Raw genomic sequence first — 288358 nt, 5'->3', positions numbered from 1 at the left:
CGTAACTAACCCTAACCCTAATTCCCTAACACTAACACTAATACCCTTTCCCTAATACCCTTAACCTAACCCTAATCTAACCATAACCCTAATACGAATCCTAACCCTAATATGAACCCTAACCCTAATACGAACCCTAATCCTAATACCAAAATACCCTAACCCTAAATAACCCTAACATAACGCGAACCCTAATCCTAAAGCTAATCTAACCATAACTTCAATACGAATCCTAACCCTAATACGAACCCTAACCCTAATATGAACCCTAACCCTAACTAACCCTAACCCTAATACGAACCCTAATCCTAATACCAAAATACCCTAACCCTAAATAACCCTAACATAACGCGAACCCTAATCCTAAAGCTAATCTAACCATAACTCTAATACGAATCCTAACCCTAATACGAACCCTAACCCTAATATGAACCCTAACCCTAACTAACCCTAACCCTAATTCCCTAACACTAACCCTAATACCCTTTCCCTAATACCCTTAACCTAACCCTAACCTAACCATAACCCTAATACGAATCCTAACCCTAATACGAACCCTAACCCTAATATGAACGCTAACCCAACCCTAACCCTAATCCTAACCCTACCCCTTACCTAACCCTAACCCTAACTCTAATGCTACCCTAACACTAACTATAACCCTAATACCTCTAAAATGAACCCTAACCGTAACGCGAACCCTAACTCTAACGCTACCCTCCCCTAACCTTCATACGAACCCTAACCCCTAACCCTAACCCCCTAATACCCTAGCCCTAACCCTAAGTAACCCTAACCCTAATCCTAATAACCATAACTCTAACACTAAAACCCTAATACACTAACCCTAACCTTAATACGAACCCTAACCCTAATATGAACCCTAACCCTAATATGAACCCTACCCCTAATACCCTAATATCCTTACCCTAACCCTAACTCTAATACCAACCCTAACCCTAATATGAACCCTTACCCTAACTAACCCTAACCCTAATTCCCTAACCCTAACCAACCCTAACACTAACCCTAAACCTAATACAAACCATAACACTAACCTTTCCCTAATCCTAACCTTAATACCATAAGCCTAAACCTAACCAAACCCTAACCGTAACCCTAATCCTGACGCTAACCCTAACCTAACACTAACCCTTACACAAGCCCTAACACTAACCCTAACCTAACTCTAACCCTAACCCTAATATGAACCCTACCCCTAACACAAACCCTAACCCTAACTCTAATATGAACCCTAATATGAACCCTAACCATAACCCTAACTCTAATACCATAACCCTAACCCTAATACCCTTTCCCTAATACCCTTAACCTAACTCTAAACTAACCATAAACCTAATACCCTAACCCTAACCTAACCGTAACCCTAACCCTAATATGAAACTTAACCCTAACCCTAATACCCTAACCCTAACCCAACCCTAACCCTAATCCTAACCCTAACCCTTACCTAACCCTAACTCTAATGCTACCCTAACACTAACTATAACCCTAATACCTCTAAAATGAACAGCTAACCGTAACGCGAACCCTAACTCTAACGCTACCCTAACCCTAACCTTCATACGAACCTTAACCCCTAGCCCTAAACCCCTAATACCCTAGCCCTAACCCTAAGTAACCCTAACCCTAATCCTAATAACCATAACCCTTACACTAAAACCCTAAAACACTAACCCTAACCTTAATACGAACCCTAACCCTAATATGAACCCTAACCCTAATACGAACCCTACCCCTAATACCCTAATATTCTTACCCTAACTCTAATACAAACCCTAACCCTAATATGAACCCTTACCCTAACTAACCCTAACCCTAATTCCCTAACCCTAACCTAACCCTAACACTAAAACTAACCCTAATACAAACCCTAACCTAACCCTAACCTTAATACCATAAGCCTAAACCTAACCAAACCCTAACCGTAACCCTAATACTAACCCTAACCTTAACCCTAATATGAACCCTTACACAAGCCCTAACACTAACCCTAATCTAACTCTAACCCTAACCCTAATATGAACCCTACCCCTAACACAAACCCTAACCCTAACTCTAACATGAACCCTAACCCTAATACGAACCCTGACCCCGACCCTAACCCTGACCCAACCCTAACCCTAACCCGAACAAGAAAACCCTAACCATAACTCTAACACAAAAATTAACTCTAACCCTTCCCTAATACGAACCCTAACTCTAACCCTAATCCTTAAACTAATCTAACCATACCCCTAATATGAATCATAACCCTAATATGAACCCTAACCCTAATTTGAACCCTAACCCTAACTAACTCTACCCCTAATTCCCTAACACTAACACTAATACCCTTAACCTAACCCTAATCTAACCATAACCCTAATACGAATCCTAACCCTAATACAAACCCTAACTCTAATACGAACCCTAATCCTAATACCAAAATACCCTAACCCTAAATAACCCTAACATACTGCGAACCCTAATCTAAAAGCTATTCTAACCATAACCCTAATACGAATCCTAACCCTAATACGAACCCTAACCCTAATATGAACCCTAACCCTATCTAACCCTAACCCTAATTCCCTAACAGTAACCCTAATACCCTTTCCCTAAAACCCATAACCTAACCCTAACCTAACCATAACCCTAATACGAATCCTAACCCTAATACGAACCCTAACCCTAAAATGAACCCTAACCCTAACCTTAACCCTAACCCTAATATCATAACCCTAACCCTAATACCCTTTCCCTAATACCCTTAACCTAACTCTAAACTAACCATAACCCTAATACCCTAACCCTAACCTAACCGTAACCCTAACCCTAATATGAAACCTAACCCTAACCCTAATACCCTAACCCTAACCCAACCCTTACCCTAATCCTAACCCTTACCTAACCCTAACCCTAACTCTAACGCTACCCTAACACTAACTATAACCCTAATACCTCTAAAATGAACCCTTACCGTAACGCGAACCCTACCCCTAATACCCTAATATCCTTACCCTAACCATAACTCTAACACAAAACCTAACTCTAACCCTAACCCTAATACGAACCCTAACTCTAACCCTAATCCTTAAACTAATCTAACCATAAACCTAATATGAATCCTAACCCTAATATGAACCTTAACCCTAATTTGAACCATAACCTTAACTAACCCTAATTCCCTAACACTAACACTAATACCCTTTCCCTAATACCCTTAACCTAACCCTAATCTAACCATAACCCCAATACGAATCCTAACCCTAATACGAACCCTAATCCTAATACGATCCCTAATCCTAATACCAAAATACCCTAACCCTAAATAACCCGAACATACCTAACCCTAATACACTAACCCTAACCCAACCCTTACCCTAATCCTAACCCTAACCCTTACCTAACCCTAACCCTAACTCTAACGCTACCCTAACACTAACTATAACCCTAATACCTCTAAAATGAACCATAACCGTAACGCGAACCCTAACCCTAACACTACCCTAACCCTAACCTTCATACGAACCTTAACCCCTAACCCTAACCCCCTAATACCCTAGCCCTAACCCTAAGTAACCCTAACCCTAATCCTAATAACCATAACCCCAACACTAAAACCCTAAAACACTAACCCTAACCTTCATACGAACCCTAACCCTAATATGAACCCTAACCCTAATACGAACCCTACCCCTAATACCCTAATATCCTTACCCTAACCCTAACTCTAATACGAACCCTAACCCTAATAGGAACCCTTACCCTAACTAACCCTAACCCTAATTCCCTAACCCTAACCTAACCCTAACACTAACCCTAAACCTAATACAAACCATAACACTAACCTAACCCTAATCCTAACCTTAATACCATAAGCCTAAACCTTACCAAACCCTAACCGTAACCCTAATCCTAACCCTAACCTTAACCCTAACCTAACCCTAACCCTTACACAAGCCCTAACACTAACCCTAACCTAACTCTAACCCTAACCCTAATATGAACCATACCCCTAACACAAACCCTAACCCTAACTCTAATATGAACTCTAAACCTAATATGAACCCTAACCCTAATACGAACCTTGACCCCGACCCTAACCCTGACCCATCCCTAACCCTAACCTGAACCAGAATACCCTAACCATAACTCTAACACAAAACCTAACCCAAAACCTAATACGAACCCTAACTCTAACCCTAATACTCTAACCCTAACTAACCCTAATGCGAACCCTAACCCTAATGCTACCCTAACCCTAATACAAACCCTAACCCTAATACGAACCCTAACAATAACTAACCCTAACCTTAACCGTAACCCTAATACCCTAACCCTAATACCCTTTCCCTAATACCCTAACCCTAAACTAACCCAAACCCTAATACCCTAACCCTAGCCCTAACCTATCCATAACCCTAACCATAAACATAACCCTAATATGAATTCTAACCCTAATACCCTAATCCTAGGATAACCCTAACCCTAACCCTAATTCTAACCCTAACCCTAGCCTAACCCTAACCCTATCTCTAATGCTATCCTAACCCGAACTATTACCCTAATACCTCTAATACGAACCCTAACCCTAACACACACCCTAACCCTAACGCAAACCCTAACCCTAATGCTACCCTAACCCTAATATGAACCCTAACCCCTAACCCAAACCATAACACTAACCCTAATCCTAATAACACTAACCCTAATACGAACCCTAACCCTAATATGAACCCTATCCCAAACCCTAATCCGAACCCTAATAAGAACACTAACCCTAATACCCTAATATCCTAACCCTAACCCTAAATAACCCTAACCCTAATACCCTTACCCTAACCCAACCCTAACTCTAATGCTACCCTAACCCTAATATGAAACCTAACCCTAACCCTAATACCCTTACCTAACCCTAACTCTAATGCTACCCTAACCCTAGATATATCCCTAATACCTCTAATTTGAGCCCTAACCCTAACGCAAACCCTAACCCTAACACTACCCTAACCCTAACCTTACTACGAACCCTAACCCCTAACCCTAATCCTAATAACCATAACCCTAACAATAAATCCCTAAAACACTAACCCTAACCTTAATGCAATCCCTAACCCTAACCCTAATACGAACCCTAACCCTAATATGAACTCTAACCCTAATACGAACCCTAATACGAACCCTACCACTAATACCCTAATATCTTAACCATAAACCTAACTAACCCTAATGCGAACCCTAACCCTAATGCTACCCTAAACCTAATATAAACCCTAACCTTAATACAAACCCTAACTCTAACCCTTATATGAACCCTAACCCTAACTAACCCTAACCCTAATACCCTAACCATAACTCTAATACACTTCCCCTAATACCCTAACACTAAACTAAACCTAACCCTAACTATAATACCCAAACCCTAACCTAAACCTAACCCTAATACCCTAATCCTAAACCTAACCCTAATACAAACCCTAACCCAATCCCTAACCTAACCCTAACATTAACCCTAACTCTATCCCTAAACCTAATACCCTAACCCAACCTTAACCCTAATCCTAAACATAACCCAAACCCTTACACAAACCCTTACCCTAACACGAACCCTAACCCTATCCCTAACCCTAATGCAAACCCTAACCCTAATACGAACCCTAACCATACCCCTAATACCAAAATACCCTAACCCTAACTAACCCTAACATAACACGAACCCTAATCCTTAAACTAATCTAACCATAACCCTAATATGAATACTAACCCTAATATGAACCCTAACCCTAATTTGAACCGTAACTAACCCTAACCCTAATTCCCTAACACTAACACTAACACCAATACCCTTTCCCTAATACCCTTAACCTAACCCTAATCTAACCATAACCCTAATACGAATCCTAACCCTAATACGAACCCTAACCCTAATACGAACCCTAATCCTAATACCAAAATACCCTAACCCTAAATAACCCAAACATAACGCGAACCCTAATCCTAAAGCTAATCTAACCATAACTTCAATACGAATCCTAACCCTAATATGAACCCTAACCCTAATATGAACCCTAACCCTAACTAACCCTAACCCTAATACGAACCCTAATCCTAATACCAAAATACCCTAACCCTAAATAACCCTAACATAACGCGAACCCTAATCCTAAAGCTAATCTAACCATAACTCTAATACGAATCCTAACCCTAATACGAACCCTAACAATAACTAACCCTAACCTCAACCGTAACCCTAATACCCTAACCCTAATACCCTTTCCCTAATACCCTAACCCTAAACTAACCCAAACCCTAATACCCTAACCCTAGCCCTAACCTATCCATAACCCTAACCATAAACATAACCCTAATATGAATTCTAACCCTAATACCCTAACCCTAGGATAACCCTAACCCTAACCCTAATTCTAACCCTAACCCTAGCCTAACCCTAACCCTATCTCTAATGCTATCCTAACCCGAACTATTACCCTAATACCTCTAATACGAACCCTAACCCTAACACACACCCTAACACGAACCCTAACCCTAATGCTACCCTAACCCTAATATGAACCCTAACCCCTAACCCAAACCATAACACTAACCCTAATCCTAATAACACTAACCCTAACCCTAATACGAACCCTAACCCTAATATGAACCCTATCCCAAACCCTAATCCGAACCCTAATAAGAACACTAACCCTAATACCCTAATATCCTAACCCTAACCCTAAATAACCCTAACCCTAATACCCTAACCCTAACCCAACCCTAACTCTAATGCTACCCTAACCCTAATATGAAACCTAACCCTAACCCTAATACCCTTACCTAACCCTAACTCTAATGCTACCCTAACCCTAGATATATCCATAATACCTCTAATTTGAACCCTAACCCTAACGCAAACCCTAACCCTAACACTACCCTAACCCTAACCTTAATACGAACCCTAACCCCTAACCCTAATCCTAATAACCATAACCCTAACAATAAATCCCTAAAACACTAACCCTAACCTTAATGTAATCCCTAACCCTAACCCTAATACGAACCCTAACCCTAATATAAACTCTAACCCTAATACGAACCCTAATACGAACCCTACCACTAATACCCTAATATCTTAACCATAAACCTAATTCACCCTAATGCGAACCCTAACCCTAATGCTACCCTAAACCTAATATAAACCCTAACCTTAATACGAACCCTAACTCTAACCCTTATATGAACCCTAACCCTAATACCCTAACCATAACTCTAATACACTTCCCCTAATACCCTAACACTAACCTAAACCTAACCCTAACTATAATACCCAAACCCTAACCTAAACCTAACCCTAATACCCTAATCCTAAACCTAACCCTAATACAAACCCTAACCAAATCCCTAACCTAACCCTAACATTAACCCTAACTCTATCCCTAAACCTAATACCCTAACCCAACCCTAACCCTAATCCTAAACCTAACCCAAACCCTTACACAAACCCTTACCCTAACACGAACCCTAACCCTATCCCTAACCCTAATGCAAACCCTAACCCTAATACGAACCCTAACCATACCCCTAATACCAAAATACCCTAACCCTAACTAACCCTAACATAACACGAACCCTAATCCTTAAACTAATCTAACCATAACCCTAATATGAAACCTAACCCTAATATGAACCCTAACCCTAATATAAACTCTAACCCTAATACGAACCCTAATACGAACCCTACCACTAATACCCTTTCCCTAATACCCTTAACCTAACCCTAATCTAACCATAACCCTAATACGAATCCTAACCCTAATATGAACCCTAACCCTAATACGAACCCTAATCCTAATACCAAAATACCCTAACCCTAAATAACCCTAACATAACGCGAACCATAATCCTAAATCTAATCTAACCATAACTTCAATACGAATCCTAACCCTAATACGAACCCTAACCCTAATATGAACCCTAACCCTAACTAACCCTAACCCTAATACGAACCCTAATCCTAATACCAAAATACCCTAACCCTAAATAACCCTAACATAACGCGAACCCTAATCCTAAAGCTAAACTAACCATAACTCTAATACGAATCCTAACCCTAATACGAACCCTAACCCTAATATGAACCCTAACCCTAACTAACCCTAACCCTAATTCCCTAACACTAACCCTAATACCCTTTCCCTAATACCCTTAACCTAACCCTAACCTAACCATAACCCTAATACGAATCCTAACCCTAATACGAACCCTAACCCTAATATGAACCCTAACCCAACCCTAACCCTAATCCTAACCCTAACCCTAACCCTTACCTAACCCTAACCCTAACTCTAATGCTACCCTAACACTAACTATAACCCTAATACCTCTAAAATGAACCATAACCATAACGCGAACCCTAACCCTAACACTACCCTAACCCTAACCTTCATACGAACCTTAACCCCTAACCCTAACCCCCTAATACCCTAGCCCTAACCCTAAGTAACCCTAACCCTAATCCTAATAACCATAACCCTAACACTAAAACCCTAAAACACTAACCCTAACCTTCATACGAACCCTAACCCTAATATGAACCCTAACCCTAATACGAACCCTACCCCTAATACCCTAATATCCTTACCCTAACCCTAACTCTAATACGAACCCTAACCCTAATAGGAACCCTTACCCTAACTAACCCTAACCCTAATTCCCTAACCCTAACCTAACCCTAACACTAACCCTAAACCTAATACAAACCTTAACACTAACCTAACCCTAATCCTAACCTTAATACCATAAGCCTAAACCTTACCAAACCCTAACCGTAACCCTAATCCTAACCCTAACCTTAACCCTAACCTAACCCTAACCCTTACACAAGCCCTAACACTAACCCTAACCTAACTCTAACCCTAACCCTAATATGAACCATACCCCTAACACAAACCCTAACCCTAACTCTAATATGAACTCTAAACCTAATATGAACCCTAACCCTAATACGAACCTTGACCCCGACCCTAACCCTGACCCATCCCTAACCCTAACCTGAACCAGAATACCCTAACAATAACTCTAACACAAAACCTAACCCAAAACCTAATACGAACCCTAACTCTAACCCTAATACTCTAACCCTAACTAACCCTAATGCGAACCCTAACCCTAATGCTACCCTAACCCTAATACAAACCCTAACCCTAATACGAACCCTAACAATAACTAACCCTAAACTTAACCGTAACCCTAATACCCTAACCCTAATACCCTTTCCCTAATACCCTAACCCTAAACTAACCCAAACCCTAATACCCTAACCCTAGCCCTAACCTATCCATAACCCTAACCATAAACATAACCCTAATATGAATTCTAACCCTAATACCCTAATCCTAGGATAACCCTAACCCTAACCCTAATTCTAACCCTAACCCTAGCCTAACCCTAACCCTATCTCTAATGCTATCCTAACCCGAACTATTACCCTAATACCTCTAATACGAACCCTAACCCTAACACACACCCTAACCCTAACGCAAACCCTAACCCTGATGCTACCCTAACCCTAATATGAACCCTAACCCCTAACCCAAACCATAACACTAACCCTAATCCTAATAACACTAACCCTAACCCTAATACGAACCCTAACCCTAATATGAACCCTATCCCAAACCCTAATCCGAACCCTAATAAGAACACTAACCCTAATACCCTAATATCCTAACCCTAACCCTAAATAACCCTAACCCTAATACCCTTACCCTAACCCAACCCTAACTCTAATGCTACCCTAACCCTAATATGAAACCTAACCCTAACCCTAATACCCTTACCTAACCCTAACTCTAATGCTACCCTAACCCTAGATATATCCCTAATACCTCTAATTTGAACCCTAACCCTAACGCAAACCCTAACCCTAACACTACCCTAACCCTAACCTTACTACGAACCCTAACCCCTAACCCTAATCCTAATAACCATAACCCTAACAATAAATCCCTAAAACACTAACCCTAACCTTAATGCAATCCCTAACCCTAACCCTAATATGAACCCTAACCCTAATATGAACTCTAACCCTAATACGAACCCTAATACGAACCCTACCACTAATACCCTAATATCTTAACCATAAACCTAACTAACCCTAATGCGAACCCTAACCCTAATGCTACCCTAAACCTAATATAAACCCTAACCTTAATACGAACCCTAACTCTAACCCTTATATGAACCCTAACTAACCCTAACCCTAATACCCTAACCATAACTCTAATACACTTCCCCTTATACCCTAACACTAACCTAAACCTAACCCTAACTATAATACCCAAACCCTAACCTAAACCTAACCCTAATACCCTAATCCTAAACCTAACCCTAATACAAACCCTAACCCAATCCCTAACCTAACCCTAACATTAACCCTAACTCTATCCCTAAACCTAATACCCTAACCAAACCTTAACCCTAATCCTAAACATAACCCAAACCCTTACACAAACCCTTACCCTAACACGAACCCTAACCCTATCCCTAACCCTAATGCAAACCCTAACCCTAATACGAACCCTAACCATACCCATAATACCAAAATACCCTAACCCTAACTAACCCTAACATAACACGAACCCTAATCCTTAAACTAATCTAACCATAACCCTAATATGAATCATAACCCTAATATGAACCCTAACCCTAATTTGAACCGTAACTAACCCTAACCCTAATTCCCTAACACTAACACTAATACCCTTTCCCTAATACCCTTAACCTAACCCTAATCTAACCATAACCCTAATACGAATCCTAACCCTAATACGAACCCTAACCCTCATACGAACCCTAATCCTAATACCAAAATACCCTAACCCTAAATAACCCTAACATAACGCGAACCCTAATCCTAAAGCTAATCTAACCATAACTTCAATACGAATCCTAACCCTAATACGAACCCTAACCCTAATATGAACCCTAACCCTAACTAACCCTAACCCTAATTCCCTAACACTAACCCTAATACCCTTTCCCTAATACCCTTAACCTAACCCTAACCTAACCATAACCCTAATACGAATCCTAACCCTAATACGAACCCTAACCCTAATATGAACCTTAACCCAACCCTAACCCTAATCATAACCCTAACCCTTACCTAACCCTAACCCTAACTCTAATGCTACCCTAACACTAACTATAACCCTAATACCTCTAAAATGAACCCTAACCGTAACGCGAACCCTAACTCTAATGCTACCCTACCCTAACCTTCATACGAACCCTAACCCCTAACCCTAACCCCCTAATACCCTAGCCCTAACCCTAAGTAACCCTAACCCTAATCCTAATAACCATAACCCTAGCACTAAAACCCTAAAACACTAACCCTTTCCTTAATACGAACCCTAACCCTAATATTAACCCTAACCCTAATACAAACCCTACCCCTAATACCCTAATATCCTTACCCTAACCCTAACTCTAATACGAACCCTAACCCTAACATCAACCCTTACCCTAACTAACCCTAACCCTAATTCCCTAACCCTAACCTAACCCTAACACTAACCCTAAACCTAATACAAACCATAACACTAACCTTTCCCTAATCCTAACCTTAATACCATAAGACTAAACCTAACCAAACCCTAACCGTAACCCTAATCCTAACGCTAACCTTAACCCTATCCTAACACTAACCCTTACACAAGCCCTAACACTAACCCTAACCTAACTCTAACCCTAACCCTAATATGAACCCTACCCCTAACACAAACCCTACCCTAACTCTAATATGAACCCTAACCCTAATATGAACCCTAACCCTAATACGAACCCTGACCCCGACCCTAACCCTGACACAACCCTAACCCTAACCCGAACCAGAATACCCTAATCATAACTCTAACACAAAACCTAACTCTAACCCTAACCCTAATACGAACCCTAACTCTAACCCTAATACTCTAACCCTAACTAACCCTAATGCGAACCCTAACCCTAATGCTACCCTATACCTAATACAAACCCTAACCCTAATACGAACCCTAACAATAACTAACCCTAACCTTAACCCTAACCCTAACCCTTACCCTAACCCTAGCCCTAACCTATCCATAACCCTAACCATAAACATAACCCTAATATGAATTCTAACCCTAATACCCTAACCCTAGGATAACCCTAACCCTAACCCTAATTCTAACCCTAACCCTAGCCTAACCCTAACCCTATCTCTAATGCTATCCTAACCCGAACTATTACCCTAATACCTCTAATACGAACCCTAACCCTAACACACACCCTAACACGAACCCTAACCCTAATGCTACCCTAACCCTAATATGAACCCTAACCCCTAACCCAAACCATAACACTAACCCTAATCCTAATAACACTAACCCTAACCCTAATACGAACCCTAACCCTAATATGAACCCTATCCCAAATCCTTATCCGAACCCTAATAAGAACACTAACCCTAATACCCTAATATCCTAACCCTAACCCTAAATAACCCTAACCCTAATACCCTAACCCTAACCCAACCCTAACTCTAATGCTACCCTAACCCTAATATGAAACCTAACCCTAACCCTAATACCCTTACCTAACCCTAACTCTAATGCTACCCTAACCCTAGATATATCCCTAATACCTCTAATTTGAACCCTAACGCAAACCCTAACCCTAACACTACCCTAACCCTAACCTTAATACGAACCCTAACCCCTAACCCTAATCCTAATAACCATAACCCTAACAATAAATCCCTAAAACACTAACCCTAACCTTAATGTAATCCCTAACCCTAACCCTAATACGAACCCTAACCCTAATATAAACTCTAACCCTAATACGAACCCTAATACGAACCCTACCACTAATACCCTAATATCTTAACCATAAACCTAACTAACCCTAATGCGAACCCTAACCCTAATGCTACCCTAAACCTAATATAAACCCTAACCTTAATACGAACCCTAACTCTAACCCTTATATGAACCCTAACCCTAACCCTAATACCCTAACCATAACTCTAATACACTTCCCCTAATACCCTAACACTAACCTAAACCTAACCCTAACTATAATACCCAAACCCTAACCTAAACCTAACCCTAATACCCTAATCCTAAACCTAACCCTAATACAAACCCTAACCAAATCCCTAACCTAACCCTAACATTAACCCTAACTCTATCCCTAAACCTAATACCCTAACCCAACCCTAACCCTAATCCTAAACCTAACCCAAACCCTTACACAAACCCTTACCCTAACACGAACCCTAACCCTATCCCTAACCCTAATGCAAACCCTAACCCTAATACGAACCCTAACCATACCCCTAATAACAAAATACCCTAACCCTAACTAACCCTAACATAACACGAACCCTAATCCTTAAACTAATCTAACCATAACCCTAATATGAATCCTAACCCTAATATGAACCCTAACCCTAATTTGAACCGTAACTAACCCTAACCCTAATTCCCTAACACTAACACTAATACCCTTTCCCTAATACCCTTAACCTAACCCTAATCTAACCATAACCCTAATACGAATCCTAACCCTAATATGAACCCTAACCCTAATACGAACCCTAATCCTAATACCAAAATACCCTAACCCTAAATAACCCTAACATAACGCGAACCCTAATCCTAAAGCTAATCTAACCATAACTTCAATACGAATCCTAACCCTAATACGAACCCTAACCCTAATATGAACCCTAACCCTAACTAACCCTAACCCTAATACGAACCCTAATCCTAATACCAAAATACCCTAACCCTAAATAACCCTAACATAACGCGAACCCTAATCCTAAAACTAATCTAACCATAACTCTAATACGAATCCTAACCCTAATACGAACCCTAACCCTAATATGAACCTAACCCTAACTAACCCTAACCCTAATTCCCTAACACTAACCCTAATACCCTTTCCCTAATACCCTTAACCTAACCCTAACCTAACCATAACCCTAATACGAATCCTAACCCTAATACGAACCCTAACCCTAATATGAACCCTAACCCAACCCTAACCCTAATCCTAACCCTAACCCTTACCTAACCCTAACCCTAACTCTAATGCTACCCTAACACTAACTATAACCCTAATACCTCTAAAATGAACCCTAACCGTAACGCGAACCCTAACTCTAACGCTACCCTACCCTAACCTTCATACGAACCCTAACCCCTAACCCTAACCCCCTAATACCCTAGCCCTAACCCTAAGTAACCCTAACCCTAATCCTAATAACCATAACCCTAACACTAACCTAACCATAACACTAACCCTAAACCTAATACAAACCATAACACTAACCTTTCCCTAATCCTAACCTTAATACCATAAGCCTAAACCTAACCAAACCCTAACCGTAACCCTAATCCTGACGCTAACCTTAACCCTAACCTAACACTAACCCTTACACAAGCCCTAACACTAACCCTAACCTAACTCTAACCCTAACCCTAATATGAACCCTACCCCTAACACAAACCCTAACCCTAACTCTAATATGAACCCTAACCCTAATATGAACCCTAACCATAACCCTAATACCATAACCCTAACCCTAATACCCTTTCCCTAATACCCTTAACCTAACTCTAAACTAACCATAAACCTAATACCCTAACCCTAACCTAACCGTAACCCTAACCCTAATATGAAACTTAACCCTAACCCTAATACCCTAACCCTAACCCAACCCTAACCCTAATCCTAACCCTAACCCTTACCTAACCCTAACTCTAATGCTACCCTAACACTAACTATAACCCTAATACCTCTAAAATGAACAGCTAACCGTAACGCGAACCCTAACTCTAACGCTACCCTAACCCTAACCTTCATACGAACCTTAACCCCTAGCCCTAAACCCCTAATACCCTAGCCCTAACCCTAAGTAACCCTAACCCTAATCCTAATAACCATAACCCTTACACTAAAACCCTAAAACACTAACCCTAACCTTAATACGAACCCTAACCCTAATATGAACCCTAACCCTAATACGAACCCTACCCCTAATACCCTAATATTCTTACCCTAACTCTAATACAAACCCTAACCCTAATATGAACCTTTACCCTAACTAACCCTAACCCTAATTCCCTAACCCTAACCTAACCCTAACACTAAAACTAACCCTAATACAAACCCTAACCTAACCCTAACCTTAATACCATAAGCCTAAACCTAACCAAACCCTAACCGTAACCCTAATCCTAACCCTAACCTTAACCCTAATATGAACCCTTACACAAGCCCTAACACTAACCCTAATCTAACTCTAACCCTAACCCTAATATGAACCCTACCCCTAACACAAACCCTAATCCTAACTCTAACATGAACCCTAACCCTAATACGAACCCTGACCCCGACCCTAACCCTGACCCAACCCTAACCCGAACAAGAAAACCCTAACCATAACTCTAACACAAAAATTAACTCTAACCCTTCCCTAATACGAACCCTAACTCTAACCCTAATCCTTAAACTAATCTAACCATACCCCTAATATGAATCATAACCCTAATATGAACCCTAACCCTAATTTGAACCCTAACCCTAACTAACTCTACCCCTAATTCCCTAACACTAACACTAATACCCTTAACCTAACCCTAATCTAACCATAACCATAATACGAATCCTAACCCTAATACAAACCCTAACTCTAATACGAACCCTAATCCTAATACCAAAATACCCTAACCCTAAATAACCCTAACATACTGCGAACCCTAATCTAAAAGCTATTCTAACCATAACCCTAATACGAATCCTAACCCTAATACGAACCCTAACCCTAATATGAACCCTAACCCTATCTAACCCTAACCCTAATTCCCTAACAGTAACCCTAATACCCTTTCCCTAAAACCCTTAACCTAACCCTAACCATAACCCTAATACGAATCCTAACCCTAATACGAACCCTAACCCTAAAATGAACCCTAACCCTAACCTTAACCCTAACCCTAATATCATAACCCTAACCCTAAAACCCTTTCCCTAATACCCTTAACCTAACTCTAAACTAACCATAACCCTAATACCCTAACCCTAACCTAACCGTAACCCTAACCCTAATATGAAACCTAACCCTAACCCTAATACCCTAACCCTAACCCAACCCTTACCCTAATCCTAACCCTTACCTAACCCTAACCCTAACTCTAACGCTAACCTAACACTAACTATAACCCTAATACCTCTAAAATGAACCCTTACCGTAACGCGAACCCTACCCCTAATACCCTAATATCCTTACCCTAACCATAACTCTAACACAAAACCTAACTCTAACCCTAACCCTAATACGAACCCTAACTCTAACCCTAATCCTTAAACTAATCTAACCATAACCCTAATATGAATCCTAACCCTAATATGAACCTTAACCCTAATTTGAACCATAACCTTAACTAACCCTAATTCCCTAACACTAACACTAATACCCTTTCCCTAATACCCTTAACCTAACCCTAATCTAACCATAACCCCAATACGAACCCTAATACGAACCCTAATCCTAATACGAACCCTAATCCTAATACCAAAATACCCTAACCCTAAATAACCCGAACATACCTAACCCTAATACACTAACCCTAACCCAACCCTTACCCTAATCCTAACCCTAACCCTTACCTAACCCTAACCCTAACCCTAACTCTAACGCTACCCTAACACTAACTATAACCCTAATACCTCTAAAATGAACCATAACCGTAACGCGAACCCTAACACTACCCTAACCCTAACCTTCATACGAACCTTAACCCCTAACCCTAACCCCCTAATACCCTAGCCCTAACCCTAAGTAACCCTAACCCTAATCCTAATAACCATAACCCTAACACTAAAACCCTAAAACACTAACCCTAACCTTCATACGAACCCTAACCCTAATATGAACCCTAACCCTAATACGAACCCTACCCCTAATACCCTAATATCCTTACCCTAACCCTAACTCTAATACGAACCCTAACCCTAATAGGAACCCTTACCCTAACTAACCCTAACCCTAATTCCCTAACCCTAACCTAACCCTAACACTAACCCTAAACCTAATACAAACCTTAACACTAACCTAACCCTAATCCTAACCTTAATACCATAAGCCTAAACCTTACCAAACCCTAACCGTAACCCTAATCCTAACCCTAACCTTAACCCTAACCTAACCCTAACCCTTACACAAGCCCTAACACTAACCCTAACCTAACTCTAACCCTAACCCTAATATGAACCATACCCCTAACACAAACCCTAACCCTAACTCTAATATGAACTCTAAACCTAATATGAACCCTAACCCTAATACGAACCTTGACCCCGACCCTAACCCTGACCCATCCCTAACCCTAACCTGAACCAGAATACCCTAACCATAACTCTAACACAAAACCTAACCCAAAACCTAATACGAACCCTAACTCTAACCCTAATACTCTAACCCTAACTAACCCTAATGCGAACCCTAACCCTAATGCTACCCTAACCCTAATACAAACCCTAACCCTAATACGAACCCTAACAATAACTAACCCTAAACTTAACCGTAACCCTAATACCCTAACCCTAATACCCTTTCCCTAATACCCTAACCCTAAACTAACCCAAACCCTAATACCCTAACCCTAGCCCTAACCTATCCATAACCCTAACCATAAACATAACCCTAATATGAATTCTAACCCTAATACCCTAATCCTAGGATAACCCTAACCCTAACCCTAATTCTAACCCTAACCCTAGCCTAACCCTAACCCTATCTCTAATGCTATCCTAACCCGAACTATTACCCTAATACCTCTAATACGAACCCTAACCCTAACACACACCCTAACCCTAACGCAAACCCTAACCCTGATGCTACCCTAACCCTAATATGAACCCTAACCCCTAACCCAAACCATAACACTAACCCTAATCCTAATAACACTAACCCTAACCCTAATACGAACCCTAACCCTAATATGAACCCTATCCCAAACCCTAATCCGAACCCTAATAAGAACACTAACCCTAATACCCTAATATCCTAACCCTAACCCTAAATAACCCTAACCCTAATACCCTTACCCTAACCCAACCCTAACTCTAATGCTACCCTAACCCTAATATGAAACCTAACCCTAACCCTAATACCCTTACCTAACCCTAACTCTAATGCTACCCTAACCCTAGATATATCCCTAATACCTCTAATTTGAACCCTAACCCTAACGCAAACCCTAACCCTAACACTACCCTAACCCTAACCTTACTACGAACCCTAACCCCTAACCCTAATCCTAATAACCATAACCCTAACAATAAATCCCTAAAACACTAACCCTAACCTTAATGCAATCCCTAACCCTAACCCTAATATGAACCCTAACCCTAATATGAACTCTAACCCTAATACGAACCCTAATACGAACCCTACCACTAATACCCTAATATCTTAACCATAAACCTAACTAACCCTAATGCGAACCCTAACCCTAATGCTACCCTAAACCTAATATAAACCCTAACCTTAATACGAACCCTAACTCTAACCCTTATATGAACCCTAACCCTAACTAACCCTAACCATAATACCCTAACCATAACTCTAATACACTTCCCCTAATACCCTAACACTAACCTAAACCTAACCCTAACTATAATACCCAAACCCTAACCTAAACCTAACCCTAATACCCTAATCCTAAACCTAACCCTAATACAAACCCTAACCCAATCCCTAACCTAACCCTAACATTAACCCTAACTCTATCCCTAAACCTAATACCCTAACCCAACCTTAACCCTAATCCTAAACATAACCCAAACCCTTACACAAACCCTTACCCTAACACGAACCCTAACCCTATCCCTAACCCTAATGCAAACCCTAACCCTAATACGAACCCTAACCATACCCCTAATACCAAAATACCCTAACCCTAACTAACCCTAACATAACACGAACCCTAATCCTTAAACTAATCTAACCATAACCCTAATATGAATCATAACCCTAATATGAACCCTAACCCTAATTTGAACCGTAACTAACCCTAACCCTAATTCCCTAACACTAACACTAATACCCTTTCCCTAATACCCTTAACCTAACCCTAATCTAACCATAACCCTAATACGAATCCTAACCCTAATATGAACCCTAACCCTAACTAACCCTAACCCTAATACGAACCCTAATCCTAATACCAAAATACCCTAACCCTAAATAACCCTAACATAACACGAACCCTAATCCTAAAGCTAATCTAACCATAACTTCAATACGAATCCTAACCCTAATACGAACCCTAACCCTAATATGAACCCTAACCCTAACTAACCCTAACCCTAATTCCCTAACACTAACCCTAATACCCTTTCCCTAATACCCTTAACCTAACCCTAACCTAACCATAACCCTAATACGAATCCTAACCCTAATACGAACCCTAACCCTAATATGAACCTTAACCCAACCCTAACCCTAATCATAACCCTAACCCTTACCTAACCCTAACCCTTACTCTAATGCTACCCTAACACTAACTATAACCCTAATACCTCTAAAATGAACCCTAACCGTAACGCGAACCCTAACTCTAACGCTACCCTACCCTAACCTTCATACGAACCCTAACCCCTAACCCTAACCCCCTAATACCCTAGCCCTAACCCTAAGTAACCCTAACCCTAATCCTAATAACCATAACCCTAGCACTAAAACCCTAAAACACTAACCCTAACCTTAATACGAACCCTAACCCTAATATTAACCCTAACCCTAATACAAACCCTACCCCTAATACCCTAATATCCTTACCCTAACCCTAACTCTAATACGAACCCTAACCCTAATATCAACCCTTACCCTAACTAACCCTAACCCTAATTCCCTAACCCTAACCTAACCCTAACACTAACCCTAAACCTAATACAAACCATAACACTAACCTTTCCCTAATCCTAACCTTAATACCATAAGCCTAAACCTAACCAAACCCTAACCGTAACCCTAATCCTAACGCTAACCTTAACCCTATCCTAACACTAACCCTTACACACGCCCTAACACTAACCCTAACCTAACTCTAACCCTAACCCTAATATGAACCCTACCCCTAACACAAACCCTACCCTAACTCTAATATGAACCCTAACCCTAATATGAACCCTAACCCTAATACGAACCCTGACCCCGACCCTAACCCTGACACAACCCTAACCCTAACCCGAACCAGAATACCCTAATCATAACTCTAACACAAAACCTAACTCTAACCCTAACCCTAATACGAACCCTAACTCTAACCCTAATACTCTAACCCTAACTAACCCTAATGCGAACCCTAACCCTAATGCTACCCTATACCTAATACAAACCCTAACCCTAATACGAACCCAAACAATAACTAACCCTAACCTTAACCCTAACCCTAATACCCTAACCCTAATACCCTTTCCCTAATACCCTAACCCTAAACTAACCCAAACCCTAATACCCTAACCCTAGCCTTGACCTATCCGTAACCCTAACCATAAACATAACCCTAATATGAATTCTAACCCTAATACCCTAACCCTAGGATAACCCTAACCCTAATTCTAACACTAACCCTAGCCTAACCCTAACCCTATCTCTAATGCTATCCTAACCCGAACTATTACCCTAATACCTCTAATACGAACCCTAACCCTAACACACACCCTAACCCTAACGTGAACCCTAACCCTAATGCTACCCTAACCCTAATATGAACCCTAACCCCTAACCCAAACCCTAACACTAACCCTAATCCTAACAACACTAACCCTAATACGAACCCTAACCCTAATACGAACCCTATCCCAAACCCTAATACGAACCCTAATACGAACCCTAACCCTAATACCCTTATATCCTAGCCTTAACCCTAAATAACCCTAACCCTAATACCCTAACCCTAACCCAACCCTAACTCTAATGCTACCCTAACCCTAATATGAAACCTAACCCTAACCCTAATACCCTTACCTAACCCTAACTCTAATGCTACCCTAACCCTAAATATATCCCTAATACCTCTAATTTGAACCCTAACCCTAACGCAAACCCTAACCCTAACACTACCCTAACCCTAACCTTAATAAGAACCCTAACCCCTAACCCTAATCCTAATAACCATAACCCTAACAATAAATCCCTAAAACACTAACCCTAACCTTAATGCAATCCCTAACCCTAACCCTAATACGAACCCTAACCCTAATATGAACTCTAACCCTAATACGAACCCTAATACGAACCCTACCACTAATACCCTAATATCTTAACCATAAACGTAACTAACCCAAATGCGAACCCTAACCCTAATGCTGCCCTAAACCTAATATAAACCCTAACCTTAATACGAACCCTAACTCTAACCCTTATATGAACCCTAACCCTAACTAACCCTAACCCTAATACCCTAACCATAACTCTAATACACTTCCCCTAATACCCTAACACTAACCTAAACCTAACCCTAACTATAATACCCAAACCCTAACCTAAACCTAACCCTAATACCCTAATCCTAAACCTAACCCTAATACAAACCCTAACCCAATCCCTAACCTAACCCTAACATTAACCCTAACTCTATCCCTAAACCTAATACCCTGACCCAACCCTAACCCTAATCCTAAACCTATCCCAAACCCTTACACAAACCCTTACCCTAACAAGAACCCTAACCCTATCCCTAACCCTAATGCAAACCCTTTCCCTAATACGAACCCTAACCATACCCCTAATACCAAAATACCCTAACCCTAACTAACCCTAACATAACACGAACCCTAATCCTTAAACTAATCTAACCATAACCCTAATATGAATCCTAACCCTAATATGAACCCTAACCCTAATTTGAACCGTAACTAACCCTAACCCTAATTCCCTAACACTAACACTAATACCCTTTCCCTAATACCCTTAACCTAACCCTAATCTAACCATAACCCTAATACGAATCCTAACCCTAATACGAACCCTAACCCTAATACGAACCCTAATCCTAATACCAAAATACCCTAACCCTAAATAACCCTAACATAACGCGAACCCTAATCCTAAAGCTAATCTAACCATAACTTCAATACGAATCCTAACCCTAATACGAACCCTAACCCTAATATGAACCCTAACCCTAACTAACCCTAACCCTAATACGAACCCTAATCCTAATACCAAAATACCCTAACCCTAAATTACCCTAACATAACGCGAACCCTAATCCTACAGCTAATCTAACCATAACTCTAATACGAATCCTAACCCTAATACGAACCCTAACCCTAATATGAACCCTAACCCTAACTAACCCTAACCCTAATTCCCTAACACTAACCCTAATACCCTTTCCCTAATACCCTTAACCTAACCCTAACCTAACCATAACCCTAATACGAATCCTAACCCTAATACGAACCCTAACCCTAATATGAACCCTAACCCAACCCTAACCCTAATCCTAACCCTAACCCTTACCTAACCCTAACCCTAACTCTAATGCTACCCTAACACTAACTATAACCCTAATACCTCTAAAATGAACCCTAACCGTAACGCGAACCCTAACTCTAACGCTACCCTACCCTAACCTTCATACGAACCCTAACCCCTAACCCTAACCCCCTAATACCCTAGCCCTAACCCTAAGTAACCCTAACCCTAATCCTAATAACCATAACCCTAACACTAAAACCCTAATACACTAACCCTAACCTTAATACAAACCCTAACCCTAATATGAACCCTAACCCTAATACGAACCCTACCCCTAATACCCTAATATCCTTACCCTAACCCTAACTCTAATACGAACCCTAACCCTAATATGAACCCTTACCCTAACTAACCCTAACCCTAATTCCCTAACCCTAACCTAACCCTAACACTAACCCTAAACCTTATACAAACCATAACACTAACCTTTCCCTAATCCTAACCTTAATACCATAAGCCTAAACCTAACCAAACCCTAACCGTAACCCTAATCCTAACGCTAACCTTAACCCTAACCTATCACTAACCCTTACACAAGCCCTAACACTAACCCTAACCTAACTCTAACCCTAACCCTAATATGAACCCTGCCCCTAACACAAACCCTAACCCTAACTCTAATATGAACCCTAACCCTAATATGAACCCTAACCCTAATACGAACCCTGACCCCGACCCTAACCCTGACCCAACCCTAACCCTAACCCGAACCAGAATCATAACTCTAACACAAAACCTAACTCTAACCCTAACCCTAATACGAACCCTAACTCTAACCCTAATACTCTAACCCTAACTAACCCTAATGTGAATCCTAACCCTAATGCTACCCTATCCCTAATACAAACCCTAACCCTAATACGAACCCTAGCAATAACTAACCCTAACCTTAACCCTAACCCTAATACCCTAACCCTAATACCCTTTCCCTAATACCCTAACCCTAAACTAACCCAAACCCTAATACCCTATCCCTAGCCCTAACCTATCCGTAACCCTAACCATAAACATAACCCTAATATGAATTCTAACCCTAATACCCTAACCCTAGGATAACCCTAACCCTAACCCTAATTCTAACACTAACCCTAGCCTAACCCTAACCCTATCTCTAATGCTATCCTAACCCGAACTATTACCCTAATAGCTCTAATACGAACCCTAACCCTAACACACACCCTAACCCTAACGCGAACCCTAACCCTAATGCTACCCTAACCCTAATATGAACCCTAACCCCTAACCCAAACCCTAACACTAACCCTAATCCTAACAACACTAACCCTAACCCTAATACGAACCCTAACCCTAATACGAACCCTATCCCAAACCATAATCCGAACCCTAATACGAACCCTAACCCTAATACCCTAATATCCTAGCCTTAACCCTAAATAACCCTAACCCTAACCCTAATACCCTAACCCTAACCCAACCCTAACTCTAATGCTACCCTAACCCTAATATGAAACCTAACCCTAATACCCTTACCTAACCCTAACTCTAATGCTACCCTAACCCTAAATATATCCCTAATGCCTCTAATTTGAACCCTAACCCTAACGCAAACCCTAACCCTAACACTACCCTAACCCTAACCTTAATACGAACCCTAACCCCTAACCCTAATCCTAATAACCATAACCCTAACAATAAATCCCTATAACACTAACCCTAACCTTAATGCAATCCCTAACCCTAACCCTAATACGAACCCTAACCCTAATATGAACTCTAACCCTAATATGAACCCTAATACGAACCCTACCACTAATACCCTAATATCTTAACCATAAACCTAACTAACCCTAATGCGAACCCTAACCCTAATGCTACCCTAAACCTAATATAAACCCTAACCTTAATACGAACCCTAACTCTAACCCTTATATGAACCCTAACCCTAACTAACCCTAACCCTGATACCCTAACCATAACTGTAATACACTTCCCCTAATACCCTAACACTAACCTAAACCTAACCCTAACTATAATACCCAAACCCTAACCTAAACCTAACCCTAATACCCTAATCCTAAACCTAACCCTAATACAAACCCTAACCCAATCCCTAACCTAACCCTAACATTAACCCTAACTCTATCCCTAAACCTAACACCCTAACCCAACCCTAACCCTAATCCTAAACCTAACCCAAACCCTTACACAAACCCTAACCCTAACACGGACCCTAACCCTATCCCTAACCCTAATGCAAACCCTAACCCTAATACGAACCCTAACCATAACCCTAATACCAAAATACCTTAACCCTAACTAACCCTAACATAACACGAACCCTAATCCTTAAACTAATCTAACCATAACCCTAATATGAATCCTAACCCTAATATGAACCCTAACCCTAATTTGAACCGTAACTAACCCTAACCCTAATTCCCTAACACTAACACTAATACCCTTTCCCTAATACCCTTAACCTAACCCTAATCTAACCATAACCCTAATACGAATCCTAACCCTAATACGAACCCTAACCCTAATACGAACCCTAATCCTAATACCAAAATACCCTAACCCTAAATAACCCTAACATAACGCGAACCCTAATCCTAAAGCTAATCTAACCATAACTCTAATACGAATCCTAACCCTAATACGAATCCTAACCCTAATACGAACCCTAACCCTAATATGAACCCTAACCCTAACTAACCCTAACCCTAATTCCCTAACACTAACCCTAATACCCTTTCCCTAAAACCCTTAACCTAACCATAACCTAACCATAACCCTAATACGAATCCTAACCCTAATACGAACCCTAACCCTAATATGAACCCTAACCATAACCCTAACCCTAATACCATAACCCTAACCCTAATACCCTTTCCCTAATACCCTTAACCTAACTCTAAACTAACCATAAACCTAATACCCTAACCCTAACCTAACCGTAACCCTAACCCTAATATGAAACCTAACCCTAACCCTAATACCCTAACCCTAACCCAACCCTAACCCTAATCCTAACCCTAACACTTACCTAACCCTAACCCTAACTCTAATGCTACCCTAACACTAACTATAACCCTAATACCTCTAAAATGAACCCTAACCGTAACGCGAACCCTAACTCTAACGCTACCCTAACCCTAACCTTCATACGAACCTTAACCCCTAACCCCCTAATACCCTAGCCCTAACCCTAAGTAACCCTAACCCTAATCCTAATAACCATAACCCTTACACTAAAACCCTAAAACACTAACCCTAACCTTAATACGAACCCTAACCCTAATATGAACCCTAATACGAACCCTACCCCTAATACCCTAATATCCTTACTCTAACCCTAACTCTAATACGAACCCTAACCTTAATATGAACCCTTACCCTAACTAACCCTAACCCTAATTCCCTAACCCTAACCTAACCCTAACACTAACCCTAACGCTAATACAAACCCTAACCCTAACCTTAATACCATAAGCCTAAACCTAACCAAACCCTAACCGTAACCCTAATCCTAACCCTAACCTTAACCCTAAACTAACCCTAACCCTTACACAAGCCCTAACACTAACCCTAACCTAACTCTAACCCTAACCCTAATATGAACCCTACCCCTAACACAACCCTAACCCTATCTCTAATAAGAACCCTCACCCTAATATGAACCCTAACCCTAATATGAACCCTGACCCCGACCCTAACCCTGACCCAACCCTGACCCTAACCCGAACCAGAATACCCTAACCATAACTCTAACACAAAACCTAACTCTAACCCTAACCCTAATACAAACCCTAACTCTAACCCTAATATTTAAACAAATCTAACCATAACCCTAATATGAATCCTAACCCTAATATGAACCCTAACCCTAATTTAACCCTAACCCTAACTAACCCTAACCCTAATTCCCTAACACTAACACTAATACCCTTTCCCTAATACCCTTAACCTAACCCTAATCTAACCATAACCCTAATACGAATCCTAACCCTAATACGAACCCTAACCCTAATACGAACCCTAATCCTAATACCAAAATACCCTAACCCTAAATAACCCTAACATAACGCGAACCCTAATCCTAAAGCTAATCTAACCATAACTTCAATACGAATCCTAACCCTAATACGAACCCTAACCCTAATACCCTAATATCCTAGCCTTAACCCTAAATAACCCTAACCCTAACCCTAATACCCTAACCCTAACCCAACCCTAACTGTAATGCTACCCTAACCCTAATATGAAACCTAACCCTAACCCTAATACCCTTACCTAACCCTAACTCTAATGCTACCCTAACCCTAAATATATCCCTAATACCTCTAATTTGAACCCTAACCCTAACGCAAACCCTAACCCTAACACTACCCTAACCCTAACCTTAATACGAACCCTAACCCCTAACCCTAATCCTAATAACCATAACCCTAACAATAAATCCCTAAAACACTAACCCTAACCTTAATGCAATCCCTAACCCTAACCCTAATACGAACCCTAACCCTAATATGAACTCTAACCCCAATACGAACCCTAATACGAACCCTACCACTAATACCCTAATATCTTAACCATAAACCTAACTAACCCTAATGCGAAACCTAACCCTAATGCTACCCTAAACCTAATATAAACCCTAACCTTAATACGAACCCTAACTCTAACCCTTATATGAACCCTAACCCTAACTAACCCTAACCCTAATACCCTAACCATAACTCTAATACACTTCCCCTAATACCCTAACACTAACCTAAACCTAACCCTAACTATAATACCCAAACCCTAACCTAAACCTAACCCTAATACCCTAATCCTAAACCTAACCCTAATACAAACCATAACCCAATCCCTAACCTAACCCTAACATTAACCCTAACTCTATCCCTAAACCTAATACCCTAACCCAACCCTAACCCTAATCCTAAACCTAACCCAAACCCTTACACAAACCCTTACCCTAACACGAACCCTAACCCTATCCCTAACCCTAATGCAAACCCTAACCCTAATACGAACCCTAACCATACCCCTAATACCAAAATACCCTAACCCTAACTAACCCTAACATAACACGAACCCTAATCCTTAAACTAATCTAACCATAACCCTAATATGAATCCTAACCCTAATATGAACCCTAACCCTAATTTGAACCGTAACTAACCCTAACCCTAATTCCCTAACACTAACACTAATACCCTTTCCCTAATACCCTTAACCTAACCCTAATCTAACCATAACCCTAATACGAATCCTAACCCTAATACGAACCCTAACCCTAATACGAACCCTAATCCTAATACCAAAATACCCTAACCCTAAATAACCCTTACATAACGCGAACCCTAATCCTAAAGCTAATCTAACCATAACTTCAATACGAATCCTAACCGTAATACGAACCCTAACCCTAATATGAACCCTAACCCTAACTAACCCTAACCCTAATACAAACCCTAATCCTAATACCAAAATACCCTAACCCTAAATAACCCTAACATAACGCGAACCCTAATCCTACAGCTAATCTAACCATAACTCTAATACGAATCCTAACCCTAATACGAACCCTAACCCTAATATGAACCCTAACCCTAACTAACCCTAACCCTAATTCCCTAACACTAACCCTAATACCCTTTCCCTAATACCCTTAACCTAACCCTAACCTAACCATAACCCTAATACGAATCCTAACCCTAATATGAACCCTAACCCTAATATGAACCCTAACCCAACCCTAACCCTAATCCTAACCCTAACCCTTACCTAACCCTAACCCTAACTCTAATGCTACCCTAACACTAACTATAACCCTAATACCTCTAAAATGAACCCTAACCATAACGCGAACCCTAACTCTAACGCTACCCTACCCTAACCTTCATACGAACCCTAACCCCTAACCCTAACCCCCTAATACCCTAGCCCTAACCGTAAGTAACCCTAACCCTAATCCTAATAACCATAACCCTAACACTAAAACCCTAATACACTAACCCTAACCTTAATACGAACCCTAACCCTAATATGAACCCTAACCCTAATACGAACCCTACCCCTAATACCCTAATATCCTTACCCTAACCCTAACTCTAATATGAACCCTAACCCTAATATGAACCCTTACCCTAACTAACCCTAACCCTAATTCCCTAACCTAACCCTAACACTAACCCTAAACCTTATACAAACCATAACACTAACCTTTCCCTAATCCTAACCTTAATACCATAAGCCTAAACCTAACCAAACCCTAACCGTAACCCTAATCCTAACGCTAACCTTAACCCTAACCTAACACTAACCCTTACACAAGCCCTAACACTAACCCTAACCTAACTCTAACCCTAACCCTAATATGAACCCTGCCCCTAACATAAACTATAACCCTAACTCTAATATGAACCCTAACCCTAATATGAACCCTAACCATAATACGAACCCTGACCCCGACCCTAACCCTGACCCAACCCTAACCCTAACCCGAACCAGAATACCCTAATCATAACTCTAACACAAAACCTAACTCTAACCCTAACCCTAATACGAACCCTAACTCTAACCCTAATACTCTAACCCTAACTAACCCTAATGCGAATCCTAACCCTAATGCTACCCTATCCCTAATACAAACCATAACCCTAATACGAACCCTAGCAATAACTAACCCTAACCTTAACCCTAACCCTAATACCCTAACCCTAATACCCTTTCCCTAATACCCTAACCCTAAACTAACCCAAACCCTAATACCTTAACCCTAGCCCTAACCTATCCGTAACCCTAACCATAAACATAACCCTAATATGAATTCTAACCCTAATACCCTAACCCTAGGATAACCCTAACCCTAATTCTAACACTAACCCTAGCCTAACCCTAACCCTATCTCTAATGCTATCCTAACCCGAACTATTACCCTAATACCTCTAATACGAACCCTAACCCTAACACACACCCTAACCCTAACGCGAACCCTAACCCTAATGCTACCCTAACCCTAATATGAACCCTAACCCCTAACCCAAACCCTAACACTAACCTTAATCCTAACAACACTAACCCTAACCCTAATACGAACCCTAACCCTAATACAAACCCTATCCCAAACCATAATCCGAACCCTAATACGAACCCTAACCCTAATACCCTAATATCCTAGCCTTAACCCTAAATAACCCTAACCCTAATACCCTAACCCTAACCCAACCCTAACTCTAATGCTACCCTAACCCTAATATGAAACCTAACCCTAACCCTAATACCCTTACCTAACCCTAACTCTAATGCTACCCTAACCCTAAATATATCCCTAATACCTCTAATTTGAACCCTAACGCAAACCCTAACCCTAACACTACCCTAACCCTAACCTTACTACGAACCCTAACCCCTAACCCTAATCCTAATAACCATAACCCTAACAATAAATCCCTATAACACTAACCCTAACCTTAATGCAATCCCTAACCCTAACCCTAATACGAACCCTAACCCTAATATGAACTCTAACCCTAATATGAACCCTAATACGAACCCTACCACTAATACCCTAATATCTTAACCATAAACCTAACTAACCCTAATGCGAACCCTAACCCTAATGCTACCCTAAACCTAATATAAACCCTAACCTTAATACGAACCCTAACACTAACCCTTATATGAACCCTAACCCTAACTAACCCTAACCCTGATACCCTAACCATAACTGTAATACACTTCCCCTAATACCCTAACACTAACCTAAACCTAACCCTAACTATAATACCCAAACCCTAACCTAAACCTAACCCTAATACCCTAATCCTAAACCTAACCCTAATACAAACCCTAACCCAATCCCTAACCTAACCCTAACATTAACCCTAACTCTATCCCTAAACCTAATACCCTAACCCAACCCTAACCCTAATCCTAAACCTAACCCAAACCCTTACACAAACCCTAACCCTAACACGGACCCTAACCCTGTCCCTAACCCTAATGCAAACCCTAACCCTAATACGAACCCTAACCATAACCCTAATACCAAAATACCCTAACCCTAACTAACCCTAACATAACACGAACCCTAATCCTTAAACTAATCTAACCATAACCCTAATATGAATCCTAACCCTAATATGAACCCTAACCCTAATTCGAACCCTAACTAACTCTACCCCTAATTCCCTAACACTAACACTAATACCCTTTCCCTAATACCCTTAACCTAACCCTAATTTAACCATAACCCTAATACGAATCCTAACCCTAATACGAACCCCTAACCCTAATACGAACCATAATCCTAATACCAAAATACCCTAACCCTAAATAACCCTAACGTACTGCGAACCCTAATCCAAAAGCTATTCTAACCATAACACTAATACGAATCCTAACCCTAATACGAACCCTAACCCAAATATGAACCCTAACCCTATCTAACCCTAACCCTAATTCCCTAACCCTAATACCCTTTCCTAATACCCTTAACCTAACCCTAACCTAACCATAACCCTAATACGAATCCTAACCCTAATACGAACCCTAACCCTAATATGAACCCTAACCCTAACCCTAACCCTAATCCTAACCCTAACCCTTACCTAACCCTAACCCTAACTCTAATGCTACCCTAACACTAACTATAACCCTAATACCTCTAAAATGAACCCTAACCGTAACGCGAACCCTAACTCTAACGCTACCCTACCCTAACCTTCATACGAACCCTAACCCCTAACCCTAACCCCCTAATACCCTAGCCCTAACCCTAAGTAACCCTAACCCTAATCCTAATAACCATAACCCTAACACTAAAACCCTAATACACTAACCCTAACCTTAATACGAACCCTAACCCTAATATGAACCCTAACCCTAATATGAACCCTACCCCTAATACCCTAATATCCTTACCCTAACCCTAACTCTAATACCAACCCTAACCCTAATATGAACCCTTACCCTAACTAACCCTAACCCTAATTCCCTAACCCTAACCTAACCATAACACTAACCCTAAACCTAATACAAACCATAACACTAACCTTTCCCTAATCCTAACCTTAATACCATAAGCCTAAACCTAACCAAACCCTAACCGTAACCCTAATCCTGACGCTAACCTTAACCCTAACCTAACACTAACCCTTACACAAGCCCTAACACTAACCCTAACCTAACTCTAACCCTAACCCTAATATGAACCCTACCCCTAACACAAACCCTAACCCTAACTCTAATATGAACCCTAACCCTAATATGAACCCTAACCATAACCCTAATACCATAACCCTAACCCTAATACCCTTTCCCTAATACCCTTAACCTAACTCTAAACTAACCATAAACCTAATACCCTAACCCTAACCTAACCGTAACCCTAACCCTAATATGAAACTTAACCCTAACCCTAATACCCTAACCCTAACCCAACCCTAACCCTAATCCTAACCCTAATCCTTACCTAACCCTAACTCTAATGCTACCCTAACACTAACTATAACCCTAATACCTCTAAAATGAACAGCTAACCGTAACGCGAACCCTAACTCTAACGCTACCCTAACGCTAACCTTCATACGAACCTTAACCCCTAGCCCTAAACCCCTAATACCCTAGCCCTAACCCTAAGTAACCCTAACCCTAATCCTAATAACCATAACCCTTACACTAAAACCCTAAAACACTAACCCTAACCTTAATACGAACCCTAACCCTAATATGAACCCTAACCCTAATACGAACCCTACCCCTAATACCCTAATATTCTTACCCTAACTCTAATACAAACCCTAACCCTAATATGAACCTTTACCCTAACTAACCCTAACCCTAATTCCCTAACCCTAACCTAACCCTAACACTAAAACTAACCCTAATACAAACCCTAACCTAACCCTAACCTTAATACCATAAGCCTAAACCTAACCAAACCCTAACCGTAACCCTAATCCTAACCCTAACCTTAACCCTAATATGAACCCTTACACAAGCCCTAACACTAACCCTAATCTAACTCTAACCCTAACCCTAATATGAACCCTACCCCTAACACAAACCCTAATCCTAACTCTAACATGAACCCTAACCCTAATACGAACCCTGACCCCGACCCTAACCCTGACCCAACCCTAACCCGAACAAGAAAACCCTAACCATAACTCTAACACAAAAATTAACTCTAACCCTTCCCTAATACGAACCCTAACTCTAACCCTAATCCTTAAACTAATCTAACCATACCCCTAATATGAATCATAACCCTAATATGAACCCTAACCCTAATTTGAACCCTAACCCTAACTAACTCTACCCCTAATTCCCTAACACTAACACTAATACCCTTAACCTAACCCTAATCTAACCATAACCCTAATACGAATCCTAACCCTAATACAAACCCTAACTCTAATACGAACCCTAATCCTAATACCAAAATACCCTAACCCTAAATAACCCTAACATACTGCGAACCCTAATCTAAAAGCTATTCTAACCATAACCCTAATACGAATCCTAACCCTAATACGAACCCTAACCCTAATATGAACCCTAACCCTATCTAACCCTAACCCTAATTCCCTAACAGTAACCCTAATACCCTTTCCCTAAAACCCTTAACCTAACCCTAACCATAACCCTAATACGAATCCTAACCCTAATACGAACCCTAACCCTAAAATGAACCCTAACCTTAACCCTAACCCTAATATCATAACCCTAACCCTAATACCCTTTCCCTAATACCCTTAACCTAACTCTAAACTAACCATAACCCTAATACCCTAACCCTAACCTAACCGTAACCCTAACCCTAATATGAAACCTAACCCTAACCCTAATACCCTAACCCTAACCCAACCCTTACCCTAATCCTAACCCTTACCTAACCCTAACCCTAACTCTAACGCTAACCTAACACTAACTATAACCCTAATACCTCTAAAATGAACCCTTACCGTAACGCGAACCCTACCCCTAATACCCTAATATCCTTACCCTAACCATAACTCTAACACAAAACCTAACTCTAACCCTAACCCTAATACGAACCCTAACTCTAACCCTAATCCTTAAACTAATCTAACCATAACCCTAATATGAATCCTAACCCTAATATGAACCTTAACCCTAATTTGAACCATAACCTTAACTAACCCTAATTCCCTAACACTAACACTAATACCCTTTCCCTAATACCCTTAACCTAACCCTAATCTAACCATAACCCCAATACGAACCCTAATACGAACCCTAATCCTAATACGAACCCTAATCCTAATACCAAAATACCCTAACCCTAAATAACCCGAACATACCTAACCCTAATACACTAACCCTAACCCAACCCTTACCCTAATCCTAACCCTAACCCTTACCTAACCCTAACCCTAACCCTAACTCTAACGCTACCCTAACACTAACTATAACCCTAATACCTCTAAAATGAACCATAACCGTAACGCGAACCCTAACACTACCCTAACCCTAACCTTCATACGAACCTTAACCCCTAACCCTAACCCCCTAATACCCTAGCCCTAACCCTAAGTAACCCTAACCCTAATCCTAATAACCATAACCCTAACACTAAAACCCTAAAACACTAACCCTAACCTTCATACGAACCCTAACCCTAATATGAACCCTAACCCTAATACGAACCCTACCCCTAATACCCTAATATCCTTACCCTAACCCTAACTCTAATACGAACCCTAACCCTAATAGGAACCCTTACCCTAACTAACCCTAACCCTAATTCCCTAACCCTAACCTAACCCTAACACTAACCCTAAACCTAATACAAACCTTAACACTAACCTAACCCTAATCCTAACCTTAATACCATAAGCCTAAACCTTACCAAACCCTAACCGTAACCCTAATCCTAACCCTAACCTTAACCCTAACCTAACCCTAACCCTTACACAAGCCCTAACACTAACCCTAACCTAACTCTAACCCTAACCCTAATATGAACCATACCCCTAACACAAACCCTAACCCTAACTCTAATATGAACTCTAAACCTAATATGAACCCTAACCCTAATACGAACCTTGACCCTAACCCTGACCCATCCCTAACCCTAACCTGAACCAGAATACCCTAACAATAACTCTAACACAAAACCTAACCCAAAACCTAATACGAACCCTAACTCTAACCCTAATACTCTAACCCTAACTAACCCTAATGCGAACCCTAACCCTAATGCTACCCTAACCCTAATACAAACCCTAACCCTAATACGAACCCTAACAATAACTAACCCTAAACTTAACCGTAACCCTAATACCCTAACCCTAATACCCTTTCCCTAATACCCTAACCCTAAACTAACCCAAACCCTAATACCCTAACCCTAGCCCTAACCTATCCATAACCCTAACCATAAACATAACCCTAATATGAATTCTAACCCTAATACCCTAATCCTAGGATAACCCTAACCCTAACCCTAATTCTAACCCTAACCCTAGCCTAACCCTAACCCTATCTCTAATGCTATCCTAACCCGAACTATTACCCTAATACCTCTAATACGAACCCTAACCCTAACACACACCCTAACCCTAACGCAAACCCTAACCCTGATGCTACCCTAACCCTAATATGAACCCTAACCCCTAACCCAAACCATAACACTAACCCTAATCCTAATAACACTAACCCTAACCCTAATACGAACCCTAACCCTAATATGAACCCTATCCCAAACCCTAATCCGAACCCTAATAAGAACACTAACCCTAATACCCTAATATCCTAACCCTAACCCTAAATAACCCTAACCCTAATACCCTTACCCTAACCCAACCCTAACTCTAATGCTACCCTAACCCTAATATGAAACCTAACCCTAACCCTAATACCCTTACCTAACCCTAACTCTAATGCTACCCTAACCCTAGATATATCCCTAATACCTCTAATTTGAACCCTAACCCTAACGCAAACCCTAACCCTAACACTACCCTAACCCTAACCTTACTACGAACCCTAACCCCTAACCCTAATCCTAATAACCATATCCCTAACAATAAATCCCTAAAACACTAACCCTAACCTTAATGCAATCCCTAACCCTAACCCTAATATGAACCCTAACCCTAATATGAACTCTAACCCTAATACGAACCCTAATACGAACCCTACCACTAATACCCTAATATCTTAACCATAAACCTAACTAACCCTAATGCGAACCCTAACCCTAATGCTACCCTAAACCTAATATAAACCCTAACCTTAATACGAACCCTAACTCTAACCCTTATATGAACCCTAACCCTAACAAACCCTAACCCTAATACCCTAACCATAACTCTAATACACTTCCCCTAATACCCTAACACTAACCTAAACCTAACCCTAACTATAATACCCAAACCCTAACCTAAACCTAACCCTAATACCCTAATCCTAAACCTAACCCTAATACAAACCCTAACCCAATCCCTAACCTAACCCTAACATTAACCCTAACTCTATCCCTAAACCTAATACCCTAACCCAACCTTAACCCTAATCCTAAACATAACCCAAACCCTTACACAAACCCTTACCCTAACACGAACCCTAACCCTATCCCTAACCCTAATGCAAACCCTAACCCTAATACGAACCCTAACCATACCCCTAATACCAAAATACCCTAACCCTAACTAACCCTAACATAACACGAACCCTAATCCTTAAACTAATCTAACCATAACCCTAATATGAATCATAACCCTAATATGAACCCTAACCCTAATTTGAACCGTAACTAACCCTAACCCTAATTCCCTAACACTAACACTAATACCCTTTCCCTAATACCCTTAACCTAACCCTAATCTAACCATAACCCTAATACGAATCCTAACCCTAATACGAACCCTAACCCTAATACGAACCCTAATCCTAATACCAAAATACCCTAACCCTAAATAACCCTAACATAACACGAACCCTAATCCTAAAGCTAATCTAACCATAACTTCAATACGAATCCTAACCCTAATACGAACCCTAACCCTAATATGAACCCTAACCCTAACTAACCCTAACCCTAATTCCCTAACACTAACCCTAATACCCTTTCCCTAATATCCTTAACCTATCCCTAACCTAACCATAACCCTAATACGAATCCTAACCCTAATACGAACCCTAACCCTAATATGAACCTTAACCCAACCCTAACCCTAATCATAACCCTAACCCTTACCTAACCCTAACCCTAACTCTAATGCTACCCTAACACTAACTATAACCCTAATACCTCTAAAATGAACCCTAACCGTAACGCGAACCCTAACTCTAACGCTACCCTACCCTAACCTTCATATGAACCCTAACCCCTAACCCTAACCCCCTAATACCCTAGCCCTAACCCTAAGTAACCCTAACCCTAATCCTAATAACCATAACCCTAGCACTAAAACCCTAAAACACTAACCCTAACCTTAATACGAACCCTAACCCTAATATTAACCCTAACCCTAATACAAACCCTACCCCTAATACCCTAATATCCTTACCCTAACCCTAACTCTAATACGAACCCTAACCCTAATATCAACCCTTACCCTAACTAACCCTAACCCTAATTCCCTAACCCTAACCTAACCCTAACACTAACCCTAAACCTAATACAAACCATAACACTAACCTTTCCCTAATCCTAACCTTAATACCATAAGCCTAAACCTAACCAAACCCTAACCGTAACCCTAATCCTAACGCTAACCTTAACCCTATCCTAACACTAACCCTTACACAAGCCCTAACACTAACCCTAACCTAACTCTAACCCTAACCCTAATATGAACCCTACCCCTAACACAAACCCTACCCTAACTCTAATATGAACCCTAACCCTAATATGAACCCTAACCCTAATACGAACCCTGACCCCGACCCTAACCCTGACACAACCCTAACCCTAACCCGAACCAGAATACCCTAATCATAACTCTAACACAAAACCTAACTCTAACCCTAACCCTAATACGAACCCTAACTCTAACCCTAATACTCTAACCCTAACTAACCCTAATGCGAACCCTAACCCTAATGCTACCCTATACCTAATACAAACCCTAACCCTAATACGAACCCTAACAATAACTAACCCTAACCTTAACCCTAACCCTAATACCCTAACCCTAATACCCTTTCCCTAATACCCTAACCCTAAACTAACCCAAACCCTAATACCCTAACCCTAGCCTTAACCTATCCGTAACCCTAACCATAAACATAACCCTAATATGAATTCTAACCCTAATACCCTAACCCTAGGATAACCCTAACCCTAATTCTAACACTAACCCTAGCCTAACCCTAACCCTATCTCTAATGCTATCCTAACCCAACTATTACCCTAATACCTCTAATACGAACCCTAACCCTAACACACACCCTAACCCTAACGTGAACCCTAACCCTAATGCTACCCTAACCCTAATATGAACCCTAACCCCTAACCCAAACCCTAACACTAACCCTAATCCTAACAACACTAACCCTAATACGAACCCTAACCCTAATACGAACCCTATCCCAAACCCTAATACGAACCCTAATACGAACCCTAACCCTAATACCCTTATATCCTAGCCTTAACCCTAAATAACCCTAACCCTAACCCTAATACCCTAACCCTAACCCAACCCTAACTCTAATGCTACCCTAACCCTAATATGAAACCTAACCCTAACCCTAATACCCTTACCTAACCCTAACTCTAATGCTACCCTAACCCTAAATATATCCCTAATACCTCTAATTTGAACCCTAACCCTAACGCAAACCCTAACCCTAACACTACCCTAACCCTAACCTTAATACGAACCCTAACCCCTAACCCTAATCCTAATAACCATAACCCTAACAATAAATCCCTAAAACACTAACCCTAACCTTAATGCAATCCCTAACCCTAACCCTAATACGAACCCTAACCCTAATATGAACTCTAACCCTAATACGAACCCTAATACGAACCCTACCACTAATACCCTAATATCTTAACCATAAACGTAACTAACCCAAATGCGAACCCTAACCCTAATGCTACCCTAAACCTAATATAAACCCTAACCTTAATACGAACCCTAACTCTAACCCTTATATGAACCCTAACCCTAACTAACCCTAACCCTAATACCCTAACCATAACTCTAATACACTTCCCCTAATACCCTAACACTAACCTAAACCTAACCCTAACTATAATACCCAAACCCTAACCTAAACCTAACCCTAATACCCTAATCCTAAACCTAACCCTAATACAAACCCTAACCCAATCCCTAACCTAACCCTAACATTAACCCTAACTCTATCCCTAAACCTAATACCCTGACCCAACCCTAACCCTAATCCTAAACCTATCCCAAACCCTTACACAAACCCTTACCCTAACAAGAACCCTAACCCTATCCCTAACCCTAATGCAAACCCTTTCCCTAATACGAACCCTAACCATACCCCTAATACCAAAATACCCTAACCCTAACTAACCCTAACATAACACGAACCCTAATCCTTAAACTAATCTAACCATAACCCTAATATGAATCCTAACCCTAATATGAACCCTAACCCTAATTTGAACCGTAACTAACCCTAACCCTAATTCCCTAACACTAACACTAATACCCTTTCCCTAATACCCTTAACCTAACCCTAATCTAACCATAACCCTAATACGAATCCTAACCCTAATACGAACCCTAACCCTAATACGAACCCTAATCCTAATACCAAAATACCCTAACCCTAAATAACCCTAACATAACGCGAACCCTAATCCTAAAGCTAATCTAACCATAACTTCAATACGAATCCTAACCCTAATACGAACCCTAACCCTAATATGAACCCTAACCCTAACCCTAATACGAACCCTAATCCTAATACCAAAATACCCTAACCCTAAATTACCCTAACATAACGCGAACCCTAATCCTAAAGCTAATCTAACCATAACTCTAATACGAATCCTAACCCTAATACGAACCCTAACCCTAATATGAACCCTAACCCTAACTAACCCTAACCCTAATTCCCTAACACTAACCCTAATACCCTTTCCCTAATACCCTTAACCTAACCCTAACCTAACCATAACCCTAATACGAATCCTTACCCTAATACGAACCCTAACCCTAATATGAACCCTAACCCAACCCTAACCCTAATCCTAACCCTAACCCTTACCTAACCCTAACCCTAACTCTAATGCTACCCTAACACTAACTATAACCCTAATACCTCTAAAATGAACCCTAACCGTAACGCGAACCCTAACTCTAACGCTACCCTACCCTAACCTTCATACGAACCCTAACCCCTAACCCTAACCCCCTAATACCCTAGCCCTAACCCTAAGTAACCCTAACCCTAATCCTAATAACCATAACCCTAACACTAAAACCCTAATACACTAACCCTAACCTTAATACGAACCCTAACCCTAATATGAACCCTAACCCTAATACGAACCCTACCCCTAATACCCTAATATCCTTACCCTAACCCTAACTCTAATACGAACCCTAACCCTAATATGAACCCTTACCCTAACTAACCCTAACCCTAATTCCCTAACCCTAACCTAACCCTAACACTAACCCTAAACCTTATACAAACCATAACACTAACCTTTCCCTAATCCTAACCTTAATACCATAAGCCTAAACCTAACCAAACCCTAACCGTAACCCTAATCCTAACGCTAACCTTAACCCTAACCTATCACTAACCCTTACACAAGCCCTAACACTAACCCTAACCTAACTCTAACCCTAACCCTAATATGAACCCTGCCCCTAACACAAACCCTAACCCTAACTCTAATATGAACCCTAACCCTAATATGAACCCTAACCCTAATACGAACCCTGACCCCGACCCTAACCCTGACCCAACCCTAACCCTAACCCGAACCAGAATCATAACTCTAACACAAAACCTAACTCTAACCCTAACCCTAATACGAACCCTAACTCTAACCCTAATACTCTAACCCTAACTAACCCTAATGTGAATCCTAACCCTAATGCTACCCTATCCCTAATACAAACCCTAACCCTTATACGAACCCTAGCAATAACTAACCCTAACCTTAACCCTAACCCTAATACCCTAACCCTAATACCCTTTCCCTAATACCCTAACCCTAAACTAACCCAAACCCTAATACCCTATCCCTAGCCCTAACCTATCCGTAACCCTAACCATAAACATAACCCTAATATGAATTCTAACCCTAATACCCTAACCCTAGGATAACCCTAACCCTAATTCTAACACTAACCCTAGCCTAACCCTAACCCTATCTCTAATGCTATCCTAACCCGAACTATTACCCTAATACCTCTAATATGAACCCTAACCCTAACACACACCCTAACCCTAACGCGAACCCTAACCCTAATGCTACCCTAACCCTAATATGAACCCTAACCCCTAACCCAAACCCTAACACTAACCCTAATCCTAACAACACTAACCCTAACCCTAATACGAACCCTAACCCTAATACGAACCCTATCCCAAACCATAATCCGAACCCTAATACGAACCCTAACCCTAATACCCTAATATCCTAGCCTTAACCCTAAATAACCCTAACCCTAACCCTAATACCCTAACCCTAACCCAACCCTAACTCTAATGCTACCCTAACCCTAATATGAAACCTAACCCTAATACCCTTACCTAACCCTAACTCTAATGCTACCCTAACCCTAAATATATCCCTAATGCCTCTAATTTGAACCCTAACCCTAACGCAAACCCTAACCCTAACACTACCCTAACCCTAACCTTAATACGAACCCTAACCCCTAACCCTAATCCTAATAACCATAACCCTAACAATAAATCCCTATAACACTAACCCTAACCTTAATGCAATCCCTAACCCTAACCCTAATACGAACCCTAACCCTAATATGAACTCTAACCCTAATATGAACCCTAATACGAACCCTACCACTAATACCCTAATATCTTAACCATAAACCTAACTAACCCTAATGCGAACCCTAACCCTAATGCTACCCTAAACCTAATATAAACCCTAACCTTAATACGAACCCTAACTCTAACCCTTATATGAACCCTAACCCTAACTAACCCTAACCCTGATACCCTAACCATAACTGTAATACACTTCCCCTAATACCCTAACACTAACCTAAACCTAACCCTAACTATAATACCCAAACCCTAACCTAAACCTAACCCTAATACCCTAATCCTAAACCTAACCCTAATACAAACCCTAACCCAATCCCTAACCTAACCCTAACATTAACCCTAACTCTATCCCTAAACCTAATACCCTAACCCAACCCTAACCCTAATCCTAAACCTAACCCAAACCCTTACACAAACCCTAACCCTAACACGGACCCTAACCCTATCCCTAACCCTAATGCAAACCCTAACCCTAATACGAACCCTAACCATAACCCTAATACCAAAATACCCTAACCCTAACTAACCCTAACATAACACGAACCCTAATCCTTAAACTAATCTAACCATAACCCTAATATGAATCCTAACCCTAATATGAACCCTAACCCTAATTTGAACCGTAACTAACCCTAACCCTAATTCCCTAACACTAACACTAATACCCTTTCCCTAATACCCTTAACCTAACCCTAATCTAACCATAACCCTAATACGAATCCTAACCCTAATACGAACCCTAACCCTAATACGAACCCTAATCCTAATACCAAAATACCCTAACCCTAAATAACCCTAACATAACGCGAACCCTAATCCTAAAGCTAATCTAACCATAACTCTAATACGAATCCTAACCCTAATACGAATCCTAACCCTAATACGAACCCTAACCCTAATATGAACCCTAACCCTAACTAACCCTAACCCTAATTCCCTAACACTAACCCTAATACCCTTTCCCTAAAACCCTTAACCTAACCATAACCTAACCATAACCCTAATACGAATCCTAACCCTAATACGAACCCTAACCCTAATATGAACCCTAACCATAACCCTAACCCTAATACCATAACCCTAACCCTAATACCCTTTCCCTAATACCCTTAACCTAACTCTAAACTAACCATAAACCTAATACCCTAACCCTAACCTAACCGTAACCCTAACCCTAATATGAAACCTAACCCTAACCCTAATACCCTAACCCTAACCCAACCCTAACCCTAATCCTAACCCTAACACTTACCTAACCCTAACCCTAACTCTAATGCTACCCTAACACTAACTATAACCCTAATACCTCTAAAATGAACCCTAACCGTAACGCGAACCCTAACTCTAACGCTACCCTAACCCTAACCTTCATACGAACCTTAACCCCTAACCCCCTAATACCCTAGCCCTAACCCTAAGTAACCCTAACCCTAATCCTAATAACCATAACCCTTACACTAAAACCCTAAAACACTAACCCTAACCTTAATACGAACCCTAACCCTAATATGAACCCTAATACGAACCCTACCCCTAATACCCTAATATCCTTACTCTAACCCTAACTCTAATACGAACCCTAACCTTAATATGAACCCTTACCCTAACTAACCCTAACCCTAATTCCCTAACCCTAACCTAACCCTAACACTAACCCTAACGCTAATACAAACCCTAACCCTAACCTTAATACCATAAGCCTAAACCTAACCAAACCCTAACCGTAACCCTAATCCTAACCCTAACCTTAACCCTAAACTAACCCTAACCCTTACACAAGCCCTAACACTAACCCTAACCTAACTCTAACCCTAACCCTAATATGAACCCTACCCCTAACACAACCCTAACCCTATCTCTAATAAGAACCCTCACCCTAATATGAACCCTAACCCTAATATGAACCCTGACCCCGACCCTAACCCTGACCCAACCCTGACCCTAACCCGAACCAGAATACCCTAACCATAACTCTAACACAAAACCTAACTCTAACCCTAACCCTAATACAAACCCTAACTCTAACCCTAATATTTAAACAAATCTAACCATAACCCTAATATGAATCCTAACCCTAATATGAACCCTAACCCTAATTTAACCCTAACCCTAACTAACCCTAACCCTAATTCCCTAACACTAACACTAATACCCTTTCCCTAATACCCTTAACCTAACCCTAATCTAACCATAACCCTAATACGAATCCTAACCCTAATACGAACCCTAATCCTAATACCAAAATACCCTAACCCTAAATAACCCTAACATAACGCGAACCCTAATCCTAAAGCTAATCTAACCATAACTTCAATACGAATCCTAACCCTAATACGAACCCTAACCCTAATACCCTAATATCCTAGCCTTAACTCTAAATAACCCTAACCCTAATACCCTAACCCTAACCCAACCCTAACTGTAATGCTACCCTAACCCTAATATGAAACCTAACCCTAACCCTAATACCCTTACCTAACCCTAACTCTAATGCTACCCTAACCCTAAATATATCCCTAATACCTCTAATTTGAACCCTAACCCTAACGCAAACCCTAACCCTAACACTACCCTAACCCTAACCTTAATACGAACCCTAACCCCTAACCCTAATCCTAATAACCATAACCCTAACAATAAATCCCTAAAACACTAACCCTAACCTTAATGCAATCCCTAACCCTAACCCTAATACGAACCCTAACCCTAATATGAACTCTAACCCCAATACGAACCCTAATACGAACCCTACCACTAATACCCTAATATCTTAACCATAAACCTAACTAACCCTAATGCGAACCCTAACCCTAATGCTACCCTAAACCTAATATAAACCCTAACCTTAATACGAACCCTAACTCTAACCCTTATATGAACCCTAACCCTAACTAACCCTAACCCTAATACCCTAACCATAACTCTAATACACTTCCCCTAATACCCTAACACTAACCTAAACCTAACCCTAACTATAATACCCAAACCCTAACCTAAACCTAACCCTAATACCCTAATCCTAAACCTAACCCTAATACAAACCATAACCCAATCCCTAACCTAACCCTAACATTAACCCTAACTCTATCCCTAAACCTAATAACCTAACCCAACCCTAACCCTAATCCTAAACCTAACCCAAACCCTTACACAAACCCTTACCCTAACACGAACCCTAACCCTATCCCTAACCCTAATGCAAACCCTAACCCTAATACGAACCCTAACCATACCCCTAATACCAAAATACCCTAACCCTAACTAACCCTAACATAACACGAACCCTAATCCTTAAACTAATCTAACCATAACCCTAATATGAATCCTAACCCTAATATGAACCCTAACCCTAATTTGAACCGTAACTAACCCTAACCCTAATTCCCTAACACTAACACTAATACCCTTTCCCTAATACCCTTAACCTAACCCTAATCTAACCATAACCCTAATACGAATCCTAACCCTAATACGAACCCTAACCCTAATACGAACCCTAATCCTAATACCAAAATACCCTAACCCTAAATAACCCTTACATAACGCGAACCCTAATCCTAAAGCTAATCTAACCATAACTTCAATACGAATCCTAACCGTAATACGAACCCTAACCCTAATATGAACCCTAACCCTAACTAACCCTAACCCTAATACGAACCCTAATCCTAATACCAAAATACCCTAACCCTAAATAACCCTAACATAACGCGAACCCTAATCCTACAGCTAATCTAACCATAACTCTAATACGAATCCTAACCCTAATACGAACCCTAACCCTAATATGAACCCTAACCCTAACTAACCCTAACCCTAATTCCCTAACACTAACCCTAATACCCTTTCCCTAATACCCTTAACCTAACCCTAACCTAACCATAACCCTAATACGAATCCTAACCCTAATATGAACCCTAACCCTAATATGAACCCTAACCCAACCCTAACCCTAATCCTAACCCTAACCCTTACCTAACCCTAACTCTAATGCTACCCTAACACTAACTATAACCCTAATACCTCTAAAATGAACCCTAACCATAACGCGAACCCTAACTCTAACGCTACCCTACCCTAACCTTCATACGAACCCTAACCCCTAACCCTAACCCCCTAATACCCTAGCCCTAACCGTAAGTAACCCTAACCCTAATCCTAATAACCATAACCCTAACACTAAAACCCTAATACACTAACCCTAACCTTAATACGAACCCTAACCCTAATATGAACCCTAACCCTAATACGAACCCTACCCCTAATACCCTAATATCCTTACCCTAACCCTAACTCTAATATGAACCCTAACCCTAATATGAACCCTTACCCTAACTAACCCTAACCCTAATTCCCTATCCTAACCCTAACACTAACCCTAAACCTTATACAAACCATAACACTAACCTTTCCCTAATCCTAACCTTAATACCATAAGCCTAAACCTAACCAAACCCTAACCGTAACCCTAATCCTAACGCTAACCTTAACCCTAACCTAACACTAACCCTTACACAAGCCCTAACACTAACCCTAACCTAACTCTAACCCTAACCCTAATATGAACCCTGCCCCTAACACAAACCCTAACCCTAACTCTAATATGAACCCTAACCCTAATATGAACCCTAACCCTAATACGAACCCTGACCCCGACCCTAACCCTGACCCAACCCTAACCCTAACCCGAACCAGAATACCCTAATCATAACTCTAACACAAAACCTAACTCTAACCCTAACCCTAATACGAACCCTAACTCTAACCCTAATACTCTAACCCTAACTAACCCTAATGCGAATCCTAACCCTAATGCTACCCTATCCCTAATACAAACCATAACCCTAATACGAACCCTAGCAATAACTAACCCTAACCTTAACCCTAACCCTAATACCCTAACCCTAATACCTTTTCCCTAATACCCTAACCCTAAACTAACCCAAACCCTAATACCTTAACCCTAGCCCTAACCTATCCGTAACCCTAACCATAAACATAACCCTAATATGAATTCTAACCCTAATACCCTAACCCTAGGATAACCCTAACCCTAACCCTAATTCTAACACTAACCCTAGCCTAACCCTAACCCTATCTCTAATGCTATCCTAACCCGAACTATTACCCTAATACCTCTAATACGAACCCTAACCCTAACACACACCCTAACCCTAACGCGAACCCTAACCCTAATGCTACCCTAACCCTAATATGAACCCTAACCCCTAACCCAAACCCTAACACTAACCCTAATCCTAACAACACTAACCCTAACCCTAATACGAACCCTAACCCTAATACAAACCCTATCCCAAACCATAATCCGAACCCTAATACGAACCCTAACCCTAATACCCTAATATCCTAGCCTTAACCCTAAATAACCCTAATCCTAATACCCTAACCCTAACCCAACCCTAACTCTAATGCTACCCTAACCCTAATATGAAACCTAACCCTAACCCTAATACCCTTACCTAACCCTAACTCTAATGCTACCCTAACCCTAAATATATCCCTAATACCTCTAATTTGACCCCTAACGCAAACCCTAACCCTAACACTACCCTAACCCTAACCTTACTACGAACGGTAACCCCTAACCCTAATCCTAATAACCATAACCCTAACAATAAATCCCTATAACACTAACCCTAACCTTAATGCAATCCCTAACCCTAACCCTAATACGAACCCTAACCCTAATATGAACTCTAACCCTAATATGAACCCTAATACGAACCCTACCACTAATACCCTAATATCTTAACCATAAACCTAACTAACCCTAATGCGAACCCTAACCCTAATGCTACCCTAAACCTAATATAAACCCTAACCTTAATACGAACCCTAACACTAACCCTTATATGAACCCTAACCCTAACTAACCCTAACCCTGATACCCTAACCATAACTGTAATACACTTCCCCTAATACCCTAACACTAACCTAAACCTAACCCTAACTATAATACCCAAACCCTAACCTAAACCTAACCCTAATACCCTAATCCTAAACCTAACCCTAATACAAACCCTAACCCAATCCCTAACCTAACCCTAACATTAACCCTAACTCTATCCCTAAACCTAATACCCTAACCCAACCCTAACCCTAATCCTAAACCTAACCCAAACCCTTACACAAACCCTAACCCTAACACGGACCCTAACCCTGTCCCTAACCCTAATGCAAACCCTAACCCTAATACGAACCCTAACCATAACCCTAATACCAAAATACCCTAACCGTAACTAACCCTAACATAACACGAACCCTAATCCTTAAACTAATCTAACCATAACCCTAATATGAATCCTAACCCTAATATGAACCCTAACCCTAATTCGAACCCTAACTAACTCTACCCCTAATTCCCTAACACTAACACTAATACCCTTTCCCTAATACCCTTAACCTAACCCTAATTTAACCATAACCCTAATACGAATCCTAACCCTAATACGAACCCCTAACCCTAATACGAACCATAATCCTAATACCAAAATACCCTAACCCTAAATAACCCTAACGTACTGCGAACCCTAATCCAAAAGCTATTCTAACCATAACACTAATACGAATCCTAACCCTAATACGAACCCTAACCCAAATATGAACCCTAACCCTATCTAACCCTAACCCTAATTCCCTAACCCTAATACCCTTTCCTAATACCCTTAACCTAACCCTAACCTAACCATAACCCTAATACGAATCCTAACCCTAATACGAACCCTAACCCTAATATGAACCCTAACCCTAACCCTAATACCATAACCCTAACCCTAATACCCTTTCCCTAATACCCTTAAACTAACTCTAAACTAACCATAACCCTAATACCCGAACCCTAACCTAACCGTAACCCTAACCCTAATATGAAACCTAACCCTAACCCTAATACCCTAACCCTAACCCAACCCTAACCCTAATCCTAACCCTAACCCTTACCTAACCCTAACCCTAACTCTAATGCTACCCTAACACTAACTTTAACCCTAATACCTCTAAAATGAACCCTAACCGTAACGCGAACCCTAACTCTAACGCTACCCTACCCTAACCTTCATACGAACCCTAACCCCTAACCCTAACCCCCTAATACCCTAGCCCTAACCCTAAGTAACCCTAACCCTAATCCTAATAACAATAACCCTTACACTAAAACCCTAAAACACTAACCCTAACCTTAATACGAACCCTAACCCTAATATGAACCCTAACCCTAAAACGAACCCTACCCCTAATACCCTAATATCCTTACCCTAACCATAACTCTAACACAAAACTTAACTCTAACCCTAACCCTTATACGAAACCTAACTTTAACCCTAATCCTTAAACTAATCTAACCATAACCCTAATATAAATCCTAACCCTAATATGAACCCTAACCCTAATATAAACCCTAACCCTAATTTAAACCCTAACCCTAATAGTAACCCTACCCTAATTCCCTAACACTAACACTAATACCCTTTCCCTAATACCCTTAACCTAACCCTAATCTAACCATAACCCTAATACGAATCCTAACCCTAATACGATCCCTAACCCTAATACGAACCCTAATCCTAATACCAAAATACCCTAACCCTAAATAACCCTAAAATACCGTTAACCCTATTCCTAAAATTAAACTAACCATAACCCTAATATGAATCCTAACCCTAATACGAACCCTAACCCTAATATGAACCCTAACCCTAACTAACAATAACCCTAATTCCCTAACACTAACCCTAATACCCTTTCCCTAATACCCTTAACCTAACCCTAACCCAACCATAACCCTAATATGAATCCTAACCCTAATATGAACCCTAACTCTAATATGAACCCTAATCCTAATACCAAAATACCCTAACCCTAAATAACCCTAACATATCGCGAACCCTAATCCTAAAACGAATCTAACCATAACCCTAATACGAATCCTAACCCTAATACGAACCCTAACCCTAATATGAACCCTAACCCTAAAAAACCCTAACCCTAATTCCCTAACACTAACCCTAATAACCTTTCCCTAATACCCTTAACCTAACCCTAATCTAACCATTTCCCTAATACGAATCCTAACCCTAATACGAACCCTAATATGAACCCTAATCCTAATACCAAAATACCCTAACCCTAAATAACCCTAACATACCGCGAACCCTAATCCTAAAACTATTCTAACCATAACCCTAATACGAATCCTAACCCTAATACGAACCCTAACCCTAATATGAACCCTAACCCTAAAAAACCCTAACCCTAATTCCCTAACACTAACCCTAATACCCTTTCCCTAATACCCTTAACCTAACCCTAACCTAACCATAACCCTAATACGAATCCTAACCCTAATACGAACCCTAACTCTAATATGAATTCTAACCCTAACCTTAACCCTAACCCTAATACCATAACCCTAACCCTAAGACCCTTTCCTTAATACTCTTAACCTAACTCTAAACTAACCATAACCTTAATACCCTAACCTAACCGTAACCCTAACCCTAATATGAAACCTAACCCTAACCCTAATACCCTAACCCTAACCCAACCCTTACCCTATTCCTAACCCTAACCCTTACCTATCCCTAACCCTAACTCTAACGCTACCCTAACACTAACTATAACCCTAATACCTCTAAAATGAACCCTAACCGTAATGCGAACCCTAACCCTAACGCTACCTTAACCCTAACCCTCATACGAACCCTAACCCCTAACCCTAATCCTAATAACCATAACCCTAACAATAAATCCCTAAAACACTAACCCTAACCTTAATGCAATCCCTAACCCTAACCCTAATACGAACCCTAACCCTAATATGAACTCTAACCCCAATACGAACCCTAATACGAACCCTACCACTAATACCCTAATATCTTAACCATAAACCTAACTAACCCTAATGCGAACCCTAATCCTAATGCTACCCTAAACCTAATATAAACCCTAACCTTAATACGAACCCTAACTCTAACCCTTATATGAACCCTAACCCTAACTAACCCTAACCCTAATACCCTAACCATAACTCTAATACACTTCCCCTAATACCCTAACACTAACCTAAACCTAACCCTAACTATAATACCCAAACCCTAACCTAAACCTAACCCTAATACCCTAATCCTAAACCTAACCCTAATACAAACCCTAACCCAATCCCTAACCTAACCCTAACATTAACCCTAACTCTATCCCTAAACCTAATACCCTAACCCAACCCTAACCCTAATCCTAAACCTAACCCAAACCCTTACACAAACCCTTACCCTAACACGAACCCTAACCCTATCCCTAACCCTAATGCAAACCCTAACCCTAATACGAACCCTAACCATACCCCTAATACCAAAATACCCTAACCCTAACTAACCCTAACATAACACGAACCCTAATCCTTAAACTAATCTAACCATAACCCTAATATGAATCCTAACCCTAATATGAACCCTAACCCTAATTTGAACCGTAACTAACCCTAACCCTAATTCCCTAACACTAACACTAATACCCTTTCCCTAATACCCTTAACCTAACCCTAATCTAACCATAACCCTAATACGAATCCTAACCCTAATACGAACCCTAACCCTAATACGAACCCTAATCCTAATACCAAAATACCCTAACCCTAAATAACCCTAACATAACGCGAACCCTAATCCTAAAGCTAATCTAACCATAACTTCAATACGAATCCTAACCCTAATACGAACCCTAACCCTAATATGAACCCTAACCCTAACTAACCCTAACCCTAATACGAACCCTAATCCTAATACCAAAATACCCTAACCCTAAATAGCCCTAACATAACGCGAACCCTAATCCTAAAGCTAATCTAACCATAACTCTAATACGAATCCTAACCCTAATACGAACCCTAACCCTAATATGAACCCTAACCCTAACTAACCCTAACCCTAATTCCCTAACACTAACCCTAATACCCTTTCCCTAATACCCTTAACCTAACCCTAACCTAACCATAACCCTAATACGAATCCTAACCCTAATACGAACCCTAACCCTAATATGAACCCTAACCCAACCCTAACCCTAATCCTAACCCTAACCCTTACCTAACCCTAACCCTAACTCTAATGCTACCCTAACACTAACTATAACCCTAATACCTCTAAAATGAACCCTAACCGTAACGCGAACCCTAACTCTAACACTACCCTACCCTAACCTTCATACGAACCCTAACCCCTAACCCTAACCCCCTAATACCCTAGCCCTAACCCTAAGTAACCCTAACCCTAATCCTAATAACCATAACCCTAACACTAAAACCCTAATACACTAACCCTAACCTTAATACGAACCCTAACCCTAATATGAACCCTAACCCTAATACGAACCCTACCCCTAATACCCTAATATCCTTACCCTAACCCTAACTCTAATACGAACCCTAACCCTAATATGAACCCTTACCCTAACTAACCCTAACCCTAATTCCCTAACCCTAACCTAACCCTAACACTAACCCTAAACCTTATACAAACCATAACACTAACCTTTCCCTAATCCTAACCTTAATACCATAAGCCTAAACCTAACCAAACCCTAACCGTAACCCTAATCCTAACGCTAACCTTAACCCTAACCTAACACTAACCCTTACACAAGCCCTAACACTAACCCTAACCTAACTCTAACCCTAACCCTAATATGAACCCAGCCCCTAACACAAACCCTAACCCTAACTCTAATATGAACCCTAACCCTAATATGAACCCTAACCCTAATACGAACCCTGACCCCGACCCTAACCCTGACCCAACCCTAACCCTAACCCGAACCAGAATACCCTAATCATAACTCTAACACAAAACCTAACTCTAACCCTAACCCTAATACGAACCCTAACTCTAACCCTAATACTCTAACCCTAACTAACCCTAATGCGAATCCTAACCCTAATGCTACCCTATCCCTAATACAAACCCTAACCCTAATACGAACCCTAGCAATAACTAACCCTAACCTTAACCCTAACCCTAATACCCTAACCCTAATACCCTTTCCCTAATACCCTAACCCTAAACTAACCCAAACCCTAATACCCTAACCCTAGCCCTAACCTATCCGTAACCCTAACCATAAACATAACCCTAATATGAATTCTAACCCTAATACCCTAACCCTAGGATAACCCTAACCCTAACCCTAATTCTAACACTAACCCTAGCCTAACCCTAACCCTATCTCTAATGCTATCCTAACCCGAACTATTACCCTAATACCTCTAATACGAACCCTAACCCTAACACACACCCTAACCCTAACGCGAACCCTAACCCTAATGCTACCCTAACCCTAATATGAACCCTAACCCCTAACCCAAACCCTAACACTAACCCTAATCCTAACAACACTAACCCTAACCCTAATACGAACCCTAACCCTAATACGCACCCTATCCCAAACCATAATCAGAACCCTAATACGAACCCTAACCCTAATACCCTAATATCCTAGCCTTAACCCTAAATAACCCTAACCATAACCCATCCCTAACTCTAATGATACGCTAACCCTAATATGAAACCTAACCCTAACCCTAATACCCTTACCTAACCCTAACTCTAATGCTACCCTAACCCTAAATATATCCCTAATACCTCTAATTTGAACCCTAACCCTAACGCAAACCCTAACCCTAACACTACCCTAACCCTAACCTTACTACGAACCCTAACCCCTAACCCTAATCCTAATAACCATAACCCTAACAATAAATCCCTATAACACTAACCCTAACCTTAATGCAATCCCTAACCCTAACTCTAATACGAACCCTAACCCTAATATGAACTCTAACCCTAATATGAACCCTAATACGAACCCTACCACTAATACCCTAATATCTTAACCATAAACCTAACTAACCCTAATGCGAACCCTAACCCTAATGCTACCCTAAACCTAATATAAACCCTAACCTTAATACGAACCCTAACTCTAACCCTTATATGAACCCTAACCCTAACTAACCCTAACCCTGATACCCTAACCATAACTGTAATACACTTCCCCTAATACCCTAACACTAACCTAAACCTAACCCTAACTATAATACCCAAACCCTAACCTAAACCTAACCCTAATACCCTAATCCTAAACCTAACCCTAATACAAACCCTAACCCAATCCCTAACCTAACCCTAACATTAACCCTAACTCTATCCCTAAACCTAATACCCTAACCCAACCCTAACCCTAATCCTAAACCTAACCCAAACCCTTACACAAACCCTAACCCTAACACGGACCCTAACCCTATCCCTAACCCTAATGCAAACCCTAACCCTAATACGAACCCTAACCATAACCCTAATACCAAAATACCCTAACCCTAACTAACCCTAACATAACACGAACCCTAATCCTTAAACTAATCTAACCATAACCCTAATATGAATCCTAACCCTAATATGAACCCTAACCCTAATTTGAACAATAACTAACCCTAACCCTAATTCCCTAACACTAATACCCTTTCCCTAATACCCTTAACCTAACCCTAATCTAACCATAACCCTAATACGAATCCTAACCCTAATACGAACCCTAACCCTAATACGAACCCTAATCCTAATACCAAAATACCCTAACCCTAAATAACCCTAACATAACGCGAACCCTAATCCTAAAGCTAATCTAACCATAACTCTAATACGAATCCTAACCCTAATACGAATCCTAACCCTAATACGAACCCTAACCCTAATATGAACCCTAACCATAACCCTAACCCTAATACTATGAACCCTAACCCTAATACCCTTTCCCTAATACCCTTAACCTAACTCTAAACTAACCATAAACCTAATACCCTAACCCTAACCTAACCGTAACCCTAACCCTAATATGAAACCTAACCCTAACCCTAATACCCTAACCCTAACCCAACCCGAACCCTAATCCTAACCCTAACCCTTACCTAACCCTAACCCTAACTCTAATGCTACCCTAACACTAACTATAACCCTAATACCTCTAAAATGAACCCTAACCGTAACGCGAACCTTAATTCTAACGCTACCCTAACCCTAACCTTCATACGAACCTTAACCCCTAACCCCCTAATACCCTAGCCCTAACCCTAAGTAACCCTAACCCTAATCCTAATAACCATAACCCTTACACTAAAACCCTAAAACACTAACCCTAACCTTAATACGAACCCTAACCCTAATATGAACCCTAACCCTAATACGAACCCTACCCCTAATACCCTAATATCCTTACTCTAACCCTAACTCTAATACGAACCCTAACCTTAATATGAACCCTTACCCTAACTAACCCTAACCCTAATTCCCTAACCCTAACCTAACCCTAACACTAACCCTAACCCTAATACAAACCCTAACCCTAACCTTAATACCATAAGCCTAAACCTAACCAAACCCTAACCGTAACCCTAATCCTAACCCTAACCTTAACCCTAAACTAACCCTAACCCTTACACAAGCCCTAACACTAACCCTAACCTAACTCTAACCCTAACCCTTATATGAACCCTACCCCTAACACAACCCTAACCCTATCTCTAATAAGAACCCTCACCCTAATATGAACCCTAACCCTAATATGAACCCTGACCCCGACCCTAACCCTGACCCAACCCTGACCCTAACCCGAACCAGAATACCCTAACCATAACTCTAACACAAAACCTAACTCTAACCCTAACCCTAATACAAACCCTAACTCTAACCCTAATATTTAAACAAATCTAACCATAACCCTAATATGAATCCTAACCCTAATATGAACCCTAACCCTAATTTAACCCTAACCCTAACTAACCCTAACCCTAATTCCCTAACACTAACACTAATACCCTTTCCCTAATACCCTTAACCTAACCCTAATCTAGCCATAACCATAATACGAATCCTAACCCTAATACGAACCCTAACCCTAATACGAACCCTAATCCTAATACCAAAATACCCTAACCCTAAATAACCCTAACATAACGTGAACCCTAATCCTAAAGCTAATCTAACCATAACCCTAATACGAACCCTAACCCTAATATGAACCCTAACCCTAACTAACCCTAACCCTAATTCCCTAACACTAACCCTAATACCCTTTCACTAATACCCTTAACCTAACCCTAACCTAACAATAACCCTAATACGAATCCTAACCCTAATACAAACCCTAACCCTAATATGAACCCTAACCATAACCCTAACCCTAATACCATAACCCTAACCCTAATACCCTTTCCCTAATACCCTTAACCTAACTCTAAACTAACCATAAACCTAATATCCTAACCCTAACCTAACCGTAAGCCTAACCCTAATATAAAAACTAACCCTAACCCTAATACCCTAACCCTAACCCAACCCTAACCCTAACCCTTACCTAACCCTAACCCTAACCCTAACTCTAATGCTACCCTAACACTAACTATAACCCTAATACCTCTAAAATGAATCCTAACCGTAACGCGAACACTAACTCTAACGCTACCCTAACCCTAACCTTCATACGAACCTTAACCCCTAACCCTAACCCCCTAATACCCTAGCCCTAACCCTAAATAACCCTAACCCTAATCCTAATAACCATAACCCTTACACTAAAACCCTAAAACACTAACCCTGACCTTAATACGAACACTAACCCTAATATGAACCCTAACCCTAATACGTACCCTACCCCTAATACCCTAATATTCTTACCCTAACTCTAATACGAACCCTAACCCTAATATGAACCCTTACCCTAACTAACCCTAACCCTAATTCCCTAACCCTAACCTAACCCTAACACTAACCCTAACCCTAATACAAACCCTAACCCTAACCTTAATACCATAAGCCTAAACCTAACCAAACCCTAACCGTAATCCTAATCCTAACCCTAACCTTAACCCTAACCTAACCCTTACGCAAGCCCTAACACTAACCCTAACCTAACTCTAACCCTAACCCTAATATGAACCCTACCCCTAACACAAACCCTAACCCTAACTCTAATATGAACCCTAACCCTAATATGAACCCTAACCCTAATACGAACCCTGACCCCGACCCTAACCCTGACCCAACCCTAGACCTAACCCGAACAAGAATACCCTAACCATAACTCTAAAACAAAAATTAACTCTAACCCTAACCCTAATACGAACCCTAACTCTTACCCTAATCCTTAAACTAATCTAACCATAACCCTAATATGAATCCTAACCCTAATATGAACCCTAACCCTAATTTGAACCCTAACTAACTCTACCCCTAATTCCCTAACACTAACACTAATACCCTTTCCCTAATACCCTTAACCTAACCCTAATTTAACCATAACCCTAATACGAATCCTAACCCTAATACGAACCCTAACCCTAATACGAACCCTAATCCTAATACCAAAATACCCTAACCCTAAATAACCCTAACGTACTGCGAACCCTAATCCAAAAGCTATTCTAACCATAACACTAATACGAATCCTAACCCTAATACGAACCCTAACCCAAATATGAACCCTAACCCTATCTAACCCTAACCCTAATTCCCTAACACTAACCCTAATACCCTTTCCTAATACCCTTAACCTAACCCTAACCTAACCATAACCCTAATACGAATCCTAACCCTAATACGAACCCTAACCCTAATATGAACCCTAACCCTAACCCTAATACCATAACCCTAACCCTAATACCCTTTCCCTAATACCCTTAAACTAACTCTAAACTAACCATAACCCTAATACCCTAACCCTAACCTAACCGTAACCCTAACCCTAATATGAAACCTAACCCTAACCCTAATACCCTAACCCTAACCCAACCCTAACCCTAATCCTAACCCTAACCCTTACCTAACCCTAACCCTTACTCTAATGCTACCCTAACACTAACTTTAACCCTAATACCTCTAAAATGAACCCTAACCGTAACGCGAACCCTAACTCTAACGCTACCCTACCCTAACCTTCATACGAACCCTAACCCCTAACCCTAACCCCCTAATACCCTAGCCCTAACCCTAAGTAACCCTAACCCTAATCCTAATAACAATAACCCTTACACTAAAACCCTAAAACACTAACCCTAACCTTAATACGAACCCTAACCCTAATATGAACCCTAACCCTAAAACGAACCCTACCCCTAATACCCTAATATCCTTACCCTAACCATAACTCTAACACAAAACTTAACTCTAACCCTAACCCTTATACGAAACCTAACTTTAACCCTAATCCTTAAACTAATCTAACCATAACCCTAATATAAATCCTAACCCTAATATGAACCCTAACCCTAATATAAACCCTAACCCTAATTTAAACCCTAACCCTAATAGTAACCCTACCCTAATTCCCTAACACTAACACTAATACCCTTTCCCTAATACCCTTAACCTAACCCTAATCTAACCATAACCCTAATACGAATCCTAACCCTAATACGATCCCTAACCCTAATACGAACCCTAATCCTAATACCAAAATACCCTAACCCTAAATAACCCTAAAATACCGTTAACCCTATTCCTAAAATTAAACTAACCATAACCCTAATATGAATCCTAACCCTAATACGAACCCTAACCCTAATATGAACCCTAACCCTAACTAACAATAACCCTAATTCCCTAACACTAACCCTAATACCCTTTCCCTAATACCCTTAACCTAACCCTAACCCAACCATAACCCTAATATGAATCCTAACCCTAATACGAACCCTAACTCTAATATGAACCCTAATCCTAATACCAAAATACCCTAACCCTAAATAACCCTAACATATCGCGAACCCTAATCCTAAAACGAATCTAACCATAACCCTAATACGAATCCTAACCCTAATACGAACCCTAACCCTAATATGAACCCTAACCCTAAAAAACCCTAACCCTAATTCCCTAACACTAACCCTAAAACCCTTTCCCTAATACCCTTAACCTAACCCTAATCTAACCATTTCCCTAATACGAATCCTAACCCTAATACGAACCCTAACATGAACCCTAATCCTAATACCAAAATACCCTAACCCTAAATAACCCTAACATACCGCGAACCCTAATCCTAAAACTATTCTAACCATAACCCTAATACGAATCCTAACCCTAATACGAACCCTAACCCTAATATGAACCCTAACCCTAAAAAACCCTAACCCTAATTCCCTAACACTAACCCTAATACCCTTTCCCTAATACCCTTAACCTAACCCTAACCTAACCATAACCCTAATACGAATCCTAACCCTAATACGAACCCTAACTCTAATATGAATCCTAACCCTAACCTTAACCCTAACCCTAATACCATAACCCTAACCCTAAGACCCTTTCCTTAATACTCTTAACCTAACTCTAAACTAACCATAACCTTAATACCCTAACCAAACCGTAACCCTAACCCTAATATGAAACCTAACCCTAACTCTAATACCCTAACCCTAACCCAACCCTTACCCTATTCCTAACCCTAACCCTTACCTATCCCTAACCCTAACTCTAACGCTACCCTAACACTAACTATAACCCTAATACCTCTAAAATGAACCCTAACCGTAATGCGAACCCTAACCCTAACGCTACCCTAACCCTAACCCTCATACGAACCCTAACCCCTAACCCTAATCCTAATAACCATAACCCTAACAATAAATCCCTAAAACACTAACCCTAACCTTAATGCAATACCTAACCCTAACCCTAATACGAACCCTAACCCTAATATGAACTCTAACCCCAATACGAACCCTAATACGAACCCTACCACTAATACCCTAATATCTTAACCATAAACCTAACTAACCCTAATGCGAACCCTAATCCTAATGCTACCCTAAACCTAATATAAACCCTAACCTTAATACGAACCCTAACTCTAACCCTTATATGAACCCTAACCCTAACTAACCCTAACCCTAATACCCTAACCATAACTCTAATACACTTCCCCTAATACCCTAACACTAACCTAAACCTAACCCTAACTATAATACCCAAACCCTAACCTAAACCTAACCCTAATACCCTAATCCTAAACCTAACCCTAATACAAACCCTAACCCAATCCCTAACCTAACCCTAACATTAACCCTAACTCTATCCCTAAACCTAATACCCTAACCCAACCCTAACCCTAATCCTAAACCTAACCCAAACCCTTACACAAACCCTTACCCTAATACGAACCCTAACCCTATCCCTAACCCTAATGCAAACCCTAACCCTAATACGAACCCTAACCATACCCCTAATACCAAAATACCCTAACCCTAACTAACCCTAACATAACACGAACCCTAATCCTTAAACTAATCTAACCATAACCCTAATATGAATCGTAACCCTAATATGAACCCTAACCTTAATTTGAACTGTAACTAACCCTTACCCTAATTCCCTAACACTAACACTAATACCCTTTCCCTAATACCCTTAACCTAACCCTAATCTAACCATAACCCTAATACGAATCCTAACCCTAATACGAACCCTAACCCTAATACGAACCCTAATCCTAATACCAAAATACCCTAACCCTAAATAACCCTAACATAACGCGAACCCTAATCCTAAAGCTAATCTAACCATAACTTCAATACGAATCCTAACCCTAATACGAACCCTAACCCTAATATGAACCCTAACCCTAACTAACCCTAACCCTAATACGAACCCTAATCCTAATACCAAAATACCCTAACCCTAAATAACCCTAACATAACGCGAACCCTAATCCTAAAGCTAATCTAACCATAACTCTAATACGAATCCTAACCCTAATACGAACCCTAACCCTAATATGAACCCTAACTAACCCTAACCCTAATTCCCTAACACTAACCCTAATACCCTTTCCCTAATACCCTTAACCTAACCCTAACCTAACCATAACCCTAATACGAATCCTAACCCTAATACGAACCCTAATATGAACCCTAACCCAACCCTAACCCTAATCCTAACCCTAACCCTTACCTAACCCTAACCCTAACTCTAATGCTACCCTAACACTAACTATAACCCTAATACCTCTAAAATGAACCCTAACCGTAACGCGAACCCTAACTCTAACACTACCCTACCCTAACCTTCATACGAACCCTAACCCCTAACCCTAACCCCCTAATACCCTAGCCCTAACCCTAAGTAACCCTAACCCTAATCCTAATAACCATAACCCTAACACTAAAACCCTAATACACTAACCCTAACCTTAATACGAACCCTAACCCAATTATGAACCCTAATCCTAATACGAACCCTACCCCTAATACCCTAATATCCTTACCCTAACCCTAACTCTAATACGAACCCTAACCCTAATATGAACCCTTACCCTAACTAACCCTAACCCTAATTCCCTAACCCTAACCTAACCCTAACACTAACCCTAAACCTTATACAAACCATAACACTAACCTTTCCCTAATCCTAACCTTAATACCATAAGCCTAAACCTAACCAAACCCTAACCGTAACCCTAATCCTAACGCTAACCTTAACCCTAACCTAACACTTACCCTTACACAAGCCCTAACACTAACCCTAACCTAACTCTAACCCTAACCCTAATATGAACCCTGCCCCTAACACAAACCCTAACCCTAACTCTAATATGAACCCTAACCCTAATATGAACCCTAACCCTAATACGAACCCTGACCCCGACCCTAACCCTGACCCAACCCTAACCCTAACCCGAACCAGAATACCCTAATCATAACTCTAACACAAAACCTAACTCTAACCCTAACCCTAATACGAACCCTAACTCTAACCCTAATACTCTAACCCTAACTAACCCTAATGCGAATCCTAACCCTAATGCTACCCTATCCCTAATACAAACCCTAACCCTAATACGAACCCTAGCAATAACTAACCCTAACCTTAACCCTAACCCTAATACCCTAACCCTAATACCCTTTCCCTAATACCCTAACCCTAAACTAACCCAAACCCTAATACCCTAACCCTAGCCCTAACCTATCCGTAACCCTAACCATAAACATAACCCTAATATGAATTCTAACCCTAATACCCTAACCCTAGGATAACCCTAACCCTAACCCTAATTCTAACACTAACCCTAGCCTAACCCTAACCCTATCTCTAATGCTATCCTAACCCGAACTATTACCCTAATACCTCTAATACGAACCCTAACCCTAACACACACCCTAACCCTAACGCGAACCCTAACCCTAATGCTACCCTAACCCTAATATGAACCCTAACCCCTAACCTAAACCCTAACACTAACCCTAATCCTAACAACACTAACCCTAACCCTAATACGAACCCTAACCCTAATACGCACCCTATCCCAAACCATAATCCGAACCCTAATACGAACCCTAACCCTAATACCCTAATATCCTAGCCTTAACCCTAAATAACCCTAACCCTAACCCATCCCTAACTCTAATGCTACGCTAACCCTAATATGAAACCTAACCCTAACCCTAATACCCTTACCTAACCCTAACTCTAATGCTACCCTAACCCTAAATATATCCCTAATACCTCTAATTTGAACCCTAACCCTAACGCAAACCCTAACCCTAACACTACCCTAACCCTAACCTTACTACGAACCCTAACCCCTAACCCTAATCCTAATAACCATAACCCTAACAATAAATCCCTATAACACTAACCCTAACCTTAATGCAATCCCTAACCCTAACCCTAATACGAAACCTAACCCTAATATGAACTCTAACCCTAATATGAACCCTAATACGAACCCTACCACTAATACCCTAATATCTTAACCATAAACCTAACTAACCCTAATGCGAACCCTAACCCTAATGCTACCCTAAACCTAATATAAACCCTAACCTTAATACGAACCCTAACTCTAACCCTTATATGAACCCTAACCCTAACTAACCCTAACCCTGATACCCTAACCATAACTGTAATACACTTCCCCTAATACCCTAACACTAACCTAAACCTAACCCTAACTATAATACCCAAACCCTAACCTAAACCTAACCCTAATACCCTAATCCTAAACCTAACCCTAATACAAACCCTAACCCAATCCCTAACCTAACCCTAACATTAACCCTAACTCTATCCCTAAACCTAATACCCTAACCCAACCCTAACCCTAATCCTAAACCTAACCCAAACCCTTACACAAACCCTAACCCTAACACGGAACCTAACCCTATCCCTAACCCTAATGCAAACCCTAACCCTAATACGAACCCTAACCATAACCCTAATACCAAAATACCCTAACCCTAACTAACCCTAACATAACACGAACCCTAATCCTTAAACTAATCTAACCATAACCCTAATATGAATCCTAACCCTAATATGAACCCTAACCCTAATTTGAACCGTAACTAACCCTAACCCTAATTCCCTAACACTAACACTAATACCCTTTCCCTAATACCCTTAACCTAACCCTAATCTAACCATAACCCTAATACGAATCCTAACCCTAATACGAACCCTAACCCTAATACGAACCCTAATCCTAATACCAAAATACCCTAACCCTAAATAACCCTAACATAACGCGAACCCTAATCCTAAAGCTAATCTAACCATAACTCTAATACGAATCCTAACCCTAATACGAATCCTAACCCTAATACGAACCCTAACCCTAATATGAACCCTAACTAACCCTAACCCTAATTCCCTAACACTAACCCTAATACCCTTTCCCTAAAACCCTTAACCTAACCATAACCTAACCATAACCCTAATACGAATCCTAACCCTAATACGAACCCTAACCCTAATATGAACCCTAACCATAACCCTAACCCTAATACTATGAACCCTAACCCTAATACCCTTTCCCTAATACCCTTAACCTAACTCTAAACTAACCATAAACCTAATACCCTAACCCTAACCTAACCGTAACCCTAACCCTAATATGAAACCTAACCCTAACCCTAATACCCTAACCCTAACCCAACCCGAACCCTAATCCTAACCCTAACCCTTACCTAACCCTAACCCTAACTCTAATGCTACCCTAACACTAACTATAACCCTAATACCTCTAAAATGAACCCTAACCGTAACGCGAACCTTAACTCTAACGCTACCCTAACCCTAACCTTCATACGAACCTTAACCCCTAACCCCCTAATACCCTAGCCCTAACCCTAAGTAACCCTAACCCTAATCCTAATAACCATAACCCTTACACTAAAACCCTAAAACACTAACCCTAACCTTAATACGAACCCTAACCCTAATATGAACCCTAACCCTAATACGAACCCTACCCCTAATACCCTAATATCCTTACTCTAACCCTAACTCTAATACGAACCCTAACCTTAATATGAACCCTTACCCTAACTAACCCTAACCCTAATTCCCTAACCCTAACCTAACCCTAACACTAACCCTAACCCTAATACAAACCCTAACCCTAACCTTAATACCATAAGCCTAAACCTAACCAAACCCTAACCGTAACCCTAATCCTAACCCTAACCTTAACCCTAAACTAACCCTAACCCTTACACAAGCCCTAACACTAACCCTAACCTAACTCTAACCCTAACCCTAATATGAACCCTACCCCTAACACAACCCTAACCCTATCTCTAATAAGAACCCTCACCCTAATATGAACCCTAACCCTAATATGAACCCTGACCCCGACCCTAACCCTGACCCAACCCTGACCCTAACCCGAACCAGAATACCCTAACCATAACTCTAACACAAAACCTAACTCTAACCCTAACCCTAATACAAACCCTAACTCTAACCCTAATATTTAAACAAATCTAACCATAACCCTAATATGAATCCTAACCCTAATATGAACCCTAACCCTAATTTAACCCTAACCCTAACTAACCCTAACCCTAATTCCCTAACACTAACACTAATACCCTTTCCCTAATACCCTTAACCTAACCCTAATCTAACCATAACCATAATACGAATCCTAACCCTAATACGAACCCTAACCCTAATACGAACCCTAATCCTAATACCAAAATACCCTAACCCTAAATAACCCTAACATAACGTGAACCCTAATCCTAAAGCTAATCTAACCATAACCCTAATACGAACCCTAACCCTAATATGAACCCTAACCCTAACTAACCCTAACCCTAATTCCCTAACACTAACCCTAATACCCTTTCACTAATACCCTTAACCTAACCCTAACCTAACAATAACCCTAATATGAATCCTAACCCTAATACAAACCCTAACCCTAATATGAACCCTAACCATAACCCTAACCCTAATACCATAACCCTAACCCTAATACCCTTTCCCTAATACCCTTAACCTAACTCTAAACTAACCATAAACCTAATATCCTAACCCTAACCTAACCGTAAGCCTAACCCTAATATAAAAACTAACCCTAACCCTAATACCCTAACCCTAACCCAACCCTAACCCTAATCCTAACCCTAACCCTAACCCTAACCCTAACTCTAATGCTACCCTAACACTAACTATAACCCTAATACCTCTAAAATGAATCCTAACCGTAACGCGAACACTAACTCTAACGCTACCCTAACCCTAACCTTCATACGAACCTTAACCCCTAACCCTAACCCCCTAATACCCTAGCCCTAACCCTAAATAACCCTAACCCTAATCCTAATAACCATAACCCTTACACTAAAACCCTAAAACACTAACCCTGACCTTAATACGAACACTAACCCTAATATGAACCCTAACCCTAATACGTACCCTACCCCTAATACCCTAATATTCTTACCCTAACTCTAATACGAACCCTAACCCTAATATGAACCCTTACCCTAACTAACCCTAACCCTAATTCCCTAACCCTAACCTAACCCCAACACTAACCCTAACCCTAATACAAACCCTAACCCTAACCTTAATACCATAAACCTAAACCTAACCAAACCCTAACCGTAATCCTAATCCTAACCCTAACCTTAACCCTAACCTAACCCTTACGCAAGCCCTAACACTAACCCTAACCTAACTCTAACCCTAACCCTAATATGAACCCTACCCCTAACACAAACCCTAACCCTAACTCTAATATGTACCCTAACCCTAATATGAACCCTAACCCTAATACGAACCCTGACCCCGACCCTAACCCTGACCCAACCCTAGCCCTAACCCGAACAAGAATACCCTAACCATAACTCTAACACAAAAATTAACTCTAACCCTAACCCTAATACGAACCCTAACTCTTACCCTAATCCTTAAACTAATCTAACCATAACCCTAATATGAATCCTAACCCTAATATGAACCCTAACCCTAATTTGAACCCTAACTAACTCTACCCCTAATTCCCTAACACTAACACTAATACCCTTTCCCTAATACCCTTAACCTAACCCTAATTTAACCATAACCCTAATACGAATCCTAACCCTAATACGAACCCTAACCCTAATACGAACCCTAATCCTAATACCAAAATACCCTAACCCTAAATAACCCTAACGTACTGCGAACCCTAATCCAAAAGCTATTCTAACCATAACACTAATACGAATCCTAACCCTAATACGAACCCTAACCCAAATATGAACCCTAACCCTATCTAACCCTAACCCTAATTCCCTAACACTAACCCTAATACCCTTTCCTAATACCCTTAACCTAACCCTAACCTAACCATAACCCTAATACGAATCCTAACCCTAATACGAACCCTAACCCTAATATGAACCCTAACCCTAACCCTAATACCATAACCCTAACCCTAATACCCTTTCCCTAATACCCTTAAACTAACTCTAAACTAACCATAACCCTAATACCCTAACCCTAACCTAACCGTAACCCTAACCCTAATATGAAACCTAACACTAACCCTAATACCCTAACCCTCACCAAACCCTAACCCTAATCCTAACCCTAACCCTTACCTAACCCTAACCCTAACTCTAATGCTACCCTAACACTAACTTTAACCCTAATACCTCTAAAATGAACCCTAACCGTAACGCGAACCCTAACTCTAACGCTACCCTACCCTAACCTTCATACGAACCCTAACCCCTAACCCTAACCCCCTAATACCCTAGCCCTAACCCTAAGTAACCCTAACCCTAATCCTAATAACAATAACCCTTACACTAAAACCCTAAAACACTAACCCTAACCTTAATACGAACCCTAACCCTAATATGAACCCTAACCCTAAAACGAACCCTACCCCTAATACCCTAATATCCTTACCCTAACCATAACTCTAACACAAAACTTAACTCTAACCCTAACCCTTATACGAAACCTAACTTTAACCCTAATCCTTAAACTAATCTAACCATAACCCTAATATAAATCCTAACCCTAATATGAACCCTAACCCTAATATAAACCCTAACCCTAATTTAAACCCTAACCCTAATAGTAACCCTACCCTAATTCCCTAACACTAACACTAATACCCTTTCCCTAATACCCTTAACCTAACCCTAATCTAACCATAACCCTAATACGAATCCTAACCCTAATACGATCCCTAACCCTAATACGAACCCTAATCCTAATACCAAAATACCCTAACCCTAAATAACCCTAAAATACCGTTAACCCTATTCCTAAAATTAAACTAACCATAACCCTAATATGAATCCTAACCCTAATACGAACCCTAACCCTAATATGAACCCTAACCCTAACTAACAATAACCCTAATTCCCTAACACTAACCCTAATACCCTTTCCCTAATACCCTTAACCTAACCCTAACCCAACCATAACCATAATATGAATCCTAACCCTAATACGAACCCTAACTCTAATATGAACCCTAATCCTAATACCAAAATACCCTAACCCTAAATAACCCTAACATATCGCGAACCCTAATCCTAAAACGAATCTAACCATAACCCTAATACGAATCCTAACCCTAATACGAACCCTAACCCTAATATGAACCCTAACCCTAAAAAACCCTAACCCTAATTCCCTAACACTAACCCTAAAACCCTTTCCCTAATACCCTTAACCTAACCCTAATCTAACCATTTCCCTAATACGAATCCTAACCCTAATACGAACCCTAACATGAACCCTAATCCTAATACCAAAATACCCTAACCCTAAATAACCCTAACATACCGCGAACCCTAATCCTAAAACTATTCTAACCATAACCCTAATACGAATCCTAACCCTAATACGAACCCTAACCCTAATATGAACCCTAACCCTAAAAAACCCTAACCCTAATTCCCTAACACTAACCCTAATACCCTTTCCCTAATACCCTTAACCTAACCCTAACCTAACCATAACCCTAATACGAATCCTAACCCTAATACGAACCCTAACTCTAATATGAATCCTAACCCTAACCTTAACCCTAACCCTAATACCATAACCCTAACCCTAAGACCCTTTCCTTAATACCCTTAACCTAACTCTAAACTAACCATAACCTTAATAACCTAACCTAACCGTAACCCTAACCCTAATATGAAACCTAACCCTAACCCTAATACCCTAACCCTAACCCAACCCTTACCCTAATCCTAACCCTAACCCTTACCTATCCCTTACCCTAACTCTAACGCTACCCTAACACCAACTATAACCCTAATACCTCTAAAATGAACCCTAACCGTAATGCGAACCCTAACCCTAACGCTACCCTAACCCTAACCTTCATACGAACCCTAAACCCTAACCCTAACCCCCTAATACCCTAGCCCTAACCCTAAGTAACCCTAACACTATTCCTAATAACCATAACCCTAACACTAAAACCCTAAAACACTAACCCTAACCTTAATACGAACCCTAACCCTAATATGAACCCTAAACCTAATACGAAACCCTACCCCTTATACCCTAATATCCTTACCCTAACCCTAACTCTAATACAAACCCTAACCCTAATATGAACCCTTACCCTAACTAACCCTAACCCTAATTCCCTAACCCTAACCTAACCCTAACACTAACCCTAACCCTAATACAAACCCTAACACTAACCTAACCCTAACCCTAACCTTAATACCATAAGCCTAAACCTAACCAAACCCTAACCGTAACCCTAATCCTAACCCTAACCTTAACCCTAACCTAACCCTAACCCTTACACAAGCCCTAACACTAACCCTAACCTAACTCTAACCCTAACCCTTATATGAACCCTACCCCTAACACAAACCCTAACCCTAACTCTAATATGAACCCTAACCCTAATATGAACCCTAACCCTTATACGAACCCTGACCCCGACCCTAACCCTGACCCAACCCTAACCCGAACCAGAATACCCTAACCATAACTCTAACACAAAACCTAACGCTAACCCTAACCCTAATACGAACCCTAACTCTAACCCTAATACTCTAACCCTTACTAACCCTAATGCGAACCCTAACCCTAATGCTACCCTAACCCTAATACAAACCCTAACCCTAATACGAACCCGAACAATAACTAACCCTAACCTTAACCCTAATCCTAATATCCTAACCCTAATACCCTTTCCCTAATACCCTAACCCTAAATTAACCCAAACCCTAATACCCTAACCCTAGCCCTAACCTATCCGTAACCCTAACCATAAACATAACCCTAATATGAATTCTAACCATAATACGCTTACCCTAAGATAACCCTAAACCTAACCCTAATTCTAACCCTAGCCCTAGCCTAACCCTAACCCTATCTCTAATGCTATCCTAACCCTAACTATTACCTGAATACCTCTAATACGAACCCTAACCCTAACACACACCCTAACCCTAACGCGAACCCTAACCCTAATGCTACCCTAACCCTAATATGAACCCTAACCCCTAACCCTAACCCTAACACTAACCCTAACCCTAGTAACACTAACCCTAACCCTAATACGAACCGTAACCCTAATACAAACCCTGTCCCAAACCCTAATCCGAACCCTAATACGAACCCTAACCTAATATCCTAACCCTAACCCTAACTAACCCTAACCCTAACCCTAATACCCTAACCCTAACCCAACCCTAACTCTAATGCTACCCTAACCCTAATATGAAACCTAACCCTAACCCTAATACCCTTACCTAACCATAACTCTAATGCTACCCTAACCCTAACTATATCCCTAATACCTCTAATTTGAACCCTAACCCTAACGCAAACCCTAACCCTAACACTACCCTAACCCTAACCTTAATACGAACCCTAACCCCTAACCCTAACCCTAATCCTAATAACCATAACCCTAACAATAAATCCCTAAAACACTAACCCTAACCTTAAAGCAATACCTAACCCTAACCCTAATACGAACCCTAACCCTGATATGAACTCTAACCCTAATACGAACCCTAATACGAACCCTACCACTAATACCCTAATATCTTAACCATAAACCTAACTAACCCTAACCCTAATGCGATCCCTAACCCTAATGCTACCCTTAACCTAATACAAACCCTAACCCTAATACGAACCCTAACTCTAACCCTTATATGAACCCTAACCCTAACTAACCCTAACCCTAATACCATAACCAGAACTCTAATACACTTACCCTAATACCCTAACACTAACCTAAACCTAACCCTAACTATAATACCCAAACCCTAACCTAAACCTAACCCTAACACCCTAATCCTAAACCTAGCCCTAATACAAACCCTAACCCAATCCCTAAACCTAATACACTAACCCAACCCTAACCCTAATCCTAAACCTAACTTAAACCCTTACACAAACCCTTACCCTAACACGAACCCTAACACTATCCGTAACCCTAATACAAACCCTAACCCTAATACGAACCCTAACCATAATCCTAATACCAAAATACCCTAACCCTAACTAAACCTAACATAACACGAACCCTAATCCTTAAACTAATCTAACCATAACCCTAATATGAATCCTAACTCTAATATGAACCCTAACCCTAATTTGAACCCTAACTAAACCTAACCCTAATTCGCTAACACTAACACTAATACCCTTTCCCTAATACCTTTAACCTAACCCTAATCTAACCATAAACCTTATACGAATCCTAACCCTAATACGAACCCTAACCCTAATACGAACCCTAATCCTAATACCAAAATACCCTATCCCTAAATAACCCTAACATAACGCAAACCCTAATCCTAAAACTAATCTAACCATAACCCTAGTACGAATCCTAACCCTAATACGAACCCTAACCCTAATATGAACCCTAACACTAACTAACCCTAACCCTAATTCCCTAACACTAACCCTAATACCCTTTCCCTAAAACCCTTAACCTAACCATAACCTAACCATAACCCTAATATGAATCCTAACCCTAATACGAACCCTAACCCTAATATGAACCCTAACCATAACCCTAACCCTAATACCATAACCCTAACCCTAATACCCTTTCCCTAATACCCTTAACCTAACTCTAAACTAACCATAAACCTAATACCCTAACCCTAACCTAACCGTAACCCTAACCCTAATATGAAACCTAACCCTAACCCTAATACCCTAACCCTAACCCAACCCTAACCCTAATCCTAACCCTAACCCTTACCTAACCCTAACCCTAACTCTAATGCTATCCTAACACTAACTATAACCCTAATACCTCTAAAATGAACCCTAACCGTAACGCGAACCCTAACTCTAACGCTTCCCTAACCCTAACCTTCATACGAACCTTAACCCCTAACCCCCTAATACCCTAGCCCTAACCCAAGTAACCCTAACCCTAATCCTAATAACCATAACCCTTACACTAAAACCCTAAAACACTAACCCTAACCTTAATACGAACCCTAACCCTAATATGAACCCTACCCCTAATACCCTAATATTCTTACCCTAACTCTAATACGAACCCTAACCCTAATATGAACCCTTACCCTAACTAACCCTAACCCTAATTCCCTAACCCTAACCTAACCTTAACACTAACCCTAACCCTAATACAAACCCTAACCCTAACCTAACCCTAACCCTAACCTTAATACCATAAGCCTAAACCAAACCCTAGCCGTAACCCTAATCCTAACCCTAACCTTAACCCTAACCTAACCCTAACCCTTACACAAGCCCTAACACTAACCCTAACCTAACTCTAACCCTAACCTTAATATGAACCCTACCCCTAACACAAACCCTAACCCTAACTCTAATATGAACCCTAACCCTAATATGAACCCTAACCCTAATACGAACCCTGACCCCGACCCTAACCCTGACCCAACCCTAACCCGAACAAGAATACCCTAACCATAACTCTAACACAAAAATTAACTCTAACCCTAACCCTAATACGAACCCTAACTCTAACCCTAATCCTTAAACTAATCTTACCATAACCCTAATATGACAGTGGCGTGCGGTGAGGTCAGTGGCTGGTGAGGCACTGCAGCCATAATGTCCGCCAAATCCCGCCGATGACCCCTACCGCCGCTGAGCCAATGCCTGCTACTGCCCCTGAGCCGATGCTCACTACCCCCGCCACCGCCAATGGCTTACAAACTCACCCACCATCAACTACCCGGACCCTCCACCACTAATTCGCATCTCAGTCCGATGCCGCCACCGCCGCCAATGCGGCGGATAATATATTGTGATGAACAGGCGGATAATATATTGTAAATTTTTATAGGAAAAAAAATTGTGTTTGGGACTGGAGAGGTAGTGGGAGGAGAACATGAAAGCAATTTTGTTGTCCAAGGCTTCCATTAACTTAATAGCACCGTGGGTGTGGCACTATTAAGTTAATGGAAGTTCTGGACAACAAAATAGCCAGCAGTGGGTGACAGGGAAAGCGTGACACCAGAGAGAGGGTGACAGTTGTTGGTGACATGGAGTGGGTGACGCCAGGGAAAGGGTGTCAAGAAGAGTGTGACACCAGGAAGAGGGTGACACTAGGGAGAGGGTGGCAGCACTGGGTGACAGGGGCATGGCTTCATGGGGAAGGGTCGTGGACACAGAATAGTACCAATTCACATTACACCACACAGTAGTGTCTGTCAGTCACATTACACCACACAGTAGTACCCTTTATACACATTACGCAAGGTAGAGCCCCCTATACAACACAGGAAAAATAAAACACAGGGGACAAACTATTCATCTCCTTTCCACATTATTTGTCATTTTTTCTCCTTATAGTAATGCCCTTTACACATTATGTCACACACCTTAATGCCCATTCCACATTATTCCACACACCGTAATGCCCATTTCACATTATTCCACACACTGTAATGCCCTTTCCACATTATTCCACACACCGTAATGCCCTTTCCACATTATTCCACACACCATAATGCCCATTCCACATTATTCCACACACCATAATGCCCTTTCCACATTATTCCACAGACCATAATGCCCATTCCACATTATTCCACACACCGTAATGCCCATTCCACAGTAATCCACACACCGTAATGCCCATTTCACAGTATTCCACATACCATAATGCCCATTCCACATTATACAGTTATGCCAGATACCATTTTATGCTCCACACACAATAATGTCCCAAAAAAATTATTCCACAGTAAGGCCTCTAATTATTTTTAAATTACCTGCTCATTGCTCATGATCGTAGCCCGGGGTCTCATGCTCGTTGCCAATGGTTTCATGTCCTGGGTTCCATGCTCATTGCCAGCGGTTCCATATTCGTTGCCAGGGGTCTCATGTTTGTTACCAATGTTTACATGCCATGGGTTCCATGCTAGTTGCCAGCGGTTTCATGATAGTTGCCATTGTTTCATGCTCATTGTCAGGGGTTCCATGCAGGGAGTCTCAGCAGCACTACTCAGTGTTAACCCCTTGTGCGCTGAATGTACGGACAATAGTGTGGACACTTTAAATCAGTATAATTGTGTTTTAATTCAATCAATAAATAAAATGGAGAATCTTGCTTAATTAATAATAAATTCACTAAATTGTGATTAAGATTAATGTACTTAAAATAATCAGTTATACCACTATTATATAACTGATTATTTTAGGTGTATTAATTTTCATCATAATTTAGTAAACTTATTACTAATTAAGCAAGATTCTCATTTTTATTTTGCCCACACTTTTGTCCGTACATTCAAATTCAATGTGGCTGCGTCCACTCCAGCAACCACATACCTTGGCACACGGGACTATTGAAATCAGAAGGCGGGGGGAGGACGGATCCGGGGCGGCCCGAGTGTGCGGCACACTGGGGGATCGGGCTACCCGCTCCCTGATCAGTGCAGGGTCCGCGGCGGCCCGAGTGTGCGGCGCACAGGGGGATCGGGCTACCCGCTCCCTGAACAGTGCAGGGTGTTATGAGCCACGGCTGTGGCTCATTCCTGTTTTGCATTTTTGTTCTGTAATTTATGTTATACTTCTGTTTATGTTCCCCGTGGGTGTCATGGGGTGCTCGGAGCTCACCCTTAAGGAGGGGATACTGTTATGAACCACAGGTAGTGGTTCATTCCTATTTTATGTTTATAAAGTTGTCTTGCATGCCAGGATTTCCCGTTGCTCTGTTTTAGAATACTCTTGTCTGCTGCCGCTGGTGAGTCTGTGTAATTGCAGCTTGTTCCCAAGTGTTCAGCCTCACCTGGCTGCTAATTGCATCTTGTCAGTTTAGAGTCATGCAACAGGGCAGCTGCATGGGATTATTAATTAGGCCTCTCTGTTATATGCTGGCTGTTTGCAATTCACAGATGCTGGTGATATTCCTTGGTTTGCAGTCTGCTTGAAGTGTGAGCTGGTTCCTGTCAGTCCCTGTGTTGATTCCTGTGTCAGTCCCTGTGTCGATTCCTGTGTCTGATCCCGTGTCCTGCTGTGAGGCTTTCCTGCCCTGAGGTCCAGTGGCTTTGCCTGTCCCTGGTCAAGTCTTCTGGCTTCCTGGTGTCCACCGGTCTGTCGTTTGGGATTCTGCCTGTCCTCCAGTTCTGAGAGTCGGTGTCGGCAGCATTAGAAGTTCCTGTCCGTTTGCCAGTATTCGTACCGGTTCCATGAGTAGCGGCTCTCCCGCGTCCGTTGGCCTAGGCCGCTGTATTCCATTATTGTTTCTGTCCCTGGTGTTTTGCAGAGGGTTCTGCTTATGCTGTCACCACCGGTACACAAGGGTATTGTGTCGGCGTGTGATCAGCATTTCCTTTGTTGTTCTTTTCCTTTGGCGGTTTTCCGCACATACTTTAGGTTTTTAGTTAGCTTGTAGCCCCTGGCCTGTTTGCTTAGTTAGAGGTCCTCTTGTTATCATTCTGCCTCGGATTTCCCTTTGTCTCTCATTAAGACCGGGGGGCACCGGAGTTGGGCAGACATAATCCGCCCTTCAAACGTGGCTGCCAAGGGCTCAAGAAACCATAGTCTCGCAAGGGATTTCCGATAGCACGGGTGAGACAACAGAGTTAGGGCGCCAGGGGCTATTCCCTTTCCATTCCCCTTTCCCAGCGTTACGTCCTGGTGCTCTGGACTCACTTCATGAACATCTCCCTTGTTCTGAGCACCAGGAACCTAACATTATCACCAGCCCTACCACAAAAAAGAAATAAAACTTTTTTTTTCTTTTTTGGCCTAGTCCAGTGTCTAGTCTAGAATCCAGTCCTGTCTAGAATTCAGTGTGCAGAATCCAATCCGGTGTTTAGAATCCCGTCTTGTCTAGAATTCAGTGTGCAGAATCCAATCCGGTGTTTAGAATCCAGTCCTGTCTAGAATTCAGTGTGCAGAATCCAGTCCGGTGTTTAGAATCCAGTCCGGTTTAAAAAAAAAAAAAAAAGTCTTGTTTTGTTTAGTAAAAATTTAGTCTTGCCTTGTCTTGCCTTGTCTTGCCTTGTCTTGTCTTGTCTTGTCTAGTTTTAAGTCCTCCTATGTCTACTATGCAAGCCCTGCAGGTATCTCTCGCAGCCCTGAACTCTGTATTCAGTGCTTTGAGACCAGAGCGACTAGAAGTTTTGCAGCAATCCCTAAAGCAACTGCAAAACCTACTGACTAAAATCTTGCTCATCTTGCCAGAAGTCGTTGAGAGTACATCTATCTCTAAAGAGACTCTTGTTCACAGTATGGTGACAAGAGAATCCTCTGGTTTAATTGAAGAGAAAAGGTTTAAAAGTTTTCTGCGGCCCAGGCTCTCAGAAGAGGAGCGTCTGCGTCGCAGAAACTTAAACTTGTGCCTATATTGTGGGGGTTTAGGCCACTATCTGCAGACCTGTGAGATGCGCAAGCCAAAGTGTGGTGACGAGTCTTGCCCTCTGGCCAAGTTGAGTCAGGATACAAGACCTACTCCTGTCTCTACTGTGGCAGAGGTACTTGTCACACAACCCACACTAAAAAGCTCTCTGTCCTATAATTGGGGTCCTTGGGCAAGGGAGCCCCATTATAGATTCAGGAATCAAAAGAGAATGTTTCTCTCCTCTCTTGAGGTTCCTGTGGAAGCGGAGTTGCAAGCCCCTGGAGTGGTGCCCGATGCCCAGGTTCCTGGAGTGGTGCCCGATGCCCAGGGTCCTGGAGTGGTGCCCATAGCCCAGGGTCCTGGAGTGGTGCCCGTAGCCCAGGGTCCTGGAGTGGTGCCCGATGCCCAGGGTCCTGGAGTGGTGCCCGATGCCCAGGGTCCTGGAGTGGTGCCCGTAGCCCAGGGTCCTGGAGTGGTGCCCGTAGCCCAGGGTCCTGGAGTGGTGCCCGTAGCCCAGGGTCCTGGAGTGGTGCCCGATGCTCAGGTTCTTGGTGCGGTACCCGATGCCCAGAGTGCTGGAGTGGTACCCGATGCCCAGAGTGCTGGAGCGGTACCCGATGCCCAGAGTGCTGGAGCGGTACCCGATGCCCAGAGTGCTGGAGCGGTACCCGATGCCCTAGCTTATAGAGGGACATCAAATATTATAGTTCAGGTGTCCATACCGGAAGAAGTCTCAGAAGCTGTCACCCCAGGTAGGGACTTGAAAAGCGCAACCCTAGAAAGGGTCTCTAAAACCATAGTTCTTGAAGGGAACTCGAGAAGCAAAACCCCAGAAGGGATCTTTGAAGTAATATCCCCAAGTGGGGTCTCGAGAGACGCAGCCCCAAAGAAGGGTCTAGAAGTCGCTTCCCCAGGAAAGAACTTAAGAAGCATAGCATTAGTGGAGGATCTGAACGTTATTGCTTCAGCAAAAGTCCCGGAAGTCATAGTCCCGGGAGAACTTTTCGATAATTATCGACTCAGAGAGGGAGGCCGATGGCCCGATCCCAGTCAGGGAGGCCAACGGCCCGGTCCCAGTAAAAGAATCCGAGGTGCTGGCCCCAGCGGGGTTCCCGGAGGCCACTGCCCCAGCGGGGTTCTCGGAGGCCACTGCCCCAGCGGGGTTCTCGGAGGCCACTGTCCCAGCGGGGTTCCCGGAGGCCACTGCCCCAGCGGGGTTCCCGGAGGCCACTGCCCCAGCGGGGTTCCCGGAAGTCACTGTCCCGGGTGGGGTTCAGAAAGTCACTGCCCCGGGTGGGGTTCAGAAAGTCACTGCCCCGGGTGGGGTTCAGAAAGTCACTGCCCCGGGTGGGGTTCAGAAAGTCACTGCCCCGGGTGGGGTTCAGAAAGTCACTGCCCCGGGTGGGATTCAGAAAGTCTCAGCCCCGGGTGGGGTTCAGAGAGTCTCAGCCTCGAGTAAGGTCAATAGTGACTAGGTCCTAGCAAAGCACTCCAGTCAGTCAGATGAGAAGGAAACAGATCCTGACTCTGATATCTCAACATCCATAACCTTTGATAGGGACTTAGCCCAATTTCTGGCGCTTTTCAAACACTATTACACTATTATGTTGTCTAGACCATTTCTGGGCATCACTTCAGAAAACCTTGGGCCCTATCTGATTTATTCTTTTAGAGGAGAGCCTTTTGAGTGGGCGACCAGCCTAATGAAAGCTGAAGATCCCATTCTTCAGGATCCCCTAGCATTCTGTGATGCAATTATTAAAAGATATGGTTCCAAAGAAATTGGTTCAGGTTCCTCTAAGTCACCCGTCTTGTCTGCTGAGAGTCCACCAAATACTGTAAACTCGGCACAAGAGTCCCAGCCCGTTGTTTTGACTGCAGGATGTGCTTTTCTGACTTCTTCTTCTAATAATAGGACTTTACCAGAAAGTTCAGCTCCCAAGGGTAAGAGACCTGTCTCTGATTTGAACGCAGCCTTGCTGGGTGGTACCATCAGTTCAGACAATGTTTGGGGAATTACCTTGGTCAGACCTAAAGAGCTTTGTAAAAAGAAGAAGAAGAAAAAGAAATAATTTTTGACTCTTGCCTTGATAAAAAAAAAAAAAGAGAGATTTTTTTTTCCTTGTCTTGTGTCCAGTGGCCACCATCAAGGGGAGGGCACTGTTACAAGTTGTTGCTACAGCTTGTTTTTTGTTTTCTTGTCTGTTAGACCAGTGTGTCAGGTTTTTTTTTCCCCCTTGTTCTGGATAGTCTGAATTTTGGGGTCTTTTGACCCCTCCTCAAGGGGGGGGTAATGTTATGAGCCACGGCTGTGGCTCATTCCTGTTTTGCATTTTTGTTCTGTAATTTATGTTATACTTCTGTTTATGTTCCCCGTGGGTGTCATGGGGTGCTCGGAGCTCACCCTTAAGGAGGGGATACTGTTATGAACCACAGGTAGTGGTTCATTCCTATTTTATGTTTATAAAGTTGTCTTGCATGCCAGGATTTCCCGTTGCTCTGTTTTAGAATACTCTTGTCTGCTGCCGCTGGTGAGTCTGTGTAATTGCAGCTTGTTCCCATGTGTTCAGCCTCACCTGGCTGCTAATTGCATCTTGTCAGTTTAGAGTCATGCAACAGGGCAGCTGCATGGGATTATTAATTAGGCCTCTCTGTTATATGCTGGCTGTTTGCAATTCACAGATGCTGGTGATATTCCTTGGTTTGCAGTCTGCTTGAAGTGTGAGCTGGTTCCTGTCAGTCCCTGTGTTGATTCCTGTGTCAGTCCGTGTCGATTCCTGTGTCTGATCCCATGTCCTGCTGTGAGGCGTTCCTGCCCTGAGGTCCAGTGGCTTTGCCTGTCCCTGGTCAAGTCTTCTGGCTTCCTGGTGTCCACCGGTCTGTCGTTTGGGATTCTGCCTGTCCTCCAGTTCTGAGAGTCGGTGTCGGCAGCATTAGAAGTTCCTGTCCGTTTGCCAGTATTCGTACCGGTTCCGTGAGTAGCGGCTCTCCCGCGTCCGTTGGCCTAGGCCGCTGTATTCCATTATTGTTTCTGTCCCTGGTGTTTTGCAGAGGGTTCTGCTTATGCTGTCACCGCCGGTACACAAGGGTATTGTGTCGGCGTGTGATCAGCATTTCCTTTGTTGTTCTTTTCCTTTGGCGGTTTCGCCGCACATACTTTAGGTTTTTAGTTAGCTTGTAGCCCCTGGCCTGTTTGCTTAGTTAGAGGTCCTCTTGCTATCATTCTGCCTCGGATTTCCCTTTGTCTCTCATTAAGACCGGGGGGCACCGGAGTTGGGCAGACATAATCCGCCCTTCAAACGTGGCTGCCAAGGGCTCAAGAAACCATAGTCTCGCAAGGGATTTCCGATAGCACGGGTGAGAAAACAGAGTTAGGGCGCCAGGGGCTATTCCCTTTCCATTCCCCTTTCCCAGCGTTACGTCCTGGTGCTCTGGACTCTCTTCATGAACATCTCCCTTGTTCTGAGCACCAGGAACCTAACACAGGGGGTTGAGGTCCGGGAGCTTAGCTCCCAGTGCCCCAGGCAGCGTCACATGCAGGCAGAGCAAGCGCTCACACGGAGCTTGTCTGCACGGCTGGGGACTGGGAGCTCAGCGTAGCACTGCACACTCCCACTGGCCAATCACCTCTTCAACAGGGACAGGGGCGTGCTTTCATATGGGCTGAAAGCATGCCCCCGTCAAAGCGGCACTTATACCAGTGCCGCTTATAGTGCTTTTTTTCAATGGGATTTTTCTCCCTGCTGCTTGGCCCTGCCCCCCGCTTCCGGCCATTTTACATTGTCAGCATGAGGCACCGACAGCGGTGCCTGTGTAACACATTTTTACAGGATAAAAATGATTCAAATAATACAAATATACTTATGACACAAAGTCTGTGTCATAAGTATCTTCTTTGTATTATTTGAGTCATTAATGACAGGGGAGGCACTGCCTCCCCTGTCTCCCCTGACTGCACGTCCCTGTAATATAAATCCTAACCCTAATATGAACCCTAACCCTAATTTGAACCCTAACTAACTCTACCCCTAATTCCCTAACACTAACACTAATACCCTTTCCCTAATACCCTTAACCTAACCCTAATCTAACCATAACCCTAATACGAATCCAAACCCTAATACGCACCCTAACCCTAATACGAACCCTAATCCTAATACCAAAATACCCTAACCCTAAATAACCCTAACATACCGCGAACCCAAATCCAAAAGCTATTCTTACCAAAACCCTAATACGAATCCTAACCCTAATACGAACCCTAACCCTAATATGAACCCTAACCCTAACTAACCCTAACCCTAATTCCCTAACACTAACCCTAATACCCTTTCCCTAATACCCTTAAACTAACCCTAACCTAACCATAACCCTAATACGAATCCTAACCCTAATACGAACCCTAACCCTAATATGAACCCTAACCCTAACCTTAACACTAACCCTAATACCATAACCCTAACCCTAATACCCTTTCCCTAATACTCTTAACCTAACTCTAAACTAACCATAACCCTAATACCCTAACCCTAACCTAAACGTAACCCTAACCCTAATATGAAACCTAACCCTAACCCAACCCTTACCCTAACCCTTACCTAACCCTAACCCTAACTCTAACGCTATTCTAACACTAACTATAACCCTAATACCTCTAAAATGAACCCTAACCGTAACGCGAACCCTAACTCTGACGCTACCCTAACCCTAACCTTCAGATGAACCCTAACCCCTAACCCTAACCCCCTAATACCCTAGCCCTAACCCTAAATAACCCTAACCCTAATTCTAATAACCATAACCCTTACAGTAAAACCCTAAAACACTAACCCTAACCTTTATACGAACCCTAACCCTAATATGAACCCTAACCCTAATACGAACCCTACCCCTAATACCCTAATATCCTTACCCTAACCATAACTCTAACACAAAACCTAACTCTAACCCTAACCGTAATACGAACCCTAACTCTAACCCTAATCCTTAAACTAATCTAACCATAACTCTTTTATGAATCCTAACCCTAATATGAAACCTAACCCTAATTTGAACCCTAACCCTAACTAACCCTAACCCTAATTACCTAACACTAACACTAATACCCTTTCCCTAATACCCTTAACCTAACCCTAATCTAACCATAACCCTAATACGAACCCTAACCCTAATACGAACCCTAATCCTAATACCAAAATACCCTAACCCTAAATAACCCTAACATACCGCAAACCCTAATCCTAAAACTAATCTAACCATAACCCTAATACGAATCCTAACCCTAATACGAACCCTAACCCTAATATGAACCCTAACCCTAACTAACCCTAACCCTAATTCCCTAACACTAACCCTAATACCCTTTCCCTAATACCCTTAACCTAACCCTAACCTAACCATAACCCTAATACGAATCCTAACCCTAATACGAATCCTAACTCTAATATGAACCCTAACCTTTACCCTAACCCTAATACCATAACCCTAACCCTAATACCCTTTCCCTAATACCCTTAACCTAACTCTAAACTAACCATAACCCCAATACCCTAACCCTAACCTAACCGTAACCCTAACCCTAATATGAAACCTAACCCTAACCCTAATACCCTAACCCAACCCTTACCCTAATCCTAACCCTAACTCTTACCTAACCCTAACCCTAACTCTAACGCTACCCTAACACTAAGTATAACCCTAATACCTCTAAATGAACCGTATCCGTAACGCGAACCCTAACGCTACCCTAACCCTAACCTTCATACGAACCCTAACCCCTAACCCTAACCCCCTAATACCCTAGCCCTAACCCTAAGTAACCCTAACCCTAATCTTAATAACCATAACCCTAACACTAATACCCTAAAACCCTATCCCAACCCTTACCCTAATCCTAACCCTAACCCTTACCTAACCCTAACCCTAACTCTAACGCTACCCTAACACTAACTATAACCCTAATACCTATAAAATGAACCCTAACCGTAACACGAACCCTAACCCTAACGCTACCCTAACCCTAACATTCATACGAACCCTAACCCTAACCCCCTAATACCCTAGCCCTAACCCTAAGTAACCCTAACCCTAATCTTAATAACCATAACCCTAACACTAATACCCTAAAACACTAACCCTAACCTTAATACGAACCCTAACCCTAATATGAACCCTAACCCTAATACGAACCCTACCCCTAATACCCTAATATCCTTACCCTAACCCTAACTCTAATACGAACCCTAACCCTTATATGAACCCTTACCCTAACTAACCCTAACCCTAATTCCCTAACCCTAACCTAACCCTAACACTAACCCTAACCCTAATACAAACCCTAACCCTAACCTAACCCTAACCTTAATACGATAAGTCTAAACCTAACCAAACCCTAACCGTAACCCTAATCCTAACAATAACCTTAACCCCAACCTAACCCTAACCCTTACACAAGCCCTAACACTAACCCTAACCTAACTCTAACCCTAACCCTAATATGAACCCTACCCCTAACACAAACCCTAACCCTCATACGAACCCTGACCCCGACCCTAACCCTGACCCAACCCTGACCCTAACCCGAACCAGAATACCCTAACCATAACTCTAACACAGAACCTAACTCTAACCCTAACCCTAATACAAACCCTAACTCTAACCCTAATATTTAAACTAATCTAACCATAACCCTAATATGAATCCTAACCCTAATATTAACCCTAACCCTAATTTAATCCTAACCCTAACTAACCCTAACCCTAATTCCCTAACACTAACACTAATACCCTTTTCCTAATACCCTTAACCTAACCCTAATCTAACCATAACCCTAATACGAATCCTAACCCTAATACGAACCCTAACCTTAATACGAACCCTAATCCTAATACCAAAATACCCTAACCCTAAATAACCCTAACATACCGCGAACCCTAATCCAAAAGCTAATCTAACCATAACCCTAATACGAATCCTAACCCTAATACGAACTCTAACCCTAATATGAACCCTAACCCTAACTAACCCTAACCCTAATTCCCTAACACTAACCCTAATACCCTTTCCCCAATACCCTTAACCTAACCCTATTCTAACCATAACCCTCATACGAATCCTAACCCTAATACGAACCCTATCCCTAATATGAACCCTAACCCTAACCTTAACCCTAACCCTAATACCATAACCCTAACCCTAATACCCTTTCCCTAATACCCTTAACCTATCTCTAAACTAACCATAACACTAATACCCTAACCCTAACCGTAACCCTAACCCTAATATGAAACCTAACCATAACCCTAATACCCTAACCCTAACCCAACCCTTACCCTAATCCTAACCCTAACCCTTACCTAACCCTAACCCTAACTCTAACGCTACCCTAACACTAACTATGACCCTAATACCTCTAAAATGAACCCTAAATGTAACGCGAACCCTAACTCTAACTCTACCCTAACCCTAACCTTCATACGAACCCTAACCCCTAACCCTAACCCCCTAATACCCTAGCCCTAACCCTAAGTAACCCTAACCCTAATCCTAATAACCATAACCCTTACACTAAAACACTAACCCTAACCTTAATACGAACCCTAACCCTAATATGAACCCTAACCCTAATACAAACCCTACCCCTAATACCCTAATATCCTTACCCTAACCCTAACTCTAATACGGCCCCTAACCCTAATATGAACCCTTACCCTAACTAACCCTAATACTCTAACCCTAACTAACCCTAATGCGAACCCCAATGCTACCCTAACCCTAATACAAACCCTAACCCTAATACGAACCCTAACAATAACTAACCCTAACCTTAACCCTAACCCTAATACCCTAACCCTAATAAACTTTCCCTAATACCCTAACCCTAAACTAACCCAATCCCTAATACCCTAAACCTAGCACTAACCTATCCGTAACCCTAACCATAAACCTAACCCTAATATGAATTCTAACCCTAATACCCTAACACTAGGATAACCCTAACCCTAATTATAACCCTAACCCTAGCCTAACCCTAACCCTATCTCTAATGCTATCCTAACCCAAACTATTACCCTAATACCTCTAATACTAACCATAATGGGAACCCTAACCCTAATGCTACCCTAACCCTAATATGAACCCTAACCCCTAACCCTAACCCTAACACTAACCCTAATCCTAATAACCCTAACCCTATCACTATAACCCTAAAACACTAACCCTAACCCTAATACGAACCCTAACCCTAATATGAACTCTAATCCTAACCAAAACCCTAATACCCAAACCCTTACCCTAACCTAACTCTAATACCCTAATCCTAACCATAAACCTAATATGAACCAAAACCCTATCCATAACCTAACCCTAACACTAACCCTAACCCTATACCTAATACCCTATTCCTAACCCTAACCCTAATACGAACCCTAACACTATCCATAACCTAACCCTAACCATAACCCTATTTAACCCTAACCCTAATCTAATAACCTTAACCCTTAAACCCTAAAACCCTAACCCTAATACAAACCCTAACCCTAATAGGAACACTAACCCTAACCCTAATACGAACCCTAACCCTAATATGAACAATAACCTTAACCCTAACCCTAATACCATAACCCTAACCCTAATACCCTTTCCCTAATACCCTTAACCTAACTCTAAACTAACCATAACCCTAATACCCTAACCCTAACCTAACCGTAACCCTAACCCTAATATAAAACCTAACCCTAACCCTAATACCCTAACCCTATCCCAACCCTTACCCTAATCCTAACCCTAACCCTTACCTAACCCTAACCCTAACTCTAACGCTACCCTAACACTAACTATAACCCTAATACCTCTAAAATGAACCCTAACCGTAACACGAACCCTAACCCTAACGCTACCCTAACCCTAACCTTCATACGAACCCTAACCCTAACCTCCTAATACCCTAGCCCTAACCCTAAGTAACCCTAACCCTAATCTTAATAACCATAACCCTAACACTAATACCCTAAAACACTAACCCTAACCTTAATGCGAACCCTGACCCTAATATGAACCCTAACCCTAATACGAACCCTACCCCTAATACCCTAATATCCTTACCCTAACCCTAACTCTAATACGAACCCTAACCCTTATATGAACCCTTACCCTAACTAACCCTAACCCTAATTCCCTAACCCTAACCTAACCCTAACACTAACCCTAACCCTAATACAAACCCTAACTCTAACCCTAATATTTAAACTAATCTAACCATAACCCTAATATGAATCATAACTCTAATATGAACCCTAACCCTAATTTAACCCTAACCCTAACTAACCCTAACCCTAATTCCCTAACACTAACACTAATACCCTTTTCCTAATACCCTTAACCTAACCCTAACCTAACCATAACCCTAATACGAATCCTAACTCTAATACGAACCCTAAGCCTAATACGAACCCTAATCCTAATACCAAAATACCCTAACCCTAAATAACCCTAACATATCGCGAACCCTAATCCAAAAGCTAATCTAACCATAACCCTAATACGAATCCTAACCCTAATACGAACTCTAACGCTAATATGAACCCTAACCCTAACTAACCCTAACCCTAATTCCATAACACTAACCCTAATACCCTTTCCCCAATACCCTTAACCTAACCCTAACCTAACCATAACCCTCATACGAACCCTAACCCTAATATGAACCCTAACCCTAACCTTAACCCTAACCCTAATACCATAACCCTAGCCCTATTACCCTTTCCCTAATTCCCTTAACCTAACTCTAAACTAACCATAACCCTAATACCCTAACCCTAACCTAACCGTAACCCTAACCCTAATATGAAACCTAACCATAACCCTAATACCCTAACCCTAACCCAACCCTTACTCTAATCCTAACCCTAACCCTTACCTAGCCCTAACCCTAACTCTAACGCTACCCTAACACTAACTATAACCCTAATACCTCTAAAATGAACCCTAAATGTAACGTGAACCCTAACTCTAACGCTACCCTAACCCTTACCTTCATACGAACCCTAACCCCTAACCCTAACCCCCTAATACCCTAGCCCTAACCCTAAATAACCCTAACCCTAATCCTAATAACCATAACCCTAACACTAAAACCCTAAAACACTAACCCTAACCTTTATACGAACCCTAACCCTAATATGAACCCTAACCCTAATACAAACCCTACCCCTAATACCCTAATATCCTTACCCTAACCATAACTCTAACACAAAACCAAACTCTAACCCTAACCCTAATACGAACCCTAACTCTAACCCTAATCCTTAAACTAATCTAACCATAACCCTTTTATGAATCCTAACCCTAATATGAAACCTAACCCTAATTTGAACCCTAACCCTAACTAACCCTAACCCTAATTACCTAACACTAACACTAATACCCTTTCCCTAATACCCTTAACATAACCCTAATCTAACCATAACCCTAATACGAATCCTAACCCTAATACGAACCCTAACCCTAATATGAACCCTAATCCTAATACCAAAATACCCAAACCCTAAATAACCCTAACATACCGCAAACCCTAATCCTAAAACTAATCTAACCATAACCCTAATACGAATCCTAACCCTAATACAAACCCTAACCCTAATATGAACCCTAACCCTAACTAACCCTAACCCTAATTCCCTAACACTAACCCTAATACCCTTTCCCTAATACCCTTAACCTAACCCTAACCTAACCATAACCCTAATACGAATCCTAATCCTAATACGAACCCTAACTCTAATATGAACCCTAACCCTATCCCTAATACCATAACCCTAACCATAATACCCTAACCCTAAAACCCTTAACCTAACTCTAAACTAACCATAACCCCAATACTCTAACCCTAACCTAACCGTAACCCTAACCCTAATATGAAACCTAACCCTAATATCCTTACCCAACCCTTAACCTAATTCTAACCCTAACTCTTACCTAACCCTAACTCTAACGCTACCCTAGCACTAACTATAACCCTAATACCTCTAAAATTAACCCTATCCGTAACGCGAACCATAACCCTAACGCTACCCTAACCCTAACCTTCATACGAACCCTAATCCCTGACCCTAACCCTAACCCCCTAATACCCTAGCCCTAACCCTAAGTAACCCTAACCCTAATCCTAATAACCATAACCCTAACACTAAAACCCTAAAACACTAACCCTAACCTTAATACGAACCCTAACCCTAATACGAACCCTAACCCTAATACGAACCCTACCCCTTATACCCTAATATCCTTACCCTAACCCTAACTCTAATACGAACCTTAACCCTAATATGAACCCTTACCCTAACTAACCCTAACCCTAATTCCCTAACCTAACCCTAACACTAACCCTAACACAAACCCTAACACTAACCTAACCCTAACCCTAACCTTAATACCATAAGCCTAAACCTAACCAAACCCTAACCGTAACCCTAATCCTAACCCTAAACTTAACCCTAACCTAACCCTAACCCTTACACAAGCCCTAACACTAACCCTAACCTAACTCTAACCCTAACCCTAAAATGAACCCTACCCCTAACACAAACCCTAACCCTAACTCTAATATGAACCCTAACCTTAATATGAACCCTAACCCTAATACGAACCCTGACCCCGACCCTAACCCTGACCCAACCCTAACCCTAACCCGAACCAGAATACCCTAACCATAACTCTAACACAAAACCTAACTCTAACCCTAACCCTAATACGAACCCTAACTCTAACCCTAATACTCTATCCCTAACTAACCCTAATGCGAACCCTAACCCTAATGCTACCCTAACCCTAATACAAACCCTAATACGAACCCTAACAATAACTAAACCTAACCTTAACCCTAACCCTAATACCCTAACCCTAATACCCTTTCCCTAATACCCTAACCCTAAACTAACCCAAGCCCTAATACCCTAACCCTAGCCCTAACCTATCCGTATCCCTAACCATAAACATAACCCTAATATGAATTCTAACCCTAATACCCTAACCCTAGGATAACCCTAACCCTAACCCTAATTCTAACCCTAACCCTAGCCTAACCCTAACCCTATCTCTAAAGCTATCCTAAACCGAACTATTACCCTAATACCTCTAATACGAACCCTAACCCTAACACACACCCTAACCCTAACGCGAACTCTAACCCTAATGATACCCTAACCCTAATATGAACCCTAACCCTAACACTAACCCTAATCCTAATAACACTAACCCTAACCCTAATACAAACTCTAACCCTAATACGAACCCTATCCCACACCCTAATCCGAACCCTAATCCGAACCCTAACCCTAATACCCTAATATCCTAACCCTAACCCTAACTAACCCTAACCCTAATACCCTAACCCTAACCCAACCCTAACTCTAATGCTACCCTAACCCTAATATGAAACCTAACCCTAACCCTAATACCCTTACCTAACCCTAACTCTAATGCTATCCTAACCCTAACTATATACCTAATACCTCTAATTTGAACCCTAACCCTAACGCAAACCCTAACCCTAACACTATCCTAACCCTAACCTTAATACGAACCCTAACCCCTAACCCTAATCCTAATAACCATAACCCTAACAATAAATCCCTAAAACACTAACCCTAACCTTAATGCAATCCCTAACCCTAACCCTAATATGAACCCTAACCCTAATATGAACTCTAACCCTAATACGAACCCTAATACGAACCCTACTACTAATAACCTAATATCTTAACCATAAACCTAACTAACCCTAACCCTAATGCGAACCCTAACCCTAATGCTACCCTAAACCTAATACAAACCCTAACCCTAATACGAACCCTAACTCTAACCCTTATATGATCCCTAACCCTAACTAACCCTAACCCTAATACTCTAACCATAACTCTAATACACTTCCCCTAATACCCTAACACTAACCTAAACCTAACCCTAATACCCTAATCCTAAACCTAACCCTAATACAAACCCTAACCCAATCCCTAACCTAACCCTAACATTAACCCTAACTCTATCCCTAAACCTAATACCCTAACCCAACCCTAACCCTAATCCTAAACCTAACCCAAACCCTTACACAAACCCTTACCCTAACACGAACCCTAACCCTATCCCTACCCCTAATACAAACCCTAACCCTAATACGAACCCTAACCATAACCCTAATCCCAAAATACCCTAACCTTAACTAACCCTAACATAACACGAACCCTAATCCTTAAACTAATCTAACCATAACCCTAATATGAATCCTAACCCTAATATGAACCCTAACCCTAATTTGAACCGTAACTAACCCTAACCCTAATTCCCTAACACTAACACTAATACCCTTTCCCTAATACCCTTAACCTAACCCTAATGTAACCATAACCCTAATACGAACCCTAATCCTAATACCAAAATACCCTAACCCTAAATAACCCTTACATAACGCGAACCCTTATCCTAAAGCTAATCTAACCATAACCCTAATACGAATCCTAACCCTAATACAAACCCTAACCCTAATATGAACCCTAACCCTAACCTTAACCCTAACCCTAATACCATAACCCTAACCCTAATACCCTTTCCCTAATACCCTTAACCTAACTCTAAACTAACCATAACCCTAATACCCTAACCCTAACCTAACCGTAACCCTAACCCTAATATGAAACCTAAACCTAACCCTAATACCATAACCCTAACCCAACCCTAACCCTAATCCTAACCCTAACCCTTACCTAACCCTAACGCTACTCTAACACTAACTATAACCCTAATACCTCTAAAATGAATACTAACCGTAACGCGAACCCTAACTCTAACACTACCCTACTCTAACCTTCATACGAACACTAACCCCTAACCCTAACCGCCTAATACCCTAGCCTTAACCCTAAGTAACCCTATCCTAATCCTAATAACCATAACCCTTACACTAAAACCCTAAAACACTAACCCTAACCTTAATACGAACCCTAACCTTAATATGAACCCTAACCCTAATACGAACCCTACCCCTAATACCCTAATATCCTTACCCTAACCCTAACTCTAATATGAACCCTAACCTTAATATGAACCCTTACCTTAACTAACCCTAACCCTAATTTCCTAACCCTAACCTAACCCTAACACTAACCCTAATACAAACCCTAACCCTAACCTAACCCTAACCTTAATACCATAAGCCTAAACCTAACCAAACCCTAACCGTAACCCTAATCCTAACCCTAACCTTAACCCTAACCTAACCCTAACCCTTACACAAGCCCTAACACTAACCCTAACCTAACTCTAACCCTAACCCTAATATGAACCCTACCCCTAACACAAACCCTAACCCTAACTCTAATATGAACCCTAACCCTAATATGAACCCTAACCCTAATACGAACCCTGACCCCGACCCTAACCCTGACCCAACCCTGACCCTAACCTGAACCAGAATACCCTAACCATAACTCTAACACAAAACCTAACTCTAACCCTAACCCTAATACGAAACCTAACTCTAACCCTAATACTCTATCCCTAACTAACCCTAATGCGAACCCTAACCCTAATGCTACCATAACCCTAATACAAACCCTAATACGAACCCTAACAATAACTAACACTAACCTTAACCCTAACCCTAATACCCTAACTCTAATACCCTTTCCCTAATACCCTAACCCTAAACTAACCCAAACCCTAATACCCTAACCCTAGCCCTAACCTATCCGTATCCCTAACCATAAACATAACCCTAATATGAATTCTAACCCTAATACCCTAACCCTAGGATAACCCTAACCCAAATTCTAACCCTAACCCTAGCCTAACCCTAACCCTATCTCTAATGCTATCCTAACCCGAACTATTACCCTAATACCTCTAATACGAACCCTAACCCTAACACACACCCTAACCCTAACGCGAACTCTAACCTTAATGCTACCCTATCCCTAACCCTAATATGAACCCTAACCCTAACACTAACCCTAATCCTAATAACACTAACCCTAACCCTAATACAAACTCTAACCCTAATACGAACCCTATCCCAAACCCTAATCCGAACCCTAATACGAACCCTAACCCTAATACCCTAATATCCTAACCCTAACCCTAACTAACCCTAACCCTAATACCCTAACCCTAACCCAACCCTAACTCTAATGCTACCCTAACCCTAATATGAAACCTAACCCTAACCCTAATACCCTTACCTAACCCTAACTCTAATGCTATCCTAACCCTAACTATATCCCTAATACCTCTAATTTGAACCCTAACCCTAACGCAAACCCTAACCCTAACACTATCCTAACCCTAACCTTAATACGAACCCTAACCCCTAACCCTAATCCTAATAACCATAACCCTAACAATAAATCCCTAAAACACTAACCCTAACCTTAATGCAATCCCTAACCCTAACCCTAATATGAACCCTAACCCTAATATGAACTCTAACCCTAATACGAACCCTAATACGAACCCTACCACTAATACCCTAATATCTTAACAATAAACCTAACTAACCCTAACCCTAATGCGAACCCTAACCCTAATGCTACCCTAAACCTAATACAAACCCTAACCCTAATACGAACCCTAACTCTAACCCTTATATGATCCCTAACCCTAACTAACCCTAACCCTAATACTCTAACCATAACTCTAATACACTTCCCCTAATACCCTAACACTAACCTAAACCTAACCCTAATACCCTAATCCTAAACCTAACCCTAATACAAACCCTAACCCAATCCCTAACCTAACCCTAACATTAACCCTAACTCTATCCCTAAACCTAATACCCTAACCCAACCCTAACCCTAATCCTAAACCTAACCCAAACCCTTACACAAACCCTTACCCTAACACGAACCCTAACCCTATCCCCACCCCTAATACAAACCCTAACCCTAATACGAACCCTAAACCATAACCCTAATCCCAAAATACCCTAACCCTAACATAACACGAACCCTAATCCTTAAACTAATCTAACCATAACCCTAATATGAATCCTAACCCTAATATGAACCCTAACCCTAATTTGAACCCTAACTAACCCTAACCCTAATTCCCTAACACTAACACTAATACCCTTTCCCTAATACCCTTAACCTAACCCTAATCTAACCATAACCCTAATACGAATCCTAACCCTAATACGAACCCTAACCCTAATACGAACCCTAATCCTAATACCAAAATACCCTAACCCTAAATAACCCTTACATAACTCGAACCCTTATCCTAAAGATAATCTAACCATAACCCTAATACGAATCCTAACCCTAATACGAACCCTAACCCTAATATGAACCCTAACCTTAACCCTAACCCTAATACCATAACCCTAACCCTAATACCCTTTCCCTAATACCCTTAACCTAACTCTAAACTAACCATAACCCTAATACCCTAACCCTAACCTAACCGTAACCCTAACCCTAATATGAAACCTAAACCTAACCCTAATACCATAACCCTAACCCAACCCTAACCCTAACCCTTACCTAACCCTAACGTTACCCTAACACTAACTATAACCATAATACCTCTAAAATTAACCCTAACTGTAACGCGAACCCTAACTCTAACACTACCCTACTCTAACCTTCATACGAACACTAACCCCTAACCCTAACCGCCTAACACCCTAGCCCTAACCCTAAGTAACCCTAACCTAATCCTAATAACCATAACCCTTACACTAAAACCCTAAAACACCAACCGTTACCTTAATACGAACCCTAACCCTAATATGAACCCTAACCCTAATACGAACCCTACCCCTAATACCCTAATATCCTTACCCTAACCCTAACTCTAATACGAACCCTAACCCTAATATGAACCCTTACCCTAACTAACCCTAACCCTAATACTCTAACCCTAACTAACCCTAATTCGAACCCTAACCCTAATGCTACCCTAACCCTAATACAAACCCTAACCCTATTACGAACCCTACATTAACTAACCCTAACCTTAACCCTAACCCTAATACCCTAACCCTAATACCCTTTCCCTAATACCCTAACCCTAAACTAACCCAATCCCTAATACCCTAACCCTAGCACAAACCTATCCGTAACCCTAACCATAAACCTAACCCTAATATGAATTCTAACCCTAATACCCTAACATTAGGATAACCCTAACCCTAATTCTAACCCTAACCCTAGCCTAACCCTAACCCTATCTCTAATGCTATCCTAACCCGAACTATTACCCTAATACCTCTAATACGAACCCTAACGCGAACCCTAACCCTAATGCTACCCTAACCCTAACCCTAATATGAACCCTAACCCCTAACCCTAACCCTAACACTAACCCTAATCCTAATAACCCTAACCCTAACACTATAACCCTAAAACACTAACCCTAACCCTAATACGAACCCTAATCCTAACCAAAACCCTAATACCCAGACCCTTACCCTAACCTAACTCTAATACCCTAATCCTAACCATAACCCTAATATGAACCAAAACCCTATCCATGACCTAACCCTAACACTAACCCTAACCCTATCCCTAATACCCTATTCCTAACCCTAACCCTAATACGAACCCTACCACTATCCATAACCTAACCCTAACACTAACCCTATGTAACCCTAACCCTAATCTAATAACCTTAACCCTAAAATCCTAACCCTAATACAAACCCTAACCCTAATAGGAACACTAACCCTAACCCTAATACGAACCCTAACCCTAATATGAACCCTAACCCTAACCCTAATACCATAACCCTAATCCTAATACCCTTTCCCTAATACCCTTAACCTAACTCTAAACTAACCATAACCCTAATACCCTAACCCTAACCTAACCGTAACGCTAACCCTAATATGAAACCTAACCCTAACCCTATTACCCTAACCCTATCCCAACCCTTACCCTAATCCTAACCCTAACCCTTACCTAACCCTAACCCTAACTCTAACGCTACCCTAACACTAACTATAACCCTAATACCTCTAAAATGAACCTTAACCGTAACACGAACCATAACCCTAACGCTACCCTAACCCTAACCTTCATACGAACCCTAACCCCTAACCCTAACCCCCTAATACCCTAGCCCTAACCCTAAGTAACCCTAACCCTAATCTTAATAACCATAACCTTAACACTAATACCCTAAAACAGTAACCCTAACCTTAATACGAACCCTAACCCTAATATGAACCCTAACCCTAATACGAACCCTACCCCTAATACCCTTATATCCTAACCCTAACTCTAATACGAACCCTTACCCTTATATGAACCCTTACCCTAACTAACCCTAAACCTAATTCCCTAACCCTAACCTAACCCTAACACTAACCCTAACCCTAATACAAACCCTAACCTTACCCTAGCCTTAATACCATAAGCCTAAACCTAACCAAACCCTAAGCGTAACCCTAATCCTAACAATAACCTTAACCCTAACCTAACCCTAACCCTTACACAAGCCCTAACACTAACCCTAACCTAACTCTAACCCTAACCCTAATATGAACCCTACCCCTAACACAAACCCTAACCCTAACTCTTATATGAACCCTAACCCTAATATGAACCTTACTCCTCATACGAACCCTGACCCCGACCCTAACCCTGACCCAACCCTGACCCTAACCCGAACCAGAATACCCTAACCATAACTCTAACACAAAACCTAACTCTAACCCTAACCCTAATACAAACCCTAACTCTAACCCTAATATTTAAACTAATCTAACCATAACCCTAATATGAATCCTAACCCTAATACGAACCCTAACCCTAATTTAACCCTAACCCTAACTAACCCTAACCCTAATTCCCTAACACTAACACCCTTTTCCTAATACCCTTATTCTAACCCTAATCTAACCATAACCCTATTACGAATCCTAACCCTAATACGAACCCTAACCCTAATACGAACTCTTATCCTAATACCAAAATACCCTAACCCTAAATAACCCTTACATACCGCGAACCCTAATCTAAAAGCTAATCTAACCATAACCCTAATACGAATCCTAACCCTAATACGAACTCTAACCCTAATATGAACCCTAACCCTAACTAACCCTAACCCTAATTCCCTAACACTAACCCTAATACCCTTTCCCCAATACCCTTAACCTAACCTAACCTAACCATAACCCTCATACGAATCCAAACCCTAATACGAACCCTAACCCTAATATGAACCCTAACCTTAACCCTAACCCTAATACCATAAGCCTAACCCTAATACCCTTTCCCTAATACGCTTAACCTAACTCTAAACTAACCATAACCCTAATACCCTAACCCTAACCTAACCGTAACCCTAACCCTAATATGAAACCTAACCCTAACCCTAATACCCTAACCCTAACCCAACCCTTACCCTAATCCTAACCCTAACCCTTACCTAACCCTAACACTAACTCTAACGATACCCTAACACTAACTATAACCCTAATACCTCTAAAATGAACCCTAAATGTAACGCGAACCCTAACTCTAACTCTACCCTAACCCTAACCTTCATACGAACCCTAACCCCTAACCCTAACCCCCTAATACCCTAGCCCTAACCCTAAGTAACCCTAACCCTAATCCTAATAACCATAACCCTTACACTAAAACCCTAAAACACTAACCCTAACCTTAATACGAACCCTAACCCTAATATGAACCCTAACCCTAATACGAACCCTACCCCTAATACCCTAATATCCTTACCCTAACCCTAACTCTAATACGAACCCTAACCCTAATATGAACCCTTACCCTAACTAACCCTAACCCTAATACTCTAACCCTAACTAACCCTAATGTGAACCCTAACCCTAATGCTACCCTAACCCTAATACAAACCCTAACCCAAATACGAACCCTAACAGTAACTAACCCTAACCTTAACCCTAACCCTAATACCCTAACCCTAATACACTTTCCCTAATACCCTAACCATAAACTAACCCAATCCCTAATACCCTAACCCTAGCACTAACCTATCCGTAACCCTAACCATAAACCTAACCCTAATATGAATTCTAACACTAATACCCTAACACTAGGATAACCCTAACCCTAATTCTAACCCTAACCCTAGCCTAACCCTAACCTTATCTCTAATGCTATCCTGACCCGAACTATTACCCTAATACCTCTAATACGAACCCTAACGCGAACCCTAACCCTAATGCTATCCTAACCCTAACCCTAATATGAACCCTAACCCCTATCCCTAACCCTAACACTAACCCTAATCTTAATAACCCTAACCCTAACACTATAACCCTAAAACACTAACCCTAACCCTAATACGAACCCTAACCCTAATACGAACCCTAATCCTAACCAAAACCCTAATACCCAAACCCTTACCCTAACCTAACTCTAATACCCTAATCCTAACCATAACCCTAATATGAACCAAAACCCTATCCATAACCTAACCCTAACACTAACCCTAACCCTATCCCTAATACCCTATTCCTAACCCTAACCCTAATACGAACCCTAACACTATCCATAACCTAACCCTAACACTAACCCTATGTAACCCTAACCCTATTCTAATAACCTTAACCCTAAAACCCTAAAAGCCTAACCCTAATACAAACCCTAACCCTAATAGGAACACTAACCCTAACCCTAATACGAACCCTAACCCTAATATGAACCCTAACCCTAACCTTAACCCTAACCCTAATTCCATAACCCTAACCCTAATACCCTTTCCCTAATACCCTTAACCGAACTCTAAACTAACCATAACCCTAATACCCTAACCCTAACCTAAACGTAACCCTAACCCTAATATGAAACCTAACCCTAACGCTAATACCCTAACCCTATCCCAACCCTTACCCTAATCCTAACCCTAACCCTTACCTAACCCTAACCCTAACTCTAACGCTACCCTAACACTAACTATAACCCTAATACCTCTAATATTAACCCTAACTGTAACACGAACCCTAACCCTAACGCTACCCTAACCCTAACCTTCATACGAACCCTAACCCTAACCCCCTAATACCCTAGCCCTAACCCTAAGTAACCCTAACCCTAATCTTAATAACCATAACCCTAACACTAATACCCTAAAACACTAACCCAAACCTTAATACGAACCCTAACTCTAATATGAACCCTAACCCTAATACGAACCCTACCCCTAATACCCTAATATCCTTACCCTAACCCTAACTCTAATACAAACCCTAACCCTTATATGAACCCTTACCCTTACTAACCCTAACCCTAATTCCCTAACCCTGACCTAACCCTAACACTAACCCTAACCCTAATACAAACCCTAACCCTAACCTTAATACCATAAGCTTAAACCTAATCAAACCCTAACCGTAACCCTAATCCTAACAATAACCTTAACCCTAACCTAACCCTAACCCTTACACAAGCCCTAACACTAACCCTAACCTAACTCTAACCCTAACCCTAATATAAACCCTACCCCTAACACAAACCCTAACCCTAACTCTAATATGAACCCTAACCCTAACACGAATCCTGACACCGACCCTAACCCTGACCCAACCCTGACCCTAACCCGAACCAGAATACCCTAACCATAACTCTAACACAAAACCTAACTCTAACCCTAACCCTAATACAAACCCTAACTCTAACCCTAATATTTAAACTAATCTAACCATAACCCTAATATGAATCCTAACCCTAATATGAACCCTAACCCTAATTTAACCCTAACCCTTACTAACCCTAACCCTAATTCCCTAACACTAACACTAATACCCTTTTGCTAATACCCTTAACCTAACCCTAATCTAACCATAACCCTAATACGAATCCTAACCCTAATACGTACCCTAACCCTAATACGAACCCTAATCCTAATACCAAAATACCCTAACCCTAAATAACCCTAACATACCGCGAACCCTAATCCAAAAGCTAATCTAACCATAACCCTAATACGAATCCTAACCCTAATACGAACCCAAGCCCTAATATGAACTCTAACCCTAACTAACCCTAACTCTAATTCCCTAACACTTACCCTAGTACCCTTTCCCCAATACCCTTAACCTAACCCTAACCTAACCATAACCCTAATACGAATCCTAACCCTAATACAAACCCTAACCCTAATATGAACCCTAACCCTAACTAACCCTAACCCTAATTCCCTAACACTAACCCTAATACCCTTTCCCTAATACCCTTAACCTAACCCTAACCTAACCATAACCCTAATACGAATCCTAATCCTAATACGAACCCTAACTCTAATATGAACCCTAACCCTATCCCTAATACCATAACCCTAACCATAATACCCTAACCCTAAAACCCTTAACCTAACTCTAAACTAACCATAACCCCAATACTCTAACCCTAACCTAACCGTAACCCTAACCCTAATATGAAACCTAACCCTAATATCCTTACCCAACCCTTAACCTAATTCTAACCCTAACTCTTACCTAACCCTAACCCTAACTCTAACGCTACCCTAGCACTAACTATAACCCTAATACCTCTAAAATTAACCCTATCCGTAACGCGAACCATAACCCTAACGCTACCCTAACCCTAACCTTCATACGAACCCTAACCCCTGACCCTAACCCTAACCCCCTAATACCCTAGCCCTAACCCTAAGTAACCCTAACCCTAATCCTAATAACCATAACCCTAACACTAAAACCCTAAAACACTAACCCTAACCTTAATACGAACCCTAACCCTAATACGAACCCTAACCCTAATACGAACCCTACCCCTTATACCCTAATATCCTTACCCTAACCCTAACTCTAATACGAACCTTAACCCTAATATGAACCCTTACCCTAACTAACCCTAACCCTAATTCCCTAACCTAACCCTAACACTAACCCTAACACAAACCCTAACACTAACCTAACCCTAACCCTAACCTTAATACCATAAGCCTAAACCTAACCAAACCCTAACCGTAACCCTAATCCTAACCCTAAACTTAACCCTAACCTAACCCTAACCCTTACACAAGCCCTAACACTAACCCTAACCTAACTCTAACCCTAACCCTAAAATGAACCCTACCCCTAACACAAACCCTAACCCTAACTCTAATATGAACCCTAACCTTAATATGAACCCTAACCCTAATACGAACCCTGACCCCGACCCTAACCCTGACCCAACCCTAACCCTAACCCGAACCAGAATACCCTAACCATAACTCTAACACAAAACCTAACTCTAACCCTAACCCTAATACGAACCCTAACTCTAACCCTAATACTCTATCCCTAACTAACCCTAATGCGAACCCTAACCCTAATGCTACCCTAACCCTAATACAAACCCTAATACGAACCCTAACAATAACTAAACCTAACCTTAACCCTAACCCTAATACCCTAACCCTAATACCCTTTCCCTAATACCCTAACCCTAAACTAACCCAAGCTCTAATACCCTAACCCTAGCCCTAACCTATCCGTATCCCTAACCATAAACATAACCCTAATATGAATTCTAACCCTAATACCCTAACCCTAGGATAACCCTAACCCTAACCCTAATTCTAACCCTAACCCTAGCCTAACCCTAACCCTATCTCTAAAGCTATCCTAAACCGAACTATTACCCTAATACCTCTAATACGAACCCTAACCCTAACACACACCCTAACCCTAACGCGAACTCTAACCCTAATGATACCCTAACCCTAATATGAACCCTAACCCTAACACTAACCCTAATCCTAATAACACTAACCCTAACCCTAATACAAACTCTAACCCTAATACGAACACTATCCCACACCCTAATCCGAACCCTAATCCGAACCCTAACCCTAATACCCTAATATCCTAACCCTAACCCTAACTAACCCTAACCCTAATACCCTAACCCTAACCCAACCCTAACTCTAATGCTACCCTAACCCTAATATGAAACCTAACCCTAACCCTAATACCCTTTCCTAACCCTAACTCTAATGCTATCCTAACCCTAACTATATACCTAATACCTCTAATTTGAACCCTAACCCTAACGCAAACCCTAACCCTAACACTATCCTAACCCTAACCTTAATACGAACCCTAACCCCTAACCCTAATCCTAATAACCATAACCCTAACAATAAATCCCTAAAACACTAACCCTAACCTTAATGCAATCCCTAACCCTAACCCTAATATGAACCCTAACCCTAATATGAACTCTAACCCTAATACGAACCCTAATACGAACCCTACTACTAATAACCTAATATCTTAACCATAAACCTAACTAACCCTAACCCTAATGCGAACCCTAACCCTAATGCTACCCTAAACCTAATACAAACCCTAACCCTAATACGAACCCTAACTCTAACCCTTATATGATCCCTAACCCTAACTAACCCTAACCCTAATACTCTAACCATAACTCTAATACACTTCCCCTAATACCCTAACACTAACCTAAACCTAACCCTAATACCCTAATCCTAAACCTAACCCTAATACAAACCCTAACCCAATCCCTAACCTAACCCTAACATTAACCCTAACTCTATCCCTAAACCTAATACCCTAACCCAACCCTAACCCTAATCCTAAACCTAACCCAAACCCTTACACAAACCCTTACCCTAACACGAACCCTAACCCTATCCCTACCCCTAATACAAACCCTAACCCTAATACGAACCCTAACCATAACCCTAATCCCAAAATACCCTAACCCTAACTAACCCTAACATAACACGAACCCTAATCCTTAAACTAATCTAACCATAACCCTAATATGAATCCTAACCCTAATATGAACCCTAACCCTAATTTGAACCGTAACTAACCCTAACCCTAATTCCCTAACACTAACACTAATACCCTTTCCCTAATACCCTTAACCTAACCCTAATGTAACCATAACCCTAATACGAACCCTAATCCTAATACCAAAATACCCTAACCCTAAATAACCCTTACATAACGCGAACCCTTATCCTAAAGCTAATCTAACCATAACCCTAATACGAATCCTAACCCTAATACAAACCCTAACCCTAATATGAACCCTAACCCTAACCTTAACCCTAACCCTAATACCATAACCCTAACCCTAATACCCTTTCCCTAATACCCTTAACCTAACTCTAAACTAACCATAACCCTAATACCCTAACCCTAACCTAACCGTAACCCTAACCCTAATATGAAACCTAAACCTAACCCTAATACCATAACCCTAACCCAACCCTAACCCTAATCCTAACCCTAACCCTTACCTAACCCTAACGCTACTCTAACACTAACTATAACCCTAATACCTCTAAAATGAATACTAACCGTAACGCGAACCCTAACTCTAACACTACCCTACTCTAACCTTCATACGAACACTAACCCCTAACCCTAACCGCCTAATACCCTAGCCTTAACCCTAAGTAACCCTATCCTAATCCTAATAACCATAACCCTTACACTAAAACCCTAAAACACTAACCCTAACCTTAATACGAACCCTAACCTTAATATGAACCCTAACCCTAATACGAACCCTACCCCTAATACCCTAATATCCTTACCCTAACCCTAACTCTAATATGAACCCTAACCTTAATATGAACCCTTACCTTAACTAACCCTAACCCTAATTTCCTAACCCTAACCTAACCCTAACACTAACCCTAATACAAACCCTAACCCTAACCTAACCCTAACCTTAATACCATAAGCCTAAACCTAACCAAACCCTAACCGTAACCCTAATCCTAACCCTAACCTTAACCCTAACCTAACCCTAACCCTTACACAAGCCCTAACACTAACCCTAACCTAACTCTAACCCTAACCCTAATATGAACCCTACCCCTAACACAAACCCTAACCCTTACTCTAATATGAACCCTAACCCTAATATGAACCCTAACCCTAATACGAACCCTGACCCCGACCCTAAACCTGACCCAACCCTGACCCTAACCTGAACCAGAATACCCTAACCATAACTCTAACACAAAACCTAACTCTAACCCTAACCCTAATACGAAACCTAACTCTAACCCTAATACTCTATCCCTAACTAACCCTAATGCGAACCCTAACCCTAATGCTACCATAACCCTAATACAAACCCTAATACGAACCCTAACAATAACTAACACTAACCTTAACCCTAACCCTAATACCCTAACTCTAATACCCTTTCCCTAATACCCTAACCCTAAACTAACCCAAACCCTAATACCCTAACCCTAGCCCTAACCTATCCGTATCCTTAACCATAAACATAACCCTAATATGAATTCTAACCCTAATACCCTAACCCTAGGATAACCCTAACCCAAATTCTAACCCTAACCCTAGCCTAACCCTAACCCTATCTCTAATGCTATCCTAACCCGAACTATTACCCTAATACCTCTAATACGAACCCTAACCCTAACACACACCCTAACCCTAACGCGAACTCTAACCTTAATGCTACCCTATCCCTAACCCTAATATGAACCCTAACCCTAACACTAACCCTAATCCTAATAACACTAACCCTAACCCTAATACAAACTCTAACCCTAATACGAACCCTATCCCAAACCCTAATCCGAACCCTAATATGAACCCTAACCCTAATACCCTAATATCCTAACCCTAACCCTAACTAACCCTAACCCTAATACCCTAACCCTAACCCAACCCTAACTCTAATGCTACCCTAACCCTAATATGAAACCTAACCCTAACCCTAATACCCTTACCTAACCCTAACTCTAATGCTATCCTAACCCTAACTATATCCCTAATACCTCTAATTTGAACCCTAACCCTAACGCAAACCCTAACCCTAACACTATCCTAACCCTAACCTTAATACGAACCCTAACCCCTAACCCTAATCCTAATAACCATAACCCTAACAATAAATCCCTAAAACACTAACCCTAACCTTAATGCAATCCCTAACCCTAACCCTAATATGAACCCTAACCCTAATATGAACTCTAACCCTAATACGAACCCTAATACGAACCCTACCACTAATACCCTAATATCTTAACAATAAACCTAACTAACCCTAACCCTAATGCGAACCCTAACCCTAATGCTACCCTAAACCTAATACAAACCCTAACCCTAATACGAACCCTAACTCTAACCCTTATATGATCCCTAACCCTAACTAACCCTAACCCTAATACTCTAACCATAACTCTAATACACTTCCCCTAATACCCTAACACTAACCTAAACCTAACCCTAATACCCTAATCCTAAACCTAACCCTAATACAAACCCTAACCCAATCCCTAACCTAACCCTAACATTAACCCTAACTCTATCCCTAAACCTAATACCCTAACCCAACCCTAACCCTAATCCTAAACCTAACCCAAACCCTTACACAAACCCTTACCCTAACACGAACCCTAACCCTATCCCCACCCCTAATACAAACCCTAACCCTAATACGAACCCTAAACCATAACCCTAATCCCAAAATACCCTAACCCTAACATAACACGAACCCTAATCCTTAAACTAATCTAACCATAACCCTAATATGAATCCTAACCCTAATATGAACCCTAACCCTAATTTGAACCCTAACTAACCCTAACCCTAATTCCCTAACACTAACACTAATACCCTTTCCCTAATACCCTTAACCTAACCCTAATCTAACCATAACCCTAATACGAATCCTAACCCTAATACGAACCCTAACCCTAATACGAACCCTAATCCTAATACCAAAATACCCTAACCCTAAATAACCCTTACATAACTCGAACCCTTATCCTAAAGATAATCTAACCATAACCCTAATACGAATCCTAACCCTAATACGAACCCTAACCCTAATATGAACCCTAACCTTAACCCTAACCCTAATACCATAACCCTAACCCTAATACCCTTTCCCTAATACCCTTAACCTAACTCTAAACTAACCATAACCCTAATACCCTAACCCTAACCTAACCGTAACCCTAACCCTAATATGAAACCTAAACCTAACCCTAATACCATAACCCTAACCCAACCCTAACCCTAATCCTAACCCTAACCCTTACCTAACCCTAACGTTACCCTAACACTAACTATAACCATAATACCTCTAAAATTAACCCTAACTGTAACGCGAACCCTAACTCTAACACTACCCTACTCTAACCTTCATACGAACACTAACCCCCTAACCCTAACCGCCTAACACCCTAGCCCTAACCCTAAGTAACCCTAACCTAATCCTAATAACCATAACCCTTACACTAAAACCCTAAAACACCAACCGTTACCTTAATACGAACCCTAACCCTAATATGAACCCTAACCCTAATACGAACCCTACCCCTAATACCCTAATATCCTTACCCTAACCCTAACTCTAATACGAACCCTAACCCTAATATGAACCCTTACCCTAACTAACCCTAACCCTAATACTCTAACCCTAACTAACCCTAATTCGAACCCTAACCCTAATGCTACCCTAACCCTAATACAAACCCTAACCCTATTACGAACCCTACATTAACTAACCCTAACCTTAACCCTAACCCAAATACCCTAACCCTAATACCCTTTCCCTAATACCCTAACCCTAAACTAACCCAATCCCTAATACCCTAACCCTAGCACAAACCTATCCGTAACCCTAACCATAAACCTAACCCTAATATGAATTCTAACCCTAATACCCTAACATTAGGATAACCCTAACCCTAATTCTAACCCTAACCCTAGCCTAACCCTAACCCTATCTCTAATGCTATCCTAACCCGAACTATTACCCTAATATCTCTAATACGAACCCTAACGCGAACCCTAACCCTAATGCTACCCTAACCCTAACCCTAATATGAACCCTAACCCCTAACCCTAACCCTAACACTAACCCTAATCCTAATAACCCTAACCCTAACACTATAACCCTAAAACACTAACCCTAACCCTAATACGAACCCTAATCCTAACCAAAACCCTAATACCCAGACCCTTACCCTAACCTAACTCTAATACCCTAATCCTAACCATAACCCTAATATGAACCAAAACCCTATCCATGACCTAACCCTAACACTAACCCTAACCCTATCCCTAATACCCTATTCCTAACCCTAACCCTAATACGAACCCTACCACTATCCATAACCTAACCCTAACACTAACCCTATGTAACCCTAACCCTAATCTAATAACCTTAACCCTAAAATCCTAACCCTAATACAAACCCTAACCCTAATAGGAACACTAACCCTAACCCTAATACGAACCCTAACCCTAATATGAACCCTAACCCTAACCCTAATACCATAACCCTAATCCTAATACCCTTTCCCTAATACCCTTAACCTAACTCTAAACTAACCATAACCCTAATACCCTAACCCTAACCTAACCGTAACGCTAACCCTAATATGAAACCTAACCCTAACCCTATTACCCTAACCCTATCCCAACCCTTACCCTAATCCTAACCCTAACCCTTACCTAACCCTAACCCTAACTCTAACGCTACCCTAACACTAACTATAACCCTAATACCTCTAAAATGAACCTTAACCGTAACACGAACCATAACCCTAACGCTACCCTAACCCTAACCTTCATACGAACCCTAACCCCTAACCCTAACCCCCTAATACCCTAGCCCTAACCCTAAGTAACCCTAACCCTAATCTTAATAACCATAACCTTAACACTAATACCCTAAAACAGTAACCCTAACCTTAATACGAACCCTAACCCTAATATGAACCCTAACCCTAATACGAACCCTACCCCTAATACCCTTATATCCTAACCCTAACTCTAATACGAACCCTTACCCTTATATGAACCCTTACCCTAACTAACCCTAAACCTAATTCCCTAACCCTAACCTAACCCTAACACTAACCCTAACCCTAATACAAACCCTAACCTTACCCTAGCCTTAATACCATAAGCCTAAATCTAACCAAACCCTAAGCGTAACCCTAATCCTAACAATAACCTTAACCCTAACCTAACCCTAACCCTTACACAAGCCCTAACACTAACCCTAACCTAACTCTAACCCTAACCCTAATATGAACCCTACCCCTAACACAAACCCTAACCCTAACTCTTATATGAACCCTAACCCTAATATGAACCTTACTCCTCATACGAACCCTGACCCCGACCCTAACCCTGACCCAACCCTGACCCTAACCCGAACCAGAATACCCTAACCATAACTCTAACACAAAACCTAACTCTAACCCTAACCCTAATACAAACCCTAACTCTAACCCTAATATTTAAACTAATCTAACCATAACCCTAATATGAATCCTAACCCTAATACGAACCCTAACCCTAATTTAACCCTAACCCTAACTAACCCTAACCCTAATTCCCTAACACTAACACCCTTTTCCTAATACCCTTATTCTAACCCTAATCTAACCATAACCCTATTACGAATCCTAACCCTAATACGAACCCTAACCCTAATACGAACTCTTATCCTAATACCAAAATACCCTAACCCTAAATAACCCTTACATACCGCGAACCCTAATCTAAAAGCTAATCTAACCATAACCCTAATACGAATCCTAACCCTAATACGAAACTCTAACCCCTAATATGAACCCTAACCCTAACTAACCCTAACCCTAATTCCCTAACACTAACCCTAATACCCTTTCCCCAATACCCTTAACCTAACCTAACCTAACCATAACCCTCATACGAATCCAAACCCTAATACGAACCCTAACCCTAATATGAACCCTAACCTTAACCCTAACCCTAATACCATAAGCCTAACCCTAATACCCTTTCCCTAATATGCTTAACCTAACTCTAAACTAACCATAACCCTAATACCCTAACCCTAACCTAACCGTAACCCTAACCCTAATATGAAACCTAACCCTAACCCTAATACCCTAACCCTAACCCAACCCTTACCCTAATCCTAACCCTAACCCTTACCTAACCCTAACACTAACTCTAACGATACCCTAACACTAACTATAACCCTAATACCTCTAAAATGAACCCTAAATGTAACGCGAACCCTAACTCTAACTCTACCCTAACCCTAACCTTCATACGAACCCTAACCCCTAACCCTAACCCCCTAATACCCTAGCCCTAACCCTAAGTAACCCTAACCCTAATCCTAATAACCATAACCCTTACACTAAAACCCTAAAACACTAACCCTAACCTTAATACGAACCCTAACCCTAATATGAACCCTAACCCTAATACGAACCCTACCCCTAATACCCTAATATCCTTACCCTAACCCTAACTCTAATACGAACCCTAACCCTAATATGAACCCTTACCCTAACTAACCCTAACCCTAATACTCTAACCCTAACTAACCCTAATGTGAACCCTAACCCTAATGCTACCCTAACCCTAATACAAACCCTAACCCAAATACGAACCCTAACAGTAACTAACCCTAACCTTAACCCTAACCCTAATACCCTAACCCTAATACACTTTCCCTAATACCCTAACCCTAACTCTAATACGAACCCTAACCCTAATATGAACCCTTACCCTAACTAACCCTAACCCTAATACTCTAACCCTAACTAACCCTAATGTGAACCCTAACCCTAATGCTACCCTAACCCTAATACAAACCCTAACCCAAATACGAACCCTAACAGTAACTAACCCTAACCTTAACCCAATCCCTAATACCCTAACCCTAGCACTAACCTATCCGTAACCCTAACCATAAACCTAACCCTAATATGAATTCTAACACTAATACCCTAACACTAGGATAACCCTAACCCTAATTCTAACCCTAACCCTAGCCTAACCCTAACCTTATCTCTAATGCTATCCTGACCCGAACTATTACCCTAATACCTCTAATACGAACCCTAACGCGAACCCTAACCCTAATGCTATCCTAACCCTAACCCTAATATGAACCCTAACCCCTATCCCTAACCCTAACACTAACCCTAATCTTAATAACCCTAACCCTAACACTATAACCCTAAAACACTAACCCTAACCCTAATACGAACCCTAACCCTAATACGAACCCTAATCCTAACCAAAACCCTAATACCCAAACCCTTACCCTAACCTAACTCTAATACCCTAATCCTAACCATAACCCTAATATGAACCAAAACCCTATCCATAACCTAACCCTAACACTAACCCTAACCCTATCCCTAATACCCTATTCCTAACCCTAACCCTAATACGAACCCTAACACTATCCATAACCTAACCCTAACACTAACCCTATGTAACCCTAACCCTATTCTAATAACCTTAACCCTAAAACCCTAAAAGCCTAACCCTAATACAAACCCTAACCCTAATAGGAACACTAACCCTAACCCTAATACGAACCCTAACCCTAATATGAACCCTAACCCTAACCTTAACCCTAACCCTAATTCCATAACCCTAACCCTAATACCCTTTCCCTAATACCCTTAACCGAACTCTAAACTAACCATAACCCTAATACCCTAACCCTAACCTAAACGTAACCCTAACCCTAATATGAAACCTAACCCTAACGCTAATACCCTAACCCTATCCCAACCCTTACCCTAATCCTAACCCTAACCCTTACCTAACCCTAACCCTAACTCTAACGCTACCCTAACACTAACTATAACCCTAATACCTCTAATATTAACCCTAACTGTAACACGAACCCTAACCCTAACGCTACCCTAACCCTAACCTTCATACGAACCCTAACCCTAACCCCCTAATACCCTAGCCCTAACCCTAAGTAACCCTAACCCTAATCTTAATAACCATAACCCTAACACTAATACCCTAAAACACTAACCCAAACCTTAATACGAACCCTAACTCTAATATGAACCCTAACCCTAATACGAACCCTACCCCTAATACCCTAATATCCTTACCCTAACCCTAACTCTAATACAAACCCTAACCCTTATATGAACCCTTACCCTTACTAACCCTAACCCTAATTCCCTAACCCTGACCTAACCCTAACACTAACCCTAACCCTAATACAAACCCTAACCTAACCCTAACCTTAATACCATAAGCTTAAACCTAATCAAACCCTAACCGTAACCCTAATCCTAACAATAACCTTAACCCTAACCTAACCCTAACCCTTACACAAGCCCTAACACTAACCCTAACCTAACTCTAACCCTAACCCTAATATAAACCCTACCCCTAACACAAACCCTAACCCTAACTCTAATATGAACCCTAACCCTAACACGAATCCTGACACCGACCCTAACCCTGACCCAACCCTGACCCTAACCCGAACCAGAATACCCTAACCATAACTCTAACACAAAACCTAACTCTAACCCTAACCCTAATACAAACCCTAACTCTAACCCTAATATTTAAACTAATCTAACCATAACCCTAATATGAATCCTAACCCTAATATGAACCCTAACCCTAATTTAACCCTAACCCTTACTAACCCTAACCCTAATTCCCTAACACTAACACTAATACCCTTTTGCTAATACCCTTAACCTAACCCTAATCTAACCATAACCCTAATACGAATCCTAACCCTAATACGTACCCTAACCCTAATACGAACCCTAATCCTAATACCAAAATACCCTAACCCTAAATAACCCTAACATACCGCGAACCCTAATCCAAAAGCTAATCTAACCATAACCCTAATACGAATCCTAACCCTAATACGAACCCAAGCCCTAATATGAACTCTAACCCTAACTAACCCTAACTCTAATTCCCTAACACTTACCCTAGTACCCTTTCCCCAATACCCTTAACCTAACCCTAACCTAACCATAACCCTCATACGAATCCTAACCCTAATACGAACCCTAACCCTAATATGAACCCTAACCCTAACCTTAACACGAACCCTAATACCATAACCCTTTCCCTATTACCCTTTCCCTAATACCCTTAACCTAACTCTAAACTAACCATAACCCTAATACCCTAACCCTAACCTAACCGTAACCCTAACCCTAATATGAAACCTAACCCTAGCCCTAATACCATAACCCTAACCCAACCCTTACCTAACCCTAACTCTAACGCTACCCTAACACTAACTATAACCCTAATACCTCTAAAATGAACCCTAAATGTAACGCGAACCCAAACTCTAACGCTACCCTAACCCTAACCTTCATACGAACCCTAACCCTAACCCCCTAATACCCTAGCCCTAACCCTAAGTAACCCTAACCCTAATCCTAATAACCATAACCCTTACACTAAAACCCTAAAACACTAACCCTAACCTTAATACGAACCCTAACCCTAATATGAACCCTAACCCTAATACGAACCCTACCCCTAATACCCTAATATCCTTACCCTTACCCTAACTCTAATACGAACCCTAACCCTAATATGAACCTTTACCCTAACTAACCCTAACCCTAATACTCTAACCCTTACTAACCCTAATGCGAACCCTAACCCTAATGCTACCCTAACCCTAATACAAACCCTAACCCTAATACGAACCCTAACAATAACTAACCCTAACTTAACCCTAACCCTAATACCCTAACCCTAATACCCTTTCCCTATTACCCTAACCCTAAACTAACCCAATCCCTAATACCCTAACCCTAGCACTAACCTATCCGTAACCCTAACCATAAACCTAACCCTAATATGAATTCTAACCCTAATACCCTAACACTAGGATAAACCTAACCCTAATTCTAACCCTAACCATAGCCTAACCCTAACCCTATCTCTAATGCTATCCTAACCCGAACTATTACCCTAATAACTCTAATACGGACCCTAACGCGAACCCTAAACCTAATGCTACCCTAACCCTAATATGAACCCTAAACCCTAACACTAACCCTAATCCTAATAACCCTAACCCTAACACTATAACCCTAAAACACTAACCCTAACCCTAATACGAACCCTAATCCTAACCATAACCCTAATATGAACCAAAACCCTATCTATAACCTAACCCTAACACTAACCCTAACCCTATCCCTAATACCCTTTTCCTAACCCTAACCCTAATACGAACCCTAACACTATCCATAACCTAACCCTAACACTAACCCTATGTAACCCTAACCCTAATCTAATAACCTTAACCCTAAAACCCTAAAACCCTAACCCTAATACAAACCCTAACCCTAATAGGAACACTAACACGAACCCTAACACGAACCCTAACCCTAATATGAACCCTAACCTTAACCCTAACCCTAATACCATAACCCTAACCCTAATACCCTTTCCCTAATACCCTTAACCTAACTCTAAACTAACCATAACCCTAATACCCTAACCCTAACCTAACCATAACCCTAACCCTAATATGAAACCTTACCCTAATACCCTAACCCTAACCCAACCCTTACCCTAATCCTAACCCTAACCCTTACCAAACCCTAACCCTAACTCTAACGCTACCCTAACACTAACTATAACCCTAATACCTCTAAAATGAACCCTAACCGTAACACGAACCCTAATGCTACCCTAACCCTAACCTTCATATGAACCCTAACCCCTAAACCTAACACCCTAAAACCCTAGCCCTAACCTAAGTAACCCTAACCCTAATCTTAATAACCATGACCCTAGCACTAATACCCTAAAACACTAACCCTAACCTTAATACGAACCCTAACCTTAATATGAACCCTAACCCTAATACGAACACTACCCCTAATACCCTAATATCCTTACCCTAACCCTAACTCTAATACGAACACTAACCCTTATATGAACCCTTACCCTATTTTACCCTAACCCTAATTCCCTAACCCTAACCTAACCCTAACACTAACCCTAACCCTAATACAAAACCTAACCCTAACCTAACCCTAACCTTAATACCATAAGCCTAAACCTAACCAAACCCTAACCGTAACCTTAATCCTAACCCTAACCTTAACCCTAACCTAACCCTAACCCTTACACAAGCCCTAACCCTAACCCTAACCTAACTCTAACCCTAACCCTAATATGAACCCTACCCCTAACACAAACCCTAACCCTAACTCTAATATGAACCCTAACCCTAATATAAACCCTAACCCTAATATGAACCCTGACCCCGACCCTAACCCTGACCCAAACCTGACCCTAACCCGAACCAGAATACCCTAACCATAACTCTAACACAAAACCTAACTCTAACCCTAACCCTAATACAAACCCTAACTCTAACCCTAATATTTAAACTAATCTAACCATAACCCTAATATGAATCCTTACCCTAATATGAACCCTAACCCTAATATGAACCCTAACCCTAACTAACCCTAACCCTAATTCCCTAACACTAACACTAATACCCTTTTCCTAATACCCTTAACCTAACCCTAATCTAACCATAACCCTAATACGAATCCTAACCCTAATACAAACCCTAACCCTAATACGAACCATAATCCTAATACCAAAATACCCTAACCCTAAATAACCCTAACATACCGCGAACCCTAATCCAAAAGCTAATCTAACCATAACCCTAATACGAATCCTAACCCTAATACGAACCCTAACCCTAATATGAACCCTAACCCTAACCTTAACCCTAACCCTAATATCATAACCCTAACCCTAATACCCTTTCCCTAATACCCTTAACCTAACTCTAAACTAACCATAACCCTAATACCCTAACCTAACCGTAACCCTAACCCTAATATGAAACCTAACCCTAACCCTAATACCCTAACCCTAACCCAACCCTTACCCTAATCCTAACCCTAACCCTTACCTAACCCTAACTCTAACGCTACCCTAACACTAACTATAGCCCTAATACCTCTAAAATGAACCCTAAATGTAACGCGAACCCTAACTCTAACGCTACCCTAACCTTCATACGAACCCTAACCCCTAACCTCCTAATACCCTAGCCCTAACCCTAAGTCACCCTAACCCTAATCCTTATAACCATAACCCTTACACTAAAACCCTAAAACACCAACCCTTACCTTAATACGAACCCTAACCCTCATATGAACCCTAACCCTAATACGAACCCTACCCCTAATACCCTAATATCCTTACCCTAACCCTAACTCTAATACGAACCCTAACCCTAATATGAACCCTTACCCTAACTAACCCTAACCCTAATACTCTAACCTTAACTAACCCTAATGCGATCCCTAACCCTAATGCTACCCTAACCCTAATACAAACCCAAACCCTAATACGAACCCTAACAATAACTAACCCTAACCTTAACCCTAACCCTAATACCCTTACCCTAATACCCTTTCTCTAATACCCTAACCCTAAACTAACCCAATCCCTAATACCCTAACCCTAGCACTAACCTATCCGTAACCCTAACCATAAACCTAACCCTAATATGAATTCTAACCCTAATACCCTAACACTAGGATAACCCTAACCCTAACCCTAATTCTAACCCTAACCCTAGCCTAACCCTAACCCTATCTCTAATGCTATCCTAACCCGAACTATTACCCTAATACCTCTAATACGAACCCTAACGCGAACCCTAACCCTAATGCTACCCTAACCCTAATATGAACCCTAACCCCTAACCCTAACACTAACCCTAATCCTAATAACCCTAACCCTAACACTATAACCCTAAAACACTAACCCTAACCCTAATACCAACCCTAACCCTAATACGAACCCTAATCCTAACCATAACCCTAATATGAACCAAAACCCTATCCATAACCTAACCCTAACACTAACCCTAACCCTATCCCTAATAATCTATTCCTTACCCTAACCCTAATACGAACCCTAACACTATCCATAACCTAACCCTAACACTAACCCTATGTAACCCTAACCCTAATCTAATAACCTTAACCCTAAAACCCTAAAACCCTAACCCTAATACAAACCCTAACCCTAATAGGAACACTAACCCTAACCCTAATACGAACCCTAACCCTAACCCTAACCCTAACCCCCTAATAACCTAGCCCTAACCCTAAGTAACCCTAACCCTAATCTTAATAACCATAACCCTAACACTAATACCCTAAAACACTAACCCTAACCTTAATACGAACCCTAACCCTAATATGAACCCTAACCCTAATACGAACCCTACCCCTAATACCCTAATATCCTTACCCTTCTCTAATACGAACCCTAACCCTTATATGAACCCTTACCCTAACTAACCCTTACCCTAACTAACCCTAACCCTAATTCCCTAACCCTAACCTAACCCTAACACTAACCCTAATACAAACCCTAACCCTAACCTAACCCTAACTTAACCCTAACCTTAATACCATAAGCCTAAACCAAACCCTTACCGTATCCCTAATCCTAACCCTAACCTTAACCCTAACCTAACCCTAACCCTTACACAAGCCCTAACACTAACCCTAAACTAACTCTTACCCTAACCCTAATATGAACCCTACCCCTAACACAAACCCTAACCCTAACTCTAATATGAACCCTAACCTTAATACGAACCCTGACCCCGACCCTAACCCTGACCCAACCCTGACCCTAACCTGAACCAGTATAACCTAACCATAACTCTAACACAAAACCTAACTCTAACCCTAACCCTAATACAAACCCTAACTCTAACCCTAATATTTAAACTAATCTAACCATAACCCTAATATGAATCCTAACCCTAATATGAACCCTAACCCTAATTTAACCCTAACCCTAACTAACCCTAACCCTAATTCCCTAACACTAACACTAATACCCTTTCCCTAATACCCTTAACCTAACCCTAATCTAACCATAACCCTAATACGAATCCTAACCCTAATACGAACCCTAACCCTAATACGAACCCTAATCCTAATATCAAAATACCCTAACCCTAAATAACCCTAACATACCGCAAACCCTAATCCAAATGCTAATCTAACCATAACCCTAATACGAATCCAAACCCTAATACGAACCCTAACCCTCATATGAACCCTAACCCTAACTAACCCTAACCCGAATTCCCTAACACTAACCCTAATACCCTTTCCCCAATACCCTTAACCTAACCCTAACCTAACCATAACCCTCATACTAATCCTAACCCTAATACGAACCCTAACCCTAATATGAACCCTAACCTTAACCCTAACCCTAATACCATAACCTTAACCCTAATACCCTTTCCCTAATACCCTTAACCTAACTCTAAACTAACCATAACCCTAATACCCTAACCCTAACCTAACTGTAACCCTAACCGTAATATGAAACCTAACCCTAACCCTAATACCATAACCCTAACCCAACCCTTACCCTAATCCTAACCCTAACCCTTACCTAACCCTAACCCTAACTCTAACGCTACCCTAACACTAACTATAACCCTAATACCTCTAAAATGAACCCTAAATGTAACGCGAACCCTAACTCTAACGATACCCTAACCCTAACCTTCATACGAACCCTAACCCCTAACCCTAACCCCCTAATACCCTAGCCCTATCCCTAAGTATTCCTAACCCTAATCCTAATAACCATAACCCTTACACTAAAACCCTAAAACACTAACCCTAACCTTAATACGAACCCTAACCCTAATATGAACCCTAACCCTAAAACGAACCCTACCCCTAATACCCTAATATCCTTACCCTAACCCTAACTCTAATACGAACCCTTACCCTAACTAACCCTAACCCTAATAGTCTAACCCTAACTAACCCTAATGCGAACCCTAACCCTAATACGAACCCTAACAATAACTAACCCTAACCTTAACCCTAACCCTAATACCCTAAACCTAATACCCTTTCCCTAATACCCTAACCCTAAACTAACCCAATCCCTAATACCCTAACCCTAGCACTAACCTATCCGTAACCCTAACCGTAAACCTAACCCTAATATGATTTCTAACCCTAATACCCTAACACTAGGATAATCCTAACCCTAACCCTAATTCTAACCCTAACCCTAGCCTAACCCTATCTCTAATGCTATCCTAACCCAAACTATTACCCTAATACTTCTAATACGAACCCTAACGCGAATCCTAACCCTAATGCTACCCTAACCCTAATATGAACCCTTACCCCTAACCCTAACACTAACCCTAATTCTAATAACCCTAACCCTAACACTATAACCCTAAAACACTAACCCTAACCCTAATACGAACCCAAATCCTAACAAAAACCCTAATACCCAAACCCTTACCCTAACCTAACTCTAATACCCTAATCCTAACCATAACCCTAATATGAACCAAAACCCTATCCGTAACCTAACCCTAATACTAACCACAACCCTATCTCCAATACCCTATTCCTAACCCTAACCCTAATACGAACCCTAACACTATCCATAACCTAACCCTAACACTAACCCTATGTAACCCTAACCCTAATCTAATAACCTTAACCCTAAAACCCTAAAACCCTAACCCTAATACAAACCCTAACCCTAATAGGAACCCTAACCCTAACCCTAACCTTAACCCTAACCCTAATACCATAACCCTAACCCTAATACCCTTTCCCTAATACCCTTAACCTAACTCTAAACTAACCATAACCCTAATACCCTAACCCTAACCTAACCGTAACACTAACACTAATATGAAACCTGACCCTAATCCTAATACCCTAACCCTAACCCAACCCTTACCCTAATCCTAACCCTAACCCTTACCTAACCCTAACCCTAACTCTAACGCTACCCTAACACTAACTATAACCCTAATACCTCTAATATTAACCCTAACCATAACACGAACCCTAACCCTAACGCTACCCTAACCTTCATACGAACCCTAACCCCTAACCCTAACCCCCTAATACCCTAGCCCTAAAACTAAGTAACCCTAGCCCTAATCTTAATAACCATAACCCTAACACTAATACCCTAAAACACTAACCCTAACCTTAATACGAACCCTAACCCTAATATGAACCCTAACCTTAATATGAACCATACCCCTAATACCCTAATATCCTTACCCTAACCCTAACTCTAATACGAACCCTAACCCTTATATGAACCCTTACCCTAACTAACCCTAACCCTAATTCCCTAACCTAACCCTAACACTAACCCTAACCCTAATACAAACCCTAACCTAACCCTAACCTTAATACCATAAGCCTAAACCTAACCAAACCCTAACCGTAACCCTAATCCTAACCCTAACCTTAACCCTAACCTAACCCTAACCCTTACACAAGCCCTAACACTAACCCTTACCTAACTCTAACCCTACCCCTAACACAAAATCTAACCCTAACTCTAATATGAATCCTAACCCTAATATGAACCCTAACCCTAATACGAACCCTGACCCCGACCATAACCCTGACCCAACCCTAACCCTAACCCGAACCAGAATACCCTAACCATAACTAACACAAATCCTAACTCTAACCCTAACCCTAATACGAACCCTAACTCTAACCCTAATACTCTAACCCTAACTAACCCTTGTGCAAACCCTAACCATAATACGAACCCTAACAATAACTAACCCTAACTTACCCTTTCCCTAATACCCTAACCCTAGCCCTAACCTATCCGTAACCCTAACCATAAACCTAACCCTATTATGAATTCTAACCCTAATACCCTAACCCTAGGATAACCCTAACCCTAATTCTAACCCTAACCCTAGCCTAACCCTAACCCTATCTCTAATGCTATCCTAACCCAAAAAATTTCCCTAATACCTCTAATACGAACCCTAACCCTAACACACACCCTAACCCTAACGCGAACCCTAACCCTAATGCTACCCTAACCCTAACCCTAATATGAACCCTAACCCCTAACCCTATCCCTAACACTAACCGTAATCCTAATAACCCTAACCCTAACACTATAACCCTTAAAACACTAACACTAATCCTAATACGAACCCTAACCCTAATACGAACCCTAATCCTAACCAAAACCCTAATACCCAATCCCTTACCCTAACCTAACTCTAATACCCTAATCCTAACCATAACCTTAACCCTAACCTAACCCTAACCCTTACACAAGCCCTAACACTAACCTTTACCTAACTCTAACCCTAACCCTAATATGAACCCTACCCCTAACACAAAATCTAACCCTAACTCTAATATGAATCCTAACCCTAATATGAACCCTAACCCTAATACGAACCCTGACCCCGACTCTATCCCTGACCCAACCCTAACCCTAACCCGAACCAGAATACCCTAACCATAACTAACACAAATCCTAACTCTAACCCTAACCCTAATACGAACCCTAACTCTAACCCTAATACTCTAACCCTAACTAACCCTTATGCAAACCCTAACCTTAATGCTACCCTAACCCTAATACAAACCCTAACCCTAATACGAACCCTAACAATAACTAACCCTAACTTACCCTATCCCTAATACCCTAACCCTAAACTAACCCAATCCCTAAAACCCTAACCCTAGCCCTAACCTATCCGTAACCCTAACCATAAACCTAAACCTATTATGAATTCTAACCCTAATACCCTAACCCTAGGATAACCCTAACCCTAATTCTAACCCTAACCCTAGCCTAACCCTAACCCTATCTCTAATGCTATCCTAACCCGAAAAATTACCCTAATACCTCTAATACGAACCCTAACCCTAACACACACCCTAACCCTAACGCAAACCCTAACCCTAATGCTACCCTAACCCTAACCCTAATATAAACCCTAACCCCTAACCCTAACCCTAACACTAACCGTAATCCTAATAACCCTAACCCTAACACTATAACCCTAAAACACTAACACTAATCCTAATACGAACCCTAACCCTAATACGAACCCTATCCCAAACCCTAAACCGAACCCTAATACGAACCCTAACCCTAATACCCTAAAATCCTAACCGTAACTAACCCTAACCCTAACCGTAATACCCTAACCCTAATAACCTAACCTTAACCCTAATGCTACCTTAACCCTAATACGAACCCTAACTCTAACCCTTATACGAACCCTAACCCTAACTAACCCTAACCCTAATACCCTAACCCTAATATCCTAACCCTAACACTAACCTAACCCTAATCCTAACCAAAACCCTAATACCCAAACACTTACCCTAACCTAACTCTAATACCCTAATCCTAACCATAACCCTAATATGAACCTAAACCCTATCCATAACCTAACTCTAACACTAACTCTAACCCTATCCCTAATACACTATTCCTAACGCTAACCCTAATACGAACCCTAACACTATCCATAACCTAGCCCTAACACTAACCCTAACCTTAATACGAACCCTAAAACCCTAATATGAACCCTAACCCTAATACGAACCCTACCCCTAATACCCTAATATCCTTACCCTAACTCTAATACGAACCCTAACCCTTATATGAACCCTTACCCTAACTAACCCTAACCCTAATTCCCTAACCCTAACCTAACCCTAACACTAACCCTAACCCTAATACAAACCCTAACCCTAACCTAACCCTAACCTTAATACCATAAGCCTAAACCTAACCAAACCCTAACTGTAACCCTAATCCTAACCCTAACCTTAACCCTAACCTAACCCTAACCCTTACACAAGCCCTAACACTAACCCTTACCTAACTCTAACCCTAAACCTAATATGAACCCTACCCCTAACACAAAATCTAACCCTAACTCTAATATGAATCCTAACCCTAATATGAACCCTAACCCTAATACGAACCCTGACCCCGACCCTAACCCTGACCCAACCCTAACCCGAACCATAATACCCTAACCATAACTAACACAAATCCTAACTCTAACCCTATCCCTAATACACTATTCCTAACGCTAACCCTAATACGAACCCTAACACTATCCATAACCTAACCCTAACACTAACCCTAACCCTATGTAACCCTAACCCAATCTAATAACCTTAACCCTAAAACCCTAAAACCCTAACCCTAATACAAACCCTAACCCTAATAGGAACACTAACCCTAACCCTAATACGAACCATAACACTAATAGCCTAATACCCTAACCCTAACTATCCCTAACATAACGCGAACCCGAATCCTAAAGCTAATCTAACCCTAACCCTAATACGAACCCTAACCCTAATACGAACCCTAACCCTAATATAAACCCTAACCCTAACCCTAATACCCTAATCGTAACACTAACACTAACCCTAGTACGAACCCTAACCCTAACCTAACCCTAACCCTAACCTTAATACCAAAACCCTAACCCTAACCCAACCCTAACCGTAACCCTAATCGTAACCCTTACCTAACCCTAACACTTACACAAACCCTAACTATAACACTAACATGAACCCTTACCCTAACATAAACCCTAACCCTAATACCATAAATTCTAATTCTAACCCTAATACCCTAACCCTAACCCTAAAACGCTAACCCTAACCTTAATATGAACCCTAACTAACCCTAACTCTTATATCCTAACCCTAACGCTAACCCTATTACCCTATCCCTAACCTAACTCTAACCCTAACCCTAATATGAACTTACCCCTTACACGAACCCTAAACCTAACTGTAAAACGAACACTAACCCTAATACGAACTCTAACCCTAATATGAACCCTAACCCTAACTAACCCTAATACCGTAACCCTAACTCTAACACTAACCCTAACACTAACCCGAATACCATAATCCTAACCCTAACCCTAATATGAACCCTAACCCTAGCCTTACCCTAACCCTATCCTTAATACCATAACCCTAACCCTAACCAACCTCTAACCGTAACCCTAATCCTTACCCTAACCCTATCCTAACCCTAATCCTAATAACCCTAACCCTAACACTAAATCCCTAAAACACTGACCCTAACCCTAATACGAACCCTAACACAAACCTTAACCCTAACACTACTCTAACCCTAACCCTAATCCTAATAACACTAACCCTAACACTAAAACCCTAAAACACTGTCCCTAACCCTTATACGAACCCTAACCCTAATACGAATCCTAACCCTAATACGAACCCTAACCCTAATACGAACCCTAACGCTAATAACTAATATCCTAACCCTAACCCTAACTAACCCTAACCGTAACTAACCTAACATAATGCGAACCCTAATCCTAAAGCTAATCTAACCCTCACCCTAACCTAACCCTATGCCTTACACAAACCCTAACCCTAACATGAACCCTAACCCATAACCCTAACACCCTAATACCCTAACCCTAAACCTAACTATCCCTAATCCTAATGCCCCTTACGCTAACCCTAAACCTAAAACCCTAAGCCTAATCATAACAATAATATGAACTGTAACTCTAACCCTAATACGAACTCTAACCCAAATACAAATCCTAACCCTAACCATAACCCTAATCTGAACTCTAATACAAACCCTAACTAACCCTAACCCTAATACCATAACCCTAATTCCCTAATTCCCTTACCCTAACCATAACCCTAAAATCCTAACCCTAACACTAACACCCTAACCCTAACACCACATCCCTGATACACTAACCCTAACGAAAACCTAACCCTAACCCTAACAATAACCATAACAAAAACACGAACCCTACCCTAAACCTAACCCTAATACGAACCCTAACCTAACCCTAACCATAACTCTTACGCTACCCTAACCCAAACTATAACACTAATACCCTAATATCTCTAATACGAACAATAAAAGAAACCCTAACGTGAACCCTAACCCTAACACTACCATAACCCTGTCCCTAATATGAACCCTAACCTCTAACTCTAACACCCTAATACCCTAACCCTTACCCTAAAACAAACCCTAACCCTAATGCGAACCCAAACCTTAATGCTACCCTAACCCTATCCCTAATATGAACCCTAACAACCAACTCTTACCCTAACAACCTAATACTCTAACCCTAACCCTAAGAAACCCTAACCCTAACCCTAACCCTTTCCCTAATACCCTAACCCTAAACTAACCCAAACCCTAATACCATAACCCTAGCCCTAACCTATCCGTAACCCTAACCATAAACTTAACCCTAATATGAATTCTAACCCTAATACCCTAACCCTAACCCTAACCCAACCCTAACCCTAATGCGAAGGATAACCAGAACCCTAACCCTAATTCTAACCCTAACCCTACCCTAACCCTAACCCTATCTCTAATGCTATCCAAACCCGAACTATTACCCTAATACCTCTAATACGAACCCTAACCCTAACACACACCCTAACCCTAACGCGAACCCTAACCCTAATGCTGCCCTAACCCTAACCCTAATACGAACCCTAACCCCTAACCCTAACACTAAACCTAATCCTCATAACCCTAACCCTAACACTATAACCCTAAAACACTAACCCTAACCCTAATACGAATCCTATCCTTAATACGTACCCTATCCCAAACCCTAAACCGAACCCTAATATGAACCCTAACCCCAATACCCTAATATCCTAACACTAACCCTATCTAACCCTAACCCTAACCGTAATACCCTAACCCTAATAACCTAACCCTAACCCTAATGCTACCCTAACCCTAATACGAACCCTAACTCTAACCCTTATACGAACCCTAACCCTAACTAACCCTAACCCTAATACCCTTATCCCTAATATCCTAACCCTAACCCTAACCTAACCCTAATCCTCACCAAAACCTTAACACCCAAACCCTTACCATAACCTAACTCTAATACCCTAATCCTAACCATAACCCTAATATGAACCAAAACCCTATCCATAACCTAACCCTAACACTAACCCTAACCCTATCCCTAATACCCCATTCCTAACCCTAACCCTAATACGAACCCTAACACTATCCATAACCTAACCCTAACACTAACCCTATGTAACCCTAACCCTAATCTAATAACCTTAACCATAAAACCCTAAAACCCAAACCCTAATACAAACCCTAACCCTAATAGGAACACTAACCCTAACCGTAATACGAACCATAACCATAATAGCCTAATACCCTAACCCTAACTAACCCTAACATAACGAGAACCCTAATCTTAAAGCTAATCTAACCCTAACCCTAATACGAACCCTAACCCTAATATGAACCCAAACCCTAATACCCTAACCCTAACCTAACCTTAACTCTAACCTAACCCTAACACTAATACCCTAACCGTAACCCTAACCCGAACCCTAGTACGAACTCTAACCCTAACCTAACCCTAACCCTAACCTTAATACCATAACCCTAACCCAACCCTAACCATAATCCTAATCCTAACCCTAACCTAACAATAACACTTACACAAACCCTAACACTAGCATGAACCCTAACACAAACCCTAACCCTAATACCATAAATTCTAATTCTAACCCTAATACCCTAATCCTAACCCTAAAACGCTAACCCTAACCTTAATATGAATAACTAACCCTAACCCTTATATCCTAACCCTAACGCTAACCGTATTACCCTATCCCTAACCTAACTCTAACCCTAACCCTAATATGAACCTACCCCTTACACGAACCCTAACCCTAACTATAAAACGAACACTAACCCTAATACGAACCCTAACGCTAATATGAACCCTAACTAACCCTAATACCCTAACCCTAACTCTAACACTAACCCTAACACTAACCCAAATACCATAATCCTAACCCTAACCCTAATACGAACCCTAACCCTAACCTAACCCTAACCCTATCCTTAATACCATAACCCTAACCCTAACCAAACTATAACCGTAACCCTAATCCTAACCCTAACCCTCTCCTAACCCTAATCCTAATAACCCTAACCCTAACACTAAATCCCTAAAACACTGACCCTAACCTTAATACGAACCCTAACACAAACCTTAACCCTAACACTACTCTAACCCTAACCCTAATCCTAATAACCCTAACGCTAATACTAAAACCCTAAAACACTGACCCTAACCCTAATACGAATCCTAACCCTAATACGAACCCTAATCCTAACCCTAATACGAACCCTAACCCTAATAACTAATATCCTATCCCTAACCGTAACTAACCCTAACATAATGCGAACCCTAATCCTAAAGCTAATCTAACCCTAACCCTAACCTAACCCTATCCCTTACACAAACCCTAACCCTATCACGAACCCTAACACGAACCCTAACCCTAAAGATACTCTAACCCTAACCCTAATACAAACCCTTACCCTAATCCTAACCCTAATACGAACAATATCCCTAATATGTACCCTAACACTAATTTACCCTAACCTTAACCCTAACCCTAATACCCTAACCCTAAACCTAATACCCTTTCCTAATACCCTTAACCTAACCCTAAACTAACCATAACCCTAATACCCTAACCCTAATACCCTAACCCTAACCTAACCGTAACCCTAACCCTAACCCTAATATGATACCTAACCCTAATACCCTAACCCAACCCTAACCCTAATCCTAACCCAAACCCTTACCTAACCCTAACCCTAACTCTAACGCCACCCTAACCTTACCCTAAATACCATAACCCTAACCAAACTCTAACCGTAACCATAATCCTAACCCTAACCCTTACCTAACCCTAACTACAACACAAACCCTAACTATAACACTAACCCTAACACGAACCCTAACCCTAACACTTCTCTAACCCTTACCCTAATCATAATAACCCTAACACTTAAACCCTAAAACACTGACCCTAACCCTAATACGAACCCTAACCCTAACCCTAATACGAACCCTAACCCTAATACGAACCCCGACCCCGAACTTAACCCTGACCCAACCCTAACCCGAACCTGAATACCCTAACCATAACTCTAACAAAACCGAACTCTAACCTTAACCCTAATACGAACCCTAACCCTAATACCCTAACCCTAACTAACCCTAATGCGAACCCTAACCCTAATGCTACCCTAACCCTAATACGAACCCTAACCCTAATACGAACCCTAACAATAACTAACCCTTACCTTAACCCTAACCCTAATACCCTAACCCTAATACCCTTTCGCTAATACCCTAACCCTAAACTAACCCAAACCCTAATACCCTAACCCTAGCCCTAACCTATCCGTAATCCTAAATATAAACCTAACCCTAATATGAACCCTAACCCTAATACCCTAACCCTAACCCTAATCCTGGTAACGGGTTTTCACAGGTGCGCCTGATGTATATGATATGTGTAAAAAGTTATAAACTGATTTACTTCCTAAACAATAAACAGTTTGACAACCTTGACCTTATAAGTAAACGTGGTGCTGATAAGGAAAAAAGGAAAAAGAAGAAAAAATAATGAAAAAAATGAAAAAATGAAAAAATGATACAGTAACCAGTAGTGAAATGAAAAAATCTATCTTTATTATAAAAGAAAAATAATTGATATGAGTGGGGTGAAGAAGGGAAAAAAGGGGGGGGGGGGCGGAGGAGGGGGGGGGGAGAATTCGGGGGAAGTGGATATGAAGGTGTTAATCTGCTGTCAGGAACAGCAATGGAGTGATTTGTAGTCGAGGTAAAAATTTTCTAAAATGCTGGTCACTCCAGAATGGTGGCGTCCCACCTCTGAGTGAATAATTGAATGAGTGCAAAACAAATGTCCAGAGCTTCAGGTGAAATAATATAGTAAAAATAATATAATGTCTTTGGATCCGGAAAAAAGAAAGAAAAAGATGAAAGGATACTGAGAAAAATATTTGGGGTACCCCTGGATTGCCGCTGGCGATGAGGGGTCAGGGTATGGTGAGTGCTAAGGTAGTTAGGACTCCTGGACAGGCTGTGCCCCTCTACGCCCTGGTCCACCCCGCTGTCGCTCTAATGAGCGCAACACGGTGCCCTGGACAGAAGGGGAACAGTCATGAGTCTTGGAGAGAGAGGTAGGGGCTGCTTCTAGCACAGTTGGTGCTGTCCGCCGCGCCTTCTCTTCTCCTACAGGGTCCCTTACCTTGTCGCTTCTGCTCAGTCTCCTCGTCCCTCCGCCAGCGGTCTCCTCCGTGTCGGCCGCGGCCTGGCGTTCTCCTGCACTTCCGGGTTGGGTCACGTGACCAGTCTCGGGTGCCTCCGGGTCCCGTCTATCTCTCGTCGTCCTCTCGTTCTTTCTGTCCTCCGTCTTATGTTTCGCGCTCTGTTAGTTGGAATGATCGGTAAAACGATGTAAAGGCAGTAATGTGTGTGCTCCAACGCGTGTCGACCAGTGTTGGCCTTCGTCAGGGAGTCTGTTTTCAAAACAGACTCCCTGACGAAGGCCAACACTGGCCGACACGCGTTGGAGCACACACATTACTGCCTTTACATCGTTTTACCGATCATTCCAACTAACAGAGCGCGAAACATAAGACGGAGGACAGAAAGAACGAGAGGACGACGAGAGATAGACGGGACCCGGAGGCACCCGAGACTGGTCACGTGACCCAACCCGGAAGTGCAGGAGAACGCCGGGCCGCGGCCGACACGGAGGAGACCGCTGGCGGAGGGACGAGGAGACGGAGCAGAAGCGACAAGGTAAGGGACCCTGTCGGAGAAGAGAAGGCGCGGCGGACAGCACCAACTGTGCTAGAAGCAGCCCCTACCTCTCTCTCCAAGACTCATGACTGTTCCCCTTCTGTCCAGGGCACCGTGTTGCGCTCATTAGAGCGACAGCGGGGTGGACCAGGGCGTAGAGGGGCACAGCCTGTCCAGGAGTCCTAACTACCTTAGCACTCACGATACCCTGACCCCTCATCGCCAGCGGCAGTCCAGGGGTACCCCAAATATTTTTCTCAGTATCCTTTCATCTTTTTCTTTCTTTTTTCCGGATCCAAAGACATTATATTATTTTTACTATATTATTTCACCTGAAGCTCTGGACATTTGTTTTGCACTCATTCAATTATTCACTCAGAGGTGGGACGCCACCATTCTGGAGTGACCAGCATTTTAGAAAATTTTTACCTCGACTACAAATCACTCCATTGCTGTTCCTGACAGCAGATTAACACCTTCATATCCACTTCCCCCGAATTTCCCCCCCCCCCCTCCTCCGCCCCCCCCCCCTTTTTTTCCCTTCTTCACCCCACTCATATCAATTATTTTTCTTTTATAATAAAGATAGATTTTTTCATTTCACTACTGGTTACTGTATCATTTTTTCATTTTTTCATTTTTTTCATTATTTTTTCTTCTTTTTCCTTTTTTCCTTATCAGCACCACGTTTACTTATAAGGTCAAGGTTGTCAAACTGTTTATTGTTTAGGAAGTAAATCAGTTTATAACTTTTTACACATATCATATACATCAGGCACACCTGTGAAAACCCGTTACCAATATTACCTACGTGAAGTATTCTTGGAGGTGCTTCATCCATAGGTTGCAGCCCAAACAAATTATCCAGACACACGAGCGCCATTCACCCTCCGCCTCTAACCCTAATCCTAACCCTAACCCTAGCCTAATCCTAACCCTATCTCTAATGCTATCCTCATCCGAACTATAACCCTAATTTCTCTGACGTCCTAAGTGGATGCTGGGACTCCGTAAGGACCATGGGGATTAGCGGCTCCGCAGGAGACTGGGCACAACTAAAGAAAGCTTTAGGACTACCTGGTGTGCACTGGCTCGTCCCACTAAGACCCTCCTCCAGACCTCAGTTAGATTCTTGTGCCCGGCTGAGCTGGCTGCACACTAGGGGCTCTCCTGAGCTCCTAGAAAATAAAGTATATTTTAGTTTTTTTTATTTTCAGTGAGATCTGCTGGCAACAGACTCACTGCAGCGAGGGACTAAGGGGAGAAGAAGCGAACCTACCTAACAGGTGGTAGTTTGGGCTTCTTAGGCTACTGGATACCATTAGCTCCAGAGGGATCGACCGCAGGACCCGACCTTGGTGTTCGTTCCCGGAGCCGCGCCGCCGTCCCCCTTACAGAGCCAGAAGCATGAAGAGTCCGGAAAATCGGCGGCAGAAGACTTCGGTCTTCGCCAAGGTAGCGCACAGCACTGCAGCTGTGCACCATTGCTCCTCATGTACACCTCACACTCCGGTTACTGATGGGTGCAGGGCGCTGGGGGGGCGCCCTGAGGGCAATATATGACACCTTGGCTGGCAAATCTACATCATATATAGTCCTAGAGGCTATATAGATGTAAAAGTACCCCTGCCAGTATTCCAGAAAAAGCGGGAGAAAGTCAGTTTAAAAAGGGGCGGGGCTTCTCCCTCAGCACACTGGCGCCATTTTCTCTTCACAGTGCAGCTGGAAGACAGTTCCCCAGGCTCTCCCCTGTAGTTTTCAGGCTCAAAGGGTTAAAAAGAGAGGGGGGGCACTAAATTTAGGCGCAATATATGTATACAAGCAGCTATTTGGGGAAAAATCACTCAGTTATAGTGTTAATCCCTGCATTATATAGCGCTCTGGTGTGTGCTGGCATACTCTCTATCTGTCTCCCCAAAGGACTTTGTGGGGTCCTGTCCTCAGTCAGAGCATTCCCTGTGTGTGTGTGCGGTGTGTCGGTACAGCTGTGTCGACATGTTGGATGAGGAAGGTTACGTGGAGGCGGAGCAGAGGCCAATAAATGGGATGTCGCCCACCAGAGTGGATGGATAGGTGGAAGGTATTAACCGACAGTGTCAACTCCTTACATAAAAGTCTGGATGACGTAACAGCTGTGGGACAGCCGGCTTCTCAGCCCGCGCCTGCCCAGGCGTCTCAAAGGCCATCAGGGGCTCAAAAAACGCCCGTTACCTCAGATGGCAGACACAGATGTCGACACGGAGTCTGACTCCAGTGGCGATGAGGTTGAGACATATACACAATCCACTAGGAACATCCGTTACATGAACTCGGCAATGAAAAATGTGTTACGCATTTTCTGACATGAACCCAAGTACCACATAAAAGGGGTTTTATTTTGGGGGAGAAAAAGCAGCCAGTGTTTTGTTCCCCCATCAGATGAATGAATGAAGTGTGTAAAGAAGCGTGGTTTCCCCCGATAAGAAACTGGTAATTTCTAAAAAGTTACTGATGGCGTACCCTTTCCCGCCAGAGGATAGGTCACGTTGGGAGATATCCCTTAGGGTGGATAAGGCGCTCACACGTTTGTCAAAAGGTGGCATTGCCGTCTTAGGATACGGCCACCTTGAAGGAACCTGCTGATAAAACTCAGGAGGCGATCCTGAAGTCTGTATATACACACTCAGGTTATATACTGAGACCTGCAATTGCCTCAGCATAAATAGGGCTGCTGCAGCGTGGTCTGATACGCTAAGACAGGGATAATATTTTGCTAACATTGAGCATATTTAAGACGTTGTCTTATTTTTAAAGGATGCACAGAGGGATATTTGCCGGCTGGCATCCAGAATTAATGCAATGTCCATTCTGCCAGGAGGGTATTAGAAACCCGGCAGTGGACAGGTGATGCTGCCTGTAAAAGGCACATGGAGATTCTGCCTTATAAGGGTGAGGAATTGTTTGGGGATGGTCTCTGGGACCTCGTATCCACAGCAACAGCTGGGAAGAAAATTTTTTACCTCAGGTTTCCTCACAGCCTAAGAAAGCACCGTATTTTCAGGTACAGTCCTTTCGGTTTCAGAAAAGCAAGCGGGTCAAAGGCGCTTCCTTTCTGCACAGAGACAAGGGAAGAAGGAAAAAAGCTGCACCAGCAGCCAGTTCCCAGGATCAAAAATCTTCCCCCGCTTCATCTGAATCCACCGCATGACGCTGGGGCTCCACAGGTGGAGACAGGTGCGGTAGGGGCGCGTCTCGGGAACTTCAGGGACCAGTGGGCTTGCCCACAGGTGGATCTCTAGGTTCTGCAAATAGTATCACAGGGATACAGGCTGGAGTTCGAGGCAACTCCCCCTCGCCGTTACCTCACATCAGCCTTGCCGGCTGCCCTCAGAGAAAGGTAGTACTGGCGGCAATTCACAAGCTGTACTTCCAGCAGGTGAAAGCAAGGTACCCCTCCTTCAACAAGGCCGGGGTTACTATTCCAAAATGTTGTGGTACCGAAACCAGACGGTTCGGTGAGACCCATTCAAAAATTGAAAGCCTTGAACACTTATATACGAAGGTTCAAGTTCAAAATGGAATCGCTCAGGGCGATTATTGCAAGCCTGGAGAATTTCATGGTATCACTGGACATCAAGGATGATTACCTGCATGTCCCTATTTACCCTTTTCACCAGGAGTACCTCAATATTGTGGTACAGGATTGTCATTACCAATTCCAGACGTTGCCGTTGGTCTGTCCCCGGCACCGAGGTATTTACCAAGGTAATGGCCGAAATAATTATCCCATACTTGGACGATCTCCTTATAAAGGCAAGGTCCAGGGAGCAGTTGTTCGTCGGAGTAGCACTATCTCGGGAAGTGCTACAACAGCACGGCTGGATTCTGAATTTTCCAAAGTCGCAGCTGGTTCCTACGACGCGTCTACTGTTCCTGGGTATGGTTCTGGACACAGAACAGGATAAAAAGGGTTTCTCCTGGAGGAGAAGTCCAAGGAGTTGTTGTCTCTAGACAGAGACCTCCTAATACGTATACAGGTGTCGGTGCATCAATGCACGCGAGCCCTGGGAAAGATGGTAGCTTCTTACGTAGAAATTCCATTCGCCAGGTCCCATGCAAGGATTTTCCAGTGGGATCTGTTTGACAAGTGGTCCGGGTCGCATCTTCAGATGCATCGGCGGATAACCCTGTCTCCAAGGGTCAGGGTGTCGCTGTTGAGGTGGCTGCAGAGTGCTCATCTTCTAGGGGGCCGCAGATTCGGCATACAGGACTGGGTCCTGGTGACCACGGATGCCAGCCTTCGAGGCTGGGGGGCAGTCACACAGGGAAGGATCTTCCAAGGCTATGGAAAAGTCAGGAGACTTCCCTACACATAAATATTCTGGAACTGAGGGCCATTTACAATGCCCTAAGTCAGGCTAGTCCCCTGCTTCAACACCGGCCGGTGCTGATCCAGTCAGACAACATCACGGCGGTCGCTCATGTAAACCGACAGGGCGGCACAAGAAGCAGGATGGCGATGGCAGAAGCCACAAGGATTCTCCGATGGGCGGAAAATCATGTGTTAGCACTGTCAGCAGTGTTCATTCCCGGAGTGGACAACTAAGAAGCCTCCACTCGGGAGAGTGTGGACTTCATCCAGAAGTCTTCCAAATGATTGTACACCGTTGGGAAAGGCCACAGGTGGACATGATGGCGTCCCACCTTAACTAAAAGTTACAAAGATATTGCGCCAGGTCAAGGACCCTCAGGCGATAGCTGTGGACGCTCTGGTAACACCGTGGGTGTACCAGTCGGTGTATGTGTTCCCTTCTCTGCCTCTCTTACCCAGGGTAATGAGAATAATAAGGAGAGGAGTAAGAACTATACTCATTGTTCCGGGTTGGCCAAGAAGAGCTTGGTAACCAGAACTCCAAGAAATGATCTCAGAGGACCCATGGCCTCTGCCGCTCAGACAGGACCTGCTGCAGCAGGGGGCCTGTCTGTTCCAAGACGTACCGCGGCTGCGTTGACGGCATGGCGGTTGAACGCCGGATCCTGAAGGAAAAGAGAATTCCGGAGGAAGTTATCCCTATGCTATTTGAAGCTAGGAAAGAAGTGAATGCAAACCATTATCACCGCATATGGCGGAAATATGTTGTGTACTGTGAGGCCAGGAAGGCCCCAAAGGAGAAATTTCAGCTGGGTCGATTTCTGCACTTCCTACAGTCAGAGGTGACTATGGGCCTAAAATTGGGTTCCATTAAGGTCCAGATTTCGGCTCTATCGATTTTCTTCCAAAATTGAACTGGCTTCACTGCCTGAAGTTCAGACTTTTGTTAAGGGAGTGCTATATAGTCGGCCCCCGTTTGTGCCTCCAGTGGCACCGTGGGATCTCAACGTGGTGTTGGATTTCCTGAAGTCGCATTGGGTTGAGCCACTTAAATCCGTGGAGCTATAATACCTCACGCGGAAAGTGGTCATTCTGTGGGCCTTGGCGTCGGCCAGGCGTGTATCAGAATTGGCGGCTTTGTCATACAAAAGCCCTTATCTGTATTTTATATGGATAAGGCGGAATTGAGGACTCGTTCCCAATTCCTTCCTAAGGTGGTATAATTTTTTAATGTGAACCAACCTATTGTGGTGCCTGCGGCTACTTGGGACTTGGAGGATTCCAAGTTACTGGATGTAGTCAGGGCCCTGAAATGTATATGTTTCCAGGACAGCTGGAGTCAGGAAAACTGACTCGCTATTTCTCCTGTATGCACCCAACAAGTTGGGTGCTCCTGCTTCTAAGCAGACGATTGCTCGCTGGATCTGTAGCACGATTCAACTTGCACATTCTGCGGCTGGACTGCCTCACCCTAATTCTGTAAAAGCCCATTCCACGAGAAAAGTGGGCTCTTCTTGGGCGGCTGCCCGAGGGGTCTCGGCTTTACAACTTTGCCGAGCTGGTACTTGGTCAGGTTAAAACATTTTTGTAAGAGTCTACAAGTTTGATACCCTAGCTGAGGAGGACCTAGAGTTTGCTCATTCGGTGCTGCAGAGTCATCCGCACTCTCCCGCCCGTTTGGGAGCTTTGGTATAATCCCCATGGTCCTTACGGAGTCCCTGCATCCACTTAGGACGTCAGAGAAAATAAGATTTTACTCACCGGTAAATCTATTTCTCGTAGTCCGTAGTGGATGCTGGGCGCCCATCCCAAGTGCGGATTGTCTGCAATACTTGTTTATAGTTATTGCCTAACTAAAGGGTTATTGTTGAGCCATCTGTTGAGAGGCTCAGTTATATTTCATACTGTTAACTGGGTATAGTATCACGAGTTATACGGTGTAATTGGTGTGGCTGGTATGAGTCTTACCCGGGATTCAAAATCCTTCCTTATTGTGTCAGCTCTTCCGGGCACAGTATCCTAACTGAGGTCTGGATGAGGGTCTTAGTGGGAGGAGCCAGTGCACACCAGGTAGTCCTAAAGCTTTCTTTAGTTGTGCCCAGTCTCCTGCGGAGCCGCTAATCCCCATGGTCCTTACGGAGTCCCAGCATCCACTACGGACTACGAGAAATAGATTTACCGGTGAGAAAAATCTTATTATCTCTAATACGAACCCTAACCCTAACACAAACCCTAACCCTAATGCGAACCCTAACCCTAATGCTACCATAACCCTAACACTAATACAAACCCTAACCCCTAACCCTTACCCAAATGCTAATAACCCTAACACTAAAACACTAAAACACTAACATTAACACTAATACGAAGCCTAACCCTAATACGAACCCTATCCCAAACCCTAAACCGAACCCTAATACGAACCCTAACCCTAATACCCTAATATCCTAACCCTAACCCTAATCCTAAACGTAATACCCTAACCCTAATAACCTAACCCTAACCCTAATGCTTCCCTAACCCTAATGCTACCCTAACCCTAATACGAACCCTAACTCTAAACCTTATACGAACCCTAACCCTAACTAACCCTAACCCTTATACCTTAACCCTAATATCCTAACCCTAACCCTAACCTAACCCTAATCCTAACCAAAACCCTAATACCCAAACCCATACCCTAACCTAACCCTAACCCTAATACCCTAATCCTAACCATTACCCTAATATGAACCAAAACCCTATCCATAACCTAACCCTAACACTAACCCTAACCCTATCCCTAATACACTATTCCTAACACTTACCCTAATACGAACCCTAACACTATCCATAACCTAACCCTAACACTAACCCTAACCCTATGTAACCCTAACCCTAATCTAATAACCTTAACCCTAAAACCCTAAACCCCTAACCCTAATACAAACCCTAACCATAATAGGAACACTAACCCTAACACTAATACGAACCATAACCCTAATAGCCTAATACACTAACCCTAACTAACCCTAGCATAACGCGAACCCTAATCCTTAAGCTAATTTAACACTATCCCTAATACGAACCCTAACCCTAATATGAACCATAACCCTAATATGAACCCAAACCCTAACTAACCCTAACCCTAATACCCTAACCTAACCCTAACCCTAACCTAACCCTAACACTTCTGATGAAGCTAGGTGACCGAGCCTAGGGAAACGCGTTAAGGATTCATGCTGCCTCCATACCAGTGTCCTGCTTTTCAAACGGATCCAGATATGGACTTTTGAACCAAACACTTTGGAACTTTTCCTGTGGGATTTTCAACTAAACAACACCGATTGGAGAGACCCAGTGCTCACACAAAACAGCACAGCTTGCCGGCTGGCAATTACATTCCTCTGGAAGTCTCCATCGCTAAAGGGTAACACCAGCTGTTTCTAATTCCTTTTCCCAGGGAACTTTGCACATTTTCAGTCCGGGATCCACTGTGGACACTTGTTAGCAGCTATTTCCAACCATTTCTGAGCTCCATCAATGCCTTTCATTTCATGTTTTTATTGGAATAATTCCTATTTTTAGATAGTAATGTCTAGTTAAATCTATTAATAAATTCATGTTATTTTATCAGATTCTATCCACAGTATTTATTATTGGGGAAACATCCAGCGCCAGTTCTCTATTCGTGTTTTACAGTTTTTATTGGGATTGACAATCCCTACTGGCAGCTGTGACAGCGCGTCTGGGTGTGTGTTACTTGTTTTGGATTCCTAACACTTACCCTAATATGAACCCTAACACTATCCATAACCTAACCCTAACACTAACCCTAACCCTATGTAACCCTAACCCTAATCTAATAACCTTAACCCTAAAACCCTAAACCCCTAACCCTAATACAAACCCTAACCATAATAGGAACACTAACCCTAACACTAATACGAACCATAACCCTAATAGCCTAATACACTAACCCTAACTAACCCTAGCATAACGCGAACCCTAATCCTAAAGCTAATTTAACACTATCCCTAATACGAACCCTAACCCTAATATGAACCATAACCCTAATATGAACCCAAACCCTAACTAACCCTAACCCTAATACCCTAACCTAACCCTAACCCTAACCTAACCCTAACACTAATAACCTAATCCTAACCCTATCCCTAACCCTAGTACGAACCCTGACCCTAACCTTAATACCATAACCCTAACCCAACCCTAACCATAACCCTAATCCTAACCATAACCTAACCCTAACCCTTACACAAACCCTAACCCTAACACTAACATGAACCCTAACCCTAACACAAACCCTAACCCTAATACCATAAATTCTAATTCTATCCCTAATACCCTAACCCTAACCCTAAAATGCTATCCCTAACCTTAATATGAACCCTAACTAACCCTAAACCTTATATCCTAGCCCTAACGCTAACCCTATTACCCTAACCCTAACCTAATTCTAACCCTAACACTAATATGAACCCTACCCCTTACACGAACACTAACCCTAATACGAACCCTAACCCTAATATGAACCCTAACCCTTACTAACCCTAACAAACCCTAACCCTAATACGAACCCTAACCCTAACCTAACCCTAACCCTATCCTTAATACCATAACCCTAACCCTAACAAAACTCTAACCATAACCCTAATCCTAACCCTAACCTAACGCTAATCCTACTAACCCTAACCCTAACACTAAAACCCCAAAAAAACACTTACCCTAACCCTATTACGAACCCTAACACGAACCTTAACCATAACACTACTCTAACCCTAACCCAAATCCTAAAACCCTAACCCTAACACTAAAACCCTAAAACACTGACCCTCACCCTATTACGAACCCTAACCCTAATACGAACCCTAACCCTAATACGAACCCTAACCTTAATACGAACCCTAACCCTAATAACCTAATATCCTAACCCTAACCCTTACTAACCTTAACCCTAACAGTAACTAACCCTTACATAATACGAACCCTAATCCTAAAGCTAATCTAACATTAACCTAACCCTATCCCTTACACAAACCGTAACCCTAACACGAACCCTAACACAAACCCTAACCCTAAAGATACTCTAACCCTAACCCTAATACAAACATTTACCCTAATCCTAACCCTAATACGAACCGTAACTCTAATACGAACCCTAACACTAACTAACCCTAACCTTAACCATAACCCTAATACCCTAACCCTAACCTAACCCTAACCCTAATATGAAACCTAACCCTAATACCCTAACCCTAACCCAAACCTAACCCTAATTCTAACCCTAACCCTTACCTAACCCTATCCCTAACTCTAACTCTAACGCCACCCTAACCCTAACCTTAATACCATAACCCTAACCAACTCTAACCGTAACCCTAACCCTAATCTAACCCTAACTTTAACACTAATCCTAACACGAACCCTTAGCTTAACACTACTCTATCCATAACCCTAATCCTAATAACCCTAACCCTAACACTAAAACCCTAAAACACTGACTCTAACCCTAATACGAACCCTAACCCTAATATGAATCCTAACTCTAATACGAACCCTAACCCTAATTCCCTAACCCTAACCTAACCCAAACACTAACCCTAACCCTAATACAAACCCTAACCCTAACCTAACCCTAACCTTAATACCATAAACCTAACCCTAACCAAACCCTAACCAAAATACACTAACCCTAACATAACACGAACCCTAATCCTAAAGCTAATCTAACCATAACACTAATACGAATCCTAACCCTAATACGAACCCTAACCCTAATATGAACCCTAACCCTAACTAACCCTAACCCTAATTACCTAACCCTAACCTAACCCTAACCAAACCCTAAACCGTAACCCTAAACCTAACCCTAACCCTAACCCTAACACAAACCCTAACCCTAACACCATAAATTCTAATTCTATCCCTAATACCCTAACCCTAACCCTAAAACGCTAACCCTAACCTTAATATGAACCCTAACTAACCCTAACCATTATATCCTAACCCTAACGCTAACCCTATTACACTAACCCTAACACGAACCCTAACACTAATATGAACCCTACCCCTAACACAAAAACTAAACCTAACTCTAATATGAACCCTAACCCTAATATGAACCCTAACCCTAATACAAACCCTGACCCTACCCTAACCCTTACCCAACCCTAAACCGAACCCGAATACCCTAACCACAACTCTAACACAAGACCTAACTCTAACCCTAACCCTAATATGAACCCTAACCCTAATACTCTAATAGCCTAACACAAACTAACCCTAACCCTAACGCGAACCCTAACCCTAATACGAACACTAACCCTAATATGAACCTTAACAATAACTAACCCTAACCCTAATACCCTAACCCTAATACCCTTTCCCTAATACCCTAACCCTGAACTAACCCTAACCCTAATACCTTGATCCTAGCCCTAACCTATCCGTAACCCTAACCATAAACCTAACCCTAATATGAACCCTACCCCTTATACCCTAACCCTAGGATAACCCTAACCCTAATCCTAATCCTAACCCTAACCATAGCTTAACCCTAACCCTATCTCTAATGCTATCCTAACCCTAACTATAACCCTAATACCTCTAATACGAACCCTAACCCTAACACAAACCCTAACCCTAACGCGAACCCTAACCCTAATGCTACCCTATCTCTAACCCTAATATGAACTGTAACCCCTAACCCTAAACCTAACCCTAATCCTAATAACCCTAACCCTAACACTAAAACACTAACCCTAACCCTAATACGAACCGTCACCCTAACCCTAATACGAACCCTATCCCAAACCCAAAAACGAATCCTAATACGAACCCTAACCCTAACCCTAATACACTAATATCCTAACCCTAACCCTAACTAACCCTAACCCTAACCGTAATACCCTAACCTTAATAAACTAACCCTAACCCTAATGCTACCCTAACCCTAATACGAACCCTAACTCTAACCCTTATACGAACCCTAACTAACCCTAACACTAATACCCTAACTCTAATATCCTAACCCTAACCCTAACCTAACCCTAAGCCTAACCCAAACCCTAATACCCAAATCCTAACCCTAACCTAACCATAATACCCTAATCCTAACCCTAAGCCTAATACGAACCAAAACCCTATCCATAACCTAACCCTAACACTAACCCTTACCCTAACCATAATTCCCTAATCCTATCCCTAACCCTAACCCTAATACGAACCCTAACACTATCCATAACCTAACACTAACCCTAACCCTATGTATCCCTAACCCTAATCTAATAACCCTAACCCTATAACCCTAAAACGCTAACCCTAACCCTAATACAAACCCTAACCCTAATAGGAACACTAACCCTAACCGTAATATGAACCATAACCCTAATAGCCTAATACCCTAACCCTAACTAACCCTAACATAACGCGAACCCTAATCCTAAAACTAATCTAACCCTAACCTAATACGAACCCTAACCCTAATACAAACCCTAACCCTAATATGAACCCTAACCCTAACTAACCCTAACCCTAATACCCTAACCCTAACCTAACCCTAACCCTAACACTAACCCTAACCCTAATACAAACCCTAACCCTAACCCTAACCTTAATACCATAACCCTAAACCTAACCAAACCCTAACCGTAACCCTAATCCTAACCCTAACCTTAACCCTAACCTAACCCAAACCCTTACACAAGCCCTAACCCTAATACAAACCCTAACCCTAACCTAACTCTAACCCTAATATGAACCCTACCCCTAACACAATCCCTAACCCTAACTCTAATATGAACCCTAACCCTAATATGAACCCTAACCCTAATACGAACCCTAACCCGATCCTAACCCTGACCCGACCCTTACCCTGACCCAACCCTTACCCTAACCCAAACCCGAATACCCTAACCATAACTCTAACACAAAACCTAACTCTAACCCTAACCTTAATACAAACCCTAACTCTAACCCTAATACCCTAACCCTAATGCTACCTTAACCCTAATATGAACCATATCCCTAATACGAACCCTAACAATAACAAACCCTAACCCTAATACCCTAAACCTAATGCCCTTTCCCTAATACCCTAATACCCTAAACTAACCCTAACCCTAATACCCTAACCCTAGCCCTAACCTATCCGTAACCCTAACCATAAACCTAACCCTAGGATATCCCTAACCCTAATCCTAACCCTAACCCTAGCCTAACCCTAACCCTATCTCTAATGCTATCCTAACCCGAACTATAACCCTAATACCTCTAATATGAACCCTAACCCTAACACAAACCCTAACCCTAACACGAACCCTAACCCTAATGCTACCCTAACCTTAACCCTAATACGAACCCTAACCCTAACCCTAACCCTAATCCTAATAACCCTAACCCTAACACTAAAACCCTAAAACACTTACCCTAACCCTAATATGAACCCTAACCCTAATACGAACCCTATCCCAAACCCTAAAACAAACCCTAATACGAACCCTAACCCTAACCCTAATACCCTAACCCTAATAACCTAACCCTAACCCTAATGCTACCCTAACCCTAATATGAACCCTAACCCTTATACGAACCCTAACCCTAACTTACCCTAACCCTAATACCCTAACCCTAATATCCTAACCCTAATCTAACCCTAATCCTAACCAAAACCCTAATACCCAAACTCTTACCATAACCTAACCCTAACCCTAATATCCTAATCCTAACCATAACCCTAATATGTACCAAAACCCTATCCATAACCTAACCCTAACACTAACCCTAACCCTAACCCTAATACCCTATTCCTAACCCTAACCCTAATACAAACCCTAACACTATCCATAACCTAACCCTAACACTAACCCTAACCCTAACCCTATGTAACCCTAACCCTAATCTAATAACCTTAACCCTAAAACCATAAAACCCTAACCCTAACCCTAATACAAACTCTAACCCTAATAGGAACACTAACCCTAACCCTAATACGAACCAAAACCCTAATAGCATAATACCCTAAACCTAACTAACCCTAACATAACGCGAACCCTAATCCTAAAGCTAATCTAACCCTAATACGAACCCTAACCCTAATACGAACCCTAACCCTAATAAAAACCCTAACCCTAATCTAACCCTAACCCAAACCTTAATACCATAACCCTAACCCTAACCAAACCCTAACCTTAACCCTAATACTAACTCTAACCCTAACCCTAACCAAACCCTAACCCTAATACGAACCCTAACTCTAACCCTTATACGAACCCTAACCGTAACTAACCCTAACTCTAATACCCAAACCCTAATATCCAAACCCTAACCTAACCCTAATCCTAACCAAAACCCTAATACCCAAACTCTTACCCTAACCTAACCCTAACCCTAATATCCTAATCCTGACCATAACCCTAATATGAACCAAAACCCTATCCATAACCCAACCCTAACACTAACCCTAACCCAAACTCTAATACCCTATTCCTAACCCTAACCCTTATACGAACCCTAACACTATCCTTAACCTAACCATAACACTAACCCTAACCCTATGTAACTCTAACCCTAATCTAATAATCTTAACCCTAAAACCCTAAAACCCTAACCCTAATACAAACCCTAACCCTAATAGGAACACTAACCCTAACCCTAATACGAACCATAACACTAATAGCATACTACCCTAACTCTAACTAACCTTAACATAACGCGAACCCTAATCCTAAAGCTAATCTAACCCTAAACCTAATATGAACCCTAATCCTAATACTAACCCTAACCCTAACGCGAACCCTAACCCTAACGCTACCCTAACCCTAATACGAACCCTAACCCTAAACCTAACCCTAATCCTAATAACCCTAACCCTAACACTAAAACCCTAAAACACTAACCCTAACCCTAATACGAACCCTAACCCTAATACGAACCCTATCCCAAACCCTAAAACGAATCCTAATACGAACCGTAACACTAACCCTCATACCCTAATATCCTAACCCTAACCCTAACTAACCCTAAACCTAACCGTAATACCCTAACCTTAATAACCTAACCCTAACCCTAATGCTACCCTAACCCTAATACGAACCATAACCCTAATACAAACCCTAACTCTAACCCTTATACGAACCCTAACCCTAACTAACCCTAACACTAATACCATAACCCTAATATCCTAACCCTAACCCTAACCTAACCCTAATCCTAACCCAAACCCTAATACCCAAACCAAACCCTAACCTAACACTAACCCTAATACCCTAATATTCTAACCCTAACTAACCCTAACCGTAATACCCTAACCCTAATAACCTAACCCTAACCCTAATGCTACCCTAACCCTAATATGAACCCTAACCCTAATACGAACCCTATCTCTAACCCTTATACGAACCCTAACCCTAACTAACCCTAACCCTAATACCCTAACCCTAATATCCTAACCCTAACCTAACCCTAATCCTAACCAAAACCCTAATACCCAAATCCTAACCCTAACCTAACCCTAACCATAATACCCTAATCCTAACCCTAACCCTAATACAAACCAAAACCCTATCCATAACCTAACAATAACACTAACCCTTACCCTAACCATAATTCCCTAATCCTATCCCTAACCCTAACCCTAATATGAACCCTAACACTATCCATAACCTAACACTAACCCTAACCCTATGTAACCCTAACCCTAAAACCCTAAAACGCGAACCCTAACCCTAATACAAACCCTCACCCTAATAGGAACACTAACCCTAACCCTAATACGAACCATAACCATAATAGCCTAATACCCTCACCCTAACTAACCCTAACATAACGCAAACCCTAATCCTAAAGATAATCTAACCCTAACCCTAATACGAACCCTAACCCTAATACAAACCCTAACCCTAATATGAACCCTAACCCTAACTAACCCTAACCCTAATACCCTAACCTAACCCTAACCCTAACACTAACCCTAACCCTAATACAAACCCTAATCCTAACCTAACCCTAACCCTAACACCAAAACCCTAAACCTAACCAAACCCTAACCGTAACCCTAATCCTTACCCTAACCTTATCCCTTACCTAACCCAAACCCTTACACAAGCCCTAACCCTAACACAAACCCTAACCCTAACCTAACTCTAACCCTAACCCTAATATGAACCCTACCCCTAACACAATCCCTAACCCTAACTCTAATATGAACCCTAACCCTACCTAACCCTAAAACCCTAACCCTAATACGAACCCTAACCTAACCCTAACCCTATCCTTAATACCATAACCCTAACCAAACTCTAACAGTAACACTAATCCTAACCCTAAACCTAACCTAACGCTAATCCTAATTACCCTAAAACTAAAACCCTAAAACACTTACCCTAACCCTATTACGAACCCTAAAACGAACCCTAACCCTAACATTGCTCTAACCCTAACCCTAATCCTAAAACCCTAACCCTAACACTAAAACCCTAAAAAACTGACCCTCACCCTAATACGAACCATAACCCTAACCCTAATACGAACCCTAACCCTAATACGTACCCTAACCCTAACCTTAATACGAACCCTAACCCTAATAACCAAATATCCTAACCCTAACCCTTACTAACCTTAACCCTAACCGTAACTAACCCTTACATAATACGAACCCTAATCCTAAAGCTAATCTAACCCTAACCTAACCCTATCCCTTACACAAACCCTAACCCTAACACGAACCCTAACACGAACCCTAACACGAACCCTAACCCTAAAGATACTCTAACCCTAATACAAACCCTTACCCTAATCCTAACCCTAATACGAACCCTAACTCTAATACGAACCCTAACACTGACTAACCCTAATCTTAACCATAACCCTAATACCCTAACCCTAAACCTAATACCCTTTCCTAATACTCTTAACCTAACCCTAAACTAACCACAACCCTAATACCCTAACCCTAATACCCTAACCCTAACCTAACCCTAACCCAAATATGAAACCTAACACTAATACCCTAACCCTAACCCAACCCTAACCCTAATCCTAACCCTAACCCTTACCTAACCCTAACCCTAACTCTAACTCTAACGCCACCCTAACCCTAACCTTAATACCATAACCCTAACCAACTCTAACCGTAACCCTAACCCTAATCTAACCCTAACTATAACACTAACCCTAACACGAACCCTTATCTTAACACTACTCTAACCATAACCCTAATCCTAATAACCCTAACCCTAACACTAAAACCCTAAAACACTGACTCTAACCCTAATACGAACCCTAACCCTAATACGAATCCTAACTCTAATACGAACCCTAACCCTAATTCCCTAACCCTAACCTAACCCAAACACTAACCCTAACCCTAATACAAACCCTAACCCTAACCTAACCCTAACCTTAATACCATAAACCTAACCCTAACCAAACCCTAACCAAAATACACTAACCCTAACATAACACAAACCCTAATCCTAAAGCTAATCTAACCATAACACTAATACGAATCCTAACCCTAATACGAACCCTAACCCTAATATGAACCCTAACCCTAACTAACCCTAACCCTAATTACCTAACCCTAACCTAACCCTAACCAAACTCTAACCGTAACCCTAAACCTAACCCTAACACAAACCCTAACCCTAATACCATAAATTCTAATTCTATCCCTAATACCCTAACCCTAACCCTAAAACGCTAACCCTAACCTTAATATGAACCCTAACTAACCCTAACCATTATATCCTAACCCTAACGCTAACCCTATTACACTAACCCTAACACGAACCCTAACACTAATATGAACCCTACCCCTAACACAAAAACTAAACCTTACTCTAATATGAACCCTAACCCTAATATGAACACTAACCCTAATACAAACCCTGACCCTACCCTAACCCTGACCCAACCCTAAACCGAACCCGAATACCCTAACCACAACTCTAACACAAGACCTAACTCTAACCCTAACCCTAATATGAACCCTAACCCTAATACTCTAATAGCCTAACACAAACTAACCCTAACCCTAACGCGAACCCTAACCCTAATACGAACACTAACCCTAATATGAACCTTAACAATAACTAACCCTAACCGTAACCCTAATACCCTAACCCTAATACCCTTTCCCTAATACCGTAACCCTAAACTAACCCTAACCCTAATACCTTGATCCTAGCCCTAACCTATCCGTAACCCTAACCATAAACCTAACCCTAATATGAACCCTACCCCTTATACCCTAACCCTAGGATAACCCTAACCCTAATCCTAACCCTAACCATAGCTTAACCCTAACCCTATCTCTAATGCTATCCTAACCCTAACTATAACCCTAATACCTCTAATACGAACCCTAACCCTAACACAAACCCTAACCCAAACGCGAACCCTAACCCTAATGCTACCCTATCCTTAACCCTAATATGAACTGTAACCCCTAACCCTAAACCTAACCCTAATCCTAATAACCCTAACACTAAAACCCTAAAACACTAACCCTAACCCTAATACGAACCGTCACCCTAACCCTAATACGAACCCTATCCCAAACCCAAAAACGAATCCTAATACGAACCCTAACCCTAACCCTAATACCCTAATATCCTAACCCTAACCCTAACTAACCCTAACCCTAACCATAATACCCTAACCTTAATAAACTAACCCTAACCCTAATGCTACCCTAACCCTAATACGAACCCTAACTCAAAACCTTATACAAACCCTAACCCTAACTAACCCTAACACTAATACCCTAACTCTAATATCCTAACCCTAACCTAACCCTAAGCCTAACCCAAACCCTAATACCCAAATCCTAACCCTAACCTAACCCTAACCATATTACCCTAATCCTAACCCTAAGCCTAATACGAACCAAAACCCTATCCATAACCTAACCCTAACACTAACCCTTACCCTAACCATAATTCCCTAATCCTATCCCTAACCCTAACCCTAATACGAACCCTAACACTATCCATAACCTAACACTAACCCTAACCCTATGTATCCCTAACCCTAATCTAATAACCCTAACCCTAAAACCCTAAAACGCTAACCCTAACCCTAATACAAACCCTAACCCTAATAGGAACACTAACCCTAACCGTAATATGAACCAAAACCCTAATAGCCTAATACCCTCACCCTAACTAACCCTAACATAACGCGAACCCTAATCCTAAAACTAATCTAACCCTAACCTAATACGAACCCTAACCCTAATACAAACCCTAACCCTAATATGAACCCTAACCCTAACTAACCCTAACCCTAATACCCTAACCCTAACCTAACCCTAACCCTAACACTAACCCTAACCCTAATACAAACACTAACCCTAACCTAACCCTAACCCTAACCTTAATACCATAACCCTAAACCTAACCAAACCCTAACCGTAACCCTAATCCTAACCCTAACCTTAACCCTAACCTAACCCAAACCCTTACACAAGCCCTAACCCTAATACAAACCCTAACCCTAACCTAACTTTAACCCTAATATGAACCCTACCCCTAACACAATCCCTAACCCTAACTCTAATATGAACCCTAACCCTAATATGAACCCTAACCCGATCCTAACCCTGACCCGACCCTAACCCTGACCCAACCCTTACCCTAACCCGAACCCGAATACCCTAACCATAACTCTAACACAAAACCTAACTCTAACCCTAACCTTAATACGAACCCTAACTCTAACCCTAATACCCTAACCCTAATGCTACCTTAACCCTAATATGAACCATATCCCTAATACGAACCCTAACAATAACTAACCCTAACCTTAACCCTAACCCTAATACCCTAAACCTAATGCCCTTTCCCTAATACCCTAATACCCTAAACTAACCCTAACCCTAATACCCTAACCCTAGCCCTAACCTATCCGTAACCCTAACCATAAACCTAACCCTAGGATATCCCTAACCCTAATCCTAACCCTAACCCTAGCCTAACCCTAACCCTATCTCTAATGCTATCCTAAACCGAACTATAACCCTAATACCTCTAATATGAACCCTAACACAAACCCTAACACGAACCCTAACCCTAATGCTACCCTAACCTTAACCCTAATACGAACCCTAAACCCTAACCCTAAACCTAATAACCCTAACCCTAACACTAAAACCCTAAAACACTTACCCTAACCCTAATACAAACCCTAACCCTAATACGAACCCTATCCCAAACCCTAAAACAAACCCTAATACGAACCCTAACCCTAACCCTAATACCCTAACCCTAATAACCTAACCCTAACCCTAATGCTACCCTAACCCTAATATGAACCCTAACCCTAATACGAACCTTATCTCTAACCCTTATACGAACCCTAACCCTAACTTACCCTAACCCTAATACCCTAACCCTAATATCCTAACCCTAATCTAACCCTAATCCTAACCAAAACCCTAATACCCAAACCCTTACCATAACCTAACCCTAACCCTAATATCCTAATCCTAACCATAACCCTAATATGTACCAAAACCCTATCCATAACCTAACCCTAACACTAACCCTAACCCTAACCCTAATACCCTATTCCTAACCCTAACCCTAATACAAACCCTAACACTATCCATAACCTAACCCTAACACTACCCTAACCCTAACCCTATGTAACCCTAACCCTAATCTAATAACCTTAACCCTAAAACCATAAAACCCTAACCCTAACCCTAACACAAACTCTAACCCTAATAGGAACACTAACCCTAACCCTAATACGAACCATAACACTAATAGCATACTACCCTAACTCTAACTAACCTTAACATAACGCGAACCCTAATCCTAAAGATAATCTAACCCTAAACCTAATATGAACCCTAATCCTAATACTAACCCTAACCCTAACGCGAACCCTAACGCTACCCTAACCCTAATACGAACCCTAACCCTAAACCTAACCCTAATCCTAATAACCCTAACCCTAACACTAAAACCCCTAAAACACTAACCCTAACCCTAATACGAACCCTAACCCTAATGCTACCCTAGCCCTAATACGAACCCTAACCCTAATACGAACCCTAACTCTAACCCTTATACGAACCCTAACCCTAACTAACCCTAACACTAATACCATAACCCTAATATCCTAACCCTAACCCTAACCTAACCCTAATCCTAACCCAAACCCTAATACCCAAACCAAACCCTAACCTAACACTAACCCTAATATTCTAACCCTAACCCTAACTAACCCTAACCCTAACCGTAATACCCTAACCCTAATAACCTAACCTTAACCCTAATGCTACCCTAACCCTAATATGAACCCTAACCCTAATACGAACCCTATCTCTAACCCTTATACGAACCCTAACACTAACTAACCCTAACCCTAATACCCTAACCCTAATATCCTAACCCTAACCTAACCCTAATCCTAACCAAAACCCTAGTACCCAAATCCTAACCCTAACCTAACCCTAACCATAATACCCTAATCCTAACCCTAACCCTAATACGAACCAAAACCCTATCCATAACCTAACACTAACCCTTACCCTAACCATAATTCCCTAATCCTATCCCTAACCCTAACCCTAATATGAACCCTAACACTATCCATAACCTAACACTAACCCTAACCCTATGTAACCCTAACCCTAAAACCCTAAAACGCGAACCCTAACCCTAATACAAACCCTCACCCTAATAGGAACACTAACCCTAACCCTAATACGAACCATAACCATAATAGCCTAATACCCTCACCCTAACTAACCCTAACATAACGCATACCCTAATCCTAAAGCTAATCTAACCCTAACCCTAATACAAACCCTAACCCTAATATGAACCCTAACCCTAACTAACCCTATCCCTAATACCCTAACCTAACCCTAACCCTAACACTAACCCTAACCCTAATACAAACCCTAACCCTAACCTAACCCTAACCCTAACCTTAATACCATAACCCTAAACCTAACCAAACCCTAACCGTAACCCTAATCCTAACCCTAACCTTAACCCTAACCTAACCCAAACCCTTACACAAGCCCTAACCCTAATACAAACCCTAACCCTAACCTAACTCTAACCCTAATATGAACCCTACCCCTAACACAATACCTAACCCTCACTCTAATATGAACCCTAACCCTAATATGAACCCTAACCCTAATACGAACCCTAACCCGATCCTAACCCTGACCCGACCCTAACCCTGACCCAACCCTTACCCTAACCCGAACCCGAATACCCTAACCATAACTCTAACACAAAACCTAACTCTAACCCTAACCTTAATACGAACCCTTACTCTAACCCTAATACCCTAACCCTAATGCTACCTTAACCCTAATATGAACCATATCCCTAATACGAACCCTAACAATAACTAACCCTAACCTTAACCCTAACCCTAATACCCTAAACCTAATGCCCTTTCCCTAATACCCTAATACCCTAAACTAACCCTAACCCTAATACCCTAACCCTAGCCCTAACCTATCCGTAACCCTAACCATAAACCTAACCCTAGGATATCCCTAACCCTAATCCTAACCCTAACCCTAGCCTAACCCTAACCCTATCTCTAATGCTATCCTAACCCGAACTATAACCCTAATACCTCTAATATGAACCCTAACCCTAACACAAACCCTAACACGAACCCTAACCCTAATGCTACCCTAACCTTAACCCTAATACGAACCCTAAACCCTAACCCTAAACCTAATAACCCTAACACTAAAACCCTAAAACACTTACCCTAACCCTAATACGAACCCTAACCCTAATACGAACCCTATCCCAAACCCTAAAACAAACCCTAATACGAACCCTAACCCTAACCCTAATACCCTAACCCTAATAACCTAACCCTAACCCTAATGCTACCCTAACCCTAATATGAACCCTAACCCTAATACGAACCTTATCTCTAACCCTTATACGAACCCTAACCCTAACTTACCCTAACCCTAATACCCTAACCCTAATATCCTAACCCTAATCTAACCCTAATCCTAACCAAAACCCTAATACCCAAACCCTTACCATAACCTAACCCTAACCCTAATATCCTAATCCTAACCATAACCCTAATATGTACCAAAACCCTATCCATAACCTAACCCTAACACTAACCCTAACCCTAACCCTAATACCCTATTCCTAACCCTAACCCTAATACAAACCCTAACACTATCCATAGCCTAACCCTAACACTAACCCTAACCCTAACCCTATGTAACCCTAACCCTAATCTAATAACCTTAACCCTAAAACCATAAAACCCTAACCCTAACCCTAACACAAACTCTAACCCTAATAGGAACACTAACCCTAACCCTAATACGAACCATAACACTAATAGCATACTACCCTTACTCTAACTAACCTTAACATAACGCGAACCCTAATCGTAAAACTAATCTAACCCTAAACCTAATATGAACCCTAATCCTAATACTAACCCTAACCCTAACGCGAACCCTAACCCTAACGCTACCCTAACCCTAATACGAACCCTAACCCTAAACCTAACCCTAATTCTAATAACCCTAACCCTAACACTAAAACCCTAAAACACTAACCCTAACCCTAATACGAACCCTAACCCTAACCCTAATACGAACCCTATCCCAAACCCTAAAACGAATCCTAATACGAACCGTAACACTAACCCTAATACCCTAATATCCTAACCCTAACTAACCCTAAACCTAACCGTAATACCCTAACCTTAATAACCTAACCCTAACCCTAATGCTACCCTAACCCTAATATGAACCCTAACCCTAATACGTACCCTAACTCTAACCCTTATACGAACCCTAACCCTAACTAACCCTAACACTAATACCATAACCCTAATATCCTAACCCTAACCCTAACCTAACCCTAATCCTAACCCAAACCCTAATACCCAAACCAAACCCTAACCTAACACTAACCCTAATACCCTAATATTCTAACCCTAACTAACCCTAACCCTAACCGTAATACCCTAACCCTAATAACCTAACCTTAACCCTAATGCTACCCTAACCCTAATATGAACCCTAACCCTAATACGAACCCTATCTCTAACCCTTATACGAACCCTAACCCTAACTAACCCTAACCCTAATACCCTAACCCTAACCTAACCCTAATCCTAACCAAAACCCTAATACCCAAATCCTAACCCTAACCTAACCCTAACCATAATACCCTAATCCTAACCCTAACCCTAATACGAACCAAAACCCTATCCATAACCTAACACTAACACTAACCCTTACCCTAACCATAATTCCCTAATCCTATCCCTAATCCTAATACTAATATGAACCCTAACACTATCCATAACCTAACACTAACCCTAACCCTATGTAACCCTAACCCTAAAACCCTAAAACGCGAACCCTAACCCTAATACAAACCCTCACCCTAATAGGAACACTAACCCTAACCCTAATACGAACCATAACCATAATAGCCTAATACCCTCACCCTAACTAACCCTAACATAACGCAAACCCTAATCCTAAAGCTAATCTAACCCTAACCCTAATACAAACCCTAACCCTAATATGAACACTAACCCTAACTAACCCTAACCTTAATACCCTAACCTAACCCTAACCCTAACACTAACCCTAACCCTAATACAAACCCTAACCCTAACCCTAACCTTAATACCATAACCCTAAACCTAACCAAACCCTAACCGTAACCCTAATCCTTACCCTAACCTTATCCCTTACCTAACCCAAACCCTTACACAAGCCCTAACCCTAACACAAACCCTAACCCTAACCTAACTCTAACCCTAACCCTAATATGAACCCTACCCCTAACACAATCCCTAACCCTAACTCTAATATGAACACTAACCCTAATATGAACCCTAACCCTACCTAACCCTAAAACCCTAACCCTAATACGAACCCTAACCTAACCCTAACCCTAACCAAACTCTAACAGTAACCCTAATCCTAACCCTAAACCTAACCTAACGCTAATCCTAATTACCCTAAAACTAAAACCCTAAAACACTTACCCTAACCCTATTACGAACCCTAATACGAACCCTAACCCTAACATTACTCTAACCCTAACCCTAATCCTAAAACCCTAACCCTAACACTAAAACCCTAAAACACTGACCCTCACCCTAATACGAACCATAACCCTAACCCTAATACGAACCCTAACCCTAATAAGTACCCTAACCCTAACCTTAATACGAACCCTAACCCTAATAACCAATTATCCTAACCCTAACCCTTACTAACCTTAACCCTAACCGTAACTAACCCTTACATAATACGAACCCTAATCCTAAAGCTAATCTAACCCTAACCTAACCCTATCCCTTACACAAACCCTAACACGAACCCTAACACGAACCCTAACCCTAAAGATACTCTGACCCTAATACAAACCCTTACCCTAATCCTAACCCTAATACGAACCCTAACTCTAATACGAACCCTAACACTGACTAACCCTAATCTTAACCATAACCCTAATACCCTAACCCTAAACCTAATACCCTTTCCTAATACCCTTAACCTAACCCTAAACTAACCACAACCCTAATACCCTAACCATAATACCCTATCCCTAACCTAACTCTAACCCTAATATGAAACCTAACACTAATACCCTAACCCTAACCCAACCCTAACCCTAATCCTAACCCTAACCCTAACCCTAACGCCACCCTAACCCTAACCTTAAAACCATAACCCTAACCCTAACCAACTCTAACCGTAACCCTAATCCTAACCCTAACCTAACCCTAACTATAACACAAACCCTAATTCTAACACTAACCCTAACACGAACCCTTAGCCTAACACTACTCTAACCATAACCCTAATCCTAATAACCCTAACCCTAACACTAATACGAACCCTAACTCTAATACGAACCCTAACCCTAACTAACCCTAACCCTAATTCCCTAACCCTAACCTAACCCTATCCCAAACACTAACCCTAACCCTAATACAAACCCTAACCCTAACCTAACCCTAACCTTAATACCATAAACCTAACCCTAACCAAACCCTAACCAAAATACACTAACCCTAACATAACACGAACCCTAATCCTAAAACTAATCTAACCATAACACTAATACGAATCCTAACCCTAATACGAACCCTAACCCTAACTAACCCTAACCCTAATTACCTAACCCTAACCTAACCCTAACCAAACCCTAACCGTAACCCTAAACCTAACCCTAACCCTAACACAAACCCTAAACCTAATACCATAAATTCTAATTCTATCCCTAATACCCTAACCCTAACCCTAAAATGCTAACCCTAACCTTAATATGAACCCTAACTAACCCTAACCCTTATATCCTAACCCTAACGCTAACCCTATTACACTAACCCTAACATGAACCCTAACACTAATATGAACCCTACCCATAACACAAACCCTAACCCTAACTCTAATATGAACCCTAACCCTAAATATGAACCCTAACCCTAATACAAACCCTGACCCAGAACCTAATCCTGACCCAACCCTAAACCGAACCCGAATGCCCTAACCATAACTCTAACACAAAACCTAACTCTAACCCTAACCTTAATACGAACCCTAAACCTAACCCTAATACCCTAACCCTAATGCTACCTTAACCCTAATACGAACCCTAACCCTAATACGAACCCTAACAATAACTAACCCTAACCTTAACCCTAACCCTAATACCCTAACCCTAATTCCCTTTCCCTAATACCCTAATACCCTAAACTAAACCTAGCCCTAATACCCTAACCCTAGCCCTAACCTATCCGTAACCCTAACCATAAACCTAACCCTAATATGAACCCTAACCCTATTACCCTACCCTTGGATATCCCTAACCCTAACCCTAATCCTAACCCTAACCCTAGCCTAACCCTAACCCTATCTCTAATGCTATCCTAACCCGAACTATAACCCTAATACCTCTAATACGAACCCTAACCCTAACACAAACCCTAACCCTAACACGAACCCTAACCCTAATGCTACCCTAACCTTAACCCTAATACGAACCCTAACCCCTAACCCTAACCCTAATCCTAATAACCCTAACCCTAACACTAAAAAACTAAAACACTTACCCTAACCCTAATACGAACCCTAACCCTAATACGAACCCTATCCCAAACCCTAAAACAAACCCTAATACGAACCCTAACCCTAATACCCTAATATTCTAACCCTAACTAACCCTAACCCTAACCCTAACCGTAATACCCTAACCCTAATAACCTAACCCTAACCCTAACCTAACCCTAACCCTAATATGAACCCTAACCCTAATACGAACCCTATCTCTTATCCCTTATACGAACCCTAACCCTAACTAACCATAACCCTAATATCCTAACCTTAACCTAACCCTAATCCTAACCAAAACCCTAATACCCAAACCCTTACCCTAACCTAACCCTAACCCTAATATCCTAATCCTAACCATAACCCTAATATGAACCAAAACCCTATCCATAACCTAACCCTAATACTAACCCTAACCCTAATACCCTATTCCTAACCCTAACCCTAATACGAACCCTAACACTATCCATAACCTAACCCTAACACTACCCCTAACCCTAACCCTATGTAACCCTAACCCTAATCTAATAACCTTAACCCTAAAACCCTAAAACTCTAACCCTAACCCTAATACAAACTCTAACCCTAATAGGAACACTAACCCTAACCATAATACGAACCAAAACCCTAATAGCATAATACCCTAACCCTAACTAACCCTAACATAACGCAAACCCTAATCCTAAAGCTAATCTAACCCTAATACGAACCATAACCCTAATACGAACCCTAACCCTAATACAAACCCTAACCTTAACCTAACCCTAACCCAAACCTTAATACCATAACCCTTACCCTAACCCTAACCAAACCCTAACCTTAACCCTAATACTAACTCTAACCCTAACCCTAACCTAACCCTAACCCTAATATGAACCCTAACTCTAACCCTTATGAACCCTAACCGTAACTAACCCTAACCCTAAAACCCTAATCCTAATATCCTAACCTAACCCTAATCCTAACCAAAACCCTAATAACCAAACTCTTACCCTAACCTAACCCTAACCCTAATATCCTAATCCTAACCATAATCCTAATATGAACCAAAACCCTATCCATAACCTAACCCTAACACTAACCCTAACCCTAACTCTAATACGCTATTCCTAACCCTAACCCTAATACGAACCCTAACAGTATCCTTAACCTAAAAATAACACTAACCCTAACCCTATGTAACCGTAACCCTAATCTAATTACCTTAACCCTAAAACCCTAACCCTAACCCTAATACAAACCCTAACCCTAATAGGAATACTAACCCTAACCCTAATACGAACCATAACACTAATAGCATAATACCCTAACCCTAACTAACCTTAACATAATGCAAACCCTAATCCTAAAGCTAATCTAACCCTAAACCTAATACGAACCCTAATCCTAATACGAACCCTAACCCTAACGCGAACCCTAACCCTAACGCTACCCTAACCTTAATACGAACCCTTACACCTAACCCTAATCCTAATAACCCTAACCCTAACACTAAAACCCTAAAACACTAACCATAACCCTAATACGAACCCTAACCCTAACCCTAATAAGAACCCTATCCCAAACCCTAAAACGAATCCTAATACGAACCGTAACACTAACACTAATACCCTAATATCCTAACCCTAACCCTAACTTACCCTAAACCTAACCGTAATACCCTAACCTTAATTACCTAACCCTAACCCTAATGCTACCCTAACCCTAATACGAACCCTAACTCTAACCCTTATACGAACCCTAACCCAAACTAACCCTAACACTAATACCATAACCCTAATATCCTAACCCTAACCTAACCCTAATCCTAACCCAAACCCTAATACCCAAACCAAAACCCTAACCTAACACTAACCCTAATACCCTAATATTCTAACCCTAACCCTAACTAACCCTAACCTTTACCGTAATACCCTAACCCTAATAACCTAACCCTAACCCTAATGCTACACTAACCCTAATATGAACCATAATACGAACCCTATCTCTAACCCTTATACGAACCCTAACCCTAATACCCTAACCCTAATATCCTAACCCTAACCTAACCCTAATCCTAACCAAAACCCTAATACCCAAATCCTAACCCTAACCTAACCCTAACCATAATACCCTAATCCTAACCCTAACCCTAATACGAACCAAAATCCTATCCATAACCTAACCCTAACACTAACCCTTACCCTAATCATAATTCCCTAATCCTATCCCTAACCCTAATACGAACCCTAACCCTAACCCTAATATCCTAATATCCTAACCCTAACCCTAACTAACCCTAACCCTAACCGTAATACCCTAACCTTAATAACCTAACCCTAACCCTAATGCTACCCTAACCCTAATACGAACCCTAACTCTAACCCTTATACGAACCCTAACCCTAACTAACCCTAACACTAATACCCTAACCCTAATATCCTAACCCTAACCTTACCCTAAGCCTAACCCAAACCCTAATACCCAAATCCTAACCCTAACCTAACCCTAACCATAATACCCTAATCCTAACCCTAACCCTAATATGAACCAAAACCATATCCATAACCTAACCCTAACACTAACCCTTACCCTAACCATAATTCCCTAATCCTATCCCTTACCCAAATATGTACCCTAACACTATGCATAACCTAACACTAACCCTAACCCTATGTAACCCTAACCCTAATACAAACCCTAACCCTAATAGGAACACTAACCCTAACCCTAATACGAACCATAACCCTAATAGCCTAATACCCTCACCCTAACTAACAATAACATAACGCGAACCCTAATCCTAAAGATAATCTAACCCTAACCCTAATACGAACCCTAACCCTAATACAAACCCTAACCCTAATATGAACCCTAACCCTAACTAACCCTAACCCTAATACCCTAACCCTAACCTAACCCTAACCCTAATACTAACCCTAACCTTAATACAAACCCTATCACTAACCTTAATACCATAACCCTAAACCTAGACAAACCCTAACCGTAACCCTAATCCTAACCCTAACCTTCACCCTAACCTAACCCAAACCCTTACAGAAGACCTAACCCTAATACAAACCCTAACCCTAACCTAACTCTAACCCTAACCCTAACCCTAACACAAACCCTAACACGAACCCTAACCCTAATGCTACCCTAACCTTAACCCTAATACGAACCCTAAACCCTAACCCTAAACCTAATAACCCTAACACTAAAACCCTAAAACACTTACCCTAACCCTAATACGAACCCTAACCCTAATACGAACCCTATCCCAAACCCTAAAACAAACCCTAATACGAACCCTAACCCTAACCCTAATACCCTAACCCTAATAACCTAACCCTAACCCTAATGCTACCCTAACCCTAATATGAACCCTAACCCTAATACGAACCTTATCTCTAACCCTTATACGAACCCTAACCCTAACTTACCCTAACCCTAATACCCTAACCCTAATATCCTAACCCTAATCTAACCCTAATCCTAACCAAAACCCTAATACCCAAACCCTTACCATAACCTAACCCTAACCCTAATATCCTAATCCTAATCATAACCCTAATATGTACCAAAACCCTATCCATAACCTAACCCTAACACTAACCCTAACCCTAACCCTAATACCCTATTCCTAACCCTAACCCTAATACAAACCCTAACACTATCCATAGCCTAACCCTAACACTAACCCTAACCCTAACCCTATGTAACCCTAACCCTAATCTAATAACCTTAACCCTAAAACCATAAAACCCTAACCCTAACCCTAACACAAACTCTAACCCTAATAGGAACACTAACCCTAACCCTAATACGAACCATAACACTAATAGCATACTACCCTTACTCTAACTAACCTTAACATAACGCGAACCCTAATCGTAAAACTAATCTAACCCTAAACCTAATATGAACCCTAATCCTAATACTAACCCTAACCCTAACGCGAACCCTAACCCTAACGCTACCCTAACCCTAATACGAACCCTAACCCTAAACCTAACCCTAATTCTAATAACCCTAACCCTAACACTAAAACCCTAAAACACTAACCCTAACCCTAATACGAACCCTAACCCTAATACGAACCCTATCCCAAACCCTAAAACGAATCCTAATACGAACCGTAACACTAACCCTAATACCCTAATATCCTAACCCTAACTAACCCTAAACCTAACCGTAATACCCTAACCTTAATAACCTAACCCTAACCCTAATGCTACCCTAACCCTAATATGAACCCTAACCCTAATACGTACCCTAACTCTAACCCTTATACGAACCCTAACCCTAACTAACCCTAACACTAATACCATAACCCTAATATCCTAACCCTAACCCTAACCTAACCCTAATCCTAACCCAAACCCTAATACCCAAACCAAACCCTAACCTAACACTAACCCTAATACCCTAATATTCTAACCCTAACTAACCCTAACCCTAACCGTAATACCCTAACCCTAATAACCTAACCTTAACCCTAATGCTACCCTAACCCTAATATGAACCCTAACCCTAATACGAACCCTATATCTAACCCTTATACGAACCCTAACCCTAACTAACCCTAACCCTAATACCCTAACCCTAACCTAACCCTAATCCTAACCAAAACCCTAATACCCAAATCCTAACCCTAACCTAACCCCAACCATAATACCCTAATCCTAACCCTAACCCTAATACGAACCAAAACCCTATCCATAACCTAACACTAACACTAACCCTTACCCTAACCATAATTCCCTAATCCTATCCCTAACCCTAACCCTAATTTGAACCCTAACACTATCCATAACCTAACACTAACCCTAACCCTATGTAACCCTAACCCTAAAACCCTAAAACGCGAACCCTAACCCTAATACAAACCCTCACCCTAATAGGAACACTAACCCTAACCCTAATACGAACCATAACCACAATAGCCTAATACCCTCACCCTAACTAACCCTAACATAACGCAAACCCTAATCCTAAAGCTAATCTAACCCTAACCCTAATACAAACCCTAACCCTAATATGAACACTAACCCTAACTAACCCTAACCTTAATACCCTAACCTAACCCTAACCCTAATACGAACCCTAACCCTAATAAGTACCCTAACCCTAACCTTAATACGAACCCTAACCCTAATAACCAATTATCCTAACCCTAACCCTTACTAACCTTAACCCTAACCGTAACTAACCCTTACATAATACGAACCCTAATCCTAAAGCTAATCTAACCCTAACCTAACCCTATCCCTTACACAAACCCTAACACGAACCCTAACACGAACCCTAACCCTAAAGATACTCTGACCCTAATACAAACCCTTACCCTAATCCTAACCCTAATACGAACCCTAACTCTAATACGAACCCTAACACTGACTAACCCTAATCTTAACCATAACCCTAATACCCTAACCCTAAACCTAATACCCTTTCCTAATACCCTTAACCTAACCCTAAACTAACCACAACCCTAATACCCTAACCATAATACCCTATCCCTAACCTAACTCTAACCCTAATATGAAACCTAACACTAATACCCTAACCCTAACCCAACCCTAACCCTAATCCTAACCCTAACCCTAACCCTAACTCTAACGCCACCCTAACCCTAACCTTAAAACCATAACCCTAACCCTAACCAACTCTAACCGTAACCCTAATCCTAACCCTAACCTAACCCTAACTATAACACAAACCCTAATTCTAACACTAACCCTAACACGAACCCTTAGCCTAACACTACTCTAACCATAACCCTAATCCTAATAACCCTAACCCTAACACTAATACGAACCCTAACTCTAATACGAACCCTAACCCTAACTAACCCTAACCCTAATTCCCTAACCCTAACCTAACCCTATCCCAAACACTAACCCTAACCCTAATACAAACCCTAACCCTAACCTAACCCTAACCTTAATACCATAAACCTAACCCTAACCAAACCCTAACCAAAATACACTAACCCTAACATAACACGAACCCTAATCCTAAAACTAATCTAACCATAACACTAATACGAATCCTAACCCTAATACGAACCCTAACCCTAACTAACCCTAACCCTAATTACCTAACCCTAACCTAACCCTAACCAAACCCTAACCGTAACCCTAAACCTAACCCTAACCCTAACACAAACCCTAAACCTAATACCATAAATTCTAATTCTATCCCTAATACCCTAACCCTAACCCTAAAATGCTAACCCTAACCTTAATATGAACCCTAACTAACCCTAACCCTTATATCCTAACCCTAACGCTAACCCTATTACACTAGCCCTAACATGAACCCTAACACTAATATGAACCCTACCCATAACACAAACCCTAACCCTAACTCTAATATGAACCCTAACCCTAAATATGAACCCTAACCCTAATACAAACCCTGACCCAGAACCTAATCCTGACCCAACCCTAAACCGAACCCGAATGCCCTAACCATAACTCTAACACAAAACCTAACTCTAACCCTAACCTTAATACGAACCCTAAACCTAACCCTAATACCCTAACCCTAATGCTACCTTAACCCTAATACGAACCCTAACCCTAATACGAACCCTAACAATAACTAACCCTAACCTTAACCCTAACCCTAATACCCTAACCCTAATTCCCTTTCCCTAATACCCTAATACCCTAAACTAAACCTAACCCTAATACCCTAACCCTAGCCCTAACCTATCCGTAACCCTAACCATAAACCTAACCCTAATATGAACCCTAACCCTATTACCCTACCCTTGGATATCCCTAACCCTAACCCTAATCCTAACCCTAACCCTAGCCTAACCCTAACCCTATCTCTAATGCTATCCTAACCCGAACTATAACCCTAATACCTCTAATACGAACCCTAACCCTAACACAAACCCTAACCCTAACACGAACCCTAACCCTAATGCTACCCTAACCTTAACCCTAATACGAACCCTAACCCCTAACCCTAACCCTAATCCTAATAACCCTAACCCTAACACTAAAAAACTAAAACACTTACCCTAACCCTAATACGAACCCTAACCCTAATACGAACCCTATCCCAAACCCTAAAACAAACCCTAATACGAACCCTAACCCTAATACCCTAATATTCTAACCCTAACTAACCCTAACCCTAACCCTAACCGTAATACCCTAACCCTAATAACCTAACCCTAACCCTAACCTAACCCTAACCCTAATATGAACCCTAACCCTAATACGAACCCTATCTCTTATCCCTTATACGAACCCTAACCCTAACTAACCCTAACCCTAATATCCTAACCTTAACCTAACCCTAATCCTAACCAAAACCCTAATACCCAAACCCTTACCCTAACCTAACCCTAACCCTAATATCCTAATCCTAACCATAACCCTAATATGAACCAAAACCCTATCCATAACCTAACCCTAATACTAACCCTAACCCTAATACCCTATTCCTAACCCTAACCCTAATACGAACCCTAACACTATCCATAACCTAACCCTAACACTACCCCTAACCCTAACCCTATGTAACCCTAACCCTAATCTAATAACCTTAACCCTAAAACCCTAAAACTCTAACCCTAACCCTAATACAAACTCTAACCCTAATAGGAACACTAACCCTAACCATAATACGAACCAAAACCCTAATAGCATAATACCCTAACCCTAACTAACCCTAACATAACGCAAACCCTAATCCTAAAGCTAATCTAACCCTAATACGAACCATAACCCTAATACGAACCCTAACCCTAATACAAACCCTAACCTTAACCTAACCCTAACCCAAACCTTAATACCATAACCCTTACCCTAACCCTAACCAAACCCTAACCTTAACCCTAATACTAACTCTAACCCTAACCCTAACCTAACCCTAACCCTAATATGAACCCTAACTCTAACCCTTATGAACCCTAACCGTAACTAACCCTAACCCTAAAACCCTAACCCTAATATCCTAACCTAACCCTAATCCTAACCAAAACCCTAATAACCAAACTCTTACCCTAACCTAACCCTAACCCTAATATCCTAATCCTAACCATAATCCTAATATGAACCAAAACCCTATCCATAACCTAACCCTAACACTAACCCTAACCCTAACTCTAATACGCTATTCCTAACCCTAACCCTAATACGAACCCTAACAGTATCCTTAACCTAAAAATAACACTAACCCTAACCCTATGTAACCCTAACCCTAATCTAATTACCTTAACCCTAAAACCCTAACCCTAACCCTAATACAAACCCTAACCCTAATAGGAATACTAACCCTAACCCTAATACGAACCATAACACTAATAGCATAATACCCTAACCCTAACTAACCTTAACATAATGCAAACCCTAATCCTAAAGCTAATCTAACCCTAAACCTAATACGAACCCTAATCCTAATACGAACCCTAACCCTAACGCGAACCCTAACCCTAACGCTACCCTAACCTTAATACGAACCCTTACACCTAACCCTAATCCTAATAACCCTAACCCTAACACTAAAACCCTAAAACACTAACCATAACCCTAATACGAACCCTAACCCTAACCCTAATAAGAACCCTATCCCAAACCCTAAAACGAATCCTAATACGAACCGTAACACTAACACTAATACCCTAATATCCTAACCCTAACCCTAACTTACCCTAAACCTAACCGTAATACCCTAACCTTAATTACCTAACCCTAACCCTAATGCTACCCTAACCCTAATACGAACCCTAACTCTAACCCTTATACGAACCCTAACCCAAACTAACCCTAACACTAATACCATAACCCTAATATCCTAACCCTAACCTAACCCTAATCCTAACCCAAACCCTAATACCCAAACCAAAACCCTAACCTAACACTAACCCTAATACCCTAATATTCTAACCCTAACCCTAACTAACCCTAACCTTTACCGTAATACCCTAACCCTAATAACCTAACCCTAACCCTAATGCTACCCTAACCCTAATATGAACCATAATACGAACCCTATCTCTAACCCTTATACGAACCCTAACCCTAATACCCTAACCCTAATATCCTAACCCTAACCTAACCCTAATCCTAACCAAAACCCTAATACCCAAATCCTAACCCTAACCTAACCCTAACCATAATACCCTAATCCTAACCCTAACCCTAATACGAACCAAAACCCTATCCATAACCTAACCCTAACACTAACCCTTACCCTAATCATAATTCCCTAATCCTATCCCTAACCCTAATACGAACCCTAACCCTAACCCTAATATCCTAATATCCTAACCCTAACCCTAACTAACCCTAACCCTAACCGTAATACCCTAACCTTAATAACCTAACCCTAACCCTAATGCTACCCTAACCCTAATACGAACCCTAACTCTAACCCTTATACGAACCCTAACCCTAACTAACCCTAACACTAATACCCTAACCCTAATATCCTAACCCTAACCTTACCCTAAGCCTAACCCAAACCCTAATACCCAAATCCTAACCCTAACCTAACCCTAACCATAATACCCTAATCCTAACCCTAACCCTAATATGAACCAAAACCATATCCATAACCTAACCCTAACACTAACCCTTACCCTAACCATAATTCCCTAATCCTATCCCTTACCCAAATATGTACCCTAACACTATGCATAACCTAACACTAACCCTAACCCTATGTAACCCTAACCCTAATACAAACCCTAACCCTAATAGGAACACTAACCCTAACCCTAATACGAACCATAACCCTAATAGCCTAATACCCTCACCCTAACTAACAATAACATAACGCGAACCCTAATCCTAAAGATAATCTAACCCTAACCCTAATACGAACCCTAACCCTAATACAAACCCTAACCCTAATATGAACCCTAACCCTAACTAACCCTAACCCTAATACCCTAACCCTAACCTAACCCTAACCCTAATACTAACCCTAACCTTAATACAAACCCTATCACTAACCTTAATACCATAACCCTAAACCTAGACAAACCCTAACCGTAACCCTAATCCTAACCCTAACCTTCACCCTAACCTAACCCAAACCCTTACAGAAGACCTAACCCTAATACAAACCCTAACCCTAACCTAACTCTAACCCTAACCCTAACCCTTACACAAACCCTTACCCTAACACGAACAATAACCCTATCCCTAACCCTAATGCAAACCCTAACCCTAATACGAACCCTAACCCTAATACTCTAATAGCCTAACACTAACTAACACTAACCCTAACGCGAACACTAACCCTAAAGCTACCCTAACCCTAATACGAACACTAACCCTGATATGAACCTTAAAATAACTAACCCTAACCCTAACCCTAATACCCTAACCCTAATACCCTTTCCCTAATACCCTAACCCTAAACTAACCCTAACCCTAATACCTTGCTCCTAGCCCTAACCTATCCGTAACCCTAACCATAAACCTAACCCTAATATGAACCCTACCCCTTAATCCTAACCCTAACCATAACTTAACCCTAACCCTATCTCTAATGCTATCCTAACCCTAACTATAACCCTAATACCTCTAATACGAACCCTAACACAAACCCTATTCCTAACGCGAACCCTAACCCTAATGCTACCCTATCCCTAACCCTAATATGAACTGTAACCCCTAACCCTAAACCTAACCCTAATCCTAATAACCCTAACCCTAACACTAAAACCCTAAAACACTAACCCTAACCCTAATACGAACCGTCACCCTAACAATAATACGAACCCTATCCCAAAACCAAAAACGAATCCTAATACGAACCCTAACCCTAATACCCTAATATCCTAACCCTAACCCTAACTAACCCTAACCCTAACCGTAATACCCTAACCTTAATAACCTAACCCTAATGCTACCCTAACCCTATTATGATCCCTAACTCTAACCCTTATACGAACCCTAACCCTAACTAACCCTAACACTAATACCCTAACTCTAATATCCTAACCCTAACCCTAACCTGACCCTAAGCCTAACCAAAACCCTAATACCCAAATCCTAACCCTTACCCTAACCATAATACCCTAATCCTAACCCTAACCCTAATACGAACCAAAACCCTATCCATAACCTAACCCTAACACTAACCCTTACCCTAACCATAATTCCCTAATCCTATCCCTAACCCTAATACGAACCCTAACACTATCCATAACCTAACACTAACCCTAACCCTATGTATCCCTAACCCTAATCTAATAACCCTAACCCTAAAACCCTAAAACGTTAACCCTAACCCTAATACAAACCCTAACCCTAATATGAACCCTAACCCTAACTAACCCTAACCCTAATACCCTAACCTAATCCTAACCCTAACACTAACCCTAACCCTAATACAAACCCTAACCCTAACCTAACTCTAACCCTAATATGAACCCTACCCCTAACACAATCCCTAACCCTAACTCTAATATGAACCCTAACCCTAATATAAATCCTAACCCTAATACGAACCCTAACCCGATCCTAACCCTGACCCGACCCTAACACTGACCCAACCCTTACCCTAACCCGAACCCGAATACCCTAACCATAACTCTAACACAAAGCCTAACTCTAACCCTAACCTTAATACGAACCCTAACTCTAACCCTAATACCCTAACCCTAATGCTACCTTAACCCTAATATGAACCATATCCCTAATACGAACCCTAACAATAACTAACCCTAACCTTAACCCTAACCCTAATACCCTAACCCTAAATCCCTTTCCCTAATACCCTAATACCCTAAACTAACCCTAACCCTAATACCCTAACCCTAGCCCTAACCTATCCGTAACCCTAACCATAAACCTAACCCTAGGATATCCCTAACCCTAATCCTAACCCTAACCCTAGCCTAACTCTAACCCTATCTCTAATGCTATCCTAACCCGAACTATAACCCTAATACCTCTAATATGAACCCTAACACAAACCCTAACCCTAACACGAACCCTAACCCTAATGCTACCCTAACCTTAACCCTAATACGAACCCTAAACCCTAACGCTAACCCTAATCCTAATAACCCTAACCCTAACACTAAAACCCTAAAACACTTGCCCTAACCCTAATACGAACCCTAACCCTAATACGAACCCTATCCCAAACCCTAAAACAAACCCTAATACCCTAACCCTAACCCTAATGCTACCCTAAACCTAATATGAACCCTAACCCTAATACGAACCCTATCTCTAACCCTTATACGAACCCTAACCCTAACTTACCCTAACCCTAATACCCTAACCCTAATATCCTAACCCTAATCTAACCCTAATCCTAACCAAAACCCTAATACCCAAACCCTTACCATAACCTAACCCTAACCCTAATATCCTAATCCTAACCATAACCCTAATATGTACCAAAACCCTATCCATAACCTAACCCTAACACTAACCCTAACCCTAACCCTAACCCTAATACCCTATTCCTAACCCTAACCCTAATACGAACCCTAACACTATCCATAACCTAACCCTAACACTAACCCTAACCCTATGTAACCCTAACCCTAATCTAATAACCTTAGCCCTAAAACCATAAAACCCTAACCCTAATACAAGCTCTAACCCTAATAGGAACACTAACCCTAACCCTAATACGAACCAAAACCCTAATAGCATAATACCCTAACCCTAACTAACCCTAACATAACGCGAACCCTAATCCTAAAGCTAATCTAACCCTAATACGAACCCTAACCCTAATATGAACCCTAACCCTAATACAAACCCTAACCCTAATCTAACCCTAACCCAAACCTTAATACCATAACCCTATCCCTAACCAAACCCTAACCTTAACCCTAATACTAACTCTAACCCTAACCCTAACCTAACCCTAACCCTAATACGAACCCTAACTCTACCCCTTATACGAACCCTAACCGTAACTAACCCTAACTCTAATACCCAAACCCTAATATCCAAACCCTAACCTAACCCTAATCCTAACCAAAACCCTAATACCCAAACTCTTACCCTAACCTAACCCTAACCCTAATATCCTAATCCTGACCATAACCCTAATATGAACCAAAACCCTATCCATAACCTAACTCTAACACTAACCCTAACCCAAACTCTAATACCCTATTCCTAACCCTAACCCTAATACGAACCCTAACACTACCCTTAACCTAATCATAACACTAACCCTAACCCTATGTAACTCTAACCCTAATCTAATAATCTTAACCCTAAAACCCTAACCCTAACCCTAATACAAACCCTAACCCTAATAGGAACACTATCCCTAACCCTAATACGAACCATAACACTAATAGCATACTACCCTAACCCTAATTAACCTTAACATAACGCGAACCCTAATCCTAAAGCTAATCTATTTCTAAACCTAATACGAACCCTAATCCTAATACTAACCCTAACCCTAACGCGAACCCTAACCCTAACGCTACCCTAACCCTAATACGAACCCTAACCCTAAACCAAACCCTTATCCTAATAACCCTAACACTAAAACCCTAAAACACTAACCCTAACCCTAATACGAACCGTAACCCTAATCTAACCCTAATCCTAACCAAAACCCTAATACCCAAACCCTTACCATAACCTAACCCTAACCCTAATATCCTAATCCTAACCATAACCCTAATATGAACCAAAACCCTATCCATAACCTAACCCTAACACTAACCCTAACCCTAACCCTAATACCCTATTCCTAACCCTATCCCTAATACGAACCCTAACACTATCCATAACCTAACCCTAACACTAACCCAAACCCTAACCTTATGTAACCCTAACCCTAATCTAATAACCTTAACCCTAAAACCATAAAACCCTAACCCTAATACAAACTCTAACCCTAATTGGAACACTAACCCTAACCCTAATACGAACCAAAACCCTAATAGCATAATACCCTAACCCTAACCCTAATTAACCCTAACATAACGCGAACCCTAATCCTAAAGCTAATCTAACCCTAATACGAACCCTAACCCTAATATGAACCCTAACCCTAATACAAACCCTAACCCTAATCTAACCCTAACCCAAACCTTAATACCATAACCCTAACCCTAACCAAACCCTAACCTTAACCCTAATACTAACTCTAACCCTAACCCTAACCTAACCCTAACCCAAATACGAACCCTAACTCTAACCCTCATACGAACCCTAACCGTTACTAACCCTAACCCTAATACCCTAACCCTAATATCCAAACCCTAACCTAACCCTAATCCTACCCAAAACCCTAATACCCAAACTCTTACCCTAACCTAACCCTAACCCTAATATCCTAATCCCGACCATAACCCTAATATGAACCAAAACCCTATCCATAACCTAACCCTAACACTAACCCTAACCCAAACTCTAATACCCTATTCCTAATCCTAACCCTAATACGAACCCTAACACTATCCTAAACCTAACCATAATACTAACCCTAACCCTAACCCTATGTAACTCTAACCCTAATCTAATAATCTTAACCCTAAAACCCTAACCCTAACCCTAATACAAACCCTAACCCTAATAGGAACACTAACCCTAACCCTAATACGAACCATAACACTAATAGCATACTACCCTAACTCTAAATAACCTTAACATAACGCGAACCCTAATCCTAAAGCTAATCTAACCCTAAACCTAATACGAACCCTAATCCTAATACTAACCCTAACCCTAACGCGAACCCTAACCCTAAACCTAATCCTAATAACCCTAACCCTAACACTAAAACCCTAAAACACTAACCCTAACCCTAATACGAACCCTAACCCTAATACGAACCCTATCCCAAACCCTAAAACGAATCCTAATACGAACCGTAACACTAACCCTAATACCCTAATATCCTAACCCTAACCCTAACTAACCCTAACCCTAATTCCTTAACCCTAACCTAACCCTATCCCAAACACTAACCCTAACCCTAATACAAACCCTAACACTAACCTAACCCTAACCTTAATACCATAAACCTAACCCTAACCAAACCCTAACCAATATACACTAACCCTAACATAACGCGAACCCTAATCCTAAAGCTAATCTAACCATAACACTAAGACGAATCCTAACCCTAATACGAACCCTAACCCTAACTAACCCTAACCCTAATTACCTAACCCTAACCTAACCCTAACCAAACCCTAACCGTAACCCTAAACCTAACCCTAACCCTAACACAAACCCTAACCCTAATACCATAAATTCTAATTCTATCCCTAATACCCTAACCCTAACCCTAAAACACTAACCCTAACCTTAATATGAACCCTAACTAACCCTAACCCTTATATCCTAACCCTAACGCTAACCCTATTACACTAACCCTAACACGAACCCTAACACTAATATGAACCCTACCCCTAACACAAACCCTAACCCTAACTCTAATATGAACCCTAACCCTAAATATGAACCCTAACCCTAATACAAACCCTGACCCAGACCCTAATCCTCACCCAACCCTAAACCGAACCCGAATACCCTAACCATAACTCTAACACAAAACCTAACTCTAACCCTAACCTTAATACGAACCCTAAACCTAACCCTAATACCCTAACCCTAATGCTACCTTAACCCTAATACGAACCCTGACCCTAATACGAACCATTACTAACCCTAACCTTAACCCTAACCCTAATACCATAACCCTAATTTCCTTTCCCTAATACCCTAATACCCTAAACTATCCCTAACCCTAATACCCTAACCCTAGCTCTAACCTATCCGTAACCCTAACCATAAACCTAACCCTAATATGAACCCTAACCCTATTATCCTAACCCTAGGATATCCCTAACCCTAACCCTAATCCTAACCCTAACCCTAGCCTAACCCTAACCCTATCTCTAATGCTATCCTAACCCGAACTATAACCCTAATACCTCTAATACGAACCCTAACCCTAACACAAACCCTAACCCTAACACGAACCCTAACCCTAATGCTACCCTAACCTTAACCCTAATACGAACCCTAACCCCGAACCCTAACCCTAATCCTAATAACCCTAACCCTAACACTAAAAAACTAAAACACTTACCCTAACCCTAATACGAACCCTAACCCTAATATGAACCCTATCCCAAACCATAAAACAAACCCTAATACGAACCCTAACCCTAATACCCTAATATTCTAACCCTAACCCTAACTAACCCTAACCCTAACCGTAATACCCTAACCCTAATAACCTAACCCTAACCCTAACCTAACCCTAACCCTAATATGAACCCTAACCCTAATACGAACCCTATCTCTTATCCCTTATACGAACCCTAAAACTAACTAACCCTAACCCTAATATCCTAACCCTAACCTATCCAAAACCCTAATACCCAAACCCCTACCCTAACCAAACCCTAACCCTAATATCCTAATCCTAACCATAACCCTAATATGAACCAAAACCCTATCCATAACCTAACCCTAATACTAACCCTAACCCTAATACCATATTCCTAACCCTAATACGAACCCTAACACTATCCATAACCTAACCCTAACACTAACCCTAACCCTATGTAACCCTAACCCTAATCTAATAACCTTAACCCTAAAACCCTAAAACTCTAACCTTAACCCTAATACAAACTCTAACCCTAATAGGAACACTAACCATAATACGAACCAAAACCCTAATAGCATAATACCCTAACCCTAACATAACGCGAACCCTAATCCTAAAGCTAATCTAACCCTAATACGAACCATAACCCTAATACGAACCCTAACCCTAATACAAACCCTAACCCTAACCTAACCCTAACCCAAACCTTAATACCATAACCCTAACCCTAACCCTAACCAAACCCTAACCTTAACCCTAATACTAACTCTAACCCTAACCCTAATACGAACCCTAACTCTAACCCTTATGAACCCTTACCGTAACTAACCCTAACCCTAAAACCCTAACCCTAATATCCTAACCCTAACCTAACCCTAATCCTAACCAAAACCCTAATACCCAAACTCTTACCCTAACCTAACCCTAACCCTAATATCCTAATCCTAACCATAACCCTAATATGAACCAAAACCCTATCCATAACCTAACCCTAACACTAACCCTAACCCTAACTCTAATACCGTATTCCTAACCCTAACCCTAATACGAACCCTAACAGTATCCTTAACCTAACCATAACACTAACCCTAACCCTATGTAACCCTAACCCTAATCTAATTACCTTAACCCTAAAACCCTAAAACCCTAACCCTAACCCTAATACAAACCCTAACCCTAATAGGAATACTAACCCTAACCCTAATACGAACCATAACACTAATAGCATAATACCCTAACCCTAACAAACCTTAACATAATGCGAACCCTAATCCTAAAGCTAATCTAACCCTAAACCTAATAAAAACCCTAATCCTAATACGAACCCTAACCCTAACCCTAATACAAACCCTAACCCTAACGCAAACCTTAATACCATAACCCTAACCCTAACCCTAACCAAATCCTAACCTTAACCCTAATACTAACTCTAACCCTAACCTAACCCTAACCCTAATACGAACCCTAACTCTAACCCTTATGAACCCTAACCGTAACTAACCCTAACCCTAAAACCCTAACCCTAATATCCTAACCCTAACCTAACCCTAATCCTAACCAAAACCCTAATACCCAAACTCTTACCCTAACCTAACCCTAACCCTAATATCCTAATCCTAACCATAACCCTAATATGAACCAAAACCCTATCCATAACCTAACCCTAACACTAACCCTAACCCTAACTCTAATACCCTATTCCTAACCCTAACCCTAATACGAACCCTAACAGTATCCTTAACCTAACCATAACACTAACCCTAACCCTATGTAACCCTAACCCTAATCTAATTACCTTAACCCTAAAACCCTAAAACCCTAACCCTAATACAAACCCTAACCCTAATAGGAATACTAACCCTAACCCTAATACGAACCATAACACTAATAGCATAATACCCTAACCCTAACTAACCTTAACAAAATGCGAACCCTAATCCTAAAGCTAATCTAACCCTAAACCTAATACGAACCCTAATCCTAATACGAACCCTAACCCTAACGCGAACCCTAAACCTAACGCTACCCTAACCCTAATATGAACCCTTACACCTAAACCTAACCCTAATCCTAATAACCCTAACCCTAACACTAAAACCCTAAAACACTAACCATAACCCTAATACGGACCCTAACCCTAATAAGAACCCTATCCCAAACCCTAAAATGAATCCTAATACGAACCGTAACACTAACCCTAATACCCTAATTTCCTAACCCTAACCCTAACTAACCCTAAACCTAACCGTAATACCCTAACCTTAATTACCTAACCCTAACCCTAATGCTACCCTAACCCTAATATGAACCCTAAGCGTAATACGAACCCTAACTCTAACCCTTATACGAACCCTAACTAACCCTAACACTAATACCATAACCCTAATATCCTAACCCTAACCCTAACCTAACCCTAATCCTAACCCAAACCCTAATACCCAAACCCAACCTTAACCTAACACTAACCCTAATACCCTAATATTCTAACCCTAACCCTAACTAACCCTAACCCTTACCGTAATACCCTAACCCTAATAACCTAACCCTAACCCTAATGCTACCCTAACCCTAATATGAACCCTAACCCTAATACGAACCCTATCTCTAACCCTTATACGAACCCTAACCCTAACTAACCCTAACCCTAATACCCTAACCCTAATATCCTAACCCTAACCTAACCCTAATCCTAACCAAAACCCTAATACCCAAATCCTAACCCTAACCTAACCCTAACCATAATACCCTAATCCTAACCCTAACCCTAATACGAACCAAAACCCTATCCATAACCTAACCCTAACAATAACCCTTACCCTAATCATAATTCCCTAATCCTATCCCTAACCCTAACCCTAATACGAACCCTAACCCTAATATCCTAATATCCTAACCCTAACCCTAACTAACCCTAACCCTAACCGTAATACCCTAACCTTAATAACCTAACCCTAACCCTAATGCTACCCTAACCCTAATACGAACCCTAACTCTAACCCTTATACGAACCCTAACCCTAACTAACCCTAACACTAATACCCTAACCCTAATATCCTAACCCTAACCTTACCCTAAGCCTAACCCAAACACTAATACCCAAATCCTAACCCTAACCTAACCCTAACCATAATACCCTAATCCTAACCCTAACCCTAATATGAACCAAAACCCTATCCATAACCTAACCCTAACACTAACCCTTACCCTAACCATAATTCCCTAATCCTATCCCTGACCCCAATATGTACCCTAACACTATGCATAACCTAACACTAACCCTAACCCTATGTAACCCTAACCCTAATACAAACCCTAACCCTAATAGGAACACTAACTCTAACCCTAATACGAACCATAACCCTAATAGCCTAATACCCTCACCCTAACTAACCCTAACATAACGCGAACCCTAATCCTAAAGATAATCTAACCCTAACCCTAATACGAACCCTAACCCTAATACAAACCCTAACCCTAATATGAACCCTAACCCTAACTAACCCTAACCCTAATACCCTAACCCTAACCAAACCCTAACCCTAATACTAACCATAACCTTAATACAAACCCTATCCCTAACCTTAATACCATAACCCTAAACCTAAACAAACCCTAACCGTAACCCTAATCCTAACCCTAACCTTCACCCTAACCTACCCCAAACCCTTACAGAAGACCTAACCCTAATACAAACCCTAACCCTAACCTAACTCTATCCCTAACCCTAACCCTTACACAAACCCTTACCCTAACACGAACAATAACCCTATCCCTAACCCTAATGCAAACCCTAACCCTAATACGAACCCTAACCCTAATACTCTAATAGCCTAACACTAACTAACCCTAACCTTAACGCGAACCCTAACCCTAAAGCTACCCTAACCCTAATACGAACACTAACCCTAATATGAACCTTAACAATAACTAACCCTAACCCTAACCCTAATACCCTAACCCTAATACCCTTTCCCTAATACCCTAACCCTAAACTAACCCTAACCCTAATACCTTGATCCTAGCCCTAACCTATCCGTAACCCTAACCATAAACCTAACCCTAATATGAACCCTACCCCTTATACCCTAACCCTAGGATAACCCTAACCCTAATCCTAATCCTAACCCTAACCATACCTTAACCCTAACCCTATCTCTAATGCTATCCTAACCCTAACTATAACCCTAATACCTCTAATACGAACTCTAACCCTAACACAAACCCTAACCCTAATATGAACCCTACCCCTTATACTCTAACCCTAGGATAACCCTAACCCTAATCCTAATCCTAACCCTAACCATAGCTTAACCCTAACCCTATCTCTAATGCTATCCTAACCCTAACTATAAACCTAATACCTCTAATACGAACTCTAACCCTAACACAAACCCTAACCCTAATGCTACCCTATCCCTAACCCTAATATGAATTGTAACCCCTAACCCTAAACCTAACCCTAATCCTAATAACCCTAACACTAAAACCCTAAAACACTAACCCTAACCCTAATACGAACCGTCACCCTAACTCTAATACGAACCCTATCCCAAACCAAAAAACGAATCCTAATACGAACCCTAAGCCTAACCCTAATACCCTAATATCCTAACCCTAACCCTAACTAACCCTAACCCTAACCGTAATACCCTAACCTTAATAACCTAACCCTAACCCTAATGCTACCCTAACCCTAATACGAACCCTAACTCTAACCCTTATACGAACCCTAACTAACCCTAACACTAATACCCTAACTCTAATATCCTAACCCTAACCCTAACCTAACCCTAAGCCTAACCCAAACCCTAATACCCAAATCCTAACCCTAACCTAACCCTAACCATAATACCCTAATCCTAACCCTAACCCTAATACGAACCAAAACCCTATCCATAACCTAACCCTAACACTAACCCTTACCCTAACCATAATTCCCTAATCCTATCCCTAACCCTAACCCTAATACGAACCCTAACACTATCCATAACCTAACACTAACCCTAACCCTATGTATCCCTAACCCTAATCTAATAACCCTAACCCTAAAACCCTAAAACGCTAACCCTAATACAAACCCTAACCCTAATAGGAACACTAACCCTAACCGTAATATGAACCATAACACTAATAGCCTAATACCCTCACCCTAACTAAACCTAACATAACGCGAACCCTAATCCTAAAACTAATCTAACCCTAACCTAATACGAACCCTAACCCTAATACAAACCCTAACCCTAATATGAACCCTAACCCTAACTAACCCTAACCCTAATACCCTAAACCTAACCCTAACCCTAACACTAACCCTAACCCTAATACAAACCATAACCCTAACCTAACCCTAACCCTAACCTTAATACCATAACCCTAAACCTAACCAAACCCTAACCGTAACCCTAATCCTAACCCTAACCTTAACCCTAACCTAACCCAAACCCTTACACAAGCCCTAACCCTAATACAAACCCTAACCCTAACCTAACTCTAACCCTAATATGAACCCTACCCCTAACACAATCCCTAACCCTAACTCTAATATGAACCCTAGCCCTAATATGAACCCTAACCCTAATACGAACCCTAACCCGATCCTAACACTGACCCGACCCTAACCCTTACCCTAACCCGAACCCGAATACCCTAACCATAACTCTAACACAAAACCTAACTCTAACCCTAACCTTAATACGAACCCTAACTCTAACCCTAATACCCTAACCCTAATGCTACCTTAACCCTAATATGAACCATATCCCTAATACGAACCCTAACAATAACTAACCCTAACCTTAACCCTAACCCTAATACCCTAACCCTAATGCCCTTTCCCTAATACCCTAATACCCTAAACTAACCCTAATACCCTAACCCTAGCCCTAACCTATCCGTAACCCTAACCATAAACCTAACCCTAGGATATCCCTAACCCTAATCCTAACCCTAACCCTAGCCTAACCCTAACCCTATCTCTAATGCTATCCTAACCTGAACTATAACCCTAATACGTCTAATATGAACCCTAACCCTAACACAAACCCTAACCCTAACGCGAACCCTAACCCTAACGCTACCCTAACCCTAATACGAACCCTAACCCTAAACCAAACCCTAATCCTAATAACCCTAATCCTAACACTTAAACCGTAAAACACTAACCCTAACCCTAATTCGAACCGTAACCCTAATCTAACCCTAATCCTAACCAAAACCCTAATACCCAAACCCTTACCATAACCTAACCCTAACCCTAATATCCTAATCCTAACCATAACCCTAATATGAACCAAAACCCTATCCATAACCTAACCCTAACACTAACCCTAACCCTAACACTAATACCCTATTCCTAACCCTAACCCTAATGCGAACCCTAACCCCGAACCCTAACCCTAATCCTAATAACCCTAACCCTAACACTAAAAAACTAAAACACTTACCCTAACCCTAATACGAACCCTAACCCTAATACGAACCCTATCCCAAACCATAAAACAAACCCTAATACGAACCCTAACCCTAATACCCTAATATTCTAACCCTAACCCTAACTAACCCTAACCCTAACCGTAATACCCTAACCCTAATAACCTAACCCTAACCCTAACCTAACCCTAACCCTAATATGAACCCTAACCCTAATACGAACCCTATCTCTTATCCCTTATACGAACCCTAACCCTAACTAACCCTAACCCTAATATCCTAACCCTAACCTATCCAAAACCCTAATACCCAAACCCCTACCCTAACCAAACCCTAACCCTAATATCCTAATCCTAACCATAACCCTAATATGAACCAAAACCCTATCCATAACCTAACCCTAATACTAACCCTAACCCTAATACCATATTCCTAACCCTAATACGAACCCTAACACTATCCATAACCTAACCCTAACACTAACCCTAACCCTAACCCTATGTAACCCTAACCCTAATCTAATAACCTTAACCCTAAAACCCTAAAACTCTAACCCTAACCCTAATACAAACTCTAACCCTAATAGGAACACTAACCATAATACGAACCAAAACCCTAATAGCATAATACCCTAACCCTACCATAACGCGAACCCTAATCCTAAAGCTAATCTAACCCTAATACGAACCATAACCCTAATACGAACCCTAACCCTAATACAAACCCTAACCCTAACCTAACCCTAACCCAAACCTTAATACCATAACCCTAACCCTAACCCTAACCAAACCCTAACCTTAACCCTAATACTAACTCTAACCCTAACCCTAATACGAACCCTAACTCTAACCCTTATGAACCCTTACCGTAACTAACCCTAACCCTAAAACCCTAACCCTAATATCCTAACCCTAACCTAACCCTAATCCTAACCAAAACCCTAATACCCAAACTCTTACCCTAACCTAACCCTAACCCTAATATCCTAATCCTAACCATAACCCTAATATGAACCAAAACCCTATCCATAACCTAACCCTAACACTAACCCTAACCCTAACTCTAATACCGTATTCCTAACCCTAACCCTAATACGAACCCTAACAGTATCCTTAACCTAACCATAACACTAACCCTAACCCTATGTAACCCTAACCCTAATCTAATTACCTTAACCCTAAAACCCTAAAACCCTAACCCTAACCCTAATACAAACCCTAACCCTAATAGGAATACTAACCCTAACCCTAATACGAACCATAACACTAATAGCATAATACCCTAACCCTAACAAACCTTAACATAATGCGAACCCTAATCCTAAAGCTAATCTAACCCTAAACCTAATAAAAACCCTAATCCTAATACGAACCCTAACCCTAACCCTAATACAAACCCTAACCCTAACGCAAACCTTAATACCATAACCCTAACCCTAACCCTAACCAAATCCTAACCTTAACCCTAATACTAACTCTAACCCTAACCTAACCCTAACCCTAATACGAACCCTAACTCTAACCCTTATGAACCCTAACCGTAACTAACCCTAAAACCCTAAAACCCTAACCCTAATATCCTAACCCTAACCTAACCCTAATCCTAACCAAAACCCTAATACCCAAACTCTTACCCTAACCTAACCCTAACCCTAATATCCTAATCCTAACCATAACCCTAATATGAACCAAAACCCTATCCATAACCTAACCCTAACACTAACCCTAACCCTAACTCTAATACCCTATTCCTAACCCTAACCCTAATACGAACCCTAACAGTATCCTTAACCTAACCATAACACTAACCCAAACCCTATGTAACCCTAACCCTAATCTAATTACCTTAACCCTAAAACCCTAAAACCCTAACCCTAACCCTAATACAAACCCTAACCCTAATAGGAATACTAACCCTAACCCTAATACGAACCATAACACTAATAGCATAATACCCTAACCCTAACTAACCTTAACAAAATGCGAACCCTAATCCTAAAGCTAATCTAACCCTAAATCTAATACGAACCCTAATCCTAATACGAACCCTAACCCTAACGCGAACCCTAAACCTAACGCTACCCTAACCCTAATATGAACCCTTACACCTAAACCTAACCCTAATCCTAATAACCCTAACCCTAACACTAAAACCCTAAAACACTAACCATAACCCTAATACGGACCCTAACCCTAATAAGAACCCTATCCCAAACCCTAAAATGAATCCTAATACGAACCGTAACACTAACCCTAATACCCTAATTTCCTAACCCTAACCCTAACTAACCCTAAACCTAACCGTAATACCCTAACCTTAATTTCCTAACCCTAACCCTAATGCTACCCTAACCCTAATATGAACCCTAACCGTAATACGAACCCTAACTCTAACCCTTATACGAACCCTAACTAACCCTAACACTAATACCATAACCCTAATATCCTAACCCTAACCCTAACCTAACCCTAATCCTAACCCAAACCCTAATACCCAAACCCAACCCTAACCTAACACTAACCCTAATACCCTAATATTCTAACCCTAACCCTAACTAACCCTAACCCTTACCGTAATACCCTAACCCTAATAACCTAACCCTAATGCTACCCTAACCCTAATATGAACCCTAACCCTAATACGAACCCTATCTCTAACCCTTATACGAACCCTAACCCTAACTAACCCTAACCCTAATACCCTAACCCTAATATCCTAACCCTAACCTAACCCTAATCCTAACCAAAACCCTAATACCCAAATCCTAACCCTAACCTAACCCTAACCATAATACCCTAATCCTAACCCTAACCCTAATACGAACCAAAACCCTATCCATAACCTAACCCTAACAATAACCCTTACCCTAATCATAATTCCCTAATCCTATCCCTAACCCTAATACGAACCCTAACCCTAATATCCTAATATCCTAACCCTAACCCTAACTAACCCTAACCCTAACCGTAATACCCTAACCTTAATAACCTAACCCTAACCCTAATGCTACCCTAACCCTAATACGAACCATAACTCTAACCCTTATACGAACCCTAACCCTAACTAACCCTAACACTAATACCCTAACCCTAATATCCTAACCCTAACCTTACCCTAAGCCTAACCCAAACACTAATACCCAAATCCTAACCCTAACCTAACCCTAACCATAATACCCTAATCCTAACCCTAACCCTAATATGAACCAAAACCCTATCCATAACCTAACCCTAACACTAACCCTTACCCTAACCATAATTCCCTAATCCTATCCCTGACCCCAATATGTACCCTAACACTATGCATAACCTAACACTAACCCTAACCCTATGTAACCCTAACCCTAATACAAACCCTAACCCTAATAGGAACACTAACTCTAACCCTAATACGAACCATAACCCTAATAGCCTAATACCCTCACCCTAACTAACCCTAACATAACGCGAACCCTAATCCTAAAGATAATCTAACCCTAACCCTAATACGAACCCTAACCCTAATACAAACCCTAACCCTAATATGAACCCTAACCCTAACTAACCCTAACCCTAATACCCTAACCCTAACCAAACCCTAACCCTAATACTAACCATAACCTTAATACAAACCCTATCCCTAACCTTAATACCATAACCCTAAACCTAAACAAACCCTAACCGTAACCCTAATCCTAACCCTAACCTTCACCAAAACCTACCCCAAACCCTTACAGAAGACCTAACCCTAATACAAACCCTAACCCTAACCTAACTCTATCCCTAACCCTAACCCTTACACAAACCCTTACCCTAACACGAACAATAACCCTATCCCTAACCCTAATGCAAACCCTAACCCTAATACGAACCCTAACCCTAATACTCTAATAGCCTAACACTAACTAACCCTAACCTTAACGCGAACCCTAACCCTAAAGCTACCCTAACCCTAATACGAACACTAACCCTAATATGAACCTTAACAATAACTAACCCTAACCCTAACCCTAATACCCTAACCCTAATACCCTTTCCCTAATACCCTAACCCTAAACTAACCCTAACCCTAATACCTTGATCCTAGCCCTAACCAATCCGTAACCCTAACCATAAACCTAACCCTAATATGAACCCTACCCCTTATACCCTAACCCTAGGATAACCCTAACCCTAATCCTAATCCTAACCCTAACCATAGCTTAACCCTAACCCTATCTCTAATGCTATCCTAACCCTAACTATAACCCTAATACCTCTAATACGAACTCTAACCCTAACACAAACCCTAACCCTAATATGAACCCTACCCCTTATACCCTATCCCTAGGATAACCCTAACCCTAATCCTAATCCTAACCCTAACCATAGCTTAACCCTAACCCTATCTCTAATGCTATCCTAACCCTAACTATAAACCTAATACCTCTAATACGAACTCTAACCCTAACACAAACCCTAACCCTAATGCTACCCTATCCCTAACCCTAATATGAATTGTAACCCCTAACCCTAAACCTAACCCTAATCCTAATAACCCTAACACTAAAACCCTAAAACACTAACCCTAACCCTAATACGAACCGTCACCCTAACTCTAATACGAACCCTATCCCAAACCAAAAAACGAATCCTAATACGAACCCTAAGCCTAACCCTAATACCCTAATATCCTAACCCTAACCCTAACTAACCCTAACCGTAATACCCTAACCTTAATAACCTAACCCTAACCCTAATGCTACCCTAACCCTAATACGAACCCTAACTCTAACCCTTATACGAACCCTAACTAACCCTAACACTAATACCCTAACTCTAATATCCTAACCCTAACCCTAACCTAACCCTAAGCCTAACCCAAACCCTAATACCCAAATCCTAACCCTAACCTAACCCTAACCATAATACCCTAATCCTAACCCTAACCCTAATACGAACCAAAACCCTATCCATAACCTAACCCTAACACTAACCCTTACCCTAACCATAATTCCCTAATCCTATCCCTAACCCTAACCCTAATACGAACCCTAACACTATCCATAACCTAACACTAACCCTAACCCTATGTATCCCTAACCCTAATCTAATAACCCTAACCCTAAAACCCTAAAACGCTAACCCTAATACAAACCCTAACCCTAATAGGAACACTAACCCTAACCGTAATATGAACCATAACACTAATAGCCTAATACCCTCACCCTAACTAAACCTAACATAACGCGAACCCTAATCCTAAAACTAATCTAACCCTAACCTAATACGAACCCTAACCCTAATACAAACCCTAACCCTAATATGAACCCTAACCCTAACTAACCCTAACCCTAATACCCTAAACCTAACCCTAACCCTAACACTAACCCTAACCCTAATACAAACCATAACCCTAACCTAACCCTAACCCTAACCTTAATACCATAACCCTAAACCTAACCAAACCCTAACCGTAACCCTAATCCTAACCCTAACCTTAACCCTAACCTAACCCAAACCCTTACACAAGCCCTAACCCTAATACAAACCCTAACCCTAACCTAACTCTAACCCTAATATGAACCCTACCCCTAACACAATCCCTAACCCTAACTCTAATATGAACCCTAGCCCTAATATGAACCCTAACCCTAATACGAACCCTAACCCGATCCTAACACTGACCCGACCCTAACCCTTACCCTAACCCGAACCCGAATACCCTAACCATAACTCTAACACAAAACCTAACTCTAACCCTAACCTTAATACGAACCCTAACCCTAACCCTAATACCCTAACCCTAATGCTACCTTAACCCTAATATGAACCATATCCCTAATACGAACCCTAACAATAACTAACCCTAACCTTAACCCTAACCCTAATACCCTAACCCTAATGCCCTTTCCCTAATACCCTAATACCCTAAACTAACCCTAATACCCTAACCCTAGCCCTAACCTATCCGTAACCCTAACCATAAACCTAACCCTAGGATATCCCTAACCCTAATCCTAACCCTAACCCTAGCCTAACCCTAACCCTATCTCTAATGCTATCCTAACCCGAACTATAACCCTAATACGTCTAATATGAACCCTAACCCTAACACAAACCCTAACCCTAACGCGAACCCTAACCCTAACGCTACCCTAACCCTAATACGAACCCTAACCCTAAACCAAACCCTAATCCTAATAACCCTAACCCTAACACTTAAACCCTAAAACACTAACCCTAACCCTAATTCGAACCGTAACCCTAATCTAACCCTAATCCTAACCAAAACCCTAATACCCAAACCCTTACCATAACCTAACCCTAACCCTAATATCCTAATCCTAACCATAACCCTAATATGAACCAAAACCCTATCCATAACCTAACCCTAACACTAACCCTAACCCTAACACTAATACCCTATTCCTAACCCTAACCCTAATGCGAACCCTAACCCCGAACCCTAACCCTAATCCTAATAACCCTAACCCTAACACTAAAAAACTAAAACACTTACCCTAACCCTAATACGAACCCTAACCCTAATACGAACCCTATCCCAAACCATAAAACAAACCCTAATACGAACCCTAACCCTAATACCCTAATATTCTAACCCTAACCCTAACTAACCCTAACCCTAACCGTAATACCCTAACCCTAATAACCTAACCCTAACCCTAACCTAACCCTAACCCTAATATGAACCCTAACCCTAATACGAACCCTATCTCTTATCCCTTATACGAACCCTAACCCTAACTAACCCTAACCCTAATATCCTAACCCTAACCTATCCAAAACCCTAATACCCAAACCCCTACCCTAACCAAACCCTAACCCTAATATCCTAATCCTAACCATAACCCTAATATGAACCAAAACCCTATCCATAACCTAACCCTAAAACTAACCCTAACCCTAATACCATATTCCTAACCCTAATACGAACCCTAACACTATCCATAACCTAACCCTAACACTAACCCTAACCCTAACCCTATGTAACCCTAACCCTAATCTAATAACCTTAACCCTAAAACCCTAAAACTCTAACCCTAACCCTAATACAAACTCTAACCCTAATAGGAACACTAACCCTAATACGAACCAAAACCCTAATAGCATAATACCCTAACCCTACCATAACGCGAACCCTAATCCTAAAGCTAATCTAACCCTAATACGAACAATAACCCTAATACGAACCCTAACCCTAATACAAACCCTAACCCTAACCTAACCCTAACCCAAACCTTAATACCATAACCCTAACCCTAACCCTAACCAAACCCTAACCTTAACCCTAATACTAACTCTAACCCTAACCCTAATACGAACCCTAACTCTAACCCTTATGAACCCTTACCGTAACTAACCCTAACCCTAAAACCCTAACCCTAATATCCTAACCCTAACCTAACCCTAATCCTAACCAAAACCCTAATACCCAAACTCTTACCCTAACCTAACCCTAACCCTAATATCCTAATCCTAACCATAACCCTAATATGAACCAAAACCCTATCCATAACCTAACCCTAACACTAACCCTAACCCTAACTCTAATACCGTATTCCTAACCCTAACCCTAATACGAACCCTAACAGTATCCTTAACCTAACCATAACACTAACCCTAACCCTATGTAACCCTAACCCTAATCTAATTACCTTAACCCTAAAACCCTAAAACCCTAACCCTAACCCTAATACAAACCCTAACCCTAATAGGAATACTAACCCTAACCCTAATACGAACCATAACACTAATAGCATAATACCCTAACCCTAACAAACCTTAACATAATGCGAACCCTAATCCTAAAGCTAATCTAACCCTAAACCTAATAAAAACCCTAATCCTAATACGAACCCTCACCCTAACCCTAATACAAACCCTAACCCTAACGCAAACCTTAATACCATAACCCTAACCCTAACCCTAACCAAATCCTAACCTTAACCCTAATACTAACTCTAACCCTAACCTAACCCTAACCCTAATACGAACCCTAACTCTAACCCTTATGAACCCTAACCGTAACTAACCCTAACCCTAAAACCCTAACCCTAATATCCTAACCCTAACCTAACCCTAATCCTAACCAAAACCCTAATACCCAAACTCTTACCCTAACCTAACCCTAACCCTAATATCCTAATCCTAACCATAACCCTAATATGAACCAAAACCCTATCCATAACCTAACCCTAACACTAACCCTAACCCTAACTCTAATACCCTATTCCTAACCCTAACCCTAATACGAACCCTAACAGTATCCTTAACCTAACCATAACACTAACCCAAACCCTATGTAACCCTAACCCTAATCTAATTACCTTAACCCTAAAACCCTAAAACCCTCACCCTAACCCTAATACAAACCCTAACCCTAATAGGAATACTAACCCTAACCCTAATACGAACCATAACACTAATAGCATAATACCCTAACCCTAACTAACCTTAACAAAATGCGAACCCTAATCCTAAAGCTAATCTAACCCTAAACCTAATACGAACCCTAATCCTAATACGAACCCTAACCCTAACGCGAACCCTAAACCTAACGCTACCCTAACCCTAATATGAACCCTTACACCTAAACCTAACCCTAATCCTAATAACCCTAACCCTAACACTAAAACCCTAAAACACTAACCATAACCCTAATACGGACCCTAACCCTAATAAGAACCCTATCCCAAACCCTAAAATGAATCCTAATACGAACCGTAACACTAACCCTAATACCCTAATTTCCTAACCCTAACCCTAACTAACCCTAAACCTAACCGTAATACCCTAACCTTAATTACCTAACCCTAACCCTAATGCTACCCTAACCCTAATATGAACCCTAACCGTAATACGAACCCTAACTCTAACCCTTATACGAACCCTAACTAACCCTAACACTAATACCATAACCCTAATATCCTAACCCTAACCCTAACCTAACCCTAATCCTAACCCAAACCCTAATACCCAAACCCAACCCTAACCTAACACTAACCCTAATACCCTAATATTCTAACCCTAACCCTAACTAACCCTAACCCTTACCGTAATACCCTAACCCTAATAACCTAACCCTAATGCTACCCTAACCCTAATATGAACCCTAACCCTAATACGAACCCTATCTCTAACCCTTATACGAACCCTAACCCTAACTAACCCTAACCCTAATACCCTAACCCTAATATCCTAACCCTAACCTAACCCTAATCCTAACCAAAACCCTAATACCCAAATCCTAACCCTAACCTAACCCTAACCATAATACCCTAATCCTAACCCTAACCCTAATACGAACCAAAACCCTATCCATAACCTAACCCTAACAATAACCCTTACCCTAATCATAATTCCCTAATCCTATCCCTAACCCTAATACGAACCCTAACCCTAATATCCTAATATCCTAACCCTAACCCTAACTAACCCTAACCCTAACCGTAATACCCTAACCTTAATAACCTAACCCTAACCCTAATGCTACCCTAACCCTAATACGAACCCTAACTCTAACCCTTATACGAACCCTAACCCTAACTAACCCTAACACTAATACCCTAACCCTAATATCCTAACCCTAACCTTACCCTAAGCCTAACAAAACACTAATACCCAAATCCTAACCCTAACCTAACCCTAACCATAATACCCTAATCCTAACCCTAACCCTAATATGAACCAAAACCCTATCCATAACCTAACCCTAACACTAACCCTTACCCTAACCATAATTCCCTAATCCTATCCCTGACCCCAATATGTACCCTAACACTATGCATAACCTAACACTAACCCTAACCCTATGTAACCCTAACCCTAATACAAACCCTAACCCTAATAGGAACACTAACTCTAACCCTAATACGAACCATAACCCTAATAGCCTAATACCCTCACCCTAACTAACCCTAACATAACGCGAACCCTAATCCTAAAGATAATCTAACCCTAACCCTAATACGAACCCTAACCCTAATACAAACCCTAACCCTAATATGAACCCTAACCCTAACTAACCCTAACCCTAATACCCTAACCCTAACCAAACCCTAACCCTAATACTAACCATAACCTTAATACAAACCCTATCCCTAACCTTAATACCATAACCCTAAACCTAAACAAACCCTAACCGTAACCCTAATCCTAACCCTAACCCTCACCAAAACCTACCCCAAACCCTTACAGAAGACCTAACCCTAATACAAACCCTAACCCTAACCTAACTCTATCCCTAACCCTAACCCTTACACAAACCCTTACCCTAACACGAACAATAACCCTATCCCTAACCCTAATGCAAACCCTAACCCTAATACGAACCCTAACCCTAATACTCTAATAGCCTAACACTAACTAACCCTAACCTTAACGCGAACCCTAACCCTAAAGCTACCCTAACCCTAATACGAACACTAACCCTAATATGAACCTTAACAATAACTAACCCTAACCCTAACCCTAATACCCTAACCCTAATACCCTTTCCCTAATACCCTAACCCTAAACTAACCCTAACCCTAATACCTTGATCCTAGCCCTAACCTATCCGTAACCCTAACCATAAACCTAACCCTAATATGAACCCTACCCCTTATACCCTAACCCTAGGATAACCCTAACCCTAATCCTAATCCTAACCATAACCATAGCTTAACCCTAACCCTATCTCTAATGCTATCCTAACCCTAACTATAACCCTAATACCTCTAATACGAACTCTAACCCTAACACAAACCCTAACCCTAATATGAACCCTACCCCTTATACCCTAACCCTAGGATAACCCTAACCCTAATCCTAATCCTAACCCTAACCATAGCTTAACCCTAACCCTATCTCTAATGCTATCCTAACCCTAACTATAAACCTAATACCTCTAATACGAACTCTAACCCTAACACAAACCCTAACCCTAATGCTACCCTATCCCTAACCCTAATATGAATTGTAACCCCTAACCCTAAACCTAACCCTAATCCTAATAACCCTAACACTAAAACCCTAAAACACTAACCCTAACCCTAATACGAACCGTCACCCTAACTCTAATACGAACCCTATCCCAAACCAAAAAACGAATCCTAATACGAACCCTAAGCCTAACCCTAATACCCTAAAATCCTAACCCTAACCCTAACTAACCCTAACCCTAACCGTAATACCCTAACCTTAATAACCTAACCCTAACCCTAATGCTACCCTAACCCTAATACGAACCCTAACTCTAACCCTTATACGAACCCTAACCCTAACTAACCCTAACACTAATACCCTAACTCTAATATCCTAACCCTAACCCTAACCTAACCCTAAGCCTAACCCAAACCCTAATACCCAAATCCTAACCTTAACCTAACCCTAACCATAATACCCTAATCCTAACCCTAACCCTAATACGAACCAAAACCCTATCCATAACCTAACCCTAACACTAACCCTTACCCTAACCATAATTCCCTAATCCTATCCCTAACCCTAACCCTAATATGAACCCTAACACTATCCATAACCTAACACTAACCCTAACCCTATGTATCCCTAACCCTAATCTAATAACCCTAACCCTAAAACCCTAAAACGCTAACCCTAATACAAACCCTAACCCTAATAGGAACACTAACCCTAACCGTAATATGAACCATAACACTAATAGCCTAATACCCTCACCCTAACTAAACCTAACATAACGCGAACCCTAATCCTAAAACTAATCTAACCCTAACCTAATACGAACCCTAACCCTAATACAAACCCTAACCCTAATATGAACCCTAACCCTAACTAACCCTAACCCTAATACCCTAAACCTAACCCTAACCCTAACACTAACCCTAACCCTAATACAAACCCTAACCCTAACCTAACCCTAACCCTAACCTTAATACCATAACCCTAAACCTAACCAAACCCTAACCGTAACCCTAATCCTAACCCTAACCTTAACCCTAACCTAACCCAAACCCTTACACAAGCCCTAACCCTAATACAAACCCTAACCCTAATCTAACTCTAACCCTAATATGAACCCTACCCCTAACACAATCCCTAACCCTAACTCTAATATGAACCCTAGCCCTAATATGAACCCTAACCCTAATACGAACCCTAACCCGATCCTAACACTGACCCGACCCTAACCCTTACCCTAACCCGAACCCGAATACCCTAACCATAACTCTAACACAAAACCTAACTCTAACCCTAACCTTAATACGAACCCTAACTCTAACCCTAAAAACCTAACCCTAATGCTACCTTAACCCTAATATGAACCATATCCCTAATACGAACCCTAACAATAACTAACCCTAACCTTAACCCTAACCCTAATACCCTAACCCTAATGCCCTTTCCCTAATACCCTAATACCCTAAACTAACCCTAATACCCTAACCCTAGCCCTAACCTATCCGTAACCCTAACCATAAACCTAACCCTAGGATATCCCTAACCCTAATCCTAACCCTAACCCTAGCCTAACCCTAACCCTATCTCTAATGCTATCCTAACCCGAACTATAACCCTAATACCTCTAATATGAACCCTAACCCTAACACAAACCCTAACCCTAACGCGAACCCTAACCCTAACGCTACCCTAACCCTAATACGAACCCTAACCCTAAACCAAACCCTAATCCTAATAACCCTAACCCTAACACTTAAACCCTAAAACACTAACCCTAACCCTAATTCGAACCGTAACCCTAATCTAACCCTAATCCTAACCAAAACCCTAATACCCAAACCCTTACCATAACCTAACCCTAACCCTAATATCCTAATCCTAACCATAACCCTAATATGAACCAAAACCCTATCCATAACCTAACCCTAACACTAACCCTAACACTAATACCCTATTCCTAACCCTAACCCTAATACGAACCCTAACACTATCCATAACCTAACCCTAACACTAACCCAAACCCTAACCCTATGTAACCCTAACCCTAATCTAATAACCTTAACCCTAAAACCATAAAACCCTAACCCTAATACAAACTCTAACCCTAATAGGAACACTAACCCTAACCCTAATACGAACCAAAACCCTAATAGCATAATACCCTAACCCTAATTTACCCTAACATAACGTGAACCCTAATCCTAAAGCTAATCTAACCCTAATACGAACCCTAACCCTAATACGAACCCTAACCCTAACCCTAATACAAACCCTAACCCTAATCTAACCCTAACCCAAACCTTAATAAAATAACCCTAACCCTAACCAAACCCTAACCTTAACCCTAATACTAACTCTAACCCTAACCCTAACCTAACCCTAACCCTAATACGAACCCTAACTCTAACCCTTATACGAACCCTAACCGTTACTAACCCTAACCCTAATACCCTAACCCTAATATCCAAACCCTAACCTAACCCTAATCCTACCCAAAACCCTAATACCCAAACTCTAACCCTTATACGAACCCTAACCGTTACTAACCCTAACCCTAATACCCTAACCCTAATATCCAAACCCTAACCTAACCCTAATCATACCCAAAACCCTAATACCCAAACTCTTACCCTAACCTAACCCTAACCCTAATATCCTAATCCTGACACAAACCCTAATATGAACCAAAACCCTATCCATAACCTAACCCTAACACTAACCCTAACCCAAACTCTAATACCCTATTCCTAACCCTAACCCTAATACAAACCCTAACACTATCCTTAACCTAACCATAATACTAACCCTAACCCTAACCCTATGTAACTCTAACCCTAATCTAATAATCTTAACCCTAAAACCCTAAAACACTAACCCTAATACAAACCCTAACCCTAATAGGAACACTAACCCTAACCCTAATATGAACCATAACACTGATAGCATACTACCCTAACTCTAACTAACCTTAACATAACGTGAACCCTAATCCTAAAGCTAATCTAACCCTAAACCTAATACGAACCCTAATCCTAATACTAACCCTAACCCTAACCCTAATACGAACCCTATCCCAAACCCTAAAACGAATCCTAATACGAACCGTAACACTAACCCTAATACCCTAATATCCTAACCCTAACCCTAACTAACCCTAAACCTAACCGTAATACCCTAACCTTAATAACCTAACCCTAACCCTAATGCTACCCTAACCCTAATACGAACCCTAACCCTAATACGAACACTAACTCTAACCCTTATACGAACCCTAACCCTAACTAACCCTAACACTAATACCATAACCCTAATATCCTAACCCTAACCCTAACCTAACCCTAATCCTAACCCAAACCCTAATACCCAAACCAAACCCTAACCTAACACTAACCCTAATACCCTAATATTCTAACCCTAACCCTAACTAACCCTAACCCTAACCGTAATACCCTAACCCTAATAACCTAACCATAACCCTAATGCTACCATAACCCTAATATGAACCTTAACCCTAATACGAACCCTATCTCTAACCCTTATACGAACCCTAACCCTAACTAACCCTAACCCTAATACCCTAACCCTAATATCCTAACCCTAAAATAACCCTAATCCTAACCAAAACCCTAATACCCATATCCTAACCCTAACCTAACCCTAACCATAATACCCTAATCCTAACCCTAACCCTAATACGAACCAAAACCCTATCCATAACCTAACACTAACACTAACCCTTACCCTAACCATAATTCCCTAATCCTATCCCTAACCCTAACCCTAATATGAACCCTAACACTATCCATAACCTAACACTAACCCTAACCCTATGTAACCCTAACCCTAAAACCCTAAAACGCGAACCCTAACCCTAATACAAACCCTCACCCTAATAGGAACACTAACCCTAACCCTAATACGAACCATAACCATAATAGCCTAATACCCTCACCCTAACTAACCCTAACATAACGCAAACCCTAATCCTAAAGCTAATCTAACCCTAACCCTAATACGAACCCTAACCCTAATACAAACCCTAACCCTAATATGAACCCTAACCCTAACTAACCCTAACCCTAATACCCTAACCTAACCCTAACCCTAACACTAACCCTAACCCTAATACAAACCCTAACCTAACCTAACCCTAACCTTAATACCATAACCCTAAACCTAACCAAACCCTAACCGTAACCCTAATCCTTACCCTAACCTTATCCCTTACCTAACCCAAACCCTTACACAAGCCCTAACCCTAACACAAACCCTAACCCTAACCTAACTCTAACCCTAACCCTAATATGAACCCTACCCCTAACACAATCCCTAACCCTAACTCTAATATGAACCCTAACCCTAATATGAACCCTAACCCTACCTAACCCTAAAACCCTAACCCTAATACGAACCCTAACCTAACCCTAACCCTATCCTTAATACCATAACCCTAACCCTAACCAAACTCTAACAGTAACCCTAATCCTAACCCTAAACCTAACCTAACGCTAATCCTAATTACCCTAAAACTAAAACCCTAAAACACTTTCCCTAACCCTATTACGAACCCTTAAACGAACCCTAACCCTAACATTACTCTAACCCTTACCCTAATCCTAAAACCCTAACCCTAACACTAAAACCCTAAAAAACTGACCCTCACCCTAATACGAACCATAACCCTAACCCTAATACGAACCCTAACCCTAATACGTACCCTAACCCTAACCTTAATACGAACCCTAACCCTAATAACCAAATATCCTAACCCTAACCCTTACTAACCTTAACCTTAACCGTAACTAACCCTTACATAATCCTAATCCTAATCCTAAAGCTAATCTAACCCTAACCCTAACCTAACCCTATCCCTTACACAAACCCTAACCCTAACACGAACCCTAACACGAACCCTAACCCTAAAGATACTCTAACCCTAACCCTAATACAAACCCTTACCCTAATCCTAACCCTAATACGAACCCTAACTCTAATACGAACCCTAACACTGACTAACCCTAATCTTAACCATAACCCTAATACCCTAACCCTAAACCTAATACCCTTTCCTAATACCCTTAACCTAACCCTAAACTAACCACAACCCTAATACCCTAACCCTAATACCCTAACCCTAACCTAACCCTAACCCAAATATGAAACCTAACACTAATACCCTAACCCTAACCCAACCCTAACCCTAATCCTAACCCTAACCCTTACCTAACCCTAACCCTAACTCTAACTCTAACGCCACCCTAACCCTAACCTTAATACCATAACCCTAACCAACTCTAACCGTAACCCTAACCCTAATCTAACCCTAACTATAACACTAACCCTAACACGAACCCTTATCTTAACACTACTCTAACCATAACCCTAATCCTAATAACCCTAACCCTAACACTAAAACCCTAAAACACTGACTCTAACCCTAATACGAACCCTAACCCTAATACGAATCCTAACTCTAATACGAACCCTAACCCTAATTCCCTAACCCTAACCTAACCCTAACCCAAACACTAACCCTAACCCTAATACAAACCCTAACCCTAACCTAACCCTAACCTTAATACCATAAACCTAACCCTAACCAAACCCTAACCAAAATACACTAACCCTAACATAACACGAACCCTAATCCTAAAGCTAATCTAACCATAACACTAATACGAATCCTAACCCTAATACGAACCCTAACCCTAATATGAACCCTAACCCTAACTAACCCTAACCCTAATTACCTAACCCTAACCTAACCCTAACCAAACCCAAACCGTAACCCTAAACCTAACCCTAACCCTAACACAAACCCTAACCCTAATACCATAAATTCTAATTCTATCCCTAATACCCTAACCCTAACCCTAAAACGCTAACCCTAACCTTAATATGAACACTAACTAACCCTAACCCTTATATCCTAACCCTAACGCTAACCCTATTACACTAACCCTAACACGAACCCTAACACTAACAGTAATATGAACCCTACCCCTAACACAAACCCTAACCCTAACTCTAATATGAACCCTAACCCTAAATATTTACCCTAACCCTAATACAAACCCTGACCCAGACCCTAATCCTGACCCAACCCTAAACCGAACCCGAATAACCTAATCATAACTCTAACACAAAACCTAACTCTAACCCTAACCTTAATACGAACCCTAAACCTAACCCTAATACCCTAACCCTAATGCTACCTTAACCCTAATACGAACCCTAACCCTAATACGAACCCTAACAATAACTAACCCTAACCTTAACCCTAACCCTAATACCCTAACTCTAATTCCCTTTCCCTAATACCCTAATGCCCTAAACTAACCCTAACCCTAATCCCCTAACCCTAGCCCTAACCTATCCGTAACCCTAACCATAAACCTAACCCTAATATGAACCCTAACCCTATTACCCTAACCCTAGAATATCCCTAACCCTATCTCTAATGCTATCCTAACCCGAACTATAACCCTAATACCTCTAATACGAACCCTAACCCTAACACAAACCCTAACCCTAACACGAACCCTAACCCTAATGCTACCCTAACCTTAACCCTAATACGAACCCTAACCCCTAACCCTAACCCTAATCCTAATAACCCTAACCCTAACACTAAAAAACTAAAACACTTACCCTAACCCTAATACGAACCCTAACCCTAATACGAACCCTATCCCAAACCCTAAAAAAAACCCTAATACGAACCCTAACCCTAATACCCTAATATTCTAACCCTAACTAACCCTAACCCTAACCGTAATACCCTAACCCTAATAACCTAACCCTTACCCTAATGCTACCCTAACCCTAATATGAACCCTAACCCTAATACGAACCCTATCTCTTATCCCTTATACGAACCCTAACCCTAACTAACCCTAACCCTAATATCCTAACCCTAACCCTAATCCTAACCAAAACCCTAATACCCAAACACTTACCCTAACCTAACCCTAACCCTAATATCCTAATCCTAACCATAACCCTAATATGAACCAAAACCCTATCCATAACCTAACCCTAATACTAACCCTAACCCTAATACCCTATTCCTAACCCTAACCCTAATACGAACCCTAACACTATCCATAACCTAACCCTAACACTAACCCTAACCCTATGTAACCCTAACCCTAATCTAATAACCTTAACCCTAAAACCCTAAAACTCTAACCCTAACCCTAATACAAACTCTAACCCTAATACAAACTCTAACCCTAATCCTAATACGAACCAAAACCCTAATAGCATAATACCCTAACCCTAACTAACCCTAACATAACGCGAACCCTAATCCTAAAGCTAATCTAACCCTAATACGAACCATAACCCTAATACGAACCCTAACCCTAACCCTAATACAAACCCTAACCCTAAACTAACCCTAACCCAAACCTTAATACCATAACCCTAACCCTAACCCTAACCAAACCCTAACCTTAACCCTAATACTAACTCTAACCCTTACCCTAACCTAACCCTAACCCTAATACGAACCCTAACTCTAACCCTTATGAACCCTAACCGTAACTAACCCTAACCCTAAAACCCTAACCCTAATATCCTAACCCTAACCTAACCCTAATCATAACCAAAACCCTAATACCCAAACTCTTACCCTAACCTAGCCCTAACCCTAATATCCTAATCCTAACCATAACCCTAATATGAACCAAAACCCTATCCATAACCTAACCCTAACACTAACCCTAACCCTAACTCTAATACCCTATTCCTAACCCTAACCCTAATACGAACCCTAACAGTATCCTTAACCTAACCATAACACTAACCCTAACCCTATGTAACCCTAACCCTAATCTAATTACCTTAACCCTAAAGCCCTAAAACCCTATCCCTAACCCTAATACAAACCCTAACCCTAATAGGAATACTAACCCTAACCCTAATACGAACCATAACACTAATAGCATAATACCCTAACCCTAACTAACCTTAACATAATGCGAACCCTAATCCTAAAGCTAATCTAACCCTAAACCTAATACGAACCCTAATCCTAATACGAACCCTAACCCTAACGCGAACCCTAACCCTAACGCTACCCTAACCCTAATACGAACCCTTACACATAAACCTAATCCTAACAACCCTAACCCTAACACTAAAACCCTAAAACACTAACCATAACCCTAATACGAACCCTAACCCTAACCCTAATAAGAACCCTATCCCAAACCCTAAAACGAATCCTAATACGAACCGTAACACTAACCCTAATACCCTAATATCCTAACCCTAACCCTAACTAACCCTAAACCTAACCGTAATACCCTAACCTTAATTACCTAACCCTAACCCTAATGCTACCCTAACCCTAACCCTTATACGAACCCTAACCCTAACTAACCCTAACACTAATACCATAACCCTAACATCCTAACCCTAACCCTTACCTAACCCTAATCCTAACCCAAACCCTAATACCCAAACCCAACCCTAACCTAACACTAACCCTAATACCCTAATATTCTAACCCTAACCCTAACTAACCCTAACCCTTACCGTAATACCCTAACCCTAATAACCTAACCCTTACTCTAATGCTACCCTGACCCTAATATGAACCCTAACCCTAATACGAACCCTATCTCTTATCCCTTATACGAACCCTAACCCTAACTAACCCTAACCCTAATATCCTAACCCTAACCTAACCCTAATCCTAACCAAAACCCTAATACCCAAACCCTTACCCTAACCTAACCCTAACCCTAATATCCTAATCCTAACCATAACCCTAATATGAACCAAAACCCTATCCATAACCTAACCCTAATACTAACCCTAACCCTAACCCTAATACCCTATTCCTAACCCTAACCCTAATACGAACCCTAACACTATCCATAACCTAACACTAACACTAACCCTAACCCTATGTAACCCTAACCCTAATCTAATAACCTTAACCCTAAAACCCTAAAACTCTAACCCTAACCCTAATACAAACCCTAACCCTAAACTAACCCTAACCCAAACCTTAATACCATAACCCTAACCCTAACCAAACCCTAACCTTAACCCTAATACTAACTCTAACCCTAACCCTAACCTAACCCTAACCCTAATACGAACCCTAACTCTAACCCTTATGAACCCTAACCGTAACTAACCCTAACCCTAAAACCCTAACCCTAATATCCTAACCCTAACCTAACCCTAATCATAACCAAAACCCTAATACCCAAACTCTTACCCTAACCTAGCCCTAACCCTAATATCCTAATCCTAACCATAACCCTAATATGAACCAAAACCCTATCCATAACCTAACCCTAACACTAACCCTAACCCTAACTCTAATACCCTATTCCTAACCCTAACCCTAATACGAACCCTAACAGTATCCTTAACCTAACCATAACACTAACCCTAACCCTATGTAACCCTAACCCTAATCTAATTACCTTAACCCTAAAACCCTAACCCTAACCCTAATACAAACCCTAACCCTAATAGGAATACTAACCCTAACCCTAATACGAACCATAACACTAATAGCATAATACCCTAACCCTAACTAACCTTAACATAATGCGAACCCTAATCCTAAAACTAATCTAACCCTAAACCTAATACGAACCCTAATCCTAATACGAACCCTAACCCTAACGCGAACCCTAACCCTAACGCTACCCTAACCCTAATACGAACCCTTACACCTAAACCTAACCCTAATCCTAATAACCCTAACCCTAACACTAAAACCCTAAAACACTAACCATAACCCTAATACGAACCCTAACCCTAACCCTAATAAGAACCCTATCCCAAACCCTAAAACGAATCCTAATATGAACCGTAACACTAACCCTAATACCCTAATATCCTAACCCTAACCCTAACTAACCCTAAACCTAACCGTAATACCCTAACCTAAATTACCTAACCCTAACCCTAATGCTACCCTAACCCTAATACGAACCCTAACCCTAATATGAACCCTAACTCTAACCCTTATACGAACCCTAACCCTAACTAACCCTAACACTAATACCATAACCCTAATATCCTAACCCTAACCCTAACCTAACCCTAATCCTAACCCAAACCCTAATACCCAAACCCAACCCTAACCTAACACTAACCCTAATAGCCTAATATTCTAACCCTAACCCTAACTAACCCTAACCCTTACCGTAATACCCTAACCCTAATAACCTAACCCTAACCCTAATGCTACCCTAATCCTAATATGAACCCTAACCCTAATACGAACCCTATCTCTAACCCTTATACGAACCCTAACCCTAACTAACCCTAACCCTAATACCCTAACCCTAATATCCTAACCCTAACCTAACCCTAATCCTAACCAAAACCCTAATACCCAAATCCTAACCCTAACCTAACCCTAACCATAATACCCTAATCCTAACCCTAACCCTAATACGAACCAAAACCCTATCCATAACCTAACCCTAACACTAACCCTTACCCTAATCATAATTCCCTAATCCTATCCCTAACCCTAACCTTAATACGAACCCTAACCCTAATATCCTAATATCCTAACCCTAACCCTAACTAACCCTAACCGTAATACCCTAACCTTAATAACCTAACCCTAACCCTAATGCTACCCTAACCCTAATACGAACCCAAACTCTAACCCTTATACGAACCCTAACCCTAACTAACCCTAACACTAATACAATAACCCTAATATCCTAGCCCTAACCCAAACCCTTACCCTAATCCTAACCCAAACCCTAATACCCAAACCCAACCCTAACCTAACACTAACCCTAATACCCTAATATTCTAACCCTAACCCTAACTAACCCTAACCCTTACCGTAATACCCTAATAACCTAACCCTTACTCTAATGCTACCCTAACCCTAATATGAACCCTAACCCTAATACGAACCCTATCTCTTATCCCTTATACGAACCCTAACCCTAACTAACCCTAACCCTAATATCCTAACCCTAACCTAACCCTAATCCTAACCAAAACCCTAATACCCAAACCCTTACCCTAACCTAACCCTAACCCTAATATCCTAATCCTAACCATAACCCTAATATGAACCAAAACCCTATCCATAACCTAACCCTAATACTAACCCTAACCCTAACCCTAATACCCTATTCCTAACCCTAACCCTAATACGAACCCTAACACTATCCATAACCTAACACTAACACTAACCCTAACCCTATGTAACCCTAACCCTAATCTAATAACCTTAACCCTAAAACCCTAAAACTCTAACCCTAACCCTAATACAAACCCTAACCCTAAACTAACCCTAACCCAAACCTTAATACCATAACCCTAACCCTAACCAAACCCTAACCTTAACCCTAATACTAACTCTAACCCTAACCCTAACCTAACCCTAACCCTAATACGAACCCTAACTCTAACCCTTATGAACCCTAACCGTAACTAACCCTAACCCTAAAACCCTAACCCTAATATCCTAACCCTAACCTAACCCTAATCATAACCAAAACCCTAATACCCAAACTCTTACCCTAACCTAGCCCTAACCCTAATATCCTAATCCTAACCATAACCCTAATATGAACCAAAACCCTATCCATAACCTAACCCTAACACTAACCCTAACCCTAACTCTAATACCCTATTCCTAACCCTAACCCTAATACGAACCCTAACAGTATCCTTAACCTAACCATAACACTAACCCTAACCCTATGTAACCCTAACCCTAATCTAATTACCTTAACCCTAAAACCCTAAAACCCTAACCCTAACCCTAATACAAACCCTAACCCTAATAGGAATACTAACCCTAACCCTAATACGAACCATAACACTAATAGCATAATACCCTAACCCTAACTAACCTTAACATAATGCGAACCCTAATCCTGAAACTAATCTAACCCTAAACCTAATACGAACCCTAATCCTAATACGAACCCTAACCCTAACGCGAACCCTAACGCTACCCTAACCCTAATACGAACCCTTACACCTAAACCTAACCCTAATCCTAATAACCCTAACCCTAACACTAAAACCCTAAAACACTAACCATAACCCTAATACGAACCCTAACCCTAACCCTAATAAGAACCCTATCCCAAACCCTAAAACGAATCCTAATATGAACCGTAACACTAACCCTAATACCCTAATATCCTAACCCTAACCCTAACTAACCCTAAACCTAACCGTAATACCCTAACCTTAATTACCTAACCCTAACCCTAATGCTACCCTAACCAAAATACGAACCCTAACCCTAATACGAACCCTAACTCTAACCCTTATACGAACCCTAACCCTAACTAACCCTAACACTAATACCATAACCCTAATATCCTAACCCTAACCCTAACCTAACCCTAATCCTAACCCAAACCCTAATACCCAAACCCAACCCTAACCTAACACTAACCCTAATACCCTAATATTCTAACCCTAACCAACCCTAACCCTTACCGTAATACCCTAACCCTAATAACCTAACCCTAACCCTAATGCTACCCTAACCCTAATATGAACCCTAACCCTAATACGAACCCTATCTCTAACCCTTATACGAACCCTAACCCTAACTAACCCTAACCCTAATACCCTAACCCTAATATCCTAACCCTAACCTAACCCTAATCCTAACCAAAACCCTAATACCCAAATCCTAACCCAAACCTAACCCTAACCATAATACCCTAATCCTAACCCTAACCCTAATACGAACCAAAACCCTATCCATAACCTAACCCTAACACTAACCCTTACCCTAATCATAATTCCCTAATCCTATCCCTAACCCTAACCTTAATACGAACCCTAACCCTAATATCCTAATATCCTAACCCTAACCCTAACTAACCCTAACCCTAACCGTAATACCCTAACCTTAATAACCTAACCCTAACCCTAATGCTACCCTAACCCTAATACGAACCCTAACTCTAACCCTTATACGAACCCTAACCCTAACTAACCCTAACACTAATACAATAACCCTAATATCCTAGCCCTAACCCTAACCTTACCCTAAGCCTAACCCAAACCCTAATACCCAAATCCTAAACCTAACCTAACCCTAACCATAATACCCTAATCCTAACCCTAACCCTAATATGAACCAAAACCCTATCCATAACCTAATCCTAACACTAACCCGTACCCTAACCATAATTCCCTAATCCTATCCCTAACCCCAATATGTACCCTAACACTATGCATAACCTAACACTAACCCTAACCCTATGTAACCCTGACCCTAATACAAACCCTAACCCTAATACGAACCCTAACTCTAACCCTTATACGAACCCTAACCCTAACTAACCCTAACACTAATACCCTAACCCTAATATCCTAGCCCTAACCCTAACCTTACCCTAAGCCTAACCCAAACCCTAATACCCAAACCCTTACCCTAACCTAACCCTAACCCTAATATCCTAATCCTAACCATAACCCTAATATGAACCAAAACCCTATCCATAACCTGACCCTAATACTAACCCTAAGCCTAACCCTAATACCCTATTCCTAACCCTAACCCTAGTATGAACCCTAACACTATCCATAACCTAACCCTAACACTAACCCTAACCTTAACCCTAATCTAATAACCTTAACCCTAAAACCCTAAAACTCTAACCCTAACCCTAATACAAACTCTAACCCTAATAGGAACACTAACCCTAACCCTAATACGAACCAAAACCCTAATAGCATAATACCCTAACCCTAACTAACCCTAACATAACGCGAACCCTAATCCTAAAGCTAATCTAACCCTAATACGAACCATAACCCTAATACGAACCCTAACCCTAATACAAACCCTAACCCTAACCTAACCCTAACCCAAACCTTAATACCATAACCCTAACCATAACCCTAACCAAACCCTAACCTTAACCCTAATACTAGCTCTAACCCTAACCTAACCCTAATACGAACCCTAACTCTAACCCTTATGAACCCTAACCGTAACTAACCCTAACCCTAAAACCCTAACCCTAATATCCTAACCCTAACCTAACCCTAATCATAACCAAAACCCTAATACCCAAACTCTTACCCTAACCTAACCCTAACCCTAATATCCTAATCCTAACCATAACCCTATTATGAACCAAAACCCTATCCATAACCTAACCCTAATACTAACCCTAACCCTAACTCTAATACCCTATTCCTAACCCTAATACGAACCCTAACAGTATCCTTACCCTAACCATAACACTAACCCTAACCCTATGTAACCCTAACCCTAATCTAATTACCTTAACCCTAAAACCCTAAAACCCTAACCCTAACCCTAATACAAACCCTAACCCTAATAGGAATACTAACCCTAACCCTAATACGAACCATAACACTAATAGCATAATACCCTAACCCTAACTAACCTTAACATAATGCGAACCCTAATCCTAAAACTAATCTAACCCTAAACCTAATACGAACCCTAATCCTAATACGAACCCTAACCCTAACGCGAACCCTAACCCTAACGCTACCCTAACCCTAATACGAACCCTTACACCTAGACCTAACCCTAATCCTAATAACCCTAACCCTAACACTAAAACCCTAAAACACTAACCATAACCCTAATACGAACCCTAACCCTAACCCTAATAAGAACCCTATCCCAAACCCTAAAACGAATCCTAATACGAACCGTAACACTAACCCTAATACCCTAATATCCTAACCCTAACCCTAACTAACCCTAAACCTAACCATAATACCCTAACCTTAATTACCTAACCCTAACCCTAATGCTACCCTAACCCTAATACGAACCCTAATACGAACCCTAACTCTAACCCTTATACGAACCCTACCCCTAACTAACCCTAACCCTAATTCCCTAACCCTAACCTAACCCTATCCCAAACACTAACCCTAACCCTAATACAAACCCTAACCCTAACCTAACCCTAACCTTAATACCATAAACCTAACCCTAACCAAACCCTAACCAAAATACACTAACCCTAACATAACGCGAACCCTAATCCTAAAGCTAATCTAACCATAACACTAATACGAATCCTAACCCTAATACGAACCCTAACCCTAACTAACCCTAACCCTAATTACCTAACCCTAACCTAACCCTAACCAAACCCTAACCGTAACCCTAAACCTAACCCTAACCCTAAAATAAACCCTAACCCTAATACCATAAATTCTAATTCTATCCCTAATACCCTAACCCTAACCCTAAAACGCTAACCCTAACCTTAATATGAACCCTAACTAACCCTAACCCTTATATCCTAACCCTAACGCTAACCCTATTACACTAACCCTAACACGAACCCTAACCCTAACAGTAATATGAACCCTACCCCTAACACAAACCCTTACCCTAACTCTAATATGAACCCTAACCCTAAATATTAACCCTATCCCTAATACAAACCCTGACCCAGACCCTAATCCTGACCCAACCCTAAACCGAACCCGAATAACCTAACCATAACTCTAACACAAAACCTAACTCTAACCCTAACCTTAATACGAACCCTAAACCTAACCCTAATACCCTAACCCTAATGCTACCTTAACCCTAATACGAACCCTAACCCTAATACGAACCCTAACAATAACTAACCCTAACCTTAACCCTAACCCTAATACCCTAACCCTAATTCCCTTTTCCCTAATACCCGAATACCCTAAACTAACCCTAATACCCTAACCCTAGCCCTAACCTATCCGTAACCCTAACCATAAACCTAACCCTAATATGAACCCTAACCCTATTACCCTAACCCTAGAATATCCCTAACCCTAATCCTAACCCTAACCCTAGCCTAACTCTAACCCTATCTCTAATGCTATCCTAACCCGAACTATAACCCTAATACCTCTAATACGAACCCTAACCCTAACACAAACCCTAACCCTAACACGAACCCTAACCCTAATGCTACCCTAACCTTAACCCTAATACGAACCCTAACCCCTAACCCTAACCCTAATCCTAATAACCCTAACCCTAACACTAAAAAACTAAAACACTTACCCTAACCCTAATATGAACCCTAACCCTAATACGAACCCTATCCCAAACCCTAAAACAAACCCTAATACGAACCCTAACCCTAATACCCTAATATTCTAACCCTAACCCTAACTAACCCTAACCCTAACCGTAATACCCTAACCCTAATAACCTAACCCTTACCCTAATGCTACCCTAACCCTAATATGAACCCTAACCCTAATACGAACCCTATCTCTTATCCCTTATACGAACCCTAACCCTAACTAACCCTAACCCTAATATCCTAACCCTAACCTAACCCTAATCCTAACCAAAACCCTAATACCCAAACCATTACCCTAACCTAACCCTAACCCTAATATCCTAATCCTAACCATAACCCTAATATGAACCAAAACCCTATCCATAACCTAACCCTAATACTAACCCTTACCTTAACCCTAATACCCTATTCCTAACCCTAACCCTAATACGAACCCTAACACTAACCCTAACCCTAACCCTATGTAACCCTAACCCTAATCTAATAACCTTAACCCAAAAACCCTAAAACTCTAACCCTAACCCTAATACAAACTCTAACCCTAATAGGAACACTAACCCTAACCCTAATACGAACCAAAACCCTAATAGCACAATACCCTAACACTAACTAACCCTAACATAACGCGAACCCTAATCCTAAAGCTAATCTAACCCTAATACGAACCATAACCCTAATACGAACCCTAACCCTAATACAAACCCTAACCCTAACCTAACCCTAACCCAAACCTTAATACCATAACCCTAACCCTAACCAAACCCTAACCTTAACCCTAATACTAACTCTAACCCTAACCCTAACCTAACCATAACCCTAATACGAACCCTAACTCTAATCCTTATGAACCCTAACCGTAACTAACCCTAACCCTAAAACCCTAACCCTAATATCCTAACCCTAACCTAACCCTAATCATAACCAAAACCCTAATACCCAAACTCTTACCCTAACCTAACCCTAACCCTAATATCCTAATCCTAACCATAACCTTAATATGAACCAAAACCCTATCCATAACCTAACCCTAACACTAACCCTAACCCTAACTCTAATACCCTATTCCTAACCCTAATACGAACCCTAACAGTATCCTTAACCTAACCATAACACTAACCCCAACCCTATGTAACCCTAACCCTAATCTAATTACCTTAACCCTAAAACCCTAAAACCCTAACCCTAACCCTAATACAAACCCTAACCCTAATAGGAATACTAACCCTAACCCTAATACGAACCATAACACTAATAGCATAATACCCTAACCCTAACTAACCTTAACATAATGCGAACCCTAATCCTAAAGCTAATCTAACCCTAAACCTAATACGAACCCTAATCCTAATACGAACCCTAACCCTAACGCGAACCCTAACCCTAACGCTACCCTAACCCTAATACGAACCCTTACACTTAAACCTAACCCTAATCCTAATAACCCTAACCCTAAAACACTAACCATAACCCTAATACGAACCCTATCCCAAACCCTAAAACGAATCCTAATACGAACCGTAACACTAACCCTAATACTCCAATATCCTAACCCTAACCCTAACTTACCCTAAACCTAACCGTAATACCCTAACCTTAATTACCTAACCCTAACCCTAATGCTACCCTAACCCTAATACGAACCCTAACTCTAACCCTTATACGAACCCTAACCCTAACTAACCCTAACACTAATACCATAACCCTAATATCCTAACCCTAACCCTAACCCTAACCTAACCCTAATCCTAACCCAAACCCTAATACCCAAACCCAACCCTAACCTAACACTAACCCTAATACCCTAATATTCTAACCCTAACCCTAACTAACCCTAACCCTTACCGTAATACCCTAACCCTAAAAACCTAACCCTAACCCTAATGCTACCCTAACCCTAATATGAACCCTAACCCTAATACGAACCCTATCTCTAACCCTTATACGAACCCTAACCCTAACTAACCCTAACCCTTATACCCTAACCCTAATATCCTAACCCTAACCTAACCCTAATCCTAACCAAAACCCTAATACCCAAATCCTAACCCTAACCTAACCCTAACCATAATACCCTAATCCTAACCCTAACCCTAATACGAACCAAAACCCTATCCATAACCTAACCCTAACACTAACCCTTACCCTAATCATAATTCCCTAATCCTATCCCTAACCCTAACCCTAATACGAACCCTAACCCTAACCCTAATATCCTAATATCCTAACCCTAACCCTAACTAACCCTAACCCTAACCGTAATACCCTAACCTTAATAACCTAACCCTAACTCTAATGCTACCCTAACCCTAATACGAACCCTATCTCTAACCCTTATACGAACCCTAACCCTAACTAACCCTAACACTAATACCCTAACCCTAATATCCTAGCCCTAACCCTAACCTTACCCTAAGCCTAACCCAAACCCTAATACCCAAATCCTAACCCTAACCTAACCCTAACCATAATACCCTAATCCTAACCCTAACCCTAATATGAACCAAAACCCTATCCATAACCTAACCCTAACACTAACCCTTACCCTAACCATAATTCCCTAATCCTATCCCTAACCCCAATATGTACCCTAACACTATGCATAACTAACACTAACCCTAACCCTATGCAACCCTGACCCTAATACAAACCCTAACCCTAATAGGAACACTAACCCTAACCCTAATACAAACCATAACCCTAATAGCCTCATACCCTCACCCTAACTAACCCTAACATAACGCGAACCCTAATCATAAAGATAATCTAAACCTAACCCTAATACGAACCCTAACCCTAATACAAACCCTAACCCTAATTTGAACCCTAACCCTAAATAACCCTAACCCTAATACCCTAACCCTAACCTAACCCTAACCCTAATACTAACCCTAACCTTAATACAAACCCTATCCCTAACCTTAATACCATAACCCTAAACCTAAACAAACCCTAACCGTAAACCTAATCCTAACCCTAACATTAACCCTAACCTAACCCAAACCCTTACAGAAGACCTAACCCTAATACAAACCCTAACCCTAACCTAACTCTAACCCTAACCCTAACCCTTACACAAACCCTTACCCTAACACGAACAATAACCCTATCCCTAACCCTAATGCAAACCCTAACCCTAATTCGAACCCTAACCCTAATACTCTAATAGCCTAACACTAACTAACCCTAACCCTAACCCTAAAGCTACCCTAACCCTAATACGAACACTAACCCTAATATGAACCTTAACAATAACTAACCCTAACCCTAATACCCTAACCCTAATACCCTTTCCCTAATACCCTAACCCTAAACTAACCCTAACCCTAATACCTTGATCCTAGCCCTAACCTATCCGTAACCCTAACCATAAACCTAACCCTAATATGAACCCTACCCCTTATACCCTAACCCTAGGATAACCCTAACCCTAATCCTAACCCTAACCATAGCTTAACCCTAACCCTATCTCTAATGCTATCCTAACCCTAACTATAACCCTTATACCTCTAATACGAACCCTAACCCTAACACAAACCCTAACCCTAACGCGAACCCTAACCCTAATGCTACCCTATCCCTAACCCTAATATGAACTGTAACCCCTAACCCTAAACCTAACCCTAATCCTAATAACCCTAACCCTAACACTAAAACCCTAAAACACTAACCCTAACCCTAATACGAACCGTCACCCTAACCCTAATACGAACCCTATCCCAAACCCAAAAACGAATCCTAATACGAACCCTAACCCTAACCCTAATACCCTAATATCCTAACCCTAACCCTAACTAACCCTAACCCTAACCGTAATACCCTAACCTTAATTACCTAACCCTAACCCTAATGCTACCCTAACCCTAATATGAACCCTAACTCTAACCCTTATACGAACCCTAACCCTAACTAACCCTAACACTAATACCCTAACCCTAATATCCTAGCCCTAACCCTAACCTTACCCTAAGCCTAACCCAAACCCTAATACCCAAATCCTAACCCTAACCTAACCCTAACCATAATGCCCTAATCCTAAACCTAACCCTAATATGAACCAAAACCCTATCCATAACCTAACCCTAACACTAACCCTTACCCTAACAATAATTCCCTAATCCTATTCCTAACCCCAATATGTACCCTAACACTATGCATAACCTAACACTAACCCTAACCCTAATACGAACACTAACCCTAATATGAACCTTAACAATAACTAACCCTAATCCTAACCCTAACCCTAATACCATAACCCTAATACCCTTTCCCTAATTCCCTAACCCTAAACTAACCCTAACCCTAATACCTTGATCCTAGCCCTAACCTATCCGTAACCCTGACCATAAACCTAACCCTAATATGAACCCTACCTCTTATACCCTAACCCTAGGATAACCCTAATCCTAACCCTATACATAGCTTAACCCTAACCCTATCTCTAATGCTATCCTAACCCTAACTATAACCCTAATACCTCTAATACGAACCCTAACCCTAATACAAACCCTAAGCCTAACGCGAACCCTAACCCTAATGCTACCCTATCCCTAACCCTAATATGAACTGTAACCCCTAACCCTAAACCTAACCCTAATCCTAATAACCCTAACCCTAACACTAAAACCCTAAAACACTAACCCTAACCCTAATACGAACCGTCACCCTAACCCTAATACGAACCCTATCCCAAACCCAAAAACGAATCCTAATACGAACCCTAACCCTAACCCTAATACCCTAATATCCTAACCCTAACCCTAACTAACCCTAACCCTAACCGTAATACCCTAACCTTAATAACCTAACCCTAACCCTAATGCTACCCTAACCCTAATACGAACCCTAACTCTAACCCTTATACGAACCCTAACCCTAACTAACCCTAACACTAATACCCTAACTCTAATATCCTAACCCTAACCCTAACCTAACCCTAAGCCTAACCTCAAACCCTAATACTCAAATCCTAACCCTAACCTAACCCTAACCATAATACCCTAATCCTAACCCTAACCCTAATACGAACCAAAACCCTATCCATAACCTAACCCTAACACTAACCCTTACCCTAACCATAATTCCATAATCCTATCCCTAACCCCAATATGTACCCTAACACTATGCATAACCTAACACTAACCCTAACCCTATGTAACCCTGACCCTAATACAAACCCTAACCCTAATACGAACCCTAACTCTAACCCTTATATGAACCCTAACCCTAACTAACCCTAACACTAATACCCTAACCCTAATATCCTAGCCCTAACCCTAGCCTTACCCTAAGCCTAACCCAAACCCTAATACCCAAACCCTTACCCTAACCTAACCCTAACCCTAATATCCTAATCCTAACCATAACCCTAATATGAACCAAAACCCTATCCATAACCTAACCCTAATACTAACCCTAACCCTAACCCTAATACCCTATTCCTAACCCTAACCCTAATACGAACCCTAACACTATCCATAACCTAACCCTAACACTAACCCTAACCCTAACCCTATGTAACCCTAACCCTAATCTAATAACCTTAACCCTAAAACCCTAAAACTCTAACCCTAACCCTAATACAAACTCTAACCCTAATAGGAACACTAACCCTAACCCTAATACGAACCAAAACCCTAATAGCATAATACCCTAACCCTAACTAACCCTAACATAACGCGAACCCTAATCCTAAAGCTAATCTAACCATAATACGAACCATAACCCTAATACGAACCCTAACACTAATACAAACCCTAACCCTAACCTAACCCTAACCCAAACCTTAATACCATAACCCTAACAATAACCCTAACCAAACCCTAACCTTAACCCTAATACTAACTCTAACCCTAACCCTAACCCTAATACGTACCCTAACTCTAACCCTTATGAACCCTAACCGTAACTAACCCTAACCCTAAAACCCTAACCCTAATATCCTAACCCTAACCTAACCCTAATCATAACCAAAACCCTAATACCCAAACTCTTACCCTAACCTAACCCTAACCCAAATATCCTAATCCTAACCATAACCCTAATATGAACCAAAACCCTATCCATAACCTAACCCTACCACTAACCCTAACCCTAACTCTAATACCCTATTCCTAACCCTAACCCTAATACGAACCCTAACAGTATCCTTAACCTAACCATAACACTAACCCTAACCCTATGTAACCCTAACCCTAATCTAATTACCTTAACCCTAAAACCCTAAAACCCTAACCCTAACCCTAATACAAACACTAACCCTAATAGGAATACTAACCCTAACCCTAATACGTACCATAACACTAATAGCATAATACCCTAACCCTAACTAACCTTAACATAATGCAAACCCTAATCCTAAAGCTAATCTAACCCTAAACCTAATACGAACCCTAATCCTAATACGAACCCTAACCCTAACGCGAACCCTAACCCTAACGCTACCCTAACCCTAATACGAACCCTTACACCTAAACCTAACCCTAATCCTAATAACCCTAACCCTAACACTAAAACCCTAAAACACTAACCATAACCCTAATACGAACCCTAACCCTAACCCTAATAAGAACCCTATCCCAAACCCTAAAACGAATCCTAATACGAACCGTAACACTAACCCTAATACCCTAATATCCTAACCCTAACTAACCCTAAACCTAACCGTAATACCCTAACCTTAATTACCTAACCCTAACCCTAATGCTACCCTAACCCTAATACAAACCCTAACCCTAATACGAACCCTAACTCTAACCCTTATACGAACCCTAACCCTAACTAACCCTAACACTAATACCATAACCCTAATATCCTAACCCTAACCCTAACCTAACCCTAATCCTAACCCAAACCCTAATACCCAAACCCAACCCTAACCTAACACTAACCCTAATAACCTAATATTCTAACCCTAACCCTAACTAACCCTAACCCTTACCGTAATACCCTAACCTTAATAACCTAACCCTAACCCTAATGCTACCCTAACCCTAATACGAACCCTAACTCTAACCCTTATACGAACCCTAACCCTAACTAACCCTAACACTAATACCCTAACTCTAATATCCTAACCCTAACCCTAACCTAACCCTAAGCCTAACCTCAAACCCTAATACTCAAATCCTAACCCTAACCTAACCCTAACCATAATACCCTAATCCTAACCCTAACCCTAATACGAACCAAAACCCTATCCATAACCTAACCCTAACACTAACCCTTACCCTAACCATAATTCCATAATCCTATCCCTAACCCCAATATGTACCCTAACACTATGCATAACCTAACACTAACCCTAACCCTATGTAACCCTGACCCTAATACAAACCCTAACCCTAATACGAACCCTAACTCTAACCCTTATATGAACCCTAACCCTAACTAACCCTAACACTAATACCCTAACCCTAATATCCTAGCCCTAACCCTAACCGTACCCTAAACCTAACCCAAACCCTAATACCCAAACCCTTACCCTAACCTAACCCTAACCCTAATATCCTAATCCTAACCATAACCCTAATATGAACCAAAACCCTATCCATAACCTAACCCTAATACTAACCCTAACCCTAACCCTAATACCCTATTCCTAACCCTAACCCTAATACGAACCCTAACACTATCCATAACCTAACCCTAACACTAACCCTAACCCTAACCCTATGTAACCCTAACCCTAATCTAATAACCTTAACCCTAAAACCCTAAAACTCTAACCCTAACCCTAATACAAACTCTAACCCTAATAGGAACACTAACCCTAACCCTAATACGAACCAAAACCCTAATAGCATAATACCCTAACCCTAACTAACCCTAACATAACGCGAACCCTAATCCTAAAGCTAATCTAACCCTAATACGAACCATAACCCTAATACGAACCCTAACCCTAATACAAACCCTAACCCTAACCTAACCCTAACCCAAACCTTAATACCATAACCCTAACCATAACCCTAACCAAACCCTAACCTTAACCCTAATACTAACTCTAACCCTAACCCTAACCTAACCCTAACCCTAATACGTACCCTAACTCTAACCCTTATGAACCCTAACCGTAACTAACCCTAACCCTAAAACCCTAACCCTAATATCCTAACCCTAACCTAACCCTAATCATAACCAAAACCCTAATACCCAAACTCTTACCCTAACCTAACCCTAACCCAAATATCCTAATCCTAACCATAACCCTAATATGAACCAAAACCCTATCCATAACCTAACCCTAACACTAACCCTAACCCTAACTCTAATACCCTATTCCTAACCCTAATACGAACCCTAACAGTATCCTTAACCTAACCATAACACTAACCCTAACCCTATGTAACCCTAACCCTAATCTAATTACCTTAACCCTAAAACCCTAAAACCCTAACCCTAATACAAACACTAACCCTAATAGGAATACTAACCCTAACCCTAATACGTACCATAACACTAATAGCATAATACCCTAACCCTAACTAACCTTAACATAATGCGAACCCTAATCCTAAAGCTAATCTAACCCTAAACCTAATACGAACCCTAATCCTAATACGAACCCTAACCCTAACGCGAACCCTAACCCTAACGCTACCCTAACCCTAATACGAACCCTTACACCTAAACCTAACCCTAATCCTAATAACCCTAACCCTAACACTAAAACCCTAAAACACTAACCATAACCCTAATACGAACCCTAACCCTAATAAGAACCCTATCCCAAACCCTAAAACGAATCCTAATACGAACCGTAACACTAACCCTAATACCCTAATATCCTAACCCTAACCCTAACTAACCCTAAACCTAACCGTAATACCCTAACCTTAATTACCTAACCCTAACCCTAATGCTACCCTAACCCTAATACGAACCCTAACCCTAATACGAACCCTAACTCTAACCCTTATACGAACCCTAACCCTAACTAACCCTAACACTAATACCATAACCCTAATATCCTAACCCTAACCCTAACCTAACCCTAATCCTAACCCAAACCCTAATACCCAAACCCAACCCTAACCTAACACTAACCCTAATAACCTAATATTCTAACCCTAACCCTAACTAACCCTAACCCTTACCGTAATACCCTAACCCTAATAACCTAACCCTAACCCTAATGCTACCCTAACCCTAATATGAACCCTAACCCTAATACGAACCCTATCTCTAACCCTTATACGAACCCTAACCCTAACTAACCCTAACCCTAATACCCTAACCCTAATATCCTAACCCTAACCTAACCCTAATCCTAACCAAAACCCTAATACCCAAATCCTAACCCTAACCTAACCCTAACCATAATACCCTAATCCTAACCCTAGCCCTAATACGAACCAAAACCCTATCCATAACCTAACCCTAACACTAACCCTTACCCTAATCATAATTCCCTAATCCTATCCCTAACCCTAACCCTAATACGAACCCTAACCCTAACCCTAACCCTATTATCCTAATATCCTAACCCTAACCCTAACTAACCCTAACCCTAACCGTAATACCCTAACCTTAATAACCTAACCCTAACCCTAATGCTACCCTAACCCTAATACGAACCCTAACTCTAACCCTTATACGAACCCTAACCCTAACTAACCCTAACACTAATACCCTAACCCTAATATCCTAGCCCTAACCCTAACCTTACCCTAAGCCTAACCCAAACCCTAATACCCAAATCCTAAACCTAACCCTAACCATAATACCCTAATCCTAATCCTAACCCTAATATGAACCAAAACCCTATCCATAACCTAACCCTAACACTAACCCTTACCCTAACCATAATTCCCTAATCCTATCCCTAACCCCAATATGTACCCTAACACTATGCATAACCTAACACTAACCCTAACCCTATGTAACCCTGACCCTAATACAAACCCTAACCCTAATAGGAACACTAACTCTAACCCTAATACGAACCATAACCCTAATAGCCTCATACCCTCACCCTAACTAACCATAACATAACGCGAACCCTAATCCTAAAGATAATCTAACCCTAACCCTAATACGAACCCTAACCCTAATACAAACCCTAACCCTAATTTAAACCCTAACCCTAACTAACCCTAACCCTAATACCCTAACCCTAACCTAACCCTAACCCTAATACTAACCCTAACCTTAATACAAACCCTATCCCTAACCTTAATACCATAACCCTAAACCTAAACAAACCCTAACCGTAAACCTAATCCTAACCCTAACATTAACCCTAACCTAACCCAAACCCTTACAGAAGACCTAACCCTAATGCAAACCCTAACCCTAATACGAACCCTAACCCTAATACTCTAATAGCCTAACACTAACTAACCCTAACCCTAACGCGAACCCTAACACTAAAGCTACCCTAACCCTAATACGAACACTAACCCTAAAATGAACCTTAACAATAATTAACCCTAACCCTAACCCTAATACCCTAACCCTAATACCCTAACCCTAATACCCTTTCCCTAATACCCTAACCCTAAACTAACCCTAACCCTAATACCTTGATCCTAGCCCTAACCTATCCGTAACCCTAACCATAAACCTAACCCTAATATGAACCCTACCCCTTATACCCTAACCCTAGGATAACCCTAACCCTAATCCTAACCCTAACCATAGCTTAACCCTAACCCTAACTCTAATGCTATCCTAACCCTAACTATAACCCTAATACCTCTAATACGAACCCTAACCCTAACACAAACCCTAACCCTAACGCGAACCCTAACCCTAATGCTACCCTATCCCTAACCCTAATATGAACTGTAACCCCTAACCCTAAACCTAACCCTAATCCTAATAACCCTAACCCTAACACTAAAACCCTAAAACACTAACCCTAACCCTAATACGAACCGTCACCCTAACCCTAATACGAACCCTATCCCAAACCCAAAAACGAATCCTAATACGAACCCTAACCCTAACCCTAATACCCTAATATCCTAACCCTAACCCTAACTAACCCTAACCCTAACCGTAATACCCTAACCTTAATTACCTAACCCTAACCCTAATGCTACCCTAACCCTAATACGAACCCTAACTCTAACCCTTATACGAACCCTAACCCTAACTAGCCCTAACACTAATACCCTAACCCTAATATCCTAGCCCTAACCCTAACCTTACCCTAAGCCTAACCCAAACCCTAATACCCAAATCCTAACCCTAACCTAACCCTAACCATAATGCCCTAATCCTAACCCTAACCCTAATATGAACCAAAACCCTATCCATAACCTAACCCTAACACTAACCCTTACCCTAACAATAATTCCCTAATCCTATCCCTAACCCCAATATGTACCCTAACACTATGCATAACCTAACACTAACCCAAACCCTAATACGAACACTAACCCTAATATGAACCTTAACAATAACTAACCCTAACCCTAACCCTAACCCTAATACCATAACCCTAATACCCTTTCCCTAATTCCCTAACCCTAAACTAACCCTAACCCTAATACCTTGATCCTAGCCCTAACCTATCCGTAACCCTGACCATAAACCTAACCCTAATATGAACCCTACCTCTTATACCCTAACCCTAGGATAACCCTAATCCTAACCCTATACATAGCTTAACCCTAACCCTATCTCTAATGCTATCCTAACCCTAACTATAACCCTAATACCTCTAATACGAACCCTAACCCTAATACAAACCCTAAGCCTAACGCGAACCCTAACCCTAATGCTACCCTATCCCTAACCCTAATATGAACTGTAACCCCTAACCCTAAACCTAACCCTAATCCTAATAACCCTAACCCTAACACTAAAACCCTAAAACACTAACCCTAACCCTAATACGAACCGTCACCCTAACCCTAATACGAACCCTATCCCAAACCCAAAAACGAATCCTAATACGAACCCTAACCCTAACCCTAATACCCTAATATCCTAACCCTAACCCTAACTAACCCTAACCCTAACCGTAATACCCTAACCTTAATAACCTAACCCTAACCCTAATGCTACCCTAACCCTAATACGAACCCTAACTCTAACCCTTATACGAACCCTAACCCTAACTAACCCTAACACTAATACCCTAACTCTAATATCCTAACCCTAACCCTAACCTAACCCTAAGCCTAACCTCAAACCCTAATACTCAAATCCTAACCCTAACCTAACCCTAACCATAATACCCTAATCCTAACCCTAACCCTAATACGAACCAAAACCCTATCCATAACCTAACCCTAACACTAACCCTTACCCTAACCATAATTCCATAATCCTATCCCTAACCCCAATATGTACCCTAACACTATGCATAACCTAACACTAACCCTAACCCTATGTAACCCTGACCCTAATACAAACCCTAACCCTAATACGAACCCTAACTCTAACCCTTATATGAACCCTAACCCTAACTAACCCTAACACTAATACCCTAACCCTAATATCCTAACCCTAGCCTTACCCTAAGCCTAACCCAAACCCTAATACCCAAACCCTTACCCTAACCTAACCCTAACCCTAATATCCTAATCCTAACCATAACCCTAATATGAACCAAAACCCTATCCATAACCTAACCCTAATACTAACCCTAACCCTAATACCCTATTCCTAACCCTAACCCTAATACGAACCCTAACACTATCCATAACCTAACCCTAACACTAACCCTAACCCTAACCCTATGTAACCCTAACCCTAATCTAATAACCTTAACCCTAAAACCCTAAAACTCTAACCCTAACCCTAATACAAACTCTAACCCTAATAGGAACACTAACCCTAACCCTAATACGAACCAAAACCCTAATAGCATAATACCCTAACCCTAACTAACCCTAACATAACGCGAACCCTAATCCTAAAGCTAATCTAACCATAATACGAACCATAACCCTAATACGAACCCTAACACTAATACAAACCCTAACCCTAACCTAACCCTAACCCAAACCTTAATACCATAACCCTAACAATAACCCTAACCAAACCCTAACCTTAACCCTAATACTAACTCTAACCCTAACCCTAACCCTAATACGTACCCTAACTCTAACCCTTATGAACCCTAACCGTAACTAACCCTAACCCTAAAACCCTAACCCTAATATCCTAACCCTAACCTAACCCTAATCATAACCAAAACCCTAATACCAAAACTCTTACCCTAACCTAACCCTAACCCAAATATCCTAATCCTAACCATAACCCTAATATGAACCAAAACCCTATCCATAACCTAACCCTACCACTAACCCTAACCCTAACTCTAATACCCTATTCCTAACCCTAACCCTAATACGAACCCTAACAGTATCCTTAACCTAACCATAACACTAACCCTAACCCTATGTAACCCTAACCCTAATCTAATTACCTTAACCCTAAAACCCTAAAACCCTAACCCTAACCCTAATACAAACACTAACCCTAATAGGAATACTAACCCTAACCCTAATACGTACCATAACACTAATAGCATAATACCCTAACCCTAACTAACCTTAACATAATGCAAACCCTAATCCTAAAGCTAATCTAACCCTAAACCTAATACGAACCCTAATCCTAATACGAACCCTAACCCTAACGCGAACCCTAACCCTAACGCTACCCTAACCCTAATACGAACCCTTACACCTAAACCTAACCCTAATCCTAATAACCCTAACCCTAACACTAAAACCCTAAAACACTAACCATAACCCTAATACGAACCCTAACCCTAACCCTAATAAGAACCCTATCCCAAACCCTAAAACGAATCCTAATACGAACCGTAACACTAACCCTAATACCCTAATATCCTAACCCTAACTAACCCTAAACCTAACCGTAATACCCTAACCTTAATTACCTAACCCTAACCCTAATGCTACCCTAACCCTAATACAAACCCTAACCCTAATACGAACCCTAACTCTAACCCTTATACGAACCCTAACCCTAACTAACCCTAACACTAATACCATAACCCTAATATCCTAACCCTAACCCTAACCTAACCCTAATCCTAACCCAAACCCTAATACCCAAACCCAACCCTAACCTAACACTAACCCTAATAACCTAATATTCTAACCCTAACCCTAACTAACCCTAACCCTTACCGTAATACCCTAACCTTAATAACCTAACCATAACCCTAATGCTACCCTAACCCTAATACGAACCCTAACTCTAACCCTTATACGAACCCTAACCCTAACTAACCCTAACACTAATACCCTAACTCTAATATCCTAACCCTAACCCTAACCTAACCCTAAGCCTAACCTCAAACCCTAATACTCAAATCCTAACCCTAACCTAACCCTAACCATAATACCCTAATCCTAACCCTAACCCTAATACGAACCAAAACCCTATCCATAACCTAACCCTAACACTAACCCTTACCCTAACCATAATTCCATAATCCTATCCCTAACCCCAATATGTACCCTAACACTATGCATAACCTAACACTAACCCTAACCCTATGTAACCCTGACCCTAATACAAACCCTAACCCTAATACGAACCCTAACTCTAACCCTTATATGAACCCTAACCCTAACTAACCCTAACACTAATACCCTAACCCTAATATCCTAGCCCTAACCCTAACCTTACCCTAAACCTAACCCAAACCCTAATACCCAAACCCTTACCCTAACCTAACCCTAACCCTAATATCCTAATCCTAACCATAACCCTAATATGAACCAAAACCCTATCCATAACCTAACCCTAATACTAACCCTAACCCTAACCCTAATACCCTATTCCTAACCCTAACCCTAATACGAACCCTAACACTATCCATAACCTAACCCTAACACTAACCCTAACCCTAACCCTATGTAACCCTAACCCTAATCTAATAACCTTAACCCTAAAACCCTAAAACTCTAACCCTAACCCTAATACAAACTCTAACCCTAATAGGAACACTAACCCTAACCCTAATACGAACCAAAACCCTAATAGCATAATACCCTAACCCTAACTAACCCTAACATAACGCGAACCCTAATCCTAAAGCTAATCTAACCCTAATACGAACCATAACCCTAATACGAACCCTAACCCTAATACAAACCCTAACCCTAACCTAACCCTAACCCAAACCTTAATACCATAACCCTAACCATAACCCTAACCAAACCCTAACCTTAACCCTAATACTAACTCTAACCCTAACCCTAACCTAACCCTAACCCTAATACGTACCCTAACTCTAACCCTTATGAACCCTAACCGTAACTAACCCTAACCCTAAAACCCTAACCCTAATATCCTAACCCTAACCTAACCCTAATCATAACCAAAACCCTAATACCCAAACTCTTACCCTAACCTAACCCTAACCCAAATATCCTAATCCTAACCATAACCCTAATATGAACCAAAACCCTATCCATAACCTAACCCTAACACTAACCCTAACCCTAACTCTAATACCCTATTCCTAACCCTAATACGAACCCTAACAGTATCCTTAACCTAACCATAACACTAACCCTAACCCTATGTAACCCTAACCCTAATCTAATTACCTTAACCCTAAAACCCTAAAACCCTAACCCTAATACAAACACTAACCCTAATAGGAATACTAACCCTAACCCTAATACGTACCATAACACTAATAGCATAATACCCTAACCCTAACTAACCTTAACATAATGCGAACCCTAATCCTAAAGCTAATCTAACCCTAAACCTAATACGAACCCTAATCCTAATACGAACCCTAACCCTAACGCGAACCCTAACCCTAACGCTACCCTAACCCTAATACGAACCCTTACACCTAAACCTAACCCTAATCCTAATAACCCTAACCCTAACACTAAAACCCTAAAACACTAACCATAACCCTAATACGAACCCTAACCCTAACCCTAATAAGAACCCTATCCCAAACCCTAAAACGAATCCTAATACGAACCGTAACACTAACCCTAATACCCTAATATCCTAACCCTAACTAACCCTAAACCTAACCGTAATACCCTAACCTTAATTACCTAACCCTAACCCTAATGCTACCCTAACCCTAATACGAACCCTAACCCTAATACGAACCCTAACTCTAACCCTTATACGAACCCTAACCCTAACTAACCCTAACACTAATACCATAACCCTAATATCCTAACCCTAACCCTAACCTAACCCTAATCCTAACCCAAACCCTAATACCCAAACCCAACCCTAACCTAACACTAACCCTAATAACCTAATATTCTAACCCTAACCCTAACTAACCCTAACCCTTACCGTAATACCCTAACCCTAATAACCTAACCCTAACCCTAATGCTACCCTAACCCTAATATGAACCCTAACCCTAATACGAACCCTATCTCTAACCCTTATACGAACCCTAACCCTAACTAACCCTAACCCTAATACCCTAACCCTAATATCCTAACCCTAACCTAACCCTAATCCTAACCAAAACCCTAATACCCAAATCCTAACCCTAACCTAACCCTAACCATAATACCCTAATCCTAACCCTAGCCCTAATACGAACCAAAACCCTATCCATAACCTAACCCTAACACTAACCCTTACCCTAATCATAATTCCCTAATCCTATCCCTAACCCTAACCCTAATACGAACCCTAACCCTAACCCTAATATCCTAATATCCTAACCCTAACCCTAACTAACCCTAACCGTAATACCCTAACCTTAATAACCTAACCCTAACCCTAATGCTACCCTAACCCTAATACGAACCCTAACTCTAACCCTTATACGAACCCTAACCCTAACTAACCCTAACACTAATACCCTAACCCTAATATCCTAGCCCTAACCCTAACCTTACCCTAAGCCTAACCCAAACCCTAATACCCAAATCCTAAACCTAACCCTAACCATAATACCCTAATCCTAATCCTAACCCTAATATGAACCAAAACCCTATCCATAACCTAACCCTAACACTAACCCTTACCCTAACCATAATTCCCTAATCCTATCCCTAACCCCAATATGTACCCTAACACTATGCATAACCTAACACTAACCCTAACCCTATGTAACCCTGACCCTAATACAAACCCTAACCCTAATAGGAACACTAACTCTAACCCTAATACGAACCATAACCCTAATAGCCTCATACCCTCACCCTAACTAACCATAACATAACGCGAACCCTAATCCTAAAGATAATCTAACCCTAACCCTAATACGAACCCTAACCCTAATACAAACCCTAACCCTAATTTAAACCCTAACCCTAACTAACCCTAACCCTAATACCCTAACCCTAACCTAACCCTAACCCTAATACTAACCCTAACCTTAATACAAACCCTATCCCTAACCTTAATACCATAACCCTAAACCTAAACAAACCCTAACCGTAAACCTAATCCTAACCCTAACATTAACCCTAACCTAACCCAAACCCTTACAGAAGACCTAACCCTAATGCAAACCCTAACCCTAATACGAACCCTAACCCTAATACTCTAATAGCCTAACACTAACTAACCCTAACCCTAACGCGAACCCTAACCCTAAAGCTACCCTAACCCTAATACGAACACTAACCCTAAAATGAACCTTAACAATAATTAACCCTAACCCTAACCCTAATACCCTAACCCTAATACCCTAACCCTAATACCCTTTCCCTAATACCCTAACCCTAAACTAACCCTAACCCTAATACCTTGATCCTAGCCCTAACCTATCCGTAACCCTAACCATAAACCTAACCCTAATATGAACCCTACCCCTTATACCCTAACCCTAGGATAACCCTAAACCTAATCCTAACCCTAACCATAGCTTAACCCTAACCCTAACTCTAATGCTATCCTAACCCTAACTATAACCCTAATACCTCTAATACGAACCCTAACCCTAACACAAACCCTAACCCTAACGCGAACCCTAACCCTAATGCTACCCTATCCCTAACCCTAATATGAACTGTAACCCCTAACCCTAAACCTAACCCTAATCCTAATAACCCTAACCCTAACACTAAAACCCTAAAACACTAACCCTAACCCTAATACGAACCGTCACCCTAACCCTAATACGAACCCTATCCCAAACCCAAAAACGAATCCTAATACGAACCCTAACCCTAACCCTAATACCCTAATATCCTAACCCTAACCCTAACTAACCCTAACCCTAACCGTAATACCCTAACCTTAATTACCTAACCCTAACCCTAATGCTACCCTAACCCTAATACGAACCCTAACTCTAACCCTTATACGAACCCTAACCCTAACTAGCCCTAACACTAATACCCTAACCCTAATATCCTAGCCCTAACCCTAACCTTACCCTAAGCCTAACCCAAACCCTAATACCCAAATCCTAACCCTAACCTAACCCTAACCATAATGCCCTAATCCTAACCCTAACCCTAATATGAACCAAAACCCTATCCATAACCTAACCCTAACACTAACCCTTACCCTAACAATAATTCCCTAATCCTATCCCTAACCCTAACCCTAATACGAACCCTAACACTATCCAAACCCTAACCCTAACCTAACCCTAACCTTAATACCATAACCCTAAACCTAACCAAACCCTAACCGTAACCCTAATCCTAACCCTAACCTTAACCCTAACCTAACCCAAACCCTTACACAAGCCCTAACCCTAATACAAACCCTAACCCTAACCTAACTCTAACCCTAATATGAACCCTACCCCTAACACAATCCCTTACCCTAACTCTAATATGAACCCTAACCCTAATATGAACCCTAACCCTAATACGAACCCTAACCCGATCCTAACCCTGACCCGACCCTAACCCTGACCCAACCCTTACCCTAACCCGAACCCGAATACCCTAACCATAACTCTAACACAAAACCTAACTCTAACCCTAACCTTAATACGAACCCTAACTATAACCCTAATACCCTAACCCTAATGCTACCTTAACCCTAATATGAACCATATCCCTAATACGTACCCTAACAATAACTAACCCTAACCTTAACCCTAACCCTAATACCCTAACCCTAATGCCCTTTCCCTAATACCCTAATACCCTAAACTAACCCTAACCCTAATACCCTAACCCTAGCCCTAACCTATCCGTAACCCTAACCATAAACCTAACCCAAGGATATCCCTAACCCTAATCCTAACCCTAACCCTAGCCTAACCCTAACCCTATCTCTAATGCTATCCTAACCCGAACTATAACCCTAATACCTCTAATATGAACCCTAACCCTAACACAAACCCTAACCCTAACACGAACCCTAACCCTAATGCTACCCTAACCTTAACCCTAATATGAACCCTAAACCCTAACCCTAACCCTAATCCTAATAACCCTAACCCTAACACTAAAACCGTAAAACACTTACCCTAACCCTGATACGAACCGTAACCCTAATACGAACCCTATCCCAAACCCTAAAACAAACCCTAATACGAACCCTAACCCTAACCCTAATACCCTAACCCTAATAACCTAACCCTAACCCTAATGCTACCCTAACCCTAATATGAACCCTAACCCTAATACGAACCCTATCTCTAACCCTTATACGAACCCTGACCCTAACTTACCCTAACCCTAATACCCTAACCCTAATATCCAAACCCTAATCTAACCCTAATCCTAACCAAAACCCTAATACCCAAACCCTTACCATAACCTTACCCTAACCCTAATATCCTAATCCTAACCATAACCCTAATATGTACCAAAACCCTATCCATAACCTAACCCTAACACTAACCCTAACCCTAACCCTAATACCCTATTCCTAACCCTAACCCTAATACGAATCCTAACACTATCCATAACCTAATCCTAACACTAACCCTAACCCTATGTAACCCTAACCCTAATTTAATAACCTTAACCCTAAAACCCTAACCCTAACCCTAATACAAACTCTAACCCTAATAGGAACACTATCCCTAACCCTAATACGAACCAAAACCCTAATAGCATAATACCCTAACCCTAACTAATCCTAACATAACGCGAACCCTAATCCTAAAGCTAATCTAACCCTAATACGAACCCTAACCCTAATACGAACCCTAACCCTAACCCTAACCCTAATCTAACCCTAACCCAAACCTTAATACCATAACCCTAACCCTAACCAAACCCTAACCTTAACCCTAATACTAACTCTAACCCTAACCCTAACCTAACGCTAACCCTAATACGAACCCTAACTCTAACCCTTTTACGAAGCCTAACCGTAACTAACCCTAACTCTAATACCCAAACCCTAATATCCAAACCCTAACCTAACCCTAATCCTAACCAAAACCCTAATACCCAAACTCTTACCCTAACCTAACCCTAACCCTAATATCCTAATCCTGACCATAACCCTAATATGAACCAAAATCCTATCAATAACCTAACCCTAACACTAACCCTAACCCAAACTCTAATACCCTATTCCTAACCGTAACCCTAATACGAACCCTAACACTATCCTTAACCTAATCATAACACTAACCCTAACCCTAACCCTATGTAACTCTAACCCTAATCTAATAATCTTAACCCTAAAACCCTAACCCTAACCCTAATACAAACCCTAACCCTAATAGGAACACTATCCCTAACCCTAATACGAACCATAACACTAATAGCATACTACCCTAACCCTAACTAACCTTAACATAACGCGAACCCTAATCCTAAAACTAATCTAACCCTAAACCTAATACGAACCCTAATCCTAATACTAACCCTAACCCTAACGCGAACCCTAACCCTAACGCTACCCTAACCCTAAACCAAACCTTAATCCCAATAACCCTAACCCTAACACTAAAACCCTAAAACACTAACCCTAACCCTAATACGAACCGTAACCCTAATCTAACCCTAATCCTAACCAAAACCCTAATACCCAAACCCTTACCATAACCTAACCCTAACCCTAATATCCTAATCCTAACCATAACCCTAATATGAACCAAAACCCTATCCATAACCTAACCCTAACACTAACCCTAACCCTAACTCTAATACCCTAATCCTAACCCTAACCCTAATACGAACCCTAACAGTATCCTTAACCTAACCATAACACTAACCCTAACCCTATGTAACCCTAACCCTAATCTAATTACCTTAACCCTAAAACCCTAAAACCCTAACCCTAATACAAACACTAACCCTAATAGGAATACTAACCCTAACCCTAATACGTACCATAACACTAATAGCATAATACCCTAACCCTAACTAACCTTAACATAAAGCGAACCCTAATCCTAAAGCTAATCTAACCCTAAACCTAATACGAACCCTAATCCTAATACGAACCCTAACCCTAACGCGAACCCTAACCCTAACGCTACCCTAACCCTAATACGAACCCTTACACCTAAACCTAACCCTAATCCTAATAACCCTAACCCTAACACTAAAACCCTAAAACACTAACCATAACCCTAATACGAACCCTAACCCTAATAAGAACCCTATCCCAAACCCTAAAACGAATCCTAATACGAACCGTAACACTAACCCTAATACCCTAATATCCTAACCCTAACCCTAACTAACCCTAAACCTAACCGTAATACCCTAACCTTAATTACCTAACCCTAACCCTAATGCTACCCTAACCCTAATACGAACCCTAACCCTAATACGAACCCTAACTCTAACCCTTATACGAACCCTAACCCTAACTAACCCTAACACTAATACCATAACCCTAATATCCTAACCCTAACCCTAACCTAACCCTAATCCTAACCCAAACCCTAATACCCAAACCCAACCCTAACCTAACACTAACCCTAATAACCTAATATTCTAACCCTAACCCTAACTAACCCTAACCCTCACCGTAATACCCTAACCCTAATAACCGAACCCTAACCCTAATGCTACCCTAACCCTAATATGAACCCTAACCCTAATACGAACCCTATCTCTAACCCTTATACGAACCCTAACCCTAACTAACCCTAACCCTAATACCCTAACCCTAATATCCTAACCCTAACCTAACCCTAATCCTAACCAAAACCCTAATACCCAAATCCTAACCCTAACCTAACCCTAACCATAAAACCCTAATCCTAACCCTAGCCCTAATACGAACCAAAACCCTATCCATAACCTAACCCTAACACTAACCCTTACCCTAATCATAATTCCCTAATCCTATCCCTAACCCTAACCCTAATACGAACCCTAACCCTAACCCTAATATCCTAATATCCTAACCCTAACCCTAACTAACCCTAACCCTAACCGTAATACCCTAACCTTAATAACCTAACCCTAACCCTAATGCTACCCTAACCCTAATACGAACCCTAACTCTAACCCTTATACGAACCCTAACCCTAACTAACCCTAACACTAATACCCTAACCCTAATATCCTAGCCCTAACCCTAACCTTACCCTAAGCCTAACCCAAACCCTAATACCCAAATCCTAAACCTAACCCTAACCATAATACCCTAATCCTAACCCTAACCCTAATATGAACCAAAACCCTATCCATAACCTAACCCTAACACTAACCCTTACCCTAACCATAATTCCCTAATCCTATCCCTAACCCCAATATGTACCCTAACACTATGCATAACCTAACACTAACCCTAACCCTATGTAACCCTGACCCTAATACAAACCCTTACCTTAATAGGAACACTAACTCTAACCCTAATACGAACCATAACCCTAATAGCCTCATACCCTCACCCTAACTAACCATAACATAACGCGAACCCTAATCCTAAAGATAATCTAACCCTAACCCTAATACGAACCCTAACCCTAATACAAACCCTAACCCTAATTTAAACCCTAACCCTAACTAACCCTAACCCTAACCCTAACCTAACCCTAATACTAACCCTAACCTTAATACAAACCCTATCCCTAACCTTAATACCATAACCCTAAACCTAAACAAACCCTAACCGTAAACCTAATCCTAACCCTAACATTAACCCTAACCTAACCCAAACCCTTACAGAAGACCTATCGCTAATACAAACCCTAACCCTAACCTAACTCTAACCCTAACCCTAACCCTTACACAAACCCTTACCCTAACCCGAACAATAACCCTATCCCTAACCCTAATGCAAACCCTAACCCTAATACGAACCCTAACCCTAATACTCTAATAGCCTAACACTAACTAACCCTAACCCTAACGCGAACCCTAACCCTAAAGCTACCCTAACCCTAATACGAACACTAACCCTAAAATGAACCTTAACAATAATTAACCCTAACCCTAACCCTAATACCCTAACCCTAATACCCTTTCCCTAATACCCTAACCCTAAACTAACCCTAACCCTAATACCTTGATCCTAGCCCTAACCTATCCGTAACCCTAACCATAAACCTAACCCTAATATGAACCCTACCCCTTATACCCTAACCCTAGGATAACCCTAACCCTAATCCTAACCCTAACCATAGGTTAACCCTAACCATAACTCTAATGCTATCCTAACCCTAACTATAACCCTAATACCTCTAATACGAACCCTAACCCTAACACAAACCTTAACCCTAACGCGAACCCTAACCCTAATGCTACCCTATCCCTAACCCTAATATGAACTGTAACCCCTAACCCTAAACCTAACCCTAATCCTAATAACCCTAACCCTAACACTAAAACCCTAAAACACTAACCCTAACCCTAATACGAACCGTCACCCTAACCCTAATACGAACCCTATCCCAAACCCAAAAACGAATCCTAATACGAACCCTAACCCTAATACCCTAATATCCTAACCCTAACCCTAACTAACCCTAACCCTAACCGTAATACCCTAACCTTAATTACCTAACCCTAATGCTACCCTAACCCTAAATACGAACCCTAACTCTAACCCTTATACGAACCCTAACCCTAACTAACCCTAACACTAATACCCTAACCCTAATATCCTAGCCCTAACCCTAACCTTACCCTAAGCCTAACCCAAACCCTAATACCCAAATCCTAACCCTAACCTAACCCTAACCATAATGCCCTAATCCTAACCCTAACCCTAATATGAACCAAAACCCTATCCATAACCTAACCCTAACACTAACCCTTACCCTAACAATAATTCCCTAATCCTATCCCTAACCCTAACCCTAATACGAACCCTAACACTATCCAAACCCTAACCCTAACCTAACCCTAACCCTAACCTTAATACCATAACCCTAAACCTAACCAAACCCTAACCGTAACCCTAATCCTAACCCTAACCTTAACCCTAACCTAACCCAAACCCTTACACAAGCCCTAACCCTAATACAAACCCTAACCCTAACCTAACTCTAACCCTAATATGAACCCTACCCCTAACACAATCCCTTACCCTAACTCTAATATGAACCCTAACCCTAATATGAACCCTAACCCTAATACGAACCCTAACCCGATCCTAACCCTGACCCGACCCTAACCCTGACCCAACCCTTACCCTAACCCGAACCCGAATACCCTAACCATAACTCTAACACAAAACCTAACTCTAACCCTAACCTTAATACGAACCCTAACTCTAACCCTAATACCCTAACCCTAATGCTACCTTAACCCTAATATGAACCATATCCCTAATACGTACCCTAACAATAACTAACCCTAACCTTAACCCTAACCCTAATACCCAAACCCTAATGCCCTTTCCCTAATACCCTAATACCCTAAACTAACCCTAACCCTAATACCCTAACCCTAGCCCTAACCTATCCGTAACCCTAACCATAAACCTAACCCAAGGATATCCCTAACCCTAATCCTAACCCTAACCCTAGCCTAACCCTAACCCTATCTCAAATGCTATCCTAACCCGAACTATAACCCTAATACCTCTAATATGAACCCTAACCCTAACACAAACCCTAACCCTAACACGAACCCTAACCCTAATGCTACCCTAACCTTAACCCTAATATGAACCCTAAACCCTAACCCTAACCCTAATCCTAATAACCCTAACCCTAACACTAAAACCGTAAAACACTTACCCTAACCCTGATACGAACCCTAACCCTAATACGAACCCTATCCCAAACCCTAAAACAAACCCTAATACGAACCCTAACCCTAACCCTAATACCCTAACCCTAATAACCTAACCCTAACCCTAATGCTACCCTAACCCTAATATGAACCCTAACCCTAATACAAACCCTATCTCTAACCCTTATACGAACCCTGACCCTAACTTACCCTAACCCTAATACCCTAACCCTAATATCCAAACCCTAATCTAACCCTAATCCTAACCAAAACCCTAATACCCAAACCCTTACCATAACCTTACCCTAACCCTAATATCCTAATCCTAACCATAACCCTAATATGTACCAAAACCCTATCCATAACCTAACCCTAACACTAACCCTAACCCTAACCCTAATACCCTATTCCTAACCCTAACCCTAATACGAATCCTAACACTATCCATAACCTAATCCTAACACTAACCCTAACCCTATGTAACCCTAACCCTAATCTAATAACCTTAACCCTAAAACCCTAACCCTAACCCTAATACAAACTCTAACCCTAATAGGAACACTATCCCTAACCCTAATACGAACCAAAACCCTAATAGCATAATACCCTAACCCTAACTAATCCTAACATAACGCGAACCCTAATCCTAAAGCTAATCTAACCCTAATACGAACCCTAACCCTAATTCGAACCCTAACCCTAACCCTAACCCTAATCTAACCCTAATCCAAACCTTAATACCATAACCCTAACCCTAACCAAACCCTAACCTTAACCCTAATACTAACTCTAACCCTAACCCTAACCTAACGCTAACCCTAATACGAACCCTAACTCTAACCCTTTTACGAAGCCTAACCGTAACTAACCCTAACTCTAATACCCAAACCCTAATATCCAAACCCTAACCTAACCCTAATCCTAACCAAAACCCTAATACCCAAACTCTTACCCTAACCTAACCCTAACCCTAATATCCTAATCCTGACCATAACCCTAATATGAACCAAAATCCTATCAATAACCTAACCCTAACACTAACCCTAACCCAAACTCTAATACCCTATTCCTAACCCTAACCCTAATACGAACCCTAACACTATCCTTAACCTAATCATAACACTAACCCTAACCCTAACCCTATGTAACTCTAACCCTAATCTAATAATCTTAACCCTAAAACCCTAAAACCCTAACCCTAATACAAACCCTAACCCTAATAGGAACACTATCCCTAACCCTAATACGAACCATAACACTAATAGTATACTACCCTAACCCTAACTAACCTTAACATAACGCGAACCCTAATCCTAAAACTAATCTAACCCTAAACCTAATACGAACCCTAATCCTAATACTAACCCTAACCCTAACGCGAACCCTAACCCTAACGCTACCCTAACCCTAAACCAAACCTTAATCCCAATAACCCTAACCCTAACACTAAACCCTAAAACACTAACCCTAACCCTAATACGAACCGTAACCCTAATCTAACCCTAATCCTAACCAAAACCCTAATACCCAAACCCTTACCATAACCTAACCCTAACCCTAATATCCTAATCCTAACCATAACCCTAATATGAACCAAAACCCTATCCATAACCTAACCTTAACACTAACCCTAACCCTAACCCTAATACCCTATTCCTAACCCTAACCCTAATACGAACCCTAACACTATCCATAACCTAACCCAAACACTAACCCAAACCCTAACCCTATGTAACCCTAACCCTAATCTAATAACCTTAACCCTAAAACCATAAAACCCTAACCCTAATACAAACTCTAACCCTAATAGGAACACTAACCCTAACCCTAATACGAACCAAAACCCTAATAGCATAATACCCTTACCCTAACTAACCCTAACATAACGCGAACCCTAATCCTAAAGCTAATCTAACCCTAATACGAACCCTAACCCTAATTCGAACCCTAACCCTAATACAAACCCTAACCCTAATCTAACCCTAACCCAAACCTTAATACCATAACCCTAACCCTAACCAAACCCTAACCTTAACCCTAATACTAACTCTAACCCTAACCCTAACCTAACCCTAACCCTAATACGAACCCTAACTCTAACCCTTTTACGAACCCTAACCGTTACTAACCCTAACCCTAATACCCTAACCCTAATATTCAAACCCTAACTTAACCCTAATCCTACCCAAAACCCTAATACCCAAACTCTTACCCTAACCTAACCCTAACCCTAATATCCTAATCCTGACCATAACCCTAATATGAACCAAAACCCTATCCATAACCTAACCCTAACACTAACCCTATCCCAAACTCTAATACCCTATTCCTAACCCTAACCCTAATACGAACCCTAACACTATCCTTAACCTAACCATAATACTAACCCTAACCCTATGTAACTCTAACCCTAATCTAATAATCTTAACCCTAAAACCCTAAAACCCTAACCCTAATACAAACCCTAACCCTAATAGGAACACTTACCCTAACCCTAATACGAACCATAACACTGATAGCATACTACCCTAACTCTAACTAACCTTAACATAACGCGACCCCTAATCCTAAAGCTAATCTAACCCTAAACCTAATACGAACCCTAATCCTAATACTAACCCTAACCCTAACGCGAACCCTAACCCTAACGCTACCCTAACCCTAATACGAACCCTAACCCTAAACCTAACCCTAATCCTAATAACCCTAACCCTAACACTAAAACCCTAAAACACTAACCCTAACCCTAATACGAACCCTAACCCTAACCCTAATACGAACCCTATCCCAAACCCTAAAACGAATCCTAATACGAACCGTAACACTAATCCTAATACCCTAATATCCTAACCCTAACCCTAACTAACCCTAAACCTAACCGTAATACCCTAACCTTAATAACCTAACCCTAACCCTAATGCTACCCTAACCCTAATACGAACCCTAACCCTAATACAAACCCTAACTCTAACCCTTATACGAACCCTAACTAACCCTAACACTAATACCATAACCCTAATATCCTAACCCTAACCCTAACCTAACCCTAATCCTAACCCAAACCCTAATACCCAAACCAAACCCTAACCTAACACTAACCCTAATACCCTAATATTCTAACCCTAACCCTAACTAACCCTAACCCTAACCGTAATACCCTAACCCTAATAACCTAACCCTAACCCTAATGCTTCCCTAACCCTAATATGAACCCTAACCCTAATACGAACCATATCTCTAACCCTTATACGAACCCTAGCCCTAACTAACCCTAACCCTAAAACCCTAACCCTAATATCCTAACCCTAACCTAACCCTAATCCTAACCAAAACCCTAATACCCAAATCCTAACCCTAACCTAACCCTAACCATAATACCCTAATCCTAACCCTAACCCTAATACGAACCAAAACCCTATCCATAACCTAACACTAACACTAACCCTTACCCTAACCATAATTTCCTAATCCTATCCCTAACCCTAATATGAACCCTAACACTATCCATAACCAAACACTAACCCTAACCCTATGTAACCCTAACCCTAAAACCCTAAAACGCGAACCCTAACCCTAATACAAACCCTCACCCTAATAGGAACACTAACCCTAACCCTAATACGAACCATAACCATAATAGCCTAATACCCTCACCCTAACTAACCCTAACATAACGCAAACCCTAATCCTAAAGCTAATCTAACCCTAACCCTAATACGAACCCTAACCCTAATATGAACCCTAACCCTAACTAACCCTAACCCTAATACCCTAACCTAACCCTAACCCTAACACTAACCATAACCCTAATACAAACCCTAACCCTAACCTAACCCTAACCTTAATACCATAACCCTAAACCTAACCAAACCCTAACCGTAACCCTAATCCTTACCCTAACCTTATCCCTTACCTAACCCAAACCCTTACACAAGCCCTAACCCTAACACAAACCCTAACCTAACTCTAACCCTAACCCTAATATGAACCCTACCCCTAACACAATCCCTAACCCTAACTCTAATATGAACCCTAACCCTAATATGAACCCTAACCCTACCTAACCCTAAAACCCTAACCCTAATACGAACCCTAACCTAACCCTAACCCTATCCTTAATACCATAACCCTAACCCTAACCAAACTCTAACAGTAACCCTAATCCTAACCCTAAACCTAACCTAACGCTAATCCTAATTACCCTAAAACTAAAACCTTAAAACACTTACCCTAACCCTATTACGAACCCTAAAACGAACCCTAACCCTAACATTACTCTAACCCTTACCCTAATCCTAAAACCCTAACCCTAACACTAAAACCCTAAAACACTGACCCTCACACTAATACGAACCCTAACCCTAACCCTAATACGAACCCTAACACTAATACGTACCCTAACCCTAACCTTAATACGAACCCTAACCCTAATAACCAAATATCCTAACCCTTACTAACCTTAACCTTAACCGTAACTAACCCTTACATAATACGAACCCTAATCCTAAAGCTAATCTAACCCTAACCTAACCCTAACCCTAATCCTAAAGCTCATCTAACCCTAACCCTAACCTAACCCTAACCATAATACCCTAATCCTAACCCTAACCCTAATACGAACCAAAACACTTTCCATAACCTAACCCTAACACTAACCCTAACCCTAACCCTAACCCTAATTCCATAATCCTATCCCTAACCCCAATATGTACCCTAACACTATGCATAACCTAACACTAACCCTAACCCTATGTAACCCTGACCCTTATACAAACCCTAACCCTAATACGAACCCTAACTCTAACCCTTATACGAACCCTAACCCTAACTAACCCTAACACTAATACCCTAACCCTAATATCCTAGCCCTAACCCTAACCTTACCCTAAGCCTAACCAAAACCCTAATACCCAAACCCTTACCCTAACCTAACCCTAACCCTAATATCCTAATCCTAACCATAACCCTAATATGAACCAAAACCCTTTCCATAACCTAACCCTAATACTAACCCTAACCCTAACCCTAATACCCTATTCCTAACCCTAACCCTAATACGAACCCTAACACTATCCATAACCTAACCCTAACACTAACCCTAACCCTAACCCTATGTAACCCTAACCCTAATCTAATAACCTTAACCCTAAAACCCTAAAACTCTAACCCTAACCCTAATACAAACTCTAACCCTAATAGGAACACTAACCCTAACCCTAATACGAACCAAAACCCTAATAGCATAATACCCTAACCCTAACTAACCCTAACATAACGCGAACCCTAATACTAAAGCTAATCTAACCCTAATACGAACCATAACCCTAATACGAACCCTAACCCTAATACAAACCCTAACCCTAACCTAACCCTAACCCAAACCTTAATACCATAACCCTAACCATAACCCTAACCAAACCCTAACCTTAACCCTTATACTAACTCTAACCCTAACCATAACCTAACCCTAAGCCTAATACGTACCCTAACTCTAACCCTTGTGAACCCTAACCGTAACTAACCCTAACCCTAAAACCCTAACCCTAATATCCTAACCCTAACCTAACCCTAATCATAACCAAAACCCTAATACCCAAACTCTTACCCTAACCTAACCCTAACCCTAATATCCTAATCCTAACCATAACCCTAATATGAACCAAAACCCTATCCATAACCTAACCCTAACACTAACCCTAACTCTAATACCCTATTCCTAACCCTAACCCTAATACAAACCCTAACAGTATCCTTAACCTAACCATAACACTAACCCTAACCCTATGTAACCCTAACCCTAATCTAATTACCTTAACCCTAAAACCCTAAAACCCTAACCCTAACCCTAATACAAACCCTAACCCTAATAGGAATACTAACCCTAACCCTAATACGAACCATAACACTAATAGCATAATACCCTAACCCTAACTAACCTTAACATAATGCGAACCCTAATCCTAAAGCTAATCTAACCCTAAACCTAATACGAACCCTAATCCTAATACGAACCTTAACCCTAACGCGAACCCTAACCCTAACGCTACCCTAACCCTAATACGAACCCTTACACCTAAACCTAACCCTAATCCTAATAACCCTAACCCTAACACTAAAACCCTAAAACACTAACCATAACCCTAATACGAACCCTAACCCTAATAAGAACCCTATCCCAAACCCTAAAACGAATCCTAATACGAACCTTAACACTAACCCTAATACCCTAATATCCTAACCCTAACCCTAACTAACCCTAAACCTAACCGTATTACCCTAACCTTAATTACCTAACCCTAACCCTAATGCTACCCTAACCCTAATACGAACCCTAACCCTAATACGAACCCTAACTCTAACCCTTATACGAACCCTAACCCTAACTAACCCTAACACTAATACCATAACCCTAATATCCTAACCCTAACCCTAACCTAACCCTAATACCCAAACCCTAATACCCAAACCCAACCCTAACCTAACACTAACCCTAATACCCTAATATTCTAACCCTAACCCTAACTAACCCTAACCCTTACCGTAATACCCTAACCCTAATAACCTAACCCTAACCCTAATGCTACCCTAACCCTAATATGAACCCTAACCCTAATACGAACCCTATCTCTAACCCTTATACGAACCCTAACCCTAACTAACCCTAACCCTAATACCCTAACCCTAATATCCTAACCCTAACCTAACCCTAATCCTAACCAAAACCCTAATACCCAAATCCTAACCCTAACCTACCCCTAACCATAATACCCTAATCCTAACCCTAACCCAAATACGAACCAAAACCCTATCCATAACCTAACCCTAACACTAACCCTTACCCTAATCATAATTCCCTAATCCTATCCCTAACCCTAACCCTAATACGAACCCTAACCCTAACCCTAATATCCTAATATCCTAACCCTTACCCTAACTAACCTTAACCCTAACCGTAATACCCTAACCTTAATAACCTAACCCTAACCCTAATGCTACCCTAACCCTAATACGAACCCTAACTCTAACCCTTATACGAACCCTAACCCTAACTAACCCTAACACTAATACCCTAACCCTAATATCCTAGCCCTAACCCTAACCTTACCCTAAGCCTAACCCAAACCCCAATACCCAAATCCTAACCCTAACCTAACCCTAACCATAATACCCTAATCCTAACCCTAACCCTAATATGAACCAAAACCCTATCCATAACCTAACCCTAACACTAACCCTAACCCTATGTAACCCTGACCCTAATACAAACCCTAACCCTAATAGGAACACTAACTCTAACCCTAATACGAACCATAACCCTAATAGCCTCATACCCTCACCCTAACTAACCATAACATAACGCGAACCCTAATCCTAAAGATAATCTAACCCTAACCCTAATACGAACCCTAACCCTAATACAAACCCTAACCCTAATTTAAACCCTAACCCTAACTAACCCTAACCCTAATACCCTAACCCTAACCTAACCCTAACCCTAATACTAACCCTAACCTTAATACAAACCCTATCCCTAACCTTAATACCATAACCCTAAACCTAAACAAACCCTAACCGTAAACCTAATCCTAACCCTAACATTAACCCTAACCTAACCCAAACCCTTACAGAAGACCTAACCCTAATACAAACCCTAACCCTAACCTAACTCTAACCCTAACCCTAACCCTTACACAAACCCTTACCCTAACCCGAACAATAACCCTATCCCTAACCCTAATGCAAACCCTAACCCTAATACGAACCCTAACCCTAATACTCTAATAGCCTAATACTAACTAACCCTAACCCTAACGCGAACCCTAACCCTAAAGCTACCCTAACCCTAATATGAACACTAACCCTAAAATGAGCCTTAACAATAATTAACCCTAACCCTAACCCTAATACCCTAACCCTAATACCCTTTCCCTAATACCCTAACCCTAAACTAACCCTAACCCTAATACCTTGATCCTAGCCCTAACCTATCCGTAACCCTAACCATAAACCTAACCCTAATATGAACCCTACCCCTTATACCCTAACCCTAGGATAACCCTAACCCTAATCCTAACCCTAACCATAGCTTAACCCTAACCCTAACTCTAATGCTATCCTAACCCTAACTATAACCCTAATACCTCTAATACGAACCCTAACCCTAACACAAACCCTAACCCTAATGCGAACCCTAACCCTAATGCTACCCTATCCCTAACCCTAATATGAACTGTAACCCCTAACCCTAAACCTAACCCTAATCCTAATAACCCTAACCCTAACATTAAAACCCTAAAACACTAACCCTAACCCTAATACGAACCGTCACCCTAACCCTAATACGAACCCTATCCCAAACCCAAAAACGAATCCTAATACGAACCCTAACCCTAACCCTAATACCCTAATATCCTAACCCTAACCCTAACTAACCCTAACCCTAACCGTAATACCCTAACCTTAATTACCTAACCCTAACCCTAATGCTACCCTAACCCTAATACGAACCCTAACTCTAACCCTTATACGAACCCTAACCCTAACTAACCCTAACACTAATACCCTAACCCTAATATCCTAGCCCTAACCCTAACCTTACCCTAAGCCTAACCCAAACCCTAATACCCAAATCCTAACCCTAACCTAACCCTAACCATAATGCCCTAATCCTAACCCTAACCCTAATATGAACCAAAACCCTATCCATAACCTAACCCTAACACTAACCCTTACCCTAACAATAATTCCCTAATCCTATCCCTAACCCCAATATGTACCCTAACACTATGCATAACCTAACACTAACCCTAACCCTAATACGAACACTAACCCTAATATGAACCTTAACAATAACTAACCCTATCCCTAACCCTAACCCTAATACCATAACCCTAATACCCTTTCCCTAATACCCTAACCCTAAACTAACCCTAACCCTAATACCTTGATCCTAGCCCTAACCTATCCGTAACCCTGACCATAAACCTAACCCTAATATGAACCATACCTCTTATACCCTAACCCTAGGATAACCCTAACCCTAATCCTAACCCTATACATAGCTTAACCCTAACCCTATCTCTAATGCTATCCTAACCCTAACTATAACCCTAATACCTCTAATACGAACCCTAACCCTAACACAAACCCTAACCCTAACGCGAACCCTAACCCTAATGCTACCCTATCACTAACCCTAATATGAACTGTAACCCCTAACCCTAAACCTAACCCTAATCCTAATAACCCTAACCCTAACACTAAAACCCTAAAACACTAACCCTAACCCTAATACGAACCGTCACCCTAACCCTAATACGAACCCTATCCCAAACCCAAAAACGAATCCTAATACGAACCCTAACCCTAACCCTAATACCCTAATATCCTAACCCTAACCCTAACTAACCCTAACCCTAACCGTAATACCCTAACCTTAATAACCTAACCCTAACCCTAATGCTACCCTAACCCTAATACGAACCCTAACTCTAACCCTTATACGAACCCTAACCCTAACTAACCCTAACACTAATACCCTAACTCTAATATCCTAACCCTAACCCTAACCTAACCCTAAGCCTAACCTCAAACCCTAATACTCAAATCCTAACCCTAACCTAACCCTAACCATAATACCCTAATCCTAACCCTAACCCTAATACGAACCAAAACCCTATCCATAACCTAACCCTAACACTAACCCTTACCCTAACCATAATTCCCTAATCCTATCCCTAACCCTAATACGAACCCTAACACTATCCATAACCTAACACTAACCCTAACCCTATGTATCCCTAACCCTAATCTAATAACCCTAACCCTAAAACCCTAAAACGCTAACCCTAACCCTAATACAAACCCTAACCCTAATAGGAACACTAACCCTAACCGTAATATGAACCATAACCCTAATAGCCTAATACCCTCACCCTAACTAATCCTAACATAACATGAACCCTAATCCTAAAGCTAATCTAACCCTAACCCTAATACGAACCCTAACCCTAATACAAACCCTAACCCTAATATGAACCCTAACCCTAACTAACCCTAACCCTAATACCCCAACCCTAACCTAACCCTAACCCTAACCCTAATACTAACCTAACCCTAACCTTAATACCATGACACTAAACCCAACCAAACCCTAACCGTAACCCTAATTCTAACCCTAACCTTACCCCTAACCTAACCCAAACCCTTACACAAGCCCTAACCCTAATACAAACCCTAACATTAACCTAACTCTAACCCTAACCCTAATATGAACCCTACCCCTAACAGAATCCCTAACCCTAACTCTAATATGAACCCTAACCCTAATATTAACCCTAACCCTAAAACGATCCCTGACCCGACCCTAACCCTGACCTGACCCTAACCCTGACCCAACCCTTACCCTAACCCGCACCCGAATACCCTAACCATAACTCTAACACAAAACCTAACTCTAACCCTAACCTTAATACGTACCCTAACCCTAACCCTAATACCCTAACCCTAATGCTACCTTAACCCTAATACGAACCCTAACCCAAATACGACTACTAACAATAACTAACCCTAAACTTAACCCTAACCCTAATACCCTAACCCTAATGCCCTTTCCCTAATACCCTAATAACCTAAACTAACCCTAACCCTAATACCCTAACCCTAGCCCTAACCTATCCGTAACCCTAACCATAAACCTAACCCTATTATGAACCCTAACCCTATTACTCTAACCCTAGGATATCCCTAACCCCAACCCTAATCCTAACCCTAACCCTAGCCTAACCCTAACCCTATCTCTAATGCTATCCTAACCCGAACTATAACCCTAATACCTCTAATACGAACCCTAACCCTAACACAAACCCTAACCCTAACATGAACCATAACCCTAATGCTACCCTAACCTTAACTCTAATACGAACCCTAACCCCTAACCCTAAACCTAATCCTAATAACCCTAACACTAAAACCCTAAAACACTTACCCTAACCCTAATACGAACATTAACCCTAATACGAACCCTATCCCAAACCGTAAAACAAACCCTAATACGAACCCTAACCCTAATACCCTAATATTCTAACCCTAACCCTAACTAACCCTAACCCTAACCGTAATACCCTAACCCTAATAACCTAACCCTAACCCTAATGCTACCCTAACCCTAATATGAACCCTAACCCTAATACGAACCCTTTCTCTAACCCTTATACGAACCCTAACCCTAACTAACCCTAACCCTAATATCCTAACCCTAACCTAACCCTAATCCTAACCAAAACCCAAATACCCAAACCCTTACCCTAACCTAAACCTAATATCCTAATCCTAACCATAACCCTAATATGGACTAAAACCCTATCCATAACCTAACCTTAACACTAACCCTAACCCTAATACCCTATTCCTAACCCTAACCCTAATACGAACCCTAACACTATCCATAACCTAACCCTAACACTAACCCTAACTCTATGTAACCCTAACCCTAATCTAATAACCTTAACCCTAAAACCATAAGCCTAACCCTAATACAAACTCTAACCCTAATAGGAACACAAACCGTAAGCCTAATACGAACCAAAACCCTAATAGCATAATACCCTAACCCTAACTAACCCTAACATAACGCGAACCCTAATCCTAAAACTAATCTAACCCTAATACGAACCCTAACCCTAATACGAACCCTAACCCTAACCCTAATACAAACTCTAACCCTAATAGGAACCCAAACCCTAACCCTAATACGAACCAAAACCCTAATAGCATAATACCCTAACCCTAACTAACCCTAACATAACGCGAACCCTAATCCTAAAGCTAATCTAACCCTAATACGAACCCTAACCCTAATACGAACCCTAACCCTAATACAAACCCTAACCCTAACCTAACCCTAACCCAAACCTTAATACCCTAACCCTAACCAAACCCTAACCTTAACCCTAATACTAACCCTAACCTAACCCTAACCCTAATATCCTAATCCTAACCATAACCCTAATATGAACCAAAACCATATCCATAACCTAACCCTAACACTAACCCTAACCCTAACTCTAATACCCTATTCCTAACCCTAACCCTAAAACGAACCCTAACACTATCCTTAACCTAACCATAACACTAACCCTAACCCTATGTAATCCTAACCCTAATCTAATAACCTTAACCCTAAAACCCTAAAACCCTAACCCTAACCCTAATAATAACCCTAACCCTAATAGGAACACTAACCCTAACCCTAATACTAACCATAACACTAATAGCATAATACCCTGACCCTAACTAAACTTAACATAACGTGAACCCTAATCCTAAAACTAATCTAACCCTAAACCTAATACGAACCCTAACCCTAACGTAAACCCTAACCCTAACGCTAATACAAACCCTATCCCAAACCCTAAAACGAATCCTAATACGAACCGTAACACTAACCCTAATACCCTAATATCCTAACCCTAACCCTAACTAACCCTAAACCTAACCGTAATACCCTAACCTTAATAACCTAACCCTAACCCTAATGCTACCCTAACCCGAACACGAACCCTAACCCTAATACGAACCCTAACTCTAACCCTTATACGAACCCTAACTAACCCTAACACTAATACCATAACCCTAATATCCTAACATCAACCCTAACCTAACCCTAATCCTAACCCAAACCCTAATACCCAAACCCAACCCTAACCTAACACTAACCCTAATACCCTTATCCTAACCGTAACCCTAATACGAACCAAAACCCTATCCATAACCTAACCCTAACACTAACCCAAATACCCTAATCCTAACCATAACCCTAACCCTTATATGAACCCTATCACTATTCATAACCTAACCCTAACCCTATGTTACCCTAACCCTAAAACCCTAAAACCCTAACCATAATACAAACCCTAACCCTAATAGGAACACTAACCCTAACCCTAATACGAACCAAAACCCTAATAGCCTAATACCCTAACCCTAACTAACCCTAACATAACGCGAACCCTAGTGCCAAAACTAATCTAACCTTGACCTAATATGAACCCTAACCCTAATACGAACCCTTACCCTAATATGAACCCTAACTAACCCTAACCCTAATATCCTAACCCTAACTTTACCATAACCCTAACACTAACCCTAACACTAATACCCTAATCCTAACCTTAACCCTAACCCTAATACGAACTCTAATACTAACCTTAATACCATAACCCTAACCTAAACCTAACCGTAACCCTAATCCTAACCCTAACCTAACCCTAACCCTAACCCTTACACAAACCCTAACCCTAACACTAACGTGAACCCTAACCCTAACACAAACCCTAACCCTAATACCATAAATTCTAACCCAAATACCCAAACCCTAACCCTAAAACGCTTACCCTAACCTTCATACGAACCCTAACTTTAACTAACCCTAACTGTCATATCCTAACCCTAACGCTAACCCTATTACCCTAACCCTAACCTAACTCTAACCCTAACCCTAATATGAACCCTACCCCTTACACTTACCCTAACCCTAACTCTAATACGAACTCTAACCCTAATATGAACCCTAAACCTAATATGAACCCTAACCCTAACTAACCCTAATACCCTAACCCTAACACTAACCCTAACCCTAATACCATAATCCTAACCCTAGCCCTAATACGAACCCTAACCTAACCCTAACCTTAATACCATAAACATGACCCTAACCAATCTCTAACCGATACCCTAATCCTAACCCTAACCATAACCTAACCCTAATACAAACCCTAACTCTAACACTAACCCTAACATGAACCCTAACCCTAACACTACTCTAACACTAACCTTAATCCTAATAACCCTAACACTAAAACCCTAAAACACTGACCCTAACCCTAATACGAAACCTAACCCTAACCCGAACCCTAATACGAACCCTAACACTAATACGAACCCTAACCCAAAAATGAACCCTAATACGAACCCTAGCCCTAACGCTTATAACCTAATATCCTAACCCTAACTAACCCTAACCGTAACTAACCCTAACATAATGCGAACCCTAATCCTAAAGCTAATCTAACCCTAACCCTAATACGAACCCTAACCCTAACCCTTACACAAACCTTAACCCTAACACGAAACCTAACATGTACCCTAACCCTAAAAATACTGTAACCCTAACCCTAATACAAACCATAACCCTAATCCTAACGCTAATATTAATCAAAACCCTATTACTAACCCTAACACTAACTAACCCTAATCTTAACCATAACCTAACCGTAACCCTAACCCTAATACCCTAACCCTAATACCCTAACCCTAATACCCTAACCCTAACCTAACCGTAACCCTAACCCTAATACCCTAACCCAACCCTAATCCTAATCCTAACCCTAACCCTTACCTAACCCAAAACCTAACCCTAACTTTAACGCTACCCTAACTCTAACTTTAACACTACTACCTCTAATATGAACCCTAACCCTAACGCTACCCTAACCCTAACCTTCATTCGAAACTCTAACCCCTAACCCTAACCCCCTAATACCCTAGCCCTAACCCTAAGTAACCCTAATCCTAATAACCATAATCCTAACACTAAAACCCTAAAACACTAACCCTAACCTATATACGAACCCTTACCCTAACCCTAATATGAATCCTAACCCTAATATGAACCCTAATACGAACCCTACACCTAATACCCTAATATCCTAACCCTAAACCTAACCCTAACGCGAACCCTAACCCTAACGCTAATACGAACCCTATCCCAAACCCTAAAACGAATCCTAATTCTAACCCTTATATGAACCCTAACCCTAATACCCTAACCCTAACTCTAAATCAACCCTAACTCTAATGCTACCCTAACCCTTATATGAAATCTAACCCTAACCCTTATACCCTTACCTAACCCTAACCCTAACGCTAACTCTAACCTAACCCTAACTATAACCCTAATACCTCTAATATAAAACCTAACCCTAACGCGTACCCTAACCCTAACTCTACCCTAGCCCTAACCCTAAGTAACCCTAACCCTAATCCTAATAACCATAACTCTAACACTAAAACCCTAAAACTCTAACCCTAACCATAATACAAACCCTAACACTAACCCTAATACGAACCATAACCCTAATACGAACACTAACCCTAATATGAACTCTAATACGAACCCTACGCCTAATACCCTAATATCTTAACCATAAACCTAACTAACCCTAACGTGAACCCTAACCCTAACGCTAACCTAACCCTAATACAAACCCTAACCCTAATACGAACCCTAACTCTAACCCTTATATGAACCCTAACCCTAACCCTAATACCCTAAACCTAACTCTAATACACTAACCCTAATACCCTAACCCTAACTTAACCCTAACCCTAACTATAATGCCTTTTCCCTAATACCTTTAACCTAACGTTAACCATAACCCTAATACCCTAACCCTAATACCCTAACCCTAAACTAACCATAACCCTAACCCTAATATGAAACCTAACCCTTACCCTAATACACTAACCCTAACCCAACCCTAACTCTAATGCTACCTTAACCCTAATATGAAACCTAACCCTAACCCTAATACCCTTACCTAACCCTAACCCTAACTCTAATGCTACCCTAACCCTAACTATAACCCTAATACCTCTAATATGAACTCTAACCCTAACGCGAACACTAATCCTAACGCTATCCTAACCCTAATACAAACCCTAACCCTAATACGAACTCTAACTCTAACCCTTATATGAACCCTAACTAACCCTAACCCTAATACCCTAAACCTAACTCTAATACACTAACCCTAACACTATAACCCTAACCCTAACCTAACCCTAACCATAACTATAATACCCAAACCCTAACCTAAACCTAACCCTAATACCCTAATCCTAACCCTAACCCTAAACCTAATACGAACCCAAACCCTATCCCTTACCTAACCCTAACTCTATCCCTAAACCTAATATCCTAACCCAAACCTAACCCTAACCCTAACCCAAATCCTTAAACAAACCCTAACCCTAACATGAACCCTAAACCTATCCCTAACCCTAATACAAACCCTAACACGAACCCTAACCCTATCCCTAACCCTAATACAAACCCTAACCCTAATATGAACCCTAACCCTAACTAACCTAACCCTAATTCCCTAACACTAACCCTAATACCCTTTCCATAATACCCTTAACCGAACCCTAACCTAACCATAACCCTAATACGAACCCTAACCCTAATACGAACCCTAACCCTAATACCAAAATAACCTAACCCTAACTAACCCTAACATAACGTGAACCCTAATACTAAAGCTAATCTAACCATAACCCTAATACGAATCCTAACCCTAATACGAAACCTAACCCTAATATGAACCCTACCCCTAACCTTAACACTAACCCTAATACCCTTTACCTAACCTAATCATAACCCTAATACCCTAACCATAATACCCTAACCCTAACTTAAACGTAACCCTAACCCTAAACCTAATATGAAACCTATCCCTAACCCTAATACCCTAACACTAACCCAACCCTATCCCTAATCCTAACCCTTACCTAACCCTAACTCTAACACCACCCTAACACAAACTATAACCCTAATACCTCTAATATGAACCCTAACGCTACCCTAACCCTAACCATAATACAAACCCTAACCCCTAACCCTTCCCCCTAATACCTTAGCCCTAACCCTAAGTAACCCTAACTCTAATCCTAATAACCATAACCCTGACACTAAAAACCCTAAAACACTAACCCTAACCTTAATACGAACCCTAACCTTAACCCTAATATGAACCATAACCCTAATACGAACCCTAATACGAACCCTACCCCTAATACCCTAATATCCTAACCCTAAACCTAACTAACCCTAACCCTAATACAAACCCTAACCCTAATACGGACCCTAACTCTAACCCTTATATGAACCCTAACCCTAACTAACCCTAACCCTAATATACTAACCCTAACTCTAATACACTAACCCTAATACCCTAACCCTAACCCTAACCTAACCCTAACCCTAACTATAATACCCAAACTATAACCCTAACCTAAACCTAAACCTAATACCCTAATCCTAACCCTAACCCTAATACGAACCCTAAACCTAATACCCTAACCTAACCCTAACCCTAACCCTAATCCTAACCCTAATCCAAACCCTTACACAAACCCTAACATGAACCCTAACCCTATCCCTAACCCTAACACGAACCCTAACCGTTATACCATAACCCTTATTCTAAACGTAATATCCTAACCCTAACCCTAAAACCCTAACCCTATCCCTAATAATCTAACCCTAATACCCTAACCCTAAACCCTATTCCTAACCTTAAGTAACCATAACCCTAATCTAATAACCCTAACCCTAAAACCCTAACACACTAACCCTTACACTAGTACAAACCCTAACCCAAATAAGAACCCTAACCCTAATACCAAAATACCCTAACCCTAACTAACCCTAACATAACGCGAACCCTAATCCTAAAGCTAATTTAACCATAACCCTAATATGAATCCTAACCCTAATACGAACCCTAACCCTAATATGAACCCTAACCCTAACCTAACCCTAACACTAACCCTAACCCTAATACAAACCCTAACCCTAACCAAACCCTAACCCTAACCTTAATACCATAACCCTAAAGATAACCCTAATCCTAACCCTAACCTTAACCCTAACCTAACCCAAACCCTTACACAAGCCCTAACCCTAACCCTAACACGAACCCTAACCCTAACCTAACTCTAACCCTAACCCTAATATGAACCCTTCCCCTAACGCAAACCCTAACCCTAACTCTAATATGAACCCTAACCCTAATATGAACCCAAACCCGAATACGAACCCTGACCCCGACCCTAACCCTGACCCAACCCTAACCCGATTCCGAATACCCTAACCATAACTCTAACACAAAACCTAACTCGAACCCTAACCCTAATACGAAGCCTAACCCTAATACCATAATACCATATCCCTAACTAACCCTAAACCTAACGAGAACCCTAACCTTAATGCTACCCTAACCTTAATACGAACCCTAACCCTAATACGAATCTTAACAATAACTAACCCTAACCTTAACCCTAACCCTAATACCCTAACCCTTTCCATAATTCCCTAACCTTAAACTAACTCTAACCGTAATGCCCTAATCCTAGCCCTAACCTATCCGTCACCCTAACCATAAACCTAACCCTAATATGAACCCTAACCCTAATTCCCTAACCCTAAACTAACCCTAACCCTAATACCCTAACCCTAGCCCTAACCTATCCGTAACCCTAATATGAACCCTAACCCTTATACCCTAACTCTAGGATAACCTAACCCTAATCCTAACCCTAACCCTAGCCTAACCCAACCCTATCGCTAATGCTATCCTAAACCTAACTATAACCCTAATACCTCTAATACGAACCCTAACACAAACCCTAACACTAACGCAAACCCTAACCCTAATACTAAAACCATAAAACACTAACCCTAACCCTAATACGAAACCTAACCCTAATACGAACCCTATCCCAAACAAAAAAAACGAATCCTAATACAAACCCTAACCCTAACCCTAATACCCTAATATCCTAACCCTTACTAACCCTAACCCTAACTGTAATACCCTAACCCTAATAACCTAACCCTAACCCTAACGCTACCCTAACCCTAATATGAACCCTAACCCTAATACGAACCCTAACTCTAACTCTTATACGAACCCTAACCATAACTAACCCTAACCCTTTTATTGTAACCCTAACCCTAATCCTAACCCAAATCCTAATACCCAAATCCTAACCCTAACCTAACCCTAACCCTAATACCCTAATCCTAACCCTAATACGAACAAAAACCCTATCCATAACCTAACCCTAACACTAACCCTAACCCTAACACCCTAATACTAACCCTAACACTAACCCTAACCTAATACCCTAATACGAACCCTCACACTTTCCATAACCTAACCCTAACACTATCCCTATGTAACCCTAACCCTAATCTAATAACCAAAACCCTAAAACCCTAAAACCCTAACCCTATTACAAACCCTAATACTAATAGGAACACTAACCCTAACCCTAATACGAACCATAACCCTAATAGACTAATACCCTAACCCTTACTAACCCTAACATAATGCGAACCCTAATCCTAAACCTAATCTAACACTAAACCTAATACGAACCCTAACCCTAATACGAACCCTAACCCTAATATGAACCCTAACCCTAACTAAGCCTAACCCTAATTCCCTAACCCTAACCTAACCCTAATCCGAACACTAACCCTAACCCTAATACAAACCCTAACCCTAACCTAACCCTAATCCTAACCTTAATACCATAACCTTAAACCTAACCAAACCCTAACTGTAACCCTAATCCTAAACATAACCTTAACCCTTACCTAACCCTAACCCTTACACAAGCCCTAACCCTAACACGAACCCTAACCCTGATTCGAACCCTGACCCCGGCCATTACCCTGACCTAACCCTAACCCTTACCCAAACCCGAATACCCTAACCATAACTCTAACACAAAACCTAACTCTAACCCTAACCCTAATACTAACCCTAACCCTAATACCCTAACCCTTACTAACCCTAACCCTAACGCGAACCCTAACCCTAATGCTAGCCTAACCCTAATACGAACCCTAACCCTAATACAAACCCTAACAATAACTAACCTTAACCTTAACCCTAACCCTAATACCCTAAGCCTAATACCCTAACCTTAATACCCTAACCCTAACCCTAACCTAACCCTAACCCAAATACCCTAACCCTAACCTATCCGTAACCCTAATCATAAACCTAACCCTAATATGAACCCTAACCGTAATACCCTAACCCTAGGATAAACCTAACCCTAATCCTAACCCTAGCCTAACCCTAACCTTATCTCTAATGCTATCCTAACCCGAACTATAACCCTAATAACTCTAATACGAACCCTAACCCTAACACAAACCCTAACCCTAACGCGAACCCTAACCCTAATGCTACCCTAACCCTAACCATAATACGAATCCTACGCCCTTACCCTAACCCTAATCCTAATAACCCTAACACTAATACTAATAACCCTAACCCTAACACTAAAACCCTAAAACACTAACCCTAACCCTAATATGAACCCTATCCCAAACCCTAAAACGAACAATAATATGAAACCTAACCCTAACGCTAATACCCTAATATCCTAACCCTAATTAACCCTAACCCTAACTGTAATACCCTAACCCTGATAACCTAACCCTAACTCTAACTCTGCCCTAACCCTAATACGAACCCTAACCCTAATACGAACTCTAACTCTAACCCTTTTACGAACCCTAACCCTAACTAACCCTAACCCTAATACCCTAACCCTAATATCCTAACCCTAACCCTAATACCCTTACCTAACCCTAACCCTAACTCTAATGCTACCCTAACCCTAACTATAACCCTAATACCTCTAATATGAACTCTAACCCTAACGCGAACACTAACCCTAACGCTATCCTAACCCTAATACAAACCCTAACCCTAATACGAACTCTAACTCTAACCCTTATATGAACCCTAACTAACCCTAACCCTAATACCCTAAACCTAACTCTAATACACTAACCCTAACACTATAACCCTAACCCTAACCTAACCCTAACCATAACTATAATACCCAAACCCTAACCTAAACCTAACCCTAATACCCTAATCCTAACCCTAACCCTAAACCTAATACGAACCCAAACCCTATCCCTTACCTAACCCTAACTCTATCCCTAAACCTAATATCCTAACCCAAACCTAACCCTAACCCTAACCCAAATCCTTAAACAAACACTAACCCTAACATGAACCCTAAACCTATCCCTAACCCTAATACAAACCCTAACACGAACCCTAACCCTATCCCTAACCCTAATACAAACCCTAACCCTAATATGAACCCTAACCCTAACTAACCCTAACCCTAATTCCCTAACACTAACCCTAATACCCTTTCCATAATACCCTTAACCGAACCCTAACCTAACCATAACCCTAATACGAACCCTAACCCTAATACGAACCCTAACCCTAATACCAAAATAACCTAACCCTAACTAACCCTAACATAACGTGAACCCTAATACTAAAGCTAATCTAACCATAACCCTAATACGAATCCTAACCCTAATACGAACCCTAACCCTAATATGAACCCTAACCCTAACCTTAACACTAACCCTAATACCCTTTACCTAACCTAATCATAACCCTAATACCCTAACCATAATACCCTAACCCTAACTTAAACCTAACCCTAACCCTAAACCTAATATGAAACCTATCCCTAACCCTAATACCCTAACACTAACCCAACCCTATCCCTAATCCTAACCCTTACCTAACCCTAACTCTAACACCACCCTAACACAAACTATAACCCTAATACCTCTAATATGAACCCTAACGCTACCATAACCCTAACCATAATACAAACCCTAACCCCTAACCCTTCCCCCTAATACCTTAGCCCTAACCCTAAGTAACCCTAACTCTAATCCTAATAACCATAACCCTGACACTAAAAACCCTAAAACACTAACCCTAACCTTAATACGAACCCTAACCTTAACCCTAATATGAACCATAACCCTAATACGAACCCTAATACGAACCCTACCCCTAATACCCTAATATCCTAACCCTAAACCTAACTAACCCTAACCCTAATACAAACCCTAACCCTAATACGGACCCTAACTCTAACCCTTATATGAACCCTAAACCTAACTAACCCTAACCCTAATATACTAACCCTAACTCTAATACACTAACCCTAATACCCTAACCCTAACCCTAACCTAACCCTAACTATAATACCCAAACTATAACCCTAACCTAAACCTAATACCCTAATCCTAACCCTAACCCTAATACGAACCCTAAACCTAATACCCTAACCTAACCCTAACCCTAACCCTAATCCAAACCCTAATCCAAACCCTTACACAAACCCTAACATGAACCCTAACCCTATCCCTAACCCTAACACGAACCCTAACCGTTATACCATAACCCTTATTCTAAACGTAATACCCTAACCCTAACCCTAAAACCCAAACCCTATCCCTAATAATCTAACCCTAATACCCTAACCCTAAACCCTATTCCTAACCTTAAGTAACCATAACCCTAATCTAATAACCCTAACCCTAACCCTAAAACCCTAACACACTAACCCTTACACTAGTACAAACCCTAACCCAAATAAGAACCCTAACCCTAATACCAAAATACCCTAACCCTAACTAACCCTAACATAACGCGAACCCTAATCCTAAAGCTAATTTAACCATAACCCTAATATGAATCCTAACCCTAATACGAACCCTAACCCTAATATGAACCCTAACCCTAACCTAACCCTAACACTAACCCTAATACAAACCCTAACCCTAACCAAACCCTAACCTTAATACCATAACCCTAAAGATAACCCTAATCCTAACCCTAACCTTAACCCTAACCTAACCCAAACCCTTACACAAGCCCTAACCCTAACCCTAACACGAACCCTAACCCTAACCTAACTCTAACCCTAACCCTAATATGAACCCTTCCCCTAACGCAAACCCTAACCCTAACTCTAATATGAACCCTAACCCTAATATGAACCCAAACCCGAATACGAACCCTGACCCCGACCCTAACCCTGACCCAACCCTAACCCGATTCCGAATACCCTAACCATAACTCTAACACAAAACCTAACTCGAACCCTAACCCTAATATGAAGCCTAACCCTAATACCATAATACCATATCCCTAACTAACCCTAAACCTAACGAGAACCCTAACCTTAATGCTACCCTAACCTTAATACGAACCCTAACCCTAATACGAATCTTAACAATAACTAACCCTAACCTTAACCCTAACCCTAATACCCTAACCCTTTCCATAATTCCCTAACCTTAAACTAACTCTAACCGTAATGCCCTAATCCTAGCCCTAACCTATCCGTCACCCTAACCATAAACCTAACCCTAATATGAACCCTAACCCTAATTCCCTAACCCTAAACTAACCCTAACCCTAATACCCTAACCCTAGCCCTAACCTATCCGTAACCCTAATATGAACCCTAACCCTTATACCCTAACTCTAGGATAACCCTAACCCTAATCCTAACCCTAACCCTAGCCTAACCCAACCCTATCGCTAATGCTATCCTAAACCTAACTATAACCCTAATACCTCTAATACGAACCCTAACACAAACCCTAACACTAACGCAAACCCTAACCCTAATACTAAAACCATAAAACACTAACCCTAACCCTAATACGAAACCTAACCCTAATACGAACCCTATCCCAAACAAAAAAAACGAATCCTAATACAAACCCTAACCCTAACCCTAATACCCTAATATCCTAACCCTTACTAACCCTAACCCTAACTGTAATACCCTAACCCTAATAACCTAACCCTAACCCTAACGCTACCCTAACCCTAATATGAACCCTAACCCTAATACGAACCCTAACTCTTATATGAACCCTAACCATAACTAACCCTAACCCTTTTATTGTAACCCTAACCCTAATCCTAACCCAAATCCTAATACCCAAATCCTAACCCTAACCTAACCCTAACCCTAATACCCTAACCCTTACTAACCCTAACCCTAACGCGAACCCTAACCCTAATGCTAGCCTAACCCTAATACGAACCCTAACCCTAATACAAACCCTAACAGTAACTAACCTTAACCTTAACCCTAACCCTAATACCCTAAGCCTAATACCCTAACCTTAATACCCTAACCCTAACCCTAACCTAACCCTAACCCAAATACCCTAACCCTAACCTATCCGTAACCCTAATCATAAACCTAACCCTAATATGAACCCTAACCGTAATACCCTAACCCTAGGATAAACCTAACCCTAATCCTAACCCTAGCCTAACCCTAACCTTATCTCTAATGCTATCCTAACCCGAACTATAACCCTAATAACTCTAATACGAACCCTAACCCTAACACAAACCCTAACCCTAACGCGAACCCTAACCCTAATGCTACCCTAACCCTAACCATAATACGAATCCTACGCCCTTACCCTAACCCTAACCCTAATCCTAATAACCCTAACACTAATACTAATAACCCTAACCCTAACACTAAAACCCTAAAACACTAACCCTAACCCTAATATGAACCCTATCCCAAACCCTAAAACGAACAATAATATGAAACCTAACCCTAACGCTAATACCCTAATATCCTAACCCTAATTAACCCTAACCCTAACCCTAACTGTAATACCCTAACCCTGATAACCTAACCCTAACTCTAACTCTACCCTAACCCTAATACGAACCCTAACCCTAATACGAACTCTAACTCTAACCCTTTTACGAACCCTAACCCTAACTAACCCTAACCCTAATACCCTAACCCTAATATCCTAACCCTAACCCTAATACCCTTACCTAACCCTAACCCTAACTCTAATGCTACCCTAACCCTAACTATAACCCTAATACCTCTAATATGAACTCTAACCCTAACGCGAACACTAACCCTAACGCTATCCTAACCCTAATACAAACCCTAACCCTAATACGAACTCTAACTCTAACCCTTATATGAACCCTAACTAACCCTAATACCCTAAACCTAACTCTAATACACTAACCCTAACACTATAACCCTAACCCTAACCTAACCCTAACCATAACTATAATACCCAAACCCTAACCTAAACCTAACCCTAATACCCTAATCCTAACCCTAACCCTAAACCTAATACGAACCCAAACCCTATCCCTTACCTAACCCTAACTCTATCCCTAAACCTAATATCCTAACCCAAACCTAACCCTAACCCAAATCCTTAAACAAACACTAACCCTAACATGAACCCTAAACCTATCCCTAACCCTAATACAAACCCTAACACGAACCCTAACCCTATCCCTAACCCTAATACAAACCCTAACCCTAATATGAACCCTAACCCTAACTAACCCTAACCCTAATTCCCTAACACTAACCCTAATACCCTTTCCATAATACCCTTAACCGAACCCTAACCTAACCATAACCCTAATACGAACCCTAACCCTAATACGAACCCTAACCCTAATACCAAAATAACCTAACCCTAACTAACCCTAACATAACGTGAACCCTAATACTAAAGCTAATCTAACCATAACCCTAATACGAATCCTAACCCTAATACGAACCCTAACCCTAATATGAACCCTAACCCTAACCTTAACACTAACCCTAATACCCTTTACCTAACCTAATCATAACCCTAATACCCTAACCATAATACCCTAACCCTAACTTAAACGTAACCCTAACCCTAAACCTAATATGAAACCTATCCCTAACCCTAATACCCTAACACTAACCCAACCCTATCCCTAATCCTAACCCTTACCTAACCCTAACTCTAACACCACCCTAACACAAACTATAACCCTAATACCTCTAATATGAACCCTAACGCTACCCTAACCCTAACCATAATACAAACCCTAACCCCTAACCCTTCCCCCTAATACCTTAGCCCTAACCCTAAGTAACCCTAACTCTAATCCTAATAACCATAACCCTGACACTAAAAACCCTAAAACACTAACCCTAACCTTAATACGAACCCTAACCTTAACCCTAATATGAACCATAACCCTAATACGAACCCTAATACGAACCCTACCCCTAATACCCTAATATCCTAACCCTAAACCTAACTAACCCTAACCCTAATACAAACCCTAACCCTAATACGGACCCTAACTCTAACCCTTATATGAACCCTAACCCTAACTAACCCTAACCCTAATATACTAACCCTAACTCTAATACACTAACCCTAATACCCTAACCCTAACCCTAACCTAACCCTAACCCTAACTATAATACCCAAACTATAACCATAACCTAAACCTAAACCTAATACCCTAATCCTAACCCTAACCCTAATACGAACCCTAAACCTAATACCCTAACCTAACCCTAACCCTAACCCTAATCCTAACCCTAATCCAAACCCTTACACAAACCCTAACATGAACCCTAACCCTATCCCTATCCCTAACCCTAACACGAACCCTAACCGTTATACCATAACCCTTATTCTAAACGTAATACCCTAACCCTAACCCTAAAACCCTAACCCTATCCCTAATAATCTAACCCTAATACCCTAACCCTAAACCCTATTCCTAACCTTAAGTAACCATAACCCTAATCTAATAACCCTAACCCTAACCCTAAAACCCTAACACACTAACCCTTACACTAGTACAAACCCTAACCCAAATAAGAACCCTAACCCTAATACCAAAATACCCTAACCCTAACTAACCCTAACATAACGCGAACCCTAATCCTAAAGCTAATTTAACCATAACCCTAATATGAATCCTAACCCTAATACGAACCCTAACCCTAATATGAACCCTAACCCTAACCTAACCCTAACACTAACCCTAACCCTAATACAAACCCTAACCCTAACCAAACCCTAACCCTAACCTTAATACCATAACCCTAAAGATAACCCTAATCCTAACCCTAACCTTAACCCTAACCTAACCCAAACCCTTACACAAGCCCTAACCCTAACCCTAACACGAACCCTAACCCTAACCTAACTCTAACCCTAACCCTAATATGAACCCTTCCCCTAACGCAAACCCTAACCCTAACTCTAATATGAACCCTAACCCTAATATGAACCCAAACCCGAATACGAACCCTGACCCCGACCCTAACCCTGACCCAACCCTAACCCGATTCCGAATACCCTAACCATAACTCTAACACAAAACCTAACTCGAACCCTAACCCTAATACGAAGCCTAACCCTAATACCATAATACCATATCCCTAACTAACCCTAAACCTAACGAGAACCCTAACCTTAATGCTACCCTAACCTTAATACGAACCCTAACCCTAATACGAATCTTAACAATAACTAACCCTAACCTTAACCCTAACCCTAATACCCTAACCCTTTCCATAATTCCCTAACCTTAAACTAACTCTAACCGTAATGCCCTAATCCTAGCGCTAACCTATCCGTCACCCTAACCATAAACCTAACCCTAATATGAACCCTAACCCTAATTCCCTAACCCTAAACTAACCCTAACCCTAATACCCTAACCCTAGCCCTAACCTATCCGTAACCCTAATATGAACCCTAACCCTTATACCCTAACTCTAGGATAACCCTAACCCTAATCCTAACCCTAACCCTAGCCTAACCCAACCCTATCGCTAATGCTATCCTAAACCTAACTATAACCCTAATACCTCTAATACGAACCCTAACACAAACCCTAACACTAACGCAAACCCTAACCCTAATACTAAAACCATAAAACACTAACCCTAACCCTAATACGAAACCTAACCCTAATACGAACCCTATCCCAAACAAAAAAAACGAATCCTAATACAAACCCTAACCCTAACCCTAATACCCTAATATCCTAACCCTTACTAACCCTAACTGTAATACCCTAACCCTAATAATCTAACCCTAACCCTAACGCTACCCTAACCCTAATATGAACCCTAACCCTAATACGAACCCTAACTCTAACTCTTATACGAACCCTAACCATATAACTAACCCTAACCCTTTTATTGTAACCCTAACCCTAATCCTAACCCAAATCCTAATACCCAAATCCTAACCCTAACCTAACCCTAACCCTAATACCCTAATCCTAACCCTAATACGAACCAAAACCCTATCCATAACCTAACCCTAACACTAACCCTAACCCTAATACCCTAATACTAACCCTAACACTAACCCTAACCTAATACCCTAATACGAACCCTCACACTTTCCATAACCTAACCCTAACACTATCCCTATGTAACCCTAACCCTAATCTAATAACCAAAACCCTAAAACCCTAAAACCCTAACCCTATTACAAACCCTAACACTAATAGGAACACTAACCCTAACCCTAATACGAACCATAACCCTAATAGACTAATACCCTAACCCTTACTAACCCTAACATAATGCGAACCCTAATCCTAAACCTAATCTAACACTAAACCTAATACGAACCCTAACCCTAATACGAACCCTAACCCTAATATGAACCCTAACCCTAACTAAGCCTAACCCTAATTCCCTAACCCTAACCTAACCCTAATCCGAACACTAACCCTAATACAAACCCTAACCCTAACCTAACCCTAATCCTAACCTTAATACCATAACCTTAAACCTAACCAAACCCTAACTGTAACCCTAATCCTAAACATAACCTTAACCCTTACCTAACCCTAACACTTACACAAGCCCTAACCCTAACCCTAACACGAACCCTAACCCTGATTCGAACCCTGACCCCGGCCATTACCCTGACCCAACCCTAACCCTTACCCAAACCCGAATACCCTAACCATAACTCTAACACAAAACCTAACTCTAACCCTAACCCTAATACTAACCCTAACCCTAATACCCTAACCCTTACTAACCGTAACCCTAACGCGAACCCTAACCCTAATGCTAGCCTAACCCTAATACGAACCCTAACCCTAATACAAACCCTAACAATAACTAACCTTAACCTTAACCCTAACCCTAATACCCTAAGCCTAATACCCTAACCTTAATACCCTAACCCTAACCCTAACCTAACCCTAACCCAAATACCCTAACCCTAACCTATCCGTAACCCTAATCATAAACCTAACCCTAATATGAACCCTAACCGTAATACCCTAACCCTAGGATAAACCTAACCCTAATCCTAACCCTAGCCTAACCCTAACCTTATCTCTAATGCTATCCTAACCCGAACTATAACCCTAATAACTCTAATACGAACCCTAACCCTAACACAAACCCTAACCCTAACGCGAACCCTAACCCTAATGCTACCCTAACCCTAACCATAATACGAATCCTACGCCCTTACCCTAACCCTAACCCTAATCCTAATAACCCTAACACTAATACTAATAACCCTAACCCTAACACTAAAACCCTAAAACACTAACCCTAACCCTAATATGAACCCTATCCCAAACCCTAAAACGAACAATAATATGAAACCTAACCCTAACGCTAATACCCTAATATCCTAACCCTAATTAACCCTAACCCTAACCCTAACTGTAATACCCTAACCCTGATAACCTAACCCTAACTCTAACTCTACCCTAACCCTAATACGAACCCTAACCCTAATACGAACTCTAACTCTAACCCTTTTACGAACCCTAACCCTAACTAACCCTAACCCTAATACCCTAACCCTAATATCCTAACCCTAACCCTAATACCCTTACCTAACCCTAACCCTAACTCTAATGCTACCCTAACCCTAACTATAACCCTAATACCTCTAATATGAACTCTAACCCTAACGCGAACACTAACCCTAACGCTATCCTAACCCTAATACAAACCCTAACCCTAATACGAACTCTAACTCTAACCCTTATATGAACCCTAACTAACCCTAACCCTAATACCCTAAACCTAACTCTAATACACTAACCCTAACACTATAACCCTAACCCTAACCCTAATACTAAAGCTAATCTAACCATAACCCTAATACGAATCCTAACCCTAATACGAACCCTAACCCTAATATGAACCCTAACCCTAACCTTAACACTAACCCTAATACCCTTTACCTAACCTAATCATAACCCTAATACCCTAACCATAATACCCTAACCCTAACTTAAACGTAACCCTAACCCTAAACCTAATATGAAACCTATCCCTAACCCTAATACCCTAACACTAACCCAACCCTATCCCTAATCCTAACCCTTACCTAACCCTAACTCTAACACCACCCTAACACAAACTATAACCCTAATACCTCTAATATGAACCCTAACGCTACCCTAACCCTAACCATAATACAAACCCTAACCCCTAACCCTTCCCCCTAATACCTTAGCCCTAACCCTAAGTAACCCTAACTCTAATCCTAATAACCATAACCCTGACACTAAAAACCCTAAAACACTAACCCTAACCTTAATACGAACCCTAACCTTAACCCTAATATGAACCATAACCCTAATACGAACCCTAATACGAACCCTACCCCTAATACCCTAATATCCTAAACCTAAACCTAACTAACCCTAACCCTAATACAAACCCTAACCCTAATACGGACCCTAACTCTAACCCTTATATGAACCCTAACCCTAACTAACCCTAACCCTAATATACTAACCCTAACTCTAATACACTAACCCTAATACCCTAACCCTAACCCTAACCTAACCCTAACCCTAACTATAATACCCAAACTATAACCCTAACCTAAACCTAAACCTAATACCCTAATCCTAACCCTAACCCTAATACGAACCCTAAACCTAATACCCTAACCTAACCCTAACCCTAATCCTAACCCTAAGCCAAACCCTTACACAAACCCTAACATGAACCCTAACCCTATCCCTAACCCTAACACGAACCCTAACCGTTATACCATAACCCTTATTCTAAACGTAATACCCTAACCCTAACCCTAAAACCCTAACCCTATCCCTAATAATCTAACCCTAATACCCTAACCCTAAACCCTATTCCTAACCTTAAGTAACCATAACCCTAATCTAATAACCCTAACCCTAACCCTAAAACCCTAACACACTAACCCTTACACTAGTACAAACCCTAACCCAAATAAGAACCCTAACCCTAATACCAAAATACCCTAACCCTAACTAACCCTAACATAACGCGAACCCTAATCCTAAAGCTAATTTAACCATAACCCTAATATGAATCCTAACCCTAATACGAACCCTAACCCTAATATGAACCCTAACCCTAACCTAACCCTAACACTAACCCTAACCCTAATACAAACCCTAACCCTAACCAAACCCTAACCCTAACCTTAATACCATAACCCTAAAGATAACCCTAATCCTAACCCTAACCTTAACCCTAACCTAACCCAAACCCTTACACAAGCCCTAACCCTAACCCTAACACGAACCCTAACCCTAACCTAACTCTAACCCTAACCCTAATATGAACCCTTCCCCTAACGCAAACCCTAACCCTAACTCTAATATGAACCCTAACCCTAATATGAACCCAAACCCGAATACGAACCCTGACCCCGACCCTAACCCTGACCCAACCCTAACCCGATTCCGAATACCCTAACCATAACTCTAACACAAAACCTAACTCGAACCCTAACCCTAATATGAAGCCTAACCCTAATACCATAATACCATATCCCTAACTAACCCTAAACCTAACGAGAACCCTAACCTTAATGCTACCCTAACCTTAATACGAACCCTAACCCTAATACGAATCTTAACAATAACTAACCCTAACCTTAACCCTAACCCTAATACCCTAACCCTTTCCATAATTCCCTAACCTTAAACTAACTCTAACCGTAATGCCCTAATCCTAGCCCTAACCTATCCGTCACCCTAACCATAAACCTAACCCTAATATGAACCCTAACCCTAATTCCCTAACCCTAAACTAACCCTAACCCTAATACCCTAACCCTAGCCCTAACCTATCCGTAACCCTAATATGAACCCTAACCCTTATACCCTAACTCTAGGATAACCCTAACCCTAATCCTAACCCTAACCCTAGCCTAACCCAACCCTATCGCTAATGCTATCCTAAACCTAACTATAACCCTAATACCTCTAATACGAACCCTAACACAAACCCTAACACTAAAGCAAACCCTAACCCTAATACTAAAGCCATAAAACACTAACCCTAACCCTAATACGAAACCTAACCCTAATACGAACCCTATCCCAAGCAAAAAAAATGAATCCTAATACAAACCCTAACCCTAATACCCTAATATCCTAACCCTTACTAACCCTAACCCTAACTGTAATACCCTAACCCTAATAACCTAACCCTAACCCTAACGCTACCCTAACCCTAATATGAACCCTAACCCTAATACGAACCCTAACTCTAACTCTTATACGAACCCTAACCATAACTAACCCTAACCCTTTTATTGTAACCCTAACCCTAATCCTAACCCAAATCCTAATACCCAAATCCTAACCCTAACCTAACCCTAACCCTAATACCCTAATCCTAACCCTAATACGAACCAAAACCCTATCCATAACCTAACCCTAACACTAACCCTAACCCTAATACCCTAATACTAACCCTAACACTAACCCTAACCTAATACCCTAATACGAACCCTCACACTTTCCATAACCTAACCCTAACACTATCCCTATGTAACCCTAACCCTAATCTAATAACCAAAACCCTAAAACCCTAAAACCCTAACCCTATTACAAACCCTAACACTAATAGGAACACTAACCCTAACCCTAATACGAACCATAACCCTAATAGACTAATACCCTAACCCTTACTAACCCTAACATAATGCGAACCCTAATCCTAAACCTAATCTAACACTAAACCTAATACGAACCCTAACCCTAATACGAACCCTAACCCTAATATGAACCCTAACCCTAACTAAGCCTAACCCTAATTCCCTAACCCTAACCTAACCCTAATCCGAACACTAACCCTAACCCTAATACAAACCCTAACCCTAACCTAACCCTAATCCTAACCTTAATACCATAACCTAAAACCTAACCAAACCCTAACTGTAACCCTAATCCTAAACATAACCTTAACCCTTACCTAACCCTAACCCTTACACAAGCCCTAACCCTAACCCTAACACGAACCCTAACCCTGATTCGAACCCTGACCCCGGCCATTACCCTGACCCAACCCTAACCCTTACCCAAACCCGAATACCCTAACCATAACTCTAACACAAAACCTAACTCTAACCCTAACCCTAATACTAACCCTAACCCTAATACCCTAACCCTTACTAACCCTAACCCTAACGCGAACCCTAACCCTAATGCTTGCCTAACCCTAATACGAACCCTAACCCTAATACAAACCCTAACAATAACTAACCTTAACCTTAACCCTAACCCTAATACCCTAAGCCTAATACCCTAACCTTAATACCCTAACCCTAACCCTAACCTAACCCTAACCCAAATACCCTAACCCTAACCTATCCGTAACCCTAATCATAAACCTAACCCTAATATGAACCCTAACCGTAATACCCTAACCCTAGGATAAACCTAACCATAATCCTAACCCTAGCCTAACCCTAACCTTATCTCTAATGCTATCCTAACCCGAACTATAACCCTAATAACTCTAATACGAACCCTAACCCTAACACAAACCCTAACCCTAACGCGAACCCTAACCCTAATGCTACCCTAACCCTAACCATAATACGAATCCTACGCCCTTACCCTAACCCTAACCCTAATCCTAATAACCCTAACACTAATACTAATAACCCTAACCCTAACACTAAAACCCTAAAACACTAACCCTAACCCTAATATGAACCCTATCCCAAACCCTAAAACGAACAATAATATGAAACCTAACCCTAACGCTAATACCCTAATATCCTAACCCTAATTAACCCTAACCCTAACCCTAACTGTAATACCCTAACCCTGATAACCTAACCCTAACTCTAACTCTACCCTAACCCTAATACGAACCCTAACCCTAATACGAACTCTAACTCTAACCCTTTTACGAACCCTAACCCTAACTAACCCTAACCCTAATACCCTAACCCTAATATCCTAACCCTAACCCTAATACCCTTACCTAACCCTAACCCTAACTCTAATGCTACCCTAACCCTAACTATAACCCTAATACCTCTAATATGAACTCTAACCCTAACGCGAACACTAACCCTAATGCTATCCTAACCCTAATACCCTAAGCCTAATACCCTAACCTTAATACCCTAACCCTAACCTAACCCTAACCCAAATACCCTAACCCTAACCTATCCGTAACCCTAATCATAAACCTAACCCTAATATGAACCCTAACCGTAATACCCTAACCCTAGGATAAACCTAACCCTAATCCTAACCCTAGCCTAACCCTAACCTTATCTCTAATGCTATCCTAACCCGAACTATAACCCTAATAACTCTAATACGAACCCTAACCCTAACACAAACCCTAACCCTAACGCGAACCCTAACCCTAATGCTACCCTAACCCTAACCATAATACGAATCCTACGCCCTTACCCTAACCCTAACCCTAATCCTAATAACCCTAACACTAATACTAATAACCCTAACCCTAACACTAAAACCCTAAAACACTAACCCTAACCCTAATATGAACCCTATCCCAAACCCTAAAACGAACAATAATATGAAACCTAACCCTAACGCTAATACCCTAATATCCTAACCCTAATTAACCCTAACCCTAACCCTAACTGTAATACCCTAACCCTGATAAACTAACCCTAACTCTAACTCTACCCTAACCATAATACGAACCCTAACCCTAATACAAACTCTAACTCTAACCCTTTTACGGACCCTAACCATAACTAACCCTAACCCTAATACCCTAACCCTAATATCCTAACCCTAACCCTAACCTAACCCTAATCCTAACCAAAACCCTAATACCCAAACCCTTACCCTAACCTAACCCTAACCTTAATACCCTAATCCTAACCCTAATACCCTATTGCTATCCCTAACCCTAACTAACCCTAAAATAACTTGTACCCTAATCCTAAAGCTAATCTAACCCTAACCCTAATACGAACCCTAACCCTAATACGTACCCTAACCCTAATATGATTCCTTACCCTTACTAACCCAAAACCTAATACCCTAACCTTAACCTAACCCTAACCCTAACACTAACCCTAACACTAATAACCTAATCCTAATACGAACCTTAACCCTAACCTTAAAACAATAACCCTAACCCAACCCTAACCGTAACCCTAATCCTAACCCTAACCTAACCCTTACACAAACCCTAACCCTAACACTAACATGAACTCTAAGCCTAACACAAACCATAACCCTAATACCATAAATTCTAATTCTAACCCTAATACCCTAAACCTAACCACAAAAGGCTAACCCTAACCTTAATACGTACCCTAACTAACCCTAACCCTTATATACTAACCCTAACGCTAACCCTATAACCCTAATCCTAACCTATCTCTAACCCTAACCCTAATATGAACCCTACCCCTTACACGAACTCTAACCCTAACTCTAATACAAACGCTAACCCTAATATGAACCCTAACCCTAATATGAACCCTAACCCTAACTAACCCTGATACCCTAACCCTAACCCTAAAACTAACCCTAACCCTAATACCATAATCCTAACCCTTACCCTAAAACGAACCATAACCTAACCCTAACCCTAACCAAACTCTAAAAGTAACCCTAATCCTAACCTTAACCCTCACCTAACCCTAACTCTAACACAAACTCTAACACTAACCCTGACACGAACCCTAACCCTTACACTACTCTAACCCTAACCCTAATCCTAAAAACCCTAACCCTAACACTAAAACCCTAAAATACTGACCCTAACCCTAATACGAATCCTAACCCTAACCCTAATATGAACCCTTACCCTAATACGAACCCTAACCCTAATACGAACCCTCTCCCTAATAACCTAATATCTTAACCCTAACCCTAATCTAACCCTAACCCTAACCTAACCCTAACCCTTACACAAACCCTAACCCTAACTTGAACCCTAACACGAACCCTAATCCTAAAGATACTCTAACTCTAACCCTAATACAAACCCTAACCCTAATACGAACACTAATACGAACTGTAACCCTAATACGAACCCTAACACTAACTAACTCTAACCTTAACCCTAACACCAATACCCTAACCCTAACCCTAATACCCTTTCCCTAATACCCTTAACCTAACCTAACCATAACCTTATGACCCTAACCCTAATACCCTAACCCTAACCTTACCATAACCCTAAACCTAACCCTAATATGAAACCTAACCCTAATACCCTAACCCTAACCCTAACCTAACCCTAACCCTAATCCTAACCCTTACCCTTACCTAACCCTAACCCTAACTCTAATGCTACCCTAACCCTAACCTTAATAACATAGCCCTAACCCTAACCAAAATCTAACCGTAACCCTAATCCTAACCCTAACCCTAACCCTAACCAAACCCTAACTCTAACACAAACCATAACTCTAACACTAACCCTAACACGAACCCTAACCCTAACACTACTCTAACCCTAACCCTAACCATAACACTAAAACCCTAAAACACTGACCCTAACCCTAATACGAACCCTAACCCTAATACGAACCCTAACCCTAATACGAACACTAACCCTAACTAACCCTTTACCGTAATAACCTAACCCTAATGACCTAACCCTAACCCTAATGCTACACTAACCCTTATACGAACCCTAACCCTAATACGAACCCTAACTCTGACCCTTACACGAACACTAACCCTAACTAACCCTAACACCCTAACCCTAATATCCTAACCCTATCCCTAACCTAACCCTAATCTTAACCCAAACCCTAATACCCAAACCCTAACCTAACCCTAACCCTAATGCCCTAATCCTAACCCTAACCCTAATACGAACCTAAACCCTACCCATAACCTATCCCTAACACTAACCCTAACCTTAATAACCTAACCCTAACCCTAATACGAACCCTAACACTATTCATAACCTAACCCTAACACTAACCCTAACCCTATGTAACCCTAACCCTAATCTAATAACCCTAACCCTAGAACCCTAAAACCCTAACCCTTATACAAACCCTAACCTTAATATGAACACTAACCCTAACCCTAATACAAACCATAACCCTAATAGCCTAATAACCTAAACCTAACTAACCTTAACATAACGCGAACCCTAATCCTAAAACTAATCTAACCCTAACCCTAATACGAACCCTAACCCTAATACGAACTCTAACTCTAACCCTTTTACGAACACTAACCCTAACTAACCCTAATACCCTAACCCTAATATCCTAACCCTAACCCTAACCTAACCCTAATCCTAACCAAAACCCTAATACCCAAACCCTTACCCTAACCTAACCTTAACCCTAATACCCTAATCATAACCCTACTACCCTATTGCTAACCCTAACCCTAAAATAACTCGTACCCTAATCCTAAAGCTAATCTAACCCTAACCCTAATACGAACCCTAACCCTAATACGTACCCTAACCCTAATATGATTCCTTACCCTAACTAACACTAAACCTAATACCCTAACCTTAACATAACCCTAACACTAACCCTAACACTAATAATCTAATCCTAATACGAACCCTAACCTTAAAACAATAGCCCTAACCTAACCCTAACCGTAACCCTAATCCTAACCCTAACCTAACCCTAACCCTTACACAAACCCTAACCCTAACACTAACATAAACCCTAAGCCTAACACAAACCATAACCCTAATACCATAAATTCTAATTCTAACCCTAATACCCTAAACCTAACCATAAAAGGCTAACCCTAACCTTAATACGAACCCTAACTAACCCTAACCATTATATCCTAACCCTAACACTAACCCTATAACCCTAAACCTAACCTATCTCTAACCCTAACCCTAATATGAACCCTACCCCTTACACGAACTCTAACCCTAACTCTAATACAAACGCTAACCCTAATATGAACCCTAACCCTAACTAACCCTGATACCCTAACCCTAACACTAACCCTAACCCTAATACCATAATCCTAACCCTTACCCTAAAACGAACCCTAACCATAACCTAACCCTAACCTTAACCAAACTCTAAAAGTAACCCTAATCCTAACCTTAACCCTCACCTAACCCTAACTCTAACACTAACCCTGACACAAACCCTAACCCTTACACTACTCTAACCCTAACCCTAATCCTAAAAACCCTAACCCTAACACTAAAACCCTAAAATACTGACCCTAACCCTAATACGAATCCTAACCCTAACCCTAATATGAACCCTAACCCTAATACGAACCCTCTCCCTAATAACCTAATATCTTAACCCTAACCCTAATCTAACCCTAACCCTAACCTAACCCTAACCCTTACACAAACCCAAACCATAACTTGAACCCTAACACGAACCCTAATCCTAAAGATAATCTAACCCTAACCCTAATACAAACCTAACCCTAATACAAACACTAATACGAACTGTAACCCTAATACGAACCCTAACACTAACTAACCCTAACCTTAACCCTAACACCAATACCCTAACCCTAATACCCTTTCCCTAATACCCTTAACCTAACCTAACCATAACCCTAATACCCTAACCCTAATACCCTAACCCTAACCTAACCCTAACCCTAATCCTAACCCTTACCTAACCCTAACCCTAACTCTAATGCTACCCTAACCCTAACCTTAATAACATAGCCCTAACCCTAACCAAAATCTAACCATAACCCTAATCCTAACCCTAACCAAACCCTAACTCTAACACAAACCCTAACTTTAACACTAACCCTAACACGAACCCTAACCCTAACACTACTCTAACCCTAACCCTAACCCTAACCATAACACTAAAACCCTAAAACACTGACCCTAACCCTAATACGAACCCTAACCCTAACACTAATATGAACCCTAACCCTAATACGAACCCTAACTAACCCTTACCGTAATAACCTAACCCTAATGACCTAACCCTAATGCTACACTAACCCTTATACGAACCCTAACCCTAATACGAACCCTAACTCTGACCCTTATACGAACCCTAACCCTAGCTAACCCTAATACCCTAACCCTAATATCCTAACCCTATCCCTAACCTAACCCTAATCTTAAACTAACCTAATACCCTAACCCTAATACCCAAACCCTAACCTAACCCTTACCCTAATAGCCTAATCCTAACCATAACCCTAACACGAACCTAAACCCTATCCATAACCTAACCCTAACACTAACCCTAACCTTAATAACCTAATCCTAACCCTAACCCTAATACGAACCCTAACACTATTCATAACCTAACCCTAACACTAACCCTAACCCTATGTAACCCTAACCCTAATCTAATAACCCTAACCCTAGAACCCTAAAACCCTAACCCTAATACAAACCCTAACCTTAATATGAACACTAACCCTAACCCTAATACAAACCATAACCCTATTAGCTAATACCCTAAACCTAACTAACCTTAACATAACGCGAACCCTAATCCTAAAGCTAATCTAACCCTAACCCTAATATGAATCCTAAACCTAATACGAACCCTAACCCTAATATAACCCCGAACCCTAACTAACCCTAACCCTAATACCCTAACCCTAACCTAACCCTAACACTAACCCTAACACTAATACCCTAATCCTAACCCTAACCCTAATATGAACTCTAACCCTAACCTTAATAGCATAACCCTAACCCTAATCCAACCCTAACCGTAACCCTAATCCTAACCCTAACCTAACCCTAACCTTTACACAAACCCTAACCCTAACACTAACATGAACCCTAACCCTAACCCTAACACAAATCCGAACCCTAATACTATAAATTCTAATTCTAACCCTAATACCCTAACCCTAACCCCAAAACGCTAACCCACAACTTAATACGAACCCTAACCCTAACTAAACCTAACCCTCATATTCTAACCCTTACGCTAACCCTATTACCCTAACCTAACTCTAACCCTAACTCTAATATGAACCCTACCCCTTACACGAACCCTAACCCTAACTCTAATACAAACACTAACCCTAATATGAACCCTAACACTAATATGAACCCTAACCCTAATTAACCCTAATACCCTAACCCTAACACTAACACTAACCCTAACCCTAATACTATAATCATAACCCTAACCCTAATACTAACCCTAACCCTAACCTTAATACCATAACCCTAACCCTAACCAAACTCTAACTGTAACCCTAATCCTAACCCTGACCATAACCCTAACCTAACCCTAACTCTATCACAAACCCTAACTCTAACACTAACCCTAACACGAACCCTAACCCTAATACGAACCCAAACCCTAATACGAACCCTAACACTAACTAACCCTAACCTTAACCCTAACCCTAATACCCTAACCCTAACCCTAATACCATTTCCCTATTACCCTTAACCTAACCATAACCTAACCATAACCCTAATACCCTAACCCTCATACCCTAACCCTAACCGTAACTCTAACCCTAATACGAAACCTAACCCTAACCCTAATACCCTAACCCTAACCCAACCCTAACCGTTATCCTAACCTTAACCCTTACCTAACCGTAACCTTAATGCTAACTCTAACGCTACCCTAATGCTAACTATAACCCTAATACCTCTAATATGTACCCTAACCCAAACGCGAACACTAAGCCTAATGCTACCCTAAGCCTAATACGAACCCTAACCCCTAACCCTAACCCCCTAATACCCTAGCCCTAACCCTAAGTAACCATAACCCTAACACTAAAACCCTAAAACGCTAACCCTAACCTTAATACGAACCCTAACCCTAATACGAACACTAATCCTAATATGAACCCTAACGCTAATACAAACCCTAACTCTAACACCCTAATATCCTAACCCTAAACCTAACTAACCCTAACGTGAACCCTTACCCTAATACAAACCATAACCCTAATACGAACCCTAACTCTAACCCTTATATGAACCCTAAATTACCCTAACCTTAATACGCTAACCCTAACTCTAATACCCTAACCCTGATAACCTAACCATAACCTAACCCTAACTATAATACCCAAACCCTAACCCTAACCTAAACCTAACTCTAATACCCTAATCCTAATCCTAACCCTAATACAAACCCTAACCCTAAAACGAACCCTAACCCTAATACCAAAATACCCTAACCCCAACTAACCGTAACATAACGTGATCCCTAATCCTTAAACTAATCTAACCCTTACCCTAACCCGAATAGCCTAACCATAACTCTAAAACAAAACCTAACTCTAACCCTTACCCTAATACGAACCCTATCCCTAACCCTAATATCCTAATACCCTAACCCTAACTAACCCTAACGCGAGCCCTAACCCTAATGCTACCCTAACCCTAATACGAACCCTAACCCTAATACGAACCCTAACAATAACTAACCCTAACCTTAACCCTAACCCTAATACCCTAACCCTAATACCCTTTCCCTAATATCCTAACCCTATTCTAACCCTAACCCTAATACCCTAACCCTAGCCCTAACCTATCCGTAACCCTAATCAAAAACCTAACCCTAATATGAACCCTAACCATAGTACACTAACCCTAGGATAACCCTAACCCTAATCCTAACCCTAACCCTAGCCAAACCCTAACCCTAACTCTAATGCTATCCTAACCCTAACTATAATCCTAATGCCTCTAATATGAACCCTAACACAAACCCTAACCCTAACGCGAACCCTAACCCTAAAGCTATCCTAACCCTAACCCTAACGCAAACCCTAACCCTAATGCTACCCTAACTCTAATACGAACCCTAACCCTAATATGAACCCTAACAATAACTAACACTAACCTTAACCCTAACCCTAATACCCTAACCCTAATACCCTTTCCCTAATACCCTAACCATAATCTAACCCTAACCCTAATACCCTAACCCTAGCCCTAACCTTTCCGTAACCCTAACCATAAACCTAACCCTAATATGTTCCCTAACCATAGTACCCTAACCCTAGGATAACCCTAACCCTAATCCTAACCCTAACCCTAGCCTAACCTTAACCCTAACTCTAATGCTATCCTAACCCTAACTATAACCCTATTACCTCTAATATGAACCCTAACCCTGACACAAACCCTAACCCTAACGCGAACCCTAACCCTAACGCTACCCTAACCCTAACCCTAAAGCTACCCTAACCCTAACGCGAACCCTAACCCCTAATCCTAACCCTAAGTAACCGTAACCCTAATCCTAATAATCCTAACCCTAACACAAAAACCCTAAAACACTAACCCTAACCCTAATACGAACCCAAACCCTAATCCTAATAAGAACCCTAACCCTAATACGAACCCTATCCCAAACACTGAAACGAACCCTAATATGAACACTAACCCTAATACCCTAATATCCTAACCCTAACTAATCCTAAACCTAACCCTAACCGTAATACCCTAACCCTAATAATCTAACCTTAACCCTAATGCTACCCAAACTCTAATACAAACCCTAACCCTAATACGAACCCTAACTTTAACCCTTATACGAACCCTAACTAACCCTAACGCTAATACCCTAACCCTAATATCCTAACCCTAACCTAACCATAATCTTAACCCAAAACCTTATACCCAAACCCTAACCCTAATCCTAACCCAAACCCTAATATGAACCAAAACCCTATCCATAACCTAACCCTAAATCTAACCCTTACCCTAACCCTAATACCCTAATCCTAACCATAACCCTAACCCTAATACGAACCCTAACCCTATCCATAACCTAACCCTAACACTAACCCTAAACCTAACCCTATGTAACCCTAACCCTAATCTAATAACCCTAACCCTAATACAAACCCTAACCCTAATATGAACACTAACTCTAACCCTAATACGAACCCTAACCCTAATAGCCTAATACCCTAACCCTAACTAACCCTAACATAACGCGAACCCTAATCCTAAAGCTAATCTAACCCTAACCCTAATACTAACCCTAATACGAACCCTAACCCTAATATGATCCTTAATCCTAACTAACCCTAACCCTAATACCCTAACCCTAACATAACCCTAACCCTAACTCTAACCCTAACCCTAACCCTAATACCCTAATCCTAACCCTAACCCTAACCCTAATATGAACCCTAACCCTAACCTTAATACCGTAACCCTAACCCATCCCTAACCATAATCCTAATCCTAACCTAACCCGAACCCTAACCCTAACACTAACATGAACCCTAACCCTAACACAAACCCTAACCCTAATACCATAAATTCTGATACTAAACCTTATACCCTAACCCTAACCCTAAAATGCTAACCCGAAACCTTAATACAAACCCTAACCCTTACTAACCCTTCCCTCATATCCTAACCCTAACGCTAACCCTTTTACACTAACCCTACCCAAACTCTAACCCTAATCCTAATATGAACCCTACCCCTTACACGAACCCTAACCCTAACTCTAATACGAACACTAACCCTAATACGAACCATAACCCTAATTAACCCTAATACCCTAACCCTAACACTATCCCTAACCCTAATACCATAATCATAATCCTAACCCTAATACGAACCATAACCCTAACCTTACCCTAACCCTAACTTTAATACCATAACCCTAACCCTAACCAAACTCTAACCATTACCCTAATCCTAACCCTAACCATAACCCTAACATAACCCTAACTCTATCACAAACCCTAACTCTAACACTAACCATAACACGAACCCTAACCCTAACACTACTCTAACCCTTAGCCTAATCCTAATAACCCTAACCCTAACACTAAAACCCTAAAACACTGACCCTAACCCTAATACGAACCCTAACCCTAATACGATCCCTAACCCTAATACGAACACTAACTCTAATACGAACCCTAATACGAACCCTAACCCTAATAACCTAATATCCTAACCGTAACCCTAACTAACCCTAACCGAAACTAACCCTTACATAATGCGAACCCTAATCCTAAAGATAATCGAACCCTAACACTTATACAAACCCTAACACGAACCCTAACACGAACCCTAACCCTAAATATACTCTAACCCTAACCCTAATACAAACCCTAACCCTAATACGAACCCTAACCCTAATACGAAGCCTAACACTAACTAACCCTAACCTTAACCCTAACCCTAATACCCTAACCAAAACCCTAACACCCTAACCCTAATACCCTAACCCTAACCTAACCGTAACCCTAACCCTTAACGTAATATGAAACCTAACCCTAATAACCTTACCCTAACCCAACCCTAACCCTAATCCTAACCCTAACCCTTACCTAACCCTAACCCTAACCCTAACTCTAACGCTACCCTAACCCTAACCTTAATACCATAACCCTAACCCTAACCAAACTCTAACCATAACCCTAATCCTAACCCTAACCCTTACCTTACCCTAACTCTAACACAAACCCTAACTCTAACACTAACCCTAACACGATCCCTAACCCTAACACTTCTCTAACCCTAACCCTAATCCTAATAACCCTAACACTAACACTAAAACCCTAAAACACTGACCCTAACCCTAATATGAACCCTAACCCTAATACGAACCCTAACCCTTATACGAACCCTAAACCTAACCCTAATACAAACCCTAACCCTAATAACCTAATATCCTAACCCTAACTAACCCTAACCGTAACTAACCCTAAAATAATGCGAACCCTAATCCTTAATCTAATCTAACCCTAACCTTAATACGAACCCTAACCCTAACCTAACCCTAACCCTTACACAAACCCTAACCCTAATATGAAACCTAACCCTAATACCCTAACCCTATCCCAACCCTAACCTATTCCTAACCATAACCCTTACCTAACCCTAACCCTAACCAAACTCTAACCGTAACCCTATTCCTAACCCTAACCCTAAAATTTACCTTACCCTAACTCTACCTCTTACCCTAACCCTAACACTTCTCTAACCCTAACCCTAATCCTAATAACCCTAACACTAACACTAAAACCCTAAAACACTGACCCTAACCCTAATATGAACCCTAACCCTAATACGAACCCTAACCCTAATACGAACCCTAAACCTAACCCTAATACGAACCCTAATACAAACCCTAACCCTAATAACCTAATATCCTAACCCTAACTAACCCTAACCCTAACCGTAACTAACCCTAAAATAATGCGAACCCTAATCCTATATCTAATCTGGCCCTAACCTTAATACGAACCCTAACCCTAACCTAACCCTAACCTAACCCTAACCATAACACAAACCCTAACCCTAACACGAACCCTAACCCTAAAGATACTCTAACCCTAACCCTTATACAAACCCTAACCCTAATCCTAACCCTATTACGAACCCTAACCCTAATACGAAACCTAACACTAACTAGCTCTAAACTTAACCCTAACCCTAATACCCTAACCCTAACCCTAATACCCTTTCCCTAATACCTTTAACCTAACCATAACCTAACCAAAACCCTAATACCTCTAATATGAACCCTAACCCTAACGCGAACCCTATCCCTAATGCTACCCTAATCCTAACCTTAATACGAACCATAACTCCTAACCCTAAACCTAACCCCCTAATACCCTAGCCCTAACCCTAAGTAACCCTAACCCTAATCCTAATAACCATAACCCTAACATTAAAACACTAAAACACTAACAATAACCTTAATACGAACCCTAACCCTAATACGAACCCTAACACTAATATGATCCCTAACCCTAATACGAACCCTAATATGAACCCTACCCATAATACCCTAATATCCTAACCCTAAACCTAACTAACCCTAACGCGAACCCTAACTCTAACACTACCCTAATACAAACCTTACCCCTAATATGAACCCTAACCGTTATATGAACCCTAACCCTAACTAACTCTAACACTAATACCCTAACTCTAATACACTAACCCTAATACCCTAACTCTAACACAAACCCTAACTCTAACACTAACCCTAACATGAACCCTAACCCTAACACTACTATATCCATAACCCTAATACTAATATCCCTAACCATAACACTAATACCCTAAAACACTGACCCTAAACCTAATACGAACCCAAGTCCTAACCCTAATACGAACCCTAACCCTAATACGAACCCTAACCCTAATAACCTAATATCCTAACCCTAACCCTAACTAACCCTAACCCTAACCATAACTAACCCTAACATAATGCGAACCCTAATCCAAAAACTAATCTAACCCTAACCCTAATATGAACCCTAACCCTAACCTAACCCTAACCCTTACACAAACCCTAACACTAACCCTAATACAAACCCCAACCCTAATACGAACCCAAACCCTAATACGAACCCTAACACTAACTAACCCTAACCTTAACCCTAACCCTAATACCCTAACCCTAATACCATTTCAATAATACCCTTAACCTAACCCTAACCTAACCATAACCCTAATACCCTAACCCTCATACCCTAACCCTAACCGTAACTCTAACCCTAATAAGAAAACCTAACCCTAACCCTAATAACCTAACCCTAACCCAACCCTAACCGTAATCCTAACCTTAACCCTTACCTAACCGTAACCTTAATGCTAACTCTAATGCTACCCTAATGCTAACTATAACCCTAATACCTCTAATATGTACCCTAACCCAAACGCGAACACTAAGCCTAATGCTACCCTAACCCTAATACGAACCCTAACCCCTAACCCTAACCCCCTAATACCCTAGCCCTAACCCTAAGTAACCATAACCCTAACACTAAAACCCTAAAACGCTAACCCTAACCTTAATACTAACCGTAACCCTAATACGAACCCTAACCCTAATACGAACCCTAACCCTAATACCAAAATAACCTAACCCTAACTAACCCTAACATAACGTGAAACCTAATACTAAAGCTAATCTAACCATAACCATAATACGAATCCTAACCCTAATACGAACCCTAACCCTAATATGAACCCTAACCCTAACCTTAACACTAACCCTAATTCCCTTTACCTAACCTAATCATAACCCTAATACCCTAACCATAATACCCTAACCCTAACTTAAACGTAACCCTAACCCTAAACCTAATATGAAACCTATCCCTAACCCTATTACCCTAACACTAACCCAACCCTATCCCTAATCCTAACCCTTACCTAACCCTAACTCTAACACCACCCTAACACAAACTATAACCCTAATACCTCTAATATGAACCCTAACGCTACCCTAACCCTAACCATAATACAAACCCTAACCCCTAACCATTCCCCCTAATACCTTAGCCCTAACCCTAAGTAACCCTAACTCTAATCCTAATAACCATAACCCTGACACTAAAAACCCTAAAACACTAACCCTAACCTTAATACGAACCCTAACCTTAACCCTAATATGAACCATAACCCTAATACGAACCCTAATACGAACCCTACCCCTAATACCCTAATATCCTAACCCTAAACCTAACTAACCCTAACCCTAATACAAACCCTAACCCTAATACGGACCCTAACTCTAACCCTTATATGAACCCTAACCCTAACTAACCCTAACCCTAATATACTAACCCTAACTCTAATACACTAACCCTAATACCCTAACCCTAACCCTAACCTAACCCTAACTATAATACCCAAACTATAACCCTAACCTAAACCTAAACCTAATACCCTAATCCTAACCCTAACCCTAATACGAACCCTAAACCTAATACCCTAACCTAACCCTAATCCTAACCCTAATCCAAACCCTTACACAAACCCTAACATGAACCCTAACCCTATCCCTAACCCTAACACGAACCCTAACCGTTATACCATAACCCTTATTCTAAACGTAATACCCTAACCCTAACCCTAATACCCTAACCCTAAACCCTATTCCTAACCTTAAGTAACCATAACCCTAATCTAATAACCCTAACCCTAACCCTAAAACCCTAACAAACTAACCCTTACACTAGTACAAACCCTAACCCAAATAAGAACCCTAACCCTAATACCAAAATACCCTAACCCTAACTAACCCTAACATAACGCGAACCCTAATCCTAAAGCTAATTTAACCATAACCCTAATATGAATCCTAGCCCTAATAAGAACCCTAACCCTAATATGAACCCTAACCTAACCCTAACACTAACCCTAACCCTAATACAAACCCTAACCCTAACCAAACCCTAACCCTAACCTTAATACCATAACCCTAAAGATAACCCTAATCCTAACCCTAACCTTAACCCTAACCTAACCCAAACCCTTACACAAGCCCTAACCCTAACACGAACCCTAACCCTATCCTAACTCTAACCCTAACCCTAATATGAACCCTTCCCCTAACGCAAACCCTAACCCTAACTCTAATATGAACCCTAACCCTAATATGAACCCAAACCCTAATACGAACCCTGACCCCGACCCTAACCCTGACCCAACCCTATCCCGATTCCGAATACCCTAACCATAACTCTAACACAAAACCTAACTCGAACCCTAACCCTAATACGAAGCCTAACCCTAATACCATAATACCATATCGCTAACTAACCCTAAACCCAACGAGAACCCTAACCTTAATGCTACCCTAACCTTAATACGAACCCTAACCCTAATACGAATCTTAACAATAACTAACCCTAACCTTAACCCTAACCCTAATACCCTAACCCTTTCCATAATTCCCTAACCTTAAACTAACCCTAACCGTAATGCCCTAATCCTAGCCCTAACCTATCCGTCACCCTAACCATAAACCTAACCCTAATATGAACCCTAACCCTAATTCCCTAACCCTAAACTAACCCTAACCCTAATACCCTAACCCTAGCCCTAACCTATCCGTAACCCTAATATGAACCCTAACCCTTATACCCTAACTCTAGGATAACCCTAACCCTAATCCTAACCCTAACCCTAGCCTAACCCAACCCTATCGCTAATGCTATCCTAAACCTAACTATAACCCTAATACCTCTAATACGAACCCTAACCCTAACACAAACCCTAACACTAACGCAAACCCTAACCCTAATACTAAAACCATAAAACACTAACCCTAACCCTAATACGAAACCTAACCCTAATACGAACCCTATCCCAAACAAAAAAAACGAATCCTAATACAAACCCTAACCCTAACCCTAATACCCTAATATCCTAACCCTTACTAACCCTAACCCTAACTGTAATACCCTAACCCTAATAACCTAACCCTAACCCTAACGCTACCCTAACCCTAATATGAACCCTAACCCTAATACGAACCCTAACTCTAACTCTTATATGAACCCTAACTAATTCTAACCCTTTTATTGTAACCCTAACCCTAATCCTAACCCAAATCCTAATACCCAAATACTAACCCTAACCTAACCCTAACCCTAATACCCTAATCCTAACCCCAATACGAACCAAAACCCTATCCATAACCTAACCCTAACACTAACCCTAACCCTAATACCCTAATACTAACCCTAACCCTAACCCTAATACGAACCCTCACACTTTCCATAACCTAACCCTAACACTATCCCTATGTAACCCTAACCCTAATCTAATAACCAAAACCCTAAAACCCTAAAACCCTAACCCTATTACAAACCCTAACACTAATAGGAACACTAACCCTAACCCTAATACGAACCATAACCCTAATAGACAAATACCCTAACCCTTACTAACCCTAACATAACGCGAACCCTAATCCTAAACCTAATCTAACACTAAACCTAATACGAACCCTAACCCTAATACGAACCCTAACCCTAATATGAACCCTAACCCTAACTAAGCCTAACCCTTATTCCCTAACCCTAACCTAACCCTAATCCTAACACTAACCCTAACCCTAATACAAACCCTAACCCTAACCTAACCCTAATCCTAACCTTAATAATATAACCCTAAACCTAAGCAAACCCTAACTGTAACCCTAATCCTAAACATAACCTTAACCCTTACCTAACCCTAACCCTTACACAAGCCCTAACCCTAACCCTAACACGAACCCTAACCCTGATTCGAACCCTAACCCCGGCCATTACCCTGACCCAACCCTAACCCTTTCCCAAACCCGAATACCCTAACCATAACTCTAACACAAAACCTAACTCTAACCCTAACCCTAATACTAACCCTAACCCTAATACCCTAACCCTTACTAACCCTAACCCTAACGCGAACCCTAACCCTAATGCTAGCCTAACCCTAATACGAACCCTAACCCTAATACAAACCCTAACAATAACTAACCTTAACCCTAACCCTAATACCCTAAGCCTAATACCCTAACCTTAATACCCTAACCCTAACCCTAACCTAACCCTAACCCAAATACCCTAACCCTAACCTATCCGTAACCCTAATCATAAACCTAACCCTAATATGAACCCTAACCGTAATACCCTAACCCTAGGATAAACCTAACCCTAATCCTAACCCTAGCCTAACCCTAACCCTATCTCTAATGCTATCCTAACCCGAACTATAACCCTAATAACTCTAATACGAACCCTAACCCTAACACAAACCCTAACCCTAACGCGAACCCTAACCCTAATGCTACCCTAACCCTAACCATAATACGAATCCTACGCCCTTACCCTAACCCTAACCCTAATCCTAATAACCCTAACACTAATACTAATAACCCTAACCCTAACACTAAAACCCTAAAACACTAACCCTAACCCTAATATGAACCCTATCCCAAACCCTAAAACGAACAATAATATGAAACCTAACCCTAACGCTAATACCCTAATATCCTAACCCTAATTAACCCTAACCCTAACTGTAATACCCTAACCCTAATAACCTAACCCTAACTCTAACTCTACCCTAACCCTAAGACGAACCCTAACCCTAATACGAACTCTAACTCTAACCCTTTTACGAACCCTAACCCTAACTAACCCTAACCCTAATACCCTAACCCTAATATCCTAACCCTAACCCTAACCTAACCCTAATCCTAACCAAAACCCTAATACCCAAACCCTTACCCTAACCTAACCCTAACCCTAATACCCTAATCCTAACCCTAATACCCTATTGCTAACCCTAACCCTAACTAACCCTAAAATAACTTGTACCCTAATCCTAAAGCTAATCTAACCCTAACCCTAATACGAACCCTAACCCTAATATGATTCCTTACCCTTACTAACCCTAAACCTAATACCCTAACCTTAACCTAACACTAACCCTAACACTAACCCTAACACTAATAACCTAATCCTAATACGAACCCTAACCCTAACCTTAAAACAATAACCCTAACCCAACCCTAACCGTAACCCTAATCCTAACCCTAACCTAACCCTTACACAAACCCTAACCCTAACACTAACATGAACCCTAAGCCTAACACAAACCATAACCCTAATACCATAAATTCTAATTCTAACCCTAATACCCTAAACCTAACCATAAAAGGCTAACCCTAACCTTAATACGTACACTAACTAACCCTAACCCTTATATACTAACCCTAACGCTAACCCTATAACCCTAATCCTAAACTATCTCTAACCCTAACCCTAATATGAACCCTACCCCTTACACGAACTCTAACCCTAACTCTAATACAAACGCTAACCCTAATATGAACCCTAACCCTAATATGAACCCTAACCCTAACTAACCCTGATACCCTAACCCTAACCCTAACCCTAAAACTAACCCTAACCCTAATACCATAATCCTAACCCTTACCCTAAAACGAACCATAACCTAACCCTAACCCTAACCAAACTCTAAAAGTAACCCTAATCCTAACCTTAACCCTCACCTAACCCTAACTCTAACACAAACTCTAACACTAACCCTGACACGAACCCTAACCCTTACACTACTCTAACCCTAACCCTAATCCTAAAAGCCCTAACCCTAACACTAAAACCCTAAAATACTGACCCTAACCCTAATACGAATCCTAACCCTAACCCTAATATGAACCCTAACCCTAATACGAACCCTAACCCTAATACGAACCCTCTCCCTAATAACCTAATATCTTAACCCTAACCCTAATCTAACCCTAACCCTAACCTAACCCTAACCCTTACACAAACCCTAACCCTAACTTGAACCCTAACACGAACCCTAATCCTAAAGATACTCTAACTCTAACCCTAATACAAACCCTAACCCTAATACGAACACTAATACGAACTGTAACCCTAATACGAACCCTAACACTAACTAACCCTAACCTTAACCCTAACACCAATACCCTAACCCTAACCCTAATACCCTAACCCTAACCTTACCATAACCCTAAACCTAACCCTAATATGAAACCTAACCCTAATACCCTAACCCTAACCTAACCCTAACCCTGATCCTAACCCTTACCCTTACCTAACCCTAACCCTAACTCTAATGCTACCCTAACCCTAACCTTAATAACATAGCCCTAACCCTAACCAAAATCTAACCGTAACCCTAATCCTAACCCTAACCCTAACCAAACCCTAACTCTAACACAAACCCTAACTCTAACACTAACCCTAACACGAACCCTAACCCTAACACTACTCTAACCCTAACCATAACACTAAAACCCTAAAACACTGACCCTAACCCTAATACGAACCCTAACCCTAACCCTAATATGAACCCTAACCCTAATACGAACCCTAACCCTAACTAACCCTTTACCGTAATAACCTAACCCTAATGACCTAACCCTAACCCTAATGCTACACTAACCCTTATACGAACCCTAACCCTAATACGAACCCTAACTCTGACCCTTACACGAACACTAACCCTAACTAACCCTAATACCCTAACCCTAATATCCTAACCCTATCCCTAACCTAACCCTAATCTTAACCCAAACCCTAATACCCAAACCCTAACCTAACCCTAACCCTAATACCCTAATCCTAACCCTAACCCTAATACGAACCTAAACCCTATCCATAACCTAACCCTAACACAAACCCTAACCTTAATAACCTAACCCTAACCCTAATACGAACCCTAACACTATTCATAACCTAACCCTAACACTAACCCTAACCCTATGTAACCCTAATCTAATAACCCTAACCCTAGAACCCTAAAACCCTAAAACCCTAATACAAACCCTAACCTTAATATGAACACTAACCCTAACCCTAATACAAACCATAACCCTAATAGCCTAATACCCTAAACCTAACTAACCTTAACATAACGCGAACCCTAATCCTAAAGCTAATCTAACCCTAACCCTAATACGAACCCTAACCCTAATACGAACTCTAACTCTAACCCTTTTATGAACACTAACCCTAACTAACCCTAACCCTAATACCCTAACCCTAATATCCTAACCCTAACCCTAACCTAACCCTAATCCTAACCAAAACCCTTATACCCAAACCCTTTCCCTAACCTAACCTTAACCCTAATACCCTAATCCTAACCCTAATACCCTATTGCTAACCCTAACCCTAAAATAATTTGTACCCTAATCCTAAACCTAATCTAACCCTAACCCTAATACGAACCCTAACCCTAATACGTACCCTAACCCTAATATGATTCCTTACCCTAACTAACACTAAACCTAATACCCTAACCTTAACATAACCCTAACACTAACCCTAACACTAATAATCTAATCCTAATACGAACCCTAACCTTAAAACAATAGCCCTAACCTAACCCTAACCGTAACCCTAATCCTAACCCTAACCTAACCCTAACCCTTACACAAACCCTAACCCTAACACTAACATGAACCCTAAGCCTAACACAAACCATAACCCTAATACCATAAATTCTAATTCTAACCCTAATACCCTAAACCTAACCATAAAAGGCTAACCCTAACCTTAATACGAACCCTAACTAACCCTAACCATTATATCCTAACCCTAACACTAACCCTATAACCCTAAACCTAACCTATCTCTAACCCTAAATCTAATATGAACCCTACCGCTTACACGAACTCTAACCCTAACTCTAATACAAACGCTAACCCTAATATGAACCCTAACCCTAATATGAACCCTAACCCTAACTAACCCTGATACCCTAACCCTAACCCTAACACTAACCCTAACCCTAATACCATAATCCTAACCCTTACCCTAAAACGAACCCTAACCATAACCTAACCCTAACCTTAACCAAACTCTAAAAGTAACCCTAATCCTAACCTTAACCCTCACCTAACCCTAACTCTAACACAAACTCTAACACTAACCCTGACACGAACCCTAACCCTTACACTACTCTAACCCTAACCCTAATCCTAAAAACCCTAACCCTAACACTAAAACCCTAAAATACTGACCCTAACCCTAATACGAATCCTAACCCTAATATGAACCCTAACCCTAATACGAACCCTAACCCTAATACGAACCCTCTCCCTAATAACCTAATATCTTAACCCTAACCCTAACCCTAATCTAACCCTAACCCTAACCTAACCCTAACCCTTACACAAACCCTAACCCTTACTTGAAAACTAACACGAACCCTAATCCTAAAGATCCTCTAACCCTAACCCTAATACAAACCCTAACCCTAATACGAACACTAATACGAACTGTAACCCTAATACGAACCCTAACACTAACTAACCCTAACCTTAACCCTAACACCAATACCCTAACCCTAATACCCTTTCCCTAATACCCTTAACCTAACCTAACCATAACCCTAATACCCTAACCCTAATACCCTAACCCTAACCTTACCATAACCCTAAACCTAACCCTAATATGAAACCTAACCCTAATACCCTAACCCTAACCTAACAATAACCCTAATCCTAACCCTTACCCTTACCTAACCCTAACCCTAACTCTAATGCTACCCTAACCCTAACCCTAACCTTAATAACATAGCCCTAACCCTAACCAAAATCTAACCATAACCCTAATCCTAACCCTAACCAAACCCTAACTCTAACACAAAACCTAACTCTAACACTAACCCTAACACGAACCCTAACCCTAACACTACTCTAACCCTAACCCTAACCCTAACCATAACACTAAAACCCTAAAACACTGACCCTAACCCTAATACGAACCCTAACACTAATATGAACCCTAACCCTAATACGAACCCTAACTAACCCTTACCGTAATAACCTAACCCTAATGACCTAACCCTAATGCTACACTAACCCTTATACGAACCCTAACCCTAATACGAACCCTATCTCTGACCCTTATACGAACCCTAACCCTAACTAACCCTAATACCCTAACCCTAATATCCTAACCCTATCCCTAACCTAACCCTAATCTTAAACTAACCTAATACCCTAACCCTAATACCCAAACCCTAACCTAACCCTTACCCTAATACCCTAATCCTAACCATAACCCTAACACGAACCTAAACCCTATCCATAACCTAACCCTAACACTAACCCTAACCTTAATAACCTAATCCTAACCCTAACCCTAATACGAACCCTAACACTATTCATAACCTAACCCTAACACTAACCCTAACCCTATGTAACCCTAACCCTAATCTAATAACCCTAACCCTAGAACCCTAAAACCCTAACCCTAATACAAACCCTAACCCTAACCAAACCCTAACCCTAACCTTAATACCATAACCCTAAAGATAACCCTAATCCTAACCCTAACCTTAACCCTAACCTAACCCAAACCCTTACACAAGCCCTAACCCTAACCCTAACACGAACCCTAACCCTAACCTAACTCTAACCCTAACCCTAATATGAACCCTTCCCCTAACGCAAACCCTAACCCTAACTCTAATATGAACCCTAACCCTAATATGAACCCAAACCCTAATACGAACCCTGACCCCGACCCTAACCCTGACCCAACCCTATCCCGATTCCGAATACCCTAACCATAACTCTAACACAAAACCTAACTCGAACCCTAACCCTAATACGAAGCCTAACCCTAATACCATAATACCATATCGCTAACTAACCCTAAACCCAACGAGAACCCTAACCTTAATGCTACCCTAACCTTAATACGAACCCTAACCCTAATACGAATCTTAACAATAACTAACCCTAACCTTAACCCTAACCCTAATACCCTAACCCTTTCCATAATTCCCTAACCTTAAACTAACCCTAACCGTAATTCCCTAATCCTAGCCCTAACCTATCCGTCACCCTAACCCTAAACCTAACCCTAATATGAACCCTAACCCTAATTCCCTAACCCTAAACTAACCCTAACCCTAATACCCTAACCCTAGCCCTAACCTATCCGTAACCCTAATATGAACCCTAACCCTTATACCCTAACTCTAGGATAACCCTAACCCTAATCCTAACCCTAACCCTAGCCTAACCCAACCTTATCACTAATGCTATCCTAAACCTAACTATAACCCTAATACCTCTAATACGAACCCTAACCCTAACACAAACCCTAACACTAACGCAAACCCTAACCCTAATACTAAAACCATAAAACACTAACCCTAACCCTAATACGAAACCTAACCCTAATACAAACCCTATCCCAAACAAAAAAAACGAATCCTAATACAAACCCTAACCCTAATACCCTAATATCCTAACCCTTACTAACCCTAACCCTAACTGTAATACCCTAACCCTAATAACCTAACCCTAACCCTAACGCTACCCTAACCCTAATATGAACCCTAACCCTAATACGAACCCTAACTCTAACTCTTATATGAACCCTAACTAACCCTAACCCTTTTATTGTAACCCTAACCCTAATCCTAACCCAAATCCTAATACCCAAATACTAACCCTAACCTAACCCTAACCCTAATACCCTAATCCTAACCCTAATACGAACCAAAACCCTATCCATAACCTAACCCTAACACTAACCCTAACCCTAATACCCTAATACTAACCCTAACCCTAACCCTAATACGAACCCTCACACTTTCCATAACCTAACCCTAACACTATCCCTATGTAACCCTAACCCTAATCTAATAACCAAAACCCTAAAACCCTAAAACCCTAACCCTATTACAAACCCTAACACTAATAGGAACACTAACCCTAACCCTAATACGAACCATAACCCTAATAGACAAATACCCTAACCCTTACTAACCCTAACATAACGCGAACCCTAATCCTAAACCTAATCTAACACTAAACCTAATACGAACCCTAACCCTAATACGAACCCTAACCCTAATATGAACCCTAACCCTAACTAAGCCTAACCCTAATTCCCTAACCCTAACCTAACCCTAATCCTAACACTAACCCTAACCCTAATACAAACCCTAACCCTAACCTAACCCTAATCCTAACCTTAATAATATAACCCTAAACCTAACCAAACCATAACTGTAACCCTAATCCTAAACATAACCTTAACCCTTACCTAACCCTAACCCTTACACAAGCCCTAACCCTAACCCTAACACGAACCCTAACCCTGATTCGAACCCTAACCCCGGCCATTACCCTGACCCAACCCTAACCCTTTCCCAAACCCGAATACCCTAACCATAACTCTAACACAAAACCTAACTCTAACCCTAACCCTAATACTAACCCTAACCCTAATACCCTAACCCTTACTAACCCTAACCCTAACGCGAACCCTAACCCTAATGCTAGCCTAACCCTAATACGAACCCTAACCCTAATACAAACCCTAACAATAACTAACCTTAACCCTAACCCTAATACCCTAAGCCTAATACCCTAACCTTAATACCCTAACCCTAACCCTAACCTAACCCTAACCCAAATACCCTAACCCTCACCTATCCGTAACCCTAATCATAAACCTAACCCTAATATGAACCCTAACCGTAATACCCTAACCCTAGGATAAACCTAACCCTAATCCTAACCCTAGCCTAACCCTAACCCTATCTCTAATGCTATCCTAACCCGAACTATAACCCTAATAACTCTAATAAGAACCCTAACCCTAACACAAACCCTAACCCTAACGCGAACCCTAACCCTAATGCTACCCTAACCCTAACCATAATACGAATCCTACGCCCTTACCCTAACCCTAACCCTAATCCTAATAACCCTAACACTAATACTAATAACCCTAACCCTAACACTAAAACCCTAAAACACTAACCCTAACCCTAATATGAACCCTATCCCAAACCCTAAAACAAACAATAATATGAAACCTAACCCTAACGCTAATACCCTAATATCCTAACCCTAATTAACCCTAACCCTAACTGTAATACCCTAACCCTAATAACCTAACCCTAACTCTAACTCTACCCTAACCCTAAGACGAACCCTAACCCTAATACGAACTCTAACTCTAACCCTTTTACGAACCCTAACCCTAACTAACCCTAACCCTAATACCCTAACCCTAATATCCTAACCCTAACCCTAACCTAACCCTAATCCTAACCAAAACCCTAATACCCAAACCCTTACCCTAACCTAACCCTAACCCTAATACCTTAATCCTAACCCTAATACCCTATTGCTAACCCTAACCCTAACTAACCCTAAAATAACTTGTACCCTAATCCTAAAGCTAATCTAACCCTAACCCTAATACGAACCCTAACCCTAATACGTACCCTAACACTAATATGATTCCTTACCCTTACTAACCCTAAACCTAATACCCTAACCTTAACCTAACACTAACCCTAACACTAACCCTAACACTAATAACCTAATCCTAATACGAACCCTAACCCTAACCTTAAAACAATAACCCTAACCCAACCCTAACCGTAACCCTAATCCTAACCCTAACCTAACCCTTACACAAACCCTAACCCTAACACTAACATGAACCCTAAGCTTAACACAAACCATAACCCTGATACCATAAATTCTAATTCTAACCCTAATACCCTAAACCTAACCATAAAAGGCTAACCCTAACCTTAATACGTACACTAACTAACCCTAACCCTTATATACTAACCCTAACGCTAACCCTATAACCCTAATCCTAAACTATCTCTAACCCTAACCCTAATATGAACCCTACCCCTTACACGAACTCTAACCCTAACTCTAATACAAACGCTAACCCTAATATGAACCCTAACCCTAATATGAACCCTAACCCTAACTAACCCTGATACCCTAACCCTAACCCTAACCCTAAAACTAACCCTAACCCTAATACCATAATCCTAACCCTTACCCTAAAACGAACCATAACCTAACCCTAACCCTAACCAAACTCTAAAAGTAACCCTAATCCTAACCTTAACCCTCACCTAACCCTAACTCTAACACAAACTCTAACACTAACCCTGACACGAACCCTAACCCTTACACTACTCTAACCCTAACCCTAATCCTAAAAGCCCTAACCCTAACACTAAAACCCTAAAATACTGACCCTAACCCTAATACGAATCCTAACCCTAACCCTAATATGAACCCTAACCCTAATACGAACCCTAACACGAACCCTCTCCCTAATAACCTAATATCTTAACCCTAACCCTAATCTAACCCTAACCCTAACCTAACCCTAACCCTTACACAAACCCTAACCCTAACTTGAACCCTAACACGAACCCTAATCCTAAAGATACTCTAACTCTAACCCTAATACAAACCCTAACCCTAATACGAACACTAATACGAACTGTAACCCTAATACGAACCCTAACACTAACTAACCCTAACCTTAACCCTAACACCAATACCCTAACCCTAACCCTAATACCCTTTCCCTAATACCCTTAACCTAACCTAACCTAACCATAACCTTATTACCCTAACCCTAATACCCTAACCCTAACCTTACCATAACCCTAAACCTAACCCTAATATGAAACCTAACCCTAATACCCTAACCCTAACCTAACCCTAACCCTGATCCTAACCCTTACCCTTACCTAACCCTAACCCTAACTCTAATGCTACCCTAACCCTAACCTTAATAACATAGCCCTAACCCTAACCAAAATCTAACCGTAACCCTAATCCTAACCCTAACCCTAACCCTAACCAAACCCTAACTCTAACACAAACCCTAACTCTAACACTAACCCTAACACGAACCCTAACCCTAACACTACTCTAACCCTAACCATAACACTAAAACCCTAAAACACTGACCCTAACCCTAATACGAACCCTAACCCTAATATGAACCCTAACCCTAATACGAACCCTAACCCTAACTAACCCTTTACCGTAATAACCTAACCCTAATGACCTAACCCTAACCCTAATGCTACACTAACCCTTATACGAACCCTAACCCTAATACGAACCCTAACTCTGACCCTTACACGAACACTAACCCTAACTAACCCTAATACCCTAACCCTAATATCCTAACCCTATCCCTAACCTAACCCTAATCTTAACCCAAACCCTAATACCCAAACCCTAACCTAACCCTAACCCTAATACCCTAATCCTAACCCTAACCCTAATACGAACCTAAACCCTATCCATAACCTAACCCTAACACAAACCCTAACCTTAATAACCTAACCCTAACCCTAATACGAACCCTAACACTATTCATAACCTAACCCTAACACTAACCCTAACCCTATGTAACCCTAATCTAATAACCCTAACCCTAGAACCCTAAAACCCTAAAACCCTAATACAAACCCTAACCTTAATATGAACACTAACCCTAACCCTAATACAAACCATAACCCTAATAGCCTAATACCCTAAACCTAACTAACCTTAACATAACGCGAACCCTAATCCTAAAGCTAATCTAACCCTAACCCTAATACGAACCCTAACCCTAATACGAACTCTAACTCTAACCCTTTTATGAACACTAACCCTAACTAACCCTAACCCTAATACCCTAACCCTAATATCCTAACCCTAACCCTAACCTAACCCTAATCCTAACCAAAACCCTTATACCCAAACCCTTTCCCTAACCTAACCTTAACCCTAATACCCTAATCCTAACCCTAATACCCTATTGCTAACCCTAACCCTAAAATAACTTGTACCCTAATCCTAAACCTAATCTAACCCTAACCCTAATACGAACCCTAACCCTAATACGTACCCTAACCCTAATATGATTCCTTACCCTAACTAACACTAAACCTAATACCCTAACCTTAACATAAACCTAACACTAACCCTAACACTAATAATCTAATCCTAATACGAACCCTAACCCTAACCTTAAAACAATAGCCCTAACCTAACCCTAACCGTAACCCTAATCCTAACCCTAACCTAACCCTAACCCTTACACAAACCCTAACCCTAACACTAACATGAACCCTAAGCCTAACACAAACCATAACCCTAATACCATAAATTCTAATTCTAACCCTAATACCCTAAACCTAACCATAAAAGGCTAACCCTAACCTTAATACGAACCCTAACTAACCCTAACCATTATATCCTAACCCTAACACTAACCCTATAACCCTAAACCTAACCTATCTCTAACCCTAAATCTAATATGAACCCTACCGCTTACACGAACTCTAACCCTAACTCTAATACAAACGCTAACCCTAATATGAACCCTAACCCTAATATAAACCCTAACCCTAACTAACCCTGATACCCTAACCCTAACCCTAACACTAACCCTAACCCTAATACCATAATCCTAACCCTTACCCTAAAACGAACCCTAACCATAACCTAACCCTAACCTTAACCAAACTCTAAAAGTAACCCTAATCCTAACCTTAACCCTCACTTAACCCTAACTCTAACACAAACTCTAACACTA

The sequence above is a fragment of the Pseudophryne corroboree genome, chromosome 9 (genome assembly GCF_028390025.1).
Source record: "Pseudophryne corroboree isolate aPseCor3 chromosome 9, aPseCor3.hap2, whole genome shotgun sequence".
NCBI lineage: Eukaryota > Metazoa > Chordata > Amphibia > Anura > Myobatrachidae > Pseudophryne > Pseudophryne corroboree.
Note: the sequence above shows the minus strand (reverse complement) of the source record.